General features: G+C 33.9%; 22 protein-coding genes and 1 long non-coding RNA gene across 57 annotated transcripts in view; 9 read left to right on the forward strand and 14 right to left on the reverse strand.

The window, feature by feature from the left end:
* Positions 1–16,202: 16,202 nt before the first annotated feature.
* On the reverse strand, positions 16,203–25,453 carry LOC105340623 (solute carrier organic anion transporter family member 4A1). Of its 5 annotated transcripts, none has more exons than XM_066088942.1 (13): positions 24,449–24,588; positions 22,797–22,894; positions 20,319–20,584; positions 19,943–20,164; positions 19,188–19,290; positions 18,936–19,057; positions 18,519–18,643; positions 18,228–18,366; positions 17,827–18,025; positions 17,356–17,503; positions 16,989–17,161; positions 16,819–16,883; positions 16,203–16,622 (listed from the first exon to the last, which is right to left on the reverse strand). In XM_066088942.1, exons 1-13 carry the CDS (start codon positions 24,476–24,478, stop codon positions 16,345–16,347), a joined length of 1,968 nt encoding a protein of 655 aa, XP_065945014.1. In that variant the 5' UTR covers positions 24,479–24,588; the 3' UTR covers positions 16,203–16,344. The 5 variants fall into 5 exon arrangements, with proteins under 5 accessions (XP_065945014.1, XP_065945012.1, XP_019927917.3 ...); XM_066088940.1 differs by lacking the exon at positions 24,449–24,588 and adding an exon at positions 25,203–25,453 and having other exon boundaries at positions 16,205–16,622; positions 20,259–20,584; XM_020072358.3 differs by having other exon boundaries at positions 16,205–16,622; positions 20,259–20,584; positions 24,449–24,579.
* Positions 25,454–38,760: 13,307 nt separating this feature from the next.
* Positions 38,761–40,396, reverse strand: LOC136276559 (uncharacterized). Its single transcript, XM_066088887.1, has 3 exons — positions 40,121–40,396; positions 39,080–39,290; positions 38,761–38,986 (listed from the first exon to the last, which is right to left on the reverse strand). Exons 1-3 carry the CDS (start codon positions 40,287–40,289, stop codon positions 38,812–38,814), a joined length of 555 nt encoding a protein of 184 aa, XP_065944959.1. The 5' UTR covers positions 40,290–40,396; the 3' UTR covers positions 38,761–38,811.
* Positions 40,397–44,687: 4,291 nt separating this feature from the next.
* Positions 44,688–45,080, reverse strand: LOC136276385 (uncharacterized). Its single transcript, XM_066088277.1, has one exon. It carries the CDS (start codon positions 45,078–45,080, stop codon positions 44,688–44,690), a length of 393 nt encoding a protein of 130 aa, XP_065944349.1.
* A 3,824-nt stretch (positions 45,081–48,904) lies between these two features.
* On the reverse strand, positions 48,905–65,842 carry LOC105334178 (solute carrier organic anion transporter family member 4A1). The gene is made up of 13 exons (XM_034468113.2): positions 65,762–65,842; positions 64,289–64,399; positions 63,754–64,079; positions 63,302–63,517; positions 63,019–63,121; positions 62,816–62,937; positions 60,760–60,881; positions 60,514–60,652; positions 60,104–60,302; positions 59,312–59,456; positions 54,687–54,853; positions 53,658–53,722; positions 48,905–51,353 (listed from the first exon to the last, which is right to left on the reverse strand). Exons 2-13 carry the CDS (start codon positions 64,348–64,350, stop codon positions 51,040–51,042), a joined length of 1,980 nt encoding a protein of 659 aa, XP_034324004.2. The 5' UTR covers positions 64,351–64,399; positions 65,762–65,842; the 3' UTR covers positions 48,905–51,039.
* A 2,087-nt stretch (positions 65,843–67,929) lies between these two features.
* LOC105344371 (beclin 1-associated autophagy-related key regulator) lies at positions 67,930–73,552 on the reverse strand. Its single transcript, XM_011452143.4, has 9 exons — positions 73,218–73,552; positions 72,517–72,579; positions 72,342–72,384; positions 72,081–72,162; positions 71,629–71,863; positions 71,154–71,323; positions 70,448–70,598; positions 69,950–70,123; positions 67,930–69,650 (listed from the first exon to the last, which is right to left on the reverse strand). Exons 1-9 carry the CDS (start codon positions 73,412–73,414, stop codon positions 69,344–69,346), a joined length of 1,422 nt encoding a protein of 473 aa, XP_011450445.3. The 5' UTR covers positions 73,415–73,552; the 3' UTR covers positions 67,930–69,343.
* A 1,430-nt stretch (positions 73,553–74,982) lies between these two features.
* Positions 74,983–84,698, forward strand: LOC105344372 (5'-AMP-activated protein kinase subunit beta-2). Of its 3 annotated transcripts, none has more exons than XM_011452144.4 (7): positions 74,983–75,456; positions 75,712–75,866; positions 76,641–76,740; positions 80,897–81,017; positions 81,190–81,326; positions 81,739–81,807; positions 82,076–84,698. In XM_011452144.4, the coding sequence occupies exons 1-7, from the start codon at positions 75,307–75,309 to the stop codon at positions 82,151–82,153; spliced, it is 810 nt and encodes a 269-aa protein (XP_011450446.3). In that variant the 5' UTR covers positions 74,983–75,306; the 3' UTR covers positions 82,154–84,698. The 3 variants fall into 3 exon arrangements, with proteins under 3 accessions (XP_011450446.3, XP_065942544.1, XP_011450447.3); XM_066086472.1 differs by having other exon boundaries at positions 76,644–76,740; XM_011452145.4 differs by lacking the exon at positions 76,641–76,740 and adding an exon at positions 77,111–77,204.
* A 1,699-nt stretch (positions 84,699–86,397) lies between these two features.
* On the forward strand, positions 86,398–89,823 carry LOC105344373 (uncharacterized protein CXorf65 homolog). The gene is made up of 2 exons (XM_011452146.4): positions 86,398–86,705; positions 89,350–89,823. The coding sequence occupies exons 1-2, from the start codon at positions 86,564–86,566 to the stop codon at positions 89,682–89,684; spliced, it is 477 nt and encodes a 158-aa protein (XP_011450448.2). The 5' UTR covers positions 86,398–86,563; the 3' UTR covers positions 89,685–89,823.
* A 643-nt stretch (positions 89,824–90,466) lies between these two features.
* On the reverse strand, positions 90,467–105,459 carry LOC105344374 (centrosomal protein CCDC61). 3 transcript variants are annotated; one of them, XM_034468107.2, is made up of 16 exons: positions 105,307–105,459; positions 104,757–104,916; positions 103,849–103,931; positions 102,922–103,088; positions 102,392–102,497; positions 102,090–102,136; positions 101,698–101,914; positions 97,975–98,054; positions 97,409–97,683; positions 97,221–97,299; positions 96,867–96,940; positions 95,358–95,387; positions 93,781–93,929; positions 93,241–93,287; positions 92,735–92,814; positions 90,467–91,105 (listed from the first exon to the last, which is right to left on the reverse strand). In XM_034468107.2, exons 2-16 carry the CDS (start codon positions 104,911–104,913, stop codon positions 91,008–91,010), a joined length of 1,689 nt encoding a protein of 562 aa, XP_034323998.2. In that variant the 5' UTR covers positions 104,914–104,916; positions 105,307–105,459; the 3' UTR covers positions 90,467–91,007. The 3 variants fall into 3 exon arrangements, with proteins under 3 accessions (XP_034323998.2, XP_034323999.1, XP_034323997.2); XM_034468108.2 differs by having other exon boundaries at positions 96,867–96,898; positions 102,090–102,139; XM_034468106.2 differs by having other exon boundaries at positions 102,090–102,139.
* Positions 105,460–105,637: 178 nt separating this feature from the next.
* On the forward strand, positions 105,638–116,885 carry LOC105344377 (F-box/WD repeat-containing protein 2). 2 transcript variants are annotated; one of them, XM_011452151.4, is made up of 5 exons: positions 105,638–105,746; positions 108,270–108,549; positions 109,415–109,682; positions 110,379–111,228; positions 116,548–116,885. In XM_011452151.4, exons 2-5 carry the CDS (start codon positions 108,295–108,297, stop codon positions 116,693–116,695), a joined length of 1,521 nt encoding a protein of 506 aa, XP_011450453.3. In that variant the 5' UTR covers positions 105,638–105,746; positions 108,270–108,294; the 3' UTR covers positions 116,696–116,885. The 2 variants fall into 2 exon arrangements, with proteins under 2 accessions (XP_011450453.3, XP_065943072.1); XM_066087000.1 differs by lacking the exon at positions 105,638–105,746 and adding an exon at positions 106,903–107,361.
* A 1,426-nt stretch (positions 116,886–118,311) lies between these two features.
* Positions 118,312–127,112, forward strand: LOC105344376 (monocarboxylate transporter 12). Of its 2 annotated transcripts, none has more exons than XM_011452150.4 (7): positions 118,312–118,517; positions 123,490–123,799; positions 124,011–124,154; positions 124,269–124,931; positions 125,033–125,212; positions 125,513–125,638; positions 126,079–127,112. In XM_011452150.4, the coding sequence occupies exons 2-7, from the start codon at positions 123,496–123,498 to the stop codon at positions 126,225–126,227; spliced, it is 1,566 nt and encodes a 521-aa protein (XP_011450452.3). In that variant the 5' UTR covers positions 118,312–118,517; positions 123,490–123,495; the 3' UTR covers positions 126,228–127,112. The 2 variants fall into 2 exon arrangements, with proteins under 2 accessions (XP_011450452.3, XP_019929288.3); XM_020073729.3 differs by lacking the exon at positions 118,312–118,517 and adding an exon at positions 122,496–123,231.
* A 213-nt stretch (positions 127,113–127,325) lies between these two features.
* On the reverse strand, positions 127,326–129,690 carry LOC105344378 (dynein regulatory complex subunit 5). Of its 2 annotated transcripts, none has more exons than XM_034468104.2 (4): positions 129,640–129,690; positions 129,225–129,545; positions 128,018–129,042; positions 127,326–127,781 (listed from the first exon to the last, which is right to left on the reverse strand). In XM_034468104.2, exons 2-4 carry the CDS (start codon positions 129,541–129,543, stop codon positions 127,560–127,562), a joined length of 1,566 nt encoding a protein of 521 aa, XP_034323995.1. In that variant the 5' UTR covers positions 129,544–129,545; positions 129,640–129,690; the 3' UTR covers positions 127,326–127,559. The 2 variants fall into 2 exon arrangements, with proteins under 2 accessions (XP_034323995.1, XP_011450457.1); XM_011452155.4 differs by having other exon boundaries at positions 129,225–129,553; positions 129,640–129,676.
* A 251-nt stretch (positions 129,691–129,941) lies between these two features.
* Positions 129,942–146,620, forward strand: LOC105344379 (RNA polymerase II-associated protein 1). The gene is made up of 31 exons (XM_011452156.4): positions 129,942–130,123; positions 130,349–130,474; positions 131,246–131,286; positions 131,498–131,590; positions 131,716–131,839; positions 131,954–132,136; positions 132,568–132,696; positions 132,972–133,093; positions 133,469–133,570; positions 133,701–133,802; positions 133,999–134,166; positions 134,348–134,506; positions 134,717–134,854; positions 135,095–135,164; positions 135,747–135,850; positions 136,188–136,246; positions 136,374–136,475; positions 136,661–136,828; positions 136,942–137,074; positions 137,381–137,452; positions 137,561–137,670; positions 137,900–138,098; positions 138,364–138,507; positions 138,667–138,797; positions 139,280–139,477; positions 140,031–140,156; positions 140,374–140,531; positions 141,212–141,344; positions 145,092–145,257; positions 145,607–145,831; positions 145,937–146,620. The coding sequence occupies exons 1-31, from the start codon at positions 129,955–129,957 to the stop codon at positions 146,069–146,071; spliced, it is 4,089 nt and encodes a 1,362-aa protein (XP_011450458.3). The 5' UTR covers positions 129,942–129,954; the 3' UTR covers positions 146,072–146,620.
* Positions 146,333–173,375, reverse strand: LOC105344380 (TOG array regulator of axonemal microtubules protein 1). Of its 6 annotated transcripts, XM_066088628.1 has the most exons (22): positions 171,236–173,375; positions 162,133–162,295; positions 161,662–161,769; positions 160,575–160,640; positions 158,799–158,843; positions 157,911–158,095; positions 157,063–157,101; positions 155,867–156,045; positions 155,251–155,546; positions 154,279–154,386; positions 152,457–152,653; positions 151,970–152,214; positions 151,604–151,753; positions 151,404–151,509; positions 151,184–151,270; positions 150,937–151,085; positions 150,670–150,828; positions 150,343–150,469; positions 149,915–150,196; positions 149,402–149,618; positions 148,998–149,084; positions 146,333–148,873 (listed from the first exon to the last, which is right to left on the reverse strand). In XM_066088628.1, the coding sequence occupies exons 1-22, from the start codon at positions 173,159–173,161 to the stop codon at positions 148,617–148,619; spliced, it is 5,178 nt and encodes a 1,725-aa protein (XP_065944700.1). In that variant the 5' UTR covers positions 173,162–173,375; the 3' UTR covers positions 146,333–148,616. The 6 variants fall into 6 exon arrangements, with proteins under 6 accessions (XP_065944700.1, XP_065944703.1, XP_065944702.1 ...); XM_066088631.1 differs by lacking the exon at positions 160,575–160,640; XM_066088630.1 differs by lacking the exon at positions 158,799–158,843.
* Positions 173,376–175,835: 2,460 nt separating this feature from the next.
* On the reverse strand, positions 175,836–186,663 carry LOC105344381 (cell growth regulator with RING finger domain protein 1). Of its 3 annotated transcripts, none has more exons than XM_034468097.2 (6): positions 186,521–186,663; positions 183,907–184,043; positions 183,299–183,473; positions 182,943–183,084; positions 176,968–177,075; positions 175,836–176,315 (listed from the first exon to the last, which is right to left on the reverse strand). In XM_034468097.2, exons 1-6 carry the CDS (start codon positions 186,607–186,609, stop codon positions 175,872–175,874), a joined length of 1,095 nt encoding a protein of 364 aa, XP_034323988.2. In that variant the 5' UTR covers positions 186,610–186,663; the 3' UTR covers positions 175,836–175,871. The 3 variants fall into 3 exon arrangements, with proteins under 3 accessions (XP_034323988.2, XP_011450463.3, XP_065943649.1); XM_011452161.4 differs by having other exon boundaries at positions 183,299–183,476; XM_066087577.1 differs by lacking the exon at positions 186,521–186,663 and adding an exon at positions 185,049–185,083 and having other exon boundaries at positions 183,299–183,476.
* A 5,347-nt stretch (positions 186,664–192,010) lies between these two features.
* On the reverse strand, positions 192,011–199,934 carry LOC105344391 (D-aminoacyl-tRNA deacylase). Its single transcript, XM_034468096.2, has 5 exons — positions 199,807–199,934; positions 195,852–195,942; positions 195,532–195,634; positions 192,750–192,882; positions 192,011–192,448 (listed from the first exon to the last, which is right to left on the reverse strand). The coding sequence occupies exons 1-5, from the start codon at positions 199,847–199,849 to the stop codon at positions 192,273–192,275; spliced, it is 546 nt and encodes a 181-aa protein (XP_034323987.2). The 5' UTR covers positions 199,850–199,934; the 3' UTR covers positions 192,011–192,272.
* Positions 199,935–200,074: 140 nt separating this feature from the next.
* LOC105339980 (cilia- and flagella-associated protein 70) lies at positions 200,075–224,145 on the forward strand. 9 transcript variants are annotated; one of them, XM_066087059.1, is made up of 35 exons: positions 200,075–200,162; positions 200,379–200,460; positions 202,838–202,864; positions 203,533–203,553; positions 204,851–205,037; positions 205,367–205,465; positions 205,708–205,790; positions 205,915–206,091; positions 206,492–206,619; positions 206,790–206,939; positions 207,071–207,155; positions 209,257–209,283; positions 210,070–210,139; positions 210,590–210,651; positions 211,130–211,267; positions 211,961–211,978; positions 212,607–212,681; positions 213,867–213,917; positions 214,919–215,082; positions 215,410–215,470; positions 215,810–215,871; positions 215,984–216,049; positions 216,611–216,749; positions 216,938–217,123; positions 217,429–217,562; positions 217,716–217,831; positions 217,992–218,156; positions 218,677–218,829; positions 219,239–219,277; positions 221,431–221,618; positions 221,880–222,032; positions 222,177–222,338; positions 223,354–223,443; positions 223,534–223,683; positions 223,886–224,145. In XM_066087059.1, the coding sequence occupies exons 2-35, from the start codon at positions 200,386–200,388 to the stop codon at positions 223,964–223,966; spliced, it is 3,582 nt and encodes a 1,193-aa protein (XP_065943131.1). In that variant the 5' UTR covers positions 200,075–200,162; positions 200,379–200,385; the 3' UTR covers positions 223,967–224,145. The 9 variants fall into 9 exon arrangements, with proteins under 9 accessions (XP_065943131.1, XP_065943130.1, XP_065943135.1 ...); XM_066087058.1 differs by lacking the exon at positions 211,961–211,978 and adding an exon at positions 212,164–212,199; XM_066087063.1 differs by lacking the exon at positions 213,867–213,917.
* Positions 224,146–229,198: 5,053 nt separating this feature from the next.
* LOC105339982 (uncharacterized) lies at positions 229,199–236,275 on the reverse strand. 2 transcript variants are annotated; one of them, XM_066087729.1, is made up of 2 exons: positions 232,373–232,493; positions 229,199–231,851 (listed from the first exon to the last, which is right to left on the reverse strand). In XM_066087729.1, exon 2 carries the CDS (start codon positions 231,817–231,819, stop codon positions 230,725–230,727), a length of 1,095 nt encoding a protein of 364 aa, XP_065943801.1. In that variant the 5' UTR covers positions 231,820–231,851; positions 232,373–232,493; the 3' UTR covers positions 229,199–230,724. The 2 variants fall into 2 exon arrangements, with proteins under 2 accessions (XP_065943801.1, XP_011444100.3); XM_011445798.4 differs by lacking the exon at positions 232,373–232,493 and adding an exon at positions 235,028–236,275 and having other exon boundaries at positions 229,202–231,851.
* Positions 236,276–245,933: 9,658 nt separating this feature from the next.
* On the forward strand, positions 245,934–246,944 carry LOC109620253 (protein FAM89A). The gene is made up of 2 exons (XM_034468067.2): positions 245,934–246,366; positions 246,578–246,944. Exons 1-2 carry the CDS (start codon positions 246,085–246,087, stop codon positions 246,872–246,874), a joined length of 579 nt encoding a protein of 192 aa, XP_034323958.2. The 5' UTR covers positions 245,934–246,084; the 3' UTR covers positions 246,875–246,944.
* Positions 246,945–249,728: 2,784 nt separating this feature from the next.
* Positions 249,729–252,394, reverse strand: LOC105340418 (ribonuclease H2 subunit C). Its single transcript, XM_011446449.4, has 4 exons — positions 252,181–252,394; positions 250,992–251,063; positions 250,167–250,330; positions 249,729–249,812 (listed from the first exon to the last, which is right to left on the reverse strand). The coding sequence occupies exons 1-4, from the start codon at positions 252,326–252,328 to the stop codon at positions 249,753–249,755; spliced, it is 444 nt and encodes a 147-aa protein (XP_011444751.3). The 5' UTR covers positions 252,329–252,394; the 3' UTR covers positions 249,729–249,752.
* A 176-nt stretch (positions 252,395–252,570) lies between these two features.
* Positions 252,571–255,321, forward strand: LOC105340417 (uncharacterized). Its single transcript, XR_010715090.1, has 3 exons — positions 252,571–252,847; positions 254,395–254,507; positions 255,079–255,321. It is a non-coding gene; the product is annotated as an uncharacterized lncRNA (long non-coding RNA).
* Positions 255,322–256,155: 834 nt separating this feature from the next.
* On the reverse strand, positions 256,156–270,780 carry LOC105340415 (tectonin beta-propeller repeat-containing protein 2). Of its 7 annotated transcripts, none has more exons than XM_034468063.2 (18): positions 270,633–270,780; positions 269,505–269,783; positions 269,108–269,236; positions 268,830–268,961; positions 267,517–267,674; positions 266,856–267,292; positions 265,388–265,762; positions 264,028–265,210; positions 263,599–263,814; positions 263,225–263,366; positions 262,924–263,122; positions 262,710–262,793; positions 262,230–262,460; positions 261,632–261,643; positions 260,001–260,197; positions 259,457–259,547; positions 259,181–259,330; positions 256,156–259,055 (listed from the first exon to the last, which is right to left on the reverse strand). In XM_034468063.2, exons 2-18 carry the CDS (start codon positions 269,763–269,765, stop codon positions 258,895–258,897), a joined length of 4,158 nt encoding a protein of 1,385 aa, XP_034323954.2. In that variant the 5' UTR covers positions 269,766–269,783; positions 270,633–270,780; the 3' UTR covers positions 256,156–258,894. The 7 variants fall into 7 exon arrangements, with proteins under 7 accessions (XP_034323954.2, XP_034323949.2, XP_034323951.2 ...); XM_034468058.2 differs by having other exon boundaries at positions 265,388–266,329; XM_034468060.2 differs by having other exon boundaries at positions 265,388–266,329; positions 270,660–270,775.
* A 167-nt stretch (positions 270,781–270,947) lies between these two features.
* On the forward strand, positions 270,948–275,492 carry LOC105340414 (dehydrogenase/reductase SDR family member 7). 2 transcript variants are annotated; one of them, XM_066088935.1, is made up of 9 exons: positions 270,948–270,966; positions 271,271–271,430; positions 271,639–271,788; positions 272,476–272,582; positions 272,844–273,036; positions 273,912–273,958; positions 274,641–274,760; positions 274,978–275,144; positions 275,256–275,492. In XM_066088935.1, exons 2-9 carry the CDS (start codon positions 271,304–271,306, stop codon positions 275,311–275,313), a joined length of 969 nt encoding a protein of 322 aa, XP_065945007.1. In that variant the 5' UTR covers positions 270,948–270,966; positions 271,271–271,303; the 3' UTR covers positions 275,314–275,492. The 2 variants fall into 2 exon arrangements, with proteins under 2 accessions (XP_065945007.1, XP_034323956.2); XM_034468065.2 differs by having other exon boundaries at positions 270,966–271,032.
* An 11,826-nt stretch (positions 275,493–287,318) lies between these two features.
* LOC136275981 (enolase-phosphatase E1-like) overlaps positions 287,319–288,358 on the reverse strand; it is a 4,426-nt gene continuing 3,386 nt past the window's right edge. The window contains exon 2 of the mRNA XM_066086473.1: positions 287,319–287,546. The gene's annotated coding sequence lies outside the window, so the exon portion shown is untranslated. The remainder of the gene's footprint in view (positions 287,547–288,358) is intronic.

The raw sequence follows: 288,358 nt of genomic DNA on the forward strand, positions 1-288,358 counted from the left end.
TTTAATGATTTAGAATCACAGTGCAATAATAAACCATGTCAAGGGAATGGATACTGTAAATCTACTGGTGATAACAGTTTTGTTTGCCTCTGCAAACTTGGGTTTAAAGGGATTCTCTGCGCGACCAAAAGTAAGTTCTGATATTATCATAATATATTAATTAGCCATGTTTTATGATATATTAGCTTTGTTGGAATACACATTTTGCAAAACACCTTAATTGTAGCACCACCAACGCCAATACCCCGGGAGAAGAATGACACGACAACCGTAAGTATCTATTTTTCAAACAGTGATTGTGTATTGAAATTGATTTTTTACGCAACAATTAAAACAAGATTTTACACATATTATTCTCAGGTTTCTCCCAAATTTGTGAACACGATGTTACCTAAAGAGATTACATGTCATCTGAATGAAGATTGTCCAATAATGCTACCAGTGAATGGAAATCCCTTGAACAAGTATGGAAAGCAATCACTTTATGTAGAGAATTTTATACTGAATTACATTTGTGTTGATAAGTATTCTTCACAAATTTAACTATCTGCAAATATTTTGGCACAGAAGTTCATTATTATTCGGGCACTTGGATAAAGGAATCGAACCAGGGACTATCTTCCTAGAGAACGTCACAACTCCAGTTAACCAACTAATTGCACATTTTCACATTACTCCTACGGAAAGCGGAACCAAATTAGCATGCATTCAAACCAAAGACACCAAAACGTATGCATGCATCTTTTTGTTGACTGATTTGCTATTGATTCAAATATCGTCTGGTAATCATGCGTTGTTTCAATGATTACTTACTTGTTTTTATTTTTCGATTGTAGGAATGTTGACGAAGTGTGTATGAAACTAAACATTATTCCAGGTATGTCTAAATTTATTAAACTTCACCTTTTATTTTGTAATTTATTACATATTTAAGATGTCTTTGACATTCTTAAATGCTTACTCTTTGATAATGACTTAATGTGTCTGTTTTGTTTGTCTGATTGCTTTGTTTTGTTTCTTTGAAAGACCAAGTACCACCTACCACAGTTATTGCACAGGTATATTACTTTTTTGCTAGCATGATATGTGATTTTTTAAAGATGGTTTAATATATTACTTTTATTCATTTAATACAATACAATGATGATGCACTTAAGTGAAAATAATCTGCCGCAATGTGAACTGACTCGCCCTTCCTTAAAAAAACTGTATATATCTATCAAAAAGCCATTTGTACAACAAGTATATCAATATCATTTTAATAACGTTGAGCCCCAGTACAATTAGATGATGGAAAACCCTCGATATAAAAGTTACTATATTAACTTCAAGTTGGAAAAAACACCAGCACATTTTTGCCGGGCTCATTGCGTAAGCAATGACCATACTACTGGTATGGTGCACGATAGCGGATTTTGGCTGAACAAACGCGTTGAAATCGTTCTTCGCACAAAATGAAGTTCCAAATTAAAAGACAAAAGTAGAATATATAGCATCTCATTTGGTCATTTTAAGTTTACATATGACGTAATTTAAAACTCACGATACTCTTCTCTTCTGTAATTTTCTAAATAGTTAGAGGTTTGCAATGCACATTTGCTGAGCGGCGAAATATATCGTTTACACTTGTAGCCTAGATCATCCCGTTGTCAAACTAAACGTATATAGTCAAATTGTTGTGGGAGTTGTTTTAGGAGCATAAATGTTCAAAGTTTCACTTATTTGAGTTGGTAAATATTTCACTTTCCCGCGATTCATTAAATTTACGAAATCAATATACAGTTTATGTTAGCATGTTTATAAACTCAGATAACTCATTGATAAAGTCTTAATGTGTGTATTTAGTGTCTGTTATAATGCCATATCATGAAAATGTTTTTAATCCTCGTCAAATGAGTCCGGATATCTGTACTTTGAGTACTTTGATTTAATTTATAATATTGATGTTAGTCTAGTTATTAAGGTTTCGGATATTTAAAAAAGGATTACAAAGTATTTTTACAAATGTTATCATTTTATTCTTGTATCAATAGTTGTGTCACCTATTACAAATTTATGGAATATTGATAATACATTTGATATTTATTGCTTATAGGTAGCACCAAAAATAGTGTCACCTTCATTTTTGAACGGAACAGTTTTGCAATGTGAAAATTCCCCAAAAGGATGTCATTTACATATAGTTACAAAACCAACGCCAGGATCATATGAATGGTAGGAATGTGTCATCTAATATATATTTCAATTTGTTTGGTAATATCATTGCTCTTAAGTTAAAAATACTAAAAATACCTTTTTCTTTTATCTGTCCTTTATTTTTTAAAAACTTTTTTTCAGTCCCAAAATAGACAGCACTGGAAGCTCTTTGCAAACCATTCATTTTTTCAAGCCGGATAAAGTAAACAACGCTTCTGTATGTCACGTGGACATGTCAGTAAAACCAGACATTCCCGGGAACCACTCCCTGTGTCTCACTCCACGTGAAGGAGTGTAAGTGTGTTTTCTGCTTCTTTGTCAAATCATTGTTCTATAAAATGATAAAATTTAAAGGAACAGTATTCTTAAATATCGTTAAAACATTGTTGTATTACCATCAAAATATGTAAAGTATATCTTGGGGGGGGGGGGGGGGGGGGTGTTTGCAATTTTTAGAGAATATATGATAATCGTGTCCTTAATATTAAAAATGAATTTAATAAAAAGAATAATATCTTAAAATTGTAAGAAAAAATATGTAACATCATAATATGCAATAGACTAAGTTTGCCTTTGGAAATGTAAATAATTTATGCATTAAGAATTAGATTTAAGCTGTTCAATCACTCATTCGATAATGGTATTTATGAATAGCGTATCTCTATAACATCTATTTAATGGGTCAATACAGTATGGGTTTTTTTGCTATTATATACATTTTTTTCATATTTGATATAGTCAAACCGGCGAGAAGAGATGTTATGAAATAATGGTGGTAACAAATAGCAACAAAACGTTTGGTATGTCAAAACCATTGTCAATCTGAAAAAACCCTATTTTATTTCATTATTTTATTGATAACCGTTTTTACACGTTCCCAACATGTGCTACAAAACGCATCATGTCTTATTCAGGTGGTCCTTGTCAAAATCTACATTGTCACAATGGTGGGCGATGTGAAGCCAAGACAAGTCGTTTGTCAACGTGCATCTGTCCAATCGGATACAGCGGAACTGACTGCAAGAAGAGTAAGACGCGTTCATAATTGTGTTCTTCTTGGACTGTCTAATTCAATGATTCCATGCAACTCAATTTTGAATTTTATCAATTTCAGGTAAAACTATTCCTCCAGCTATCAGTGGGAGCACAGGAACGGTATATTAATCGATAATGACTTTCTTTCTACTTTATTTTAAATAATGTCTTTATTTTCTGACTACATTATAGGTTCAAAGGATGAAAATTTATTAACTAGCAATGATAATGAATCTTTTTTTTTAATTCAGCTTCATAACAAATGCAATAGCGTGTCTAGAATGCCTAACTGATTTTTTTATGAATTAAAGTTAAAGAACACTGCGCCTTCATTTACGGATACAGCTATACCGGATATCATTGTGTGTCCAGTTCGAGCCCCATGTGGTGTTCCTTTTATTATCACCGGTCCGCCTGGTCAAGTGTAAGCTTTTGATAATCATTATTCTGATTGATTTTTTGCTAATGAATAATTTTACTTCCTTTAGTCCTAATCTTGTTATTAGTAATTATAATTTGTTTTTGTTTATTATTCCTAGAAAATGTCCATTGCTTGACGCTAAATGTTTTATATTTCCTCACTTCTTAGACCAAAAGTTGACACTGATAGTCCATATATAGTCCATCCAATAAAAACAGACACATTTCCTGGAGAGCTCAATAACACTTTTCAAACAAACATTATGTTTTCGGCGTCAAAGGAAGGTCAACGTAAAATATGCACACATGTTGTTCATAACGGGTACGTAATAAATTTCTATATAGTTTATGAAGAAAAACTATTTTTGAAGTTATTTTTTAGCATTATACATGAATAATACATGCAAATTTGAGAAGTGTTTTTTTAATATTAGGATTTTTTATCTATTTATGAAGGAGTAAAAGTGATGAAATATGTTTCAAAGTCAACTTTACGTCAGCAACACCAACGAAATCGCCAACCGAGGTACTGATATTTTTACTATATTTACACTATAAGTAAAAGTATACAAAGCTTGATAAACATAAACATAAAAAAATAGCAAAAATGACTAGTGTCAAGATACACATCTTTTATATATCCTATCATCTTTATTGTTGTTTTTTTTGCCCTTGAGTGATAGTATTGTTTTATGGTTTTTATAGAAAATACATGAGCCGACAATTACTGATGCCTCCTCCGTCATATGCTTGGAAGGTAGCGACTGTCATCTGCTTATTCACACTTCGAAAGATGTCAATGGAACTTGGTATGACTTTCTTTAATATTCATTCTGTATTAATCAGATACCAAATATGCCTGTAGAACTCACACACACACACACACACATATATATATATATATATATATATATATATATATATATATATATATATATATATATATAATTTAACTCTTGCAGTGTTCTGCCAAAGGAGTTGCCACATACTCCTAATACAGTGATCATACGAACCATAAACACTAACTTTGACCCTAATTTATGTGTGACAGACGTTTCAACTCGGGTTCTGCCTGGTGAATCGAAGAAAATTTGTTTTAGTACCACAAGGTTTGTATATAATTAAGGTATTTAGAATAAAATCTAGTGGTTTAAAATTATGTTATATTTTTTTAAATATTATTGCGTTTATTTTTTTCCCTTTCAGAATTTCTTCCGATAAGAGATGCATCACGGTAAATTCTGTCAAGAATTCTACAAGTATGTACACTTCATATTACATTAAAAAAATTCCATTTTTTTCGCATCATTCATATACACTGTATCTAGGGAAATATTCGCCCCCCCCCTTTTTTTCGCCCCTTTCACCCTGGTTGTCCAAAGGCTAATTCCAATGCCTCAAATTATCTCTCTTTAAATCAAACTCTGTTTTGGGCTAATTCAAGACGGGCAAAACCGTTCGCAGGTAAAGAAATCAAAATTAACAGGGGCGAAAATAATCCTGTTTACATTACTGTGATATTGGTTTCAAATGTTTCAGCTTCCCACTGCCAACACGTCTCTTGCAATGGAGGACATTGTCTTTCTAAAGACCAGTCTTACATTTGCATTTGTCCTGTAGGGTATGATGGAAGAAATTGTCAGCACAAAGGTGAATTGTTTGATTCATAATTTGTTTTCAACCAATGTCTTGTAAAATTTCTGGTTAACGTTTAATTTCTTTTAATGGATATTTTCAGCTGAAAACATTCCAATACCAAGGCCAGCGTCACCCAATATAACAGAGGTAATCACACTGATACAATCTCATTATTATTGAATAATTAACAAAGACACGGCAAAAATTTGATGATATTACTTAAGTTTATCTCATTCTATTAAATATTCATTTAAGAAGTTTTTTGGGAGTGTTTCCCTTCTATTATTTGTTTGTTGTTTATTTTGTTTTTGAATTGATTTATTAGTCTTGTTCACCATTATTTTGATATAGATTTATCATAACAGTCTCAATAGAAGCATCGAAACAATTGGTTCAGAATGCTATTATATCAATTTTTAGCTCACCTGAGCTGAAAGCTCAAGAGAGCTATTCTGATCACTTTTTGTCCGTCGTCCGTCCGTCCGTCCGTCTGTCCGTCCGTCTGTAAACTTTTTACATTTTGAACTTCTTCTCTAAAACCGCTTATCCAATTTCAACCAAATTTGGCACAAAGCATCCTTATGGGAGGGTGAATATAAATTGCAGAAATAAAAGTCCGATCTGTATTCAAAGCGGACAAAACCTTGAAACTGTAGAAAAAGGGGGGTGCATTTTAAAAAATCTTCTTCTCAAGAACTACTGATTCCATTTCAACGTAGTTTAGCATAAATCATCCTTATGGGAAGGAAGATATAAATTGCAAAAATTAAGGTCTAATTCTGTTTCAAATCTGAGTTATTACGAAAATAATAATAAAGGAAAGGCTTGTTTCAATCAGTTTAATAGCTTCGGATTCGGCATCCGGTAAAATGGGTAGGCAAGACTTGGCCTGGGCAAAACAAAAGATTGGCAGTTATTAATCTGCCAATCTCATTAAAATTTCAGGATATTTGATGGACCAGTATATTTGTATTTGCTGTAAATATTGCTGCAAAATAATGCGTATTTGAAATTGACGATTGCCGATCTGCCCTGGCTTTTATTTTGCCACGGCCAGGGTTTGCGTACCCATTTTACCAAGACTCGTATTCCATACATCTAAAACGAGGTTCTTTGTTGAAAGCAGCCATGACATTATACGAAAAAGGGTCGATCTGACTATGATGAATTTGCTTGTTGTGCAACAGTTCGCGAATGAAGGGAAATTTTTAATACATGCAAAATATATTGGTGCCGATTTTGTGAAGTAAATTGAGGCTAAATATTTCAATTAATGCGTTGACAGTTTTCACACATGACGTTGGTGTTAGCTTGTCCTGATTTTCGTTTCGTTTTCATTATTTATGCTTTGTAACCTGGGAACTATCGTCTGTATTTCGTGATTTTTACGTATCAAATCAAACAGAGACTTCGGTAAATCAAACAGTTAATTAACTGTTTACCTGTGCAAATTAAGCAAAATCTGATGTATCAAAAAAGTACTGAAATACAATTCATTCTATCGGTAATTCGGCATTATATTTTGCGTAATGGTAGATTAATGCAATAGGTTTTGTTGAGATGCTCGGCATTTTCTCGAGGTTATTCAGTTTAAATAGAGTTTGATATCGCTGTCGGAAATATGTAGGTATATACATGTACATGTATATATATGATTCATTTCGAAAAAAAAAATTGTGTTCTTTATTTGTTATAGTGCATGTTTCTTGTGTTTTAATTGTTTACAATTTCTATTTACTAACCATATTTGAGTGTTAAGCTTCGAATTATAAGCAAGATACCGAGATTTGCTCACAATTCTATGTTTGTACACAGATCTTAAAAACTAAAGATTAAAAAAGTAAAAAAAATTGTCAATATTTATTAAGAAAATTTTCAAAGTCTCCTCTTCCAGAAACCAGCTTTAACAACTTATTGTATTGTAAACTTAACCTTTTTTAGCTCACCTGAGCCAAAGTCTTCTCAAAAACTATTAGGCCAGGAAAGCTCAAATTTGAGTGGAAGCATCCTCAGATAGTGCAGATTCAAGTTTGTTCATATCATGGTCCCCGGGGGTAGGGTGGGGCCACAATAGGGGGATCATGTTTTACATAAGAATATGTAGAGAAAATCTTTAAAAATCTTCTCAAAAACTATTAGGCCAGAAAAGCTCAAATTGAAATGGAAGCATCCTCAGGTAGTGTAGATTCAAGTTTGTTCAAAACATGATCCCCGGGGGTAGGGTGGGGCCACAATTGGGAGATCAAGTTTTACATAGGAATATATAGAGAAAATCTTTAAAAATTTTCTTCTCAAAAACTATTAGGCCAGGAAAGCTTAAATTAAAATTGAGGCATCCTCAGGTAGTGTAAATTCAAGTTTGTTCAAATCATAGTTCCCATGGGTAGGGTGGGCCACAATTAGGGGATCAAGTTTAACATAGGAATATATTGAGAAAATCTTTAAAAATCTTTTTCTCAAAAACTATTAGGCCAGAAAAGCTCAAATTTGAGTGGAAGCATCCTCAGATAGTATAGATTCAAGTTTGTGCAAATCATGGTCCCCGGGGGTAAGGTGGGGCCACAATTGGGGGATCAAGTTTTATATAGGAATATATAGAGGAAAGCTTTTAAAAATCTTCTTCTCAAAAATATTTGGCCAAGAAATCTCAAATTGGCATGTAACCATCCTTAGGAAGTGTAGATTCAAGTTTGTTCAAATCATGGTCCCTGGGGGTAGGGCGGGGTCACAATGAGGGATGAATTTTTATAGATAGAGAAAATCTTTAAAAGTCTTCTCAAAAACTATTAGGCCAGGAAAGCTCAAATTTGAGTGGAAGCATCCTCAGATAGTGCAGATTCAAGTTTGTTCATATTATGGTCCCCGGGGGTAGGGTGGGGCCACAATAGGGGGATCATGTTTTACATAAGAATATATAGAGAAAATCTTTAAAAATCTTCTCAAAAACTATTAGGCCAGAAAAGCTCAAATTGAAATGGAAGCATCCTCAGGTAGTGTAGATTCAAGTTTGTTCAAAACATGATCCCCGGGGGTAGGGTGGGGCCACAATTGGGAGATCAAGTTTTACATAGGAATATATAGAGAAAATCTTTAAAAATTTTCTTCTCAAAAACTATTAGACCAGGAAAGCTCAAATTAAAATTGAGGCATCCTCAGGTAGTGTAAATTCAAGTTTGTTCAAATCATAGTTCCCATGGGTAGGGTGGGCCACAATTAGGGGATCAAGTTTTACATAGGAATATATTGAGAAAATCTTTAAAAATCTTTTTCTCAAAAACTATTAGGCCAGAAAAGCTCAAATTTGAGTGGAAGCATCCTCAGATAGTATAGATTCAAGTTTGTGCAAATCATGGTCCCCGGGGGTAAGGTGGGGCCACAATTGGGGGATCAAGTTTTATATAGGAATATATAGAGGAAAGCTTTTAAAAATCTTCTTCTCAAAAATATTTGGCCAAGAAATCTCAAATTGGCATGTAACCATCCTTAGGAAGTGTAGATTCAAGTTTGTTCAAATCATGGTCCCTGGGGGTAGGGCGGGGTCACAATGAGGGATGAATTTTTATAGATAGAGAAAATCTTTAAAAGTCTTGTTCTCAAAACTATTAGGCCAGGAAAGCCCAAATTTGAGTGGAAGCATCCCCTGATCATATAGATTCAAGTTTGTTTAAATAATAGTCCAGGGGTAGGGTGAGGCTACAATGGGGGATGAATTTTTACTTAGGAATATATAGAGAAAATCTTTAAAAATCTTCTTTTTAAAGAATTTTTGGCCAGAAAGGGTTTAAACTTGTGTAGAGGCATCCTCGGGTAGTGTAAATTCAAGTTTGCAAAATCACAGTCCCTAGTGGTAGGGCGGGACCGTGATGGCGGTTTGAATTTTTACATAGGAATATAAAGAGAAAATCTTTAAAACTATTCTGGGAAAGTGTTCGGTTCAAAACTCAGTACTTAGTGTGAAAGCAAAGGTTATGCAGATTTAAGTCTGATGAAACCATGATTCCCTAGAGAAAAATGGGGCCATGAAATGGGGGGGGGGGTATATAGGAATAGAGAAAAATCTTCTTACAGGTACAACAACAAAAGGGGCTTGGTATTTACCAAAAAATAAGAGGTTGATAAAAATTGGCAGATTTTCAATTTCTTTTAGCAAGATCTACTGTACTTAGTTGTCAATATATTTTGATACTGTAATGCTAATTTGATCAGAATTAAGACAATTGTTGCTCAGGTGAGCGATGTGGCCCCTGGGCCTCTTGTTAAAAAAATGCCCTGTTGATATTGTTATGTACTCACAAACAGTGCAGTGAAGTAATAATTGTTATTCAAGCTCATAAACCTATTATCTTATAATTATCATATTATCAATATTTTTCTTTATTTAACTTTACGCTATTAAATGGCTAATAAAAAAGTGAATATGGCATTTTAGATAATAACGAATTTTGATCATGGTATCTCACTTCTCATTTGACGACCGATATTCAGATTTAATTTTGAAAAGCAATATTATATATTTCAAACATTTTACTTTTTCCATTATTTTACCATGAGTCAATTTAACATTTTTATCATAGCATGTTTTAAAAATCTATTTACTCCAATGCATTTATTTATTTCTTTACTTAAGAATGCAACAGTATTCGTAAATACTGCAGTTCCTACAGAAATCAAATGTGTTGTAAATCAACCGTGTGAATTTCCAATACCAATTTCGGGACAAAACTTATCGAGGTTGGTATTTCATGCTATTTTAGTATGGTTATTTTAAGAATATTTCCCTAAACGTAGTTATTAACATTCAGTACTACTATTTCAGGTCTGCCTGTATCGATATTGTATTAAAATATGTTAAACATATGTACACTTTTTCTTTCAAGCAAATCTGTTTCCTTTGGAGATAAAAATGAAACACTTAATAAATGTCCTTCAAATATGTTGGTGGATGCAAGGATTCCGGTAGCAAGTATATGTGTAAAACCAACTGCAATCGGTTCGCATAACTTGTGTTTACAGACTAAAGATAGCCACGGGTAATACATGTACTGATTTTACTGAATATTCTATCCAGAAAAAAGAATATAAAAACTTAAAAAATATGAGTATTATTTTTATTTTGAAGGATCAATAGTGATGAAATTTGCTTGAAGATACATACATCCTCAGGTATGTAATGTATTGTGTAAATGCATGTGTTCAAATGATATTCAGAATTTGAGATTTATTTTAATAGTTGCATTTTTTTTCAGATGGGCTTACAACATTAACACCAAAAACCCCAGTAAGAAATTGCTTACTGATTCTTATCATATTGTTTAAATTGTTGATTTTTGTGTCAGGAAAACAATAACTGCATAATCTATAACCTTTCAGTAAATTTTCGATTTTTAAGGAGAATTGAAACATTTTAATACTTATATGAAAAAAGGAATATTTTACATTATTTGAATAAATTGCTTTTAAAAACTTAATATTTTCAATGATATCCGTATAATTCATCAGATTTTTCTTTAAATTGTCAAATTCTACTAGAAGATTTATTTTACCCAAAAAATAAATGTTATTTATTTAAAACTGTTGGAATAATATCCCTTATATTCCGTTTGTTTTATAACAAAATTGTAGAAATAAATTTGACATTCATTTATTATTTAAGGATCATATTACTTCACCATCCTTCACCGACGAATCAGTTGTGAAGTGTATTGCTGAAAAGCCTTGCTTTATACCTGTTGTGACTGATCAAGCAACAAATCCACCTTGGTACGCAAACAATACAACCTCTTATAATATTACTTAAATTAAGAACTCATAATTTAAACTGTATAACGGGTTATTTTTACTGTTGTGAATTTTTTCAAAGCTAAAGCCAAACTCGCTGTTTTTTATTCTTACAAGTTCTTTTTAACGAATTTGAATAAGCGTGAAAATAAAATCAATCAGTAATATTGATTTGTATTCAATTTAATTTCTGAAATATTTAGACTTCTCGAAAGTAAAATCTTTGGAGATATGTTAATGTTATAGTAAAGTTGTAAATACGATCTATTGTATCATCAGAATTTCTTTTAATAGCAGCGAATACATCTTAATCGACAGCGACCTTGTTATTTTGCGACATTAAATTTTGATCTCGACTATATTATAAATCCTCATTCTTTACACCTATTGAAAGTTCAAATTTAAACTAATACACAAAACCTTTAAAGGAACTCAGGCACGTTATGAGATTAAAACATTATTTTTATGTATAAAAAGTTTACTTGTGAATTATAAATAGTTAATCAAAATTTGAATGTTAGAAGATACAAAGGTAAATCAAACAATGCAAAGTAAGGAAATACAATTTCAAAAAAATTACTCGTGGCAAACAAGATAAACTGATTTGATATGGATATGCTTGTACACAATATAACAACAAAAGAAAGTAAAATTTAATTAAACTTTTACCAGTGCAATACATATGTAATCAACAAGAAGACTCTAGCTTTGTTTACAAAATAAATAATTTCAAACTATCTATCTTGCTTGTAACTCAATATTGGACTTTCAAACTTGACAAAGCATTAGAATTACCTACACATGTATTTATCATTCTAAACATTAAAAATGGAAAAATGAAATTTTCAAATTTTGAGCTCAAATCATGGCAAGGGCGCTTTAAAATATAAGATAATAATCAGGGTCTTTATATTGACACTAGTTAATAACAAAAGTCTAAAACAACAATTTTTGCGTCGGAGACAATGATTATAGGACACCTTGCACAACATACGCCTACAATGCTAACATCCGAATTACACACCGGTATGTGTGGAAGTAAACAGAGTTCGCGGGATCTGGAAAAAATATATAGAAAATTGACGTGTCTATCTTTTATTGTTGTGAATAATTACGCAATTTGTTTTAATGGTTTATATTAGTTGTGAATATTAGTTAAATTTATCAGCATGTAAAAATACCCGTTTTACGGTACAAATGCTTATATCGAACGAATTTAGGTCTTGTGACATATCACACATTGATTTTTTCCCCACATTTTGAATAGCCCAACTATTAAACCGACCGAGAAAACAGATTTAGAAAACGTCCATGCGTTCACTCCACCAGCTGGCAAAAACGGTAAATGCTATGGGAATATAGCCATTATTCCTCAGATTGAAGAAAAAGGAAATAATTCGTTGTGTTTCCAAACAGTTACTCAGAGGTAATAATTATTTCTATGAAATATAAAATAATAGTATACTTATCATGAAAATTTTCAGATGCAATTTTAAATTTCAATTTGATTTGTTTCATAAATATCGAATAAAATCAATGTAGATATTTATATTTCAAACTGACTTATGTAGTTATCATTTCAGCGATGTCGGACGAGAACACTGTATAGTGATCGATGTGGTAGAAACAGCAAGCAAAGCACAAGGTACCATATTATATTGTCTTGCTAATTAATTTAGATATAATTTTTGTAAAGAATTACATATAAAGTTAACTACGAGATCCGTTTAAAACAAAAGCACGCACATTTGTATCACAGGAGGAGCCTGTCAAGTCAAGCGTTGTGAGCACTTCAGTCCCTGTACTTACTCGGGAAAAAGAGCTGTCTGCAATTGTTCAGTTAGTTATAGAGGAGACTTGTGCGATACAATTGGTATGCATAAACTTTTGACATAGCTTAAAATAAGAAAATGTTTATCTTAACAATGAAATATAGTTCAAATTAATATTTGAAAGACTCTATCCAGGAAGAATGACCATCCTTTTATTTTAATTATAACGGAACTTACCTTTTTTGTCAAGGCCCCCAATTTGAATTTTTCATTTTCTAGATATATCCGCTACAATGGCATGATTATATTGTAAATTTCCATTAGGGAATCCAAAGAACTCAATACAAATAGAATTTTGTTTAAAATCATGTTTCGTATATTATTTTAAACACACTAAGAGTCTCAAGGTATAATCACGTAGAGCATGTTTGTAATGGTTTGAACATTAACATTAACAAGGTCTGTGTGAATCTACTACAGAATAATGTTCATACGAAAAGAAATAAGAATATATCACGGAATTTTTTTTTGTCGATCAATGAAGAATATTGATACCTTTTCAGATAAAATGATTAATATACTGCTTTCGTTTAGAACCAACCCAAGTAATTACCACCACTTTGATCCAAAGTACTGAATCATCAATGCAAAGTTCAAGTCAACAAACGTGTACGATGAGTAAGTGTCAACAAATATATTTTTTATGCGTGTACATTTAATTCAGTTGGCACTTTAGTATAATGCTTCGTTGAATTAAATGGTTTTCTTTTCCTTTATATTCTAGGACCTAAAGATGCAGTAAGTATTACAAATGTTATTTTTTCAATGAATTTTAAAATTTGTGGCAAATTTGACATTTATTTGTTTCTGAAAATAGCGCGATGCAGCTAAAAGGGGCCGAGTAAAATGCATATGTTCCAAAAACGGAAAAACAACTCAGATCATTACAACAAACCCTGCAGCAAGTCTGGACCAACTGGTTAAAGCAGCTGGAATCGGGGCTGGCAGTGTTGGAGGATCCATTGCAATCGCGGCACTGATTTATGTCGTTGTGCAAAAACTCCGTCAAGTGCTGAAACCAAAAGATTTCAAGCGAAGACCGAAGTACATGAAATGATGGATGTTGTTAGAACATGACGTAAATACATGGTGGGAATAAGACTCACTGGACCAATTACATTATTGTTAACATAAAGCTATTAATCAGTTTTCTTTTTTTTTTAATTTGGACAATTAAAAGATATATTTTTAAGGCCATATGGAACCAAAAATTTCTTTCATGTTTTGATCTTATGAATTTGATTCTTTTTTAATTTATTTGAAATGATTTTGTAAATGGCAAATAAAGGTTCTTCTAAGTGCATACTGCAATTATTTTTCAACATGCTTTTAATCGATTCAAAAATTGTGGGTGTTTTAATAAGGCAATTGAAAATCAATCATTACTTTTTAATAGCGAGCGCAGCTCGCCGGCGCGCAGCGCCGGCGCGAAGCGAGCTCTACCGGCAAGGCGTGTGTGAATAGAAAATTCGGACTAGTTGCACATTCATTCAACGGATTTTTTTTGGCGTCAGTAAATCGGACCAGTAATGCATCGTTTTAATCGTCCCAGTAGTTCCCTGTAATCATGGCAATTTTTATCACTTCACACTCTCACGAGAATCAGCAAGACAAATTTAGACAGTAAAAACAATAACGATGTAAGCGACATACAGTCAATGTTACCTCTAAAGTTCACCTCAGTACACTTTCAATCAAAAATAATCGTGTGACGTCACAAACGTTTACACATTGATCCGATATATTTTTTCGGAGTCAGTAAATTTTGACCCACAATTCATAGTACCAATGGTTTCCAACCTCACGTTCCAACATCACGTTCTCCCGAGAATCAAAGTAAAACCTTTGAAAAGCTTATAAGATGTGTAATTTTAAGAACATCATGCTTTTTAAGTAAATAAAACAGTATACTTTGCATACTTTTATTTCTCAGGGGAGTTTTAAAGAGTAAGACGACACTTAACCAACGTCAGCTTTGACGTCACAATAAGCACTGATAAGGGGAAATTACTCTAATTGAAGTTATTGTAAATCTGCTGAAATGGCCAAAATCCTCTTAAAATCTTGCAAAGGCTAAGATAAAGAACAGCTGACGAATAAGGACATTTCTTCAGATACAGGAAACAGTTGTAAATTGCACTAATTTGGATGAATGCTCACAAATATTTTATTCACTATAATTACGGTAATTTCCTGAAACGTAACGTTATACGTAGCAGCGCCTTTTTTTAAAGGGGGTGGGTGGGTGGATGGCAGCCTCATCCAAAAAATCTTTGCAAGCAAAAAGAAAAATAAATCATGAAAATTCTAATCCTTCAGCTCTTTAGCAGTTCAATGGTTTCTTTATTTTCACTTCCATTAATTACATGCGGGGGGGGGGGGGGGCAACACCATGTTCTTTTAACATAATAAGCAAATATTTTTAAGCGTAAATTAAAAATAAAATTAAACATTAATTATTTTTTTTAAGTGGAGGGGCAAATCCATGGTAAGTCGATTTTCTATGTATAAATTGACAAAAATGAAAAAAATTTCAGCATGGGAGGAGCGGTCTATGATGAGTCAAATTTTATATGTAAGTTTAAGAAAAAATGTCTACTGCAAAAAAAAAGGGGGAAATCAATCAATCAATCATAATCACAATCACTTTAAAAGAGGAAATGCAGTGCAATGAATATTTATATATTAATATTATCTTTATTATTTAACAACATTGTATCTGAGGTTAAACTATTGTTCTACATATAAATAAATAAATTATAACAAATCTTATAAACTATGAATAATGAAAATTTACTGAAAAATAGGTATGTTTTATTTTTTGGCATTCAAATTTCACGTTGTTAATTTTATTTTATTAATTTATTATAATTCATTGTTTGATCACATGCTGTGCTCACCCCAACGGTCGCACCGTAAAACATATTAATCTTTGTCAAGTAATAAATTTCATTATGAGACATTATGTTTGCTCATGTAAAAATATCTGTATATTAATTTTAAAAAAATTTAAAAGAAATGAAATTGCACATTTGCCAACTCAAACATCATTGCCATTAATCTACACTACAATGTATTCTTTTCAGTTTGAAATTGCAGTAAATAGACATTATTGTAGGAAATTTGAATGATTTTTTTTTAGATCTAATAAACTAAACAGTACACTTAGCGCAGTTTTGAAAAATAGAAGAAATGATACGAAGATGACTAAGATAAAAATAATAATTTCTAATAAAGGCTATACAAAAAAAAGGTATTAAAAATACTCAGTTTTTGTAAATTTTTATTAAATATCAGCCATCAGATAACCACAGACAACCAAACACCGATAAAATAAAACAAAAACGAAATTTAATAAACTAATCGGAAGTTTTAAATATATTTTAAAATTACATAAAATGAGCTACAATACTTTGGGTAAAACTACTTAAACGCAAATGTAAGACTACAACTTGGTTTCATCTTTCGTACAATTATTTTGGATTGTATTTATGTCCATATTTTGACTCTTGTCTTCCATAGGAGGTGGCTTATATAGTCTGTATGCAATGTAGAAAAATATAACCCCAACGACTTTTAAAGCCAGCCACCAAATCAATATGCGCACACCAAGGTCATGTTTGTTGTAGGTCCAACACGAGCCGGTTTCGCCACAATCTTCTTGCCAGATTGTACAGGTACTGTCAATGATGTATCCAAGAAAAATGGGTCCTGGAGTTGTTCCTTAAAATATTTCACAAATTTTATTAAAAATTCTTGTAACAAAAATTTAATCACTTTAGTTATTGGTGATTGTAAGTTATAATGATCTTTCTTTTTTTAACATCTTTGACAATGGTTTTTGGAATTTTTTTTTTGGATGATGACTTTTCATAATATTGTTTACTTATTTTAAAATTAAAATTTTTTTTACACTTACCTAAAAGACGACCAATCAAAAGCTGTAATCCTAATGCTAGAGATCTCTGATTGTCGGGAACACATCTATAACAATATAAGGAGCAAATCCGTAACGCCACGGTTAACCAAATTAGTTTTTTTAATTTGAAAAGGAACTTAAACAATGACAATTTAATTCAATCAGGTTACCTGAAAATTGCTGTCACGACTGGGGACATTGTCATGAAGGTGAAAAACATTATGCCAAATAACAAAACACAAAAAGCGTAAAACCACTGGCACTTTTCTGCGCAGCTTCCGTTAATGGCGTCAGCAACGGAACTATTGTTTGGTGTCCATATACACGAACAGTTGTAGTATGACTGGGAAATAAAATATTTCTGAGCTATATAAGAAGATTCAATAATATAACAAAAAACATTTTTAAGTAAAAGTATTCAGTGATAAACGCAATTCCAGGAGGGTATTATTTCTTTGAAATCTTTAAAGTGTTAATCATTTAAATTAATATACATAAAAGAGAGGGAACTTTACTGTTTATGCATGGTTTAAATACCTTTTCACCATTAACAAACGTGACTTTTGTGCAACCTGCGTGACAAGGGGAAAAATAAACGGTTTGGTTTGAATCACAGATTGGTTCAAATGCTGAAGTTGTACATCCGCAATTTTTGTTACAATTTGCATCCAATCCCTGTATACCACTGTAATTAGACACACTAAAATGATATTTTTGCATACAGACATGTTGCTTTTTGTGTTGTTATTATTTTGACATTTAGATAACATTAAACTACTTGTAATTGTATCATTTTTTTTTCTTATATCTAAAAATCAATTTAATAGAGATGGATGTTAAGATTATCACAAACCCCGTTTAAAAGGACAGCTTTGTATGTAAGAAAATATTCGAAAATTTAAACTTAAAATGTAATGTCTTATGTTTAATGCGTTGACCCCCAGTCTTCTTAAGTTAGAGAAATTGTTTAAAAAGCGGTAAACGAAATAACTTGTAACTTGTACTTACCTCTCTTTTATGTATGGAGTATCCAGTCCACTTATTGGTTGATCAGGACAGTTAATAAGAAATGTAGGAGAAAACAAAAGACAAATAGCCATACAAATGAAGCATAGTCGGATGATTCCACGACATCGCAGTTTCAGTTTCTTGGGTATATACCCTCCCAGAAGCATGCCCCCTCCAGACCCGGGAATAGTTATGATACCTTTATATAAAAGAAAACTATAAAGACTTTATTTTAGTAGATTTTAGTATAATCCATAAAAGTTATAATGCTTACAATATTTATGACTGGACATTGAAATTAATTTGTCTAAATATAATTTTAAATACAAAGATATGAATTGCTCCATTAATTATATAGATAAAAAAGTTTTGTTTTATATATAACGATTATATACATTTACCCATAACACTTCCCGCGGTTGTTAAATCAACGTTGAACAAAACATGAATAAGTTTGGCCCCAAACACAGCAAGTCCGCCGACCACCAGCAATTCTATTGTAGCTCCTAGCATGATGAAAACAAACGTGGGATTCTTTAGCTGAAAATTGTCAAAAAAAAACCATGATGCACCTATCTCAAATAATCTCCTGGCATAATGAAATCAAACAAAATAAAATATTGCATTAAAATGGAAACATCATGCAAATGTCTGAAAGAACATGTTTTGATTTGTATCAGAGAATGGCATACCAGCAGCCAAACTGCTTTTGGAATGTCCTTAAATTTCGTGCCAAAATCTGGTCTTGTGGTTGCCTCGTCGTCTTTTCCGGAGTCATATGCCTCTGATATTTTCGTCTTCTGAAGCTCTTTATATCCTTTAAACCATTACAAATTAATATGAATTATGTGTATTCAAACTTGACTTAATATCACTAACTGATATACCGTTCTCATTCTATCTTATTATCAGCAAATACTTTCTTCTTAATGGAAAAAAGTGTATTCTTAAGCTTTTTATTATCAATTTTGATTAAGTGATCTTTAACTCGCGATTCTCTTCTCTTTTTCTTTCTTTTTTGGGGGGGATAATTCAAATATCGTTCACAATCAATATTATCTTATTTCCGAAGTAGAGGTTTTCAAATAAATGGTTCATTATCAACATACCTGGTAAACGTTTTGGAAAGCCCAAAGTCGGTAGTACAATGAAGAAAAAGGCGAAAAAGCTAATGACTATTCCAATCCACCAGGCTCCTACCCATTGGGGGTCATTCGGGGTCAAATCCACCCTTCACGTATAGAAATAAACAAATTAGCTTAAAAGGCTTCCAATATCGTCCACTGTACGCCAGCATTTGTTTAATCTGACAATATTAAACAGATCTGTTAATAGACAGATTAAGACGAGAGTAAACTCACGCAGATTGAGGAACTTTATCAATGTCCACGAAATACCCGAGTGTTTGACCTCCAACAATGTAACCAACGGCCACGCCAACAGCAGCGGAACAGAAGGTCAAGGCTGTAAAATATATGTTCAATATTTACAATGAAGTATTGAAAGAACAAGCAATATATATATATATATATATATATATATATATATATATATATATATATATATATATATATATATATATATATATATATATATATATATATTACGTATGTAGGCCATAAAATGTTTGACCCCACTATTATAGATAGTTTTATAAGTGATTACTGTGGAATCATTAAAATTCGTGGTGTTTCAATTTTCGTGGTTTTAGTGGGTAGCCCTCAACCACAAATTTAAATCCTCAACGAAAACATTTTTAGAAAGAGTTATCTTTGTTGCTGAAACACTAACCGACGCATCCACGAAATTACATCCCCACGAATGAGCAAAAAAGTCATAATCCACGAAAATTGGCCCCCACGAATTTAAATGATTCCACAGTAAATGGTTTAATTTTTAAAATTTTCCTTTTACATTTCAAGCAACAAATAGCATTGGAATCGACGAATTTCGTAAGTTTAAAGTGATTAATAATAATTTTTAAAATTACATGTAAGAAAAAATTGCTTTTGTAAAATTAAAAAAAGAAAATTTAGATATTTGGCTGTCAATATATAAGTAACTAGTTTGTCATTTTAGTGAGATTTAATGAAATGATTAACTCGTGTATACTTACAGACGTAAAAAGACGTCATTTTCTGTTTACAATTTTCATCGATATATGTCAAGGCTATGGTAAACATAGGCACCGCTCCTATTCCATGGAACATTTGTCCTAATATGAACATAGCGTAATACCCGACATAGGACGACGTGTCTGACGCAGTTGTTTCACATTGTTCCGACGCATGGTCTAAATTACACATGGCTCCTGTACTGTTATTAATCCCATTGTTTTCTAAGAACAAAAAAATGTTATTCATTGTATTTTTTGATAATATTATGTATTAAGCACTTCACACAACCGTGATTGTATTATCGTATAAAATTACCCGAAAGAGTATAGTGATATTTTTCTCCGATAAAGTGTGGTAAGAGAAAGACAAAACTACCGAGCGACATCACCAACACCCCCGCTGCCATTAGTTTAGGTTTATGCACACGTTCCCCAATGTACCCAATGAATACAAAGAAAATAAAAGCTCCAAAGTCATTTCCAGACGCGATGATAGCAGAGCGTTGACTGGATAGACTGTATCTCTTCTCCAACGCTGGAATAATTACGTTGACGACGCCATTTACAATGAATCCTTCAAAGAAGTTGAATATGCACTGCCAGAAGACGTTCCACTGGATTTTATTGAAGACTTGCAGGCATCTGAAAATAGGAGTTCTTTTTTACATATCTAAAGAGACTACAAAAAGAAATCTCGCCTTTAGAATTAATATCATAGACTACATATAATTATTAAATCAATATAAAAAAATAAAAATAGGAAATTTAAAGGGGGAACAGGACACAAATCACGTGACTATCATTGCAATGATGCTTTGATGTGCTAACTCTATTACGACGTCATAATTGATTTGATTGTATGATGCTATGATGTCATTTAATCATTTTGACGTCATACCGGATATGATAGATTTTTTTCCCGTACTTGACGGCTCTAAAGTAGTCATTGTCACAACATGAGCTGGTGGAAATTTAACATGTTTAAGTTTTAAAATGTAAATGTACAAAATCATAAGCGGTTAATATAATCAGATATACATTCTGATAATGATCTGTTTATGTTAATTGATAAATCTAAATAATGCATTACTTTTTTTATGGTTCCAAACAGAATTTGTCACAAAAGGTCATAATTCCAGAATAAGGGGTAGGGGTGATTCCTTTTGTAGTATCTCTCTTAAATGCCAAGAAAGTTGCCATGGAAATTTGATAAGTTATAAAGCACATTATTGTAGTATCTCTATTGTAGTATCAATATATTGATAACATTATGATATTGCAATGTAAAAGAGCCAATGTTGTAAGCAATTTTGAAACTTGTTTTCGTTCTCAAAATTAAAGAATATGATTTGCAAATAAATTTCATCAAATAAGATAATTCTTGCAGAAAATTGAAATTGTTAAAAAACATTCTTAATGCCAGAAAAGGGGGATAATTCCTATCAAAATATCTTCCTTGCAAGGTAAGAAAGTAGTCATGAAAATGATATATGTTGTGGTGGACATCTTAATGTAAATGTGTTTTTAAAAAAAGCAACAAAATTCATTGGCAAATAATTTTACACAGCAACCCCCTGTTCCCCCTTAAACTAACAAAACAGAATTTTTAAATTTTTAATATCTAATTACCGTCTGCCTAACATCAGATAAAAAAAATATCCGTTTTGCAACAAAGCTAGATGAATTGAATAGTTTTTAGATAATTTCGAGTACATTCAGTACTGTAGATAAATAGATATATAGAGGTACACGCATCTATTCAAACAACTTAAAGAGTTTTAAAGGGGAAGGAAACTAAAAATATATCAATTAATTATCATCTACTATAAATGTAAATCGTATTTATTTTCATTAAAACCCCCGGAACAATGAATAAATCAAGAAAATCCATCGCTTAATTTAACTTTCCCGCCGCCATGGGGGCTGCCATTGAACTTTAATCTATGACGTCACACCATCTATTCCGGTTTGTCTTTATCACCATAACATCAGTATATTCGCTCTAAATGACAAGTTCTGGAAAATTTGAAACAATATTGATTTTAGACCATTCTTTTACCTTTGCAAACTACAAACTAACGTCAAATGGAGCATGTTCGTTGAAATCTAAAAGCGGAGGTTAGTGTCGGAGAAATCTCCGTGTAAATGTGGAAATTGTCAACAGATGCCAAGTATCATAGAAAATGTCTGCCGTCGTTATTTCGACATGGTAATTCCGACTTTAAAGAATGAATTTTAAACATCCCGATTACAATTATAACATTTATTCAGTTAGCGAAGAACTTGACTTGGATAAAAAAAATTTAATCGAGGTCTTTTTCAACTTTGAATGATAGCAGATTAACTGCTGCCATTAACTTATAAAAATGCATATATTAATGCATAAAATGATACATGTATTTATTCTTTAGATTGACGTGTGAACTCAAACATTATCAATTTTGTTTAGTCGATTATTTGAGTAACAGAAAGGCATAAACCAGCTTTAATTATATTCAGAGCACTGTGTACATTCATTTGTATATGTAAACCAAACCGGAATAGATGGTGTGACGTCAAAATAATTAATTTTTTTAGTTTTTAATACAAAAGAGTTATACATCATGTCAGCCTCCAGTAAATACGATTTTTCCAACTTCAAACGTTCATTAAAGCTTAATTACGTATTTTATTTTCAAAACAGCATGACCACATGTGATAATTTACACCACTTTATTAAAATAAATAAATTATGTTTTTGACTTTCCTTCCCCTTTAAATACATATGACAGCTAAAAGGATTTAGTTTTCATTAAGCTGTCTACTTATCAATACTTTATAATATTTATAATCCATTTTCATCAACTTTTCCTACTTTGGTTTGAAACAGCAGCATCCATACGGTTCGATTTCTTCATCTTCTTCACCAACCCGGCTTTTCGTTTTGTTCCCGTTGTCCATCGACATCAATGTCTTTTTGAATTAGAGAGAGATGCAATAAGAACATGATTAAGGAATAAAAAATCATTCTTTGAGTATTGTGAGGTGATAATTTCGGTCAGGGCGTGGTCAAATCAAATAAAGCCCGAAGGGCTTTATGATAGATTTGATAACGGCCGGACCGAAATTATCAGCTCATAATATTCAGAGAATGATTCCTAATTACTTATATTTAGATTATTTCCAATTTGTACACTTGAAAACAACATAATTTTGAAACACTATTTTTTATGTAGCACATGCTATGTATTACTACACGGCGCAGCCAGTACCGTTTTTCGGTTATGCTTTAAGACACGCCAATTTTGTGTCACACATGTTTTATGAAGTTATTAGGTTTTATGGTTTAAAATTGATTCGTTATGTTATAAAAGACAAAACAGTTGAAAATGTAAATATTCTAAAATATAATTGTCTTTACAATTAAACTAAATGGATATATCGATTATCGATGCTTTTACGTTAGTCGTCTTTATACTTAATTAGGGCCTTAATCTTACATTGTTAGGGGCCATCATTCATTTACACCTTATCTGGAACATGAACTTTATTTTTTTAAAATCTTAATAATGGCTCTTTAATATTCATCGTTTAGACAGCAATAGAATTGAAAATGAAAGCTTCTGATGGCTCTCTTTTTATAATCTCTCTTATCCTTTAACGAATTTTTGATTTTACAAGATGTTCTCCAATTCAAGTAACATGATTTATTTATATGCTTTTTAAAACTGTGTTTACCGTGCATAGTTATTGATGACTCGTTAATTATAGTATTCAAGCATTAATGTTTAACGAGGCCGGGTCTAACTTTTTCTACCCTATATAAAAATTTTTGAACCAAGATTTACTTCTGTAAAGCAACTATTTTAAGATGAAAACATAATTTATTTCCCCCCACGATTTCCTAGAGGTTTGTCTCGAAAATTAACAATTTTTACGGTAGGACCTTTTGGGAATTTGTTGATTATGAGCTGAATTTAAGTATTTTCATCAAAGCTTTTACGTTTAAAAAAAATACTATTTACATGAATCTTTAATTGGTTTCGTTTTTACAAAAAAGCATGGTAAAAAGATTTAAATGAAGACTTAAACCCCACAAAGCTCGACTACTCACCACGATTGAAGAACATTTTGTTGAAGAACATTTTGTAAAGGTAATTGATTTCAGATACGGAATAATTGCACATGCAAAAAAATGTTATCATAAACAAGCATCGTGTAATAGTTAAAGATCGTTTCCTTATAAATACTTTGGTATTGATGCACTTACAATACTGACCCCATCAATGACAATTTAGAATTAATATGTTCCTATACTCTTATCTGGCTATCGGTCAGTATAAATTCGGCCAATAATGATCGTATGACTGAGTGGTCTTTCTCTAAAGAGAACTTTAACAAACTGTAACGCACTGCCATTACCATCCGCCTTTTGATCTCACTGGCACGCACTGTTCACAATTCTCCTTATACACACCGTTCATATTCTAATAAGTTTGCAAAAATGAAAAAGTATTGATGACATACCTCGGATTGGTCGTGTACGTCCAGCGACATTTTTGGGTAATGAATTACGGGTCAACATCTGTTTATCATTGGTGATAATGGTTTTGCAAAGTTGGAAGATTATCTTGATATGTCGTGACTTTATCTCAAACAGGGTAAATTTTTATCTCTTTATAATCTGTTATTTACTTACTGTTTTTTTAGGGCAAATCCAACATATTTTTAGATGTCCATTCGTTGCTTTTTTCAAATAAAATGAATTGGGTAGTAGGTATTTGCTGGAGATTATAAAATACGTTTTACGTGTGTAGGAAGATTTTCAATATATATTTATACGATCGGAATTAACGTTAAAAAGTTAGACCAAATTAAAAGATAAATGATACATTTAGGATAAACGGCGTTAATCATGCCATTTAAAAAAGGATAAAAGAAATTATTTTCAATATCTCTCTCAAAAAAAAGTTGTAGTTCACTACTACATAAGTTGTTAATGTGAAATTTAATAGATTTTTTTTCTTTTAAAAAGGATAGCGTATGATATTGCATGCAAATGATACAAATATACGTTTATCAGACACGATAACGTCTGTGATGTAATGCTTTGTTCTTAGTTTTGTTCAGGTTACATAATCTGGTGAAGACCTGACCCTATCTTATCTCTGAAATCTTAAAGAATCTACTTCTATGATACTCGTAGTATTTTCCTATTTTTTTCATCTGTTCAAATCTAGATGTTATTTGTGTTTCGTGAAGGAAATATACTTTTTCTTACCTTTATTTTAAATAATTTTGGTTAACTTCCGTACTGTTTGGCACTCTGATGATACACTCTGTTATATCTCTATTTTTCTGACTTGTTAAACAATGGCGACTAGTGTTGGTCAAGCGAATAGACCATACATATATGTATATGAGAATTAATGCTAAAAGACGGGTCGTTGATAAATATGTGTCATGTTTACAAACCTATAAAATCTTTGGTCAAGATGTTTTGACTGCTTTGGAAAATCAAACACATGGTCATCATGCTAAACAGGTAAATATCTAAATAAATACCCGGCATCCTATGTTAATAAAATTAGTGGTTAATTTATTCAAAGGCACATTTAAAGCTCAACATAAAATTAAAGGTAATAGTATTGAACAACTAAAACTTCTAACTATTTATGTTATAAAGGGAGAAGAACAACTTAATATACATTGATTATAACGTTAACTCATTGAATGCATTTTGTGTCTTTCGGTATAGATTGGTAATCAATCTTATGTTATTTCATTTGAATTTACAAAGTAATAATAATTTATTTCTTGAAACGTTTTGTTACAAATGCAGCAAATTTTGAATCGACACATAATAAAAATGTTTCTCTACTTGGAACCAGTTAAGTTTTACTTATTTGTGGCCTAAGAGAAGGATATCCCGAAGTAAAATTTCATATTGAAGAGATGTATATTAAAAGTACACACTGTCAAGACGTAGATACTTTTTGGATGCATGTACAAAATACACTGTCGTTAAATGACATTAGTTTAGTTGGACTAACCAAGATTATCTTAATTTTGAGGAAAAGTTATTACTGCAATCGTTTCGTATTAATTGTAATACCAGACTGATGCTTATATGAAGCCCAGTAAAACTGGACTGCAATAATATAACTACTGCATGGATCTACTATAGTAAATGTTTGCCGCGTGTGCGAGGATATAACGCTACGACATAATAGAAAACGTTCTGTAATGATAACTTTGAATATATATGTTTAGGAATTTATAAGTCTGAATTGTTTGGTTTTTCATTTGATCATATAAAAAGATATTGAATGTAATATTGAATTACGTAAATGGTGAATATATATATTTACTGGGAACTTATTTAGGGTATATAGAGAAATTTCGATTTGACAAATGTTGATTATATAAAATTAGTAAATTTATTTTTTGAATGCGAGGTGGATAGACGCTTGTAAAGCACGATCTCTGGTGAGAAAGAGGTTAGAACTTCCAGAACGCGGTTGACAGGACGAGTTCTTCATTCATCGCAGGCAAATACTTAAGGATCGGCAATCTTGGTTAATTTAAAAAACTTGATAAATAAAATGGATTAATTTGATGCGATTTTTTAATGATATGATAGTTTCGATGGCAAGAACTTTCCAGAACGAGGTGTCCAGGAACGCGGTTTGACTAATTAACGTCATGGCGGAAAGCGTAGGGTGGGTTAACCATTTGGCAGATATTTTATATCTGACAACTGTTGTTTATCATATGCAAATAAATATGCATGCACAAGCGTTTTTGAATTTCATGCAACTTTTAACGCAACAGATTGGTAGTAAACCTTATATATTAATTAGTCCCCTACCAGTTTTCACCGGAGGGGACTATAGTTTTCCCCTGCGTCCGTCAGTCCGTCCGTCCGTCTGTCTGTCTGTCCTACTTCAGTTTTCCACACTTTTTTTCTTTATGCGTTTGAGGAATAATATGAAATTTGCTGAACAGCTTCAAAATGTCAAACTACAGATCAATTTTACACTTTTGTAGCGCCTGGTTGACATATTTTCGAGAAAATTAACATTGCCACCTAGCCGTCCTATAGTGGTAGAATCTTCATCACCAACTATTGCCTCAACTTTAAAACCCTTCTCCCCAACATCTTTGACCATCTGGGTGACCATGTCAGCCTCCATTGCTTTAGCACTTCCTTCCCAGTTTTGATAGCAGTCGTGCGGTTTAGGCGGCTCATTTCTTGAACCTGCTAATGAAAAGACTCTACAATCTTTGGACCGCACAGCGTAGTGGATAGTCTGTCAAGTCCGTGTGCCTACCATAGAGCAGTGCCCTAAAAAATAATATGTTTTACGGTGCAACCGTTGGGGCATGCGCAGCAGGTGATCAAAAATGAATTATGATAAATCAATAAAAATAAAAGTAGTGACGTAAAGTAAATGAATTTGAATGCAAAATAAAATGAATATACCTATTTTTCCAGTAAATTTTCATTATTCATAATTGATAAGATTTTATATTTATATATATATATTAATCTGATTAAAATCAGAACTTTGTAACGCTCCGAAATTCTGATAATCGCTGAACAAAGTGTAGCGACATCAGAATTTGTCGGAGCGGATCAAAGATCTGATTTTAATCAGATTGTTTATATACTGGTCGCACGCCAGTCAGATAAAATGTTGTTGAATAATAAAGATTTTAACATAATGTACATTGCAGTTTATTTCCTCTTTTCTTGCAGCAGACATTTTTCTTAAACTTACAAATAATCAAAGTACTGAAGAACTGACGGGAGTTGATTTTGTCGATGTTTTCAATGATATGTTATTTTGCATGACAAGTACATGTAGTTTCTAATTTGTATTTGAATAACGCATATTTTTATAATATGAATTTTTGAACTTTTTCGACTAGAATGTCGAGAAACCTCCATATTAATCATCTTAAATAATATTTAAAGATAAAATTAATTCAATCAAACTATGTATCAGTGGTAGAGATATTTCTCGAAAATTGTATGGATCCAAGCAATATTGAACTCTAGTCTCGTTCACCCAAACGCTCGACTGACACCGTAAATCTCCGACAAGGGTTTACGGAGACAGCCGAGCGTCGAGTTGAACGAGACTATAGTGAACTCTGGCGTAGGAATACATACGACTACAAAAAATATTTAAATTGTTCGTACCATTTAAAATCTGACTATTTTTAAGGTATTTGTAAATAAGTTTCCTTGAAAAACAATGCTTTAGCATACATTACATCGAATTCATCAATTATTTTCAAGAACTAAGTCTTGTCAGGAGCAATGATTTGTGCTGAGGTCCAAACACTGTTTCACTTTCGGTTTGTCCGAGTGACTGCATAGGAGAGTTGATTAAAAAAAAATCAACTCCCAAAAATTGACTTATCACAGATTCCCCTCTCCCTCGTTTAAAAAAATAAAATTTACGTCTTTTATCTCGTTCTCGTGAGAGTGTGAAATGGGAAACCATAATTACAGGGAACTACTAGGACGATTAAACAAGGCATTACTGGTCCGATTTACTGACGCCAAAAAAATGTGCATATAGTCCGAATTTTCTATTCACACACGCCTTGCTGCCGGTAGAACTCGCTTCGCACCGGCGCGCACGCTAAAATAAAAGTTATAAAAATACGGAAGACCCTGCAAGTATGGACAATGAATTGTATACTATTTACCGAGATAAGAAATATTATTTTATCGCATGTTTATTTCAATATGCGGTGGATATCACTCATGGGATATATTTTTGACATTACACAGTGTGTTCTTACGCAACGTGACGTAATAATTAAGCATTACGTATCTTTATCGTGCCAGCTCCTACAGGAACTTTGGACTAAGAAGCCTGTGTTCGTAAAACTCGATTTTTAAGTGGTTTGAGGAAAACGTTTGTATCAATTACTTTTTAAAATTTTTATTTTACTTCACATTTAAAGTATATCACAAGGAGTAGGCACATAATCTCTAAATTATTAGAAGAGAACATGCAGTGAAAACTGTCCGATGCATGGTTAATTTGTGTCCGATCCAATGTGAAATAAACATATAGAGCAAAAACGACCTTGACATTAATTGTTCAAATTTCTAGGACTTATTTTACTCAAATTTTGTTTCAAAACTTACTTTTTTCTAATTATTTTACGCAGAGAGTGCATTTTCACTAACTCACAATCAAACGCACAACATTCAAATAATGCTTTAGTGTAAAATCTTCGTAACTAAATTTTCAATGATGTCGTATTTGACGTCATTTTACGATGCCTACCCTACCGATCATACCCAACCTAACAGAAAGTAAACCCCAACTAAACCCTGGGTTTACTTTCTGGGTTTACTTCAGATTTACTAGAGTGGACCCAGAGTAGACACAGAGAGTAAACCCAGTCAGAAGTGTACCCCTGAAAGCAGATGCTAACTGTGTATTCGGAATATACAAAGGGTAGAAATAACAGGGGTAAGATAAAATACTAGTCTGCTCCACACTTCAGTGCATACAGTTTACCTCAAAAGCAATTTCAAAGTAAACCCTAAGTGGACCTAAATTTTCAAAGAATAAACCCAGAGTAAACCCCAAGTAAATCCCAAAAGTAAACCCGGGGTTTAGTTGGGTTTACTCTGGTGTTAGGTTGGGTCTGATCGGTACTGTAGCTCCATTTTGTTAAGATTATTTTCCTTGCCTGAGAGAAGATGATCTTCCACTCCCTCTTTTCTGCCAGCCTGCATCAACAGCAACTACAAATTTTCCATTTGTCCTAAAATAATTTAATGATCAAACACTACAAAAGATTTGACATTGCCTCACTTGAATGATTTGTTATATTGGCACACTAGAATTATAATTATCTGATTTTCAATAAAGATTGATATTTCTATTCATACTGTATATATTCCTATACAATTCTCTTGGAACAAAGTATTTGAAATATTATGTCAAAAGATGGATTTAATATTTATGGGTCCCATAATACAATCAAACGCACAACATTCAAATAATGCTTTAGTGTAAAATCTTCGTAACTAAATTTTCAATGACGTCATTTTACGATGCCTATATTGCTATTTCTTTGACAATGTGACTGTCGAATTCTTAATAATGATAAAGTTCATTTGTTGTAATTCAGGAATATATGAAACAACACAAAAGCGCATGCACATTTATTTGTATATTTATAAACATGTCCGATCCATGGTATGTGTCCGATGCATGGTTAATTCACATGTAGCTCCATTTTGTGAAGATTATTTTACTTGCCTGAGAAGCTGTCATGAGATTTTCCACTCCCTCTTTTCTGCCAGCTTTCCTGTGGTCTTGTTGTAATGACATTCAATGTAATAAATGTCAGTACAACAAAACCACAGGAAAGCTACATAAACGGGCATACCTAAGTCAATGAATGTAATGTTTTGACAATATGAAAATTTTATAAACATGCATGTATACATATATTTTTACATACACACACACCTGTAGCTAGTTTTGTGTTCACATCCCATATTCGGTCATGTCTCTTTCCAGTTGGAATATGGTTGATGTTCATGCAATTTGTATTTAAACACTGTACCTACAAAATATGATAAATGTAAATATATATGCAAATATATAATACCTACATGTACCAGACTCAAAGATTTTTTTAAAAATCCATAATTTGAGATGAAGACATCATACTGATCAATAGCTCTCTCTCTCTCTCTCTCTCTCTCTCTCTCTCTCTCTCTCTCTCTCTCTCTCTCTCTCTCTCTCTCTCTCTCTCTCTCACACTTAACAAGATGTATATATATTTACATGTATAGATGTATAAAACCTGACCAAAAAATTTTGGAAAGCGTTTGAGTCATGAGAAAAATAAATAAAATATGGGAGGCATCTTACAAATTTTCTTAGTTATAAATGCATGTATATTTACATTCGTGTTGATGGCAATTATAACACTGATATACACACATGGTGTCAAAGGTTAAAATGACTAGTTTTATTATGACGTCACAAACGTTGAACGCTGCTAACTGCAACGTCACAAGTGAAAATCAAATATTAAGTTCATGCTTGTGGCTGTTACAGTGGCTCTTCCATTCATATTAACTTAACCTTAGGATTAGACAGGAATTTAAAGGTATAAATCACATTTGCAGACATGGCATGCAGTTGAAAAAATGTAAATATAAGCATTAAAATCATGATTTTGTAAAAGATACAATCTCATAACTGCAGCGACGTATGCATACACATTTTCATAATGCGCTAACGCGCGTTACTCAATTTGTATGCATAATGCGCTAACGCACGTTACTCAATTTGTATGCACACACCGCTGCAGTTATGAGATGTATGTTTCAAATAATCATGAATCAATGCTATAGTACACTGTGCAAAAATACATGTAAACTTTACTCACTTTTAAAAGTGACCCAAGACCATAAGTCTGGATTTCCTTAGTGTGGTCTAAATTGAGGGGCAAGCCACACTTCCCACAGGCACTCAGTCCTTTTGCTAGAACATTTAGCTCAACTATTCGTCTCCCTAGTCTCCAGTCTTTGCATTCCTTAATGGTATGAAGATTAGTAGACTCCACAACTTCTTCCTCTCTTTCTACATGTTATAAATCTGGACCTACAATATATCAGACAAATTTAATGATATGTATTAATTAACCAGTAAGTATGATTACAATTAATTAAATCTCAGGAATTTTGATTGTAATGCCTAGGGCTTTCAAAACATCAATTCAATGAATTTCTTTAATGAATGTGTAGCAATCATTTTGATTTTTTAAGTTTAATAAATTTTTAAACAATTTAAACATGACGATTAAAGTTTTGTTACAGCTAGGTAATGAACAAAACAGCTGGTACATTACCACAACTCAATGCCAAAAGCTTTAAAAACATAAACTCAGTGCTATCATTCCTGCATACTTTGAGTATGTATCTATATCATACTATACAAAACAATGTTAATTTTGGTGATCTTAAAAAATGCATATCTTGCATTCAATATCTGCACAAGTGTTTCATTTTCATCTGCTCTACGAAAGTAATTAATGACTCATAATATTAGCCTTGCTCAATTTTTTTTTTCAATTATAAGTGAATTAAATTCAATTTGAGAATTACATAGCAATTAATTAGATCTACTAAACAAATATACCTTTTTTTAAGTTACAACTTCAAAGTAATTTTTTTAAAAATTAACATTTCAGATTTCATGCCTAAAACTTTGAACAGCTATTGTGGTTTTATGATCATGTACATACATTGTTCATTTCGGTGTGTAAAAAATGGAGAAAAATACTAGATAAGATCTCGTAACGAGTAGGTCTTCCTTGCGATTTCTGTTTTAAATCATACCATGAATAATCGATACAATCTCAGAATTACCCCCCCCCCACACACACACACCCTAATTACGTAATAAATGGGTGTGGCAATGAGTTTTCCAGATAGATATTGTTACGATCAACAACTTTGCCTCTATAATGCATTACGAAATCTTAATCGTTTTTATGTAATTTGTAATAGATTTTACGAGTCTCTTGCCCCCCCCTCTCAAAAAAAGGGGGGCCAGCCCCTTTTTCTTGATTTCTTTGAAAAGGTCTTAAGAATACTAACGTTTTTTGTTCTTACACCCATCTAAAATTGTTGATCATTTTTTAGATACAAATGATTGAATATTTTAGGGGCCAGCCCTTTAGATCCTTAATGGGGGCAAAAATTCGTGTTTTGATAAGTGGAATCGATTTACATGTAAATCATAAATTTAAACATTTTCTCTTCTATGATGTCTAACAAAATATGTTTACTTCTCTAGATATATTGCGTCAAAGTTTAAGTACTTTCGCCCCTAAAAATCCCTAATTACTTAATAAATGGGCGTGGCAATGATTTTTTCTAATAAATATTGGTACGATCAACAACTTTGCTTCTATAATGCATTACAAAATCTTTATCTTTTTTAAGTTATTTGTAATAGAGTTTGAGAGTGCCCTGGCCCCTAATTTAAGGGGCCAGCCCCTTTTTCTTGATTTTGTTGGAAAGAACTTTTAATTCTCTACCACATTTGTTATATATGTTTTAACAAAATATCAACTGATAAAAAGATATAAATCAAAACGTGTGAAAATTTTGAATGAAAATTCGTACCCAATTTTCGTGCCCAGACAAGCTCCAAGAAATGGCGCAACAGGCATTAAACAACCTCATGCTGCACAACTTAAACCTAAAGTCTACCTATCCTGAAAATTTCATATTCATATCTCTTATGGTATCCGAGATTATAGCTGCACAAAATGAGTCGTCAAAAATTACAAAATGGCCGACAATTCGGTACCGGAAGTGACTACGAAAAAATTAAGAAAAACGTATGAAGTTTAGATCACGCCCAAACATCTGTGAAAAGATGGTTGAGATCGGTCGAATAGATTTCGAGAAATCTCGTGCACAAAATTTGGAGAGAAAAAAATAATAAGAAACAGTACGAAAACAATAAGGTCCTCCGCTGGAAACGGAAGACCTTAGTAATGTTTTCTTTATCAATCTGGAGCCGGTTGTATCAATATTTAATGGTTTATTAAAGCATTATTAAACTCCATATATTATATGAGTCATTAATTTCCGTTGTATCAAAGTTTTAATGAACGAATCGGTTCATTAAAACTTCATTAAATTCTCACATTTTAATGATGCCAATAGGGCTTCATTAACGCTTAATAACGCTAAGTAACAATGGCGACCAACGTGATGTTTAATCAATTAGGGCGAAGAAGAGCCGACAGAGTTTTTCGCGAACGTTTTTCTATTGACAATATGTGTGACGAGGAAATTCGTCGGAGATATCGCTTCAGTAAAGAATCCATAAAGCAAATTGTGGATATGATTGACCCAATCATCGGCCCCAAAACGAAGAGATCACAAGCTCTCTCTACAGAGTTACAGGTACACCACTGACCAAAAAAACTTACTTTGCCTCTGCATATACTGTTTGCCAATGGCAGTGACGAAGATGTAAGTACCATTCCAGATAAAGGGCCAAGTCCACACCCTGCCATGGATAACATCACAGTGACAGAGAACGGAGTGTGTAAACTGCTACGTAACTTAAACATCCATAAAGCAAGTGGCCCAGATGAAATACCAACTCGACTTATTAAAGAACAAGCAGAAAATTTAGCTCCAATTTTTACAACATTCTTTCAGGCTTCCATTACACAAGGAAAATTACCATCAGACTGGAAAGAGGCAAATGTAGTTCCAATCTTTAAAAAAGGAGAAAAGTGTAAAGCTGCCAACTACAGACCTGTTTCTCTCACAGTAGTCATATGCAAGATCCTAGAACACATAATATGCAGTAGCATCTCCAAACATCTGGTAAAACATGGACTTCTCACTGATGCCCAGCATGGATTTCGAAAGAACAGATCATGCGAGTCCCAATTGATCCTGACAGTCCAGGACCTAGCCAAGAGTATGGATCTCGGGAAACAGACGGACCTTATCCTTTTGGACTTCTCCAAAGCCTTCGATAAGGTCCCCCACGAGCGATTACTATACAAGGCAATGTATTACGGAGTAAGAGGGTCCACACTCCAATGGATTAGGGACTTCCTCAGTGGAAGGAACCAGGGAGTAATAGTTGATGGGAAGAGCTCCAACAATGCCCCCGTCCAGTCAGGAGTCCCTCAAGGGAGCGTTCTTGGCCCGCTGATGTTCCTCCTCTTCATAAATGACCTCCCAGAATATGTCCATCAATCCAATGTTAGACTTTTCGCTGATGATTGCGTACTCTATCGTAATATCTGTACCAACACAGACACTATTAAACTACAAGAAGATCTCAATAGTTTACTACAGTGGGAAACAGACTGGCAGATGGAGTTCCACCCCAGCAAATGCCAACTGCTGAGAGTCACCAACAAACGAAAACCTGTGACCAACTCTTACAACATCCGTGGACACAGGTTAGAAGTCGTGGACTCTGCCAAATACCTCGGGGTTACCATCCACAAGAACCTCAGATGGAACGAACACATTCATAACATCACGAAGAAAGCAAATTCCACCAGAGCTTTCATTCAACGCAACTTGCAGCACTGCCTACGTATAACCAAGGCAGCATGCTATACAACACTGGTAAGACCCTTAGTGGAGTATGCATGTACTGTGTGGGACCCACACACAGCCCTTAACATCCAGAAACTGGAGGCAGTACAACGACGATCGGCTCGATTTGTGATGAACAACTACTCACAAACTAGCAGTGTAACATCAATGCTTGAAATTCTCCAGTGGACATCCTTGGAAGAACGTCGAGCCAGGAACAAAGCTATAATGATGTACAGGATAGTGCATGGACTAGTAGCTATTCCAACAACTGAGTTACACCCAATGATGACTTCAGCCAGAGGCCACACAAACAGATTCCTGATTCCCTATGCTAGGACCTTATTATATAAGCATTCCTTCTTCCCAGATAGTATCAGGATCTGGAACAACTTGCCACAGAGAGCAGTGGACAGTACCTCCCTGGATGAATTCCGACAGGAGGTCCTGGCATGCAGTCTACGTTAGAGCACCACCAACTTTTATCGGGTTTTAATCTCACCTGCACTGTATATACATGCACTTGTTGTCACACCGAGCACAAGCCGAAGTGCGATTATACTCCAAGGAGTCCTGCACTTTATTGGAAGAAGAAGAAGAAGAGAAGAAGAAGGCCTCTGTCAAGCAACAACAAGGGCTAGCTCCCATTTGTTTAACTTGATTACGTCACATATGTCGTCATTTTGGTGGCGGATGCTAAAATTTTTATAGCTGATACTGAAGAATATTGATTTTACTTGTCACACAAAAAGTGGAACTGTGCATTTTTATTCTTCAAATATTCCTACTTGCCTTTATCAATTTACACTTTGATTTTGTTTACAAAAAAAAGTGACACCGAATTATTAGAGTTATCCACCTTTGTATAAATGATCAAAATGACAGATGCTAAGAACGAAGATTTGCCGGTTTTTTATTAAGCCTACCGGTTATATAATTAATTTAGGAATAGGAAATCATTCTTTAAGTATTATGAGGTGATAATTTTGGTCGGGGCGTGATCAAATCCAACAAAGGGTTTTATTGATCATGCCCCCACCAAAATTATCACCTCATAATTATATACTCAAAGAATGATTCCTAATTAATACTTATATTTATATAATTTTATGCCATTGCTCGATTAAGTATAAAATATAAATAACCAAACCCCGCTTGCCCCTCAATTATATACGTTATCTGAAGTTTTGGCTTTTATAGTACAAAATCGAAACGTAGAGACACTGGAAAATGTAAATATTTTTTAATGTAATTTTTACAATATATAATTTGTTGTGAAATGTTAAACATTTAAATAATATATAAAACACGTATCTGCAGACTTGAAAGAATTTTAACTTATGCAATATTGTTGTTATTTATTGTCATTTCTGAATACATGTAGTTTTACGGGGGTTTTTTTTTGCCAAATACTACTTTTACTACTTATAGAAATTTATTAAAGGGGTAAGGTCATGATTTTGGTCAATTTTTCCCCCGTTTTTAATATTACAATACTACAGTAAGGCATATCTAATAGTCAACCAAAATTTGATAAATATATGTTAATTTATTGAGTGATATGGTACCTAGAATTTAGAAAGATTTTCATTTAATAAAGTTGCATCTTTTAAATTCAAAAAGATAGAATAATAAACAAAGTACTGAAGAACTGACGGGAGTTGATTTTTTCGATGTTTATTTATTTTAAAATCAATGATATGTTATTTTGCATGACAAGTACATGTAGTTTCTAATTTGTAATTGAATAAATCTCCGACAAGCAAGAGAGATTCTCTGCTTGTCGGAGATTTACGGAGACAGCCAAACGTCGAGTTGAACGAGGCTATATTTAACTCTGGCGTAGGAATACATACGACTACAAAAATATCTAAATTGTTCATTTCATTTAAAATCTGACTATTTTCAAGGTATTATAAATAAGTTTCCTTGAAAAACAATGCTTTAGCATACATTACATCGAATTTATCAATTATTTTCAAAAACTAAGTCTTGTCAGCAGCGATGATTTGTGCTGAGGTCCAAACACTGTTTCACTTTCGGTTTGTCTGAGTAACTGCATAGGAGAGTTGATTAAAATTAAGGATACCAGACTTACAAATAGCCACGTAAGTGTACCGTGAAACGAGATGCAACATATATGTACGGCTATATTTATCCCAAACCTCACTTCTCTTATCCCAGTATGAAATAACTGAATGCAAACAGCAATAAATATTTTGAACAGTTAAAAAAACCCACACAGTTCTCTAGAGTTTACATATTTCAATTTTAGCTCCTCATTTCTTTGCGATATTACGCTAGTGGGAGTTTTCTTGAAGTCGTCGGAGACACAGTGGGAGTGGACAAGACTACTGTTTCCAGGGCAGTCCGTAAGGTGTCCCAAGCCTTAAGTTCCTTGGCTCCCCGTTTTATCAAATGGCCAGCTGATGACGAACTTCCCATCATCAAAAGCGAATTCTTCAAACTAGCTGGCTTTCCTGGTGTTATAGGGTGCATAGATGGCACCCACGTACGAAATCAAGCGCCATCTCAAAATGAACCTGCATTTGTAAACAGAAAAGGCTTCCACTCAATTAATGTACAAGCCATCTGTGATTATACAGGTGGGTGGGTGTGTGTGTGTGAGAGAGAGAGAGAGAGACACAGAGAGAGAGAGAGAGAGAGGGGGGGGGGGAGATTTTGAAATCTACGTTCTTCATTTTTACTTTGCATGACATTTAACTTTCTTGAAAGTGTATTTTCTTTTGTAGGCAGATTCACCAACATTGTTGCTAGATGGCCCGGAAGTACACATGACAGTCATGTATTTCGTATGTCAGGCATTCGACAAACAATTGAGGAGAAGTTTCACTCGATTAACGACGGGGTTGTTCTTGGTGACAGCGGCTACGCGTGTAAACCTTACCTAATGACTCCGTATCTAAGACCATCGACTCCGGCCCAAGAACGGTTTAACTCGGCCCACTCCAGAACCAGGGTAACTATAGAACGTGCCTTTGGTTGGTGGAAGAGACGATTTCACGTTCTCCATGCTGAAATTCGGATGACACCGGAGAGAGTCTGTACAGTCATAGGTACCGTACAAATCTAAAGGCAATGTACATGTATTGATGGACTTGGGAACAAGTTAATTTGTATTTCCCAAATTGATCTGCATTTTCAAGTTTTAAGTATAGATAGAATGAACGTATCTGTTGTGTACTTGTAGGAGCGTGCGCAGTACTTCATAACCTGGCTATTCTATTTCGGGAACCAAATGTAGATGAAGGCCAAGACGTGGACATCGATGGGAATATCCAAGGACAGTACAATGGACCCGAAGATGGGAAGAACATCAGAAATTATATCACAATGCATTATTTTTAAGAAACCACATTTTCCCCTTTTGCTGTAAATGGGTGTGTGAAGTTTGAATGCTACCCAAAGTTATTCCGATTTGTTCGTATATTGTATGGGTATTCATATAATTTATAAATATCGAAATTGTGTCAATATGCGGGTTACATCGATCGGTAAAATTATATGGAGCACAGCAGTTAGCAGATCTAAGTTCTAATTTATGAAATTAAATGTCAGAATAATCTTTTACATTGTTATGTTTTTATAACAATCAGAGAATTATTTTTTGATCAAAATTACCAAGAGTTTTTTTTTTATCACAATAATATGAACAAAAAAAATATAGAGACACTTTATATTTTTATATTAGTTTATTAATTGTTGATCCTTTTTATTTCGTTTACTAGTCCTCGGAAGGCATTTCCAACTCCTGTCGTAGCTTCTTGTTCATAAGCATGTAGAACGTCGTTTGTTCCCGTAATTTCCGTTGTTGCTCTACCAATACGGCGTACTGCATTTGTGTCACATCTTCAGGTCTAATCCTCTTACGCCGACCACTATTTCCTACATTTCTTGACCTATAATACATATAAATGTTTATTTTTGAAAAGTGTGTAAACAAAATCATGTAGATGGAGACAAAGTATAATGTCGAAAATTATTATAATTACATGCTTGACTCCATACAAGTCGTCGCAGTTGTGACTGTACTTGAAGAAGGTTTTCCTGTTGCTTCGGTAGTGGTAAGACTCTCGTCGTTTTGCGCGTGCTCACAAAATTCTTCGGGGACCTGGTCTCCACTTTCTTGAACACTTGGAATCAGCAATTCCGTCAAAATTGACACAGTAGTGGGGGAGCCAATCACCTCTATGTTGCTTTCGTCTGTAATGTTAATGAATTTATTATTATTATTTTTTCAAATGGTTGTCGTTTTTTGCATATTTAAAAAAAAATACATCATAATGAGGTTCAAAACTGTCTTTTAAACTACTGTTACTAACTTAACCTGAATGCATCAAATGATTTTTTTTCTCATTTCAAAAATTTCGGCCATGGGTTATTTAACCCATTTGCTCTTAAATTTCATATGTTTATATTTCATTAAAATCTTGTTAAAATCCGCTCCTTGATATCCACCACAATTACTTTTAATCACAAGGTGGCACTGTCATACGTGACGTCATTTTGTGATTGCATGAATGAATGTTGTTCAACATGTTCGGATCGGATGTGGATTGATTATTGAATGAATGGATATTAATGGTTGAATAAGGATACACAGTGACTTGTGGAGGTTCCTTAAATGATTTTGACGGGGTAAGTGATTATTATTCAACATACAGGTGACATGGAATTATATTATCGGGCGTCTACTGCTGTAAACAAATTTTTAACAAAGGGAGAAAACTCGTTTTTCATTTGAATTCAGTGATATCAAACAAAAATCTGATGTGTGATATTTGAGTCATTTTCATTTATAGTAATTGAGAATGTATGTGTTTACGCAGTTACATGTACTGTATTGTTAGTGATGAAAAGACCATCCATAGCTGCTTCATTTTACTGCTTTAATGAGATACACATATATATACACAAAATACAATAACGTTATTTATATACTGGTGGTAGTTACGACTTTGTTAATGCGCTTGGAAAAAAGAAAAAAATATTCATTTAAATTTTATTTCAATAATGAGTCTGGTTTTACTTACCAGTGGATTGCGTTTCAAACCCAGACAACCCATTAAATGTAGGCGAGTCTTTGTAGAGATCAACGATCTTCTCACTCACTACCGATAGTGGTTTGGCGCAAGGGCCACCACCCGTCTTTATCTGGGACAGTTTGTTGCTACTGACCTCTTTTTTTGCAGTCTGGTGCATATTTGTCCACTTTGTTTTTATTTCTTTAATCGATCGATTTGCAATTCCTAAAGCATTAGCCTAATCTGTGACGTGATATTTTCCCATACTTTCTTCTTCTTTTCGTTAGTGATCGTATTCGTAAACTTGCTGTTAATTTTGTCGATTTTTTTTTCAACCAAGTCAGCAAGTAGCTGAATCTCGCTGGTATCAAAATTTTTCCCCCTGTTTCTACTTATAGTCTGTCCCAAGATATTTTTGCTGCATATTTGAACGATTTTTAATAAAAATACACATACCTGTGACTGAAGTGCAATTAAAATCGATGAAAGGGAAAATTCCCAAGATAACTTCATTCACACATTATCATTTTTCCCTCGTAAAAATTCACAGGAACGAAAACAGATTTCCTACGGAGATTTATAATGGGGAATGTTGACATCTTTTCTCCATTCGGAAATACTCGGGACCCCTCGCGCAATTTTTCAACGTTATCATCCGGGCGTCTTCATCTCCTTGGCAATGGAAAAACCTCGTAGACCCTTTATTTTTAGCCGTGTACTGATACCCGACAAGCTAGAGGGGGCGTTTCAAAAGGGAAATCTTGGGATTTTTTCATACTATTGAATGAACATCGTCTGAACCAAGAGGTATTTATAAATATTGAATAATCTAAGAAAATATGCGGCAAAAATATCTTGGGACAGACTATAATAACACATTGAATTTAATGAACCGTTGATACAACCGGCTCCTGATTAAAATCAGATCCTCGATCCGCTCTTTTTTTGGGAGTTAATTTCAATCAACTCTCCTATGCAGTTACTCTGGCAAACCGAAAGTGAAACAGTGTTTAGACCTCAGCACAACTCATCACCGCTGACAAGACTAAGTTCTTGAAAATAAAAAAAATTCGATGTAATGTATGCTGAAGCATTGTTTTTCAAGGAAACTTATCTACAAACACTTTGAAAATAGTCAAAGTTTTTATACTACAAACAATTTAGATATTTTTGTAGTCTCATGTATTCCTACGCCAGTGTCGCGATTGTTTAGTGGTCTTTGAGTCAGAAAGAAACGAAAACACGTCTGAACGCTTTGACTGGTTTATCTAGATTGATTTGAACATAAACATATTATTTTAACGTTACCATGACGTCATACTATGATAACGTCATAATAGCAATGTCTCACAACGTCACATGCACCTTGACGTCATATAAGATATTTCCCAACATACTCCGGGCCGCAAAATGTACAAAATCACAATTTACAAAAATTAAAAGTTCACAATAGGTTCGCGTTGTGTTTGAAAAATTAATTAGAAAGTCTTTGACTTTTCCTCAGGTCTGGCTCTGATTCGCAAACTTCCAAGGGATATAACTTTATAATGGGACGGTTGTTATGGTTCCGTTGCTGAGACGTAAAAGTGCGGATCTTGTGAGTCCATCTCTGCCAGTTGTGAGGTCCACCACTAGAGCAATTTTCCAGTTGATACGTTTTGTGAAATCATCATGGACTTGGACGAAATCTCCAATTTTGATCTTATTACATGTTCCTGTTCTGCGATGATATTGTCTCAGAGAAGTAAGATATTCCATCTTCCATCTGTTCCAGAAGTTTTGTAGGAGCTGAATTTGTTGTTTCATTAATTCATTAGCTTTCTCGTGATTTAATGGAGAATGATTTTTGGTATCCTCTTCATCAAAATAGGGTAGAGATGTCAATCTTCCATACAGCAACTGAGATGGTGTAAGTGGCTGCAAATCCTCTGGATCTGTTGAAATATGTCAGTGGTCTGTCATTCAGCATCGCTTCTATTTCTGTTACTACGGTGTGAAGAGTCTCCATATTTATCTTTGAGCGTCCAAGAACTTTCAGTAAGGAAGTCTTTGTCAATCCAATGAGTCTCTCCCACCATCCACCATACCATGGAGCTCGACTTGGAATGAATTTCCATTGTACTCCATATTCAGCAAGTTTTTGATGTACGTTTTCTGCATGTGATGATTTCCTTGGATGCAGATTGAAAGGTTGTTGCATTATCTGAGATCATGATGCTAGGCAGTGATCTTCTACTAATAAATCTTCTGAATGCAAGAAGAAATGAGCTTTGTGTTAGGTTTGGTACTAGCTCTAGGTGTAAGGCTCGAGTTGAGGCACAGGTGAAAAGGCATATATATGCTTTAGAGTCTTCTCCCAATTTATCCTTGACATAAAGGGGTCCTGCAAAATCTATGCCTGTCACGGTAAATGGAGGTTTCATCTGTAGACGGTCCTTTGGAAGAGGAGGGGGTTCTGGAGCTTGATAAGACTTTCCAATGACTTTTTTACAGCTGATACATCCTCTACGAATTCCTTTCACACGTTGTCGAATCCTCGGTATCCAATATTGTTCATGGAGTAAGGTAATTGTTGAATTCAAACTGGCATGGGCATGTTTGTTGTGTGTATCAACAACAATAAGATGCGTCAATCGATGATATGTTGGAAGAAGGTATGGAAATTTTGTTTTATCCATCAGTGGGGCATTGTGAATTCTTCCTCCACACCTTAAAAATCCTTCGTTATCGAGGAACAGTTTCAGTTGCTGGATCAATGTTGGTTTCCTTCCAGATTGATGTTTCAGATATTCTATTTCTTTTGTAAACTCTGTTCTCTGTACATCTTGTATGAGCAGTCTAATAACTTCACCTAACTCTTGTTTACTGAGAAATCCTGCTCTCTTTTCACTAGAATGTCTGCAGTTGTGAATGAATCTTCTTATGTATGCAAGAACTCTGACCAACTTCATGAGTGAACTCTTATCTTCAAGTTTTTGTATTGACTGTATACTTTCAGTCTTGATGTCTGCTGTATCTTGCACCTTCGTTTGATGACTCACTCTCTTCTTCTGTGTTTGTGGAACATAGTATTGCCTTTGTTGGTCCATCCCATACAGGCCATTTATTGGGTTCCATTAACCATTCTGGGCCATTCCACCAGAGGGTATCCTCTTTGAATTTCTTGATGGCAATTCCTCGTGTGAGATAGTCAGCAGGATTACAGTATGTTGGACAATACTGCCATGTTGAAGATTCGCTGATCTCCCTAATTTCATTTACTCGGTTTGCTACAAATCTGTTTGGCGTTTTCTGTGAAATGATCCAGTGAAGTGCAATTTGACTGTCACACCAAAAGTAGATTTTGTTAACTCCAGTTACTTCTTTTACATGTTATCCCAATCTTGCTCCAATAAGCGCTCCCATGAGTTCTAGTCTTGGAAGTGTGATCTGCTTGATGTGTCACTCGATTTTTGGCCATAAGTTATGTTATCTTGTTCTTTGATAACAAATAGACACATGCACCATATGCTTGCTGACTTGCATCGGAGAAAACGTGCAATGAATCACAACTACAATCAATTGATGAACTGTTATTTCTGTTTATTCTGATGTCCAATGCAACACAAAATTCGGATGAGATTTCTCTCCATGTAGTCTGCATAGACTTAAGCAGTTTTTCATCCCATTTCAAATTAGTTTTCCATAACTCTTGCATGAAAATCTTCGCCTTCACAGAAATAGGACTTAATAATCCAAGTGGATCAAACACCTTTGATGTTTCTCTCAATACTTCTCGCTTTGTAGTCACACGATCCTTCTTTTGTCCAGTATCATTCTTTGCATATTGAGGAGTATCTTCTTGTGGATTCCATTTCATTCCAAGAACTTTCACGACAGAGTCTTCATCCGCTGTTTTTTCTGCTTTAGATAAGTTTTGTAACATCTCACTGTTGGAGCTCCAGGAACGAAGATTAAAACCTCCTGCTGCAAGTAAGGTTCTTGATTCTTTGTAGAATTTCATAGCTGTTTCCTCACTCTGGAAGCTGGCTAGAACATTGTCAACATAGAGATTTTGTTCAAGAAGAGATGAAATTTCATTTGCATTCTCTTGAAAATGTTTCATCAGAGTAGCGCTGAGGATAAAAGGTGAACAAGTTGCCCCAAACAGGACAGATCGAAAGCGGTAAGTTGTCAATGGACTCGATGCATTACTGGGATCACTAAGCCAAAGGAATCGTGTCGCATCACGGTCTTTCTGGTGAAGATCAATTTGAAGGAAGGCCTTTTCAATATCTGCTGTTAATGCAAAATTGTTCAGTCTGAATCTGGTCAATATTGACGTGATGTCATTCATCATAGGGGAGTATGGCTCAATGCAGTCGTTTAGACTAACATGTCCAGTTTTGTCCTTGCAGCTACAATCGTACACAATTCTAATTGGAGTTGTAGTGCTGTCCTTTTTCACAGGGTGATGAGGGATATAATGGACTCTATTTTCTGAATTTTCTGGATCTTCAACTTTCAAAGTAAATCCTTTGTTTGCTTGATCCTGTATTATCTCACTGTACAGCTTTAACATTTTTGGATCCTTTGCTTATCTCTGAATAACATTTTCTGTTCTTCTTTTCACAATCTCGTAGTTTGTAGGTAAGCAGGGAGAGTTTTCTTTCCAGGGGATTTTAGCAACATAATGACCATCCTCTTTATCGATTGATGTAGCAGCATAATTTAAGAGATTCTCCTTGCCTTTTATCTCTTCACTCTGATCATCAATTCCCATGGATTCAATTTTCCAGAATTTTTCCAGGTCAACCTCTTCCACTTTATGATCTGCCAAAATATGGAACATCCCTGAATGCTGTTTTCCAGATGAGCGGATAGGTCCAGATATAAGATATCCAACCTTTGATTCGACCGCCGTGGGTCCATTTCCTATGATGATTCTGTCTCCTACTATGCTCCAATTGTAGTCTGCACCAATTAGCATTGAAATATGGAACTGCTCATCTGTGCTGACTGGGTGTGCCAATTTCAATCACTTTAGGTATGAGAGTTCCTTGATATTGACACGTAATCTGTTGAAGATTGGAGCTGCTATTGTTGGAATGATGATGACCTCCATTGGAATTTTCTCTCCGGTTTGTGTTTCTAGTTGAACTTTAGCTTTCTCGAGGTTACGCACTTCACTATTCTTGTCTCCAAATGCTGAAATCTTTAGAGTGATGGATCCCGTTGATTTTATGTCAAGTTTCTGTGCTAACTCCTCAGTTATAAATGAGTTTTGAGCTCCTTCATCTAGCAATACATTGCAGTGGACTTCGTGATTTCTATACCAAATTGGTGTCACAGCAGTTTTTAGCAGCACTTCAGTGTTGGCTCTAACATGTGATAAAGAGTGAAGCTGGAATGACTGCTCTCGTTGATGTGGCTGTTTGAATTGTGTGCTCTCGGAATTAACAGCTCTCTCTGAAGTACTTCGTGGGAATTGAAAATTGCCGCAAATACTAGTATGATGAAGCTTTTTGCAATTCCTACACTTGAAATGCGACTGACATTCGCTTACTTTGTGTTTTCCAAAGCAATTAAAGCAGACTTTCTTCTGTTTGACGATTGATATCCTTCCTTCATAATCAGTGATGACATGGCAATCCGTTGGCGAGTGTTTTCCATTACAAAACAAGCATTGCTTTACCGTAGTTCCTTGCTTGATAGTTTTCTTATGGTTTGCTCCTGTAACAAAGTTAGCTGTTGGTATGAACTCCTGTGATTCTTGGTTAGATCTTGTATTGCTAGCATTTCCAGCACCCTGAACGCAAAGTTCCTTCTTTATTGCTCTCCTCAATGAGTTTAAATCCCAGTTGTCATCTCCTTTGTCCCGAGTAATGTTCTTCCGAATGTCTGCTGGGAGCTTGTTGTAAAACATGGTAGTTAGAATCGTCCCATACGTGGTTTCGTCAGTGCCCAAGGACTCCAAACCTCTAATGCAGCACTCCATCTTGTCATAAAAAATTCTCAAACAATCAGGATTAGACTTAGGTAGTTGTATGTTGATAAGAGCCTGTATGTGCGCATTGACGATTTTATGATTTTGGCCATATCTTTCAAATAAGACATCTATAGCCTGTCTGTAGTTTGTTTTGGTCAAACTAAATCCTGAGATAACGCGAAGTGCTTCTCCACACAACAATGACCGAAGGTAGCTAAATTTTTCTACATCAGATAAAGTGTTGTTTCTCTGGATACTTGTATTGTAACAATCCCAAAATGTTTGCCATTCAAAAAGATTTCCCTCAAAAATTGGTAGATTGAGTTTCGGTAACTTATGGAAGTATGCTGAGTGAGTACCACTATTGGAGTTTGGATTCAAATTGAGGCATGTAACGGTCTGCTGAACACATGAATTTTGAGAAAAATCATGCGTCGAATGAGCATTCTCTTCGATTTGAAGATTTTCATTGTGATCCAAATACTGGTAACTGCTGGCAGTTGCATTTAAAGTTGATCCTTGTACTAAGAGATGTTTTTTGGTTTTCTTAATTTTTGACTCTATATTAAATTTGTACTCATCTGCCTCAAGGATTTCCTTTTCCACATCCTCTTCAACTGTATCTTCTAGAATTCTGTCATCTAGATTCCTAAGAATTTCTTGCTTCTCCATTAGTGTTGATACTATAGTCTCTATATCCTCTGTATTGTTTTCCTCAAAAAGGATTCTTCCAATTTTCTCAAAAGTCTTGTTACAGCACTTCTTTGTCCTGAACGAACTGCTCTAAGTTTAGAAGTCATCTCTCCGTTTGGTCACGGCACCAAAATGTCGCGATTGTATAGTGGTCTTTGAGTCAGAAAGAAACGAAAACACATCTGAACGCTTTGACTGGTTTATCTAGACTGATTTGAACATAAACATATTATTTTAACGTTACCATGACGTCATACTATGATGACGTCATAATAGCAATGTCTCACAACGTCACATGCACCTTGACGTCATATAAGATACTTCCCAACAGCCAGAGTTAATATAGTCTCGTTCCGTGAACCAGACGCTCGACCGTCTCCGTAAATCTGCGACAAGCAGAGAGGGGCTCTCTTGCTTGTCGGATATTAACGGAGACAGCCGAGCGTCTAGTAAAACGAGACTAGAGTTCGATATCAATAGTGCTTGGATCCATACAATTTTTAGAATTGTTTCGATAACTAATACATACTAGTAGTTGGAATATATCTTTAAATATTACACAACATGACTCATATGGGGTTTCTCGAAATTCTTGTCGGAAAAGTCTAAATATTCATGTTATAAAAAAGTGCGTAATTCAAATACAAACTAGAAACTAATTGCCATGCAAGATAAATTGATTTTAAAATAAATGATAATCGATTAAATCAACTCCCGTCATTACTTCAGTACTTTGATTTCTATTGTCGCTACGGAGCGGATCAAGGATCTGATTTTAATCAGATTTTTTTTCTTTATCATCTGTGTTGTTATTGACCATTCTCTCTAACTTATAAATTGACATATACAATCTGTACTTAAAATGCAGATGGATTTTGACATAGTCAATTTAGGTGCAGAACTATTTCTACGGAGAAATTTGGGTGCGATCCGTCAGTCCGATTTTTCCGTAGAATTGCAATTTTGCAGCTACATCATAGATTTGAAAGACTTACTGATGGCATGGTTCAATGAATTTGAATATCAGAATATTAACAAGTTTTAATATCTGTTGTACTTCGTGTTTTCATAGATATGCATGTACACATACAATATAAATATATACATCTCTTGTTTCCCAAGGAAGGAAGATGTCAAATTATAATTATACCTACCGTGATCACTGCAGAAATAATCGTGATCAGGGGGTCTATTCGGTCTGGTCCAACGCAGATATTGTGCAGCTGTTCCTTTAGAGTATCTGGTTGCATTTCCTGCCGACTTAAAGCCATGTTTGCGATATTTCGTCATCGTCTGCTTTCAACTCAGTGTTCTGTCAAAACATTATCGTAATTCGGAATGGCTATGTCGTTTATGAAAATATTCGATATTTATGAGATTCATTGTGTTAATATTTCCGATTTATTAAAAATTGAACTTCATTATTACACATTTTAGTCAATTGGTATGTTTATTGATAAAATCTTTTGATTTATGTAGCGGGACTTCCACGACCTATTTTCGGCAGCTCGAGTTGCGCAGTGGATTTCTTTTTGTCAGGTTCACATATCCTTAATAGTAACATCGGCAATTTCTTGTCCATAACTGTGCTTTTCTTTAGGCAAAATTGGGCTTAGAATAAATTTGAACTGGGGTGCAGATTTATAAATGCAACCAAAAAAAATGCAAAAAATAGACATGAATAGGAAATTATTATAAGCAAAAATTTTAACTTTTATTTAAATAGTTAAAATGATATGTTCATTAAAGAATTATCTCTAATGATAACTTAATTTATATTTGTATGCAGTTGAAAAATCTAGATATTATTTCAATCAGTTTTATTTATTAATAAAGTAACCTTGGACGAAAAACTAAGACATCCGTAATTGAATTTTTCTTTCGTAAGAGTAGCCATCGTTTGTTCCTTCAATGTTTCTTTCAACAATTATTTTGTTAAACCTCGTTTAGTTTGTTCAGTGTATATGTCTACTTTTCTTCCTGCTCGGTGGAGTTAGATATGGTAAAAAGACTGCATATGCTTTCTTTTATATGCAGCATCAAAAAGCGTTTTTTGCGTAGGCATAAAACTTATTTTAAATTTATCCATTAAAAAAGAGAACTTTTTGAAAGTTGAAAGGTACGATATTCCATTGTCTTTTGATTCTTTTTTTTTATTAACATTTATTCATTGTATTTTCATAAACAATTTAAAGATATATACAGGTTTTACAATGAATTTTTTTTCCTTTTCACCACCCATTCATACATGTACACACATTCACATCTAAAGTAATATGCTTTAAAAATCATTTGATTCTCGTTTTTTAGCTTCGCCTCGCCATCTATGAGATTGATCAACCCAATATATTTCCGTAGTGAGTCAGTAACTAACCTAATAAGTAATAATATATACACAATATAGTATACCATTACGATGACACACATTTTCATGAACTTCCGAAAGAATTTGACCTACATGTACATTTTTTTTCATCTGAATAGACATCCTTTTTCATGAACCTAACCAGACAGTTGAAATTAGATTTAACCTACAGGTTTCTCCTTTAAATAGAGTTTTGTCTGAATATACCACACATTTGATTCACCCCAGCGTAACAATTAAAGCGGTAGAGACAATGTTATAATAACATCCATTAGGAATACTTGCGTAACTATTTTGGTCATACAACTTCTTAATTAAATTATATTTTACGATTAATTACTAAGTTACTAAATATGAACAAGCCAAGGAAGATAACTCAATTATGAAGAAGCAAGGGAAGATAACGGTTAACTCCATTAACTGTTATAATCCTCTTCCCTGAACTCTTTAAAATGCTATCACAATATCTTATTGATTACAGCTTCATTAGTTTTCTTTTCTTAACATATGAATTAACTAATTTCTTTCATTGAAATTCCTGAGCAGAATAAAAAAATGAGACAAATACATAACCCCCCCCCCCCCCAGCTATAACCCTTGCCTTACACGCAGGTGACATTAAATATTATTAAAGATGACAGAATCTGTGTTCTGTGCCTGAGGAAGATTTTTAAACATTATATGCTTTAACACAATATAGCCATATCGCCCTACCCCACACCTACGACCTGAACCCCTGACCCAGGGGTTATGAATTTCATAATTTAGGTAGAGTTTGTGCACATCATAACCATGCATTCAGTTTTTCGTGGGAGTAAAGAAGAAGATTTTCCAAGATTTAATACATTTTCACTTTATGAACAAAAAGGCCCCGTCCTAGAGCCTGAACCCCTGACCCAGGGGTCATGAATTTCACAATTTAGGTAGAAGAGTCAGTGACATCATATCCAAGCACTCAGTTTTATTTATATATATATGGGAGAAGAGAAGAAGATTTTCTAAGATTTAATAAATTTTCACTATATGGACAAAAAGGCCCCGTCCTAGAGCCTAAACTCAGGGGCCATGAATTTCATAATTTAGGTAGAGGAGTCAGTGGGCATCATAACCATGCACTCAGTTTAATTCAAATATATATGTGAGAAGAGAAGAAGATTTTTTAAGATTTAATACATTTTCACAATATGACCAAAGGGGTACCACCTTAGAGCCTGAACCCCTGACCCAGGGGCCATGAATTTCACAGTTTAGGTAGAGGAGTCATTGGACATCATAACCATGCATTCAGTTTAATTCAAATGTATATGGGAGAAGAGAAGAAGATTTTCTAAGATTTAATACTTTTTCACTTTATGGCCCAAGTGGCCCCACGCTAGAGCCTGAACCCCTGACCCATGGGCCATGAATTTCACAATTTTAGTAGAGGGCTTCATGGGGATTTTAACCATGCATTCATTCTTTTCCTCTTATATTTGGGAGTAGAGAAGATTTTTGAAAATTTGGCTTTTATTGCATATTTGGCCCCACCCCTGGCACCACAGGGGTGGTAGAGTCATGAATTTAACAATTTAGATTCTTCATACCATAGAGATGCTTCATACCAAAAATAGTAACAATTGGCCTTGTAGATTTAAGAAGAAGTTAAAAATGTAAAATTGTTAACGCACGACGGACGAACACCAATTGCACTAGGTCACCTGAGTGACACGTGACCTAAAAATTTCGAATGTAACGAACACATGCATTCAAAATATATTTTCGTACAGTGCGGTGTTTGTGAAAGGAGATTTTTTATATACATGAGTAGTATATCCATTAACATTTCTAATATGTCGACACTAAAATTAATTTCAATTAATCAACATTTTTTTGTCGTCAGCAACATCTCAAATAACACTACCATCACAATTTTGTATTGTAACTATTCTCATCAAGAATGCTAAAAACAGGGTTATCCATCGCTGATTTCTCCGTTTTCTCATTCCTCACTTCTACTTCGTCTTCTTCTTTAACCACCTCCGGATTGTAGACGAAGGAAGCGATAAGAAGAAGAATAAACCCAACTACTTTGGTGCCCATCCACCACAACATCAGGCGAATACCCAGTGGCCATTTGTCGTAAATCCAACAGTTCCCTTTAGCACCACAGCTCTCCTGCCATACTGAGCAGGTACTGTCCAATATGGCGCCCAGAAAGATTGGTCCTGGTGTGGTACCTATTTATGAATATATTTGATATAATTAAGGTTTTTTATTGGGGTGGGGGGGGGGATTGGGGGTCTTTTTTCTTGGCTTGAATTTTATGTCTCATAAATATTTAACAATTAGGCAGAAAATATTTTAAATGGCTCAATATGTAATATTTGTTTTTGAAACATTTACAGTTTAAAACACTTTTTATTTTTCATGATATTTCTCCTACCTGTGGGCAATTTTTTTAACAAAATTTTGAATGGTGACAAGAAAGTTCAGAGAGTATGTCACAAAAATAGTTAATTTTTTGTTTTATACAAAAGAAACCATTAAATACTTATGAATGTTTGCCTTTGTTCGTTCTAAACGTAATTGTTAAATAAAGGCTAATATTATGGTTTTTAAGAAAGGGAACAGTGACTTTGTAAATGACAAGAATACTGGCACATAGCATTGTGAAAGTGCGGGGAGGGACTCATCCAAAACATTTTGACAAGCAAAAGTATAAAAAAAAAAAAAATTCCCAAAATCATGAAAATCCTTTACCGTGGGTGGAGGGTGGAGGGAGGCTTGTAATATACCTTTAATACCTATAACTTCAATTTCACTGTTCATTGCCTTATTTTCACTTCACTTTTTTACATGGTCCCGAAAAAGTGGGGTCCAACTCCATGGTAATTCACTGTTACCCAATTAAATTTTTGGCAAAGTATGTCTTTTCTTAAAGCAATATGAGCTGTATGTTTTAGAATTCTATTTTGCAGCAAAAACCTGCTAGTGTGATAAGTCTGCATATATCTTAAACTTTCTTAAAATTATTAATTTTTGTCAGAGGAAAGATTTCTCTTCTAAGAAACATACAGCAAATCAATTTTTGTACAACACGACAATAATTCAATTTTGCTCCAATTAAGGTTTCTTTACGGTCTTTTTCACAAAAAATTGGCGAATAGAAATTAAAAAACATTATATTATTTGTCATTTTTGTAGAAAATAACATTTTCGTTAAACAAAATTTCATCATGAAAATTGCAGCTCATATTGCTTTAAATTTCAAACTTTTTTCAGATGTTGAAGCTGAAATTCAAACTGAGTTTCAACAAAAAGCTCATGGGCCACATTGCTCACCGAGCAACAATTGCTGTAATAAAACCAGTTTATAGGGACATATACACACTATCTTGACGATACATCAAAATAGATCTTGTTTAAATTTTGCATAGAACCCTTTTGTAGCTTGGTGATTTCATTGTCATATCACATATTGATTATTGCAGTTTTCAAGGCATCTTCAACAGCTGTTCATATCAATATAAACCTTCATTAAACTTTGAACTCCCTGTATGACTCAAGAATGGTTCTAAGGTCAATCACAGTCTAAACAATTGAAAATTAGATGTCAAAACTTGAATGTAACTAATATAATAGATTGTAACATTTGAGCTTTTGAGAATATTTTTTTTTTCTACGTAAAAATGCACCTCCCCCTTCCCCGCCCAGTTGTGGCCAACAACACCCCTGGGGATCATGATTTGAGCAAACTTTAATCTAAACTTCCTAAGGATGCTTTCACACAAGTTCTACGTGTTCTAGCTTGTTGATTTTTTTTTCAATACATTCCTATTTTAAAATGCGACCCCTTGGCCCAACCATACCCTCAGGGATTATAATTAATTGAATCTACCATATGAAAGGATGCTTCCATACAAATTACATGTTTTCTGGCTAATTTAATTTTTGAAGAAAAAAACATTGTTAAGACTTTGACTCCTCCAGGTCCCCAATTGTGGCTTGAATCTACACTAAGTGATGATGTTTCAGTGCAAGTTTCAGCTTTTCTGGCCAATTGGTTTTTGAGAAGATTTTGAAAATACCAACAAAGTTTTATAATTTATTAATTAACTTCCTTTGAAAAAGGATGTGCTCTTTTATTTAGATAAACTTGAATCCCCTTTACCCGATAACTCTTTGTGCCAAGTTTAGTTGAAATTGACCCAGTGGTTCTGGAGAAGAATTCAAAAATGTAAAACGTTTATGAACAGACAGACACACAGATTTGATCCGAAAAATTCACTTGAGCTTTCGTCTCAGTGAGCTATAAAGCACAATTTATATATGTGTCAAAGATATTTTTTCAGATATTTAGAGACGTTTACACTGTTATTTAATTTAAATCAAGGGCACTTTCAAGAATCAAATGATGTTCCTAAGTTTCATTTGTCTTTTGTTGGCATGGACTTTTTTTTTTAGAATATTTGTGTTATCCACTCAATCAACAGATCTTCTAAATGGCATATAATTGTTAGACATATAATACGTTTATTTACCTAGCAATCTTCCAAATGTCAGCTGGATTCCAATTCCCAGTGACCTCTGTTGAGGGGGTATGCACCTATAAGATTGACACGGATAATGGATACAGAGCTGGTTGTAAAAGAGAGGTCTTGTCTTCCTCTCAACAAAAACAAATACATGCTATTGTGTGAACGGGTGGGCTTACCCATTACCTAGAATATTTCTTCCGGGTATGAATTACACCCCTGTGGGATAGAAAATTTGGCACATTCATAAAACTTTGCACTGGTCTTTACTCCTCAACATTCTTTTGATGTCATATGTACAAGACCCAAATATTAAAGCAATATAAGCTGCATTTTCATGCTGATATTTTTTTTTTTACAAAAATGTTATTTTTTTTCTAACATGACAAAAAATATAATGGTCTTAAAAATTTCTGTTAGCCATATTTTGGTGGGGAAAGCCTTTAAGAATGTTTAATTAAAGCAAAACTGAATTACTGTCGTCCTGTACAAAAATTGATCTACTATATGTTCCTAAGAGGAAAAATCTTCCTTTTCACAAAAATTAATGATTTTTAAAAATCTTAAATATCATAAAAGTTTAAGTTACATGCAGACTTATCAAACTAGCAGGTTATTGCAGCAAAATAAATTTCTAAAAAATACAGCTCATATTGCTTTAACATATGATAATTGCATAATCGGGGGTAATAGTGGCCCTCCCATTTCGAAAATATAGGTCGCTGTATGTTCGGTTAACGTAAAGTGTACTGATATACCTCTATAAATATTGCTTTGTCAACTTCTCTCTAAAAAAGAATGTTGGATAAACGGAAATATACCAGATCAGCGTTTAATTATTAAAGATTACTTTTTAAACAAACTACATTTTCTAATAAGGAAATAAACAGACTATATTAGGTTAAAAATTTGATTTTTTTTTCTTATACTTGTAACAAAGCTCTTCATCGCAAGGAGATTCATATAGTCAGAAAAACATCTCCAACCATTCAGCTGTCTTAAAGTTGATGACTTTAAAAGCAGAATGATGCATACCTAAACATGGCGGTCAGTGTAGGCGACATTGTGGAAAACGTCAGAAACATCATCAAAAACAACAGCACACAGAAGACATAAAACCAAGAACATCTGTCCGAACACGTGCCGCTTGTCAGGGTCATCGACAAGGCCGTGCGGTTAATACAGGAACAACCTTCATACATCTAAAACAAATGATACATACAAGGAATTAATACCAAGTGATACCAAATTATTCACACGATTTGACTGGATGTGGGTTAAATTGCTGCGTACACGAGGATAATTCTACATTATCCAACTAGTATAAAATAGATAACTGTCAAACTGCATTTTGCTGAATTTATAGAAAATCTTCCTGGAATCCTACAGGATAAAATGATTTCCTCCAGGAGTTAAATTCAAAGACGCAGATTTCTAAAAGAAGTTTAAGTTTCCCCACCGGATTTTTAAATCCTATGGTACATGAAGTTTTATTCAAATCCAATCAGAATTAACGTTCCTATTAAATTTCAATTCCGTTTGTATATATGATATGGGCCAAAAATGGCCCCCTAAAATGAACATCATCATTTTACTGTAATTCTTTGTTTTCTTTGTACAGATATATATGTGATGTTTTTACATAGTGTTCATTTTGATTCAGCTGCCCACAATTTTGAAATATGACATCGTAAATACAACCTTTCCCCGCCATTTTTGCATTTTCAGCATAAAACAGATTGTTTTCAAGCAGTTTTTCTTACAGAAAACACAGAGCGCATGCTTGAACAAACAACATATTTTAATCAGAGATGTATTTAGTCAAGGCTTATAAGTGACAAAAAAATTGTCCTTGTTCTAGCCTGCGCTCTACATTTCCCATTTATAAAAAGATAAGAAAATGTCAATTTTTGACTGAATTTGATTGAATTATAGAAATAGCGTCACTTTTGACGTCATATACTGCCAGTGAGTGCAAAAAAATCAAATAATAGGTGAGAAATATATTCTACATCAACTCTTCTAAAATATAACATACCTTTTTATTGTACCCGAAACACTTTTAAAAATGGCGAATTATGGGGGCCAAATTTAACTCATATCTTATATAGTTTTTTTTTCAGATTATTCAATTTAACACAAAGGGGCATCGTTATTTTTCAATAATAATTGTTTTCCATTATTAATTTATTTTTAAAGGTAAATACCTCAACTGACAGGTAAAATGCATCAATATTAAAAGTGGACATGGACTTTTTCAATAATGGTCTTAAATATGATATATTATTTTAAAAAGTTCAAATTTTCGCAATATCCACCAGGAACGGGTGTTTAAAACCAAAACAGGTTTCCTTCTTTTTTTTATAAATAAAAAATACTAAAAAAAATCTCATGAAGTGATTAGGAGCATATATCCTTCATAGAACAACAAAATCATGCTTCAGAAATGATACTTTACAATCCATTTAAAAACTTTTGGTGGCACTGCCTTGACGTTCAATAAACCCGTCTGCTAAACTACTTTTGAACCATGAGTTCAAATGGCGACGGCAAAGAGAATCGTCAGATCACAATTGGATTTCAAAGAATCTTTTCGTAAATGTTATATCCGATCACAACATGTAAGTGTTTAATCGTTTATATGTACTAATATTAAGTATGACACACCTGTACATTTACAGTTTTCAGGACAACTTGCACTCGTCGGTTTAAACATATGACTGAATCATCAAAGGAATTGCTGAAAACCATTGAATGCTTTTTTTTTGTTATCATCGACCTATAATAAAACCAGGTTTTGCAGGCAAATTTAACATGACTTAAAAACGTGCGGTATGACAGGTTTTTTTTCTGCACAGCCTGGTGTGTTATGGGACCGACTATATCCACAAATAAGCATTCAATAGTTAAATCTATATTTATTTTATTGTGTGTTTGTATGCAATACAAGGCATTTTTAAAATTTTTCGCTGTAAGGAGACTGGGTGGTCGACAAAACCATCAGATCTGATTTGTATTGTTTAAATATATTTTGTTTAGTTATAAACTATTAGGAGATTAACAAAAATTGCCACGATCATCCAGCTCTCTTAAAGCCATTAAACACGCTCTTGGTCATAAACATGCTGTAAAGTATGGTATGTAGCAACTTCTGAGTATCCAGTGATGATATATATAAAGTTGCATTAGTGGTAAGAATCCTACCCCCACCCCACCCCCCCCCCCCCACCCCCCGTCACCAGCTTTCCTGAAGTCAATGCTCAGTCTCATGTCTGAGTTTTTACCTCTTTATGCCCTTTTCCTCTAAGAATTTGAGTTGAGGACAAGGCTGAGTGATTAAAAAATGTTGGTGATGGCGAGGCCTGACCATTAATGATATACTGTCAAACTTCGTTATGTAGAACTAAACTGGACTGTATATAAACTTCGAGATATCCGAGTAACCGAGACATTTAGTGTAAAATACTTTAAAAATAAGTGGTTGGGACATATCCATTGTATTCGAGATATGAGTGTAAGAGTGTTCGACTGTAATTTTATCATTAACGAACAACCTAGCCGTCCATTAATGATACAATTTCAAAATTATAATTTCATTAATGATCAAAATTCTCATCCACTAATGATGGGAAATGAAAAAAGCAAAAACTTCACTTGTACATCGATACCGTTAACTATGAATGATCGAATTTTATGGCATAAGTGGATGGACTTCAACAGTTAATGAAAAAATTATTATGAAATGGTACTGTTTTGACCAAATTTTGGACATGTCATAATATTTGCATGCCTCTTTGTCTTTCTCATTTGACTAAGAAGCGTATATTAGATATATTATCAATTAATTAAAAATAAATACATCGTTGGCCAAGAATGATTACCTTCGGCAATTATGATACAATTATGTATAAAAAAAATTGCACTGCTTTGATAAACTACATTTTGGTATGCCATTTTGTCAATTTTTTTCTGTTACATGTAGATGAGAAGAGTTTAAATAGATTATTCAATCTGTTTCAACTTAATTTTCCAATTCTTTTTATTAATACAAGGTTTAATCTAATAGGCACTTGCTTATAATGACATGTGGTATAACGAACACGGTTCAAAATCAAAAGTCCAAAGGAAAAATATAAAACAGCATAGACGAACCTCTAAAAAAAAATTAGAGGTAGAATCAAGTGCCATGGAAGAGTGAGCATCTCATCCACCGAGTGCTCTTTATCGTAATCAGGAAAAACGGAGAAATCCGTAGATACGAAAGTTTGCCTGCGTACGCTGTTCCTATTCAGAGTAATTGGGACCTATTCTAGATAGTTTATGTATAATGTCAAGAAAGACGTAAATAAAAAGGATTATTTTTAGTTTTAGTTTTCGACATTGTCCTTACTTTATTGATCAGTCTGTTCTGGATACTCATTTATGGATATTTCAGATCAATTTTCCCATATGCTTATTTTAAAAAAAAGGTAATGGGACAAAACGAGCCAAATCTGGAAAAAGGGTTAAATGAACTTATAAATATCTAAGAACAATCTTTTAAGAGGGTTTTTTTCTTTCGCTTTCACATTTTTGTACACCCCTAGTCTGAAAAATTTGCACTATGTATCATTATTTTTTATCAAATATTTATATTCTTCATTGCCAAATCACTTTTATTTAATTTACGATATAGCCTATAAGCTGGGTATTCAGACATGTAAAAAGTTATGGTTCTTATAAGTTTCTGCTTAACAGATTAATTTTTTCACGAAAAGAACTAAAAGAGAAAATTATTACTGATTGAACAATCTATCTGATACTAATTATAGCCAGATCAGAAATAGACAGATGGGCATAAACAACAGTACCATTTCATATATAATTCCATCATTAATGGTTGAATTCCATCAACTAATGCTATGAAATTTATATCATCAATAATTAAGATGCTCTTATTTTGCATTTCTTTTTTTAGATCATTAGTGGAAGTGACTTTTGACCCTTAATAATATGACTTTAAAATTGTATCAATAATGAACAGCTAGGTATTTCAATAATAATAAAATTATATCATTGATGGTCATGATTCTGACAAGTTATGCAAATTTTAATCATTAAAGGATATTGTATCATGAGGTTGCTACAATGCCGTTTAGCGCGCATCTTCAACTAAACATAAAGTGTTTTTTAAGAGATACGATAGATTTGATTTAACGGTTATTTTTTCAAAATTAAATATCAAAATGGTTGAGTAAGCTTCATTAAATCAAACAATAATATATCATTCTAAAACGTGCGATGACGTTTACTTGTGCGCATACGCCGTGATCAGATTTGACGTGTGTTCTTAAACAAATATTTCTCGTCGTGTTTCTTCGTCAGTTCATACTTAAAATTCATTTTTTTTAAACGATATCCCGAAAATTTGTTTCAACAAACCATTGTACAATCAGTTAATCGCATATTAAAATTATCGGGAGTAAAGGTAAAATTCATTTACAGTCCCGTTGTGGTGATACCAATACCTTGAATTTAACATACCGTTATTTTATTGTATACATCATATACAAAAGGATTAGAAACAAGTTCAAATAACTTACGAGTTCTTCTCCTTAAACTGTTAAAATAAAAATAAATGTAGCAACTACACAACTGCCCATTGAAAATTGGACCAATACCTTGGTTCCATTGACGTCGCTGACACCGGAACATCCGGCGTGACACGGGGAGAAGTAGACTATCTGGTTTTGATCACAGACAGGCTCGTACCCCGCCGTGCTGCAGTCACAGTCCGAGTTACAGGAGGATATGAAAGACGACTCCCTGCAGTAAAAAAATGCACGTAAGATAATGTCCTATATGCATGCAATAAAGATCTTAGGCACTTTGATTGGTGCATTTGCATTGACTTCTTGTTGACCTTACACTCACTGTTTCTGTTCAGGTGGTGTGACAAGTTAAATTATCTATATTTAGGAAAATTCAATAAAAAAAAATGTATATTTAATTAATTTTGAAGATTATGAGCAGGCTAAACAGTGTTCTAGGGGGGTTTCTTTGTTTATTTTTTTAATTGTTGTTTTGGTTTCGGACGAGGGGGGGGGGTGTTGTTTTGTTAAGTTTTGTTTTGTTTTGTTTGTTTGGTTGGTTGGGGGGTTGTATGTAAGTAAAATCAGGTGATTTCCATAAACTTAACAAAGTGTGATTTAGTCTTAGTGCATTTATTGATTATACATGCAGATCTTTAAAACTTGTGTTCAAAACTGGCCGTTCAGTGGAGAGAAGGGTGGTTCATATGTGATGACTAATTGAAAAAATGAAAAAAAAACCTCATGGAGCTTCTTTCATAATTCCGAATAAAAAAAGGTAAATATTGTTGAAATATAAATTTATGCAAGATATTACTTTATATTATTTCACGCTGTTAGGTACAAAATAAAAACAAGTTATAGATGACCAATGTACTAAACCTAGTGGTTGGATAAGACGTTGATACTCCAGCTATTGGTTGACTGGGACAACTGGCGAGAAACGATGGACCAAGACACATGCATAGGAACAGGCATGCGCAGCTGAAGCGAATAATACCTCGACATTTCAGGTTGAACTTTTTCACTATGTAACCCCCGAACAGCATTCCTCCTGCCGACCCGGGAACCGTGATAAAACCTGTACACGAGGTAAAATCTTCCTTTTTATCTGCCATCCGCAAGTTCATTATGCATATAATTCTTGGTTTAACTTCATATTACATGCTTTTCCTTTCACTAACCCAAAAGTATGTGCTTTTTTAAATTTGATTATATAATATTTTTGTGCAGTCAAAAGCATCAATGTTTGATTTTGTATACAAAATCTAAAAAAGAAAGTTTTTACTTACCCATCAAGTTTCCCGCTTCATATATGTCAATGTTAAAAAATTCCTGAAACAGTTTGGCACCAAACGTTGCTAGTCCTCCGATGATAAAGATTTCCACTGTTCCGCCAAGAATAATGAAAACAAAAGCCGGGTTTTTTGCCTGCAATTACACAATAATAAAGTTCATTTTATCATTGGGTTGTTTTGCCTTATCTCTACACTCTTTAAATACTAGTTAGCGAGGTAAAGAAACGTTTTCTGACGTACCAAAAGCCAAAGGGATCTGGGGAGATGTTTTATGCTTTTGCCAAAATTTTCTTCTTCCTTGTATATTTTCTGTGAATTATTCTGAGCTTCTGAAATCTTCTCCTTCTGCAATTCATCATAACCTGTATTTTTTTTTAAATAGAAATCATTCTGGTGAAAGTGTCACCTAATAATTTTATGGTATCAATATAGTAAACGGAGTGAGCTTTATATGCAAGTATTTACATTTTCAACTGTCTTTGTCTGTGATAACATTACGAATCAGTTTTAAACCCCAAAACCCAATAACTTCATAAAACATGAGTGACACAAAATGGGCGTGTCTTATAGCTTAACCGAAAAAACGGTATTGGCCGCACCGCGTAGTAATACAGACAGAGCATGTGCTACATAATAAAGAATAATGGTTTTAAAATAATGTTGTTTTAAAGTGTACAAATTGGAAATAATATAAATATAAGTAATAAGGAATCATTCTTTGAATTTTATGAGGTTATAATTTCGGTCGGAGCGTGGACAAATCTACCATAAAGCCCTTAGGGCTTTTTTGGATTTGACCACGCCCCGACCGAAATTATTACCTCATAATACTCAAAGAACAATTCCTTATTTCTAAAAGCAATTCGAAGAGTTAACACTAGAAAAGGTTTATCTTTTCCCTGGAAATCGTAGGACGTAGCAAGTTTTGATTGTGACTCTGTAGGTCCGTTTCATTAAAGCTATGATTGAACTTCTGTGACCATGTGAAGTGCTACAATGTTTATTTGCCATATTTGTGACGATTGTTTCAACCATATTATTGCGGTCAATATTATTTACAGAACGGTTGGCCTTTTTAATAATTCTTTTTTATTTTATTTTTTTTTTTTTCATTTAAAATGAATTCTCTTAAACGATATTTTTTGTCTCCGTTTTGATCTATGTCATTTTAACCTTAATGAATAAAAGCATGCTCATCAAGGAAATTGGCGGAATATGTCTTATTTGCCTATAATGACTGGAACTGGGACCCCGAGGATGAGTCTGACCAAGAATATCCCGTAACAGAACATCGTCCGATCATTCCACCATCAAATGGACATTTTGAGTGCCCCGACTGTTTTTGTAGGCCGTGTGTCATGAGCGACCAGAATCGGCAGCTTTGGTGGCCAGAAAGATGCACAGAAGGCTCGCAGAAAAACCGTGACCACCTAGCCTTCCTAAGGAGGCTAGCCATCAAATCTGCCTTAAATTTAAAATTTGATATTCTATAGTATAAGCTACTATTTAGTTACGACAGAGCTCTTCTTTTTTAGGAGATCAATATAGTCTAAGAATGGCCACGACCTACAGTAAGCGTCTATCCTTTGATAAGAGAGGTTACTCTCATTTGGACCATCATGTTTTACTCGTAAAGATTTTTATTTCATTTTACAATTTTCCTTAAATCATCTGCAATTTTGGAAACGACCTTTGCAATTTAAAAAATCTTCCATTTTTATCGACGCATTTATTTCTTTTTTCAACTCTGATTTTCTGAAAAGTGTTCCAAGACATAAACATTTCATTATGCATGAAACTTTCTAATTAGGAAATTCACCCTTGCATATTTTGCATTGATTACTTCATTTAAAATATTGTTTATCTGTATTAAAGTGTAGTGGGTGAAATCAGATGTCCGTTATCATTATGTGTATTCTTTGATAGTATGTTGCTATTCAAAAAAAGATATGTATTTGTTGGGAAAACTCAAAAATGTATTGCAACGATATACAAGGAATGATTTAAAGTAATATCGCGCAATGCATCGTGAATCTCATGTGCGCTGTATAAAATGTTGAATCAAAGTCTGCACAATCATTATTTCCATACGGAAATTGATAAGTAACTGAACGGCAACTGAAAGGTAACTGAATGGTAACGGAAAGGCAACTTAAAGGTAACCGAACGGTAAGAAATGTAACAGAAGGGTGATAAAAAGGTGACGGAATGACAGTATATTATTCAGCCCCTATTTTAGCCCTTCCAGTTAACACACAGTTGAAAGACACGGGTTCATCCTGTGACAGTTTTTTACCTGGCAGTCTCTTGGGGTACCCAACTATTGGTAACAAAACTAAGAGGAATCCCCCCATTCCAGCCAGGATGCCGATCCACCATGCCCCTACCCACTGGGGGTCAAATGGGGTTAACGACACACTGAAAAAAAAAACTTGCAACTTAGTACACTTAAATTGCTTTTAGAATTTATGAAGGATGGAATCTATTGAGAAATCTAACTTGCTGGTGTCGATTTTATCAACATCGACAAATATGGAGAGAGTCTGTGCCCCTGCAATGTACCCCACTGCTACACCGACAGCCGCACTGCAAAACGTGCATCCTATCCAAAATAAGATAAATCAGCTGTTATGGGCATTATCTTGTACATAATGCAGAAATAGCAGTGATTTGATTACTTTTACAAGGTATGGAGAGAGAGAGAGAGCGAGAGAGAGAGAGAGAGAGAGAGAGAGAGAGTGTGTTTTATTTATTTAAAATGATCAGTTACAGTTGAGATTACCAAAGTAGAATGGCGAGCTCCTGACTTTACTGTTTTCCTCAATGTACGTCAGACCTAACGTAAATGACGGCACTGCCCCTATACCAATAAGAGCGTTCCCAAGCAGGAGCATAGAATAGTAACCCTCGTAGTTCTTTTTTGGACTCGTTTCTGAACAAGATCCAGTACTAGAGTTGGATGCAGAGCAAACATTCGCCGATGAATTGGCCGTTGTACCTAAAGATGAACAAGGAATAAGCTTAATGTTTTTAAGTCTTCTACTTTAAGAAAATAAATTTAGACCGGTATTATTTTTATTATCGTTGCTCATACTATAGTATAGTCTTCTTTTTCAATATTGGGTTGAATAAATGCATAACGTACGTAGATATAAACATTGTGCAAATAGTATTTTATTTCCTGCTTCTTGGTGATGCAATCAAAACATACACTAAATTGCGGATCATACTCACTTGATATGCTGTAAGTGTATTCATCTCCAATAAACTGCGGCAGTGAGAATACAAGACACCCCAAAGACATCAAAAACATGCCTGCTGCCATCAGACGAGGTTTGTTTGCATAAGTCCCAAGGTACCCCACAAGTATCAGTAAAGCAGCAGCTCCAAAGTCGTTAGCTGAGGCTATCATGCCCGACTTCTGGCTCGTAAGCTCGTACCGTTTTTCCAAAGTGACGATGATGATGTTGATGACGCCATTGACAATGAAACCCTCGCAGAAGGAGAAGGCACAATGCCAGAATACATGCCATCGTATAGAATTAAAGAACTGCAGACAACTGTAAATAGATCCATAAATCATAATGAAATTAAGGTATACAGTACAGGTATTGTTAGTTTTTAAATATCATTGTGATCCATATCTTTAGAAGCTCTATTCAATATACTTTATATTTTAATAATTTTGTCACTCTCATAATAGTTACAGTAAACATTAGATTTTTGCCACGAGTTCAGATTTAATTTTTTGTGATATTAAGCCACTAACCTCGGCCGAAAAATCAGACAGCCATATTTTGCCTTTTCCTCATTCCTGTCATCACTGGCCATTATGCTACCTTGGTATAGGTCATTAATCTTCGTTCGTGCTTTTCATATCCTAGCAAGAAGACAGTAGTTCATCAAATTCATTGACACGCTTCAATATTGGTTTTACTTCCGAATTTTATACAAACGAATCCCTACTTACTTTGGCCAGGGTCTAATAATTTGATTTAAGCTTTATAACATACACACAAGACACCTCGACTTACGACCGAGGTGAACCATTAATTTCTTTAACTAAGAAACTTTGATTGTTGAAATCAAATACATTCTGCCGCCATTTGTCAGTTGTATAGAAATGAGCGTCCAGTGAAGCCCGTTTATATAACCTTTATGTTTGACTTCTTCGTGAACCTAACATTTTATATTGAGTCTTCCACGGGTCCTTGAATCTCAGTAGGTAGTTTACCTAAAGTGTTCAACAGTGGACTTTTAATTTTTTCAAAAATAACGATATGAGAGAGAGAGAGAGAGAGTCATTGACCAATCAATTGTAAACATCGCTTCTGGTAACAGTTATTAGGTATAAGAAATAAGGAATAAGGAATCATTCTTTGAGTATTATGAGGTGATAATTTTGGTCTGGGCGTGATCAAATCCAATAAAGCCCGAAGGGCTTTATGATTGATTTGATCACGCCCCGACCGAAATTATCACCTCATAATATTCAAAGAATGATTCCTTATTACTTATATTTATATAATTTAAGGCCATCGTACGATTAAATATTCAAATATAAAAAAGCAAACCCCGCTGGCGCCTCAATTTGGCGTCATTTGAATTATGGGTTATATAGTACAAAATCAATACGTAGTGTTGTCACAGGCAAAGACACTGGATAATGTAAATATAGTTACATAATGTGCACTTATCCCTAGGATATACATCGCTGTAAACAGATCGAAGGGTAATAAAAAAAAACTTGACTTTGCAGTTACAAAATTCAATTAAAAAAAAAACGTTTCCAAAGAAGCAAAGATTTAGTCTAATAAGCATGTTTTTTTGTGATCTAATTATTATGTACACTTTATTTAGCCATACAAACATACACCGTACGATCCCATTGTGCTCTCTTCTCTTTGCAACAAATTGAAGAATGAATTAGATTAATGACAATCATCGGCTTCGTGACTCAGTATGTATAGCATAACATAGAGTGGTAGAGATTCACATTCCTCCAGCTTGTACTACAAGTGTTATACAGTGGTTGCAGTACTTATTAAATTTCACAAGTATTTGCTATAGAAATCATACTCTTTAAGCATATCTAATACATGAATTGAACTGTCAAATTTCATCTTCATTGCGTTTTATCAGTAATCGAGCGTTTTTTTAATGCAAAAAATCGTATGAAAACTGACTGGATCTTGGTATCTTAAAAGAGAAAAATATGTTATAAATTTACTGTATACAATACCTTTATGTTGACATATAAACCCAGGTACATGAACATGCTATTTGACCTGTTTATTATTCATCACCTACTGTAGGTTTACCTTTAACGCATGAACGAGAAAACACCGTGAGATGTTATAAAGGTAAGCATTACAAATAACGTCTTCAAATATGAGTCACAATACTTTCAACCTATGTTGGGTTGATTTTTCAACTACTTCTAAACATCTTATTAATTGTTTGAAATAAATATTAAGCCTGCATAGACAAACGTAAGCACAAAAACCGAATATATATCTCACAAAATTAAAATTTCCTAAAGTGCTTTAAAAAAATTTCAACAAATTTGAGACATGAACAGGTAAAAAAATATATCGCTTTTAACCTTATCGCAGCTTGCAGTATATTTTAAAATCGGAAACTTATTGACCTTTCCAAAGCAATGAATTACGTAGAGTTAACGTTAAATAGCGAAAGTTTTCATTTCAGATTCAGAAATTCAAATCAACCCTTCTTGATAACATCTTGTTGTAAATGCAGAGAGAGAGAGAGACAGAGAGACAGAGGGGTATACACGTAGAGTGCAAATGAGAGAGAAAGAGAGAGACGGAGAGGGAGCAAGGGAAAGAGAGATAATCCGGAATTTAAAAAAATAAAATAAATTTCTGAGAGAGAGAGAGACATAAGAGAGAGAGGTCTCAGTATCAGTGATTACCTACCGATGTTTCTCTCCGTAAATGTTTGGGTCAGGGCAGGATTGATGGTACAGTAAACATATTAGTGAAGTCACGACATCAATCATAGAGATGTAAACTGAAATAGGATACATCAAAAGTCATCCACCTGTGATGGTCAGATGAACTAAACTACACCATAACTGGAATACATTCTCTCCTCTCTCTCTCTCTCTCTCTCTCTCTCTCTCTGAGGAAAAATAATAAATAATTGTATAAATTGTTATTCTCTTAATAAAAAAAAGAGCATTGAAACAGTTAGAAAAATAATTCAAAGTGAATTTACTTTACGTTATCGGACAACCCAAGAGAAATGATGTCAATGGAATGTCAAGTGCCTATAAAGGGGTTCAATATACATGTACATATAGGATAGTTGCCACATTGTACCGATGTAGACGTCCAAGAAAGAATAAGTTTCAATATAGAAAACATACTGGTACAAGGATTCTCTGCAAATAAATAAAAATCGACTTAATCAATTAATCCTCATCGTACGTCATAAACTTTGCCAAACCCTACACCACTGTCTTTGCATCGTGCATGCAAAATTCAAAAGATATACTGGATGTCCAAATGCCTTTATTAATCAATGTGACATCAGTATTCTTTGCAGTCTTCAAAAGATTAGAGGATTACAGCGGACAGCTCTAATGTGACAGATTCTTGTCAAACTCAGTTTTAGTTGCCCAGATTAATTGGTGCATTCTGACATATGCCTTACGTTCTGTAAAGGTCCTATTGTTGTTATGCAAAATCAGATTAAGAAAGCTGGATCCGTTCCTTCTTTATTGGTCTGAATTGTAGACATCACAATGACGTTCATACAATGTGAAAACTCTTGAAATTTGAACCGTTAGGAAAGGTATCTTATTCAAACATAAGCCTACTGCTGCTTTAAAAAAATTCGAATAATAAATATTTTAGTTTCATGGAATGGTCCTCAAAGGGTAAAATTTCATAAAAACGTCTTCTCAATTTTTTTCATATAGCCATAAGTGCATTTTACTAACATCAAAACTAAACATTTGGTAGCTGATTTTAAAATAATTAACAATTAATTGTTATATAGAAGTAAAAAAAACCATGGAATTCTGACGTCAGTTCATGCATTCCGTGGCTAATATAGACTAGCTGAGTTTTTCAATCAGTCGCAAAATAATTCATGAATAATCAAACTCAAAAAAGTGAAGTCAGACACCATAAAACAATGTTAATACTTCACTGGATTTTATTGATTAACTTGTTCATCCTTTTCTTAAGCTAATTTTTTTTAATTGATATTTTAAAATTAACAGCTCTTTTTTAAGCTAAAGTTGTTCTTTGTAGGAGAAAAATATTTTAAATACGTCTCGAGTTCTATAACGGCAAAACTTGTATGTCATGATAATTAAAAATATATCTTCCTTTCGACTATTAATGGACACAGAAAATCAAAAAAAAAATAAAACTGATATAGTAAATAAATATATTTATCAATGGAAAAAAATAAAACAAAACAAAACTACAGGTAAAAGTAAACCATACAGGAATCTGCTAAAAATATTGCATATTGTCTTGGAAATGGCAAGGTAAAGCTCATTGAAAAAGTCAGAATAGATTTTCGAATCACTAAAACCAACTGTACCTAATAGGCAATAAAAAGCAGCAACCATTTAACTGAATGCAAAAAAAGTGAACCACATATCAAAGTTGTACCAAAAACATTTCAGAAACATAATTTTAGCACAAATTTATCGAAAAGATATAGGGGCAATATGAGATGATTAAAGAGTTTTCAGGAGACTTGAAAAACATTAACTGAATACAAAATTTTATATAAATTTCTGTCTTATAATATTATCATTTCATTCTTCATTTATTCTTTCTTGATCACTTCATAATACTCAAAGAATGATTCTTTATCTCTTTAGTAAAAAAAAATCCAATATTAAAATTTGCATCCAATAACATGTTACATTTTTTCTTGAACATTTCAAGGAGGATGCCTTGCCAAGTTTAGTGAAAAAAAAGTAATATCAACATACAATCATTGACAAATAACCAAACCCTGAGGAACAGCTGGGAGACCAAAATACACATGCATTTGGTATTTTCTTAGACATCATTAAAAAATTCATGATTTTGTGATTTGAGGTAAGCAAATGTAAAAAAAAATTTAAATTCTAATCATTTTCACCACAAAAAAATAACAATATACATGTATAAATTTAAATTTTACCAATAAATAATGGCATTATCTAATCTCTGCAGTAGAAGCTATGACACCATGCAATGCTATAAACAATGCACTAAAGCTCATATCACAGTGCTTTAGATCATAAGAATGATTGCACAAGGCATATTGAGGCACTATCTGAATACAGCTATGGTTTTCTGAGTTATCTTTAGAATTGGAGTTATCAACAATAAATGGATTGTAGCATGATAGAGAACTTTTAAAATCCCATACAATAAATCAGTTTCAAACTGTATCATAATACATTTAACTCTGATAAATTTGACCTTGAACTCCATGAATAACCTTGAAATGTAACAGTCAACTACTTATGACCATGGGATAACAGGCCACCCTTCAAGAATATTTTAGTGGTTATGTTTTTTTCTTCAAAATATTGGTAGAAGACTTAAGTTTGAATTCATTAAGGTTTATTCAAGGCAAATCAAAAACAATATGCATCCAAATTGCTGATCTTAGAAGTCAAAACATCGTTCAAAAATATTGGTTGGCATGAAAAAATTTTCACTTTTGAAAAAAAAAAAAAAATTTCACTATGGTACTATCTCTTTACATGTGTGATTGGGATGGATAAAAATACTGATTTATTTTAAATGCGTTTCCTAATATCTTTCTCGAGAATTCTCCGATGTCAGCTTTTGTGATCTCCTCCCCTGAATAATGACATGAAAGATGTGGCTGCAGATGTAACAAAACCACTGGCAGTCAGTTGTTCCGGAGGCTGACCTGGATACGACATTGTCTGGATGTTGGATAGAGTGCTGCTATATCCAGATCGGGCTGGAACGTCTGTCACATAGGTCACATCCTCTGACACCTGTTCCCAATCATTGATCATTTCATCCTCCATTCCTCCAGTATCCGAATCTTCCTCTTGAAATATGATAGAGTCTTCAATGGATGCCATCAGGTCTTTGTCAATTTCAAAGTTGGAGTTCCTGTTTCGCATAAAAAATACCAGATATAAAAGACTATAGCATATCTGTGGTCATTGTTGTAATGTAAACTCAATGACTGCTCACTGCCGTGAAATTCAGGTAGAAAAAAACTTCCTTTAAATTTTTTCAATGACCAAAAAAAAAAAAAAAAAAAAAATGGAAACTTTGGTTTATTTGATATTGTATACGAAGACCAACAGCAAAAATTTTAAAAGTGGAAGGGGTTATTTGAAGGATACTGCTTAATAAAAATTACAACAAAATTGAACTATCAGTTTTTAATGACAGTAGTTATGTACCTTCCCAATAAAGGACAGGAGAGTAGCACCACGATGTTCTGGAGGGTGTTGCGGGGGTCAAGCCGCTCGGGATTGGGCACACTCTGGGAGAAGCACAGATACAGGATGTTCTGGTTGAGAGAGGCCACACTGTGCTTGAACTGCCGCTCTGTGATCTCATTAGTACAAAACTCGCTGAAAAAAAAAGGATTCTGGGTTATGCATACATAAATGATTAGTTATGATGATTGCAAGAGGAAATTTTAATTTGGCATATAATTATTATAACTGAAAAATGCCTTCATATTATTCATTTGTAAAAATAAAATGCATTCACATTAAATTTATTTGTATATACGTGTATATATATTGGAAGGCTTTATATAAAAATTTTAAAAAGTATAAACTGTTGACTAGCAATACATTTCCAAGTTTGAAACTTGGAACTTGAAACTAAAGTTTTAGAGAAGTAAGATTTTCTGTGCATTCAACATTTACATGTACACTGGTATAATGTACCTATAAGGCTGTTTTCTTGGCAGGCGGATGTCCAGTATATGACTGAGGATGGCTGTCATCTGACTAGCGTAGCACAAACCCGCACTGATTCTGTGACCTGGGTTCCTTAAACTGTTGTCTGGGTTACCACCATTTTCCTGACTAGCAGCCACTAAAATGACAAAAGTGATTGAAAATAAGTACAAGAACACATAATGTGTCATACTGTGTTTGAAACCTGGTCTTTTGTATACCATATACATCACATCATTTAACCAGAAAGCAAAGGTTCTCTGTATAGCTATATTTTTTCAAGATTTTTTCTTCATGCAACTTAATTATCTAAAATATGATACTTTGGAATTATTCTAATTAGAAAGGTGAGGGGGCAATTTACGTGGGTTGTTACTGCAGTCTTCTAAAGGTTCATGGAACTTCATTTTAAATATTGAATTTGTAATTATAAGTACATTAGTACAATGTAGGAAAAAATGACTGTGTTTCATAATTTTCATTGATTTGATAATATTGTCATTGTAAAAATAAACACCTGAGATTGGACACAAATTAATAGAAACATAAAATCACCCTCTCCCAAAAATTAAAAATTCATTGATAAGGTGTACCCACAAAAATTGAGCCCCAGCAAATTCTTAAAATTCCAAATTAGTAACTCTGTTCAGCTATAAGGGACAGATCCTAAAGCCACTGCTCTAGTAACACTCACCCCACAGATTATAGGCTGAGTAGTCCCCACTGCAGGGTAAGGTGGGCTCCACGATCCTGTACTGGGCCTCGCCACTACCATCAGTGTACACCCACTGCCCTCTGACATAGGCCGTGTGACTCGCATCTCGCAGGGCACTCACTGTGCTCACAGCCATCGAGTCTGACTCACTGAGAAAAGGTATTGGGTGAGTTTAATGTCCCTTCATTTCAATTACTGATAATCAAATTACATGTAGGTATGTTTTGGTAGTGAAATTAGTACATGTGCTATTACTAATGAATTTTTAGAGTAAATAAGACAATAATGTGCCATCAATGAACCTTGATTTTTTTGCTGTCGTAAGGAAAAAATGATTAAACAATTTCCACTTAGTTTGTGCATTCCTATTCTGTTTCCTTCAAACAGATTAAGGCTCCAGTGGAATGGTAAACAAATACAATATGCAATGTTTTCCTCCACTCTAAAGTAATACCTAATAAGAGCCACTTCCTCCACCTGAAAGATAAACTCCACCAATCTCTGGACCTGTATCTTCCTCTCTGCAGCTAGTTCCCTCTTTTTCTGTAAACAAAGCTCTTTTTTCTCTTCATTTGACATTCTCACTGTTTCAATGTAGGAATAAATGCGCTTTTTCTTCTCTTCATGTTTTCGACCTTTCACAACCCGCATATAGTTTTCTCTCTTTTTCTTGTCGAAAATTTCTTTACCTTAAATTTCAAAAAGGTAAAATTATTCAATTAATTATAGATATGTATAAAACAGTTATTTTTAATATCTTGAACACATGTACATATAATATATATGTTGATCTAAAATACTTTATAAAATATGGCTGTGTAAAGAATTGTGGTTCAATGCTTTATGAACCCTTCAATTTTTAAGCAGTATGCCAATTCATATCATATCAGCAACATCTATACTTACTTTTCCTCTTCTTTTCTTTTGCTGCTGTGAGAGCCATTTTTAACAGGTTTATCCTCTCTCTGCATTTTTCAATTTCCCCGATCTAAAAGCACACAACAAATTTTGTTTGTTGTTTTATATTGCTTGAGGTTGCAATAATTATGTAAAAATAGTGATTAGAATTCATTTGATGGACATAGTTGAGTTTGAAAGATCAGAGATTATACTGGGTTTTTTTCAATCATTTGTATCTAGATACTGGTTCAGTTAGTGTGCACTTACTTGTTTGTCTCTTTGCATGTGCTGTCTCAGTGCATCTTGTACCCTAAATAAAAATCAATGTATTCTTAACACAGTCCCTGCATTTTAAAAATAAGGAGCTAGTGGATTAAGGTTTGATTTTCTCTGACTGAAACAATAGTTGCAGTAAATCTAATCCATAGTTAACTTGGCATACCTCTCCAACCTTCCTTGTCTTTCTTTTTGCAAATGATCAAGCTTGAATCTCTTTTCTTTGTATCTGAAATACATTTTTAGAGAAAAAAATGCATTATTTGGATTTATAACTGTACTGTTGTGCACAAGAAATGACTTTCTTGCAAAAAGATTCATGACACTTATAATCCTTCATATTGATTAGATCTCACAAATAATAATAATATAAGTAATTTGTTAATGTCATTTGTAAATGAAAATAGGTAAGTATTGTAATCCTATTACTTCCATTTCTGACATGTATTGATAAATAAATGTTGACGATGAGTAAACATTTTTAAATTAAAACAAATTCACATTTGAACAATGTATAATGTTGAATATATCATAATCATAGAACTAATTAGGATTGAGAAAATGATTGAAAAAATCTGATTTCACAAAGCTAGCTATATCTGTACACAGAGAAATGTTAATAATCTGCATATCGACTGTTAAATGTTTAAGCTTGCATCATTATTCATTATTAACATGCTTTTAAAAGCAATGTAAAAAGTTTTTCAAAATTGATGACATTATCTATATCTACCACCTAATTAATTACAATTATGATCACAGTGTAAATTAATTGTAAATGTCCGTGTCCAGTGTATCGTTTTTCGTGCTCATTTTTAATGTTCAATGGCAGACGACGCATCGTCAGCTGATTGCGTATTTGTTTACCTTTCAGGATGGCTTCCTTTCGTGTGAACAAAGAGTCCTTCGTTGACACATTTTCTGCAATGAAATGACCGCCTACTTCCATCGCATAAGGGGCATCGTTCTATGGCGACAGTGAGACCAGGGGAACTTTCTATCGAACTGGTCAAGTTAAATTCTGTTGGAGCTAAGTTGCTTTCACAAGAACTGGAGGTCGCCATTATAATAAAAATGGAAATGACGTAATTGGTTTTCTAAAAGAAAAACCATCTCAAAGATTTCCGGCGCAGTATCCAAAAAGGCTTAAAAGTAAAAAAAAAAACTTATGAAACGACTACTAGTTAAATATATGCTGAGAGGGATAAATTGTCTTTTCACTCAATATGTCGTTAACATTGAAAGGAAAAATGTAACTGTTTTGCTGTCATGAAAGCACAAAAAGTTGAATCACCATTGGTCCCCATCTTGATTCCACCGACCTTCATGTGTAACAGGTTAAAATTAGCATTATCATAACGTAATCAACACTTAAACTGTTAAACATGATTCGATTTGCTCAGGGTCTTTTTCCTGTCATTTTGCTTTTACAATCGTCTGGTTGTTGTACATCTATATGTATTGGATCAATGTTCAGCATATCACGGTCACTATCATTGATTGAATTACTACCTATTTTGGGTTTTTTTTTAGTTATATAGTGTATAGTTTAAACATTCAAATAAAATTGAATTATAATTTCAGTTATGAAATTCATTCTATGTGGTCGGTATTTTTGACGAACACGTTTTAAAAAGTTCCTGATATTTATCAATCAACTGATCAAGTTTTAAAAAAATGAAAACTAAAAAAATATCGCAGAAAAAAAGTGCAGTCACAATGTGACAACATATATATGTATCGAATAAACACGTACTTGACTATGATGTAAATGTTATCTTTGCGGATTTAAATGAAGTATAAAATGACAGTACAAATTACATTTCAAAATGTTGTGTTTTGTTTTTAATCATTAATTAACAGTTACTGCCCGTTTGACAATATTTGACATGGATTGCAGATTCTGATTAAACTGCATTTGTTTTTGTACTAAAATCAACCCAGTGTAGGAGTATGATTATAGTTATACGGTAGGTAATTACAATGCAAAAATTAAAGTTGGTTGCAGCAGTCGCCGTAATAGTAATTTCAAAAATGACAAAGAGCTCAAACAGGGGTTTTATCATGCCGGCTATTGCACGAAAAAAGGGGTAAATAAATCATACAAAAACATTCTTCTTCAATGATCACCATCAGTTGATTTAATGAAAACCAAAGAAAGACTGTTTAAACTTATTAAAAGCAAATTCAGGAACATCTTAATTTTTCATCTTTAGATAGCAGTATTGATACGTAATATTTCGAAATTTAATGCTTAAATAATTTATATGATTTCTTAGAATTTTTAAATTCTGTTGGCAATATTTTTAGAAAAGAATATGAGTCATTTTGATCGCCACAGTGCCCTGTAACATTTATTTTAACGCTTCAGATGTAGTTTTGAACCTGATTGTTTTTGTCTTTAAAAAAAAATCGCAGCCTTTTTTATCTGTATTCCTTTCATTTAAATTTTCTACTCTGAAAACTATGTGTCAAATATTTTCATAAATGTAAACACGAACATGTATGCATGCAGGACTTCTGTAATGTCATTATTTTCATCTGTTGAAATACGGAAACCTTACAGCAAATAATATCCGGAATTGTTCTGGTTTTTTATTTGGTTTTTAAAATGCTTGCGCATGCTCACTGAAAATTTTGCGTCCATATTTTGTTTACTTTTGGACAACCACAGGCGCATTATTATATGTCATTTAATTTTGACACTCTGGAACCGAAGATTGTGAAATGGATATATAAAAGAGAAGAAAAGAAAATGATTTAGCAGAAGTACATTCGTTTTTAACTCATCGTTCTGTGAATCACATCGAATCAATCAACTTAATTTTTTGAAGCACATGTCAGCATTTCAGCAAGGTGATTCCTCGTCCGAACATTGACTCGGAGGAAGTGTTGTCGTCATCACCGCATTGATTCCTCTTCATTGATATCGTGGTTCACTTTCCAAACCTGTATAATGGGAAACACGTCTGCGTCGTCTGCATCGCGGAGTAGGCACATTTCTGGAGATGAAACGGGTCCCTCCCTCACCGCTGGTAGATTCCTCTCGGACTCCAATTCCAGTACCCAAGATACTTACGAAGCCTTAATAAAATCTGGATATAGGGTAATTTTTTCTGTAGCTATGTTGCCATCTTTCTGTCAACACATTACCCTTCTGTATTGACAGTTTGGTGGTAAATACGTAAACAATAATAACTTCAAGGTCACAAATGTGAATTTGTTTACAATCTTATTACCTAGCTGTTTACAAATATGTTGGTGTTGAACAAACACTGCTATGAAGTAAGTAGTTTATTTTCTGTAGTGTAATATATGTTAATAATAAAATGTTATTTCATCAGTATTTCTTTCATTTTAGAGACAGAGAGCAGCCACAACTCAGAGTCAAGGAGATACAGCTGCCATTAAGACAAAATTGCTACCAACGGTTTTTAAATGGGACGGTGGAGGAAAAGAAGTATACATAACAGGAACATTTAACAACTGGCAACAAAAAATTCCACTGGTTAAGAGGTTAGGAAATTATATATGTTATGTATCATTTCTGACATACTGTATAATTATAAATGTATTGAAAAAAACATTGTTGCCAACTCTATCATGTTCAGAATTGACTGTTCTCATTGTTCATTGCAGGCTGAAGGAAATTTGTTCTTATACATTTATTTATTATTTGCTTTATGTTATATCATAAATAGCAATTTACCATAGGATGATAAATCATGATATACATGTATATATATACATCTCTTTTTTTGTCTGATCAAAAACCAGCCTCCTGTATCCATTTCATGAAAACAAAAGCATATAATTTATATATAACATTGTGTTGCTTATTTTAAATTGCTTTATATGGTTTTTACGTAAACCAATCTAACTTAAGATACAGGTTTTCATCTCACAAACAAATGACAAGCCCCTTTGCTTGTGAATTTCTTCTAATCTTGGTCCTTAAAGATAATTTGGAAAAAAAATTCTACCATGGTCATTTATTTGTGTAATGCCTGCATATGTCATGGCTATTTCACCTTAAAGTAACAGTGATCAATACACTCGTAAAATGCTTATAGAAATTGGCAAGAGCATTGTTGATATGCCAAACTTTAATTTATGTACAGTCATGTCTGTTGGACGCTGGCATTGAAATGGCTGGTTTTTATCAGACTGCCTTTCTGAAATACATGATATATCAAAGACATTGGTCAGAAATAATTTTAGTGTTACTGTCCTAGGATGACGATATGTCATTTTTAGGAAATTTTAAAATATGCGTTTTGATTTTCATAGCAGTCATGATGGTGAGTTTCTCACCATTATTGATCTACCTGAAGGAGAATACCAATATAGATTTTATGTTGATGGCAACATGTGTGTAGACAACAATGAGGTAAAATTTGGGCAATTGATTATCACTCACTATGTTGCTTGCAAGAGGTTCTGTCATATTGTTTGATAAATGATTCCACTGGACTGACTTGTTAATCCAAAATATTTCAATTTTAAATAAACTTTAAATATACTTTGCCTTGCAGTGTAAACTACATCTATAGAGGAAACAAAACATTATCTAAATATAAGGTTAAATTCTATTTATGAATGGATGGGGTCTTTTTGCTGAATGATTTACAAATCAATTTTGATTTCTGAAATTCTAGTATGTACAGTTGGAACATTCATCAAATACTGGCGTGACATTTCCTAGGCTTTGCATGCTTGTACTTTTTATTAGTGAACTAATGCAGTTGAAACATTTTCAGTCATGGTGACTTTACGACCATTGTTGATTTGCCGGAGGGGGAGCATCAGTATAAGTTTTTAGTTGACGGGCAGTGGGTGCACAAAGCAGAAGAGGTACGTCATCACTCAAAGTGGTGTTCAAGTAGTGTAGTGGGTAATTCTGGGGGGTAAGGAGGGACCTTGATGAGAATCCTGAAGTGGAAGGGCCAGAACAAACAGGTTTTGGGAAAAGCAAATTACCTTGAGATGAATGTTTACTTGGTCCAAAACATCAGATTTTAACTGGAATAATTATTTCATGCAAAAGCAAACTGAACTTGCAACATAATTAAACATGTTTAAAAATTAATTTTAAGGTGAACTGGTACATATATAAACTATAGTCATAAGAATGACTTTAAACCTAAAAGACATCAATTTTTTCTTTTCTTTAAGGTCAGTCAGTTTGAAAATTTTTAAAAAAAATTTAAGTAAAAATCTATCATGGCAATATTAAACATTTTGTGGTTTTCGCCATCAGTTATACTGAAAAAATGAAACATGCTGGTTACTTATATATATACAACCATTATATAAAAGTTCAAACTTAACCTGCTGTAAATGTACAGGGTAAATATTAAAATTACTTGTACATATCATTAGATGTATATATGTAAATGCAATACAATGAGCTGTGTATTCGGATACATACATGTATGCTGGCCTCCTGCTTCCTAGGCATTGATAGTTTAGATGCACCCAATGTAATTTTGCAACTCTCCTTTGCTTGTATAATCTCAGATAAAAAGTATTGTACTTCATAATGTCCACAGTGTACTAGTATATACCAAGTTCTTTCTTCAGAGATAAGATCATAATAGTTTAATTAAGACCTGTTAATTTTGTTTATTTTAAGTCCTTGTCGTGAATTAGTATCACTGCCCTTATTCATGATACTGTGAATTGACATGTATCTGAGTTGACCACAATCAGCATTCAGTTTTATAATGTAGATTGAAAATGAAGATAATAGAAAAATGTCCCTCCTGTTTTGGACATGGTTAGTTATTCTATAGCTATTCTATAGTTATTCTATAGTTATTCTGTAGTGGAAGACAGGTGGATTCTAGTTTTGTAGGTTGAAGTAGCCCAATTCATTGAGGGTTATGGTCAAGGCAATAGGTCACTTTAGCAAAAAGGTTCAAGTGAGCTCAACTAATCAAAATTTGGCTGGCATCAATGTATTATGTTTCATTATGTTGTGGGCAGTTTTCAAGTCCCAAAGCTCATTTAAGATAAGTAGTGTCTACTTGGAAGCAAAAGGGGGAACTAATTTGGTGTTGGTACACAAATTGTATTGTATTGTTGCATGTATTTATACAGTTTTCTTTTTTTTAAATCTTTTTTTAATATAATGTTTAATTATATTATTATAATTCAGATTTATAAACCCTATTATATCAACAATAATTGTCATAAAATATAGCCAATTTTCTTAGCATGAAAACTGTTTATGTTAATCTCTGTCATTCAGTTGTATTCTGTATTATTTTTGTAATGCCTTTGCAGCATGGCAACCTTCTTGGACATCTCTGAGTGTCTCTGTGTGAGTCTATTGTTCACCCTGATGTTTTCATTTGTTAAAAGTAGGGATAGAGCTTTTGGCATTGAAAATATTTTGTCACAGAAATGGCTAAATTTAGATTTGATAGCTGTCCATACTGAAGGAAAGTCTCCCTTTGAGTCCACCTGTTAAAAATATTTTGTTTGTGCTCTCTCTTGACTAATTTTTAAAATGGACCTAAAATTTATATACACTGTAAATAACATTTTGATCAGTCAACTGACACATTGTTAAAAGTGTTTGTGAACTGAATGTAGGTTTCTTCCTTGGTTCAGTATCATATTAATTGGAGTACACAGCTACAGCTGAGTTGTTGGTGTGAATTTTTTGTGTGTGAGAAGGATCATTCTGAAACTGAACTTTTTAAAATTTGATTTATTCTAACTTGTGTTACATTCTCTTTAACTTTTTTGTTTAGTGTACATACAACACACGTCTAACTCTTTAGTTATAATTCCAGTTTTCTGCTGTTTCTCATATTTTATATTTTTACGTTTTGATATTAATCTTCATTTACACTGAGTTATCAATATAATTAGTCTTTGCTTTATCATATTTTCTTTTATATTATTTGTTAGTTTCTCGTATATTAATCAAAAACAAAAAGATTTTTTTTATCAATTGATAAAAAAATTAATAAATGAAATCTACTGATAAATAAAATCTTAGCTTGTACAAATTGGTAACAATTTAATACCAGTAAATGCGGTTTAAAAAATAAATGTTAAGAAGTATGAATTAGTTAAAAACAGTAAGATAAGAACCGTGAACAAAGGAAAAATCATCAGTTTAATGTCTGTCATGGTTTGAAGTGTTGTTCATATAAATCATATCAAAATGATAAAACTCAAAATGATGTTGGCATTCAAATAAAAAAGAATGTTATCAGTCTTTCAATTTCTAAACATTACTTTCTCAGTGCAAGATTTCTTATCAATATTAAATTAAAGCCTGAAATAAATGACATTGATCCAACATATATAGAAGCTGCAGATTAAAACTCTCAACCTTACAAAATAAAACTCATTTGCCATGTTTAAAAAAAATACCTTTTAAAATGACATTTTAATGATATGTTGCATTAAAGAACCGATAATAATAGAATAAAGGAACACTGATTTCTAGTGCAACTTCTATCTCATGAATGACCTTGATGTACATGTATTATAGTGGCAATCATTCAATTCAGATCTGAGTAAAAGATAAAAAATATTATCTGTAGAAAATACTTTCTTCTATAGTCTGTCCCAAGTTATTGCTTCCTTCACTTTTTGATGATTTTTGATAAAAATACACATACCTGTGAAAGAAATGCTGTTGAAATTGATAAAAGGGAAAATATCCAAGATATCTTCATTGACAAATTATCATTTTTCACTCATAAAAGTTCACAGGAACGAAAACAAATTTCTTACAGAGATTTATAATGGGAAATGTTTACATCTTTTCTCCATTTCCGAAGTACTTGGGACACCTCGCACAATTTTTCAATGTTATCATCCGGGCTTATTAATGGCTGATGCAATGCAAAATCCCTGTAGACGTTTTATTTTGTGATTTTTGAATTGAAACCTGAAGTGGTAGAGGGGGTGTTTCAAGACAGATAATCTGGACATTTTTCATATTAGTGGATTAACTTAGTTTGAACTCAAAGGTATTTATGATTATCGAAATATCAAGTGAAAAGTGGTGGAAGCAAAAAATCGGGACAGAGTAGAGACATGTTTTAACTCTAAGGACCCTTATGCATTTTGAGGTCATATAAAATTTATTAAGATATTGCCTACTAAATATCTTGCAAAATTTTTTGACTAACAGGCTCAAGATAGGTATAATACATGTAGTACCTATTTGAAGAAGATATCCTTATTGATAACAAAGTCAAAGGTCAGAGAATCCTTATTGATAACAAGGTCAAAGGTCAGAGAATAAACTAAGTGGTAATCTGAATATAGCAAGATGTTGTCCACTTAATATCATCAGAAACCTTTTAGGGGCTTTAGCTTATATAAACTGGGTCTTTAAAACGTGATTTAAAATTATACGTACTTGTCATTTAAATGAATATTCATGCACATTTGGCATTACTGTGTTGAATGGAAAAGCCTATAAATGTTAAAGGAGGTTGCCACGCTTATAACTGTATTTATAAATTCAGCTTTTAAATCTTATCTGACCAATTTTGTTTTTTCTTTTGCAATAGCCTGTAGTAACAAATGACAAAGGAACTCAAAATAATGTGATATCTGTGAAAAAGTCAGACTTCGAGGTGTTTGAGGCACTGGCACTCGACAGCTTGAATACCAACAGCAACAAGAAAGGATGTAAGTCAACCCTTATTTTAATTTAAAGGGTTTTTTGCTATGATTGGGATAAAAAAAAATATTGTTTTGTTTTCCAGTAAAATATTTTGAATGAGTGCATAAAATGTAGGGTCTTTTGGAATTTGAGTAATTAATTAAATGTGTTTTATTGAATGTGGAGATTATGTTGTAGTGGACACACCTGGGTCTCCCACTGGGGAATACTGTCAAGATGTCCCTCCCAGGAAACCGGGAGAGAAGCACAGTGGACCGCCAATTCTACCTCCCCATCTGCTACAAGTGATACTAAACAAAGATACTCCAGCACACGTGAGTGTGGATATTAGTGCATACTATATCAATCTTCCCTCCCTGATTGTTGGATTGGGATTTTCGAAAACAAAATATCAATTATTATGATACATGTATCTATCAGAAAAAATCACAGTATTAATTTTTTTTTTCAATAAATGAGACAATAAGCTCTAAACAGGAGTAGAAGATTTTTTAATAAGATTTGGAAAGATTCCTAAATAACAATATCCCTAGGAAGATATGACATTGTGTTAAACCAAGTTATATGTTTATTGTTCCTGCCCCATTTTATATAAGGTGGAAAATTGAAACTAAATATATTTAAGGTAATCAAACTTTTGCATATATCCAACATAAAACTGTACATTGAGTATATGGTTGTTTGAACATGTACCCTGTATGAATAATTTATCATTCTCGGTTTCAGTGTGAGCCAACTTTACTACCGGAGCCCAACCATGTGATGCTAAATCATCTGTATGCCTTGTCTATAAAAGTAAGATTCTCTTATTCTATACTTTGATATTCTTTACATAGAACTATAAGGGGCGATGCTTTCAATGACTGTTTACAGTAATATGATGCCAAATTAGTATACTGATGTGGAATTTATGATGATTTTAAAGAATAATTTGTTATAAAATTTAAAAAAAAAAAAAAAAAAAGGGAATGGTATATATTAATTGAAGAAAATATCTAAATAATCTAATACAATTAATCACTATTATTGCTCGCAAATACATTTGATGTTTATTCTATTGTAGGACGGAGTTATGGTTCTTAGTGCCACTCATAGATTTAGGAAGAAATATGTAACCACATTGTTGTATAAGCCAATATGAGACTGACTTTATGATTACATAGGGACATTTTATCAAATTATTCAGTAGATAGTGTTTTAACTTTTTCCTTTCTCTCCATGCAATGGCTTTATGATTAGACACCTGTATTAGAACTGAAACATGATTGATTCTAGTCTGAAGATGTGACTGTCTGTCTGTGCTATGTAGGGCTGTAACAATGCACTAGATTAAAACCACTATACCAAAATATTACATAAAACAAATATATTATATTATAACCTGAAATATGTTTACAGATGTATCAAAATATATCATATTTTTGGCATTTTTATATTCTTTTTTGATCAATTTGAATGACACATATCTCATACAGCACATACTGAATATATTGCTTGTAAAATTGAACTCTTTCACTGGACTCTCCATGAGTCGTTAAAGTCTCGGCATATCATTATGTCGTGATATGCCTTAGCTACATTGTTACATCCCAGTGCTAGTTTAAGCCCCAGTAATGCTATGCAGGCTCATTTGATTCTTTTATTTCTAAATTAAAATGTAAAAAAAAAAAAGTATATATGTATTGAATACACTCTGCAAAAAAAGGAAGGTTTTTATAAAGTTTTATTGGAATTGTACTTATTTATTCAAAGCTTCATGCTTATATAGCAAACTGTGTTAGTGGTTTTCTAATATATAGTTTAAGGTATGCAATTGTTTTCTCTAAAAGTTATGAGAATATTTCCCCATGATCTATCATTTACTGTATATAAATGTATCAGCAAATATTTGTACATGTATAAGAACTGTAACTGAGGCCATGATAGTATGGAAGTATTCAGTTGAGATGAATAGTTCGATATAAATGAAATAAATTAAAAAAAAAATGCAATAATCATTCATTACATTATGTTACGAAGATTAAAATTGTATAGATCACCGCTGCTTAACTTTTTCACAGGTATCTAGATGTCTAGATATTGTTTAACTCTCTGAAATGGTGGGGGATAAAACTTGATTAGATGTAGGCTTTGTTCTTTGCATGGATAATTGACACTGTATGATGAAGTTTGTTTTGTTGAGAAGAAATGACTGATCTCCTCCATGTTGTGTGTTTTTATCTGTTTGTTGAGATCAAACTCTGGCCATTGATCGACGCCTACTGATGTTCAGTGTCCTTGTTTGTTAATTTGTGTGCGAATGCAGTGAGAAAGGCAGAAGTTTGTTACCATGTTACCTTGTGTTAAAATTTGGGTTAATGTACATAACAGTAGTACACGCACATATTATGATACCAGTATATCTGTGTACAGGCACTTGTGTAATCACGCTAGCGCACACCTATTTTTATTTGACATTTTGATGTGTGATTGTTGATTCTATTACGCTACCATCCGCTGTAGACTCATCCCGTAGTAAAGATTGCGTTGTCTCAGTCATGTCACTAATGGCAGCTGCAGGGGGAATCAGGCAGATTTGAAAATTACAAGTGTTTGCATATTTTTACTATGGGGGGCTTTCTGTTAAGAAGTGAAATTTTATATGAGAAGGTGATCCTTGATACGAATTTTAATCAACTGTTACGTTAATTAATAGTACCCTAACACAATCGGCTGTTGTGTTAAATAGTAGTACCCTAACACAGTATGCAGCACGTGCTTTATATTTCGGGTTTAGGTGTATGGCTGTTTCTTTGCCATTATCAATCATTCCTTTTAGTCCTTTTGCAGGTTGTGAATTATAGTAAAAGAAAGAGAAAGGTTCATTTAATTTACTCCTGTTTCGTTAGATAACATTTTTTGAGGTGTGCTCTTTTTAATTATTGAGAATTAAAGTGCTACCAAATCATAGTGCAAGTGGTTTGTCCAAAATAATTATTCTTTAAATAGACAACATTCAGTAATATTTCTTGAAGCACATGAAATGGCAGGGCCAGAGTTAACTGAGTATGATTTATGTTTGATTTATTGATTGATTGTGATTGATTTTGTTGATCTGTCGCCCTAGAGGCCTATGATACGTCATTTTGTATCGGGGAAGTGTTTGATGTTATGTATGTGAAATTAAAGGGTTGACTTTCAGAAGACCTATGTGTGTATAGTAAAATTTTTCTCGTGGCGGTACCTCTTTGAGATGGCTACCAGAGTGAGTAATTTAATGTATCAATGTGCAATGGAATTGGAGTATCGCGTCTCTCCCGCCTTCGGCCATACTAGAAGGGAATGACGTCATATTGTCAGATGACATCGTTTTTAATCGAATTTTACTGATATTTTGTGTAACATAATTTTTATATGTCATCTTGTTATTTTCACGCATTGTGTATGATTTGACCATTGAATATATTTAAAGATACAAGTTGTTGCAATATTATTGATAACTGTACCTTGGAAAGCTTTCTTTGCACAAAACATGTCTTGGATTGATTTCATCTATCAATCTGGAAAATAGATGTCTGTTAATTTAATTTCTGTATGATAACTTTCTGTTCATGTAATTCGTAAGTGAGATATATATCAGATGGATTGTACATGCATAGTATATAACTTAACCAACAGAATACTGAAACAATAAAGGACAGAATAAGTTTTTGTCTCTTCTTTTAATAAGTTATCTTTGCAACTCTCTCCAATAGCATCTGTTTAGTTACCGAATGTTTGATGCACATATATCAGTGGGTATCGTCTTTGAGATTGTCAACTACGCAAAACCAAACTTCCTAATTCCACCCAAACAAAAAATTGGTTTCGAAAATCGCCATTTATTCTGCTGATCAATGCATTTGAGATCATCGTCGGACACTCAAGGCAACTCTCGGGCGCTTACTGAATGTGGGCCAACTCGTAGAGGTTATTTCGTTTTCATGAATAATTCTTGGAGGAAATCTCAACAATCCTGTTTATGCATATGCAACAACGGCATGCTTTTATTAACATGGCCGTCATTTTCATACTTCCAAATAAATTTAGACTTACTTTCGCGAAAAAAGTTCAATAAGTGGGCCCACGGTCAATAACATGTTGGACTGGTCCGACGACAATACTTATGCGACTAAAAAAAAACTATTAAAAAAAAATGTTCATGTAAATCATTGTCTCATTTATCTCGCTATAATGAAATGTAGGCTTGCTGTAGTAAAAAATCCAAATTCTTGTTTACTATTGTAAGCTCTACCTATTTTGAATATTGGTGTTTTTATTTTGTCGTCTTTTTAATAGATCGGTGCATCATTTTCTAACAAATTCTTACAGAAAATCATATTCATATTCTTCATAGCATTGTCACTTGTAAGATCGGGGGGAGGGGGGGGGGGGTATAATGGTCGCCACCACAATACTTCGTACAATAAGGTCCATACTGAATTGATCCCTAGCTGAGATGTAAGATCACTGATAAGTAAAGCCCTTGATTGTTGTTGGGGTTTAGAACTTTTCTGCAGTTGCGGGTGAAATATCATATTTGGTCAAGATATGTAGCTTTTATTCATCGTTTAGTTTTATGTTTTTGGTTTGTTTTTTTTTTTTGGGGGGGGGGGGGGGGCTGGGGTCCATACCTTCAGAAGTTCCTTCATAAGGGTGATGCAGTGTGCGCTGCACGGTTATGTTAAAATGCAGGATCACGTTTCTCCGGATATAAATTTCGGGCCAAACCTTGCACTAGCTCGCTTAAACATCAATATATACGACATCTTAAGGAAGGATTGTCGATACCTATATTAAATTCACAGAATGTCACTCTTTGTACGGGCTTTTAGGGGCTAAGATTTGTTTGATTTAGTTCTAATCGCTATGTTCGAAGGCCTACTTGAAAAAAGGAATATTGCAGGACGGTATGAAAAATGCTCTTCCCGTAAATCACACCTTATTTCTGAATACCTGAGACATAGACGGAGTATATTTACTGGTTTAACGTCAATAGGCCCCTGAATGAACGAACCCAGTTCACTTTTGAATTTCAATTATTTGAAACTTATTCTAAAGAAAATTTTGATAGAAGGATTTTATCTTTGGTGGCACGGGGGCTTTTAAAAAGAATTCCTAACGGGTTCATGTTTTTACCTGTGACTTGCCTTAATCTTCGAATCGGTTTAAAGTCACACTTACATACATACATACATACATACATATATATAAATATACATAGACAGTCAGAGGTAGATGGACATTTTCTCTCACTCCCGTGGAGCATTTATATAAATAGAGAATAGGTGTTCTGGGGCACTTCTGATGAATTCCTGTTGATAATACAAGTCAATAGTTTTAAACCCTGGTCGTTACTACTGTACTGTGTTTATAAAGGACCGTACTCCAGGTGAATGGGTTTTTTAACCGTCCAAGACCACAGAAGGAAACAGCAGGCTTGAGGGTAATTGCGACTGGTGATATTTTTTCTAACATGGACTTTGAAATCAGTTTACTGTGAGAGGACGGACGAATTTAATTACGAGTCAATATGTTTATTTTGGTGAAATATGGAAATAATGAAACTCTTCTGTGTAACCCAAGCTGTGCTGTTGTTAACCTCCTGACCAATATAAAGCGGCGAGCTGGATACGGAAACTCCAACGTAACGGTTGATCTGTCCGACGAAACAGGTGAAAATTCAAATTTAATAATTTTTTTTAGATAAATATTTTATAATTTAAAATCTATTGGAGGGATTGGCCTTTTTATGACTTCGAAATTAAAAACTAATAGCTCTTTTGAAAAGCGTTTTCATGAAAACTTGGTTATACTCTCATATATTTTCGTAAGTCGCCTGACACGTTTTCGTCTGTTGATTCCACTCAATAGGACACCCCCCTTTTAATTCTTCACTTGGTTTGAATTAGTTCCTGACTACCGTTATTCAAGAAATTAAATGTAGAGTGTTGTGTACCATTCAAACAGTTTCCCCTTTTCACTTTCGTTATTTTAGCGACTCCATGTCAATAGGCCAAAAACTTTTACCTTTTTTTGTCCCGTTAAATGATTTTACAGGTTCAACAAACATTTTGCCGATTTGTGTTATTTATGTAATGTAGGTATCAGAGAGAGAGAGAGAGAGAGAGAGAGAGAGAGAGAGAGAGAGAGAGAGAGAGAGGGGGGGGGGGGCTACGTTCCTCTCCCATTATCGAATTGCCAATTTTTGAGTTTTCATGTTCTAAATCGTATCTACACTTCGTATTAAATCAAGGAAAGAGTAATTTAAGTGTAACTTTGTGTAATCTTTTGGGAGAGTCTTATTCCAGATCTTAATTACAGAATATTACGGCAAGTTTCTGGGATTTTCGAGTGTTACTAAATCTCGGTACCCCAAATATACAAGGGACCTATCAACAGTGGGAAATGTCAGAACCGCGTTTGTTTGATCAGCGCTTAATCGTAAGCCAATTTCAGACAGGTTTGGATTAACGATCAATTGTTCCTAACAAAGAGCTACATAGTTCAAAATATTAGATAGGAGATTTTATAGTTTAATACATATGACTCAGATACATTAAAATTGGGAAAAAAGTAGATCAATTTTTGAATCTGGTTAAAACAAACATAGGCGTTTCGAGTTGCAGGTCGGCAAGTTAAACAAGAGAGAATCCTCAGATATATAGGCAAATTAGTACAACGTAAAAAGCAGATGGCGCATGAAAGTGAACAACTCAATAACTACTTAATGTGTAGACAAGAGAATTATCTGAATTCAATAAAATCACAATATAAAGCTTCTCGCGTAACACGGGTGGACGGAAAGAAGTAAATGGGGGGAGGGGGTGGGGGGTCAATCGATGAAATTCATATGAATTCAGGCGCCGCATTTCGAACAATTCAGGTTTATCAAATGTATTGATACTCATCAAACGCTCCGATCTTTTAATTTTTGACATAAAAAAATTGTCCGATTGTTTGGTAGATAACATTGGTCTGATTGATTATTTTAAACAAGCGGGGGGTTGATGTTTTTCTGTTGTTAATGTAAGTAACTAGCTCTATATAAAGGTCGATTGTCTGGCTTAATACACAAAATGAGAGGTATTGGCACCGATGAAATCGTATTTTTCTATACCTAAAACTTATAAACATTTGTTAAAACTTGTCTCTTTTTAGAATTTGTTTAAGTCTTAACGATACCCTAACGCGATTGCAATGTCAGATAATTTTAAATGTCTTTGTATACACGGATTTCTTTCAAAGAAAAATTATCTTATTTTTGTCTTAAATTACAGGATTTGTGTACAGAATAACTGTTATAAATATCAACACACAATACAAATGTTGACAAGATGTCATTTAGAAACCATATGGCCTCAAGTCATTTTTGAATGACAATTATAATTTGAGAATCCAAGACAGAAGAAAATCAATTCACTATAAAAGGGTTTGTGGATATTTCTTTAATTGAAAAAAAAATCACCAGAGTAAAAACAAATTGATTTCGATTGTCCTCGATAATGAGTTGTTCGTATCTAGCCCTGTAGGAAATTAACGGAACGATATTTTGCAATTCTTATCTCTCGACATGTTCGCAGGTTTTACTTTTTCCGCCCGACTGTGTTGCCCCCTCGTTCATCTCGGCGTGGGTTTTAGTGTGTTCAGAACTTTTTTATTGTCTCGTTTCTAACGAGACCAAGGAGAGATTTGAGCACTTGTTCGATATTCACATTGATCATCACGCCAAGTTTCATTTAAATCTGTCAAATAAACAGCTCTCTAACATGATAACCTGTTGGGTCGAGTGGGCCGCTTGCCGATACGATTACAGAACTATATCAGTTACATTGATTCACCAAAAACAGCTGATTTATGGAAGCTTTAAAGCACGTGATTATCAGTTAAAGGCCAGAACATGATTTAATTTACAGTTGATCTTCGCTTAATGAATTTGAATGACGAGTACGTATATTTTCACGAATTTGCTCTTCAACCTGTCAGTCCAACCCCCCCCCCTTCCCCCGATTGCGACAGTTATGCATCTATTTCTATATATTTTACTGCCCGTAATCAGCAAATTTTACATTCTAAACGGGTAGTATCGTAATGATAAAACATGCACAAAATGTAAAACCGAACGTGTAATATCAAAATGTGCCCTTATGATATCCGAATAATCATTGGTGATGTGTATACATAAGAATATCGAAATACATAAGGTGATATCCAAATGTTTGTTAATAATATATTTATGTTTACATATAAAATAACTAATTTGACAATAGGATATGGTACTTGTTGTACTCATCTTTGACATTGCCTCTTTATTAACAGGTCTTGTAAAGGAACTGGACAACCACAGGCATGATTACGCCAATAAATATCTGACGTCACATGAGACTTACATCCTTGTCCAAAAAGAACTCCAGTCGGACAACGCCTCTGTGGACTCGGGGTCCACCCCTAGCCAGAATTACCAGTACAAACCACTGCTGGAGAAATTCGAGGAACTTTTCCCAAATTATAGACTACATGTGGATCATATTCCAACGAAAGTGACCAAGAAACGTCCAGGAAAGTCCCCAAGTCCGGCTGGAAGGTTTGCTCCAAAGTCCAAAACCAAAAACGTAGAAACCATTTCTAAAAAGACGGCCAGCAAAAAGCGGTAACGATCTGGGAAAGCTAGAGATATAATAAAGTACTATTGACCGTCTGTTTGAAGAAACGAGCGAAATTGGGCAAAGCGTACTCGAGTACTCAAATAATAGACGGGCGCTCTCGCCAAGGTTTTTTTCGGTACAAGAGGACGGGAAACAATTTCAGTCCTATGTGGATCGAAATTTTTGAAATGATGTGTTATTCAAAATTTTATAAACTTTCCAATTTGTCACGAATCACTTGAAATCTGATTTCTCAGTTTATATATGCATGGTTCATGTACGTGTTAAACACTCCAATGTAACTGAACACTTTGTCTATAATTGGAAATCAAAACACGAGTCAGGTCTACTCTACTGACGACCGTTAACGTAACTAAATTATTCATGCATTGTTTTAGTGCATATATAATGACAATTTATCGTATTTTTTCACACTTCTATTATACTATTGATTTTTCAATGGGTTTTTAACAAAAATAAACCTTTCAAATCCATTAAGCAAGTGTTTTGACTGTTCTTGTATGTACTACAATAATTTTGATTTATCATTCTTGGATGCATGCCATTAATAAATAGTTTATTATATTAACCATTTAATTCATTTCAATGAGAGTCTTTCACTCGCCATTTTGCAATCTGAAGTCATACCAAGGTTTAACATGTTAAATGGGTGTGAATTAGCTAGCTAGGACATTATAAATGTACAATGCACAGCAGTTGCTGTTTGAAAAATACAAGCTAATCAATTTTTGTATACTCCTGAATGTTTGCAATATCAAATAACACAATGAATGATTTATCAGTTTTAATATGTGCCCAATAAATGTATAAATAATAGATCCATCTTCTCTCACCTTACTGGAAACAAATACACAGCTAAATAAATACACACACAGACTAAAAGTACAAACTTAACAACTCGCACCTCTCCATTCAAATCTCATACAATGTCCCATCATCCTAAATAAAAAATCTACTCTTACCATAATTCTTCCCTAGAAATCTGCTCTAGAAAAATGCAATGTGTTTGAATCTTTAAGAGATATTTCAAAAGTACCATAGTCAACCCTGATAGTATTACGGTAATATATATCCAAGTTCTCATCCAATTTTCCATCCAGTGTAAAACTGCATATAAAAAAATCTCTCTCCTTATATGTGGAACATGTATCGAGAAGAAACAACACACAGTATTTTGAAGATTATGTTCAGGAATGAGACTTTGCAGTGTTGCAACAACTGGCTCCCTGTACAGTACATTACAGTAATCTGGTTCCTATTAACTTGGTACCCAGTCTATGCTAGCCTATATGGACTATCACACGACTGATCTCAGTCTATACTGTTCTTCATCATCTGTTGGAGTCTCGCCAGTCTGGCATCAATTTCAGAAATCTCTGCTGAGCGGTCAAACGAATCACTGTCATCTCCTGGACAAAAAAAAAGAAGAAAAGATGTCAATATGCTATAAATTCAATTAAAAGGTGAAGAACCAAAAATATTACCGGGTACTTAGTAATTAATATGGAAATGCTTGTAAACAAGTGGTGAACGGCAAAATGAAATAGTTACTGGTACACATGTACTTAACAATCGAAGGTGGAAGTGCTAGTACCGGTATGTAAATATTTTTTAGGGTTGTTTAAAAAACAAAACAGAATGTTGTCAAGAGATTGTGTCTCACAAGACGAGGACATCTTAACTTATATGAATCATGATATAAACAGAATTGATAACACAAACCTAAGAAAAACTAAAATACTTTAAATACATAAAAAGGTTTATGTATTTAAAGTTACCTGTATGGATTGTTCACTTTCTAGAACAGTACAAAAATGTCTAGAACCCTAAAGTTTCACACTTTAAGGAATGTCACTTCAACTGGAAGTTTATAATAACTCAGCAAGTTTCATTATACTTTATGAATGCCCATATTTGCTTTAAAGATCAAGTGGGTATTCACTGTACAAAATACCAGTCACAACAACCAGTAGAGCATCTACAGGTCCCATTGTAGTACAATGTACAGTTAAATTAAAGTATCCATATTACCAGGTACACACAGTACTTTTGCTGGTGAAGATTATTTATTAAAACTCAAGTATCTCTAGTTTAACTTGTTACATGTAATAAAAATAACTTATCACTGATCAATACATATATAGTGAAATAATGTTCATTGTGGGGTTTCGTTCTACAAATCCAAAATACCACTATTTTTTTGCCCTGCTCTAGACCTCAACCCCCCACCCCCTCTCCCTTAAAAAAATTCTATGCCTCTCGGATCAGTTATTGAAAGGGACAAAACTCTTCTAAAGTTGAATCTCATTCCTACAGGTACCATGTTCAATTCCTATTAGACATTGAAAATAAATAATGCTTCTTTTTAATGAAATAAGAAAATGCCATGTTTGGGGTTATCACTTTAGATAAATTAAATTGGTTTTTGAGGATTAACAGTCATTGTTTTGAGTATCTGCCAGTACCAAAAATAAATACATGGAATGCTTGTGCATACAAGATGTAAATTGAGGGCAGGTAGTCTTAAAAAAATGATGGACAATAATTTACCACAAACCATATTCCTAAAACTATAAATTTCTCTTAAAAGTGCAATTTATTATATAATCAGTCAAATTATTTTTGTTGAACTGGATGGGACTGAAAAAAGTCTGAGATATCTGAGGATTGGAGATATACTGTGGAATTAATATCCATGTAAAATCGCAAAAAGCTCATCTTGCGAATTTTAAAATCTCGCTTTATTTTTCTGACAAGTTTAAACTAAATAAAACTATGACAAAAATTTGGTCTTTGCTATTTTATATTCTCACGATTTGATGCAAAACGTTTGAATCATGGAATTAAGTACTTGCATATAATAAGGAATCTACAATATAAGTAAAAGATAAAATACAAAAAGAGACAGTATTTGGGACTTCAAAATCACTTCCACAAATCCATGATATTAGAGATATTAATGTTTTAAATAAAATCAAATGTACATGTAAAATCAGATAGCTTCTGTTACAAAGTTAGTACACATGTATCACTCTTACCACTTAACGGAATGCTCTCTTTATGTGAAGGTCTTTTCCGTCGTGTTCGGATCTCGTTATCTGGAGTACTGGACACCGGAGTATTTATATGTCAAGAAATATACTCTTTGGAATTCTCCATTTTAACAAAACAAGTGTACAATAACTGTCCATAACATAAAGAATGCATTACATGAAAATCCAATTTAATTCCCCTAGATTGAAAATTACCATATTGAATTAATACACATGTAATATTCATTACGAACAATTGAAAACATGGAGATTAAGAAACTGAATGTTACATTTAAGTTTAACAAGCTTATATTCCAATCAGTGGGTGTAAAACTTGAACACAGGGTACTTGTGAATTATCTTGTTTATTCATCATGACACACATGACAAAAATATTTCAACATGCAGGCGGACTCCTGATTAAGAGTTTTTTTGGGAGGTACATATTGTTTAAAATCCTAACATTCTCAAGGACTGGGTTTTGTTTCCTCATTATATGATATAAAGGATATACTTTGGATTGTCTTCCTGAACCAGTTCTACTTCGAGTCTTCTGAGGCTGCAAATACATGTACATGTAATGTCAATATCAATTTATACTAATACATAAAAAATAAACTGTCTGTTTTTCAGCTAAATATACTTATATTTCATATCTTTAATGAGTAATCATAATAAAATATCAAACATGTATTTGTGAGATTGATAATCACAAGAGTTTTTTTTATAAGAAATAATTTAAAAGTGTTATTGAAAACTGCATTCAACTGAGTTTTCATAAACTGTGTGAATAACTACATATAAACATGTACATATGTACATACCGGTATATGTCACTTGTTATTGTTATCTGTTGTGCATTAGAACTTGTTTTTCAATTTTCAAAATTAAATCTTACAAGATAATATAAATTAAAAGAAATTAAAGTCATTTTCATTGGATGGGACCATAAACATAAAGACTGAACAAAAAACTTTCGCATTAATGCACTACAATCTCTGAAGTATATGCTGAAAAGAAGCACTGCGCATTTAGCTCTATATGGTCCTTACAATGTCTGGACTAGAGAGGTATGAGCCTTTGGAGGAGTCAACGGAGCCGTTCCGTTGGTGGTTCCGCGGAGGGTTCCTGTTCAGGACACGGAGTCTGGAGTAGGAGGAGTCGGAGAATCCACCGTCACTGAGTTCACCAGCACTCCCAACTACAGTCAACACAAATGCAATTGTACTCATTACTTATACTGCTTAACTCTGACAGATTAAAATGTAGAGTAAACCATGCCTATAGCGATGTGCTAAAGACAAACAATTTAGATTCATACAAATGTAATTCTGTTCTATTTATCTGGTAGTACTGTGGAATCATTAGACTTTTTGAGGGGCTCAAGGATTTAGTGGGTATACTTCAACTCTTTTTAATTATGAAATTCATCTCTCATGAATCTAAATGATTCCACAGTATACATATATGATTAAGGGTTCAATATAAGCATGTTCGCTGTATCTATGTTAACAGGTGTCCAAGTTGCGTAGTGGACAATGCACTCTCTTTTCATCGCTGCAACCCGAGTTCGATCCCCGTGATCGACAGTGGTTGTATGTGATAGGGTGTATGGCGGTCGCCCGCTTGGATACGTGGGTTCTCTCCGGGTACTCCGGCTTCTTCCCACACATATAACCCCCTTGCGCTAACATCCATGCCAACGAGAGATATTAATATAAGTTGTAGAACTTGTTTATCAATCGTTGTAAAATAAATAAAGTTCTGGGGTTTTTTTTTACTGTGCCCGTTATATAAACAGCTTAACTTTGTACTCAAAAATTAAAGTTAGATTTATATCAAAAGTAAGGATGAATCATACTTCAAATGTCTTTTTTGAGATAAATAGGAACAATAACTTTAGAAAGAATATTACAGCGAATTACAGAATACCGGTAGAGTTTTCAATAGCTTGTTGGATTGCTCAATAGGGTATTCAATTTGGTCAGCAAGGTATCACATCAGGTTTAAATCTAGGTCCTGTGGTTACCCAAGTGTAGATTGTTATTTTGCACTCAACCAATTCATTTGGCACAAAGAAAACCTCTAGAACACTCTCTCCTATTGTTAGCTAATCTATTCATAGATCTTTAAAATAGAATGTTCACCTGGACAGCACTGGATTCTATAGAGCATCAATTCTGCTTGGGGTAATTTGAATTTTGTTTTTCAAACAATGTAATTCAAAAGACATTTCTGAAGAAACAAACAAAAGAGAAAAGCATAACTTTAAGAATTATGGAGATATTTTTTTCCTGCAAAAAATCATTAGACATATTGGTTCCCCAATTCCTGGTGCAACATACAGCACCTAATGTGAGTATTTTTGTGCTGTGACTGCTTCATTAGTTCAGACTTTTATAGCAGTAATGTAGGACAACAGGGAGAAACAAAAAAGGCCCAAATGTGCAAATGTTTCCTAGATTAACTCACTTTATCGCTGTCATACCTGAGTAATCACATGACCTAGATTTAAACCTAATGTGATACCTTGCTGACCAAATTGAATACCCTATTGAGCAATCCAACAAGCTATTGAAAACTCTACCGGTATTCTGTAATTCGCTGTAATATGTTCTGCTTTACTTACATGATGATGTTCTTGACCTGTTTCGTAAAGCTGAAAATTCATCAAAAGTTTCATTTTACATGAGAATAAAGACCAAAATTCAATTTCTGTTTGTAAAAGCATATTTGATTTATTATTATTTTATACATAAATAAAGGACTTTTTCTCTACAGCGCAACAACATGCATTATTAAAATTTTGTTATTTTGCGGTTTCATGCATTCTAATTTCATTACTTGACAAAAATACTCATTTTATGAACTTGCATCACACACAGTTAAAGATATAGATAATTTGTAATTAGTAGATTCATTGATAACTGAGTGAACTAGAGGTACTGTGAGCAAGCTCACAATTGATACCCCCCGCTAAGAAAAAATCATAACTCATGTATTTTTTCTATTATAGAAAATATTGGATGAATCTATTTCATCGTCTATTTTCTATAAATAACAACTGCTCTATTTTTTAAAACTGTTAATGCTTATATGAGTACACAAACCAATTTCTATTCTTTAAATTCCATTTTAGTTCAAGTTAACTGTTAATGCATGATAACATTTGCATCCTTATGTTAACAAACATGACTCGAATCAAACGAAATTCCACATGTCAAGCAGCCACTTAATATAAACATTTTGAATTATTGGTATACTGAGCCCGATTTTTTTTAACAATGACCTTGAACTTCCTCAATTGACCTCTGATAAAGGTCATGACACACTCTCAGGTTATAAGCATTCTAGATGTGAATTAAGAACTTCCAATATTTGTCCATTAGAAAGATATGGACTGCACACGAGTTTTACACTTTTCTGCAAGTGACCTTGGCCTTGCCCAAATGACCTTGGGTCAAGGTCATGACAAGCCCTTAGCTCATTAGCAATCTTTGTGTGAACTGAGAACTTCCAATATTTCACCATAAGAAAGATATGGACCGGACAAGAATTTTGCACTTTTTTCTGCCATTGACCTTGACCTTGTCCAAAGGACCTTGGGTCAAGGTCATGACACACCCTTAGGTCATAAGCAATCTTTGTGTGAAGTAAGAACTTCCAATGTTTCTCCATCAAAAAGATATGGACCAGACACGAATTTTGCACTTTTTCTGCCAGTGACCTTGACCTTGCCCAAATGACCTTGGGTTAAGGTCATGACACACCCTTAGGTCATAAGCAATCTTTGTGTGAAGTAAAAACTTCCAATGTTTCTCCATAAGAAAGATATGGACCTGACACGAATTTTGCACTTTTTCTGCCAGTGACCTTGACCTTGCCCAAATGACCTTGGTTCAAGGTCATGACACACCCTTGGGTCATAAGCAATCTTTGTGTGAAGTAAAAACATCTAATGTTTCTCCATAAGAAAGATATGGACCGGACACGAATCGAACGGACAGACGGACGGACAGACAAGGTGATTCCTATATACCCCCCCAAACTTCGTTTGCGGGGGGTATAATAAACCTGCGTTCCATCAAAGATCAAACAAGTTCATATTTATAAGATTAGGAAATAACTTAATACTTACACCTTGAGATGTGTTGAGGGGAAGGTTTTGATCTATTGGAAACACCTGATATGTTAGATTTCATGTTTCTCTGTCTATGAATTCAAATTGAAATCATATGAGTCAAATACATACACATGTATCTATTGATAACAATATATTGTATATACATGTATTTTTAATATAAAGGAAACACTGCTTGGTTTCTTGCAAATACAATCAACATTTGACAGTATATGTATAGGTTAAAATTAACAGATTCAAAGAGTGTCAACAATGCATCCTAAGTGCTTAATCATCTCATACTTTGACACAAGTTCTTTTTACTTTCTATCTTAAGTTTCAACTGTGGAATTATCATAAATACAGACTTACTTTTTCATTGAAGCCTCCTTTTTCTTTCTTTCTTTATCTTTGATGTATGCTGTGGGATCAAACCTGGGATTTCTTGCTCCTACAAAATTTTTTAGGTTATTTTTTCCTATTTTTAGGTACTGAATATCTTTTTACATTTAAAATCAGTAAACATGATACTGTTCCCACAATTACTCTTTATAGCTGACCTGCAGGTGATGGTGTCCGACTCCTTGGTTTGTAGTTGTGACGATTTGAATAGGAAGACGATGATCTGTTACTGAAACGGCTATTATTGGCTGAGGAGGGTCGCTCTCTTGAGGAAGGGCGATCTCGAGACAAAGACCTCTCTCTCGCTGACAAGCGGTCACTGGACCATGATCTGTCTCGAGATAAAGATCTCTCCCTTGTAAACGACCCTGATCGATCTCTAGATGTGTTGCACCTGTCTCGAGTTGAAGGTCTCGAGGTTCTAACTCTATCCCTGTGAAGGAACGCCAATATATTGCCTTAAAACATCCACATGTTGAACATCTTATAAATAAATTCTAACCTAATCAAATCATAATTAATTTAAATTCTAAATTGGCAAGGTAATATTTCCAGTAAGAAAACTTAGACACTCTGTATGGTTAATGATCATCATAATTTCAGCTCCCTTTTGATATCAACATCTATTCTGTATTAAATACATGTAATCTGCCTTCTATGCTGTGCATCATTATCATATATGGCCATAGCTCTAGACAAATACAAACTTGTTTCAAAGGCTTACCTTTTGTAAACTGCCAACTCATTGGTGAGACTTTTTACTCGAACTCTTAAATTCCTCTCTGAAGCTCGTAATTCTTCCACCTTAAATCAAACAATTAACAAAACCTTAAGGTAATGGTCCATACCCCACTAGATAAATAAAATGCGTACAGAATTTTTTCATATTTTTCAAACATGTATCTGAGGATATGTTCTCATCAAATTTTATCATGTTGGGTGGTCCATCGGTATTATAAAAGCTAGGGTCGTTGCTAAAAATAGAACCGATTGCGGAAAATGGCGCTTTTTCATACATAAAGAATGTAAGCCTAAGCGTGAAATTAGAATTTCACAAAATAATTTTTTGACTTATATCATATGTTAAACAAGAGGCCAATTGGCCTTAACGGTCACCTGAGTAGCATATATTCAATACACAAACTTGTCATGGAGTCTCATATATGCATCTAATTAATTAGGTTTCATACTGGAGTAGAAAAATTATAAATTTGTAATGACAACCACATTTAATTCAAAAAGAACTGTGAAACCTATAATTTTGGTGAAAAACTAAAAGATCTGGTCTACAAAATAATGAATTTAGTTTTCCTTTCAGGTGTGTGGGAGTAAAGAAGATAATTTTTTAATGTTATATGCATTAGCATCTATACATCCATTTTGGCCCTGCCCTAGAGTCAAAACCCATACCCCAGGGGACATGAAAATTAAAATTTCAGTAGAGGACTGGTAAACATAATTATTAGTCGGTTTTTTTATACAGATGTGTGAGAATAGAGAAGAAGATTTTTAAACATTATATGCATTAACACTTAATTGCCATATTGCCCCCCCCCCTCATGTCCTGAACCCCTGACCCAGGGGCCATGAATTTCACAATTTAGGTAAAGGAGATTGTGGATATCATAACCATGTATTCAGTTTTTTGCCCACATTTGTGGGAGTAGAGAAGAAGATTTTTTAAGATTTAAATCATTTTTACTATATGGCCATATTGGCCCCACCCTAGAGCATGAACACCTAACAAAGGGGTCATGAATTTCACAATTTTAGTAGAGAGCCTCATGGACATCATAATCATGCATTTAGTTTTTAACAAATATATATGGGAGTAGAGAAGAAGATTTTCTAAGATTTAATACATTTTTACTATTTGGCCATATCGGCCCCACCCTAGAGCCTGAACCCCTGACCGAGGGGTCATGAATTTCACAATTAAAGTAGAGGGCTTCATGGACATCATAACCATGCATTTAGTTTTTAACAAATATATATGGGAGTAGAGAAGAAGATTTTCTAAGATTTAATACATTTTTACTATTTGGCCATATTGGCCCCACCCTAGAGCCTGAACCCCTGACCCAGGGGTCATGAATTTCACAATTTAGGTAGAGGGCTTCATGGACATCATTATCATGCAGTTAGTATTTAACAAATATATATGAGAGTAGAGAAGAAGATTTTTTAAGATTTAATACATTTTTACTATTTGGCCATATTGGCCCCACCCTAGAGCCTGAACCCCTGACCCAGGGGTCATGAATTTCACAATTTAGGTAGAGGGCTTCATGGACATCATAACCATGCATTTAGTTTTTAACAAATATATATGGGAGTAGAGAAGAAGATTTTCTAAGATTTAATATATTTTTACTATATGGCCATATTGGCCCCACCCTAGAGCCAGAACCCCTGACCCAGGGGCCATAAATTTCACAATTTTGGTAGAGGGCCTCATGGACATCATAACCATGCATTCAGTTTTTTCCTCACTTGTGTGGAAGTAGAGAAGAAGATTTTTGAAAATTTGGCTTTTTTTGCATATTTGGCCCCGCCCGTGGCACCCCAGGGGTGGTAGAGCCATAAATTTCAAAATTTAGATTCTTCTTACCATAGAGATGCTTCACACCAAAAATGGTAACGATTGGCCTGGTAGTTTTAAAGAAGAAGTTAAAAATGTAAAATTGTTAACGCACGACGCACGACGCACGACGCACAACGCACGACGACGGACGAAGACCAATTGCAATAGGTCACCTGAGTGACTCAGGTGACCTAATAAAAGAATTATTATTTCAAAACAAAAAATTTTATGTTACACTTGCTTATTTATCAAAAAAAAATAAATCTGCATACAAATGAGATAAAATGAAATAAATTTTCAAAGAGAATTTAAGCTCTTATAATTTTATTTACGTACAGAATTCTCTAAAATTTTGATATTATTTACACATTAACGCCCTTAATCAATTGGAAATAAAATTACCCAAGGGATCGGCCTTTTCAGGATCACAATGGGCGTATTTTGGGTAAAAATCATTAAAATATATATTTTGAAAAAAGATCCGTAAAAATTAAATTGTGCATAGGTTTATTATTTCATCATTCTAAAAAAAATGTTTAGATTATTGTTAAATAGAAAACATGATTTAAACAAACTGTTGATCAATCTGTATTATCTAGTCCGCAAAAGATTGTATCTTTGGATATCGGTAAGTATTATGGATCGAGATCGGTATTTAGAAATTGCAGTCCCACGCTTGGATAATGCTAACTACCTGATATATGCCTGTAAGACAAAACCTCTATTCAACTTTTTTTTACTGGTTTTAAAGACTGTTCTTAAAATGAAATAACTTTTCTTAAGCGTATGATTTTAATTCTAAAAACATTTTTTGTGGGAAAATATATTTATGCTCGTTGCTAAGCGAATATAGAATATAGATGAAATAAGTCAAATTATTTCCCCTTGTGTATTTATCTCCCTTATGCACTGGAATATAGATCTCGGTCAGGATGTTTATGCATCTTCAGGGATTAACGTTCAAAGAATTGGATTAAGTTCAACCTTGTAATCAATTGATGTTTATGCAGGACAAAAGTAAGCGGTATGTATTTTCAAAACGAGTACTCAATCGACACAACCCAGTCAACTTCTCATTTCGCTGAGTAATAGGCTAATTGATTGCAGGATTTTTAATAGATTTGTTTTGAATTAATTTCTAGGTCAGCTTGATTTTTTGGTTTTGAAACACATGTACACCTTTTAGCGTTAGGTCTCGATTAGATCGGGCACGGAAAAGACGTAATAACGCGTGAATTACGTCAGACGTTGTTTTGTGACGTATGGATCATTACCTTAATTTCTTCAACTTAATCAATATCAATTGAGTTTCTGCACATTCATAATTTATTTAACCAATGTTAGTAAAAATGATCAAAATGCAAATGTAAGATATCTATCAAGTAAATTTGAGCTATCTCTAAAGTAAATCAACAGCACTGCATAAATCTGAGGCATGTAGAACAAAGGTGTTCACAAGCTCTTGATAACATTTGCATTGGAATGGTATGAAATTTAAGCAAGCACCTGCAAGCACACACTCTCCTGAACAGGCCTCTGGTCACGCAAATGTGAGCTACCCATAAAGTAAATGTAAAGTATTTATAAAGCACATCAGCAGTACTTTGTCATGCAGGTGCCTGAGGTTTCATCAATATTCATTGAAAACCAATTTTATTGAATTTTGTTGTTAAATTGTTCCACTGAATAAAATGTTCATTAAAATGCTCTTTCTACTAACATTTTGAATTGATATTGTCATAGGCCACTAATTTATGCATCCTTGAAATTGTTATCTTCATTAAATCCATGAAAATTGATTCCCTTGAATATAAATGAAACCAAAGTATCTATCTAGCCCTGTTCTTTATCTCTTTTCCCTACCTCCTCCAGTAGATCTCTGTACTCCTGACTCCTCTTGCTGGTGGATCTTTGGTGCCTCGTCTTCTCCTTCATCAGTTCCTCCTCCAGGTTCTTTGTCACTGATTTCAACATTCTGATTTCTTTTACAGCACTTCCTGTGGAGGTGTTCTTCATCTCTCTTCTAAACCTTAAAAACTCCTCTTCGATTTCTTCTTTCTCTTTCAATAAGGCTTTGTTTCTGTAAGGAGTATTTGACTAAGTGTATGCTCCTTAAATAATATCAGAATTCTAGAAAGTAAACTTCATGTACACAGACATTAAATTTATGATCAATACAAATATGTATTGGTACACATAGCATGATAGAAATTTATGATGAACATGTAACTAAAATAATGATTAAGATTTCCTACTCTTTTTGTAGTTTTTCAACTTCTTTTATCCTAAAATCTGAGCCACCCTGCTGAAAAAAAAAGTTAACAGTAATTAATAACACTTTCTTAAAACATACACACTGTCTATCTGACTTTTAATTTTGTTTCAGTTTTGATGCCGTACATGAATAATATCTTTGGCTGTCTTTGTTTTGAAAAAATTCCCATATTTATAAGAATATGCAGGCAACAATTTCCAAGAAAATCACAGAGCATAGTCATTACAACCAAAAGATAAATTAACTTTTCCCTTAGAAAACAAAAACAGTAGAGGTAAAAACCTGATGTCTGAGAGTTTTAAGTTCCTCCCTCAGTTGACGTATAGTTTCTTGTAATGCCCTGGGATCGGGTTTTCCCATGTATGGAAGAGGTAAGGGATAGTGGATCCTAAAAACAAATATATGTAACGTATATCACAATTAAAAACAATAGTCTTCATAATTAGGGTAATGAAAAAAAGTTCTGCTCTCATCTGAAATTGGAATGATAATATTTAGGATTGTTTTCTTATTTTCTCTTTGTAATTTGCCACATTACTTACTCTTTAAAGTCTAAAGACTTTGACCAAACTACTTGTAATACTACTGTGGAATCATTTAAATTCATGGGGGCCAAAATTTTCCTAGTTCGTGGGGACGTAATTTTGTTTGTAGTGTAGTAGGGATTATTTTGATAAATATTAAACAAATGGATGTGTATACATTCATGGGGATGTAAATTTGTGGGCAAGGGTTATCCACGAACGCACCAACATTGGTCCTCCATGAACGATGATGATTCCACAGTAAACTTTCTCAAACTTTATTATCACCTATCAAATTCCACAGTGTAAGTCAGAATAAGATATCTCTTGGAATTCAATGACACAGTTCTATTGGCCGGGATACTGGTTTTTGCAGCAGCAGTTCCAACTTTTCTCTGACGGAGGGATTCTAAATCAGCAAAGGTCAGAAGATCCAAGGATACACTGTCACTACTCTGTTAAAATAAATATATGTATTTCATGTAATGATGCCATCTCTTTTTATTCTTTACACTGCAAGATTTCTTAATGGCATATATTTCATTAGCTGCAGGTCTGTTGCTTCCAGTCGAACAAATATTTGATTGGACCTTTTGGGAGCTACAGATCCATACATTTTATAAAGCTTTATGGGGAAAAAAATTTGTGCTAGATTTGGACTTATTAATACTACACATGTATTTCCACACAGAATTTAAAAAAATAATTAGTGCCATATTATAAAATTCTTCAGAAAATTTACGACTGATGTTGTCACTTTACGTGCCTCACATTTTCTCTGAATCACCCAAAGTGACCAAATGTCAAAATAAAGTAGGTTTAATTTACATGCAGATCGAGAGCCACTTTCTTTTTTACATGTAACCAAACTACACTACTTCACTATACGAGGCTGGTGATGGTGTTTTCAAGAATATCAGATGCAAGAAAAGTGACAACATCTGTAGTAATATATGTCTAAGAATTTTTTGGAATCGAATATTTGTACAAAATGTGTTTGGACATAAAATTCATCAGTCAAAATCTAGAGCAATTTTTTGTGTACCATAAATTGCAACTTTATTACACTTAAGGAACTGTATAGCTCCCTGGTCATCTATCCAAATTTTTTTTAAAAGAATATTTTATTATATTTTATGTAAAAGAAAGGTGATATTTGTTGGTATATGTATATTTTATCAAATGTCTTTAGTAGAATTCACTCTGAAGTCTAACCTGTGTGATTGCAGATTCCAACATACTAGTAAATATATGGAATTGTTTGAAGTTTCCTGTCTTGTGAGTCAGGTCTTCAATATCTGTTAAAAAGAAGGAAAAATGTTTGCTCATTTCATTATCTTTTCCACAGAAATATGTTTCTATTTAATTAACCATAGGAAAGTGATTTCAATAATCACAAGTTTAGTAAAAGGAAAGAGAAAACAAAATAAAAAGAAATATAAAGGTTGAAAGTAAACCTGTTTATTTCATAATTGTAAAAATTTAGGATCTTAAACTGGACAGTTTAATTTGTTTTTTAAGTGGGCTTACATATGTCTAGAAAGAATAATCTTACCGTGACCAGGCTACGCTCAGGTCACAGTAAGAATTCGTCCCATATACCGTACTTGCAATGTAGCAGCCGCAAAGCGGATCTGCTTCGCATCAATTTTAAGTCTGTTAAAAATAATCTGCATGGGAAAAATATATTTTTACACATTACAAACCTTTTTGAACATGCATAGGTAGTTAAATCCACAAAATTATCCAATTAATAGGTCCAACCAAGGCATTTTATTAATATACACGTTTAAATTTGCCTGCCATTTTGTCAGAAATCACACTCGGAATGTCTCGGGTTTTATCATTAACATGGCGACCGTAAACAGCAAATTTTCAAACGCGATGTTAAAAGTCGCAGTGATTTCGTTGCAAAAACAGTGAATGTGGTAAAATGGGATTGTAAAAGAGCAACAATGCAGGTATTAGAGACTAATCACATGAAAATTTAGGCATGATACAGCTCGAAATATTTTTTTAATTTGCTACGAAGCGAGTACATGGGACAAATTCTATCGTTAAACTGGGTCCGTAGGACATCTGTCATTTTAACGATAGAACATTCTATCTAACATGTGTCTTACATGCTGAATCAAACTGAGCTCTCCATTGATCTGCTGTCAAGCGATCCTCTACTTCAACTGTTAATGAATTTCCTCCTTGAATAATCATGGTGATGATATATTCTATGCCTCTAAAAACATATGAGGTAGACAGTGTTGTTTCATCAGGTACCTCCATTTTCTGTGCAAAAGAAATGAAGAATGGCGTAAATTGATTGCAGAATGTAAATAATTGTTATCTTAATAAAGATTACAGGAATTAAGAACACAAATATGTGAATGGCATATGGTTTAAGACCTGCTTAATTGTGTTCCTTGTTTGCAATGCTTAGTGAAAAAAGTAAATGGTAGTGGTAAACAATTTCAACCCCGTTTTATTTCTAACAAAGTCTTTTATTTTTAATAATCTGCGCTTTTGTCAGTAAGACAATAAATAAACTTAGGACTTCCAACATAACGTAGGTTATTTTGATAAAAAAAATTTTTTAAAAGATCCGGAAAACCAGAACGTTTTAGTTTTATTATGCTAGTCTGAACATGTTTTTATTCATTCGATATCTATTTTGCTTACCTAATTTGGATGAGTTTTTGTCAGCAATTGATCAAAACGCTAGGATAATAATAACGGTAACTAAGCTGGTCTGTTTTACAATGCAACAATCCTCTCCATGACGTATAACGCTGTTTATATGTTTCATCAACTCTTTGAATAAACCCCGAGAGCCATATTGTTGTGTGACGTCATTTGTCGACGACGGATATAATATCTAAACCTAATAATCCGAAATAAATCATGAAGACAAAATTATATACATTATTTTGATTTAAAAAATACAGAAAACAACGTTTCCTGTCTCTAATCATCAATACGATTCCCCTAATACTTCTTAGATAAATGTGTTTAATATTTAATAAAAGATAATTCGTCTTTAGAGGATCACAGTTCTAATTTTACAACTCATTGGAAACATCCAGTGGTTAGCAGTGAGCAACACATTTTGGAAATTACAGGTATGTGCATTGTCAGCATTTATATAGTAATTTTTTTAATGTTTATTGCTTTAGCTTATATCTATAAGACAATGCACTCGTGATTTCAATTGCTACACCCCCCCCCCAATTTCTCAAGGTCTTTTGTTAATTATGGAGGGGGGGGGGGGTAGGTGTAGGTTTAGTTCCATGTTAGGTATAGTATTGTTCTGAAAACTATATATATATATATATATATATATATATATATATATATATATATATATATATATATATATATATATATATATATATATATATATATATATATATATATATGATATATATATTGAATGATATATATATTGAAAGTTGCTGATATATCAATTTCAAAAATAAAGGTTACAAAGATGTTTATTAAATGGGTGCAATGTGCATTAGTCCAATCCACAAGTTGTTGCCCATAGGTGCAAATTTTTAGGTAAATTGTTTCATGCATGTGAAAGGTTTCCACAAGAGTTTGCTGTACTTTGGCTTTATATGTCAGAATTGAACTTCAATCAATACTTGCTCATCCATGTTTTACTTTTCAGATTTATCTAGACTAAAGTTATCATATTATATCACTTCATCTAAAATTTCCAGCTCTACTCTCTCTCTCTCTGTGCACAGTTTATTACATAAATATATAATGTGATATGTGTTTTGCATGCATGAAGAATCATAAAATAGATATTAGTACAGCTAAACTCATTTAAAAAGAATTTCCATGGGAAAAACTTCATTTCAGCTGTAATTCAAAATGCGTTTAAAATGAATTCATAGAAAATCTTTTATTAATTTGCTATAAAATAATCAGCTGCCAATACTACGATTAAGTTATAATGGAAATCAATGTTACTGTCATTTTCAAAAATGCCATACATGTTTAACCTTTTAACTTCAATTTTTAAAAAAAAAAAATTCTATGTAGTATATGAGTTTGATTACTTTATGCATGCATCCTTTTCATGTATCTTCAGTGAAATTTGAAATGGCAACTATTTGTTATATAAATGATAAAATCATTAAAATTTTGCCAGTGGGGATTCTGAAAATTACTTTGATATAACTGTAAACTTATTATATTAACCAATTTTTTAGATGGCAATTTTCTAGCAGTTCATTTAAGAACTTTACAAGTACATTAATAAGAATTTGTCTAAACTGTAAATTCGCTATATCCATGTTTCTTATATTTGAGTTTTGCTGTACACAACACTTTGAAAGTATCAATGATATTGGTGCAGTAATTTTGGTCAGTACCTTAGAAATACTGACAGACACAAATGACAGGTTTTACATGGTCAACTTATAAATGTAATAAAATATTGTTAAAATCAAATAATATCATGCTCATTTGCTTGCAAAAAATATGATGAGTTATGGGAGAAAAATGAAGCCATTGTTAGTAAATTTAGTGTTTTGAACTTGTATAAGAGTTCTGTAGGATGTAAATATGCACTAGTACATATTTACATCTATTAAGAATCTGTAAAACCAGTTGAATAGCAATGGATGTTCTAGGAATGGACAAAATCTGTCAAATCGGCCGGCGAGACCGGCATTTTTTCTCAACTTAGTCTACAATATCTATTCTTCAACAAGTCATTTTATGGTAAGTTTTGATTATTGTGATTCATTGTTATAGCATGATAATAAGGTGGATAATGTTTTACCGTATTATCCTTTATAAGCGCCCCTGCCCTCAGAAGTGCCCCTCCAGCTTTTTTCAATAGTTGGAAAATAATGGCCCACTTTTGTAATGAAGTTCTTAAAAAAGTCATAAAGCATAACACTTTTAGTTCTTGTATATCTTTATCATCAATTTTCTGTATTTTCATTTATGTATTAAAAGTCAACCGTTACAAAAAGGAAGTGAAAATGAAACTAGAAATTGGACAATTTGTACATAAAGTAGGAAGCTCAGTGTTAGTGTCAAAAGATAAACAAATATATATGAAGGACTTGATAAAAAAAAAATGAAAATTTTCTGAAAATGAGAGTAACCTAATTGTTAGATATTGATCCATCTTTAAACATTTTTTTTGAAGAAATAAATATCGCTTAAGTGGAATATCTTTCAGTGAATAAAAGTACAGAAAGTATTAGGGAGTTTTCTGAATTAAAACATTTTTTTCAAACATTTCTTTAAGTAAAAATATATGAAAGAAAAGACTTTAATACAAATAACCCTCCCCCATTTGCAATTTTCATAGGGCACAGGGTGCTTATTATGGATAATAAGGTAATATTAGCAAGTTTTGCATTTAATTCTGTATTTTCTCAAATTAAACATGTCACTACACTGTAATTGAATTTACAATTTTAAATCTAAAAGGGTTTCATACTTCTCACAAAGCACTTATATAGTTACAAATATATCAATGTACCTTTTATACTGTGAATTGCACCATATATTCTAATTATATTCAATATACAGAACCATATTATAATCCCTTTATTTACCAGTCTTGCACAAGTTTTTATGAAAAATATTTATTGCATTGATATTTTTCTCTGTAGACAATCCACAACAGAATGAGACAGAATGCCACTGAACCAGGAGGATTTCAGCCAATGGCTAGATTCTGTTGTTGAGGTGTTCTCAACTCTGAGCGAGGAACAGAAGACAGGGACCTTGAAAGCTGTGCTGGAAGTGTGCGGCTGTGAGCAGCTGACCTACCTCACTCAGATATTTATTCCAGCCACTTGTCAGATTGATTTTATTTCACACCTGCCCAATGATGTTGTCATCCAGATTTTGAAGTACCTGGATGGAGAGAGTCTCCTGCGAAGTAGAAAAGTACGGTTATAATACATGTAATTTGATTGATTTAAAAGTACATTCTTATAAGGGGAACCACAACAGCCCTTTGAGTGCTTGTTCATTATTGAATATTAACATACCCTTGATTTCAGATCAATTGCAATTCACCGTCATTCAATACCTTAGAACCATTTTAACAAGACCTTGGACTTTTAGTAGGGTGTAGCTATCTATTCCTTGCGTCAAAACAAGTTTAAAATGACTCAGTTTCAAGCGAAATATGCATCTATTGCGTAGTCTTAGCTCAAAAGCCAGACAAATCTTGTTGATTTCAAAGAGCCATGGCTGAGTGGCTAGCAATGAAATAGACAGACCTATTTCACACTGCTGTTTGACACAACTACCCAAAGTCCAAGCTCCTGTTAAAATGGTTCTATTTCCAAATTTGATTATATTGTGACGATCAGACCGGTTTGAATACTGGCGCCAGATGGCTCAGTAGGTGGAGCACCTGATTAGAGATCCAGGGGGCCTGGGTTCAAATCCCGGTCTGGTCCATCATTATTTCTCCCATCCCACTACAATATTACTTGAAATTTATATATTTTCCATTGTTGAAAACCCATGATAAGACTCGCTTCTAGAAGCAAAACCGACTGTGGGTTTCTGACACTGTATATTTTCTATCAGTTACAATATTGTAAAACACAGTTATAGGAAAGTGCCAGGAACAAACAATTCTGATGTATTTTAAATGTAATTTGCTTTATATGATTAAGTTTAATGTGTTTTAAGATTAAGGGAAATGACTGACTTATTTATATGGTAATTTCCTTTGATATATGTAATATGTGATATATGAAAGTATATGTATTAAAGATACATTCTTTGTAACATTCAGGTATGCAAATCTTGGTACAAGCTTATAAATGCCAGCAAGGAGGTTTGGCTCCACCAGTTCTGGAGGATTGGAGGTCAGGTGCTCAGCCCGCCCAGCATCACAGCAGGGGAGGCCCAGAAACTGTTCTGGCAGCAGCATGTGTACAGGAAGAACTTCAACCGACAACTAAAGAAGGGACAGTTTATCTTTGGTCCCTATGATGAGGAGGACACCTCTGAATTTTTTAAGCTTAAAAGTCCATATTTTTTTAAACCTTATGTAGCTGTTGGTAAGTAAGCATTTTCTGGTGGTTTTTTTCTCTACTAAGATGTTTTTTTTATTTATAAACTTCTTTTATAAGGTCATGTTGTATTATATACGGTAAATAGTACCTGTTTGGGAGGGTAACAGTTGAAATTGACACCCCGAGGAAACCATTGTCAACCGACGCGAAGCGGAGGTTGACAATGGTTTCCTCGGGGTGTCAATTTCAACTGTTACCCTCCCAAACAGGTACTATTTACCGTATATAATACAACATATATATATATAATACAACAGGTTTTCGAGGGGTGTCAATTTCAACTGTTATCCTCCCAAACAGGCACTATTTATTTTATTATACTGAATGTCTTAATTTTAGAGATTTTTTTACTGCTTTTATATAGAAATGATGTGAATTTTACGGCAAACCGTACGCGCATAATTTACGCGCATGTAACAATTCGTTGTGTTACCCGTTGCTAAGTGTGTTGCTAATGCTGAGGGTAATAGAACGGATTATCAACTGCGTCTAAACCAATCAGATTTCAGTATTTAACATGAAAATATAATAATTAAAAATAATCTACCGATATGTTTACTTTTCCCACATGGGTAGGTGCGGTACATTTTCATTTTTTATTTTATATCAAAATGTAATTCATTTGTTATAAAACACGAATACCAAATTGTGAAACATTAATTGATATTTAGTTTTTGGCAGGTTGTGAAGATAGAAATGTTTACTTCTGGGACACAACCCTGGGAGCTGCCTTTTTAGTGAAAGAAATCGAAGCCCACAGTGTATGTCAGATCAAGTTTGACAAAGACTTCCTGTATACTGCATCCTATGACAATACTGCTGCCTCGTGGAACATGGAAACTGGACAACTACATAGCAAATATGTAGGTCATGTCAATGCAGTCATGTGTGTTGAACCGGTCAAGCGTCACAATCTGGTGCTGACCGGGTCAGCTGATTTGACCATCAAGATCTGGGATCATGATTCTGGGGAACTACTTCAAACTTTGGTTAATCTTCACTCAGGTTGGATTAAACAGTTACGAGCTCTAAGCTCACCACTTTCCGACCATTTAGTGGTGCTGTCATGTGACACCAAAGGACAGATTTGCGTGTGGTACAAGTTGCTTATAGATGAGAAGACTTTCTCTCACGAACATCACATGTTGTTGAACGTACCGTTTTGTTTGTCGTCTCCCACAGTCACCAGCGATGGATTAGTGTGCATTCCTGCCGACATAGTTCTGTCAGATGCTTGTAAAGGCACAGCCACCATCGTACAAACTGGGAGAGGAATGCTATCTTTTTTCTCTGTGTCAGTGAAAGAAAACACAAGAAAGGACACTCTGGTGTGTTCGTGTGTTCGGAGAGTGTGTCTGCCGTCAAGTCTGTCGGAGAGTCGAACCTTGATTGGAGCTGGAAGAAGGTTTGCCGTTTTTCATGTGACGGAAGAATGTGTTTCGGAGCTAAATGATTACTACTCATCATCCATTTCTGTTGTTGACTTAGAACTGAAGAAAATTTACCATACTTCTCCTTTGGATCACTTTAGGTAAGAGATTTATTGTTTAATTACCCAATACAATAATTTAGTCTTGTACAAAAAAAAAAATTAGATTCATTTATAATTGAAAATTTAAAAAGGATTTTTTTTTCTTGGGGGGGGGGGGTTGGGGGTTGGGTTACATTGCTCCTCATGTTAATATTATTTTGTTGCTCTTAATCTTTGTCAAAGACACCAATACATGTATCATGAAATGGCAATTGAACTAAATATACTTTATTTACTGCAAGTAAATATAACATGTATGATATAAAAAGTAACTTGAGTGGTTTTAAATGTAACCACAGTAATGTAGCTCTTTCTGATATTTTTTGTCTGAAGTTTTCTGGAAAAAAACTCAACAAAAAACAAAAACAAAATCGGGAGAGGGGTACATTATTTCAGCTATTCAAAATGTGTCTCAAAGTGACAAAGGCTATATATGCTGTATACCTGTAATAATGGTTTGGGTATTTATACTCTGTCCTAAGATATTCATGCAGCACATTTTCTTAAATTATTCATGAATACCTCATGGTTCAAACAATGTTCATTCAATAATATGAAAAAATCCCAAGATTCTCCCTTGAAACGCTCCATCTATTCTAGTTTTTGTCAGATTTTAATACACTGCTAAAGATAAAAAGTCTTAAAGGATTTTGCACTACAAGTGATATATACATGTAATAATACCTGGATGATATTGTTGAAAAATTGTGCAAGGTGTTCTGAGTGACTTCCAAATGATAAAAGAAGTAAACAATTCCTATTATAAACCTCCCCAAGATATTTGTTCATTTAAATTTCTATGGGTGAAAATAGACAAAGTTTTAATGACAAAATTTTTCCCTTTTAATATCGATTCCAGTTGTACTTTTTCTGAAAGGTATGTGTATTTTTGCTAAAAATCATGAAAAAAAAAAATGGTGGAAACGTTCACTTGGGACAGACTATAGAAGCATTAACAGACGTGCTGTAATGTAGATTAAGTGCAGATATTGTTTTTGATCAACCCATAGATAATTCCTGCAGTTCCGCTACCTCTAATGACAAAGGTTATATAAGTTTACTGTCTGTTTCACTACTCAGGTATACTGGAATGTTATTTGAATACATTTACAAGTATTTAATAAATTTTTTAAAAATATTTCAAACAGAAGTTTTTAAGGACATTTATACAAAAAAAGTATATATTAATCAATATTCCTTTAAAAAAATTTCTATTAAACAAAATTTATCAAAAGGGAATTGGTGGGATGCAAAATTGAATTATTGAATTACAGAAGTATTTAGATTGTAAACTCTTTGTAACAGAGTAATGCTAAAAATTGGGACTGTGTATAATATAACTTATATATAAATTCTGTTTCCATTAGGAGCTTTTTCCTCCTCTTTGTTTACTGTACTTTTAGTGGCCTCGAGATCACCCAAATGGCCTTCACCAGGTGTCCAACTCCCCATTATCTCATTTATCTCATGCAAACAGAAGGCATACCTGTAGATCTTAACTTACAAAACAGTATGTTAGACAACAGAGAGTTCATAAACAAGTAACCAAAAGTTTGACCCAGAAAACTGATGGTGAACTCTTACCAAAAAGTCAAAACGACATGAAAAGTCCGAAGATATTGAAACCTTGGAGAGTAAACTTACATTTTTATTAGTCCTAACATTAGAACTTCATTTATTACCGGGGTATTTTAAAAAAATACATGAATAACTAAGATCTTTAAAAAATGCACAAAGTAGAGTATCAAGTACAGTGAGCAAAGGGAGAAAAAAACCACACTTGTAACTTTTTAATATCACTGTGATAACCAATAGTGCCCAACAGCTGCAAATCACTGAGACTATTCAGTTTTAGGGTTCTCTTGTATGGAGGGTAATCGTGTTCAAAAATCCAGACCTGTAAATCCGAGTATGCAATCGTGTTGATGTGTGAGCCTAAGCATGAATATGTGTAACCTATAAAACTCGGGCATAAACACGTGTAAGATTTGACTCAGTTCCTTCGCATGATGCACATTTTGCAACGTCATTGTTTACATTAGTTAATTAAACCTTCAACTTTGCACACTTTCAATCCGTACTTTCTGCATTTGTAACTTCAGGCTCGGCAATAGCACATCTGACATGATTCAAGTTGACAAATGTAAAGTCTACAAGTTTGTCGAATTTTGACATGACCTTATATGGAAACAGTGACGTCACTGATAGAAAAAGGATAGCTGCAGGTAAAGGCATGCCGTAATCGCCGGAATAGGGACGGAATAAATAATAATAAAAAAAATATTAGGTAGACCTATAATCATATTATCTCTGGATAACAACATTTCATAGAGTATTATTTTTCGGAAAATTAAATTATGAGATTGGTGTAAATTTTATCAAGAGAATGTATAAAAGATGCGAGTAAAGAATTCGATCGGCTTCAGACATCCTCTTAGAACTGAAAAAAATTTTAATGACTTTGTTTGAATACACGTGTATAAAGATATATACGCATTTTTATTCATAGGCGTCGGAACCGGGAGGGGGGGGGGCTGGGGGGGGGGGGGGACTTAGCCCCCCTCCCACTTTTTTTGCCAAGTTAGACATAACCATTAGGAACATAGCAAGAGGGAGGAGTCAACCCCCCCCCCCCCCCCCCACTTTTCCCTCGCAACAAACAAAATTGTTCCTTAAAAGACCTTAAAGAGAATGAAATATTAATAGTAATATTGAAAATTAGACTCAAAGTAGGTATACTAGCACCCCCCCCCCACCACCATGCACCACCACGGATTAGGAATTTCACGATTGGGGGAGGGGGGGGATTGGGCAGGTAAGATTGGAGTTATTGGTATAGTAATACCCTCCCCCACGGATTAGAATTTTCATGATTATGGGAATTCTTGTCAATAATTTTTATGATTAGCCCCTTCAATTTGCTTCCGACGCCACTGTTATTAGAGTACATGCAACAAATTGTTAACGTATAGGCCTCAGCTGAATTAAGAAAATGCATCCTTATCGCTACCACAAGTTGTGACAAGACCTCCCTCCCCCCCACACCCCCCGCGAAAAATTACACGGGGTCGGCCAGCTGAGTTGCAAAGTTATCGATAAGAAAAACAAAGTATTTAAAGACATTGGTTTTGAGATTTGATTAATATGAGACATAAGAAGCGACACCCTCTTTAAAAAAAATGAATAAAAATTCCAAAGATAAGGTTCACTGTCGTGAAATTAAAATGCGTATAAATTATTTTAAGAAATGTTTCTTTGCATTGTCGGCAATATATAGGGGACAACGCCTATCATGCAGGTAAAAATTAACATTTTTTTTATTATTTCAAGCAATTATTACGGGATATGAGTATGACGTCCTGAATGTCGGTTCAATACAGACTCACTTTGTGAAGTTGGTTGATAAAAAAATTCTGGAGAGCTAGTATAATACAGCTTTACTGCCACTTTTGAACTAGCTGCAGGTCTGTAGCTCCGTCTCTAAAAATACAGATGGACGATCTGGGAGCTACAGTGCCTCCCATAATAAAACTTCAATTTACGGCGCACAAAAAATATGCGCTAGTTTTTTATTATTATTGAAGATTGTGTTATTATTTATCTTTCACTTACACAACAACAAAAAGTATAAATACATGTAAAGTAACATTTTTCCGCGAAAAATTACCAAACCCTTGCAGGTCGTTTATTCTAACTAATTCAGAAAATAACAAGAGTAAAAATGGGATATTCTATATGCAATGTTTTTGCCCAAAAATGTTTAAGTTCAACAGCTGATATTTTTTCATAAATTCCTAAAATCCTAGCAATTTGCATACCTCTGATAAATATGTTTAAATGATATGCAAAAGAACAACTTCCTATCTTGAAAACTCTTCGAGGAGTTCTCGGTACAATAAGGGTACCTTTATGACAGCCACTCGCCCGCCTGCAATTTTTACTTTTTCAATAATCGGAAACCCGGTTAAAAATTCTCTCTGAAAATTCTTAGAATTCAGAAGCAATGGAGTTACATGGGACCTCACAGCGGTCTTCGATAGCCATGCCGCTCAAAATATATTTAACTTCTTGATCCGTCTCATTTCTAGAAAAGAGTATGCAGTTACTTATATTCCAGTTTAAATTACATGTCAAATTTTTTTTAGAGAAATAAGATATTAGGCATTTCCTTTTATAATACCATGAGAATTATATCACGGAAATTAGCGCATTCGTCACATTGACAACGATTTTTTTCTACATGAACCTCTTCCTGTTTGGTCCAGTTTCAATCATACCTCAATTTTTTTTCTAAAAATAATACCGGTGTTTTCGATAGAAAAGGTGTCGTTCATTAAAAAATTATTGCAACAGTTTAGCTGAATATTATCTTTATTTTTCGTTCATTCCGGCGGTTACGGCATGCCTTTTCCCGCAGCAAGGCAGTTGCCATATAAGGTCATGTCAAAATTCGACAAACTTGTAGACTTTGTATCATGTCAGATGTGCTTTTGCCGAGCCTGAAGTTACAAATGCAGAAAGTAAGGATTGAAAGTGTTGAAGGTTTAATTAACTGATGTAAACAATGACGTTGCAAAATGTGCATCATGCGAAGGAACTGAGTCAAATCTTACACGTGTTTATGCCCGAGTTTTATAGGTTACACGATCAGAATTACACATATTCATGCTCAGGCTCACACATCAACACGATTGCATATTCGGATTTACAAGTTTACAGGTCTGGATTTTTGAACACGATTACCCTCCATACTCTTGGACCGTTATAGTTTTTTCCACATTGTATTTTTCTTTTAATATATTTGGATGGGTGGTGGAACAGTGGTTTCGACATTTGAGTTAAATGGGTAGGATTGGTCACAATTGGAACAAAAGGTCATTTAAAGTTTAAAAAAAAGGTTAATTTTGATCTAATTATGAGACTTTGCCTTTAATTAAGATCAATTGGTATGGATCAAAACCACAGAGGAGAAATTAAATTTTGGGGTTTTTTTTAATTAAGAAAGCATTAGTTTGTGACAAAATTCCTGTTAACTCTCCCGCATCCCATGGGAGACTCCCGCAAAATGGCCTAAAAATCTAAAATCTCGCACATGGTTTATAGGTATGGCTTGTCTCATTTTTTTCTGATTTTCTTGAAAACAGAACATATTCATGCACTGATAAAATCATATTTATAATTTCAATGAATATGTATATTGACTACTAGCTGTTATGTGTACATTTAAACCTTAAGTATTGATGCTACATATTATATAAATACATGTAATATAATCAAGGGGTTCAGAAGTATTTTCAATGTTTTTTATCTCCCTTGTAGTCCCTTTGGTGAGCCCCCTGTTCTTGGAGAAACCGATTGGCTAGATGGATTCAATGAAAGTAACCATCCATGGCAGCTTTGGATCTCACAGATGAGTGAAGGGCACCTTAGTCTCACGACAGGCAATCGGCATGGAAACCAGATCTAAACTAATTTTAATCAATTGTTCGATACATGCAACACTGATAATAAAATATTGTACCCTAGTTTTAATTGTGAATAAAATTCAGGGTAATTTTTAGAAAAGAAAAATATCAGTACCAGTCAATACGATATTTGCGAAAACATGTATAAATATACTGTTGAATCAGTGAATGTTGTGGCTGTAACCAATTTCTATTGATCATTGTAGATTGTCATCGTTCCACAGGTTCATTGGAACTTAATACTGTTGATTTACAGTATGATCAATGAATTTGATGCTTTTCATAATTCTTTGAGGATGTGAATTTATATGTGATGGGTAAATGAAATTTTATGTTTTTTTATACATATTTTTTTATGCCAACTAGTACTTTGAGGAATTTTATTGTAAATTTGCCCCTTTACCAAGAGAGACAAGTCTTACAATATATTTTGTAAATGTAGAAAATTGTGCTTTTAATCACTATATTAAATTTTTAGCATAGATGTGAACTATAACAAGTGTTTTACTTATTTAAACATATCCACTTAGTGGTACATAAATTTTAACAGTTTGAGCCTATTCAAAGTTTCATATTTTTGGGTTAATATATTTTTTATGGTTTGTAAGTTTACAAAATAATGTAAATCATTACTATTTCACCGATACTTTTGCCCTCTGTTTGAAAGGAAATAAGAATTAGGGGGTAGTATGTAGTAATATAAAGTCCAACCTGGACAAACAAATGAAAATTAACAATTTTATCGTAGAAGCATATTTTGTCACAATAAAACATTATTTTGTACCAAGATCAAGACACACGATGGATTGTGTGCGTGTATGCTGATTTTGTCACATCAGAAATGCAGTTCTGTTTCCATGGAAAAAAGATATAAAGATCTCACGTTTATCAACAAAAAATATTTGTTTGTGGTGTTTTAAGGTTTTGTTTCATTTGTTTTAATTGATATAAATGCAATCAATAGAATCACTTCTGCAGACCTTAGAGTCTTAGTTTGACCTTTGTTGCCTGCTCAAGGTCATTGATCAGTGAAGGGCATATTTTGTGTAAATGCTGTACCATCTGCTTTGACTTTTTATGGTGTGAGTTTTTTTTTGCCCAAAGGATCAATTTTCAATGTTCAGCTCACTATACATAAAAGTGCTATACTGTGGTTTCATCAATTTTCGTTGAATACCAGTGTTTGGGGATTTCGTTGTTGAGTTGATCCACGAAATTCAATATTCACCGAAAAGCAATACGTAATAGCATATTATATTAATAATATCATCGGCCAGGAATTTACATATCCTTGAAACTGATTTTCACTATGTGAGAAAATTGATGCCCACGAATATTAGTTAAGCCGCAGCCGTGTAAGACTATTTTCACTATAAAAATCAATCGTGACTTCAGAAAAGTTCGATCAACTTGACTAGTAATTTTGGATTTCACGTATCTTCTTTTTTGCATCCAAAACTTTAGTCTTGTATTTTTGTTTTACTTATACTTATTTACTTACGCTATGTACTCTTAATCTGTGTACTTGAGTTTTACACTATGATACCGATCTGTTTCTCGTGCTAATCTAGTGCTAATTGCCTTTGTTCTATTTCTTATTACATTGACCTATAGATACTACTCCGCGCATCTGTATCATAAGTGAGACATAAGGTTCTGACTGGATCGCACGGGTCGTGTAAATTAAGTATCCACCCTTTACACACCTATCGTTAAATAAAATGCCTACATCATCTATGTCCCAAACAACGTAGTCGTGTTGTAACCGGAGTATGAATAACACGTGCTTTCTCTTGTAATACTGCCCTAAGGAGTAAAAAACAGGTAACAACGATATTCACTGATTTTTACTCAGTATTCTATTCTATACGTATTTTTGTGATTGAATATCAAAGTCTCTTTGCAATATTGCTCTGATTAGAAGGATTTATAGTTGCGGCAGATTTAGAAAGTTATAATTACAAAACGTGTATTTATTTTGCATAACGATCTGCTGCTCTTTTAGTCTACTGTTGTATGTTTATTAAATATACGAACAGGTTGTGTACTCAGTGTAATGGCATTTTAGAGGCTTTCAGACGATTATCTACATGTATTATCTCCGCGCATATTCTATTCGGTTGATGGAGAAAACAGTCTCGATCTTGCAACAGACTGCATGCAGACATGTGAAAGTTCTAATACAAAAATTCACTTTTACGAAAACCGTTTTCGTTTGAATTTAAACGATTCCACAAACTACTGATAAAGAAGGGGGAAAGAAACGTATCAACACGATTGATCGATAATACAGAAGCTAAAATACAAAATGTATCACCGAAACTGGGCCATACTTAATGAAATATTAGATGACAGATTCCTCTTTTTGCCATGTTAATCAGTAGGGTGCGTATATGGTAGCATATTGCAACAATGCTATTCTCGTTAACTAAGGATTGAATGCTTATTTTTGGATGTCTTCGGTCCTATTACATAATTTGTCTGCACAGCCTTTGTGTATTAAAGGACCGACGACATCTAAAAACTAAGCATTCAGGGTTTATATTTAACGAGGTATAGCGCACTTAGTATACGATTTCTGTATGACGCTTTTGCAAACATCTTCAATATTATGCAATATTTAGTTAAAATATATTGGAAGAAACGCAAATTACACAATTACCATGTTAAAATGGTCTAAATTATCTTACACGACATCATTAAAATCTTCAGGGTTGGTTAGGTATACATAGGAAAATGTTTTCAATAAAAAAAATGACTATCTGAACCACTTTAAACTAAATACTAGTAAATTCGATTAAAATTATGTTCTACAGGTATTGCAGGACACGCTTAAGTTGAATTAGTTTTGGCTTAGAACGTGGTCTTCATACTGAAAATTAAACAAATGTTTTTCGGTTAGTGACTTTTCTTGTACAATCTTGTATATAGCTACATATATTTAAAAGACATCCCATGAAATAGTTAAATGCGTGGCCAAGAAGTATTGCATAGGTTTTCTGTGGGGGGTTTTTGCGGTCGCTTGATCGATTTCATTAGGTAGTATTTTTTTTCTCTTTATTACAATTGATCAGAACAGAAATATTGAATTACATTTATCTAATCTGCTGGAATTATTTTTTTCAAATCCTCTCGCTTTAATTCTGAGTATGGACACACTCTATATCAACAGATCTCTTCAATTCTTTACTTACTGACTTTATATACCGAGTTCTATATATTCATTTCTCTATGGAGGTTTATGCCAAATCAGTGGTTACAGACACCATTATATAAAATCAGTACCTTTTGCTATATGTACCTGTTTCTATTTTTAGTAACAAATACTTTCCGTTCAAACACACGTGTAAGCGAACTAGTGGGAAAAGGCGTCATATCTTTTCATATTGATGTTTATTTGCCTGTGGTATTTATGTGTCATCACTTTAAAGCCATACTATATCATTTGTTTTGTATTTACGTTTTGGCGAAATATACTATTTTTATAAACGTCCAGTTTGACCGCAAAATGAAATAAAGGATAGGATCAGCTGTTAAGGACAGACAGGGACTCTCTCCGGAAACCTTATCTTATAAAACTGTAAAATTAGTGTTCAGTCGGGTAGCCTTCATCGAAACACTATTTGGTAAAAGTATTCGTTTATCTGCAAATATAGTGATAATCTTCTTTAATATCTCGAAAATTCAAGCTCTTTACACATACATGCAAGATTGATCCATTCTGTATAAATTTACAAGTATGGATTTGGATCTTGTGCAAGCTCTTAAGAGTCTTTTTGGCCATGGTGGTATATCGGGTGTACCGTATACTGGGAAATATTCACCCCTTTCGTCCTCGTTGTCAGTAAGCGAAACCAAGACTGGGCGAATTCCAATGTCTCATATTATCTTTCTTTGAACACACCTGTGTCTGGGCGAATTCAAGACGTGGCAACATTGTTTACAAGTGTATAGGGGCGAAAATATTGCACGGGGCGAAAATAACCCTGTTTACAGTATGTATTCATTGGTTTGTTTCCCTGACGTTGTCCGTCCTCAACTCTATCCAGAGACAAGTCTTGTATGCAACGGGGAATTCGTTATTTAAGACTATCGATAAGGCAGGGTCAATGTCAGTTAAGGGTAAAGGGTAAAGGTCAAAATATATACGACTCACTGTTATCACGATTACAGTGCATTCTGTTTTGATACTTGTATGTGATACTGTGCTTGAAAAGTGAACTTCAAAGACATAAAAATTATTCAGCATCTTTAAATTCTGTAACACACTACATACAAAACACAACTTCATAGAACAAACTATCAGTATTGCAATATCATTGAGATTAAATCCATGGCAAAACGGATGTACATAACATCATTTTGATTTTCATTTGTGCCATCAAATAAGCTACATTATTAACGCCCAACATACAGTTAGTAGTCTGCAAAAGATGCTTTCTGTTAACCCGAATGTCATTTTTGCTTAAATTTATTACAGACTTTTAATTAAGGGGAACAACCGTGATTTATTCCGTCTTCTGAAATTAACGTGACGCAGCACATAATGGTTATATATGCATGCCGATCAGGTCTGTCTATACCCGTTGTCCCTCGCCGCCAGTCGCAGAGCTTTACAAAGACTGTTGTGTACAAGGGAACCAAATGTGATACCGACCAAGGGTCTTCAGCAAAGCTACATTTTTCTTCACTTGTGGGATACATCTTCCGTTCGTTTTATCCATATTCAAGTTTTATGGTGTTCGAATCGATCGTTACAATGCCAGAAAATAGCAAATTACCGAAGGGGCGATGTTATGCTTAAATAACTTTCTCATTGGTATCCGTAGATGAGACGAAACTTACCATTATACTGTATAAGTGATTTATAATGCATATTTTTAATAAAACGTCAATAACTTTCATAAGCCAAATACATTGTATATTTATTAGAATATCGGAAGAAAATGATATACCCAAAAAAAAAAAAGAACAGATTAGTGCGGCACAAATTATAACTGGTCTTTATTAACAGCGACATTTGGCAATTAACGTTATCTTCGGTTTACCCATTCCGGTACCCATCGGTCTCCAAAAATGACCCGACGCTGACTGATGAAATTTTCCATGGACCTACACGTAGCGGATCTATCAATCACCGAAAACGAAGTAAATTTCCAGCAAAAGTTTGTTTTTTTTTGTATTTTTTTTTTGTTTTTTTTTTTTGTATGTATTTATTAAACACAGTACATTTGGATGTGAGATAATGCCTCCGCAGAGGCTCTCTAGATATACATCAGCTGGGGTGCCAGGGCCCCCCTGGATCAGTAATGCTATTCAGCGGTATAAATGAATCATACATCTAAATATAACGTACAAATTATCTGTTTTCTTCAGTATTTATAATTGTATTTTTTAAGCGTAAATAGACAATGTAATACAAGTTATATTAAAGTAAAATAAGATACTATTCTGGGAGGTATCATTCAGTCAATTGATATAATATTCGTATCAATATTGTATATATATTTGTGGAACATACTTGTTCAATAAAATATTTTTAGCAATAAATATACAATCGGAACATAAAGCAAATATGCGGCAGGACTAACAACAACATCACAGTCCAAAATTGCCTACCGCATATATGTGAAGAGGGGCAGGTCTCCCTCTTGTACATTACAATAGTACATTTATTTTAATAAAGTTTATAATATTTCATTTATCATATACTATTTGATAATTTTTTAAGAATGTTGATGTTTAGATTTACACATTTTGATTTTTGTACAGTAAGATACAATTGCATTAGCGCATTTTTTAAAAAAAAAAACAGCGCATATCTTCAGATGACACATGTTCGTTTAAGATTCTACGTTTCATTTTATATTTGTAAATTTTGCATGCAATGAATGACAAAGTGTTGTCTAAGATAAGAGTATATTTGTTGCTCGTGAAAATAAAACCAATGACAATCAATTTCCATGTAACATCAATATTTAGTATCAGAGAAATTTTCCGCCAAAGTGGCGTTATCAAGTCACACTCGTAGATTAAATGTTTTATAAAAAAAAGAACAGATCAGTGCGGCACAAATTATAACTGGTCTTTATTAACAGCAACATTTGGCAATTAACGTTATCTTTGGTTTACCCATTCCGGTACCCATCGGTCTCCAAAAATGACCCAACGCTGACTGATGAAATTTTCCATGGACCTACACGTATCGGATCTATCAATCACCGAAAACGAAGTAAATTTCCAACAAAAGTTGACTTGACTCAAAATCTCATATACCGAGTAGAGGCAAAGTGTCATGTAGCCAATATTAATCTTTGGACAAAGTACATAATGGTCGGTCGGAACGACGACCTTTTTATCACGCGCAGGGTCACCTGCTCATGCTTAAAAACCTTTCAGTCGACGGTTAAAACACTATTTGTTTTTCCGGGACCTTGAAGTTGGTGAATTTAAATGCAGGCTTCAACAAAAGAATTTAATGTAATTATAGTGTATTTCAAGAGATTACAGGTATTCCTGCTACTTAACTTTCATTCAGGTAATTATGCAGATTTTTAAAATTTGCTTTATATATGATATAGTGGCATACTTAAAATTTGATGTAAATATGTGTTCATATTTGTTTAAACCAATTTGGTATGTAGCGTACATTGACATCAATCTTGTATAATTCAAGTAGCTAAATATTTTTGTCAAGTACTAAAAAGGGAAACTCGTGATGCTTATTGGTTGTTCATCGTTGTATTTTGCTTTTTGTTTTTTGTCTAAACAAATCACCTTTTTTTACATCTCGCAGGAAAAAATGACGTGCATAAATTGCAGAGAAAATAGAGACCAATTCCAAAATTCTTCAAATCTAAAATCAAATAGAGTCAACATGAAATCCAAATCCTCTATAGAGAATAGCGATGACGTCATAGCCTTCGCACCGGATGGAGGTTATGCCTGGGTGATTCTGGCGTGTAGTTTTTACAGCAGTTTCTGTATGGAAGGCTTAATCGCTTCGTTTGGGCTTCTGTTACCCTCGTTGATGAGGGAATTCAAAGCTTCCGCCGCCGTTGTTTCAATACTGAATTCCACACTCATTGGAATCTTCCTGGTTCTAGGTTTGTTGCATGACATTCCATGAAAGATTTCACTGCGAAACGTTCTAAAATATTGACTTATCAAAATACATGTATGTATTTCAATTTTGATATTAATGCATATACATATAATTTTAAAATCGAAAAGAATGATATTAAAAAGAATTGACGTTTAATTTTATTTCAATTGTTCCCATCATCCAACCTGTTTTTATGGTTATTCTATTTTTAGGATACTTCTCCAGTCTCCTGATCAAGAGGTACGGGACACGGACAGTCATGTTTCTGGGAGCTTGTTTTTACTCCCTTGGACTTTTCTGCAGTTTCTTTGCACCAAACATTTTGGTATTATTTGTAACTTATGGACTCATATGTGGTAATTACCTTTAGCAACAATGTCTTTGATCATCGCTTTGGGATTTTTTCTAGAACAAACGATTCTTGCTCCTTTAAAAATACACAACTATCCTTGTCTTTTACTAATTTTCAGGTGTTGGAGTTGGTATGATATTTGTACCTTCAATAATGATCGTAAACCAGTACTTTGATCGCAAGCGCTCTCTTGCCAATGGAATACTGACCTCTGGCTCCGGCATCGGTCTACTGGTGATGTCACCAATCATCGAGAGATCAGTGGAGGCCTATGGATGGCGAGGATCTCTGCTGATTTATTCTTGTTTTACCTTACAATTGTGTGTCTGTGCTTGTCTAATGAGACCTGTCAAAACGTTCAACAATCGGGCGCAGAAAAATAGTGAAAAGCATATCGATGAACAAATATCGCCTCTTGCGAGAAAAGTCTGTGATAGAGAGAATTATGATGCCAGATATGCATCAATGCCATTTTTAAGAAATCGAAATTCTTTCATTGAGAGTTGCAGCACCCTAAGTCTTCCCATGCTTTTTGGAAGCCAATTGTCCGTCGATAAAGCAAAAGAATCAATTGACTTCATAGAATGTGAGAGCACTGAAATGCAACGTTCAGAGACATGCGCTCTTCCCTCTTTCTGTCGTAGCAAACCATTCATATTTATTACCATTGGATGTCTTTTGACTCAGATGGGACAATTCATTCCCCTGATTTTCATTGGCGATTACGGAAATCACGTGGGTGTGTCGTCAGAAGACATCAGCATCATTTTGTCTATATTTGGTTTGTAAAGTTATATCCCGTTATTCTTTTACATATTACAAATTGATGTGCTTATGTCTGTTGTTATGTTAATTATAAGGGTTGTATCGTTTGATTGACAGGAGTAGCAAACACACTCGGTCGGTTTTTTGCCGGACTGATCGCCAACATTGGACGCTTCAGCCATCTCACTATCTGTAGCGTCGGTCTACTCCTCAGTGCTGTAGCTTGCTTTCTGTTCTTCCTTTGTACAACATTCAGTACTCTGCTGGGATTTGCCATTGCATACGGATTTTTCATTGGTATTCTTTGTTTAAATTAGATATATGCACACGATATTTAAATTGATTAAAGTGGCGGCGCTTGTTATAATTGGTAGTTGAGTTAATAATAATCGAAATACATGTGCATTGACTTTTATATACAAAGAAAAATTAAGAGATATATCAAAAAGGATATAATTTGTAAAAGATTCAAAAATGAAAACGTGATGGGGTTCATGTATTCTGTCTTATTCAAAGAAATGCAAACATTTCATTTGTTTGCCCGCGATAGCATCATTAAAAAAGTATTTCCTCTTTGCATTTGCGTCTTTATTTCAGGGTTTTTCCCACCTATGCAGCCACTGATGATCATGGATTATCTGGGGTTGGATCAGCTGACTGCAGGCTTTGGCTTTGTCACAATGTTAAAGGCGCCGGCTGCCTTCATCGGACCACCATTCGCAGGTTTGCCATTTGCGGCATTCACGATAGTTAGCAAAATAAAGGCCAATAAAAAGTCAATGTTATATGCACTTATTATCAATTAACACAGAACTTATAAAGGTGCATGTATTTTGATAAAACTGGAATTTGGAATTTGGGGATTATCATTTTATAGAAACCATCAATGGAGACGTGTTCTTGTAATTGAACTTTCATATATGAGATGATGGCAATTTTAGCCACAAGAACAAGGGTCTATTGGTGACCTGGCTGTTGAAGAGGGTCTTATGATTGTGAATGTCCGATTTATACAGTACATGAATATTAAGTAGAAGATGTTTGTGACTATGAGAATTGAGCGGATCCTCGGCAATTAAAAGGAAAATTAATGAATACCCCGATATGATTTAAAACGTTTCGATGGTTTGGATTCTTATTAGATAAATATGTTATTTGTTTAGGAGCACTACTGGAAACGACCGGGAACTATGAGACAGTGAATGGACTGGCTGGGATCATTTTCACTCTCGCTGTTTGTGCACAAATGTTTGCGCTCTGCTGGAAACCCCACGTAAAGAGGAGTCAACAAGATGCTGAATTGGACGTTTAACAATGACATAGACAAATAAAAAGCAACATTTTCGCTTCCAAACAAGACTTTTGATCAGGTCCATATATATACCATATATGACTTTGATTTGACTGCGACAGGTTCCTAATGTGTATTACAATATTCTTTGCATTTGCTCTTATGTCTAGCAGGGTCACATTATTTGCGTATACTCTCCGATTGATTGAATAATGGATTGATTTGTACATTGATGCAAGAGCAATAAGCAAATTTTTCTCCCCAACGAAATTGATTATTCAACTTAAATTCATGCTGGATCTACTTTTATTGGACTCATTAATGTTTACTTTATTTTCTTAACATTTTATGATATCATCGGTAACCGTATAATTGGTCCCGAGCATTTTTACAAACGATGTCAATATCCTAACCTTTGTCTGTTGTAGTGCTTGTTTAATATGGTGACCTTTAATATGGTATTATTTGTGTATGCATTGTATTTTCTCTTATTTTTGCAAGGTGCTTGTAATTCGTTTTGTTCATATTGACAAGTGTGCCAATTAAAATCATAAGTCTTCACATGCACAATTTAAATTCATACGTAATGTTGTCCATGAAGATTCTTAATTAAAGCTTGACCCAGCTATGTGCATCTATAGTAGTGGTATGTCCAACGAGTTTTCATGCAATTCTCATAACTTACAGTCATCTTAATATCACAAATGGAGGATAGATCAGAGTTATCATAACTGTACTTAATGTGTCATGTCTGTTACTTTTATTGCTATATTTTTAAATTTTTGGCATTGTGGTGCAAATCAAGATTATTTTTGAAAGCCTTATACATTTTGATGTACATGTTCATATAGTAGTTTTGTTATATTTTTTTCTGTTTTTGAAATATGTTGATATACAGCTGAAATAAAATTATTTCAATTTTAATTTGTTCATGCAAGTATTTTGTCCATATAACAAAAATTTGCAAAAAACTGAATACTTGTTCATGTGGATTAATAATAATAAATTTGTTCAAGTGGATTGTAATCAACTTTTACACATACAATGGCATATGCAATTTGCCACTTAACCCCCTCCCCCCCCCCCCCCCCCCCCCAAAAAAAATATATTAAGGCTTGGTCTACATTAGTATTTTATTTTTTTTCATATTAATTAAATAATACTTCTTCAAACATTTTAACATAGCACATGTCACATAAGATTGACAATATCAGGAGATATTTCATTACATAGTACAAATCAATGTATAACAATAAATGTGTTCATCTTTCACATTTTTAACAAAAAAAATAATTCAAACAGGGCCTGAAGAAAGTGCCTAGTCCACATACAGTAACAATGGTCTTTGTTTGTTCAGGCCTTTGTGGGCTTAAACCTATGAGCAGCCTGTGGCAGAATTTTCTTGGAGGGTGCAGGGGGCTCACAGATCTTGCTCTCCCGCTCTCGTTCCTGGTTCCGGTGCAGGATCTGGTTGATGCAGTACTCGGCTTCCTGTCCAGAATCAGTCAGACGGAGATCCATGTGGGTGATGGTCGTGTTGTCCTCCATACCTTCCTGGATTTGTTTACCACCCTCCTAAAATGAAGAAGTTATAATTGTTTGAAATTTATTCTTAAGTGATAAGATGAATGTGTTATTAAAACTAAATGGCATCTGTGTAAAATATGAAAATTATCTAAACTTAAAAATATTGATTTAAACTAGTTATATTTAATAGGTTATTTTCATATACATGTATATCAATTTATATCTTATCCATGTCAAATTCTTCTAAATATTAAATCAAAAATCATTATCCATGATATACTTACTGCACCAAGTCTGTTTGATGACAAGTCAACTGATTTCAATGTTGTATTTTGCATGACAACCTGGGAGAAAATGGCGGCAGTGGGCTCGCCTAGATCACTACTAGCCATGTTGATATTGCAGAGTGTGGTGTTCTTCAGCAGAGCTTTACAGATGGCCTGTCCTCCCTCATCTCCCAGACGATTCAACCGAATGTTCAGATCCGTCAGTGTTGTGTTTTTGGTCAAGGCGTGGGCAATAGCTTGGGCTCCACTGTGTCGTACATCATTATCACAGAGATTCAGTTTGACTAACTGGCTGTGGTTGTTGAGGAATTTCCCAATGGCCCTGGCACCACGGTCACTGATTACATTGTGGGATAGGTCCAACTCCGTTAAGCCTGGATGGTCCAGAATGTGGCTGATCAAAACTCGGACTTTGTCGTCGTCCACTTTACTTCTGTGAAGCCTGAAAACTTTCAGTCCTTTTGTTGCAGCCACACACTGAGCCAACAGCAAACAGTCTCTAGCAGTGAAATTAAACAAGTTCCATTCAAAATTCATCCCACAGTCTTTGACTCCATATGTTAAATGAAGTTCTTCAATATTTGGCAGTTGTTTTAAAATGGGGCCAAAGTTAAAATGATCACATTCTGGTTCATCTCCTGCTTCACTTCCAGCATCTGAGGCATCGTCAAAATCTGGACCTTTTGGGGCTTCTCTCACTGGTGGAAGGAGTTGTCTTATATCTAGTTTCTTGACATAATTGGCTGATAGTGGTAGAGTCTCATTTATTTCAGTCATATCTGTTGATTCTGGGACAAAGTGTTCAACTATTTGTTGGAGGTTTCTTTCAAAGTACATTCTCTTCCAGTTGTTTCCATATGCAGCTACATCACAGATTTGCCAGCGAGCTTTGCAGCATCGTTTCCAGTAACCTTCATCTTCAACCAAATTAGCTGTGATCTTCAATGGGAGGTCAGTTGATATCTTCTCAAGGACTATTGACTTGTGTTTTGGTAGGAGATTGTTCAGGATTGTTGAATTATCTGTAAAGCAGACAAGATATTTTTAATAAAAATTACATTTCATTCAGATTATTCAGAATGGTTATCTGTGATGAATACCCTGCTTCATATTCAGATATCATTCAAGCAAAATAATTTGATTCTTTTGTATCAATACATTAACTAATGAAATCCCCAGGGGTTCAATGAATAACTGTACTTACTTTCAAAGTTTGACACTATGTGTGAAATGCATAGCTCAATCAGTCTGGGTACTGTGGCTAAGGAATATTCAGAATCCTCTGCAATGATTCTCCTCATGGTTCTCCCGTCAGCTGCTGGGTTATCTTTAGCTGAAGCTATTGGGGAAGGAGGAACAGGGGCATCCCCAACCTTTTTGCTCCCTCCGCTTTTACCACTTTTACCAGAATGGCCAGACCCAGCTCTGGAAACAGGCTTAGATCCTGCCTGGCTTTTGGGTCCACTTTTTGTACTCTTATTGTCATCTTCAACGGTTGAACCTTGTTCAGGTTGGTCAGCCATTTCTATAAAACTGTTAGATGTAAAAGATTAGCTATTATACAGCACGACTGAAGTGCTTTTTGTAAATAAACTTTTTAGCCAGGACCAATACCTTACCTTTCTCTCAGTGTAAACGTCTCTATAGAAACACCGGAAGTGTGGATTTATATTAAGCCAGACATTGGTTTAGTACATACTCTCTGTCTAATTCGACGTGTCTTTAAATTTGAAACTACGTAACAAACACTCTAATTTATCAAAACATACTAAACATTGGCCAAAAAGACAAGTACAAATAGAATTAAACATTTTTAAAACACGAAGAAAATATGTATGAGTTATTTTTCATTTTATTTATACATCCGGGAAATTTTAAAATGGTAGCTTCCATTGTATGGAGTAAGGCAACGATTACGATTCTTTAGAATAAAAATGATTCCGCGTCCAAAACCTGGGGAATCTGAAGATGATTTGCTAAAGTTCCAACAGGAATTTCTTGCGAAACAAGAAAAAAGTGCTGTCAGTGTTGTAAAAAAACCAGATAAAAGGAAAACAACGCAGTCATCTGTACCTGTCGATAAAGATGTCGTTAACTTAGAGGGTAAACAGAGCTGTGGTTCAGTTCTGAGATGGGGGGATATGTACATGAATTGAGCTAAAATAAAATATGTATTTCTTTTTAAGATGTTCGGAATAATTGTACTACACCACATTGTCACTTGTTCTCTTACAACTGTACAAATCTAAAATGTAAATTAAGTGTTATCAATCAAATTGATAAAAACAGTTATCCTGTTGCACTATCTGTATTTAATTTTCTTTATAGACCTCCCACCATCCAAGCCAGAACCTAAGCAGGTGGATCCAAATATTCCTCACAAAAAAAGCAGGTTCTCTGAATCATGGGAGGCTGCAGTCAAAGGAGAAGATGACCCAGAAGCTAGATTTGCAAGTAATTATATCAGACAGCTACATATTAATACTTTTGTCTGTCTCAAATTCCTGATTCACTCCCCTTTTGGTGATTTTCTTTTAAAAATGTACATAAATCTACACAAAAGTAAAACTTCCATCTGCTTATGGTTTTTGACATGTCACAATTATTTTAACCAAGACTTTAATTCATCCAGAAGCAATGGATGTAGCATTTCAACAAAGAATTACCGGTAATGGACTTTTTCATTCTTAAAATTCATGTACCCTGTAGTTTGGAATCAATGGCACATATGAATATTGATTAATAAGCAAAATATAGTGGAAGCAGAATCTTGGGATAGACTATAATTAAGTCATCAAATTACAGTTGAACTTAGAGGTTTCAAAACACTGATATCTCAGATACAATGGAAATGTCAAAGTAATTTGTAAGCAACCACTGATTTTTTAAGTAATTTACCCTCAATATCTCAAATACTTGGATATCTCAGAGTTTTAAAACAGTCCCATCAAGTTCAAAATAACGAAGTTTGACTGTTATACTGAACTGGAATCAATTTCTTTTCTTTTTTTAACATTTTGTACTGAACGTGGAAAATCTTCTTTTTTATCTTACACGTTCTTTTTCATTATAATGAAAAGTGAGAAATGGGGAACCAGACAGGAATTAAAACATGTGCATTATAACATATGGACATTTTGTTTGGATAAAAATTTTAAAGTCCTTTTTATCACATATACATATAAATATATTAGTTGTATATATGCATCTTTTATGTCTTTACAGAACATGACAGACATATGGAAGCAGTTCTATCAAAAATTGTGGTAAGTTTCCAAAACAGCTGGATGTTATGCACTTAAATTTAAAAGATGGTATCACATTTTACTTTACATACTTGGAACCTCTGAACTTACAATTCTTGAAAGTGCTTTTAGAATTCAATTAAAGTAACTTTAAAAAGATGTAGTATTTAAAAAAAATTATGTACCCTTATGTATATTCACAGGATAGTCATAGTTAAGGACTTATTTTCAGGAGAGAGACACTAAAAATCTTCAGTCATTTCCTTCCATATTGGAATGCGCCTCTGGGTTTCCCAAAGTTATGCATAGAGGAAATCTTGAACAGGTATTAAAATTAATATTTAAATGATGTCAGTTGTATTATGACAAACACTCTATTTCTTGAGACTTTTTAGCTCTACAAAGTAAGTGATTCAGTAATAAATGGACATGTGTATCCTTTTAATTCAGAGCAAAACAGGAATCAACAAGAAACCAAGAAGTCTGTTTGCCCAGCAAATGTCAAAAATGTCTGCCAATGATTTGGGATTGAAGGTGAAGGGAAATGAAAAGCAGGCTCATATTAAGATGGAAGGTAAGCTTATGGAATTAAAAAATTATCTATCAACCAAATAGAAAATGTCATATACTAAAATAGTTATTTTGTTTCTTTGATTGGAAACAGTTTCATGTTTTAAAATGGTTGCAGAAAGTGGACCAGAGGTAAATCTTTCATCAGAAAGTGGTTCACATATTATACAAGGAACTGGACTCAGTGCAACATTTGGTGGAGAGGAGGCTCAGAAAATTCACCAAGAAAACCTCAGCAAATTATCATCTATGACTCCAGAAGAAATCATAGAAGAGAGGAACAAGCTTCTACAAATGCTAGGTATTAGTCAGTACCGGTAAATAGATGACGTACATGTACATAACTACGGTACATGTATACCTCTAGATATAGGAAACACTTATCTTATGTTACTTTTATTTTCCATATAGGACCTTTGATGAGAAAATGCTGAGCATGTAGTCTATGCCTTCTAAAATGTTTTTCTTTTAAGCTTTCACTGCTGAAAACTAGTGTTCAAAAAATGACTATGTTTGCATGGTGGAAACTTCAGATGTTTTATTCTTGATTACCATGCATACAAATTAAAAAATTTGCTAATGTTAACAACATTTTTCTTTTTCAAATTCTTCAGTTTTTCCAAAAAAAAATCAATACTTCTTTTAAACATTTACAAACACCATAAAAAGATCCAATTTTATTATCTTAAAATAGCTTTATGAATATATTCATATAAATTTATCAATTTGTAGACCCAAAGCTTGTGAACTTTTTGTCATCGAGAAAAAACAAGAAATCTGCAGCAGAACCAAATCTGCCATCCTCTAATTCAGAGTCCATGGAAATGACACAGTCTGAAAACACCAAAGAAAGGCTTGCAGGTACTCAGTTTGGCAAACTACCCAAAATCTCCAGAAAACAAGAGTTAATTCCCTTCACTTTGATAAATGGTTATGCCTGGACACTCACTGTTTACCATTTCATGAAATATTTTGATACACCAAGAGAAAAATTTAGTTACTATATTAATAATTGGTAACATTGAAATTTTGATTGATGAATATTAATTTCATTTACAATGTACATGTATATCACTCTATTTTGAGATTGTTCTAAATCATCAAGATTTACTCAGGGTATTTGCTTTCTTATACAGAGGCATCAGAATTAGACTTGCCAATTAAACCGGACAGGAAGTGGATGCACATGGATAAAGTGGAGTACGACAAACTGTCGTGGCTGAAGGATCTCCCCCAGCCTACCACAGATCACAGTGAGGTGGGTTATCTTGTATACAGTCAAACTTAGTCATCTCAAACTAGAGGAGACTGTTTAAAATCTATGAGATGTCCGAATATTTGAGATATCAAAGGTAAAATGCCTAAGAAATAAGTGGTTGTAACTTGCAGATCACTTCGACAAATCCATTGTATTGGAGATATCAGTGTTCGAGATATCCAAGTTCAACTGTACATATGTAGAGATTGTCAAAATTACTTCTATTGTCATATATCTATACATGTACATGCAAGAGAGAAATGACAATGATATGGGTGCTTTTAGATATGTGGCTATACATACTAATTGATGGGTATCAGTTATAAAGTGCAGGAACAATGACAATTATTTAAATGATTTTTTGTATATTTACAGACAGGGACAGCTGCACGCTTTGATTTTGAGGGTAACCTGGTAACAAGTGACGAAGGCATTGATGTCAAGTTAGGTCTCCATCACCATGGAAACGAACCTGAGGTTAGGAACCTATTGATGCTTCATGTCTACTTGTTGGTTTACAAAACCCTCACAGCAGTCTTACATGTATTATGCCTTTTTGTTGTCATTAATCTTGAAGTGATTACATACGGAACTCTTTTGTCTGTAGAGAGCTGGTTACTCGCTGGAGGAGTTGTTTCACCTGTGTAGGAGTACAAACACACAGCAGAGGCTGCTTTCCCTCAAAACTCTGGCTAACATCCTCACAAAGGTCAGAAGTGTTCTATTCAGGTCATTCAGTTTATTGTCTCCATTTAGGTCACTATCTGCTTTACTTTTAACTAGTATTCTCTTTTTGAATATTTAAGCTAAAGATTCGGTATCTTATATCATATCTGCCAAACTAGGATTTATAATTGCTTGGATAAGTCTGAAAAAGAATGTGATATTTTTTCTGTGATTAATAGGCAAGAAATGGTGATCTCGAGGGTCATGTGAACTCTGCCATTCTACCGACAGTGTTGAATGCTGGGATCTTGTTTCTGATTCGCTGGGCAATGGATGACAGTGTGGAGAGTGTAGTGTTCATGGCCATAAAAACCCTGCACTCCATTTTAGCGTCAGAAGCAGATGAGGTACTGTATGAAAAATATCCTTCTTTAAACGGCTCCATTTGTTGTAATGTTTTTTGGGGAATTGTTTAGTTATTCAGGGATTATTAAAAGAAGTATTTTAACACAATGAATTCTAAACTCATTTTGCTCTCATCTATAAAATGTTATTTTTCAATTATTTCCCTCTGTCAAATCTTGATAGGAGGCTTTAGATAGAGTAATGCCATGGTTTCAAGGACATGTGTCGCCTTGCCTGAAGACTTGCAGAATGTCAGCAGGAATGACCTCCCAGAACCCTACACCAGAAGATGAGAAACCACAGGAAACAGATGCTGATGTTCTCAAACGAGATGTCATTTATGTAAAGATCTTCAAACTCTATTTTCTGTAACTGTTATTCATGTTTCACCTTGACAGTATATTATCTAGATTATTAAATATTCACATTTCACTGTACACTGATATTTTTGGAAATTTGAAAGCTTCAAAGCTGTAAAATTTGATATGAATACATTGTATATCAGACATGTCAAAGACTGCAAAAGACATTGAGTTGTTCTGATGATTTCAGGCCTTGGTGATGAGGATGAACCTTCTCCCCCGGTTGCGACACATCCTGTCCCAGTCTCACCCTCAGGCTCCGGTTGTCCTTCAGTGTACTGACATCCTGATCAGAATTGTCAAACACTCACCTCAGATGGCATATGAGGTATGAACATTCCTGGAATATGTGTAGATACACCAGTTATTATGAAAGAATGAAAATATCATTGGTACTCAAAAATATACAAAAAGATGTTAATTCAGTCACTCATTATATAAATATGTGTATTGTATTTAGATATTTATTTTTCATCAAATAAAAAAATATAATTTTGGTAATTGTATGAGGCAGAATTTTTTTATTGCGTCTGATGTGTATTTGTTTATCTATGTATATCTTTGACAGGTGGAGAGGTGTCCCGAGCTGTTGGATGTAATTGTGGAGGAATTCTTACCCACCAGCTGGAGAATGTTAGGTGTGCTGCTTTTCGTTTATGATACACCCCATAAACAAACATTTGTGGGATGTATATATAGTAGTACATGTATAAATTACTACTACATGTAGTATGCATGTACATGTATATTTGTCTGTGCCTTTTTCATGTCCAATCTATAAGTTTGAAAAGGATAAACACCACAGGCTCATACTTTTTGCTCTTACAAGTTGCTCACAACTCAATGATGTATTGTTACCCTGACCCAAGGTGATTTGAATGACATCAAGGTCACTGTCAAAATGGCATTTGTGCCAAATTAGGTCCATCTTGGGTATTAGTCTTATTAGGTTTTTTTAAGGCACAAAATTTAGTGGTTGACTCCTGTGAAGTAGTTTTTAAACTATCACTAATACTCTTTATATCATACACTATAACTCAGTTCTTGGTTTTATTCATTCACAGAATGTTTTGAAAGTCACCTTAATTAATCTACAATATGTTATTTTGTACATTAACCATTTACTTTTTGTTAAAGTTTTCTTATGTTTGACTTGACATGTCTTTGACGGAGAGAACTAAATTTTTGTAGAGATTTATATGAATTGCTAATGTTTACAGATGTTAAAGCTCCCCTGTCCGATCTATACGGTGTACCTGTTCCCCGCGCCATGAAGCTTGTCAGGTGCTTGGCCCAGGCTGGGAGAAATCTAGCAGCTACACTGGTAAGACATTAACTTATGATATACAGTAACGCAGGTGATAAAGTCTGAATTTGAAACTTTTTGGTAAAATATTGATTGTATGCACCAATTCAGGCAGGAATACTTAGTTGGCATAGATACTGTACAAGTATATTACATAAAAGTAATCAGTCGGATATACAATATACTGGAACATGATGTAAGGGTTATTTTATAAGTACTTTTCAGTAAATGACAATGCTACACTTGTTAATCATATTATGCATGTATTTCTTAAAAACTTTTCAGAAATACCTTTGTAAATGCTACATCACAGTCATGTCTGTATTGTACTCTGAGAATATTTTTGATATTTCAGCTGGGGAAATACCATATAAAAGCCAGGTTTTTAAGATATTTAGTGGAGAAAAATGCAGAGTATGTATTCCCTCCAAATTTCTACATGATACATTTTTTTATCATCAATAACATTGATGTCAGTTCAAGTGTATTATTTCATTTTGAAAGTGTCAGATTATCATTACTTTCTCTTTTTATATTGCAGTAATTTGTTGCTCCCTCAGAGTGAGGCTCTGCGTCTACAGACTGAGAGTTACAGAACTTGGAGGGCGTGTCTAAGTTATGGCCTGGCAGACGACCTATTCACGTACGCTTCCTGATAGACACAAAGCTAAATACTTGACTTGTAAAGAAAGAGATTAATTATTGTTTGCCATATTCATATTTTCTAGCATTTTAAAGAATTATTCAAGTGCAATTCTATCTGTCTATGTATTCTTTATCATTCCACAATGTGTTGAAGAAACTTTTTCCTTTCCCTTAATTCTCCAGAGACATTTTCCCATGTATATTGTCACAATTAGAGACACTGCAGATGGAGTGCTTAGAGACTTGCCCTTGGCTTCAGTACAACAGGATGACCACATTCATCACAGTGATAGAGTCAGTCGTACTGCTGGCTGCTCAGAGTGATCAGAGGAAATTCGGTTCCAGTGAGAGGTACCAGTATTTTAAATAATAAACACAAACGGACAAAAACAGAACACCAAAACACAGAATATAGTACATGTAGTAGTATTCTTCCACACATATCTTCATTTTTTCTTCTCAAGGAAGCTTCCAAGTGACCAAGATCAGAATTTGTTGCCCAGTGTCACATGGAGCCAAGTAACAGACATAGGGTCTGTAGTCATGGATATGTGCCAAAAATGTATGAAGAAGCTGGGAGAGACATATCAACATAAGGTACATGTATTTCATGAAAATGCCTATCTATGGTCTGTACAATTTTTGCAGAATTGTTTGATTTCCTTGTGGTCTGTTTGAAATAAATTAAAAATCATAATAAGGATGTGAACCTATACATCCTGAATTATAGTTTGTAGAGGAATTAGCCCATCTATTTACCAATTTGATATGGTTAATAACTAGACTATGATTTGTAATTCTGTTCAGAACCATCTACTAACAGAGCTTTCTAGCCTGTTTATTGTTTTAGTTTTAGTAAAAAAAAAATATTTATAAAACTCAATATTTTTGTTCTCATTGTAGAAATTCAATTTGGATTTTGAAGCATCCTGCGTTAATTTTATGGCTTCCTATCTATCATCCTGGTCCTCACTAGTAAGTAATTACGGTATCAAATTGCTTAATAATGATATGTATGAACACGTACTACCTATTTGAGTTAAGATACACCTGAACATAATCCATGATTTTCACACATTGTAGAAAAGTTTTGACCCTGTAGCGGGCCTACAGTACATAGAGAAGCTCTATGGGGATACGTTTGAACCCCTCCTCCATTCCCTGGGGCTTCAGGCTGTCCTTTCAAGTTTATGGTAACACCAGTCATTTATTTATAGATTAACCTTGCCAGTATTTTAAGCACATACATGTAAATTGACTTTGCCAGAATTCTCTGATTTATAATATTGCCAAGAAACTGCTTCTGTAAAAGATAACAAATCGACACCTGAACCTTTATGATAATCATGACAACTTCATATAACTATTCTGACAAGAAAAACAATCTAGTAAATGTATTTCTGTACTTTGCTGAAATTCCAGTCCCAATTCAAGCATCCTGAACCCTGGCCTTCAGATAAAGATGGAGTATGCTGACAATCTGCCTGGGCTAGGAATGAGATTAAAGGAGGGTGATCTTGTAGAACCATGTTTACTTGATTATTCCCCTTTTGGAATTGTTACAGCAGTGTTAAGGGTGCTGCATGTTATCGGCCAACTTCACAGAGGTCTCCAAGAAAAGGTATATAATAATTAACTGGGTATTACAGTATTAATGATACTGAAAAATCCATATTGAAATCACATTTGTTGATCCTATAAAGTCACATTTGTTTGCATTTGTAAAGTCACATTTGGTTGCAATTGTAAAGTATTTCAAAAAAGTACATGTGTAGTTGAATGTATTTACCAATGTGCATGCAGAGTTTTAAATGTTAAAATACCACATTTGATAATTTTAATATGTGTTAGAAAACAGCATGCTATCAAAAATATCTTCTTTGTAGATTTGTCAACTCGTTTCATCAGATGGAAACCTGCTTACCTATCTGAGGAAGATAGCCAGTTCTCCTACAGCTTCTTCAAACTCTCACTTCAACAAATATGAACATTTTGTGATATATTATTTTTTGAAACTTGTAGTCAATCATGTAAGTAGACTATAAGTAGTACACATTTGTAATGATACAGTTATACAACCTACCAGGTTAAAATTATTCTTCGATGAAAACTAACAATAGTACAGTTTACATGTATATTGCATGTAGTATGCCTCTGATGTTAATGTGGCCTTTTGTTTTGTACACTAGACTGATGGTGAACAGACGGCCTCTCTGCTACAGAAACTCTCACTGAGGCTGATCACACATCTACAGCATGGAGACGAATTCCTGGTTCATGACCTCATGTCAACCATTGTTTTCTCACCTAACATTTGGAAGTAAGTTTTATAAAGCCTTCAAAACCACGAAAACAATGTTCGAGTCTGTTCCTATGTGTCAGTATTTAATTGGGTCCTTTCTGCACAGTGTTTGCTGAAAATGAATTTATTCATAATCAAGGGTATGACAAATTTTTAATGAATTTAGAGTTCAAGGTGCAATGAATGTGAAGTTCATAGCTTATTGGTCAAAGATTTAGGCCAATAATCTACAGATGGGTTGTGTCCTTTTAAAGTACTCAATTAGCATTTTTGCAGTCCACTCAGCTACTAGTACCAGCTTATGCAATGGACTGATGTCTTTTTTTTTTAATTTGGGGGGGGGGGGGGGGGGGCGATGACTCTATCTATCAACTGAAATCTTCAGAATCTTGAGAAAAAGCTTCGATTCTATAAACCCTTTGACTTGCGCATCCCATTTAGCAGAAGGTTACATAGTAAGGCTTTTTATTTGCATTGCAATAAAAGAGCTTTATTTCTAGACAAGGAGAGGAAGCAATGATGAGTTCCATGGAGAGCCTCCAGCTATCTGATGCTGTACATCTCTATAGTGTGACCCAGGAACAGGTCTCTGTCAATCAAACTCAACTGGTGGCTGCCACTCTCTCTGAACTGGTTCCTATCAGGGCTGCTTATCTTCAGGCCTTCTCTGACCAACAAAAAGTGGCAATGCATTCAAGGTACACAATGTTTATGCTCTTTATTTTATTCCAACCCTACCAGTAAACATTTCTCTTATCTACATATATGTTCAGAAAAAATAATGGATTAAAACTTAAGCTTCAAACAAACTACGGTAGAAGCACTTGCAAAATCCTTTTGTCAATCATGTTGCATGGAATATAAATTTTAAAAAAACCAAAACAATTATCTTAAAGCAGTAAAAACAGTTATAGCAAACAAGTTTATAATGAATTGACACTTACAGCGAAGTGATTTTCATTCACTGTGACTTTATTACATTTCGTAAACTTGACGGATATTACAAATTACGCCTATAACAAGCCAAAATAGCCTGGCAATTTATTTCAAGCATGTTTCACTGTGTATATATATGTTTCTGATGTTGCACTCAACATTTAAGCAAAAATACCCTCCTTTACATTATATTGCAAACATTTCAGTTTTTATTTATTATTTATCAATTCTGGTACATGTATTTGTAGCTTTGAGATGTAGATGTTATTAGGATTAAGAGTGCTGTTTATTATAAGCTGTGCTTGTGTTTTACAGACACCGATTCCTGATGCAGGCTTTAGATGTACAGAACCTGGTCACCTCCTCCCCCACAGAGACCCTCCTACCCCAGGACTGGATGTATCTACCCCTCATCGACCTCTACATCAGATTCAGCTCCGTGTAAGTATATAAGTCATGAAGACACCATTTAGTGCTCTTTTAGTTAGATTTATCTCCGTGTAAATTATAAAAGTCATTATAACACCAATACTCTTTTAGATATAATTATTGCATGATATTATTGACTGCCTGATTTCTTTTATTTATATATAAAAGTAGGCATAAATCAGGTCTGATAGACTTCTGTAATTGTCAAATGTTGATAATTTTTCAACAGGGGAGCTGATGTACAGAATGCTTTGTCAAAGAATCAGGTTTCCATGGTTACCAGTGTATTGAGGTGGGTGTACCTCTTGGAGAGGTTCCAACCCAAGGTCACAGGGTCAGTGTCTGTCACCCTGAGGGTCTCCAGGGTCATGTGTACCTTTCTGACAGGTATATCATATTTTGATCAATGAACATGCACTTTCATTCTTAAATATACATTTTGTACATTTTCTAGTTACTTGGGGCAATAATGTGCAATGCACAGGGTGTTATGGGGTTTTTCATATTATTTCATATGGGTTTTTCCAAACTCTAATTATATATTCTTACAAGCTTTTGAATATAAGTGACTTTAAAATATTGATATAGTTAACCGAATTTTAGAAAAACTTTTTGAAATTTTTGATCTATTACTAGTTCAATATACTGTCCATGTATCTATTAGTTGTACCATTCTCTTGAATTTCATTTTTGAAGCAATTTAAAAAGCAAGTGTTCGGCAAAATGAAAAATATGACAACATTGTGATTCAGTAGGACAATTGTAACATCAAAACTACAAAAATCTATACATGCATGATTCAAAATAAAACTACAGTTTTCAGTTGCATGCATCTACAGTAAGCAAATAATTATTGTTCACTCCCCTAAGTTGTTTTCATCAGTAACTACTAAAATCAGAATTGAATGTTGATAGTTTTCATGTGATTCAGAAATTCATTTACAACAAGGCAGTACACATATCAATTATAAATGGATATGAAATTCAATCTGAGCAATCTACAATCCTGTCAAACTCTAATCCTCAAGTGATGTGACTGAAGCTTTAATGAAGAAGAGTTGTTTCAGGTAATGACTTATTCATGGAGAGGACTGTGTACCTGTACCTAGCAGCCCTGCTCAGGGAATTCTCCACGCCTCAGCTGTTGGATCAAATGAATTTCACAGAGGAAATTCCTGGAATTGTGTCATTCTATGATTTGTAAGTGGAAAGTTGTCATAGGTTTAACTCCTTCATTAAGATCTTTATGTTTCAAATTATGTTTTAATTAACATTTCATTATACTAAGGAGTGTTCCATATTATACTCTATGTGGATACATTTTGACAGTACTTACTCAGTTTCCATAGCAGCAACATGAAAATATTTTGATTTTTGCCGAAATGAATTACAGATCTTGAGTACCACCATGTGAAAATATGGCATGCTACCTAAATGTTGAACGTTTTGATCGTAATACGGATTTATTTTTTTTGTCAGGTTATGAACATATTTGTACACAGAAATAATTTTCAGTTAATACACTTATGGCAACACCGCAGGAACGTTTCATAGATTTTTCACTTTTAAGAGACAATTAAAAGTTGGAATAAACTTTTTTTTTTAACAAGATGAAATTTTGATCCAAGATATCACATGGATTTCACATTCTACATGTCTTACATTTTGTGATATCTGAATATTCGAGAGAGTAGGTAAAATACACAAAGACATAGTGGTTGGGGTATCCATCTGATATCTCTTTAGTTCATTGATGATAGAATTTGAAGTTCAAATGTGCATATTGGGTAGTTTGTTTGGAACAATGCTGAGGCAGGATCCTTTGCTTTCTATTTCTCATACATATTCACAATTAGTTTCTACAATTATGAAAAAGGCTTTGACAATTGTCTGTATAACAGAAATACATAAAATCAAAATCAGAATTAACACAATAGGAAGATGATATCAATTCTTTTTACGTATGACAGAAATCTTAATACACATTTTGTGAGTTGAAACTATGAAGGTGAAAATGAAATTAAATCTTAATACTGGTACATGCCATCAGTAAAAAAATTAATTGACTTAACTATATTCTAAGTTGTTGTTGCCCATGATTAAAGTATAAACACAGCAAATATCATGCAGAGTTATCATTGTTATACACTCGGTACAGATTTTATGAAGTGCTCTGAACACTAGGTAGAATTTCTTGTGAATCGTCAGAAAGATGAGGTGTTAAAGTAGGAGCTCTTGGTGATTCACAAAACATTTCATCACAATCGTCTTCATCCAAAGAGTTTGTGCTGATGATGTATATAGAATTAGACGAGAAAGACATTCTCATATTTTCCTCAATGGTAGGCAGTTTTCCACTGACTGTTAACTCCATTTTGGCATGAGTTTTTTGAGTGATGTCTGCCACAGCTGTCTGTTTTTCCACAATGTCTGCTTCTTCTTCAATGTCTGGGAGACTGATATTTTCTGGTGGATTCGAGGCACTGCTCGTGCTGTTGGAATAAACTTTTCCATGACAAAATGGCCACAGTTTTAGGAGTGTGGATCTGACGATGGAATTTAGGAGACAGTAACTTATTGCATTTGAAAAAGTGTTGGAGAGTCTCAGATACAAGAATATTAGGTGAGTGGTCATATCAGGGTGTTGGTTATTGTCCCCCGGGTCAATGAAAACCATCATTGTGTTGGGGAGATAGGTTACAAAAATCTTAAAAAACAGCACTATTATCGTTATTACCAGCCATTTCTCTCTTGGTTCCGAAACTTTTTTGTCAATGTCCATGGATTTTCTTCGATGACTTTTCAAATTATGGTTGACCTTGAAGAGTTTGACACATATAGCAATGTAAGTGAACATCATTATTGGAATGGTGAACAGAAAAATGGCGGTGCTGAAGAAAAATCCATCCTGACCTTTTCCTTTGTAATAACAAGTAGAGGTGTATAAACTATAAGTCATATCATCCCATGGCAGGAAGAGTGTGTAAAGAAACACAACAGGGCAAACAGCCCAGCAGCCAATCAGCACCATGCGATAGTTCCATGGAGGAATAAAGATCTTTTGGTACAGGGAGAATTGGTTGATCATGAGGTACCTGCTTATACCAATGACAATCAGAATCAAGTACTCGGCTCCAAAAATGGAATACTCCAGATACAACTGAACTTTGCAGAATATGATGTAGGGATAATTCTCATGGTTGTAAGGCTGTAGGAACTTTGCATTTACTGCCATGCTGAAGGTCACAAAAATGGAGGCTAGAAGGTTGTTGATGAACAGATTCATGGTGAGAATGGTATCCTTGTGGTATTCGGCTTCATTGTGGTACCGTTTTATCATGACCAGGGTGAATATATTGAATGCAACTCCAAGGCAGAAATATATCATTGACACAGTGAAATGAGTCTCCCTGATGGCCAATCTCTGACACTGATGAGACTGTTCTTCTGTCAGAGAAATGTTCATATCCAAAGTTGTGTTTTGAGATAAGTATATCATAGTCCTTGATAAATTTTCAAGGTTTTTTTAATCAGATACTAAGTTCATCCTATATCTGAGGAGCAAACACTTAACACAGAAAATTGTGTTTTAAAATGACACAGGAAAGTACAAAACATCATCTTGCACAGGTTTCAAAACATTCCTCATTCAGTGTGTACAGCATAGCTTCTGCAACTGGACAGGTTATTAAATGGAATATGAAATGGAGACCCTTGTGGACTTAATTCAAAATTATCCAACGTTGTGTCCATTACTTTTATTGACCACTGATCCCCTGAGACTCCATTAAAAGTATTGCAATTTCATATCCAATATTTCATTGTCATTAACACTAATGATGAACATTTTAAATTCCTCATTTAACGGTGAAAATTAGAGAGGTTATTTAGTCAATAGCAAACTGTATATAGATAATTAATTATTATTTTAATTTATAAACTACATGTACCTCGATCATAATTATCATTCAGTTGTGTATTGAATTATTGTGAAATTGAGTTTTGACTGATCAAAGTTCAGCTTTTAAAGTTTGTGGTAACATACCTACTCTAAATTAAATAATTCTTTGCTTCTATCCAGATTCTCTAAATACACGTTGTAATAGTTTCATTAAAAGATTTTTAGATTTTTGGGATCAGTATCTGTGTTCTTTTGAATACTTTTTATTTTCAAATGCAATGGCCCTTAATACTGAGTGATTTATTATTTTTAACCGGGTTTTCCAAAGGAAAAATCCAGTGACTGAAATTGTGAAAATGGCAGGCAATGGTGAAAATGGCAGGCGGGGGTAGGGTACCCCTATGGTACTGATAACTCCTCCTACAGTTTTCAAGATAGGAAATTGTTGTTTTGCAGATCAATCAGTGAATGGGTGCAAATTTTGTAGATTGTGGTTTTTTGCTTATTCAAGGGGATGCATTGGTTTTCAGTTGCAGTTAAAAAGATAACTCTTTCTAAATTTGTTTTCGTCAAGGATGTTAATGAGTGGGGGAGGACAACCCAAAAACATTACAAAATTTGAGTTATTATGAATTCTAATGATTCCACAGTATGTACAATACTAGAAACTGGTTTTTTGTTTTCATACAATGAAAATTTTCTCTATACAGATCCATCTTCTTTACGATATGTTTAAAACCCTTAAGGAATGAAAATCGCTTCACTATAAGCATCAAATCATAGACATTATAAGTATAAGCGTTACTCTACTCTTGACTGCATTAGCAGTGTTGAGAAAATATTAAGCAACATTGTCCAATAACTATGACATGCAAAGAAGAGCAAAAAAGGGTTTAATTGACAATTATCCTAAAGAGTTCACACTCTCAGTAACAGTTTTTAATGAATTTACAAGAAATAATAAAATGCCTTCTACCAATATTTAATTGAAGATCATTTTGATCACTGAAGCAAAATATTGATGAACCCTAATTGTATGATTACAGGTACTCTGCCCTCCTCCAGCAGTACGAGGCTGTGTCCTTTGGAGACTCGCTCTTCTCCTGCTACGTTCTACTTCCTGTTCAGCAGAAGCACGACATACAGCTGAGAAAGGCCCTGTGGACAGAGCACCAGGGCATACTCCGCTGCATGCGCCTGCCTTTGAAGGAAGTAAGTCATACTTTATTATCAATGCTTCTGAATTGGTTTCTTTGCATAAATCACTATCAGTTTGCTCACACATGTACATTTTATATAGACTGAAAATAGGATATTAATAAAATGAGAGTACCAGGTATGTTGAAGTTTTTCTGTGATATATTTTTGCCGTTTCTAAATTGAGGACCAAAAAAAAGACATCACAGATTTCTCCTTAGTTTTAATGACATAAGGAGATGGTTGTTTTGGTAGATGGGAGGAGTTGGGGGTCAAAAGGAGAAAAGCTGACAATGTTGTTTTTTAAGATTACATGTATTAATTTTTGTAAATATATGAGGAAACTACTTTTATTTTGTTTTAGATTCCACTCCCATTAGACAGATTTCTGAATCCAGAAGAGTCAGACGTAGAGTTGATCCGGCTGTACTTTCAGAATCTGTTGTCAAAGAGACTGCAGCCCCATTGGTCGCCTCTGTTGTATGCTATTGCCGTCCACCATGTCAACAGGTTCATCTACAACCAGGAGAAAAAGCACACCCGCCTCAAGCAAGGCATGATCCTGCAGCTCCAGAAATCTACTCACAAGGTCAGACCAATGAACATAACAATGTCCATTTAATTATTGAAATTTTCGTTCTCAGTGTGAGATGTCATTATTTATGGTAATTCAATTCACTCTTTATTTGTGTAGGAACTGTGTCAGCATTTATTGCACTACAAAATGGTGAACCAAGAAAAGGATCATGGGATTGAACTCTATGAAGAACTTCCCCCTATCAGGAAAACCTTACTGGGACAAGTTCAGGCTCTTGAACACCCCTCCTGAAATCCTATCTGTTCAAGTTTTTTTTTAACTACAAAAAAGTGAATATTCTTCCTGGAAACATGTCTGGATAAAGTTTTTTGACATTCTGATGGCTGTATTTTGTTTTGATCTTGATTTTATTATTACTTCACAGGATGTGATATAGTGAAAGAACTGAGGGATTTTTTATAAGCATGTTTGCTGCAACTGTTACTGAAGTTTCAAGTTGTTCAAAATCAACTGATTTGAAATTGATTAAAAAAACAAAACAAAACAAAGAACTTTCACTGAATATTTTATTAGGTATTCAATAGCCAACACAGCCCAAATGAAGTTGGATGGAATGATTTGAGCAAGCATGTACTGTCATATGCACAATAATATCTAGTCTACAGACAATCATAACAGCATCATTAAGTACTCCATGTCAATCCAAACCTGTATCAGTTCCAGTTAAATGCCATATGAATCGAGTCGAGATGATGATCCTACATCAAAACCGTGTAATACTAGGAATAGTTTTCCATCCTGTCTACCTGTTTGTTCCCAACTTCCCAAATTTGACCAATATTAACGTAATACTGATAATGATGATAACAATTAATTGCTTTTGATGATTAAAAAAAAATTAGTAAGTCACTGAATGAACACACATGAAGGATATACTTTCTGCAGATGTTTGTGAGCTTATTTTGCTTCATTACTTTTTTTTTCAAAACAAACCAAAATACAGATATAGTATGAATGCAAGTGATGGGACAAAACAAATCGGGTTTTGGATTTTGTGTGAATTCAACAAGTGACAGCATTTTATCAAACGGTGCCTACCTGTCAGATAAGAATACCCTTCATGTACATTTATTCAAGAATAAATAATCATTTCTTTATACAGTGGTACATGGAAACAATGATATGATATTTTCTGTACAAACAAAAATATATTTTCCTTACATATCTTGGACGGATTTGACATAAACACTTCCTGTAGGAATTACAAATTTACAGTCCCAAATCCAGCTAAATTTCCATACTATCACCAACATGACTAGCAAATCTAAACTTTAAAAAATAAAAACAATTCCAATTTGGTAGAACCTGTAAACATGGTCCACAGAATCACTTTTTGTTATTAATGTAAAACAAAATCACATCTTCTTCCAAACTGACTGAGAAAACAACACATAGTGTATGTAGAGAGAGACTGGATATGAATGCATATATACACTAATACTGTGACTAAAACACCTCGTCTCTATCAAAAAGAAGATTTAGACATTAAATGTTTCAACAATGCGACTATTCCTAGTCATAAAAGAATTGTTTTAAAAAAAAGATTAGAATGGAAGTAAAATGATAATGACATGGTACTTTCTAAAATATATAATTGTCTAATAAAACAGCGGCCTGTACATTTGCCAATAGGGCAGGTACGGTATATAATATATACTCAAATACAGAGGACGGTTTAGATGCGAGATACACATTATTATATATTCCTATATATTTAGTAGGTGGGGATAACAGTTTGACATCTAACACCGTGAGATACCCACTTGGTCACTTTAACTAAGCTGAGGGGGGGAGGAAGTGATGGGAGGGCGAAATGCAGCCATGGAATGCTAGCAAAGAGTCTTTTTACAAAAAGGCGAAAATGAAAGACATTCCATCTTGGTTCAACTAAAGGTTTCTTTTCTGATGATATATGCATATTATGCTATACTAACTCTCTTCACTGATAATAATAATAATAATAAACTTTTTTTTTTACATCTATCACAACTTTTCTGACTGTAGTCATTTTCTACTAAAACATTCATATACATATATGTTTAAGGAAGAAATCATGCATTGGCTGTATTTTAACAAACGAAAGGAACCAGGCAAGCAAAAACTTGCACATAAAATAAATAGTTTATAATAACAACAACACATGATTCTCTAAAATATAATTTGTAAACAAGGTACGATCCAATTCTCTTATGAATCACTCATATTCCAACAGAAAACAAAAACTCATTTTTACATCACAATCATGATAGCACTTGATTTCATCACATCCACACCAAAGGTATAAATAAAATCTATCTACTGTACACCAATAATATTCACCTATTACAATAGGCTATTAAATTAACAACAGGTTCTCTGCTCAGAGAAAATCACAGAACATGTATACACAAGCTAACATTGGATAACTTGGCCAAAAGTTCATTTTTAGGGTCACAGGATTTTTTTAACCAATTAAATTCTTAACAAATCACTCATTTGAAGAGGGCAAAAATCACAAGTTTGATGACATAAAAAATGTTGATTAAAATCAGAGATCATAAAAAGTAAAATAATATGAACAAACTATAGTAGTGATTGATGTCAATTTCGGTGAAAATATACATGAATTAATAAATAATACCCCAAAACAACCACAAGGGACAAAATTATTCACTGGAAATACAAACACTCCAGAATCTGTAATCCCAAAAACAAACCTCTCTGGCCACTCTAATACCATAAATAACAACAGATATATACATGTATAGATAACATATATCACAGTGGGGGACCTCTCCTATCTCTCTATCATTTCCTGAAGCAACTGGAGGTGGCGTGGAGTCACATTGGGGTCAGTGGTGGCCTTCTCTAATAAAGCTGGCCCCATCTGGGAATATAAAGAGTTGACCAGGATGCCAGTCGCGGTGCGAATGCTTGAGCTACCCCCCTGAACCGCCCCACTACTGTTTGTGGCCCCCAGAAGGTGCCATAAGAGCGGCAACACATGTAGCACCACTTGTTTTTGCTTGCGCTGATAAACTTTGGTCACAAGTTCTGTCAAAAGAAGAACAAATAATAAACATTAGCATTTTTATTGTTCATCAACTGTGGAAACTATCATAGACCTTTCACATTTAATCACATAATCTAGAAATGGCTGAGTGAAGCTTAATTTTACCTGCTACTTTAATCACTAGGTCAGGTTTACTTCTAGCATTGGCCGACTGAGCCTGGTTTGCTAAAGGTTGCAGTAACTGGCCACCGTCTGTTGAAAATAAAACAGTGTGGCTAGTTAGTAAATGTATGTATTGTAAAGCAATCGTTAATGGTAATCTAATGTAAAAACAGCCTTGGTAAAGAAAGTGTATCAACTCAAATTCTGGAAAGCTAGTTAACATTTACCTCCCTAATAGAAGGTTGATATAATTGAATACTTAGTCTAGTAGTTTTCCTTAAACTAAACTCTTGTTCTCTTAATTTATTGATGTGCAATAAATATATTTTGGTGATATTTATTTAGATTTTGCACAAATTCATACACTGTATTGGACTATTAAAACATCAATTAATTAGTTTACAAACCTATGTGTTCAGTTAATGAGTTGATGATGTCCATTGCAGTATTATAAATTTCTTTGTTTTTAGATGACAGGTTGGGAGCAATGTTTCCTATCGCCATACTCAGGACCTGGGTGAGGGAGTCACTCAGAACAGGGATGATCTGTTGCATCACATTCAGAGCGTACAGATTCACCTTACTGTTTGGGTCCTGTAGGCGGGGCAGGAACTTGTCAAATATCTGTGAAACAAAAATATCAGTCAACATTACATACATGTATGCTGTGTGTTGCTTTGTCAGACACTACAATTTGTACAGGTCCCATAAATATTGCTCATTAGAAACAATTTTTCTCAAATGTTTGGGAGACACTGCTTAAAGCACTTTTATCCCTCCCAGTTTTAAAATTTAACAAATATAACATGATACAAACAATTCAATGCTTTAAACTTAAATATGTTTTCAAATTAAACTCTGTATGAAACTGCTCAATGTAAATGAACAGAGATGAAGCATTCTAAATCTGATGACTGTACCTTGACTACATTCATGTTCACCACGTCTGTGTTGCTCTCCGCCATCTCAAGCAGCATGGTGATGCCCTTGTGTCTGTCTCGCCAGTCGTTGGCAGAGATTAGATTGGTCATGTTTTTGATGGACTCCTGGGTCGCGTCGTCTGTGCGAGCCAGGCGCCGTGAAGGGGTGCTGTGCTGGGGCTCACTGTTCGCCGACCCCCCTCTCACTGTTGAGCTGGCCCGACTAGCTGGGCCTCTTCCTCCTCTAGCCGACGACGCTTCATGGGGCATTTCCCCAAGACCCTAAACACAGTAGATTTAAAAAATAAAACAACATTCTCCAAGACCAAAACACAGGAATTTGTGATAAAATAAAGTACCGGTACATGTATGTAATGTTACAATAATGATCTCTTTTTAAACACAATAGAACAATAATGATCTCTCACCTTGGTCTTCAAGCCTTCCACAATTTCTTGAACATTCCTGAGAGTGTTGGCTGGCAAGTGCTTTGACAACATTCTATCAAAATCCTGATGAGCCATCAGTGTATACAAAATTCTCCTTCCATTGTACCTTCACAAAAAGAATGAAATACATGTACTTGGTATCGAAAACATTTCAAAAGCCAAATAAATTAAACATGAATACCAGTACTTCACATCCCAATTTTTTCCCGCATTTTTATATAACTCCATTCAATGATTCTTCAACCAAATTAAACCCACTTTAGATTTGAATATCTGTACATAGCTATACAAATTTGTTGTAAGTACCTGGTTTCCTGGGAGGGGTCCATGACAAACTGAGCCACCATGGGGATCACCCTATCGGTGACATCCTTGACTCCACTCAGGATTCTTCCTGGCCCCATCTTTTCAACCAACTCCACAACAAAGCGAGATGTTGTCTTTCTGACTTGCACATTTTTATGACTGTTTAAACAGAAACAAAAATTATAGTTGAATTGAAAGCAAATAAAAATTTCTATAAAAGAACTCAAATTTTTTGGCTAAGATTCCACAATATTTATTTGGACTTACGTAGCACCACCAGCAATCAGTGCCAACAAACTCCGCTGTGGGGTGGTGAATTCCACCATGGCATGTAATGCTTTCTCCACATCTTCCCGAATAAATCCATTGCTCTCTCCATTTTTGGCTAACAGAGCTTTGGCAGTTATTTCCACATCCTGCAGGTAAAAGGAAACAGGTGAATTGAAAATCAAGGAAGGACAAAATTCTTTGAGAGAGAGGGAGAGAGAGTGTATTGTAATCAGGAAATACTTACAGCATCCATGCTCTTTTTGAGTTGAGCAAACATTTCTCCAAGAGCAACAATAGCCAACCTTGACACTTGAGATCGAAGATTTTTCACCTGGAATCAATATGGATTATTTACAAAGTGAGTACTAAACATAGAAGAAATGTCTACATGTAAAGGCTTATAATACTCATTATGTTCAAACTGGAAGTCAATATTGATCATGACATGCCATTGTGATACTGACCTCGTTTAACATGGCCAGCACTACCGTGTGGAGCTGAGCATTCACTGTGTCTGGGTGGTACATCACCAGTCTTCTAATAGTGTTTACACCGCCACACTTGGCTTCCCTAAAAGACACCAAATAATTAAACTCATTATCAGAAATCTTTTCAGTTTTACACTTCAAACATTCAGAGTTTTATTCACCAAAAAGCCACATACCATTCGTCACTGCCGAGGTTCTTGTGGGCGTCCCGTAGAGCGACCTCTCCGTCTCTGTAGGGCTGCCAGTCACTTGGGTTATCTGACTCGTACAGACCATTGGAGGAGGCAGAAACCACAGGAGGGTGACTAGCATTACCATTCATGGTACTAAAAAATGTAAAACAAAAAATCAAATTAATTGATTATTATTAATAAAATTATCCAAGAATGATTATTAATCAAGAAATTTGCTGTTTTATTATAGACTTTCATCCCTTAGTTTTTACATATTTTGTGGAATCTTTTTTATTCATTTTGAAACGAAGTTTTATACCATAGGTTACAAGTATCGGTAAAACGAGTAAGACAATGAGGTCAACTTACGGCCCACTGCCCGGCTTCTTGCGAGGGGATGGTGACTTTTTGGGGGTGGTGACAGGGATGCTCTCACTGGTGTTGAGCCTCTTGAGCTTCTCTTGCTGCCGCTCCCTCTCTTTCCTCAACTTCTCATCATGCTCCTGCTTTTTCCTCTCTCTTTCAATTCTCTGCTGTTCCAATTCCTCTTCCTTTTGTTTTTGTGCCTTGGCTAATCTATCTTTCATGGCTTTGCTCATAGCTTTACTATTCTCCTGAAATTTTCAAACAAATCTGAACATCAGAAACAGACCTTTGACATATGCTGACAAATTCATTGTCTGAGCTGTTGAACTGCTACATCATTAATCAAAGTACCTACTAGTGTATCATTACCATTTGTATCAAAGAGAACAATTATTGATTAGCAGTCAAAGAACGTTTCCTAGGTGGCAGACAATTAGAAAGAATGCCTAAGGTAAGTACCCTAGGTACATTAGTATATGTGCAAACTTACGTCTTCTACGTAAAGATTGTCCGTTTCGTCCATCCCCGGCTCATCGCTGGAGCCCTGGCGATTGATACTGACCCCCACCACCCCGCTGGTGAAGTCTTTGCGATCCGTACGTGGGGGCTTACGATCATGTCTGTCACCTGACTGGGAGTTCCCAGCATTCACTGCATGTTCTACACCATTACTCGAGTCAAACATTCCTGTGATGAAGAAGTGCATTAATGAGATCGACTGTAAAATTGATTTTTTTTAATGAAAGTAATGTGTATTTTCAACAATGCTTAATAGCGTTATCAAAGAACCAATTAAAAACAAAAACAAGTTATTACCTTTAGTTAATTGAGATATGAGTTTAAATTGAGACAATAACTCGTGTTGGCTTTTGTTAAACAATAAATCACATTAATTATTGATCAGCAAGTCAAGCAGTTCACACCATGTTATGCTCTTTGTTATTCAGTACGTTGTGATGATGAAGATGTTAACAATACCAAGTTATTACATGTACTAAGCAAACACTATTATATTTGTATGCAGATATCAATTCCTGACTTCTCTTCTGCTTATTAGTGGTAACTAAAACAAACATACACCTTTCTCTTCATTTTTTTTTTAATTTAGAAAATGTATTTGATATCTAGGGTAATTAATGTCCATACATAATAACTGTTTTTGTTCACCCATCTCTTTTAAAAACTCCCTTAAAATACTCTTCTAGTAAGAAATTTTTATTTCAACAACACAACTGTCAATTTAATTCCTTTCCCATCATCTTTCTTAAGAAATAAATTTCTGATCTGCTTAAATATATAAGTACACATACAGGTAACTCTCGATGGCTCGAAGTGCTAGGGACCGACAAAAAACTTCGAGAGATCGAGAGTTCGAGTTTTCAAGAGTTCGTATTTTTCCGGGTTGGTGTTGTTGGTTTTGAAATTAGTTTTACCGGATGTTATATTTTACCCTCCAAAATCCAAATAAAATGTCTTTCATGCTATTTAACAAATAAATCGATGATTTTGATGCTATCAAAATAAAACACAACAACTTTATTTTCATATCTCGAAAAAAATGTTTGTTTTTATCCCAATGCAGTCCGCACTTAATAACAACATGGAGGATTTTACCGCGCCTTCGATAGATCGACTTTCGAAAGGCTCATGACATGTGTGTATTTTGACAACTTTTGACAACTTTACTTTTCCTGATTGAGCCAATTTGAGTGTTTTAGAAGTAAATAAATTATTTTTTATTTTATTTATTCTTTGTTGAACATCATAATCGCATTTGACGTTTAGCACAACTAAATTTATTAACCGCGTAATCACAAATTAAAAGACCATCGATGATTTTAAACCAGTACAAGTATAATCGGTAATTATCTAATTACACCTCTTGCTTCAAATGTCACTTGAATAAACACCCCATATCGAGAAGCCCGTGTTAAACGCTTGGGGTCATTGTGGTCGTCCAAGGTGTGAATGTTATGTAACGGTTCTGTCAACTTGGCGACTTCGAGGTATCAAAGGTAAATTGCTATATGTTTTGTATAACGGGACTGCAAATTGACTTCGAGAGATCAAGGGTTTCGAGTGATTGAGAGTTCGAGGTTTCAAGAGTAATATTGCTTAGTTAAATAAGGAAAAAAATCGGGACCAGAGTCTCACTTCGAGCGATCGAGAGCTTCGAGAGATCGAAGTTCGAGCCATCGAGAGTTACCTGTATTCTTTTTCTCCTAAAGATTTCTATATCAAAAGTCTACACTATATGACTACCTGTGCCTATCTATGTGTGACTAGCCTAGCTACAATGGAGGAACACATACCCTTGCCTACTACACCAATACTGTCTTGGGTAGGCATTTTTTCGTCATCCCACTCGACAGCCCCATAGCTGTGCATGGAGGCCACTCCAAGGGGAGATAACAAGGGGCCTGTAAACAACACGCAATAAATGGAAGGGTTTTAGTGCTGCAGTGTTACTGTGGATGATGCATGCATTCATTACGTCACTCAACAAATTGTGGTCACCATTCTGTCAGGATTCCCCACCCCACCCCACTTTCTCATCCAAAAATCAAAATTTATTCATTTAAACAAATTTAAAATTCTGTTTTAAAAATAAAAATCAAGACATATTAATTCATTGTAAATCAATCCAAAAAGTTGCTATGGAATATCCTAGTAAAATAACCAATTGTTATCTACCATCAAGTATCAACTTAATTACCTAGTACACAATATACTTCTTCTGATAGCTAAGTAAATTTTCTGGGTAAGCCATTTAGATATTCGTCTACTGTATATCTAAATTTAAAGCACTGAATGATGACCACACAAAACTCAAGCTCTAGGCACTTCACACTACACATACAGGATACAGATACAAGCAGATTAAAAAATAAATCGCAAAAAGTATTCTGTGTGATCAAAATGACTGGGAGGTGCAAAAAAAATTTTAAAAATAAAATTGTAAGAGAGTTCAAGGGAGGGGCTGAACACGAACAATACCACTACCACTAGGCAGTGATACACACAGTGAAATAGCATGGATACAAAGGCCACTTTTTTCATTGTTTCTGCTGTATGTGCATTGCTGACAGTGCCAAACTTTTTTTTAAACTGAATTCTATTACTGTCTAAAGGAAATAATCACTTCAAAATCCAAATATTTTGTTAACCAAACATGATATTTCCCTTAGACGCATTCAAAAAAGGAAGACAAAATTCATGGCAACGCCTCTCTTGTAAGAATGTGATGTATTAGAGGGATGGGGTGGTGTCTAGGTGGTTCCTACCTTTCTGCATCCTCCTTCTGTCGCGTACTTTAGTGTTGGGTCCCCCCACACTGACCCGCCGGTCCAAGTTCTCCTGGTCCTCACTGTAGCCTTTACCCACCACCTGTACATTGGACGTCTTATTTTCCCTGAATGTGACCCCGCTGGAGGGGTTGTAGTCTATCCTGATGACCCCCGAGTTGCCAGCACTGCTGACCCCCGAGTCCTCCGGGCTGCTGAGCTCTGGCTTTTTCTTGGAGAAAGAGTTGGTTCTGGCCAACTTTGGACGAGACTCAAATGGAGACTCTGTCTTTTTGCTTGAAGATGACAAAATATACAAAAATAAGCAAACAATCAGCAGCAAGAAAATATCATATCAAAAACTAAATTCTCACAGCAGAAATTATTTTCTATTGTTTCTAGCACTGAAAATATCAGATAAGAAACAACATTTTCAAAGAATTGCATGTAAATATTTATCTATTTTCTTTTTTTCCTTTATCTTTAGAATATTTTGACCAATATACTTAAAAATATTCTATTGGAAAAATGTATCAAAATATTTTCAAAACAATTATGATCTTTATTTATTTCAAACTGTAATGAACATGAATATGACTAATGATGATGAACCTACCCTTTTTTGGACCTGTTGGAAATAGAACCCGTGTCAGACTCTCCATTGGAAGAGATGGTGCTCCAGATCCCACTCTCGTGTAGGTCTGGGGAGGGGGAACGGGACCGTGAGTGACCGCCAAACTTCTCCTCCTTCTTCTTTGAAGCACTGCTTCTTATACTCTTGAGAGAGTTCATCATCTACGAGTACAAAGTCATTTTCTGATATTCCAAAAGATGAAGTTGATGCTTTTTTATCTACCTATACATTTAGAACATTTTTAATGATGATAAGCATACTAAAAATAGACATCAATAAAAAATATCGGTTAATATTGCATGACAAGAGCAGAGTTGTTTAAATTGGACGACATTACAAATGGTATCAAAGGTGTAAACATGAAAGGATTTGACTTCAAATAAATGCTGAACTATCACGTTAATCATTTGTAGATGAAAGTACTGCAACAGTAACCCTTTACCATATCCATCTCTTAAGATTAAGTACTTACCAATAAACATTTGAAATAAAAACATTCTGGGTTTTTCCCCCAAAGTTTACATATTCCACTATTTTAATACAATATATTTACCACTGATTATTTATTATGTGGAAATGGTTATTTTTCTTTTGTTAGGGTGTATTTTATACACATGTATATATTGACTGTGTGGACTACTTTCAATCCATTCTATAATGAACCAAATTAAAATTGTTACTAGTTAAATGTGCATGCCAAGACAGTAAGTGAAACTAGAAACGATAACAGAACTATTAACAAATAAAAAATCGCCGCAACAGTGTTAAACAAGGCGTCTCACGACTCATTTTAGGTCAGCACAAAACCCTCGTCTTCCGCAACCAAGCCGCATCCCATTTTAGTGTAATATAAAACTACTATCAAAATAGTTCCCCAGCGGTAATGAAAATGGCAACTCGCTTTACTTATATGACCATTTATTATTCATGAGGCAGGTTTAACAGTTGTGGAAACAATTGGATTGATACAATGCACAACTGAAAGCAGCCAATATAGGATAAGTGATTGGGGTAGCTTGTTGTTGTGAATCAATAAGAGCAAATTTCCCTTGGGCAATGCTGGGGAATCAATGAGCGGAATTCAGGGTATGGTTAATGTTCCCTCATTTCAAGTCACAGACATAAAGGTTAGCACAGCAAACAGTGAAGGTAGAAGAGGCATAAGTTGGGGCACAAACCTTTGGGGCACCTCGAAGGCTTTTCAAGTATTTCATCATCTGTTGAGAAGAGGTGCAAAACATCAAAAGAGGTGCATGAGACGGATTTTATCCAAAAACGAAAAGTTTATGATCAGTTTCAATTCAAATGAAAGTTTTGAAAGAGGGTGTTCTAAGTGTATGAAGAAACCCAGTGCTATGGAAGGACTTATTGTAGAATAGTTCATGACCTTGGTCATATTGTTAAATGACGGTCATAACAATAACGCAGCATGTAATAAATATCTAACAATTAAAACTCATCATCTAATTACATGCAATTATCATTTTTACACCTACTGAATTTTCTGCAAGCAAAGCAAAAGTTTTCAATTAAACATCACTATCTATAGATCTATCTAAGATGATATCTTCACTTTCCATGATAAGCTTTTGCTCCTAAACAAATTACATATTTAACATGCAGATTATGTCTATGGCAGCTATAGGTAGCACTTTTGTGTAATTTCTTACAGGTTTTCCATTTACATCAAATTTTGCTGTCTAGAATAGGATTTTCAAAAGAGAATAATACATATTAACCCTGCTTTAATATTGATGTATCAATGGGTTTCTGATGTGAATGTTCATGCAGGCCAGATTTCACAAAGAAAAGATAAACATTGAAAAAAAGATTGAGAAAATATCAATGATGTAATGGCCAGCTTTCCTATCTGAATCATTTTCTCAATAATCAAAATAAGAGAATAAGAAAAATAATTGGGAGTACCGGTATTTTAATAAGTTATGTACTCCTTATCTGTTTATTAATAAATGACAAGAAAGAGGGCCACGTATGAAATTGAAGAACTTGGACTTGTGAGTTTTACCTCAGACTTGGACTCATCAAATAGGCCCCTCTCCAGCGAGTCCTCATAAGCACTGTCCTGGTCATCTTCTTTGGAGGAGAACCTCTCGGACTGGGCGGCGGCGATAGGTGGCACTCTTTTGGTAGGGCGGCGTGTGGCAGAACGAGCCAGGGCAGGCTTGGATGGAAACGGAGACTCGTCATTTGCTGCATAATAAGAAAATTTATATATTTATCTCATCAATGAATGAATCAATTAAAGGGTCTTTAACTAAATTTGCATGCTACCCCCACCAGACAGATAAATAGAGCAAGCCCACTCAAATATGTCACGGTTCACATGCTATGTCATCACCTGACGTAAGTAGGATTAAGAGAAATCTTTTCAACACGAGATTTTTTGTGAAATTAAATGAATAAATTGAGATAATGATTATCATCTTCAGATAGCTGTCTTTTGGATAGGTTTAAATATACTTGTATGTCTTTGACACATGAATGCTGTAAAAAATGAATATCTGTAAAAATAAATTCAAACAACATTTAAAAAATTTGGGTGGTGATTACCCTTTATTCAAGAACCAAGATATTTTTTAATATACCTGTACTTTAAAAGAACAGATTGTCACATTAATTCTATCACCTTTGTACTGTAATATACAATATGCTAATCTATAATTAAAGACAATCTCTCATGTGCAAAAGCTTTCCTTTAAATTCAACTAAATGTGCACCTTAATACTCCCAACATATATGTCTGTACCGCAAAGTGTTGAGCAATAAATGAACAATGAAAACTTTTATCACTCAATAATATTTTTAAAACACACTTGATCAACAACGTAAACACATAAATTTATCAAGATTACAGAGGCCATGCACTTCAATAGGCTGACAACATGAAATATACCTCTCCACGAGTCCTCACTACCGAAGCTAGGAGATCCCACATCAGCTACAAACAAGTGGAATTAGTGGTGTTAGAGACGGTCGATCAACTTTCTGATTGGTGTTTTAACATCCTTTTTCATTTTCATTGAATTAGTAAACAATAGGAAATGCATTGAGTTAATATGATGTGTATCATGATTATAAATTGGATGAAAATGGTTAAAATATGTGATTTTTTAAACAGAAGGAATTAGTAATACATGTACAAGAATTATACAATTAGTAACTTAAATGCATGGAAATATTAAAAACAGTGAATACTTCTTAATTTATTTCACAGAAAAACTGGGCAATATTGAAATTTTAAAAAAAATTTCTGCATGGTATTTCCTGGAATTTAACTTTAAAACACACTTATTTTATCTCTAATTCACTGGATCACTAGAAGCAGTAACTACATGTACCAAGCAAGATCCAGGAAATCTCTCCAACTTTCCTGAAATCCCCATAAATGTACCCTGCTCTATTATAAGGTGCATGTTGCTTAAACAATACCCATGGCAACCATAGATGGTAACTTGTGGCTGTTGCCATGCTATGAAGCTGATATACATAAACAAAATAGAAACTACTGAATGTATTATATCACTTGCCCCTACAATGTTCAATAGTTACTGGTTTCCAAGCATTATTTAAGTATCACAATTCTTCTGTTAAAATATAACATATCAATCATGGTTATTAGCTAAACATAAGACATGGCTTTTTTGTGTTTTTTGTTTTTAGTTTTTTGTTGTTTTTTTTTTTTTGGGGGGGGGGGGGGTAAGGGGGTGTTTAAAAGAAAGCAGAAATTATATGAATTCTAACATTCATTCTTTTGAAAAATTAACTTGTCATTATTTTTAACGGCTCTAATACATACACCTCTAAAACCTATCCCAATACTGTTTTAATTTAACTACCTTCTTGTTTTCTATGTTCTTTGGTTTTTCTCTATTTAAATTTGCAAGGCGTTTTTTTTTTTCTTCACGAATCAAAAGCTTGAGGTTGAGATCATGAAATTCCATACTAAATTAAAAATTCAATTTCAACCTTAACCCTCTTTTTTTTTATATCAACACACATTGAAAAACTTCCAACAGAGGAATTGAAGTTTCTCTAGGATACATTACGTAACATGATTTTTCTATTTTCTGTTACCTGACCACAATGTCGGTAAAGAATTTGTGGAGTGCTTCCACTTCATCTTATGAATTTGATAATGAATGTAAGAGGCCCACTTCAGCATGTTTTCTGAACACAACACTATAATTCAAATAATAAAAATCACACATCTACCATCATTGCCAGGCATTTAATATTTGCTTGGAGGTACTACACAATACATGGGTGGGTTTTCCAGGCTAGATCCTGATACTTAACAGATATATTTGAAAAGCCTTTTACACAATATAAATTAATAATATTGTCAAAAAAAGTTGACAAAAGTATAAAAATAATTTCATCTTTTACCCTAGCTAAGGTACTTAAAAAATTTAACCCATCTGGCTTTTTTTAAAAGGTACAAAAATCATAACTGTTATATATATTCTCTACACATGTACTACTATTATCATCCACCAGTTCATGTAATATGAAGAAAAAAATCATGTTAAAAATAAATACGAAGCTACAAATATAATGTGCTTTGAATACTTCTAGAACTTATATTCTAATTAAGCTAGATACTGAACTCAGCTGTGGCATCTAAAAATTCAATAAATTCCAAGTCCCCCTACTGTTCTTCAGTACTTACTCTTAGAGGACCGAATCTCCAAAAATGGCTTAACAGGAGGTCTATCAACTGGTTTTTTAGATTTTGCTGTAGAAAAAATGTTTACCTTCAAAAAACCTTTTTTCTTCCAAAATTAAAGTCCAATGCTATAATCTAAGTTCTACCTTACCTGCAGAAACTGAGCATAAAATCCCCATAACATCACCAAAAGTCATTCTGGTTACAATTATCTCATTCAAAAAAGGTTGGCTATATCATTTTTATTTTTAGATATCATTTCAAAAAGTATCTGTCTCGAGCCATCCGACATCAGTAATTGACTTGGTCTCCACACTAGTCCAGGACAATACCAAATATAAAGTCAGAAGATTTTTATTGATTTATCTATACAGGTATAGGTAAACAGTATGGTGAGAGGAGAAATGGATTTCATTTATACACATCACATGACCGGCTCTAATATTCATCAACTTGGACATTAAGAAAATTACGAGTTATTTACCAGGAGCCCTTGATTAATCCTAGCATTTATCATTCCCTGTAGGTTTCCTGCAGAATGAAATTGAAGCAAAGGGCGTGAAATATTCATATGGCATAGACAGTAACCTTTCAGGGCTATTGGGATCTACCTCAATCCCACAGGGTGTGGATAAGAGAGGCAAACAGGGTATACATTGTACCTCTATTTACAACTGCACTCTAGAGGCGTGTACACTGATGAGTGGTTTGTCCACTGAGGAGCCATGAAGCTCTCCGAACTTTGCATGCACTTATAACCCTGACAAAGGCGGTACACCAGTGGAGACTTCCTTTGCAGAGAACACTAGGGGAACTTGTTGACATTCGTGACAGTCAAACTACCCACACTATTACCCTGGTTTCAATCAGAGACTTGAACTTCATCATATGCACCATTAACAATTCATTTTGTTTACTGTTGATTCATATGTGTGATAATTAGTGGGAATTTAGGATAAGTGTTTCCAGATAATGAATTTGGAATAAAATCATAAAATCAAGCCTTCATTAATGAGATATGCAAGTACCAAGCAAGAACAGGATGTTAAGTTGCAGAGTAATTTAAGCAATAAAAGGAACGTTGCTGTACCTCGTTCTACTTCAGCCAAATCAAGACCACCAATAGTGTTAGTGTTGATTTTGCCTGTGCTGCCGTAATTCTTTTTCAGTTTGTTTAGATGCATCTGTTTGTAAGATCCTAAAAGAAATAGGAGAATAAAGTGTTACTGACATACAAAAATTTCCAATTTAACAAAAAATAGTGAAAATGGCAAGCATACAACAAATATTAAAGCTTAAGCAACCACTCTTCCCAAATGAATGTACTGTAATAACACTTTGCTACATAATTTCTTTTAGCAAATAGCACTTTCCGTTTTGACGAGCACATAGAAAAATGTTGTGCATGTTTGTCTGTAAATTGGTAAATTCAGAAAAACGCTAAATCAAATCCTTTTGCAACCAGTTGAAAAAACAATTTTCATCGAATACTGTACATGCTAAATATAATACCTTTACCGTACTTTGTAATCTACTGAACCCACTCTAATAAGCCCCTTACCTGTGTCTGGTGGTGGCTGCTGGTCCTCCACTGCATTGATGCCCACCACCGTGATGCGGCGCTGTGGTGGCTTCCTCTTTGGGGTCTGGTTGGTCTCGATTGAATCGACATCTCCTGCCCATGTGGCACGCATAGGTTTCGGAGGCCCTTCATTTATACTTCCCTAAAATACAGAACCAGTGGGTTAAATTTGCATGAATTAATAGTTTTGGAAATTTCAAGACCATATATCTATAATGGTAATTGGGAGGAAATTCACACACATCTTTTTCCCATCAGAAGACTACGTAATATTTAAAGGAACTTCTTGTGTCATTCAAAATTTTGAAATATTCTCTCTTTTGTACTTTGGTACTGATTATATCTTGATACCATTTATATCTTGACACAGATTTAAACAACTTGCTTAAAGGTAAAACAATATTTTTGTTGTCACAGTGACTTATGTAATATTAAGTGCATAAAGGTATTTGACAAAGTCCAATGTCCGTCATTATATTTCAGTTAGAAAAAAAACATCACTAATGGTTTTTCCTGGTATTTTGAATACTCTTACTACTAAAAAGCTGTGTCTGTTTTGTTTCTATACCCATTCACAATTATCTACTAGACATCAAACATGTGTGCATTGACAAATTTGAAAAAAAAAGTTCTTGTAATGTAGACCAGCGCATGTAGAAGGAGGTCAATATTTGTGGTGTGCCTTAAGTATTGTGTCTATGGCAATGACAACACTTATCAAACACATTACTACTTGAGAAGAACAGTTCGGAACTACGTGGGCTTCACCTGCCGATTTTACATGAAGCCCGCTGAATTACCCATTTTCATTTATGTCTTTAGCTGTCATTTTTGTTCAGACAACACAATTAAGGGAAGCCTCTCTAAAATCAAACATTATCATTTGAGTAGATGGCCAATGTTTGATCGTTGAGTACTTTTGTTCCTGCTGCGCTTCTTTCTCTCCTAGTGAGATAAACCCTCTGACTAGGGGGTCAGTGTAAGCAAATGGTCGCTTCCTTAAACCTATCATATTCAACTCTCTCCATCAATTTCTGAACTTCGGTTTCTAATATCTACACCTCTTTACTGTAATTACTTCCTATTCTGAGTAGATTTATGGTCATCCCTGCACTAGGAGACCTTTATATCAATACAAAATGAAACATATAACCGTTTTTCAAAGCCATGTAAATTTAACCATATTAGATTTATAGTGAAATTTTTCAAAAGATAACCATCTCTCCTTTGCTGTAAAAAATGCTTGTTTTGACATGTTTTCTTACATTTTAACTACTAAATATTTCCTTATTTTCTACACATCAGTTTTAAAGGGATAAATATGATTGATCTATGGGAAATTAAAATCGGTATTTTGTATACACATAACATCAGCAGGCGCATGAATTCCACCTGCATTGATTACAGATGTAGTTATTGAAACAGGCACTTGAGAATCAATATTCTGCCAATAACTGCTATTTCTTTGAGTCTGATTTACAAATAATTGCTACAAAACATTTAGCATAATTTGTGAAGATGGAAATCAATAAAATCTGCTGCAATATATTTTCGATACACAACAAATATTCAGTTGCTAATAATTAGAGTTGATCGCGAATATCTAAATATTTATAAAAACCTAACAAACAGGAGTGTCTGCCATTGAAAAAAAAAATCCTAACCCAACAGACGGCAGAGATCTTTTTAAGTGCAGATGAATTTGAATAAACAACATTGTTGATGGAGCTTGTTAGAATCCAATTACGGTAAAGAGCCTTTTAAGTTTTATAGCACCACACATTGCGTAACTTGTCACAAATTCCACCCGCAGACTGTTGTCAACAAACAAGACATTTAAGAAGATTTTTATCTTTTCCTCACCTCAAACAACTGACCCACCGGAGGGCCGAGATTGATAAATTTAGTCAAAACAGGCACGTAGTCAATCACACCCATCGAGCACAAATCCTTTCAACTTAAATAATCGGAGTATTGTTAAAAGTCTGTCTCCAGCCTTTTTTCTTAATCCGTCCCACTACATTAGCGAATATACAATTCCATCTAAGACCATAAGTCAACTTCATTCCTGACTAGAGCCCACACATCCCTTGGTTCCGAATATGTTGCGTTGCTTTCATACACTAATTACCAGGTCTCTTGTAGAAACCGCATTCTTGGGGACAGCACTATGGATCAATAGTCTTTCACTTGTTTGAAATTAAATGGTGCATTTTCAAAGCACTGATTTATTTGGTCGCAATAAGGAGAAAGGTTCCTAGTGAAGCCAAGCAATTTTCCTTCACAACTCAATGATCATTATTGACAAAATTTCATGCCATACAGGTTTTGAGAGGGAATGAAATACGAGACACAAATCCAATGATATTATTAAGATTATATTATTTTTTCCTCAATACTTGTCAATAGAGGCAAAGGGAGGAAATTCTATACACTTTGTGAACAAATTTAAAGAGTGAATTTCTTCTTCAGGTATACTATTATTATGTTATCCATATGGTCTTGTGAATTCAAAATTCTCACCTCAGCTTCAATAATAAAATGTTTTTGTAAATTGCTGAGTTCAATATATATCAATTGTGTATTGCAATCATAACAGCTATTAATTCTTACCCAAAACATATGTTCATGCAAGTCTGCATTTTTTTCTTTTGAATGTATAAAAAAAAAAAAAAAGCCAAAGTAAATAGCTAACTTTCAACATTAATATCATTAAACTTTCTTCTAAATTACATTATTACATTTAAATGACACATTATTTTCTGTTAGTGATGATGATGATGACGATGGTGGTGATGAAGATAACAATGACGATGATAAAGAGGAGGATGATCAATTCCTCTAATTTTTGTGACACGAAAGTAAAGAAAGGTAACTCTTGAAATGCAATTTTAATTAAAGTATTAATTTCCCTATCTTAAAATGATCTCATAGAAGCAACTAGTCCCTAAAACCTGGAAAGGAGATTAAAAACACCTACACCAGGATGCACCATGTGGAAAAAAGTTTGATGGATTTATAAATATTCTTATCTCTCACACTTTTCAACAAAATAAACCCTGATGATATTAAACATGTATGTACTCAATGGGTTCACTGGAGGAATACTCAGCTCTTCAAGGACTGAAGATTTAACACATTATCAAAAGATAACATCCTACACGCAATTCTTTTGTTTACTAGTATCTTGTACCGTTGAATCAGGGAAAAAAAAACTGGCTTTGACTGGATGTCTTTTTAAAGTCTGACCCAATGAACAGACCAATCTTTTCATATTTTTCTAATGAGATCCTTATAAATTCAGAGGAAGAACTGTAAGTGATGTAAGAGACCATGCAAAAATGTAATGCCACGTTAATAATCAAAACCATGAAGTCCTTTGTATATAAGATATAAACATAAAAAAGAAGACTTGAAGAAGATTTTATCTATTTTGTCGATTTTGAAAGAATATTCCTAAAATCCATTGATTTTTTAGTTGAAAGTAATGGACACATTTCAAGTGATCCTGAGAACAATGTGAATTTTTTTTTTAAAGTTAAACCCAAAATATACATTTTAAAAAATAAAATCAATTAACTATGTAGGGTCACTCTGCTCAATATGAAATTTAGCACCTGATTTTCAAAACTTTCCCATTTCAAAATGTACACCTTTAATATATTTATAAATTCTTTTTGATTCTCTTGTCTACTGTAAGTTTTCCAAATGACTGGATATTGTAAAATTTTCATCTATGATCTAAAATGTAAAGGCAACCGTTTCCTGATATCTATGCACCATTCATGCATAACATTCTTTACACAGAGGATGGGTACTTTGAGAGGTTTTACTTCATCGAATTCATTTCGAACTAAGTACAAAAGAATGAAGAACATCTGTACTTGTAAGTACCTTGAGGTATCTTCATACTTTAATGCACATAGTGATAAATATTTAAGAAATGAACTCAATGTCTACCAAAGTTATACAAGTATAACCTGGGTTGGGGCAGTTTACACTTTATAATCCGCAAAGCGCATCATAAAAAAGCGTAAATTGCTCTAACCCAAGTTGTACGAGCATAACTTAAGAACTTCATTTCTTATAATTTAATTTTCTGTAAGTTACTGTACAAATTGAGAATGTTTGACTTTTAAAAATGATATTAATCTGTTCAAAATACAAACAAGCGGATTAGTACGTTTTTTATGTTGGTGCATTGTGAAGTGTCTTGTGATGTGCAAACCAGTTTATACAAATTTAACTAATTTACAACCAGATTTAAATTATTTACAAGCACACAAAATAATTTTGCAGCTAGATTCTGCGACCAGACTCATACAGTAAGAAGCAACAATATATTCTATTAAAATCACCAAGTATTTGAAATACAGTCAAATTCGTATGACATAATCTGTCTACAATGGCCATTTAACTCTTAAGTAACCTACAACTTTAGTTCTGACTGAAAGCTCAGGCTCAACACGCTTCTATATATAGTCAATCTTATTTTCAATCAAACACTTTATATGAGTAATCAGTGCAAGCTTTCTACTAACACCCGCCTTGTGCTCACACAATTGACACAGGGGGACTGTAAACCGTGTCTGGCCCACAGTTCACACTCACACATGTACATACATTGTATATACACACAGTCTGTCAACCTTTGACATTCTAGGCTGACTCTCGCTACTTTTTTATCACACTAACGCTCTAAAAGTATTCAAACCAATATAACTTAAAACAAACATTTCATTCATTTAAATTTCACGAATTGAACATGACGGTAGAATGTGTAAAGAACACTGGGCAGGCGTCCAAGTCCAGATTAGTACAATAAATTTAAGTCCTTTGTATTTAGGGCTGACCTCAAGTAAACAGAAGAATTTGGAAAGAGACTACTTGGCATGTATTACACTACCAGACATTCAATAAAACCTGGACATTTTAATAGCTCTCGAGGCAGCCACTTTTACCATGCCTTCAATACTGTTATTTGCCAACAAAATTGATAATTGTTATTATAAAGAATTCTATTTTGACTAAAACAAACACAATGTGCATAAGGCAATCATTTTATCCTTTAACTGTGCTACCAGTCATTTTTGTTTATTCAAAGGATCTATGCATATGTGCTGTATATAAAACCTACTTGTTAAATGAATATTTAATCTCTCCCCAGGTCTGTATAGACATCATGGAATTTTGTGGTGAATTTATTAGTACATGTACACAGATTCTGGATCAAACCATGTTTTCCCTCCCACAACACAAATTCAAAGAACTGATCTCTGTATGCTCACTACAGTGACACTACCATACATCGAGCATCACAGATCCCATGGCCAAACCAAAGACAATGTCGACAGAAACTTTCCCTCAAATTTATATGCGTAATATTCTTTCAAAATGATTATATCTACTAAAATGTGTTATTTCCATCTGATGCTGACCATTTCATTTTTGTCAAAAAGCTGGGTATATATATGGCTGATTTACGCACCGTCACTTTAATTCATCTTTGAAAGTACACACTTAAATCTGCACACAATGTCACACATAGACAACTTTAAACTTAAAAAGACATATTTGTAAGACAATTTGTCTCCCAAGTCCCCAGTCAGAAACTGTTTTTTATCTCATGTTACTTTTTCAAGTACAACATTACTTGACTTATGTCAAACTATGATTTACAAGCATAATTTGTATATTATGAAAAACACTTGAAAAACGACCTAATCCAAATATGAAACTCAAAGTGGGAATAAAATCTTTTACAGTAAAAACAATTCCTTTCCTATTTAAGAGGAAAAATAAAAGTCAAGTATCCAGTATTCCAAACAAAATTAAACTGACTTTTAAAAATTAAAGTTGTACACATGTACATGACAGATTGACAGGCTAAAAGGAATGAAATTCTTTTATCAAGATGTTAATAGTGTGTACAGAGAATGTTAACAAAGAGTATTATAAGATATAGGAAACAGGGCCTGGGAAGGGGCCAAAGAGTGCCATTTGCTTACTTTATGAAAAAGTGGAACAACATGTCTGTCAAAGATACAGAACACACAAGGGTACATACCAGTACATGAAAATAGATAATACATATATATACAGAAACCCTTGGTAAAAATCTTATTGCAGCCAATAGATCCCACCATAGCCCCACCTAATTTGGACCTTTGTTTTTTTCTGGTGTTATTCCTTCCCATTCAACAAAGATAAACCTTTAGTTTCTGCATGTACATATTAGTTTTAAATTGATGAAATATTCATTCTGTATCCACAAAAGCATACAACTTAAAATGAAAAACAAATGGGAGCATCTGAAATTTTTATACTTCTACATATCAAAAGATGAAATATCTCTCTAAATTTACAAAGGAAAATGATTTTCCACGAAAGACCCACACTAACGATGGTATATATATCAGATCAATTTATCAAGACTTCTACACCTACCTGGTATGTAGAAAATTGGTGTTACAATAGAAAATATCATCTACCGTACAATTTATTTGCTCCTAGAAATGTTATAGCTTAAATTAAATAAATTTTGTCATCACCTCACATAAAAAATCTCATAAACCACCAAGGCATTAATTTTAACCTATGATCCAGTGTATGCGACCTCCTCATCGAATCTTTAATAATAACTCCAACTGGGAGATGATAAATTTAGATTTTTTAATTCAGTCAAAAGTTTGACATCTTACAACACTTTTGATAAAAATTGATAAACGACTCTCAAAATTTTCAATAATGAGGGGCATTTAATTAACTCTTCCCACAAGTCAAACAGTTTACATGGGTGAGGAGGCATCAACAGACAGGAAAAATGGACCAGGCGTTCAATTACATTTGCAAGCTTTTGGCACCTATGGTCTTTTAATAGGGGTCTTCCAGATTTTGCCTCTGACGCAGATCTTGACAATGAAGACAGATTGGCTGTTTAATCATAATACTGGAGAATGTTGAACCTTATTATCAAATAAAAAAAACAATTGTTCAGTTTGCCAATGTGCTTGTCTGAGCTTTTTCTCAACTTGCAGTTTACATACTTGATTAGGTTCCTTACATTAGCAAAACAACAGCAATCTGAAATGACCTTTTCTAATGGGTACATACATGTTATTTAATGTGTTTGTACATAAAGGCTTGGCATATCACCATTTAATGGAAACGTAAGCCTGTACAATTAATGCAGTTTTTATGTAGGAATTATCCATAAAACCCGTTCAAAATCCCTGCTTTATAGGGCAGTTCTGGGAATTTCAAAATACAGGGAAAAAACTTTCAGTCTGTGAGAAACTTAGCCCTATCACCTTTTTTTAAGACTTAGCTAGATCACCTTTTTAAAACTTTTAACACTGAAACTTCCAAATAGCTTTAACAGGTGTAAGATACCTGGTTAAAGTAATGGAAAGATAAAACCATTCATTTAGAGCCCAACTCCCAACATATTAAAAGCCTGGACATGGAAAGGATTACAGTATATACCACCTTTGAACATTAAAACAGGAACATAAAGCTATTTAATCGCTAACTTAAATGTAAAATAAACGTTAATAAAACTATTCTAAATGTTGCAAAATTTAACCTCGATATATATAAATATTAAAGAAGTTTCTCACCATAATGGACTTTCAATTTCAATCTTATAAATAGCCCCCCCCCCCTAAAAAAAAAATCATTTAAATTATCAAATAAATTCACAAAATATTCAATCCTTTACAAAAAGGCTTATCACATGATTTGAAACTTTACTTAATATTCCTGCATTCATCTGTTTATCATTTTCATATCATCTTATATATTTACACAAAATATTTTATTACCCCAAGAACAAACAAGAACCTTGAAGTTTGAATATGACAGGTAAAATCATATAATGCAAAGTCAGGTGCATGATTTTTATGTCTAGTTGGGCTGGACTGTTGACTCTTGACATCACGATAAAAACCACCGCCCCTTGTTAAGAATGATACTGATATTAGTACACATAGTAATACATTGTAAATTGTCTAAATTGCAGCATCAGCAAATTTTCTTTACATTCAAAACTCTCTAGGTCTTTGGGTGTATTGGGTGTAACCAAGTTGCCTATGATTACAATTTGTTTGATATTATGTACCAATACTATTCTTTTAGGCAATAAATATTACTTTATGCAATCCCTATGTAATGCTATATCAAAACATGTTAATGAGTACAATTTTTTTTCATACAAAGGTTTACATATCATGATAACATATTACGGTATTTATATTACAAAGTCTTAACTCATTTTATTTTCACAAATTACATAATAATTTCTTATTTGTACATAAAACAAAACCATTCTCATAATTTCAGTATTTCACATCTAAGAATGTATTTATAAATATTTATCAGACAGTTCTCCATCAGTAATAAATTACAAAAGCTTACCATAAACATTAATTTAAATTTAAAAAATACATTGTTGAACCTTTTCTGATTCCCAGCTTGCAAAACGGAATAAAAAACAACTCTATATTGCTTAATGAATAAAGAGAATCATTCATTATTAAATGGCTGTCACAGACTTTACACTTGATTTCATGCCAAATTGAAATTCATCAAGAGTGAAGACAAACAAATTCATTGGGTTTTAAACTCTTTCTTCAGATGTGAGAATGTCTGTCTCCCTCTCTGCATGATGTTGTGAAATGTGAATGTAAGGAAATCAGATTTTGTTCATCATTAAACAAGAGCACAACCAAGAGAAGCACATTTTTTGCACAAGGAAATGGTTTGTTTTAATGTGTTGCAATAAGGACTATGACAAAGTCAGTTTAACATTCATCAGATACTTTTCTTGAACAACGTATGCCAATATATGAAGTCGAGTTAACTTTGCATTAATGTATTGTTAACTTCTACATACAATTCAAGTTAATTAATTACAATACAAAAGTACACATGGATAGATGATTTCAGAGGTACTAATTAAGGTTCTCTTTCAACCTTGTTCACTTACACACCTCAACACTCACACACCAACATGATTACAGTCGGGAATGCTATATATCCCCTCCACTACAAGTCCCATGAGGGGGAAACAGTAAATACTTACTTGCTGATTTTTCTTGTCTCTTGCATCTCGTTCATCTTCCCAAGGAAAATTACTTCTCATACTGGCACTTTTGAATCGCCTGCTTGGCCCGGGCGTTCCATTCTCCATGGTACTGACTGCCGGCGTTGATCTTGCTGACGAAGTCACCGATTCAATCTCTAACGTATCAGACCGAGAAATATGTCTTGCTGACCCACTATTTCCGACAGCCAAGACCCAGTCGATATCGGCTGCATGAGCATGGTTCCCTGAGCGACTTTGTGCAGAGGATGGAATAGGCATTGCATATTCAACTAACCCTTCATGGTTCAATTTGGGGAGCTGGCGTCTTGCTAGGCGGGCTTGGACGGCCGCCATTACCCCTTCCCCTTCGGCACTGAGTTCGACCCCATCCACTGCATGGACAAGGGGCTGAAGACGACCTTGTCCCATGGCTTGGGCTATCACAGAAAAGCACTCCAAAGTTGCCTGTCTCACTTGCCTTTTACTGTCACATAGGGCTGGTGCCACTATTTGGCAAATTCTGGGAAGATCAAAATCGTAACTGGGGAAAGTGAGAAGGGCTGCAATGATTATATTTACAGTGTCTAGTCTTACTCTGGAGTTTTTATGACCAATATTGTCAAATATCACAGTTAGTACTGGTTTGGGTTGATAGCTTTGCATCATTTTAATAGCTACCCTCATCACAGCTTGACGCACAACAATTTTGTTATCACCCATGCGCTTTGCTAATGTTGAGGACAATGGTTTTAAATAGTGCTTTACATTTTGTCCCAACTTTTCAACAAGAATGTTAAGAATTTCTAACGTCACTGTTGTAATTTTGAAATTAGAGTCATCAAGCAAATTGCTCAGGAAACTGACAAAAGGCATCATGTGTGGCATCAAATTGCTTGTCACATCATTTGATTGCAAGTCCTTGATCAAGTTTTTCAGCTCTTCTACTCCTTGAGCACGCAGTTTGAAGTTTTCCTGATCATTTATCTGCTTCATCACATGACTAGGGATGATGCCAAACTCAAATGACTCCACATACTGAGCTCGACTTGTATTGGGAGGCCCATTTGCAACAGGTTCAGCAACCTTTGGTGACTTTGAGAAGGGTGGTTTTGAATTGCGAGGAGTACTTGCTAATGAGCTATAACCATCAGAAACTGATTCCACCTCCATTCCAGTGAGTTGACAATAATACCTCCTCAGAGGTGTTGACAACTTTTGAATGTAATTGCCAAACTCCCTCTCTCCAACCAAATTCTTGATCTTTTCCATTGTTGTTAATGCACAGTCTCGAATATTGTCTTCTACCGAATTATCCAGGAGCTTCTTCGCCAATGACTGTGTGATTTCGAAGAAATTTTCTCGCTGAAACTCTGGAGTGAACAACATGGGTAATGCAACGACAGTCTCTTTTCGAACACGAGGATCATCATTTTCCAAGCCATGCTGAACTATAGCTTTTAGTAATACTTGCACATTTTTTGTGTATTTCATGTAGACATGCAAAGTCTGTATCACAGCTCTTCTGACAGTTATCTTACTTTCACCTATGTTTGGAATCAGTTTCCCTAGGATGACATTCATGCATGTATCCAAATCATCTCCAAACTGAGGAATCACTTCATTAATGAGCTGTGTACATTTCAGCCGTACGTCCCAATTCGAGTCGGATAGTGCAAACGAAAGTCCATTGAAGATCGCCTTTGGGTCGTTGTATGGCAATCTGCCGCCATTCCGTCGGACAGTAATAATCAACTGCTCCAAGATATCAACTCTTCTTTTGAAGCTCTCTTCTCTAAGTTGGCTGAGAACTTCATTCTGTTCCATAGTCCAAACCCCAGGTTGGTTTGACTCTAAGTATGAGGCATTATTAAATTCATGGACAGGAAATTTGGTAACGTGGGCCTTGGCGACTTTGCCAGCCATCTAACCTGTAACGCTTAAAAATTGGGTCGTTATGAAGTCAATGTGATTTTCGGTTACTTTCAAGACACTCTAGTGTCTACTATATCCCATGCAAAAGACATTGTCGCGATAATACTCTCCGTAATTCGCTGAAATTAGTCATTCTATCCTTCACATTCTTCGATAGACGTCCAAGATGGCGGAGTTCTTCACAACAACACAAACTAATGAAATCACGTGATTGAGAAAACTTGCCCGTATGATAATGTAATAAGATCAGAGGAAATATGCGCGGATCAAACACTTTCATATTACATGTAGGTTTCCTCATTAATATATTTGATAGTTCATTAATTTCACTAAACAAATACCAGTTGTTAAGGACGATGGCATGAAAATGTCACAGATAATCCAACTTACAGTAATTAATGTGAAAGCAATTATCAAGACATGCGCTCCAGGGGTGCCAAAATCATTAATAATTTCAACTGAATACAAATGCATGCAGAAACACGATACTTGATTCGCTGCGGGTAGCAAACCCTGTATATAATTATGATTTTTAAGAATATAATTTCCTTTGAATTTGAATGTGAAATCTGGTTTTCTCGTTCTATTCATAATTGAAATTTTATTTTGACAATATGTCATGATATTGAAAGTGGGTCGGGGGCGGGGAGGGTTGTTACAGTTAAGTCTCTCTTTGCCAAAAAAAAAAAAATGAAAAATAAAAATAAAAAATAAACCAAAAAATAAAAATAAATAAATAAATTGGGGGGTCCCGATGCTTATGTGGCATACCATTATTTCAACTCATTACCTGTATTTGTGGCATTTGGTTTGTATCGAAATCATATTTCATCAAATATAAGGCTTATATGGTGTAAAAGCGAATTAAAATGAATTAGATGACAGCTTTCATAAAACGCGATTTAATGTGGACAAATTATTTATTAATTGATCAAGTGAAATGTAAATCAATATATATACATATTGAAAGATATAGCATACGCAAATTTCATTACCTTTTTATTATTCTTCTAAAATCTCGATCTTTTGTTGTTACGTATAGTTATGCAAAAAAATGTTTGATTGATTTAAAAGAAAACATCCTTAAAAAAATGTGTCCAACAAACGGACTGTACTATGAAAGAATCATAAGTTACAACTATGCAACATTTATGTCTATAAAGTGTGGCACAAACAAATTCTAATGCTTGCCCCCAATGTCTCCTTTTTTTTTAAAGAATTGACAAGTTGATATCAATCATTATATTTTTTAAATATATTTATCATTCGTTAATACCATTAAACGTAAAATATATAATGTAATATTATCAAACGTTTATCCATGTTAAATCATCACTTTCTCGTGCACTCAACAACACAATATATTTTGTTCTCTCAATGTGTTGTATGTTGTGCTTGACCACAGGCACTTGATACTTAGCATATTATCAAGGCTGCTATAAACATATTCTTATCCAAAGAAAAGAGATAGGACTATATTAGAATAAACCAGGGTCTGGTTACCCCCCCCCCCCCCCCCCCCCATCTCGATACACCTGACGAGTGTAAGGAGAAAGGGGAAGGTTTTAATCAGACTACATATACCAGGTGACTAGTGATTATTTTCATGTGTGTGTGTGTTTTGTTTTTGTTTTGCAATTTTGCTGAATGCAATACTCAATATCAGCTAATTTTCGTGATGATCTTCTATTTTGTATTTATTTTTTTTTTTGCAAGACCGTTTTCACATCGCAAAAATACTCTGTATATATTATATCCTGTATTGTTTGTTAATAGAAACATTTAATATAGGTCTCAAACAATTAATGAAACCAATTAAAAATTTACATATCTACCTCATGTTCTGCATAAAGTTTTTGACACAAAAAATCAGAGAAATGGTATTATTATCAATAGGGACAACTATAGTTGATAAAATAAAAATTGACGACAGTATTTGTATATTTTTGTCCTGTTTTAATATCAATCAACCATTTGTTGTTGTTTTTTTTACATTCATTCCCATAAATAGCAAGCAAAAAAGATATAATTTTGTACAGTTATTGTATCAGACTTATTACGTTTGTCTCTAATCGATATCTAAATCTGTTGGACCTTTATACTAAATATGTGCATGTCCTGATAACTAGGTGATTTTACATAAACCTGCAAAATTGTTTCCATGCTGCATTGCAGCCCTTTTTTAATCAAGGTGTATTGACACATTATCAATAATCATTGCATGGAATATAAAAGAAATATTATTTTATTGAATTGATATTCAGAAGAGGAAGCAGGAACTAGCTTCAGAAGAAATTTCATTCATCTAGTTCATATAATTGGTTTTCAATTAATATACATTATTTCACAAATAACAACCCACGTACTGAGCTAGCCATGCATAATGCATATATTTACGCAGAAGTTGAAGAGAGGATAGACTGACACACAGTAGGTTGCTTCAAAATTATGCTCTGTCAGTCAGTTCCTACTATGGCACAGCTTTGTCGACAGTAATTTGGGTAGCCAAACTACATTTATGTAAATTAATAACCATATTAATTAGGAATTACAACTACCATATTCCTGGAACATTACACAAAGTTTAGTTTTCTGGGCTGAAAATTAATATAAGGGAACCAGTACTTTATATCAACATACCTGGTATAAATAATAACAATATCAATAAAAGACAATATTTTTTAATCAATCTATTTACAAATTAGGTAAATCCAAAATAACTGTTAAGTCTCTCGTTAAATCTCTCCCACCAATTGTTTGCTATTACATGTGGACCAGAGGGTTGTCCTAAATTCTGCTCTCCTAATGGTTGAGACATCTGTTGACTAAAGTCCTTAAGTCTGAAATAAGAAGTAAACACATCTCTACAGACAGGGCACTTGTCCAATTTAGCAACACACCCGCTACACACACATCCGTGTCTGCAGGGTAGAAGAACAATTGTCATTTCTGCATCCTGACACACGCAGCAACTGTCTACGTCTTCATGGTCATTGAGGGTTTCCTGGGTGTTACCATGGTTATCAGTGGTATTGATGATGTCACTAGAAAGAATCCCACTGTTTAACTGCTGTAATGGAGAATCACTGTAGTACTGTCTCCTTTCATTGTTTCTGCTCGAGGTTTCTGTTGACACATAAAATGGCTGAAAACAGAAGATAACTTTTGTTTTAAAGCAATATGTGGATTTTGTAGTGTATGAATAAAAGATTAGGGATATTGACCAACCCAGGGAAGCCTCTCATAGAAGTACATGTATATTGCAAACACTAATGTTTTTAATGACATATTTTCCCAGCTAGAATAAATTATTTAGAGTTTTACTTAAAAATCACCTTCTAGGTTTCCTAAAAAAATTTAGATGACTTTAAGAAGTTTTATGAGGAGACAAATAGCAGGCCAAGTTTGACGTTTGAAAGCATCAATGAAATTCTAAAACTAAATATTTTCTCTTGATCGACTTACCAGTATCTAAACCCCACCCCACTGAATGGGAGTAGAGTGAATAAAAAAAGTCATTAGCTTGAAAAGATAGTCTGGAATAATTTTGTGTTTTATATAAACCTATTGAAAATATACGTAAAGGATGGACAAAGTACCTTATACAATGTACATGTATGTACCAAAATCTATTGGTATTTTCCCTCCAAACTTTACATCCATATACCATACAGAAAAATTTCATGTGGGGCCTTATTAACTAAAATATTTTGCCAATAAAATTTCACAATACATTTACAATAAAAGCTAAAGTTTCATGAACCAATAGAAGTCTTAATTAATGACAGCTTGCTCACCTGAAGAGTGGTTATCTTATTGTCATTGGTGATAAGGAACTGGAACAAAACTTGGGAATCCAGATGTAAGTCTGGGTCTTTGATGTGTAGGACAGACAACATTATGACCTGAAAGGAAACAAACTCAAACTGTTCATGTACATTTAAAAGGAAAATTTTACCATGTTTGAAAGCGTTTCCATTTTTTACATACCGGTATATCAACCATAAAAATTTTGGATGATTGAGCAAGAGGGAAATGTAAGGATAGTATTTGTTAATTAAAGAATACTGTATACCGAGTTATTTTTTGCCTCGTGTATATTTTGCCCTTATTCACTTGCAGATGGTATTGCGTAAAAAAGGGGCAAATTTGAGACATTTGAAATCGCTCAGTCTTATATTTGCCAATCAGATCTTCCTTAAAATTTTAGAGATGATTTATTAAGCCATAAACTCTTGTTTAGTAAAGAACAAATCTAAATATCTTAGGTTTAAAATCTGAGCATTTCCCTATATCTTTATATAGAGCTCTTCTTTTAAAGAAGATCACTATTGTCTAAGAATGGTCACAACCATCAAGCCCTCTTAATAAGAAATCAAATCTCGTAACTTAAAAAATGTGACAGCTACATCAAAATTTTGATGGTGGATTACTGCACAGACTGGGTACAATTATGGCTAGTCCCTCTTTTACAATCAAAGAATGTCTTTTTCTAGGATGATGTTTTTGTGGAGGGATTACTACTGTTAATTCCTTATTAAACACGAGGAATTAATTTCCCAATAAAATCGTGAAAAGTCGTCCTCACAGATTTTAAATTCTCACTTTTATTTTTCAGACAGTTTTGAGCTATATGAAATCATAACAAAAAATTAGTGATCGCAATTTTATATTATTGGGATTTAATGCAAAACAGCGAAATTGCAGAATAAAATACTCGCGTATAATAATGAATTTATAGTACATGTAGTACAGATGGTTCCTCTTAATCTGATAGCGGTTAATCGAATAAATCGGTTAATCTGATATAATATCAAACACCGAATCATTTCTTATATATCCCTTTATATATTTTCCCCTGATAATCTGATAGATAAACATAGGTAATCACAGATTACAAAGCTCACCGAGAAGAGACATCACCCTTATTAGACTTCACCTTTATGAGACCACCTTTATCATATTAAATGAAAATTATACTTTATGATCTTGGATATTCATGGATTCTGTTTTGACACAATATTGTATATCATCTGTTAAAAAATTCTATGATACCTGGGTACTCATATGTTCATATGTTAATCAATACAATAATATAAAATTAAATATTGCATCCTATCATATTTACAACATATATCATATAATACAATAAAATACCATAATAAACAATCATGAGATATGATATTGTAACATATGATATGTGTATTGTGTTATACGTTATTGTATTTCATCACATAATACAATATCATGATATATAAAACAATATAGTATTAATTATATTACAATATCATATTACATAATACATCATAACATTGAAACATATGATATTATATTGTATAATATAGTATGATATTGTATGATACTGTATCATTTTTGAAACATAATATGATATTGTATCATATGATATGATATAATTTGATACAACATTGTATCATATCAAATGATACAATATTATGTGATAAAGTAAAATATATAATACAACATTATATTATACATTTTGTATCATATGATACAATAATATATTTTACAATATCATACAATACAATTTCATGTGATGTGATAAAATATCATATTTTAAACCAATATCATATTATACAATATTGTATGATATGATATTATATTATAATCATGTTATATCATTTATCAACAAACACATCTATCTATCGAACAGGTTTGAGTGAGGTTGAAGATTTTTTTAACATCCTTGATAATGGAGATCAGGCTCTGCATCTGAAGCAACCTCTGCGTTTCATTTATAATATAGTTAAATCAACTATGCAAGCTATCATCTATTAAACATGTGACCTGTTCCCAAAAAACTAAACCTCATCCAGCATCCGAAACCTATGGCTCAGATTCAGCATTCAAGCCTGTCAGGTGCATCAGTATACATAAGACGCATCTCCATGCAAGTTTGGTGAAGTTCAGACCAGTAATAACTAAGATATCAGCATCAGAGGGCACTAGCAATTAAAACCTTAACCTGCTCCAGCATCCGCAACCTATGGCTCAGATTCAACACCCATGCCTGTCAGGTGCATCTGTATCATAGGACACACCATCCATTCAAGTTTGGTGAAGTTAGGACCTGTAATAACTAAGATATATTTTTTAGCATCCTTGATAATTGGAGATCAAGCTCTGCATCTGAAGCTTCCTCTGTGATTCATTCATATTACAGTTTAATTAACTATGCAAGTTTGAAATAGTACTATTCAGCCATTCTCCAGAAATGGTTCCAAATATGGGATTGCTTTCAGTGAAAAATGAACTTTTGATATTCGTGTTTTAATTGTAATAATATTGAAGTACAACTATTCGCCGATATAATTATGAAATTTGACTCACCAAAATTTCTTCGTTCACGAAATATTTGATTTTGAAGACCATATTAAAAACCCTGTTACGGAAGTCAGAAGTGAATTAATGCAACTAATCCTTGGCCTGTACAATAACAGTAAACATTACTAGCCACTTTGTTTGATATCATATTGAATACGAGTGACATATTTGACAGAATCATGAAGAATTTAAATTAAAGGGGAACATATTTTCAAAAATATCTTTATTTTAAGAAAATCTTTATTTTCAGCAATTAAAAAAGAAAATAATGCATCGTCTTTCATTCAAATTTAAATGTAAACTAGGAACAATTTCATATTTTCAATGATTTTAATTAAAATATTGAAACAACAGAACATTGATATAGAGATGTTGAGAAATTGTACATCACAAATTGATGTCAGAGGGATTTTTAAAGATAATGATCCAAAGTTACGGAAGTTAGCAAATGACCTTTTTCATGGAGAATATTTTTTCCAATACATTTTACAACCAAATATTAGAGAATAAAAATCAAATACAGGTTATTCATTGTAGAAAATACATTTTTAACTTAATAAGCACGCTTTTTAAAAAAATGTCTTTCCTTTAATTAGTATGTAATCAACATTACATAGATTTAAAAATGTTGACATGAAATATCTGTCTAAAATAGTGAAATACCTAATTGTATTAAACTTGCATGCTCTGGTGGATGTACCAAACACAATTATGAAATATACCGGTAAAAAGTCAAACATATAAATCAGTTGTCTTTTTATATTTGATAAAAAGCCTGGATAGTTCGTTATGGATGTCAGAGATTATCATTTCACAAATATCTACTCCTATGATGTTTTAAATAGTCATGAAATTTATTGGTTATATCTTCCTAAACTTCTTTTTTTATGTGGAGGAACTGGGGTCTTATCCCCATTAAAATATGGGTTGACTGAATCCACATCTCACCTTTTTCGGATTTTCACTTATGTTTCTCCATGTTTGCCTGCTTTGCATTAATGTATATACGCATATAATGTATTAATGCATATATATACATATGTATATGTATTGTTACTAATAAGTCAACTAAATAAGGTCTGTTTTTTGCAAGTATATATAAACTCTTACTAGTTTAAGTTTCGGGTATTAGTTCTTAAAAAACTGACATCCGTAACTAATCATGTTTAGAAAAAAAAATCATGAACAGAGTATGTATCAAATATTCTGATCCGGGAATAATACCATTTCGATATAAACATGCATGCATATTAATACAACCTTGAAAAGCCAAATATATTTTGGTCACCTGATATTTTTTTTTATCAAATCACATGTTGTAGAAAACAATAAGCTTGATGCACTATACTTCAATAGAGTAAACTTTAAATAGCATATTATGCTAATATTCCATGAAAAATGACCACTTAGTTGATTTTAAAACATAAGAATAGATTATCCGTCGTGGAAAATATACATCAGAAGCACTGGAATGAACAGATGCCAAATCTGTTTTTTCCCCTGATATCCGTAACGCTGCAGCAAATATTTAAAAAATATTGTCAAATGATAAATTGTCTTAGGTGAATTGGTTTTAATCTGCAACTGATATATCTCTTGCAAATAAAAATAAACTAAAACAGATAAATCCACACATAATGATTCATATATTTTCGATAGTTTAGCACACTCTCATCATATTTTTCTCAAAAATGCACTTTGTATCAAAATATTAATTGCTTCAGTTAAGAATATAAAAGTTCCTTTACTTTCTAAACTCGTGTCCTGTTTCGCTGAACAATCCAAATTATTATCGATAGAAAACCGAGCCATATATCACTGATTAAAAATACTGTTACGGATGTCATACGTTACGCCGGTCAGGGGTTTTAGTAAATTTTCCTCTCACTGTACCATGCTATTACATCATCTTTCTACAGATGATGATAGATAGCTTTGGAACACTGTGTTCTCCAAAGGCATCATGAATATGTTTTTCAAATGCCACGAATTTAGTTGAAAATGGCGTTACGGAAGTCAGGCCTTGAAATGCGTCAAACTCAATTTTCAATTTCATAATCGATGATTAAAAAAACACATAGATTTTCGACTGTAAATTGTATATATTTTTCTTTTAATATGCCTATGACATTCAATTACTATAATATCAATAGATATTGTTTTGAATATCATCGCTTACTTTTAAGTCAAACACGTATTACGGAAATCAGGACTGTTTCAGCGACAATATATAAATCGGGGGGGGGAAAAAGAAAGAAAAGATTGTTATCATCAGGTGTTTACTGACAAAACACTCTATGTGATGCTGAAATAAAAAATGAGTTTTAATTGTCTCTTTCATCACCGTAATGCTATTTAGTATTGTAGTAAAATTGAAATATTCACGTGCGACATGCTGAAAAATACACAAATCGATTTTGTATTGAAATAATTTGACATTATTTGACACTTCAAATGCATATTGTTTGGTATCAAAATTTGTAATTTTTACTGTAGATATTTCCTGAGAAAAGTATCAGCCAAATACATTAAACGGCAAATAATAATTTTGTGATGAATGCTGGCGACAACATTATATCATAATTGGAACCATTTCTGGAGAATGGCTGTATTATCTATTAAACATGTGACCTGTTCCAAAAAACTTAACCATATCCAGCATCCGAAACCTATGGCTCAGATTCAGCATTCAAGCCCGTCAGGTGCATCAGTATCATAAGACGCACCATCCATGGAAGTCTGGTGTAGTTAGGACAAGTAATAACTAAGATATCATCATCAGAGGGCATCTGTTTCAAAAACTTTAACCAGCTCTAAAAACTTTAACCTCCTCCAGCATCCGAAATCTATGGCTCAGATTCAGCATTCAAGCTTGTCTGGTGCATCAGTATCATAAGACACACCATCAATGCAAGTTTGGTGAAGTATGGACCAGCAGTAACTTAGATATTGCTATCAAAGGGCACCTGCAACAAAAACTTTAACCTGCCCCAAAAACCTTAACCTCCTCCAGCATCCGAAACCTATAGCTCAGATTCAGCACTCAAGCCTGTCTGGTGCATCAGTATCATAAGACACACCATCCATGCAAGTTTGGTGAAGTACGGACTTGCAGTAACTTAGATATTGCTATCAAAGGGCACCTGCAACAAAAACTTTAATCTGGTCCAACAACCTTAACCTCCTCCAGCATCTGAAATTTAGGACTCAGATTCAGCATCCAAGTCTTTCAAGTCCATAAGTAGGTCCAGATGTATCATCCATGCAAGTTTGGTGAAGATAGGACAAGTAATAGCTTAGATACAGGACCTGCAACAAAAACTTTAACCAGGTCCATACGCCGACGCCGAGGGTATAGCATAAGCTCCCCCTGACTTCGTCTCGGTGAGCTAAAAATGTCATTTTTGGTTAATCTGATAGGACTACTTACTATTTGTACATCATCTAGTACATGTTCCTCTCGAGTGCAGGCCACCACTACAGGATACACTGTCCTGGGGACGGCTCCAGAGTACTGGTTTATCTTGTCTGGCACTGTTGTGTGCCATAAAGACTTTTCACACACTTGGGATCTGAAAATCAGACAATATAATTGTTGACAAAATCAGCTCCAAATGTGTTAAAAGCAGCAACATAGGCAAATACTGGAAACGTACAGGGTATAAAAATCTTGGTCAACAAAATGGTTTGCCTTTCATAAATTGAGGTTTTACTGTGCAGCAAGCTTCCAGTCATTGGAAATCCACCAATCATACTACATTAAAGAATGATAACAAATGTTTGTACCTTTCTGAATAATTTGAGACTTTTAATTTATTGTCTTCTAGAAAAAATTCATTTTGAATTCTGCTGTTAAGAACTTCCCAAGGATGTTTAAGTTCTTTGTAAAATTCCTCGATGTTTGCTCCCCAAAAGAGCTTCACAAATCCTGGCTTTAAGAGTGACAATTCTAGGTTCAGTCCTTCTACAACAAAACAATGTATTAATAATCTTCTGCAAAATCATTTTTTAAAAAGTGCAGTTATCGAAAACTTGACAAAAATACATTAAGAAAAATCTTTTGAGATATTAATGGATTTTAAGAAATCACTTTATCAGGATTGAAAATAGAAGACATCCGAAAATTTTAACACTCTTTGACATATTAAATTATGGTTTTCAAAAGAAAGATGTTTAATACTGTAGATGTATTAATTTGACTGAGTATTCTTTTTAGCGTTTTTGGCAGAAAGCAGTATCTAGTCAATCATGTACATCGTTTAACGTAGGTGCACAAGGAAATAAGATAATTCAAATCCACTTTAACTTCTTGAATAATCATTTTACACGTTGTATATGCCAAACATAATATGTTTCCAGTATGATCTCAGACTCCATTTAGTAAAGCTAGGTACCCTCTGTGCTGGTTCTGTGTTGCTTTGACAAAGTCACATGGAACGGATTGCAAACTTCCTGTACATATACTTCAGACGTTGAATTCACGTGATGAACAGCATCAAAATTTTGCAGAAATATTTCTTCCAAGTTAAACCTGCAAAAAAAAAACAATAAATTGACACACTGGATGATACATCATGTAATATAACAACTCTTTGCATTATATATGTAGATATAAAAAATTATTAATCTATGAAAAAAAAACCCCATGTGTTTAGGAACTAATATGAATTGTGCATTTGATAATTATATGAGCATTCAAAATTTCTAAATACAATCATGCAAATTAAGAAATGAATAGATTATCTATATACCATTAGTACATAATTATACTGAATAGCTATCAGTGACATAATGAGCAAAGGGAGGCAAACCCCAGTAATCAAAGAAATAATTTTGATCGACTGTGCTGTCAGTTGATAACATCTTAAAACAAGTGAAAAACTGTCAATGTGACAGCAAACCCAGGGTTTCTCTTTTATGTGAATTGTATCCATAACCATTTGTCAACCCTGATCGAATTTATAAACAACAAATTCCTATCTTGAAAACTATAGACAGAGTTATCTGTACAATAGGGGGACCCTATATGCAATATTCTGCAAGAAAATGACAAAGTTCAACATCAGGTATTTTATTCATAAATTATCAAAAATCAAAATCCAAGTATGTACACCTCTAATATATGTCCAATTGATCTGAAAAACATAAACTTCTTATCTTGAAAAGTGTAGAAGCAATTATCCAAACAATAAGGGTACCCCTTTGGCAGCTACCCGCCCACCGTTTTCATCATTTGAGTAACCGGATTTTTCCTTTGGAAAACCCTGTTATAAATTGCATCAGGTTAACCAAATATATCTAGGCTCTGGTAAATTCACCCTCGGACTGATATGTCACACTTTCATTAGTTTAAACATGGCACATGATTGCCGGATATATTTCTATGTCCGACTGGTGGGATTCATATACGGCAATATGGCCGACACTTTGCCTACTTATCTCATCATTTCATATTATTTGATAAATAAACTGCATTCCATATGAGTCATTTTATTTGGAGTAGTTGCCCAATAAAATGACTTTTAAATTTGAGTACCCGTAGTTGTCCTTTGACATGACATCACTTTGTTGTGTTTGGAGCTGAATAAAATTGCAGGATTTGCTTAGACTGCAGAGGATGGAGAGATGTATAAAATTAAACAGCAACAAAGTATTGAGAGTGAAAAAAGGTGGAGGGAAGATTCATTGAGTACTTGATAGGTGAGAATGAGAATTTCGAAGAGTTTCACTGCATAGAATTTTATATACCCGCGGTAAATGTCTCACTTGATAGTCCTTAAGAAAACAAAACACTTTTTGCCAAGTCCTCTATGACATTGATCAACCTGAGGTATTTTCGTAGTCAGTCAGTAACATGCAAACATAACTTTTGGATCGTTTGATAGTCAACGTCAGTTACCTCATATTCAGCTAAATAAAACATAAATCAATAGTCAAATATTGTCTGCATACCTTGTCAATATTGCGAGCTTATGATGAACATTACCAACTAAGGTAAGATTAAAATAATAATTAATAATTTCTGAAGGTATATACTTTTTCTTATCCCGAGAGTTCCGAATGTCAACATGGTGTGTAAATAAGAAGCGAGTAAAAAACATTGGTGAAAAAGTGTTAATTCCTCATTAGTATGAATTAAACTTTTAAATGAAAGGTATTTAGTCTCAAAATGGGTTGTTTGAATAATTTTACTGTTATTTTGAATTTCAATGCAGCTTTATTAATTGTTTCAAAAATCGTTTCGGAGCAATTCTGCAATTTTTGGCAACATTACGGGTACATGGGAGGCATTTTAACTGGGTGAAGGTCTGTCCCGTGACACAGTTAGATTATTCTACCTAAGCAGAGTGTAGTGAAATCAATAGCATTATTGTAGGCTTAAAGCTTCGTTATGTAACTGTCAACTATACAGTGTGTCAATGTATCTATTTCGTAAATGTCCGATATCATATGCAATGTCAACCCGTGCACGCACACGTCAAAGTCTAGTATCTATAACAAGTTGTTTGAGGAAACACAAATTATTATTTATAAAAAATGTTGTAAACAAAAAAATATTCTATCAAAACAATTAAAATAATGTCTCAATCTCCATGTCTCAATTTCCCCACGTGGACTTTCAAACACAACCACAAAACATAGAATATCATCATGATCATACTGTTGTTTTGATTTCGGCTCTGGTATATCAGCTCGAGCGGTTGGTATTGGCCCACGCCTGAAGGACGCAGACCGATACCATCAGAAGGCTGATACCTGGGACTAGATCAAAACAATTACTAAACAGATGTATCAGTCGCGTCGTTACCGAGCCATGGTGTCTAAGGGTCGAAACGTCTTTATAGCCGCCCCCCCCCCCCACTCCATTGCACACTTTCAGTTTCACCCCCCCCCCCCCCCCCCCACTCAATTGCACACTTTCAGTTTCAACGATGTTCAGATGTTGCCAAGGAAATTATCATATTATGCAATTATGATATACTCTGTACACTTTGGGTGTTCAAATACCTTTTTAAAATTATGACAAAAGTAAACACAAGCAATAGGCAAGCAAAGATCTGCGTTGTTTTCGACTCTCCGTCTTCGGCACTTTCCATGTTTATGTTTTGCCGGAAGTTTCGTCATAATCGAGAAGAAGCAAAGCTGAATTTCATTGGCTTTAGGAAACGACCATCCGTGCGTTGATTGGAAAATTTTCATGAGAGAAGGCATTTGATTGGCTTATATTTAAAGTCAAGGAAGTCGGTTTAGCGATGACTTGAGAAACACAGCCACAGACGTGATCAGAAAAAAATGAAACTTGACATGAATTGCCGTATTATGGAAAGACTGCGATTGATGCGACAACATAGTGTTTTATGTGATCTTGAAGTTTTTTCCAATGACGGTGTAAAAAGACGTATTCATAGTTGTGTATGGGTTGCAGCGTTTGAGGAATGCCGAAATTTGCTATCAAACAAATATAAAGGATGTGGAAATAAATTATCCAAGATAAAACTATCCAAAGTTAATTCAGACATGTTGTCAACAATTATAGATTTTATATATGGGGAAGAAATAAGTTCCATTCCTGTTGGACTTGATGGTGCTTTAAAAGAACTTGGATTTCAAGATTTTAAGTATTATCTTAACAGTGGTTTATCTGATTACATGTGTAACCAACGAAGTCCAGAAAACTGTTCAGCTAATGACAATGACAAGCTAAAAATTCAGCAAATTTCAGAGAACATATCTACAAACTTGTACCCAGATTCACATCATGATGAAAATTTGCAGTTAAAAGATGAAATAGTTGAGGCCAACACAGTCAATTCAGCATTGCCGTCTTGTACTCAAAATGATATACAACAAACAATAGAATCAACTGAAAATTACATGTCTTCAGTACACGTTAAACTTGAACCTGTTGAGTCCATGGAAGACACTTGGAATACAAGTGAACAAACCAATGACCAGATGGGAAACATTCAGATATTTTCAAAGCAAGAGGCAGATGATCAGACAGTAACAGTATGTGTTAAGTATGATTGTGCAATGAATAGTGATGATGGAGAGGAACTTACTTGTGAAAAGCAGTCGCAATGTCAACCTTCCATCTCAGCAGGAAAATCAGTTGAGAAAGATAAAGAAATACTAAATAATCTAATGAAAGAAGTACCAATACCACAACAAAGCAATGCTGTTTACATAGCATCAAACTCATTACCAATTATGAAACCATCAACAACTTCAGAATCTGGTCAGATTGCAAAGAATCCCCCTATATTGCCAAAATTTTCAAGTAATCAAGGAGATATAGTCACTGTAGCTACTTTCCTTAGTTTTGCAGAGCTACAGAAACAAGGAAAGAGTTGGAAATTGCAGGAAAACCTTGTTCCTATTCCCATGTCAGGCAATTCTGTAGATACTTTTAACAAACTACCAATATTTCCACAAAATTCACAATCAAAATGCGTGGGAGAGAAAAAAAGTCGTGGAAGGCCAAAAGTTCCAGAGACTGAGAAAGTTAAAGTCTCAAACAAGAGTCAGAAGAAGAGTACTGTAAACAAAGGACCAAGAAATTCCACACCAAAAGCAGCCACAGTGAACCACAATAAAGTGAACCCGGATGCAAAAACTTCAACATCCTTTACAGCTGCTGGTCAAAATAATGTTTTATTAACAAGCAGTTGTAGTACTTCTACAACACATTCAGTACAAGTGCCAATGGTTATGCAATCACAAAACATCACTAAGTGCACCAGTGTTATAAACAATAGAACAGTTGTGACCTCAAATGTGCAACCAAAGTTACCAATACCAATGAATCGTTCATCCGCTCCAACCCCTGTAAGGATTGGTCAACCAGGAAATGGAATTTTCCATACCATGATTCCGTGTGTTGATTTCAATGACTCCATACCTATTGGTTGTATACATTCTGTAGCTCCAAGAATTCATTCCAATTTGCTTTTAGCTCCAAAATCTAGCATTAGTGAATGCATTCCACAACAAAGCCTGGCTAGCAAAGATTCAAAGCAAGGAATTGGAGGAAACACCCTGATTAGTATTCCAACAAGCAATCAATATATCATTACTGGTAATTCTGGTCAAGTGACTCAAGTCTTTCCAGCATCTTCAATGCCAATTACCTCAACATTGCAACCAAACCTGTTGAATACAGTTAGTGCTCCAAAACCAAGTATAAAGCAAAAGGCAATGGGTAAAAGTTTATCCGCTCCAATTCTTCCAAAGAAGTATTCACCAGTGAATGTCCATAAAAGTGTTCAAACCTACAGGGAAATAAAACCGAAATTAAGAAATCCCTCATTTATTGCAAGTAATGCTGATAATACGAAATCCAAAGACAGAGAGCTCAGGAATCCAGAGCATGGGAACAAGAGTCTTGAGTTACCAAAGTCCCCAAACCAACGATCGAAGCAACCTGAAACTATAAACCATGAAGATGCAAAACCAATGAGAAAACCTAGAAAACGTACTAGATCACTACAAAACAACAAAACGCTTTTGAACGAGCCACTTGACAAGTACATTTTAGATAATGTCAAGAAAACTAAAAGGAATGTTTCCAGTACTTTGAAAATAAAAATGAATGCTATTAATCCACAATCAAGATTTATGAAGCGTAAAAACCCCAAAGACATGGTTGCTGAGTTATTTAAGAATTCCACAGTAGCAGAATTTCAAAGCACCCCAAAGAAAACTTGACTCCAACAAAACAATTGATGATCTCTCATTATTCTTGTCTAGTCAGATTTGAACTTGATTGAGTGATATAGAGCTGTGACCAAAATTTTTTAAAGTCAATCAAAATGTACTCAAAATGTATTCCATGTACTCAGTATTGCTAAAATCAATACTTTCTAAGTTCTTGACATTTACATTTACTTATATTTATGTTGACTTCATGTCAATTTATAGTTTACAATAATGTATGTTTATGTATTACAATTTTTTTTAATTGTTAGTGTTTACAAATAAAAAAATCACATTCATGATATTTATTTCCTTTGGATTTACTGATTTTAGGTTAGCTGTGATTACCGGTATGTAGGTTAAATTCTGAAAAGTTGAAAATATGACACTGTGTCTAGTAACATACTGAACAAGTTTCTTTTTGTCTGTCACCTCTATATCCAGTAAAATTATATGTTGTGCACTTTCCTAAATGTACCTGTTTATCTATATAGATATAAAAATGCTAAATAGAATGCATTGCCAAATTACATACATTTAGGGTAGTTTACAACTGTCAGATCAAAGGCCGGAACGGCCACAAAGGCGTCGAGCTGACATTTTTTTCTTTTATATAGAATGATACCAATAATTTGAATTTCTGTACTAATAGTCATATCAAATGATATTAGACTTAGAATAGAAAGTACCGGTATATGAATTATGTTTTCTGTAGCTGCAGGACTGTAGCTCCCGGTCTGAAAAAATTCGGATGGACGACCTGGGTCCCAGGTCGTCCATCCGAATTTTTTCAGACCGGGAGCTACAGTCCTGCAGCTATGTTTTCTGCTGCTTTAAAAACAAAAATCAGAATATTTTCTTATAAAATAGGTAGTGGTGCTTTTTTAATACAATAACTCATCATAATTGCAAAAATCGAAGAAATTTCAAAGTTCAAAAATAATTTGTTTCTTTCTGCTTCAAACAGTCTTTGAACAACTTTCACAGGTTCATAATTTGAATACATTAACAGTGTGTCCCTAATTATAATAAAACATACATTTATTTATTTCAATTCCCGTTTGAAACAAGATTTCCTATGGTATGGTTGTTTACAAACAAATCCACAACACGTGCTATCTATAATGCTCGACCAAACCAACTGCATTATCGAGTTTATTTTCTGCAACGATATTACTAGATGCGTTTATCGCTTACATTTATTTTGGAGACCGTGCCCGATAACAAATAAATTTACATCTAAAATGTTATTTCTATCGGGCACGGTCTCCAATTAAAATGTAAGCGATAAACTAAAATAATATCTAGTGAATCTTTACACTTAGGCCTGATTGTATTCATCCGCCATTTCTTGATTAAGATAATTTATTCTTATGCAATGAATTGTCAATCACCAGGGAGGCAAAGTTGGGTTTTTTGTACACAATTTAGTTGAATAAATGGAAAAAAAATCTTGTAATACGTTTAATACTTTTAGGAACTCTTTTCTTATGCGCATTGAAAAGGCGGTGCAGCGCGTGAATTTTTGGACGATTGCCAATCCAGACGATCGCTAGAAGGCTGCCGAGCATTAGCTCGACGCCTTAAAAAATAATCACAAGATTTTAAAATTGATGAAAAATGCTTTCCAAGACTTTCGATACATTGAAATCGATAAAAGTAATTTACAGAATACATGTTTATCTGCGTGCATCTGGCATCAGAAGCCCAGAGGAGAGGACTTACAAGACTACTGTATGATTCAGTAAATAAATTAATTGCCTTGCAATGAAGGCTTGCCACATTAACTTGATAGTTTTTAAAGGCAGACCACTTGATACCGTAGTCAGAATTTGCAGAGGTCAACCTCCTGGAGGTTTACCTCTGTTATTCCTGATAATTTGCTTTGGAAGATGTACATCATATTAGTTGGAGGACTTAATAAGAAAGTAAAATTTTTCTGGGGGGGGGGGGGGTCTGGTGTGTTAGATTTAAAGAAATTTGAATTTTGCAAGGGTAGGGTCTGAACCCACTCTAGATCCGCTCATGTACATGTACTATCTATGCAGGCTTGTGCATACCACAAGGTGAACACTATCTGCCTGAATAAGGCATATGTTAGTGTTCATCACGGGGATTGTGTGTGTTGCAGTCCATACTATCAATTGTGATTTTCCCTTGAGTAAAAGAAGGGTCATTTTCATATACCTGGTATATTTGCAAACTAAAAATTGTTTAATCCTTATGAAGAGGACAGTTTTTCACTACTGTACTTTTTTCATTTGTTCAGCCCCCAGACCCTTGAACTGAAGAGGTGCAGACAAGTTACACAAGCATTAATCATTAAAAAAAAAATCACCGTCTATATTACCACACTTCCTTTAAAAAATAAAAAATAATATTGTTAAGGAACTTATGAATTTATCAAAACAACCAATTCAAAAAGGTATTTCCCAATTGCAACAGACATGTGCATGTTCTTTAAAATAAATAATTTAAATTAAACTACTGTGGAATCATTTTTATTCATGGGGGTCAATGTTCATGGGTATAGCCAAATTTTTTCTGGTTCATGAGGATGTAATTTCGTTGGTAGCAAGTTCAGAATAATTTCAATAAATATTTAACAAATGCTTGTATATACGTTCATGGGGATATAAATTCATGAGTAAGAGTTACCAACGAAAGCCACACAAATATTGGTCTCCGACGAACAATGATTATTCCCTAATAAATTTGAATACAGAGGTAAAAAAATAATTATCATTTTAGATTCTGAATATACCGTAATAATATAAAAGTATAACAAAACTGAATTGTGAATAAAAACATTCATATTTTATTGTAAAGTCACAAATATCAAGCATGTTAGCACATTATACCGGTACTTAGTATAAAAAAAATGCTGACATAGACTTTACACAAAAAATAAACAAATACCTGTACCAGTAAATCAAAGCAAACGAATTACTGATAATTCATTAAAAGTTTCTTGGCCTCACAATGGTGTTGATTTTGATACAAAATGTTAAGGATCAATGGCTATAAATAGACGGATAAAGGTGAATAGCTAAGTCTGCATTTGTCAGGAGCCAGAGTTGTCACCCTCTCCGGAGTTGATGGAGAGAGACTGAACAGATGGCGCTACCATGGCTGTTTTCTTTTTTTTAGAATCGGGGAGATTGTCAGGAGAGTCTAGAGGTATCGTCACTGGACCATCATTCTGTATGTGGACTTGCATATAAGCTCCAAATTTACCATCTGGAATGTAGAAATGGAAAATATTGTGTTACGTGTTTTAATTCCTGAAATCAAAATGATATTTTTGTCAGGCTAATAATAAACCCCTCAACATAACCTCTGGTGACCGTATTAATTTTTGAAAACATATCAATGATTTATACATAAATTACTTTCTTCAAATGACAACAGTTGAATTCTTTTTTAAAATGACAAACCGTTTCACCATGTATGATGGCTCCGATGACTTCCATACACCCCATCCCTAAATTGTACCAGTGCAGTGGATAAAATCAAATTAACAGAATACAAATACCAATACCTTTAATTTTGTCTGAATTATAAGAATTTCTCATCAACTGTAAAAAATCTTGATAAGTTTCCTCGGATGTGTCTGGACCCATAGCCTCATGAAAGTCAGGTTTGTTTCCTTTAAGAACTGCAGAGAGTGTGAACTAAAATGAAACAAGGTAGAATAACACATGGGCATTTTTTAACTGTCCTTTTATTTCAAGAGAGAAAGCATTTGATTTCAAGATATAGGGATCCAGTTTGACTTTTGAAAATTACAGCACAATTTTTTCTCGCCTAGCTTAATATTGTATACAAGGATATATTTGCCTCCCTTTTTATTTTTGCCCCTTTTGTCCTCATTTTCAGCAAGCGAATTTAAGACTGAGCGAATTCAAATGTCTAGAATTATCTTTCTTTAACATTTCTGTGTCTGGGTGAATTTAACATGGGACAAAACCATATGCAAATACATGTATTAAAAGACCCCCCCACCCCCCCCCCAAAAAAAAAAACAAAAACAAGAGGCACAGGGGCCACATCGCTCACCTGAGCAACAATTGCCTTAATTCTGATCAAATTAGCATTACAGTATCAAAATATCTTGACAACTAAGTACAGTAGATCTAGCTAAAAAAAAATTGAAAATCTGCCAATTTTTATCCACCTCTTTCTTTTGGTAAATACCAAGCCCCTTTTGTTGTTGTACCTGTAAGAAGATTTTTCTCTATTCCTATATACCCCCCCCCCCCCCATTTTGTGGCCCCACTTTTCTCTAGGGTATCATGGTTTCATCAAACTTATATCTGCATAACCTGTGCTTTCACACTAAGTAATGAGATTTGGACCGAAAAACTTTCCCAGAATATTTTTAAAGATTTTCTCGATATATTCCTATGTAAAAATTCAAACCGCCATCACGGCCCCGCCCTACCACTAGGGACTGTGATTTTGAATTTACACTACCCGAGGATGCCTCTACACAAGTTAAAGCTTTTCTGGCCAAATGGTCTTTAAAAAGAAGATTTTTAAAGATTTTCTCTATATATTCCTATGTAAAAATTCATTCCCCACTGTGGCCTCACCATACCACTGGACTATTATTTTAACAAACTTGAATCTATATACCATTTGGAAATGCTTTCACTCAAATTTGGGCTTTCCAGGCCAAATAGTTTTGAGAAGAAGATTTTTAAGAGATTTTCTCTATGTATAAAAATGTATCCCCGATTGTGGCCTCGCCCTACCCCCAGGGACCATGATTTGAACAAACTTGAATCTACATTATCTGAGGATGGTTACCCGCCAATTTGAGCTTTCTTGGTCAAATAGTTTTTGAGAAGAAGATTTTTAAAGATTTTCTCTATATATTCCTATGTAAAACTTGATCTCCCAATTGTGGCCCCATCCTACCCCTGGAGACCATGATTTGAACAAACTTGAATCTACACTATCTGAGGATGCTTCCACTGAAATTTGAGAATTCCTGGCCTAATAGTTTTTGAGAAGAAGATTATCTCTATATATTCTTATGTAAAACTTGATCCCCCAAATGTGGCCTTACCCTACCCCCTGGGACCATGATTTGAACAAACTTAAATCTACATTACCCGAGGATGCTTCCATCCAAATTTGAGCTTTCCTGGACTAATAGTTTTTGAGAAGAAGATATTTATTATATATTCCTATGTAAAACTTGATCCCTCCATTGTGGCCCCACCCTACCCCCAGGGACTATGATTTGAACAAACTTGAATCTACACTACCTGAGGATGCTTCCATTTTAATTTGATCTTTTCTGGCCAAATTGTTTTTGAGAAGAAGATTTTTATAGATTTCTCTATATATTCCTATGTAAAACTTGATCCCCCCATTTTGGCCCCACCCTACCCCCGGGGACCATGATTTGAACAAACTTGAATCTACACTACCTGAAGATCCTTCCATTTTAATTTGATCTTTTCTGGCCAAATTGTTTTTGAGAAGAAGATTTTTATAGATTTCTCTATATATTCCTATGTAAAACTTGATCCCCCCATTTTGGCCCCACCCTACCCCCGGAGACCATGATTTGAACGAGCTTGAATCTACACTACCTGAAGATGATTCCATTATAATTGGAGCTTTTCTGGCCTAATAGTTTTTTAGAAGATTTTTAAAGATTTTCTCTATATATTCTTATGTAAAACTTGATCCCCCAATTGTGGCCCCACCCTACCCCCGGGGAACATGATTGAACAAATTTGAATCTACACTACCTGTGGATGCTCCCATTTTCATTTGAGCTTTTCTGGCCCAATAGTTTTTGAGAAGAAGATTTTTAAAGATTTTCTCTATATATTCCTATGTAAAACTTGATCCCCCAATTGTGGCCCCTCCCTACCCCCGGGGACCATGATTTGAATAAACTCGAATCTACACTACCTGAGGATGCCGCCACACAAGTTTTAGCTTTTCAGGCGAATAAGTTTTTGAGAAGAAGATTTTTGAAAAATACCAACAAATTTTCAATAATTCTCAATTATCTCCCCTTTAAAGAGGGCGTGGCCCTTCATTTGAACAAACTTGATTCCCCTTCACCTAGTAATGCTTTGTGCCAAATTTGGTTGAAATCTGCCCAGTGGTTCTTGAGAAGAAGATGAAAATGTGAAAAGTTAACAACGACAACGACAACGGACAAATTGTGATTAGAAAAGCTCACTTGAGCCTTTGGCTCAGGTGAGCTAAAAATCATGGGGCAAATATAACCCATTATACAATAATTTGTTCATTTGCCATTCAAATGAAGAAAGAAAGAAAAGATGTCAAAATACCTGGCTGACACACAAAACTTCTAGCTGTTTATCCATTACACTTTTATTCCATCTTTTCCCATCTTCACCATCAAACAGCCTTATATTCAAAATCTTCCGAGCCCTGCCATAAAAAATGTTAACTGGTAACTAAGTATCAGTAATCTTTTATAAGGTACATATATTCAAAATTTTAGAATATTTTTTTTATTTAACAATATGATTATTTTGGAAAATGTCCTAAAAGAAGAGAGCAATTCAACATAAGTTTTTTCTACACATTACAGAGGAATGAAAGCTTGCATGTACACAGTGGACAAGAGTTCACCAAACAGCTTTACATGTATTCCAGTTCCTTTGCAGTGTCATATCTGCCAATCCCAATCAAGACACACAGCCCTTGCCCGATTGAACTGACTGTTTCCTCTCCAACTATAATAGATAAGAATATTTGACAATCAGTATTTCTTATAGCAAAAGCAAACATAATGCAGTTTGATACCAGTGCATTCCATGAGTGCCCAAACAACAGGCCCATGGGCCACATTGCTCAACTGAGCAACAATAAACATAATTAAACCAGCTTTATGGAGTCATACAAAATATCTGGACAATGTAGTATAATATATTCTGTATAAAATAAAAATTCAATTTTTTACTGGATATTTTTATCTTTATCTCTGAGTCACTTTTCTAAGCATATGATTTTATAGTCATATTATATATTGAGCATTGCAGCTCTCAAGAAGATCATAAACAACAGTATTGTTTATATATTGGATATAAACCTACATCAAACTTTGAACCCCTTGTGAGGCCCAAGAATTGTCCAGGGATTAAAGTCTGAACAATTTTAAAGAATCAATAATAATCAAAATGCTTGCATATAAGTAAATCCTCACAATAACATTTTTGTTCTTGTGAATAATCTAAAATGATTTCCTTTGTAAAATTGGACCCCCCATTGTAGCCCCATCCTACCCCTTGGGATCATGACTATAACAAACACTGGTACAATCTACCCTAGAAAGAATAATCTTACTATGACCAGGCTACGCTCAGGGTCCGTAGGACATCTGTCATTTTAACGATAGAACATTCTATCTAAATCTACCCTACCTTAGGATGCTTCAACACAAGTTTCAGATTTTTCTGGTCAATCAGTTTCTGAGAAAAAAAAATTTCTCTAATTCTTTATATTTACCGGTATTCCTATGTAAAATTTGTATCCTCTATTGAGGCTTTTCAGCTTTTCTGGTCAAATGGTTTGCTAGAAAAAAGATTTTTAAAGATATACTCTATATATTCCTACATTTATGTACAAATTGGGCCCCTATTGTGGCTTCATCCTACAGTTGAGGATCATGAATTGAACAAATTTGAATCTATCCTACCGGAGGATGCTTCCACACAAGTTTTTCTGGACAATTGTTTCTGAGAAGAAGATTTTGAAAGATTTACTATGCATGTATATAATCCTATGTGAACGATTGACCCTCCGACCCCCCCCCCCCCATTGTGGCCCTACCCTACCCCTGGGGATCATGATTTAAACAAGCTTAAATCTACCCTACCTGAGAATGCTTCCAATAACTTTTATTATTTCCCCTTTAAAGAGGGCATGGCCCTTCATTTTAAGGTTCCTCGACACACCAAAATTTTATTTTATGGATCGATAGAGAATCCTTTTTGAAACATGATTCTACGAAACAGAGATCAATATCGGCTTTCAGTTATTTTATACGAATTTTTTGTATTTTTTCAGTGAAATAGGAAAAACTGTTTTGCAGACAAACAGAATATATTAGACCTTAAAACCTGTTGTCAATTCATGTGTAATATAATTATAAATAAATTCATGCCAAAGATCGTTTGGTCAAGTGTTTAATTTTTTAATTAAAAAAATATTTCTGAAAATCAAAATTGTAATTCTTTTATATCTTTTTAATCTATGAATAAAATTTTAAAAATAACATATAGTCACATAAACTATTTACTAAACAATGATATTTTACAAAGAAATTGAAATGAAAATGCGAAATTTTGGAAAAATTGCTATTTATCAAATTTGAACCGATCCCGATTGAAAAAAAAACTGATCCCGATCAGAATTATTTTAAAATTGAAATTTTACAAATAAACTGCAGTTTTTTTTTAAGTAATTGATATAAATTATAAAGTTAGTAAATGCCGAAACCATTTTACAGCTAAACAACCTGAAATTTTTGCAAAATTCTGATTCATTCTCACTTTATGTGATTTCGTTCGGGATCAGTTTAATTACAATCGGGATCGGTTCGATTTTAAAATTTCCAAATATACTTTAATTTCACTATTTGGTTTCAATTTCTTGTTGAAATATGATTGTACATCAATTGTTTAATGCGAGTAACAGTTTATCTGCAGTTTTTATCCATTGATTTAAAAAATATCTGCAATCCTTTTTTTTTTAATTCATAAATATTTTTTTTACAAAAATATTTCAAAGGTTATCTGGCCGTTTTTGATATGTATTTATAGATAATTGTATTGTGCATTAATTGATAACAAATTTTTAGCTCTAATATATCTTGTTCGCAGCTAAAACGATGTTTCCGGTTTCTATAAAAAAAATACAAAAAAAATCATATAAAATAATCAGAGGCCGATATAGGTGTCATTTTTGAATAATCATTTCTCAAAGAGAATTCTTCATCGATCCATTAAATAATGCATTGGTGTGTCGAGCCACCTTAACAAATGATGAAGCTTGCACTCTCTATGAAAAAACCTGTGATTTTACAATGGAGCATTACTGCATGCACTTCACCAGAGCACTTCACACATTAGATATGCCTGTTTTTTATTTATTTGTGATTTATTCCCACTTAGCCAACATTCTGAAATTCTCAATTCCCACCTGGCTAACATTTTGATTTTCACACCTGAGTGATTAGGAGGCTATAGTCTGTTTTCTATGGTGTTCCGATGGGGCCACTTCGACCTTCGCACTTTCACCTTTAGGTCAAAGATGCGAGAGTGCGAAGTTGCGAAGGCGAAAGTGCGAGGGCGAAGGAGCGAAATGTGCGAAGATGTGACGGCGAAGCGCGAAGATGCGAAGGCGAAAGTGCGAAGGCGCGATACTACTATCGCTCCCTCCCCTTCGCAACTTCGCACTCTCCCCTTCGCACTTCCGCCTTCGCCTTTTTTGATAGCATTCAGAAAGTCTCGGTCGATTACATAGAATTTGATGCAGGCACCGTACTCGCCAAGGTTTTCCGATTAATCATTGGTACGCATGCGCTAAGCCATTGTGCTTACTATGAATGTTTATAAATATTTTAATGTGTATATGTGACATTTATGTTTACCAGTGCTGGCTATGCCTAATCGTTATATACTCCAAGTAAAATGTAATGTCCGCCATAATGTATACATATGCACTTCCAGACTCCTGTCACTTACCAGCTGTCTGTTTACCGTAGATCAATCACAGTAACATTCTAATTTCAATATGCGACACTCCTTGCTGATGTATGGATCTAGCCCCCCCCCCCCCCCCACCGGAAAATTCAATACTAATAACTTCACACATGCAGTAAAGGGGGAGAGAGGGTCCGGATCTCATCCCCCCAAGAAATTTAATTTTATTAATTATATATAATAAAATCTCCAAAATATGTCTTGGAACCCTCCCCCACCCCCGACAAATATAATTATTTATCCACCCCACCCCCTAGAAAAAGTTATGGATCTGCGCAGGCTGTTGAAAATTAATTCTAAAAAGTTCATCGTCTGCCTCAGATGTCCTTTTATACAGCTAAAATTGTCTTTAAACGATAGAGAGCTCCACAATTATAAAAAGGCGAAGGCGAAAGTGAGAAGATGCGAAGGCGAGAGTGCGAAGATGCGAAGGCGAGAGTGCGATAGTAGTATCGCTTCTTCGCCTTCGCAACTTCGCACTTTCGCCTTCGCATCTTCGTGCTTCGCACTTTCGCTCCTTCGCCGTCGCACTTTCGCGGCATTGCAACTTCACACTCTCGCACCTCGACCTAAAGGCGAAAGTGCGAAGGTCGAAGTGGCCCCATCGGAACACCATAGTTTTCACATGTTATGTATTTGTAATCAATTTTCATCCAAATTCCAGTATTTGTAGGCTCCTGTACAGTTTAAGGGTTTTTATCTTATCACATATAATACACTAAACAGCAATTTAAAACTGTACAGATCGGTGTGACTCTCTGACACCAGTTTAGCATAAATCTAAGACACAACGCATTGCAGATTACAGAACAATATCCATAATTCCAAACAAACCTGTCACACTTGCTTGAGTTACCCTCTGAATTATTGCCTTCATTTCACAACTCTTCTGTTCTACATATACTTCCGGAATGGAAGAGCGATGGAGGCGTTACGTTTCTATATTCGTATATACAATTTTAGACATACTGAAGAATACTATACGAAATGTTAAATTTATTTTATTTTTGACATTTAAAATATCTAAAAGTATGTCTATGAATTTTCAAGGTATCAGTATTTGTGATCGCTAACTAATTTTAGTCGTCGCGAATACTTTTCGTACAATTTGTTTAGTTCAAGTTACGCGCGTGAAACTCTACTTCACCAAGGCAACGGGCAAGCCTAGGCTACTAAAAGCGAACACCGGTGTAAGTAAACTTTTTATGATGCTATAGACTTGTATATAATGTATACCAATAAAATTGAAGTAAACCACAATTCTAGGAGTATGAAATCATAATTAAATGAAAATCTAGTCCTTCCTTAATTGACACCTTTACTTACGGTTTGTATATAGTGCACACATTTTATAGTTGTGTTTCTTGACCCTGTATTTGATTACCAACAACGTACACTGTCTATAGGGACAAGATGACAGAAGTAGACGTTCCACAGACCCGGCCTCCGGAGCCCCTCAGTATCCATATTGTGAAGGCATCCAACTTGGTAATTCTAATATTAAACTTTCTTTCCATTTTGATAGACAGTCTGTTGCAACCTGAATCATATTTTTAATGTATACTGGTGTCTCATAATATCGCGGTACTTATTTTTTTCCCTAAAAAAAGATATACCAAGTTATCATTTTCACAGGTCATTAGTGCTGTTTAAAAAAGCTTGTATTAGACTAGCTTTTCTGAGGAACATCAATTTCCCAACTTACTTAGTTTATTTTGTGTGCTATTTTTAAATCACAAGTCTTATTCACCTTCAAAATTAGAGAGTTCCATTGTATCGCGGCATTGGAAATTTGGTAACCTGGTTTGGTTATAATGGACAGTTTTTATTTTTAACCGGGTTTTCCAACGGAAAAATCCGGTTATTAAAATGGTGAAAATGGCGGGCGGGCGGGCGGGCGGGCGGGCGGCTGCCAAAAGGGTACCCTCATTGTACGGATAACTCCTCCTACAGTTTTCAAGATAGGAAGTTGTTCTTTTGCAGATCAATTGTACATATATCAGAGGTGTGCATATTGCAAGGATTTTGATTTCCGATAATTTATCGAAAAAATACCAGCTTTTGAACTTAGTCATTTTTTGGCAAAATTTTGCATATAGGGTACCCTCATTGTACGAATAACTCCTCCTACAGTTTTTAAGATAGGAAGTTGTTCTTTTGCAGATCAATTGTACATATATCAGAGGTGTGCATATTGCTAGGATTTTGATTTCTGATAATTTATGAAAAAAATACCAGGTTTTGAACTTAGTCATTTTTTGGGAAAATATTGCATATAGGGTACCCTCATTGTACGGATAACTCCTCCTACAGTTTTTAAGATAAGAAGTTGTTCTTTTGCAGATCAATTGTTCATATATCAGAGGTGTGCATATTGCTAGGATTTTGATTTCTGATAATTTATGAAAAAAATACCAGGTTTTGAACTTAGTCATTTTTTGGGAAAATATTGCATATAGGGTACCCTCATTGTACGGATAACTCCTCCTACAGTTCTCAAGATAGGAAGTTGTTCTTTTGCAGATCAATTGTACATATATCAGAGGTGTGCATATTGCTAGGATTTTGATTTCCGATAATTTATGAAAAAAATACCAGCTTTTGAACTTAGTCATTTTTTGGCAAAATATTGCATATAGGGTACCCTCATTGTACGGATAACTCCTCCTACAGTTTTTAAGATAGGAAGTTGTTCTTTTGCAGATCAATTGTTCATATATCAGAGGTGTGCATATTGCTAGGATTTTGATTTCTGATAATTTATAGAAAAAATACCAGCTTTTGAACTTAGTCATTTTTTGGCTAAATATTGCATATAGGGTACCCTCATTGTACGGATAACTCCTCCTACAGTTCTCAAGATAGGAAGTTGTTCTTTTGCAGATCAATTGTACATATATCAGAGGTGTGCATATTGCTAGGATTTTGATTTCCGATAATTTATGAAAAAAATACTAGCTTTTGAACTTAGTCATTTTTTGGCAAAATGTTGCATATAGGGTACTCCATTTCACTGGATACGTGTTGATAGGATTATGGATACAGTTCACATAAAAGAAAACCCGGTTTGCTGTCACATTGACAGCTTTTCTCTTGTTTTAAAATAAAATACGATTCTTCATGAAAGCAAAGTCACTTAAACTGGCTATGGAATGAAATATAAATTCTATTAAGATTTTTATTTAGTTTTTTTCATCAGATACATTGTGGACTTTTGAACTTGCTTTCTCTCCGGAAAAAAAATTATTGTGAGAAAAATTTTATTTGCCGATATATTTGACAACCTTCTTTGCACTCATCCTGAAGTTGGTGCATGAATTCCTTGTGGAAAATCACGGAAAAAAACTTTAATCCTACTTTTTGGAACATACCGCGATACAACGGAACCCGCGATATAATGAGAAGAGAGTATACAACTGTATCTTTAAACATATATGCACCTTCATTTAAACATGCAGAAACGAAAAAGAAACTTTTTTTACAGCTGTAAAATAAGTTTTTCAAATTATTTTGAAATTAAATCATATATGGTACGTACATGATCAAGATAATATGGGGCCATAAGGATATCTAATCGATTTAGGTTAAAATTTATTTATTTAACTACTGCATTTAAAAACATTTCTGAAAGACAATTTATGCTACTTTACATAGAATATTAGAAAAAAAAAGAACTATGCTCTTTTTCTTTCAGATACGCTTAATTATTATATATTTTAATGCCTTTTAACTCTAAAAGTTTTAAGCTTAATATATAATTTGTAAGAATATTAATTGATATTGAATCAAAGTTTCCTGGGTTCAAGGTTTATTCTGTACTCATCATTGTCAACTGCCATTGAAGTACTAAAGATGTACATTTCAGAAATTGACAAAGATAGACAATGGGCAGGTAACTCTTGATTGTGAAGACTGATGAAGCATCATACGCACGCTACTGTTTCACATCATTGCTCTTGTCTTAATTGTCTTAAAAAAAGAAACTTCTTGATGTTTCAAATTTTTAGAACATTCTACTCACTGCATCAAAAGTTTTTCATCATATTTTGTTCCTAGACTGAAATGTTAGATTAATTGTCAGAGTCTAATAAAAAGTCTTAACAGATGTAAAAGAATATTTTTCATTAACATGTGAAATGCATGAGACTTCAACATTATAAAATTAATCTCAACTCCATGTGGAAATAATGCAATTACTATTTACTTGTTAATTATTGTAGAAGAAAGCTGCATGTACAAACCCTCACTTGTAAAGTCACTAAATGATTCATTAATTAAGTTATTAATCAACATTGATGTCAGTTTTCTTCACAACTGATTATTTGAAATTCACAAAATAATTATAACACAAATCTAAATCCATGGTAAATGAACAAAATAGATTTGTTTATTCAATCATGATAAATATCATGACAATGGGTTTTTTTTCTGAATCAGTAAAAGAACTTTTTAAAATGATTTTCAACAAAATCTTTCTTGGTATCAATATAAATTAATGAAAGCTTTATTTTTACAATTTTAATAGAAATATTCTTTTTATTGTTTAATGCATTCATGCAGAGACCATCATCAGGAACATCGGTAATAATTATTTCCAGTATACATGCATGTATACATGTTTGATGCAATCATACATTTTATGGATAAATCATGGTGCCAGTCAATATTGATTAGAACAATATGAAATAAATTGGTACACAAATGCTTTCAAATTATTGGCCTTTCAATTCTGGGGCATTTGGAAATCAAAATCTCATTTAAATTAAAACTGAAATAATTTTGAGTGACCAATGACCTTAAAATCTATTAATTTCTTTATGATTTTTTTTTGGTAGACTGTCATCATTCATAGTTATCATACTTTTATAACTGATATGTTTTTGCATATTATTAAATAGTTAGTACAATGTAGCTGACTTAATTTCATTTATACATGTACCGGTAAATATTTAATGTGTAACTGTGTTTTGGCCAACTGTAGGATGTCTGTCATAAATGTGCAAGTGGAGTAAGTTAGTGTTGAATGTGGTTGAATCTATGTCGTAAATTCAATGTGATCAAATTTTTCTTGCTGTTTTAAATTATATATCAAAAAGTGTTTAACATTAATTAACTTATAGTCCAGAAATTGTGTTGAAAGTCACAAAAAATGGAGAGATTCTAAATTAACTTTGTAACTTTGTTATGTTCTGTATATATCTATTTGTTTGAATTTTGGTTATGGAAAGACAGTTTGAAGTAACACTGAGAAGAAAATGTTGATAGAATTTCTTCTTTTTCTAAAGTTAATAATAACTGTATAAGGGAGAATGTGATTTGAACACTATGGGTGGAGGCAAAATGTTTTAACCTTCCTAATAATATCTGAAACATCTTTGAAAAACAAAATTATATGACTATGTAACCATACAAATTGCAATAATTTAAATTTTAATAGATATCTTGAAAGCTATCATGGATATCTTGAACTAAGTAAAGTTTTAATCCCAGTTTCTTTATGTAACCGCTATATATCTTGTATCCTCAACTGAGCTTGGATATCTTGAATTTTTTCTTTATATCTTATTTAGTTTGAAATAATGATTGTAAGATTTTACTGTATATACTGGGTAATGTTCTTTTTTTCTTTTAATTTCAAAATAAATTACTTCTTCATATGTTATTATATAGCCAGTATAGATTATATTTATGAGATATAGCCTTGCAGTATTAAAACATATATATAGTTATGGAGGCTTGTATATAGTTTATATATGATTACTACTAGTATCATATCTATATGATTAATCAATAATATAATCAATCATATCTTAATTATTATAGGAATATTGAGCCATGCTTTTATTATGTCCTTTCTAATTTTCTTCTCTATTTACAGAAAGGAACAAAGGGAGACAATGTGCAGATTACTGTCAAAGTGGAATTTGGTGAAAAGGTGTTGGGGGAATCCCCAAAAGTTGACTGTGTACCCGACACACCAGCAGAGATAGACTATACCGCCACCCTCAACTGTAGTTTTGAGGACCCACTGGTTCTGGATGAAATCTCTTATAAACCAGTTGTCTGTAAGTGTTAGAATACCAAGTGGAAAATATAGTTTTCAATAAATCCGAGGTACCTTATACCAGCAACACAAATTTTGGCAAGCACTCTCTCTGCTGAACATGCCTTAGGTGTTTGGTAGATCTTTAAAACTCCCATATATATGTCCACCAGAGCAACTGGTTTTTTTTTTCTCAAATAAGGTAACTTTCTATTACATGTCCTTTAAATGCAATAAGGTATTTTAATCTTTCAAATGTGATATGTCACTAATTTGTTATGAATGATTTAATGATTGAACTGTGGAATTATTCACCTCTGATGTATAAGTTATTGAATCATATTTTTGCAGTGACTGTGACAGAGGTTCTGCCTAAGGAAAAGAAACAGAAAGAAGAGAAGACAGCCCAGTTGGGACAATGTACAGTGGATTTACTGCCCCTTGTAAAAGGTACTACTGAATATATTATATACAGACTACTTTGTGTGTTATATATATTTTGATTCAAATGAGTGAGTGTATTGATCAATTATGTTATAAGGAAGAAAGTATGAATTATTTCACTTGAAATAGAGTACGATAATTTATTTCCCCTTATTACTATAAAATGTGTTGGACCAAGAAACCTACAATAAGATAAAAACCCTACCTGCTGCAATGAATTATACACAGCCTGCTCTGATACTTTGTAGGAGCGACAAAACACCACTACAATCTGGTGATCAATCCGCTGCCTGGCTCACCTCTGGAAACCATTCCCCCGGAGGGTCCAAAGGTATTACCCCCCTTTCATTATGAATCTTTCCAAACTTTAAACGTTTAATTCTTCAACAAAACACTATTTTTGTGGAGAGGTTAAATCTTCATCAAAATGTAGAAAAGTCAAACTTTTTTTTCAGCCTGAGATGGAGGTGGTGATCTCGGTACAAGAGTCCTTGTTGGAGGGGACACAGATAGATCAGGGGAACCTCATGACCTTGACCATAGAGTCCCTGTACTCCCCACCCGAGTCTTGGACAATGACCGGTTCACAGTACGCGTATGCTGCGGCCCTCCCCATCCCTATGTCAGCAGATGTAAGTGAAAGGGTTGATGATTGAAAAATTATTTGTAGCATGATAAATAGACAAATGTATTGAATGATGTTGTACTCTTGATTGATAGGAGTTTTATACCACTGAAAGTATTTCGGTCATAAAATAGTGATAAATGTTAAAAATGTATGCCAGTAATTTGTTTAAGGTATTGTAAGATTACTAGGGTAATTTTTTCTTTCAAAACCAAGCATGTAATAAGCAAATAATAAGACTTTGCTAATGAGTTTAAATGGTTTTTTTTTTTAAACAGTGGAAAATTTCTAATGCAGTTGAAATTGATAAATATAATTTTTTATATAAACATCATAAAGCTGATATGAATGGTAGAATTTTTTTGCTATTAAATATGATTCAATAATTTGAATTTTGGGTTTAACAGAAAGAGACACCTGTGGTCTTTGCTAATGGAGCCCTAAAACCAAGCATTGATAAGGAACCACCTAATCGCCAAAAGAAGTGGGCTGTGCCAGGCTCAGCTCAAGGAAACTCTATTTACATTCCAGAGAGGTACAACTTTGTGTATTATTTTACATTTTAGAAACTTAACATTTTGTATTTGTAAAATGTTTATAAAAAATATATTTTCAAAGTTTACAGAGGAGGAATATTGCATATAAATGAGCATGTACTCTTATTTGATGTTAAATGTCTTCACTTTTCCCATCTCACTGCTTTAGTTTTCTACCTCCTGACAACATTGATGATGAAGACGGCGAATTCAAGAGCAAAGACGACCGAGAGCATCGTCATACTGCTGAGACTGAAAAACTAAGAGTGACCTGGAATACGGAGAGAAGATGCTACCTGGATTCCTTAGCAACCAAGAGGTGTGTTTAATAATAGATTTATCATTTCAAATTAAGACAAGTTACATTCACAGTCAAAATGCTGAGAATGTTTTGTGAACTGAAAAATTAGATAACAATGCGCAATACCCAAAGTTTTGTTTTTATCACAGCTTTCAAGACAAGATAGCCAAATGTAGGTACTGGCCAGTTGAGGTGATGCGACTTCCCCAACCTGCAGCTGCTAAAGGCAAAAAGGTAAGCTTAATTCCCTCAAGTCCACTTCATTCACTTTTTTGTGCAAAGATTCATGTTGATAAGACTGTTTTGGGAGAAATCAGTATAAAAACACAATTTTCAAAAATACATGTTCTTATGTGGATTTTGTTGTGTTCATTAAAAAATCACAATGTCAATGTATTCACACTGAATTTGACCTTGACCCTTCACAGTCCCAGAATGCCAACACAGTTGTAAGTTCAAAGTTCAAGTCTCTAACAGGTCACCTTTATTGCAAAACTATAGAACAAATTGTGCACAGCTTTACACATGCATATATTAATTGTTTTTATACTTTATAACCATAAAAGACAGGATTTATTACACATGTGTTTTGTGAATGTGTTTCCCCTTATCCAAATTTAATGATGACAAAAATTATTTCAAATGAATTTGTCTTATATATTCTTTAGCACTCAGCGGTAGGTATTAATTGATGTGTTGATGGCCTTACCTACCCAATCAACTTCTTCTTATCCAGGATTTATATCAGTAACAAATATTGCTGCGTGTTATATATGTTCATGCCCTGTATTGTATGATGCACAATTATTGTCAAATCAAACCCATCATGAATATTGATGAAAAAAGTACTTAGTGAAAACCTGAAAAACTCCAAGATTGTTTTGTTAGGGTTGTTTTAAAAGCTGTGGTTTTCAGCCTTGTCGCAATTTTTCCTCTCCATATTTTTAACAATTCCAAACCCTCTTTCTGCCCTTTTAAATTTATTTTTGGGGAAACACATATAATAGAATATTTGATCCTGTGGTATTAGTTTTTTTTATATACAAAATACAGCAAGTTCTTAAATTGTTTTGATTTATAGATTTTCAAATATTTGAACAATGCATTCATATAGACCTGTGATATTTGTCTTTTTTTCAGATATCAATCTGAGACTAACATTCTCTTTAATCAGCACATTTTTTTTTCAATTTTCCTGTGCACATTCAATACCTAATTATATCTAATACCCTGTCTTTTCATTTTTGAGCAATCAACAAATTGCAGCAAAAATTACTAGTATCATAACATAGTTTTTTATGAAGGATATGAGAGAGAGAGATAGAGAGAGAGAGAGAGAGAGAGAGAGAGAGAGAGAGAGATTTCATTGTAATAAAAACTTTAAACATTATTGATATCCCAAAACCATTTCATCAATGTCTAGATTTTGTTATAAAGATTGACCTTGTTTTGATATCAGGATACAAAAACCCACAAAGAGGTAATTTGGTGACAGCTAGTACATGTGTATCAGAAGGAGTTGCATGGTATCTGATAATAACCTGGTAAAAGAAAACTATACAAAACCATTCTTGTGCTGTTTTCAACTTTATTTCGGAATGCGTCAATTGTAATACTGGTCAAGTTTTAAGAGTCTCCCACATTTTATATTGGCCTCAATAAATTTTGATTGAATTCATTAAGATAAAAAAAACCCATGAAATTCAAAAAATCAGGACACATGAGGCAAAAAAACAAAAACAACAAACAATGTATTGGAAGTCAGAGAAAGTTTCCTGTATACAGTGTTGCAAAGACTTTTGAGTAAAAGTTTTTTAAATGTATAGTAGCTATCAGGATGTTATGTTTACTTGTATTAATAAGGAATAAATAAGAAAATATTCAAATATTAATAATTAAGTTCATTAATCCATGTTCACTATAAATTATCAAAAGAATGGAAACCTAATCAATATTTTTTCATTAATATTACCAGGGGTATACCTTTAAAAAACTTCATTAATGCTAACTCTGACTTTAAAGGTAGTTATATGGTAATATAAAAAAAACCCCACATACACACAGACACACACACGCAATAATGATATTCGTTTGATTTTACTTTGTTTAATTTCAAGCATAATGATCATTTTAATTTAAAAAAAAAAGGTTATTAAGTTCTATTTCCATGCTTCTCCTTCTTTTGTAAAGGAGGCTTGAACTGTCCTAAAGTTCATGCATGCAAGGCAGTGGGAGCATTTTCATTATGTATACTAGTCTCCTTAAACTAGCCAGAACAAAAACTATAGCATCCATTATACTGATAGCTTTTGATCATTATATGTTTTGTATATAGCCTGGCCTTGGGGGAGGGAAGTTCAAGGTTGGTCTATTGAATGTGTGTGATTCATTGTGTTACCATGGATACCCACCTGTAGACTTTTCAAAGGGTGTCCATTCTCTGTTCTTTTACTTTTCTGTGCAGAAATCCCCAAGCAATTTCTTTAGACAAAGTGTGCATATATTTTACCATTTAGATAATTATAATGAATATTGTGCTTTTTTTCCATATATCTAATCTCAGAATTTTAAAAATGCTGGCATCTATTTAAACAATTATTTACCACACTTGGTAAAATCTAAAAAAAAAAAAAAAAAAAAAAAAAAAGAAAAAGATGTAAATTAAATTTCAGATAAAAAAATTTTTGTTAAGGGGGCTTAGAATAATAGAATCAACATGAGAGAGTTATAATAAGGCTCTACATCTAGAAACTTTCAATAGTTGTCTAAGAGTGGTAGAAAAATTTACATATAGGCAATAAATTAACAGGTAGTGATAACAGTTTACCCATTTCTATGTAGATTATGTGTACTTTCTATAACTTTCATTATGCTTAAGACACTATAATTTCTCTTCTTTTTTATTTCTTTCTAAAACCTCTCATGAATAATTCATAAATCATAATGTCTTTATAACTGTAAAACCTGATCTTGATATATAACTCACTGTGTATGTTCAATTTTTTTCATTTTCTCTACATAATTAACTCATAAATCTTCTCATAGTTCTCATTACATCTCAGTTTTTCCGAACTTGAGTGTAAAAACATCGCATTTTTTTTCTCAATTACGTATTGAGGTTTGATGGCTTTGTCCTTGACATTGACAGGATGATGAGGGATCTATCAGTTACCATGGCGTGGCTTTCGTCAATTTAGCACCACTGCTATACCCTGGAGGTGAGTACCAGTTGACAGAACCAGAACACTTATTAGTCTCGAAAAATAAATTGAAACACCACTGAATAAATGGGAATTTACGACTATCCACACTTCTGGATACATGCAATGAATTGCAAATAAAGAGTATTTCCTCAAAGAATTCTAATTGGTTCATTATTTGTTATATACCAAATTCAGTCTGAAAGATATGCTCAATGAGTTATATAAAAACTGTTCCCAATAAAAAACTAATTCCATTTACTTTTAGTTCAGTAAGTCAGTAAATTGATAAAAAAAAATGTTTTCGTAGTACTTAGACTGTCATCTTTATTTGTGTGGGATGCAATGAAAAATAATTAAATATTCTTTTTTAAATCAGAGCTCTTCTGCTTGATCGCGACCTATATTGATTTCAGTAAACTTTACTATAAGTAAGAGTACAGAAAATTATTTTTTTTTTTTTTGCAGTCAAAAGAATCCGAGGTGCATACAAGGTGCATGCATATACAGATCATGCAATGCATGAAAAGGTTAGTGAAGTTCAAATATAAAACCAAATTGATATGTTGTTGATTAATTACAACAAGAACAAATCAATGGAGAAAATCCTTTTTTCGCTTCTGGTTTCGAAAGCTTTAGATTTTTAAGTTAATTATTTCTAGTCATGCAAGGAACTTAAAAGTTATGAACCGTATGAGAGAAAAATGCTTCAATAAAAACGAGTTAAACCCAAAAATAGTAAATGCAGGACATGAACTTTACAGAACCATGAAAGTTGTTTATAATTTCACTGTGATATCATCTTCAAAGGAGCTTTCTGTTGCATTTTATATTATGTGTACCAGTGCTGTAATTAAAACAAACATCAGAAGTTTGTTTTTAACGACCTTTTTTTATGCTCTCTGGATTTCATAATGATGCATGGTTTTATAAAGTTCATGCGTGCAGAAGACATAAAAATTTTTATCTAAGCACATAAATATGTATTATGTTCTGTCCATCATTTAGACCAAAAGGAAGACAGGATTTGGGGAGGAGGCCGGGAAAATCGCCTTCAATATCCTCAACAGAAACAGTGCCTCTCCTTTTCCCAAGAAAGCTGGCAAAGAGGGAGGTGAGAAGAAGGAAAAAGAGGTCAAGAAAGGGGTGAGTTCATAAGAGTGCCCCCCTCCCCCCCAAAAAAAATTTAATGATTGACCAACTGATCAATTAAGCCCCTGCAGTGAAGACTCAGAATCTAAAAGATTGATATTGAATATGCATAACACCCCAAAAGTTTTACTACCATGCAATGAAATACTAAATTTAAAAAAAAAAAAAAAATCTGACAGTCTTTTATACCTGTACTAAATATGTTTCTAAACTCTATTTTTTTTTTCAATTTGAATGAAGATTTTATAACCTTTTTATAAACATTTGAATTTCATTTTTCAAAACTATAGATTATTTAATAATAGGGAGGAATTAATATCTGGATAAAATGTAAACTATATGAAATTATAACAGAAGTTTGGTCCTCGTGATCTTCTATTCTTGCAATTTGATACAAAATGGCAGAATTGCGGAATTAGGTACTCACTTTACTTGAGGAAACTACAGTATTATGTATGGTTAATAATTGTTTCTTTCCATCAAACTGACCATACAATTTTAAAAACCTCCACCTTCATAAGTCTACCCAATCTCATTCTGAGTCGAATTAAAAAAAGACGACCATTCAGTGTAAAATTTTATTCTGGTATCATTTCAGAAAAAAATGTCATATACCGTATATATATCATTTTAATAAGAACACATCTAACATCTATTAGGAATAAGATAATAAAGATTTTTTTGTAGCATAGTGAAAAAGCACAGGTAAAATTTGGAAACTAAACAAAATAAGATAAAATCAAAATCCAGTATCAGCTCACACACAAGCATACTGAATAAATGATATTTAAAATAAATGTTGTGCCCACCATACTCAATAAGTCACAGCTCTATGATGTCACAGATATATATAAGCAAACTTTGAATTCAAAAAGTTTTGCTTGTTGCAGAGAGCCAGTAGCATTGCTCAGCACCATGAACATGAGGTTGGCCAACTCTGCCGTGCATAATCACACGCTTGAATAATTATGTCACTGACGTTTGAATTGTCTTCTTGCTTAGTTCAATCTAATGTGAAAATCCCATGTATTCTCTTCTCCTTTGTGAATTGCTATTTACCTGGTACATGTTTTTGGTTTTTCTTGTAGAAATTTTAAAAAGATTTGGGGATTGGGGGATGCATCACTAGTATTCACATTTTTAAAAAAAAATGGGATCATATAGGTTGAATATTCACACAAAAAAAGCTGTTTCAGACACTGGACAGTCCCAAGTAAACTATAACCAAAATCTCAAAACACTGCTATGGGCATTTAGAAACCACTTTTATCAGATGATTTGAATTGAGAGTGTAGAAAGCTTTTTGTTGTTAAATATGTGTTGGATCTTACAGCGGTCAATGAGCATAGCTCAGCACCAACAAGCGAACCCCACCCCAGGCGGGCCTGGGGGTCAGGCTCCAACAGAGGTAGACTGATGTTTTATCATTCACTCGGTACAGGTGGTGTGCTGACATGAGACTTGATTCATGCACATGCACATTTTTAGAATTGACTTCCATTTTTGTAAAATTGACACTCATTTAGAGGTGGGCAAATTTTAATTATCACTAATTAAGAGAAATCAGAAATACATGTTTAATCTTAGAAGTATAGGACTTACCGGTAACCTTAGCTTTCATAGAATTTTTATTTATATTTTACTGAGTGTTTGATGACTAAATATATATGAGTTAGGCCATTAGTGAGAATTTTTTTTTAATAAGTTTGTGATTTTGTACAAAAAGGAGATGTGGAAATAAATACAATTTTCCATTTTTTTAAACAATTGCAAGACAGCTGATAGATATTTGATTGATCAATAAATACCCGTCGGACTTAAGAAAAAAAGAAAATTTAACAGTTTAAGTTTTAGTTTAAAAGTATTAAAGAATACCTAATCACAGTCTTAGCACTGCCCTTTACAATTTAGATATTGTAAAAGCATATACCTGTAGACCCCTTCACGGTAAATGCAATTTATTTTATACTGCTCTCTTGCAGGGCAAAATGATAAACTTTGCCGAAGTTTAAGTAGGTAGATAATTAAATGAAATAAATAGAACAATTACGTAATATTTCACCAAATTACGGTATGTCATTAATTAAGTTGCCCTGCAAAGGAGCAGTACTGCAGTTACCTTGAAGGGGTATATTGCGTTGCAGCAGTCCAACATACTAAATAAGAATGAAATTAGAGATTTTGAATATGTTAATTTAGGTTCTGTTTGCTTTTGTACCCTGTATTTAATTTTTCCATTCTATAAAACTAACACAAAAACCATAGAAAACCATTCTCAACCTGTGTGCAAGTTTGTGTTTTTTGCCTATGTTTTTTGAAGCGCATGTTGATTCGATACTAAAATTCAGGTTTTGGAAAGCTTGTGTAAAGTCAGGTTGTTTGGGATTTTCTGTTTGCGGGCATCAGAGTGCAATTCTGATGTCATTTGATTTTGAATTGAAATCTTTCAATTGAATGAATTGGAATTGTTTTTTGTGTCAAAACATGTATATGTGTTTAATAATTTACTTTGACAAAAATTTGTATATGATCTGTAAAGTAAAGTTAACGAGGGACAAATCTTAAAAACCTGCGATATGATTTGTACATATAGAGAGATGGAAGCGTCAAGTCAGACATTTTAAGTATCCACTCAATTATACAGGTGAGAGGTTGTTGTTAAGGTGATGAACTCCAGGTGTTTATGGTTAACGATAGACACGGAATATGTTTGCTATGCGAAGAGGGAATAATTTTTAGTTTTGGGGCCGTGCTTTAGAAAATTTAGACATAAAGAGGGCCATGAGATCACAAAAAATTGTCTGCTTCACCTTTAGTTTTAGAAGATTAATTGATGTGTTTTAAATTTAGGTAATTTTCACATTTGAAGTATTTTTTTAGCACTCTTTTTTGAGTAAAGTAGCATCACAACAAGAGAGTAGGATGTTTAAAGGTCACTCGAGTCTCTCATTGACCTATTGCAATTGGTTTTCATCTGTTGTCGTATAGCAACTGTCATGCAATATGAGCTAAATCAGTTGAACATTTTATGCTTAATTCCTTTTGGAACTGTAGAAATCTAAATAAACCTTTATAAATTCTACTGTTAAGACCACAAGGGTCTTGGAATTTAATAAAAAAAAATTAAATTTTGCCTCTGCATCTTCTGATTGCAGAGTTATTAGAAGCAAGAGTGTTAATCTCGTAATATCATTCATGTTGTTTTTTTTTAATGCAGTACAACTTATGATATATTTTTTGTATAACTTAAAGCTTCTTTTCACTCTTAATTGTTAAATCTTGTTATGTTTTCTTCTTTTAAACATGCATGTTGATTCATAAGCATTTTGTTCATCATATATATATTGTAAAATTACATTATACTCAGGTGACTGTCAAGGCCTATGGGCAAAACCTTAAATGATATTTTAATGAGTTTTGATTTGATATGATTTTAATCTGATTTTTTTTTTAAAGAAACAATTTAAGTTTTCTTTTTGCTCTTATATTCTCTCTTAAGTTTTTTTTGGTCAATTTTCAGTTATATTTTTTAAATTTTATTTCAAGTTTGTCAATATTTTTTTCTTCAAAGATATGATTTATACATAAATTACATGTAGATAAATGTGTACCGGTATTATGATTTGCATGATTTCATATTTATAGGCCTCTCAGACCATAAAATCAGACACAGGGTCAGAAATGGAGGGACAACCCCCAGTAAATGTGGAGGGACAGCAGTATGTGGATGCTAAGGCTTATGTCATGCTGGAAATCTCCCTCACCAGGCCCCTGATCCCAAAGAGGCCCCCTGAGGAACTGGCAAGAAGGTAAATTGTTTTTCAACAAGAATGAAGTCCATTAGGGTTTTGAATATAACCTCTTTTTCTGATTTATTATTTTTATTAATATATGTATATTGCATGCTGGGAAATCTTGTTTGATCTTTATTTTATTAAATCCAATCTAATTTGAGTCAGGCAGCTATATTAAATATTAAGGGCTAATATAAAATGTGTTGTCATCTCTTTAAGCACAACTAAAGTATAAAATGAAATAAATTAATTTTTTTTCAAACTATAACCTTCTATGCATGCACTTCTAACATTGAAGAGATTTTACCTTTTTTCCAATGCTATTTTAAATTTTTTTTCAAGAGTTGCTGAATATATTCCTCCAAGACCATTGTTTCCCAAAAGAACCGATGGAGCTCAAAGGGTAAAATACTATATTTTAAGGTCTATCACCTAACAATACCAATGGACCTTTCATTTACTCTGACGAGTTATAATAAGGTTTCTCATATAACAGTACACCGAAAATTCATATTTTTAAAAAATATATATTTTAAAGTATTAAATATGTAAATTAGTAATATATTTCTTGTTTTGTTGATTCCGAGTTGGGAAGGTGATTGTTATCAGCTGCTAAATTCCAATGTTTTGTGAATAAAATTCAATGTTTATATTACCCAAAGTAGTCAGTACAGCAACAATTGGTAGCAGAGTAATTATATTGGATGGTTTCTTTAACATTACATTTGATTGCCTTTTCCAGGCTGTTGAAGATTTCCACAATCAAGTTGGGAGTGTGGCCAATCTGATTTTAGATGAGTTTAGGTAGGGAATCAAACTAGAGCTTTTTCATTTATCACAATTATGATAACAATTTAATTACCGGTATAATAAACTTAAAATAATGGTTTTTAAATTTTGCATTATATCTTAACAGGGATCAGTTTGGTGATTTATTGAAAGTTGATGACGAGCCTCAGACAGTGGAGGCAATGGAGTCCAGGTAATTTTCACTGCCCGTGTTATTTTCGCCCTTCTATGCTTGCAAACGTTTCGCCCCATCTTAAATTTGCTCCGATGTGCTTGTTTACTAAAGAGATAACTGGGAACATTGGAATTCGCCCAGTCTAAAATACACTAACTGACAGCAAGGGCAAAAGGGGCAAAAATAAAACGGGGATGAATATTTCCTTGTACACAGTAATTTTTTTTAATGAACTACAGTACATGTAGAAATTTTTGCTGTTAATTTTTTTTTTTTTTGGGGGGGGGGGGGGGGGGCTATGTTTGCATCATGTCATCAACGCAAAATATAACACAGGCAAAATTTAGATTGCTTAATATTATACAACCCTTCAATGCATAAAATTTTTGAAATTGTAAAACTTACCTGTTCAATTTAATAAAAAGTTTATACAGATTTACATCATTTTTGCCAAATTTTAAGCAAATAAGAAAAAAAAAAAAGACATAGTTTTTAATTTTTGAAACAGTATTTCATTAATATAGGAAAATAATAAATGTAATCCTTTGTTTATCTTTTATATTTTATATGCTTTTGCAGGAGACAGAAGCTGATCTATGAGCTTAATTCCTCGGGGAAGTACTTTGCATTCAAGGAGCAACTGAAGTATGCAGTGGTCAAAATCGTCAGGGAGAAATACCTGAAAACATCCGCTTTTGAAGACAGACAGGAACTGCAGGTTTGAATAAGCATTCATTATTTTTTAAAATAATTCCCCAAAATAGAAATAAATCTAATTTTTAAAAATGTGACATTGGTTTCCATATAGGTTTTTTTTTTGTTTCCTTTTGGCTACAACATTTTGAAAGTAAATAATATTTCGTAGATGATATAAATCTAACAAGGCAAATTTTTCTTTGATTCCAGACTTTCCTAAGTGAGCTGTATGTGTACCTGATTGACCAGATGCACGTTGCCCTGGGCAAGTTTTTGGCCCTCGAAGATCAAGCTCCTATTCCCAAGCCTCTGACCGACTCGGCTCAGCTGAAGCACTTCGCAAGAGAAGCAGAAGTCAATGGAAACTATGAACTGGCAACAAAATATTATCAAGAGGTTGGTATTCTCTTTCTCTTCATATAAAGTCCTAATTTGTCTTGATATTTTTTGAATTAGTTATCTAGCATTGAGTGGAAATCAAACCTAAGTTCTACATTTAATTTGATTTAGCACCCTGATAAAGAACATAAACATTTTATCTTCATACAACTCTTAATTATTTCTCTTCTGCTGATAAATTCTGCTTTCGGTTACACCCAAAAGAACTCTCAATGCACAGATTATCATGTTCTATTATTTAGTAGTATTTTGTTAGTTTTAAATGTCACTAATGGAGAGAGATCCACTAATCTGATTCACAGAGAATTGCCAGGAACAGGAACGATCCCTCTCATTGGTTTGATTACGGGACCTTCTGTCTCTACATCAATGACATCACTAAGGCTGAAGAGTGCTTCAAAGAGTGCATTGCTATTGATCAGAAACACCTGCAGGGGTAAAAACAAAATCATCAAAGTCTAGAAAATAATTTCCAGCAATTTTTCCTCATATGACTTTCTAGCAAGATTTTAAAGTTTAGAATATCTTGCTATTTGGTTTGTTTGTTTGTTATTTGTTTTAAAGCAGATATTTTTCATTTGTTTATTAGTTTGTTGCTGTATGGAGTTGTCTGTACTCTGTCTGAGAGAAATGAAGCAGCCGAGACTTTCTTTGAAGCTGCAACCTGTGTGGATCCAAAGAGCATTTTAGCTTGGACTATGCTTGGTATATGTGATATTTGTGCTAAAACTTTCAAAAACTCTTTCAGAATACTCTTGAATTCTGAAAAGATCAAACAAAAGTTTTTAAACCCCCTTCCCCAACAGACCTTGAGCCATTTTGTTTTGGGCACTAGTATTTCAGAAGGTGAGGTTCTCTGTTGTAGGTTTGTTTTATGATGCTGTCAACAACGAGATTGGAGCAGAAATGGCTTACCTGGAGGCCAACAAACTGAATCAAGCAGCAGCCGTTGCTGAGGCTAAAGCTCTGAGAGACGATGACGTGACCAAAGAGAGGCTGGCCCGTGGAGAACACGAGAGTGAGGACAAAGGTATTAAAGGAACAGAGTTACATTGTGTTAGAAGTGTAGTGTTCCAGAGTATTTGTTGTATTAGAGGAAGAGGGTTCCAGGTTATGTCTTTTACTGGCAGGGGAACAGAGTTCTAAATTACAAAATGCATGTGTTTTATTAGAGAAATAGAGATCCTGATTGTTTTTATAATGGAAGCAATTTAAGATTTTGTGTCATAAGGGAAAAGAGATTCAGATTTTGTGTTGTTTAAGGTTAACAGGGTTTAAAATTTTGTCATATAAGAGGAACAGAGTACTAGATAATGTGTTGTGTCATAAAGTCCCAAATTAAGGTGACATTCAGTGTCTCATTGCAAAGGTCTATAAACAGTATTTACAAATATTTTAGCAAAGACATTAGAAAATGCTATTCGACAGTAATGTGAACATTTAGGAAAACATCTCATCAGATCTAAATACGCAAACAACTGTTTGTGCTTAAGAAAAATGCTATCTTTGTCATTAATAATTGCTAATTATTAACATTCTTTAATTAACAGAGGTGGATCATGATCAGGGAGGTTTGGCCCCACCCTCAGTTCCTGACATCAAACAACCGTCCCCACCCTCCAGCGATAAACCCCCAACCTCTGCACGCTCCGGCAAAGGATCTGTCAGTGATACTAGGCGCATGTCTGCCTCCAAGAGATCTGGTAAGTTTCCATTGTACCATGTTGTAACTCACTGGGATCTCTTCCTCTCTTGTTGGATTGTTGTGTTTACCATTTGGGGAAAAGTTTATTTACGGATACCTCTGAATAATAATAATGTTGTATGATTCCTTTGATTTTATGATAACCCTTTAATGTTAATGTCTGTAATATTTGAGGGAAAAAAACCCATTTATCTTGATAATAACAAACGTTTTTTCAACTTTGCAATTGTTAAATTCTTGAATGGTTTATGGTTAAAAGGATTTTTTTTTTTTAATTTACATGTAAATGAATATCTAAGTGGAATATTTATCAAACATTGGTAGAACAGCTATAAACTGCAGTGAACTCAAACTTCAAGGTTACATTAACTGTTACATATAGATGTAATGTCCTTCCTTGGTTGTAGACATACACCTCCGCCCAGAACAATCTCCCCAATTACAAGGTACAGAACCAATGTACATCTCCACTTAACAATGAACCTCACTCTGACATTTCAGTATCTAACCTCCCACCTATGACCTGACCTATGACCTTCAACCTCAGTCTACCAAAATGCAATATCCCTCAACCTCTGTCTATATTGAATTGTATTTTACATGTATGTGTACAGTCTTGCCTATTAACTAATACAAATGGTCATTTACAATGTGATTTACATTCACAGAATGTATGCAAAGTTTGAATATGTTTGCTGTGTTACATGTATCAGTAAAATTGTATTTCATTTGGACAATTTAGGGTGGATTTTGTGTTTAAATGATTTGATTTTTATTATTGAACTCATGCAGTCAGGATAGCAAAAGGTAGAGGAGAAAGAAAAAATGAATCTCTCTTCTTGTAGAAAAGCCACCATTATCACAAGCTCACAGAAATATATGCACCTGCTGGCACTATAGAGAGTCAGTACTGAACTACATAGTCCAACAGCTCAGCACTATACATTTTTGTTTCTCTTTGAGTCACTTCATTCAGTATTGATTATACACATTGTGTGTTGACGCTGCACTAATTAGATGAGTTTTACATCAAACTTAGAACACAGTGGAATAGTAAGATGAAAGATGAGAATCTTAATTTTTCCCCTTTCTTCTGAAAAAGTAATTTAGAGCTTTTGCGTGCAAGCTGTCAAAAAGATTTGTGTGTGTTTTTGTTTCTTTTTTGTTTTTTACAAAATAGATTTCTATTTTCATGAGGTATTGTTTCCTTATTCTATGGTTCAGTACTTGCAAATGATAAATTGACAGAAAATAGGCTTTGATGTTTCTTCTATCAAATTTTGATGATAATTAAAACTTCAATTAGGAAACCGTTATTAAAATAACTACCAAGGTTGAAAGACAATAGAATTAGCACAGTAGTTTTTTGGTCAGAGTTATGATCATGCTCTGATCATGTTCTTTGTTGATGCATTACTGGTATATTGATTATAGGAAATGAATCCTATCATCCTACTTTTTGCACCTGCCCCTATCACTGTCACCAAGGACCTTTACAATCTTAAAAGATTTGTTATTATACATGGACTGGTTTTAATAAGGAGCATATCCTTGAAATCCATTTTATCTTACCCTTATAAAAGTAGGCCAGATCTTATATAAAAAAATTTGAATTTTTCTTGCATAGCAATTTAAAACTCATCAAAAATCGTTGGCAACCACCAGATCAGTACCATCGAACCATAGGGTGAAAAACAGTGTTTTCTGATGTTAAGTGGATTTTGCAAGTCTATGAGCTGGTTTTTACATTTAGAAATTGGTTTTATAAAGCTTAGTTTCTCAATTAAAACACTTGATTTCTAACATTAGTGTAGATGATAGCTTTAGATTTAAAAATAATATTGTGCTAAAATGCTTTCTGCTCTGCCCACTGATGAATTAAAAAACAACAGTCACATTATATTGGTTCCATTGAGCTGTTTTGTTTTTGACAAGTTAATGAAGAAAGAGATCTGTTATGCAATTTTTATTGACATTATTTAATATGTTTTCACCATTAATTTTTTGATAGATAATGTTGGTAAGTTCCTGCATTAGTTGCTTGTATCGCTCAGCTGCTATAAATTAGTGTAGGTTTACTTAATAGACAATAAAGTATTGATGTTTTAGTATGTCTCCTCTATTAGTAAAGCATTTTATCAGCCAGTATTCTTTTCATAAAACTCTGTCAACAGTTAGGAGTGAAATCATCTGCTATAGTTAGTAGACTCATATATGATAGAGATGAATTTGTTCTAGGTAACTTTAGATATACATTTATTGCATATATATATGTTCCATGCATATTGCCTCTTCAGTTTCAGGATATATTCAGGATATTCTTTATCCTTTGTATTGTAATTTCAAGTTATTACATGACATTTCAATTGAGAACATGTTTTTTTTAATGTTTTAGTAATAAGCTAACATTAAAATAGACTGTATGTCATTTTACTTCAATCTATATCACAACTGTGTTGAGATAAATTTAAAATAGTGCAAAAATCTTTTACAACCAAGACTGGGTCATAAAAATAATCTCATGTTTAATGTGATCATAGTACTGCAAGGTAGAAATGTTTTTGTTTTGCAATAATGACTGACATTTTCAATAAAACAGGAAGTAAGATTAAGACAGAGAGTAGCACTTCTCGTCCTGGAAGCCACTACAAAATGGGGAGCCAGCGTGGCACTCCCCAGCCTGCAGAGGAAACAGAGGAGCCACCCATCAGGGAGCCCACCCCAGTGCCTCGCTGCAGTATCTACATGCAGACCATTGAGTGGTTGATTGAGGTCAAGGCTGTTCCAGTAAGTTTACCAAATATGGAACTTTTTTTTTATTATTTGTCATTGAATCTTCCACATTACTTCTTTTGTTTTGGCAAGTTTGAATATTTTTTGACAATTAGATATTTTTCAGATAAGATGAAACTGCAAAATATCACAGACAAATTTAAACTTTTATCATTCATATCTTAAGCACTCTTTGACTTATCAAATAAAACAATTACAGTTAAATCAGTTGTCATGTGTACATGTAATCTATATTCTAGTAATCTATATTTCTAGTTCACTGAGAGAGCTTTGGCCCATGAACTGCTTTCACCAATGGGAGGTCCCACGTCTGGATACCACATCAACTATGCTAGATTGAAGCTTCAAAAGAAAGAATACAAGGAGGCTGAAAATAGTCTGGATGAGGCCTTACAGTTTGATTACCAGGTGACATCATAATTTTCAAGTCTATGTTTAAAATGTGTTTTTATGATTATTCTTTGATAAATAAAATGAAATAGTGAAATGTTAAATAACTGCAAGCATAAAGGATTATCCATTTTGTTCCTCAATTCTTTACTTTTATTCCAGAACCCTGATGCATGGGCTTTGATGGGACATGTGAAGTACATGACCAATGATGTAGAGGCATCTAGGGACTGCTATGAACGCACCATTTCTTTCACAAGTGATGCGGCAGAGATGCATTCTATATACCTTAGACTGGCCTCCATATATCTACAGGAAGAAAAGGTATCAAACAATGTACAGTTAATTACTGATGGTGATAATCAAATCTGTGAAATATTCTGTACAGTCTTTTTGCTGACCTCTCTCTCTCTCTCTCTCTCTCTCTCTCTCTCTCTCTCTCTCTCTCTGTCTGTTGTACATGTATATTAAGTATACAAGATTCATGTATTTTTTTCTATTTTTTCACTTAATATCCTAAGATAAAGATTGTCAAACAATCTTTCAGGCCCAGCTTCCACTGCACCTGTAAATCATTTATTTAGTATAGCTGGGAAGATTTTCAAACAATAGGATGCAGTTAAAAGATGAAACCTTTGAAACTTTGCTCATAACGTGCAACAGCAATCTTTTGTCTTAAAGTGTCCTCAGCATAAAGAAATCTGATTAAAATAAATTAAGAAATATAACTGGGAAAAACCCTCTGTCTATAAATTAATACAATTAAGTGTCAAAAATTATAAAGATATGTGTTATCTGGGGAATATTTCTATTTAGCTTTTTAATAACCTCAACATTATTCCATAAATTGATTTCTGTTATGCACGAATTCTGTGTCTCTATATCATATCTGACATTGTATCATGCCAAATGTCTATAAATATCTTTTTACTTATGAAATATGTTGTTCATAATGTCACAAGATTATTATATATTGAGCAAATAAAGAATGACTCTTGTATATATAGTCATTGAATTTGATCCTGATACTGAACATGAACCTGTAGATATGTTAAAGAGTGTTTTATATTTGAAACATTTACAAAAACTCTTTATTAGCTTTACTTTTTTAAAACAAAGTAATGGTAATGGTAATGCATTACTTTACTCATGTAATGGTAATGTAATGCATTACTTCAAGAAAATCAAGTAATGGTAATGGTAATTTAATGCCCAAATTCATGAAGTAATGGTAATGTAATGCATTACTTTACAATGTAATTCGCCCCAAGCCTGCCTTGTACATATTTTGACTTTTATTGAGGATTCAGGTTATACAATATGTATCTTCTTTTGTCAGTTTTCCAATGCAAAGAACACCTTCCTTATGGCCTGCAAGAGATCGCCATCTTGTGTATCTTGGCTTGGAGTTGGTATTGCTTGTTATAGGGTAAGTAAAGAAGAGTTATCTCTCTTATTCAAATTCTTTAAAAATTCCACGTTGATTTTGTCTTATCTTGTATTTTGCTTGTGTTAACAGTTAGGAGAGCTTGCAGAATCTGAGGATGCTCTGTCTGAGGCCAACATTCTTAACAACACAGACCCTGAAGTATGGGGTTATCTTTCCTTAGTTTGTTTGAAAACTGGACGTCAGTTGGAGGCAGAGCAAGCATACAAATATGCTTTGAAGGTAAATAATTATGTACTCTTTATTAGCTAAAGCTGTACAGTTTGGTATCAGTTTTCTTCAAAGCTCACTGAGCCTTTTGATTTAGAAGAAAAACAAATATTTTATTTTACCAAAACTCAAGCACCAAACTATTTTTTACTGTTAAAAAACAACACAAGTGTAATTTAGGATGATCATTTAATGGTTTCTCTTTCAATTTCAGCTGAACTTGTCAGACTATGACCTGTTAACAGAGATTCAGCATGTTCAACAAGACGTAGGATTTGGAAACCCAGAGTTTTAAAGTCCAGGATTGTGACAATTGTTCTGTTATATCCCCATCTTTGTTATAGGAACATTTCTTTTGATTTGGTTTTTGATTCTATGTTGAATGTTTAGATATTATTATTTATATAAGTCAAATTAAAGTTAAAACAATCTGTGATGAATATTTAAAATAAATTTTTACTCCTATACATACAATTCTATGTGCAGCTTCTTTTTTCTTTCGTGTTTCAAACTTGAGCAGTTTTTAAAAAAAAAACCCTTAGAGTAGTTTTGACATCAGGGAATGGACTGGAAATTAGTGCACTCCTCTGAAAAAACTAGTCAATTGTGTGACATTTGATATAAGAATGCATTTTTATAAACACTAAAGTAATAATGAATAGAATGGTTAAAACTGTTTATGACCGCATAGCTTGGTATTAATGCAACGAAAACAAAATTACGTATTTGTGTTTGAATTCCACAGCGGGTAATAAACATGAAAATTGATGCTCTGCATGAAAAACTGGGGAGACATTTCTGCGATAAAAATATATGGATGTTAAGTGATTATGTCAGATAGATGGCCTAGCAAGGGCATTGATTCTTGAATAGGCTTAAACTACAATATGGTGTTTAGATCAGTTCATTAATTCTCTCAACACCATTTTAAACTACAAAAATATATAATGTGTGTAACTTTATCGACAAACAATAGTTATTTTATTACATGTATTCGTTTGTCTGTTCAGAATATGCATATAATCTGACGAAAACAAATTATACTGTGCTTTTACAGATTTCTCACTGTTTTGAGAAATACTCTTTGTACAAACTATTTTCAAGTGGCATCGCAAGTTTTATATGATGCTGGTATTAAGTCAAAAATAAAGGTGAACAGCATGCCATCTGAATTTTGCAATTGTAGTGCCGAGGTCCGTCAAAGGGAAAATCTATCCCCTTTTTTATTTTCACTTTGACCCAGAGAGGCATTTTTAAACACGAGGCCCATGGGCCACATCGCTCACCTGAGGAACAATAGGTATGATAAAGTCAGCTTAATGGAGTCATAATACAAACAATCTGGACAATGTACAATAATACATGTAGATCCTGTATAAATAAAATCCATTTTCCCCCTTGGAACTCGAATAGCCCTGATTGCTGCCAATATTTACAAGAGCAGACTTTAATCACCGCTCCTGGACATATATAGGGACTCAACGTTACGCAAGCAGGGATGACCGCACACCTACGCAACTCAACAGGTACCAACGTTAACGCATGCAGGGATGACCGCACACTTGCGCCAACAGCTCAACCTAACGCAAGCAGGGAGTGCCGCACACTTGCGCTAGAAAGGCCTGAACACCAGCAGGGATGACCATACACTAGTGCTCCGCCGCAACCACCACAAGCAGGTATGACCGCACACTTGTATCAATGCGATACAGGGCAGGAATGACCGCACACTCTGTAACATAGGTTATAAAACGGGAAGATTAGATAAATCACCGGTGTCCACACACTCAATCTATCCGTACCTGTTCAAGTTTAACCCAAAACAGTCTCTCGTCATAATGCAATAGACACTGTCCCTATATATGTGCCGGCCTAAAATAATTCATAGTATCTAAAAATTGGAAATCAAAAATAAACAAACTATAATCCGGCCTAACCCAAAACTACATATGCAAAACAACTTATATACATTGAATATTTATTATTGTATAAAAATAATCATCACAATAATTGGCTAATAGTGGATGCATTTAATAAAAAAAAAATTAAGAATCAATAAATCAAGGGCAATAACTCAATACAGTAATACAAAAGGATTCTAATGAAAAAAAAGCTGCCTGCTTCAATTTTATAGTCATATCACATGTTGAGTATTGCAGTTCTCAAAAAGATCCTTTACAATTGTTTATATATGGGATATTTAGCTGCATCAAACTCTGAATATTCTTGTGAGGCCGAAGAATTGTCCTGGAGCCAAAGTCTTAACAATTATAAAGAATCATCTTGCTGATTAGTTTCTGAGAAGAAGATTTTTAAATATTTACTCTATATATTCCTATGTAAAAACTTCGACCCCCCATTGTGCCCCACCCTACCCCCAGGGATCATGATTTTCACATCTTTGAATCTACACTGCCTGAGGATGCTTCCACAAAACGTTCAGCTTTCCTGGCTGATTAGTTTCTGAGAAGAAGATTTTTAAAGATTTACTCTATATATTTCTATGTAAAACTTTGACCCCCCATTGTGGCCCCACCCTACCCCCGGGGGTCATGAATTTCACAAATTTGAATCTACACTACCTGAGGATGCTTCCACACAAGTTTCAGCTTTCCTGGCTGTTTAGTTTCTGAGAAGAAGATTTTTAAAGATTTACTCTATATAATCCTATGTAAAAACTTCGACCCCCCCCCCCCTTGTGGCCCCACCTTACCTCCGGGAGTCATGAATTTCACAACTTTGAATCTACACTACCTGAGGAATCTTCCACACAAGTTTCAGCTTTCCTGGCTGTTTAGTTTCTGAGAAGAAGATTTTTAAAGATTTACTCTATATATTCCTATGTTAAACTTCGACCCCCCATTGTGGCCCCACCCTACCCCCGGAGGTCATGAATTTCACAGCTTTGAATTTACAATACCTGAGGATGCTTCCACACAAGTTTCAGCTTTCCTGGCTTTCTGGTTCTTGAGAAGAAGATTTTTGAAGATTTATTTCTAATTATCTCCCCTTGAAAAAGGGTGTGGCTCTTAATTTTCACAACTTTGAATTCCCTTTGCCTAACGATGATTTGTGCCAAGTTTGGTTGAAATTGGCCAAGTAGTTCTTGAGAAGATGTTGAAAATGTGAAAAGTTTACGGACAGACGGACGGACAGACGGACGACAGACAAAATGTGATCAGAATAGCTCACTTGAGCTGTCAGCTCAGGTGAGCTAAAAATTGAATCAGTGGTTTAGATAGTATTTCTAAAGATATTGAAGATAATCTTTGTACTTTTATGAAACTGTTTACATTTTTCTATGCAGACGATACTACATACGTATATAAATAGTGCGGCGAACCGTACGCGCATAATTTACGCGCATGTAACAATACATAAATAGTGCCTGTTTGGGAGGGTAACTTGTCAACCGACGCGAAGCGGAAGTTGACAATGGTTTTCGAGGGGTGTCAATTTCAACTGTTATCCTCCCAAACAGGCACTATTTATTTTGTTATACCGAATGTCTTAATTTGAAAGAAAACATCACTGCTTTTAGATAGGAATAACGTAAATTATAAGGCGAACCGTACGCGCATGATTTTCGCGCATGTAACAATTCGTAATGTTACCCGTTGCTTAGTGCGTTGCTAACGCTGAGGGTAATAGAACAGATTATGAACTGCGTCTAAACCAATCAGATTTCAGTATTTAACATGAAAGTATAACAATTCGTTTTATTATACTTTCTTGTTAAATACTGAAATCTGATTGGTTTAAATATAGTTGGTAATCCGTTCTATTACCCTCAGCGTTAGCAACACACTTGGCAACGGGTAGCACAACGAATTGTTACATGCGCGTAAATTATGCGCGTACGGTTCGCCATAGAATTCACTTCATTTCTATATAAAAGCAATAAAATTTTCTTTCAAATAAAGACATTCAGTATAATAAAATAAATAGTGCCTATTTGGGAGGGTAACTGTTGAAATTGACACCCCTCGGTTTTCTCGGGGTGTCAATTTCTACAGTTACCCTCCCAAACAGGCACTATTTATATAGTGTCACCCGTTGCCAAGTGTGTTGCTAATGCAGAGGTTAATAGAAAGGATTACCAACTGCGTCTAAACCAATCAGATTTCAGTATTTAACATGAAAGTATAATAATGTAATGTAATAATAATAATCGTAAAACTTGGTCTGTAGGACATTATTCATTTTTACGATAAAACATATTCTATCTCCACTCTCCTAAGAAATATAATGTTAATTTTTTTGCATGTAATCAAATATTTTTTGTCATCACGAAGACAAAAGTAAGTACTTAGTTGAAATGTATACTTTCTCTCATGAGAAATCATTAATATATATGAACAGAATATAAAGCAAATTTCCAATGAAAATTTACCCGTATTTGTATTTTCTTTTCTGAGTTTATTCATGCTAATATGATATTTGTAGAAACATAAACTAAAGATCCCATTAGCGTGAATGTATTGCGCAAGTGTAAGATTGAAAAATCCAGATGATTTCCGGGATTTTTTGAGAATTTCGTTCATTATTAATTAGCGAAGCTTAACTGAGAAAAAATAAAAACAAATTGGTAATTTTAAGGAACCAATGACGTTTAGAATCTGTAAAACAAAAGACAGTATTCTTCCGATTTATCGGTATTAAAGACCAAAAATTCGAGTCAATATAGTAGTATAGATAGTATAGATGACACCCTGAGTGATCTTCAACATACTAGTACTCTAAGCGAATTGTTTGTGTACTGCGAAACATGAAACTCCAAGTTAATTTTAAAACCAAAATTGTTATATTTTCGAAAGAACCCGCTCCTAAACATACATTTGAATTTAATGCCGAAGTTATAGAAATTGTCAAAGAATTGAATTATCTTGGTATTTTATTTTAAGATCGGGATCATTCTGTAAGGCGAAAAAAAGACATTTTTGTGACCAAGCACAAAAAGCAATGTACGGTATTATAATAATACCGTACATTGCTTTTTGTGCTTGGTCTAATAATACTATTATTAGAAGAATTCGATTATATAATTAAAAATTTAACTACCTTTTGACTGTCAACTTGATTTTTATGAGAAGGACAAGTGGATGAGTGCTTCAATTCATCAAAGGTTTAAAAAAATCAGTTTTTGAAAAAATGGTGCAGTGATATCAACTCAAGTAAAGGAATTAGGTATAGATATTTAAAAGCAATACCTAGATAAAGAAATATTCTTGTGAAATTTGGAACAAGTAATCACCGTCTTCATATAGAGGTTGGTCTCTGGAATAATTTACAACGTCACGAAAGAATCTACAATCTGTGTAATAATAACCATATTGGAGGCGAATTGTATTACCTGTTAGAATGCAATGTATTATCTTCAATAAGAAATGATTTTTTTGCAAGAAAACACTATGTCCAACCAAATATCATAAAGTTTTGTAATTTCTTGACGAATACCAACTCTTTATTTAAAAAAAAGACTATGAATTTTCATAAACAAAATTTATTGAGATCTTTCTCCAAAAGCAAAATGAGTCAGCTGTGGACATTCAGATTGTTTGTATATAACTATGTAAACAGGTTTATTTATGTGGTACCTTTTGTAACATTTATATTGTTTGTAAAGAAAAAATGAATTGAAATTGAACTGAATTGGTCATCTGCAGCCTGGTTTCGATTTCTACGAGACTAGTAAGTATTGATCTCCAGAAAAAAGGGGAGGGGAATTTAATTAATTAACCTGATGTACTGGTAGCATAATCACGGCCGTTTCCTCGTGTGGTAGATCCGTGTCGCCGGTCGATTGTGAGAGAGAATCCCTGGAGTCTGATACCTGTCATCGATTTCTTGTTTTGGAAAAAAAATTTTGTGCTGGGATGGCACTATAGCTTTATCTTTCTGGCTAACCGACTCGGCAGGTGGACTGAGAACAGATACCGGACAGAAAAAAGAAAAAGAGATAAGAACAAATTTAGAAGTCATGACGTTATTTCAGAAATAGCACACACTGCATCCTGATGTTTTACGAGCTTTTTCCCGGATTAGAGAATAATTTGTATCAGGAGTCATCTGCTAGTTTTAGTCGACAAGAGGTAGAAAATAGCGTGTTAAGTTCTGTTGACAATTGGAAATAGGAGAGTAACCCATAAATTCTACACTTAATGATTTGTGAATTGCACCTGTTTGGATTTTTATTAGTCTTCATCTATTTCTAACTTTTTTAGATGAAGATTGCCTTTTTGATGATAATTCAAAAACACGATGGTGTGATTTTTGCACCTCGTCTGAAAACGTACACAATTTTTTAAATCTCGGTATACTAGTATACCAAAAGATTTTGGATCCTCGAATTTTTAAATTGATTTTTTACGTGTAATTGCAGAAGAGATATAGTGTTTCTGCATGGCATTGATTTTTGGGTTTTTATTTACAAACTTATTCAAAAATGTAAATTGACATCAAACTTGTCGTTTTTCCGAGAATTCAAGCCGCGGAATGGAATATCATTAATCTTTAAAAGGGTTGAAATATCTGCTCACTTTCAACAAATGTCATTAAATCGGTTTTTTCAAAAATTGCATCATTGCTTCCAGACTCTATAAATATTTAAAAATAGTCCATTATATAAGTTATATAACTAGATCAAGCAATAGCAAACACGAAATATTGTCAAAGTCAAGCAAATCTGATGCGTTGTTGGATCTTTCAATTACAACCTGCTTAGTTATCATACATAATGATAATATTCAAATTCAATATTCACCCATAAGAGACGATTTTATAATACACAATCATAACTGTGACTTTAATACTAATCATTTTGAAAACATAACAGAATTCTCTAAATATAAAAAATATATCATACCTTGAAGGAAAAGAAATGAAGTAAATATTCGGCGGGAATTGAATGAAATATAATTCACATGTAAAAATCAAATAACAGCTGGAGACAGATAAATTAAGAAGTAATTATTCAGCGCGTTGATATAATTCTTCGTTTACCGTTGTCTATTGCAAAAATCACATATCTTTACCGGTATGTGTCATCAAAAATCATGCCTTTGGCCAAATTGCATCGACAGCAAACAAAATATCGGCAATATTTCCATCCAGCAATTTATCATCAAGAATTTTTTCGGTATAAAAATTCCGTTTCAGGTCGTCTCTCATAATTTGGGAATCTATACTGGGTTGGACTGTAAATAAGCTATTACTTTTTCGCGTCAAAGGCCGCGGCTTGGAGCGCGCGCCTTTTCCAATCATGCTTCCGACACTTTTGCTCCAGAATTCCGACACTCTTTCTCGGAATCCATTCTTCCGGTTTTTCACACTTGCAATGTCCGCTTCAATCGTATCGTTTAGTTCCGACAAATCTTGGAGAGGAATTGTCTCCGCGTTTTTCTGATCGTCTGCTTCACAGAAAGACTCTGTGATGTCATCTTCGCTGTTCTGTGTTTGAATGCTTGGCACTTTTAGAACTCTTCTGTTTATATTGTCACATGAAGCCGCTGCTTTTCGTCGTCTTTTCAAAAACGTCTGGTCATGTCGGTAAATTCGATCGACGCAAGATTCAGATTTCTGCTTGACAAAATCGTTTCTTTGTCTTGATTTTTTATTTTGTATATCTTGAAGTCTTGCTCGAAGCAAATTCAGTTCTCTAGTTTTCAGGTCGACCGGATAACTGTCACTTTCTTCGATCTGTATTTGCGGCACGTCGAATCGCGTTTCGGCGTAGTCACTTTCGCTGTATTGAGAGTCGCACACAGATTTTTGCTTCACTAACGTCCCACGACGAACTGGCACCCTTAATTTCGATTCTTGAAATTCCCTACTAGGTCGCTCTTGGAAAGATTCCACCTCAAAACTGCTTTGCTTTGACGGCATGTTGCTGTCATCCTCCTCGGGAATGTCCTCGGAAGCAGACGATATAAACATCCCGCCCCAGTATGGAGGCTCCGAACTGCAGTGCGATTCGAACGAGCTGGAATTTTGATTCAAAAGCTGGCGCCACTGATTGTTTTTCTTGTTGTCTCCGTTTTTGGTTCTTGGGGAGTTATCGTTTTCATCGTCTGTTTCTGACATCTGTATTAACCACGAGAAGAGCTTACTGTACGATTCTACCGTAGGCGCCTCTTTTTCTCCCGACATGACTATTTCATTGATGACTGGTTCCTCTAGATCTAAAACAAGATATATAGGCATGAATAAATAAGATGACTATTGTAGAAGTTAACCACAGTAAGCAAAATCCCTTCATCCTTTATAGTCTAGATATCTACAATTTACGTCCTTTCGAGGAATCTTTTTAAAGTTTTTAAAAAAAAAATATTCACAAGATAACCAATTACAAATGTACACTATATAAATATGATTATGCCTGCGGACTACGTGGCTACTTAAAAAATCTGGTATTTTTTATCAAATAAAGATTTGTTATAGTATTTGTTAAAACTTACATCGACAAAGATATTTTTTTAAACGATAAGTTTTTTCAACAAATACATTATTTGTACTTGTTGAAAAAAAACCTAGTAAAGCTACACTGTGCATATGAATGAATGAATGAACGCGGTTTTATCATCCCGTCACAGATAAGCCATGGATTAGCATTAGTATTGCCCGATGCCAAAGGCAGAGGGCGACATAACACCCCATACATATGGCTTTGCTTCATTCACCAAGGGAAATTCAGAATAATTACCAGGGTGTGTTACTGTATTTCACTCGTTGAACTGTAGTTGCGTCAACATCGTAAAACTGGTCAGATTATGTTTAATCACAAAGCTGATGTGTAAATTCCTGATATTGTCATCCATTTAGAATGATGGCATGTATACCTTGAACCACTCTATGCCTGCAAGGTTTGATGATCGCTGTGTAAACACACACAAAAATTTATGCAACGGAAACATTTCCATCATTGATAGTCTTTTTGCTGGGCAAGCTAATAAAGGAAATGATGTTGTACTTGCTTGCCCTCGACAGAAAAAAAAAAACTAAAAATGATCAATATGAAGGTATGATCAAAATAAAATTATTCATAATTATCATCCACTGATCACCCTTAGATGCAACAAACTGTTAAAAAATGAATGAGCTCTGATCAAAGTATTGTGAGTGCTCTTCCTCTAGGTTCAAGGATGCTTCTATAGGCGCTTAGTGATGCCTCCGTGAATTTGTCCCTTGGCTGCACTTTAAAACCTTCCAATATTCTCATTAATGCATGGATTCTTACACGAGTAAAAATATCAAACACATATATTTGCTTTCTTCTCGGCACATAAAAACCCGATATGTCTAGGATAACTTTATCTTTGATTACAGCATCTGTCTATTTTTTTTTATTTCCATGTTTTTGTAATTTTTGCTGCTGAATGGTACGACAAAAATCAAGTGAATTTATGTGACAAATGGCTAATCACTCTGTCGACTTTATTAATATGGAGTATGGTAAACGTCCATTCGTTCAATGGTTATTTATAAGTTGACACATGCAATACATGAGATCGTGCGGTGTATCGAGGAGAAAATTGGGGCAAAACTCCTTTTACATAATGAGACAAATTAGTATGCAGAACCAATTTGTAAAAAGCAAACTACAGAGTGAATCACGGTAGCAAGTATCGTATTTAATATCCAACATTTAAATTGATAATAAATATTAAGTAAAATGAAATATTGAGAAAAAATTAATAAATCTTGCTAGATTAAAAAAGTAATGTTCATTATTACGATGGAATATTTGATAAACGTGACATTAAAACGCAATTTACGCAAAAATTCTAATCTATTATGTGCGAGGTAGATTTATTTGGCAATTAGCGTTTCCTACGCTCAGAAATTAATTCGGTAAATTGCTGTCTAAATCAATTTATCAGTCGGGAATGAGAGAATGTGGAAATTTACGCGTAGCCGTGTGATAACGAAAATGACAGAATAATAAATATATATTGAATAAAGTCAATCAGAACATGCGATATTGGAATTTTTTAAAATGAAATAATCATTGAATTATCATGACATTAATTAATCTACCGAAAATGAACGTAAGAGGATGAACAACGATAGATACGATTGAAGGGTGTCAGAGAGAGAGAGAGAGAGAGAGAGAGAGAGAGAGAGAGAGATTGTTACATGGTATAGACTGAGAGTAATATTTTGTTTGTACCTTTAACGCCCCATTTCAAATATTTTTATTAATGTGGGTATGATATTGGCTGGCCGTATTATATAGTGTACTTTATCGACATTTTCTGAATATGATTTCAGTCAATGGTGTGTAGAGTAAAGCAGAACAGTGTTGACATATTTGCCTAGGAACAAGATATGTCATCCATTTCTATTTACTACAAGCAATCAAGTTTTCATTAATAGCTGGGTCGATATCTCAAGAGAACGAGAATGCCTGCATACTATTGTACGGGTATTAACAATATGCATGGAACATGTCTCCAAAAAAACAATTTCATTGTAGAAGCACTTTAAGCAGCCAAATTAGGTTTTGATATCCAGATATTGCTCATGGCAAAAAGGGGATTTTTTTGTTTTATTTTTTCACTTAAAAAGAAAAGATAATTTTTCTAATTTACTACCATGAGCTTGCATGTACATACTACATACGTCCCTATTACTACATACATACATATATATATATATATATATATATATATATATATATATATATATATATATATATATATATATATATATATATATATATATATATATATATATATATATATATATATATATAAAATGTTCAGGGAGGCCATGTTCATATATTTCTCTGTACATCGCACTGACTGTTTAACCTTTTATCCCGAACTTTGGAATCTCTTTGAAAGCTAAGTCGATGTTAAACTAAAACTAAGAACAGTTAATTTTACTTTCTGCTTACAACTATGTTCTTTGTATAATGCTGTGATCTATGTTAATACAAAGACGCTCCATGGACGCCTAAAAGAAGTTATTGACCTAAATAATATAAGACATTATCCACGTGTGGATATTCTGTAATCTGTAACACGAGAATTTATAAATCTCTGCTTTGCAGCAACTGTCAGAATCCACTCTAGATAGTAATGAATTTATTGTCAACAGTTTTCCATATTTCACCATTTCCCGTTACCGCCAAGCATTTTCCTCACCAAGAACTGTGAAAAATCACTTCTTTGTTCCGTAGAAACCGCACTGTACTAGAAATAATTCACGTACATGTAGGAATATATCTTACATGCAGTATTAACTCTTACTAGTAAATTACGTAAATTTACTACGTAACGTATTAAAGTAATTTGGGTGTGCCACACGCGTGACTAAGCCTAATTCTACAAGAACGTGACTCAGTAGTTCTTACCTGGAGTTTCTGGAGGTTGAATCCCCTCATCTCCCTTGTCACAACCAGTATTGCAATGAATGGTCCCCATATTCTCTAACAAATCACTTCTATATCAGCAGATCACGACTGAGTTCCAAAAGATTTCTTCTATCCAGTTATCATTTTGTTGCAAAGATTTCTCATTTCATTTTGAGCGCCAAGTTCTCATGAACAGCCAGTATTGCTTCTCTCTGATTGTCTTTTAATTCTATAATGTCGCCCAGTCAAACGTTCATCTGTCGTCACGATGTCAATGAAATTAACTGTTAGCCGTTCTCGATGCTGTGGTGACAAAATGCCAATTCTGGAAGAAAATTTTGACGAAGTTTCGGCCAGCTATGCCTAACTTAACTAAAACTCCCAAAAGAAATGTACCGAACCTTCTGATTGGCTCCATGCATGAACCTCCTCCCGATACGATGTCATCAAATTAATACTCCTGTGAATATATTGTCTCAAAGGAACAATCTGCAGACATCGAAAACTAATCTATACATGTATATGATTTCGCTTTTCTTGACAACAAAAATTCATCCGGGCTATCTTCTTTGTTTCTATTCGCGGAGGTTTGAAATCATGATACGGGTCTGTGGTTTTTCAAACACGGAACGAGTCATCTGTGAGCAACATAAGTACAGCCGGCGACATCTATAGAACCGGTGTCCCCAACAATGGAGCGCGCGCCTTTGACTCCAGAACTCGGTTGGCGCCGTAGCCAGATCTTCAGATGACGGCTGTTTTCCTGCTTTGCTTATAATAGCGCTAGCCAAAGTGCCACAACTTACCGTCCCGCAAACTAAATGACTTCCTTTGTCGAATGATCAAATATTACCTCAATACAAGATACTACCGTTAATAATAAAACGGTGAAAGTCGGGCATTTGTCGTGAAATTAACTTAAATATTCCATCAATCGTGTTCATTTTCACGTAAAAAATCAATAGGTTTTTAAATATTAAAACCTATTCAGTCTCTGTCACAACTTTGCATTTGCTTTGTGGCCAAAAACGCAGAAGGATGATCCAAGATAACCAAGGCACATTTTATTGATTCCTCACCGTGAAATGCCACAGTACCCGTATTACGTAACACTCTCATTTGTGGACATACCGGTACAAGTAATTCCTCAAGATACACATTACAGAAAATGATGAAGTTTTCGATTAAATGTCACATCCATGATATTTCACTGAATTGTGCAAAAGAAATGATGTTCAATCATTGTGGGCCGCAACAGCATCACATTCACACCATCGATTTATTGGCAATAGTTGTCTTTGTGTAATAGATCGTAAGCTTTTTCAATAATTTATATTCCATAACTAAAAAAGGCAATAACATAAAAATAAGAAAGAAATTTTTCAAAACAATATTGATTATTTTTATTGTTGGTTGGTTGGTAGGTTGGAGAGAGAGAGAGAGAGAGAGAGAGAGAGAGAAGAGAGAGAGTTTTATAATGAGAAGATGAAGAAGTATAATCAAATAGATATGATCAGTAAAACACCAAATGGCAGCAGTAATTTCCTACCACCCAAGTTTTTTTCATCACCGTTTTATTTCGTTGGTTAATTCCCGCCAATTCTCGACGTTTGACATTTGGACGGTCAAACAACCGATAATAATGAAAGGGAAGAAAACGACATTAATTCGATAGCGATATCTCTATGATCAGCTCTAAAATAAATTAGATGAAACGTAAAAAAAACCCCGAAAACTGTTGCTGGCGTAATAAACCCTGACATGTTAGGAATTTTGATGAGTGAATAATGCCGGTTTTTATCCTCTCGGAGTAGGTAGGCAAGAAATCAGAAACCAGGATTTCATTTCGAATCTGTTAAATTGCTTTGAAATTGTGTCTTTTAATTTTTATCATCATATTAATACTGGGTACATTTGTTTTTGTACATAAACAAGCCGTGTGGAAATAAATGGGCTTAAAGATACATATACATGCATGTACCATTTTTCTGTTTTTGTGCTTTTCTTGATTTTGGTGCGTATTGCTCGTTGCCATTAGCCAAGTGCATTTTCTACAAATTGATATTCCTGTTGAATTATAGGAGGATAAGCATTTTTTAAATTGTCATGAATTTTTTAAAGTCTAATATAAGGATTTTATCTTTAATATATTGCTAAAAATTATAATTTTGAGATTATTCAAAGCTTGACTGAAAAAAATAAATTACAAAAAGAAAAAAAGAAAAGCCAAATTAATTTTTAAAAAATAGAGTATTGCAGTTTAGTTCCCAGCATCACAAGCAGAAAGCAACGAGACAACTTAACCCTTTCACCACAATATTGTCGCAACCCAATGTGTCAATTTTCAATTCTTTCATTTAAATTCAAGAACCAATGCAAGTTCGTCTATGTAATAAAATAAACATTGATTTCTAAGATAAATACCAAGATCCATTTAGATGCCGTATTTAGTGGGAAGAGTTTGCCAGTATAGTTTGGGTATTGTAAACGGACGAGAATTATGTGCACATTGCAGTTGCCATTAACTTCCACCGCATTAAACAAAACATCGATGAACACAGAAATCTTATTCCATCCATTTGTAGGGCAAATGAATCATAAATGAACTTTCCCAAATGTCGATACGTAAAAGCTTAAAAAGAACCAAAAATGTAAAAAGATTATAAAAGTTCTTTGGGTGCATCGATCTATTCCGCGGAACTAATAACTAACCGAAAGACTGAGAAAAATGTCGTAATGGAATTTAATAAAGCCTCTTGGGAATGGGGTGACCAAGATGTTACAATTAGACAGTAAGGCAGCAGATGGCTTTAAGCATTCCTGACGAATAAGCGGGTTACAGGATAAAGACACTTTACGTGGATGCCCCGTGAGAACAATACGTAAATTATTCATGTCCTGCTGCCTTGAAAATCCAACTAATCATTGGAAACATCTTCCAAGGTGTAAAAATGTCCTCTGTGAAATGGCAAAAAGTTTCCGATGGACGATTTGTAGGGCAACGTTCTATATGAAGGCCATCGGTATTACTGTATCTCTTTCTTCGTGCTATGACTTCAGTTACGTTGTCATCCATCATCTTTTAATAACGTCTACATATTTACGTATGATCACTGTTGTTGCACAATGTTATTAGGGAAATTTCTTAGAATTTCTCGAATAATAGGGTTAACTTGGCATACTAGAACCTATAGTTGTAAGCTCAAAGCCAAATAAAACTTTTGTCATTCCTGTATTTGACTTTACGTTCAAAGTTTCATAGACTAGCTAATTTATGGTTGGATAGCGTTCAGCTCGGTAAATACCAAGTATTGTATCCCCCAGTCTACTTTGAGCAGTGAATCGATTTTTCTTTTACTTCCTGTCATATCCAGTTTCAAAAAGGACTAACACTGAACGAATTTTATCTACAAGTATAAAGATCCTTCCGCTGGATTTTGTGACAAAGCACCAGTTCCAATTAATACATGTATAGGTTTTCACGACTATTGACGAAGTTTTTGAGTACCTTGTTATCTCCATAGTCTACAAATATCAAAGGTCTCTTCTAAAGAGTGCCAACGGGGTTTTGTACTGGTTTTCTTCACGAATCAAGCTCATTTGACCAATTTCAAAACATACGGCCATCTCCGCTTTTCATTTTGTGAGAGTGGAATAAAATTACCCTGGATAGAAGCATCATAAAAGCCGAATGTCTTCTGTCTGTGGTAACACAATTTGATTGGTCAATATGATTGTTATAATCGCAGTTCATTTCAATATTTCCACTTACCTGCCTCCTTAACTATTTGCAATTTCCCTCTAGTTCCCTAAATGTGCTGCAAGAACTGCCAATATTTTTGTGAAAACCCTTGGAGCTGAACGAAGTCCAAAAGGCATCGCTCGAAACTGGTAACTCTGGCCTAGAAATCGGAATCGTAGATATTTCTGGAAATCTATGTGAATTGGAATGTGAAAATAGGCATCTGTCAGATCCAGGGAGATAGCAAAGTCCCCCTTTTTTAATGCTTTCATAATTGAACACAGCGTCTCCATTTTGAAATGTCGAGGCACAACTAATTGATTTAGAGGTTTCAAATTTAAGATTGTCCGAAGCCCTCCTTGCTTCTTTGGCACCACAAAAATGGTGCTGTAAAATCCTGCGTTTTCTTGACTGGCAGGTACATGTTCTATAACATCTTTTCCTAATAATGTGTTTATTTCTGTTAAAATAACTGACTCGTGAATACCATACCTTGGTACACTTGTTTCCCTGATCTTTAGTCCGGGTTGAATTAAGAACTCCAATTTTAACCCTTCCCTTAGGGTTTCTAACACCCATTGATCCTGAGTGATACAAGTCCACTTCCTGTGGAATGCTAACAAGCGTGCCCCTACCTGGGGAAACATATTTACAGACTGACTGTAGCTGAGTGGATACTTTACTTCCTTGGAGGTGGAAACCCTTTTGGACCCCCAAAAGTTTTCCTGGAAAAAGGATACCTTCTGCTTTCTTGTCCAGTACGAAAAGTATCTTTTCCCTGATCAGTCAAAGTAAAACTTGCGTCATTTAATTTGCTGATCTTTGCAGATTTTTGAGTCTCAGATACATCTGCTTTTCTCTTCCTTCCAAATTCAGTAGAGTTCCTATTATCTCTACCCTTGTAATTCTTATTAAACCCCTTTGACGTATTGTAAACGTTTTGAGTTTCTCTTGCATCTCGTAAATTCTCTGCCGATGTATGGAGAGATTCAAAGTATTGTCCTTTAAACAACTGGCTGCCAAAAATAGGAAGTTTCAGCAATTTTTTCTCTGTCGCTTTGCTGATAAAATCTACGTTTTTAAGAAAAACTTTCCTTCTACTCAGGACTGAATTCGCCATAACTCTTGCTGTCAAATCAGCCATACTTCTGAAACAGTTGATAAGAGCTTTGCGTCCTTCAATTTTATCATCCTCGCATTCTGCCTCATCTAAAAATGCCGCTATCATAGTACCATATGAAATGGCTCTGAATAAGGCTCTTGCTGAATTGTCAATTCGACGAAAATCATTGTCTAACTCCTTATGAAAAGGCGAGAGAGAAACTTTTGATTTCCCAAAATTACCTTTCTGACCTGCAACTAACCCCTCCTCAATATTGTCATCCAATTTGGGAGGATTACAAAATGCATCAAAGTCATCTTTTTTAACCATAAATGCTTTGTCATCTCTACCACGTACAGACCTATTTTTCAAATGCCCAGAGGTTGCCTCTTTTTCAACTGTCTTGATCATGTCAATAAGTGTACCTTCAATAGGCATTTTAACAAGAGACTTTTTCTTGTCACTCTTGTCTCCCTTCAATCGTGAAGAAATAAACGATTTCCTTTCATTCTCCAACGGATCCTCAGCTTCAATGTCAATATTGAGAACTTTTGCCATCTTGGATACAAAACAGTTCCACTGCAGAGGATCAGAAGAATCAGGTGCACCAAAAGGCACCTCTACCGGTGCATCTGAAATAGTACACATACCTGCCATAGATGCATTAGAATCAATATCCTCAAAGTCATTGTCTTGTGCATTAACTGTCAAAACGTCTGCCGCACTGGACTCAAAGGACGACATTTGTTCATCGTAAGCCTTAAACTTGTCAAAATGAGGTCTGTCTATGGTCGCCATTTTGGAAATGGCGCTCTCATTTTTACCGGTCGTCCTTATCTCGTTTGCAGTGACTGTATGTTGATCATTAAAATTTATATCAACGTCTTTACGCTTTAGCAATAATTCAAGATGTTGCCTTACTTGGTCTTGAATAATGTCTGATAAATTTACGACCTCCGAGACTGATCCATCATTGTTGAAATTCCCGACATGGGACTCTTCAATGTTACTCGTCCCGCGGACAGCCGCCTCCACAGACGGACTTGTGTCCTGAACTGCCGTACCGTCTCCACAGACGGATTGAAGCACTTTGTTGTTCATTTTAATCATCTTCTGTAGACTTTTACCGATCATTTTCGTAATCTTGTCCCGCCGTTCTTTGGACCACGTTCTACACGTGTCGCAAGGAAAGGCCTCGTTACAAAGACGATGTTTGTAACAAAAAACGTGATCGTCTAGTACGTTCATCTTACCAGAACATTTAGAACAATCTTTAAACTCATTATCCATCTTCCAGACGCGATAATTACATCCAAAAACGCCAAAATCAAAATTTATTTGCACTGTATGAGGAAAACCGCATGTCTAAAATGGCGTCGAGAGAAAACTGAAGAGTTATAGTTAAGGGGGATAACTGGAGGTAATACCGTAGTCACTCTAAAAATTATATCGACGCATTGTATGGGGAACTAGAGGGAAATTGCAAATAGTTAAGGAGGCAGGTAAGTGTAAATATCTCATGAACACGGATTTTACCCCAAAAAATCCAAGTTTTGAAGATAATTTGATTGGTTGGGGCAGGTTGCCCAAGTTTGTAGATAGTTTGATTGGCGGAGCAGAGTTGCTCAAGTTTGTGGATAGTTTAATTGGCCGGAGCAAGGTTGCTTAAGTTTTTGGATGATTTGATTGGCCGGGCAAGGTTGCCTAGGCCTCAGTATGTGAAAGTTCGATTGGCCGAGGCAAGTTGTTCAAGTTTTTATAGAATTTGATTGGCTGAGACAGTGTTATTCTTAAATTTAATTTTGATAAGCTAACTTATTGATATAGACGACACAAACACACAAAAAGTATTATGGTGAGATATAAAAGTCATGTAAAATAACCAAATTATTATCCATGTTTAATAATGTTTCCATTGTAAATTAAGAATTCAATTGAAACCTACACGGTGCAAAGGTTTAAAACGGTTTAAACGGGATTTCCACAACCTTATTCCCAACCTTATTACAACCTTATTCCTGTGTATTTTAGTGATCTATCTTCGATCATCAGTCTAAGCGTATTTTCATTAAGGATACTACACCTTCATTTACGCTTCATCGTTTTTTCCACTGCATGTAGTGTTACAACGCACTTTGAAAAATTACGTACTTTGAAAAATTTTTTCGTAAGGTGCGTTAATTTTGGGACCAAGTCAACTTTGAAAAAAAAAATATAAAAAAAAAGGATACATTACTTCTATTTATCTAAAAAAAATCTGATCTTTTAGAAGATCAGTGCGAGAAAATTAACCCTCATCCCAATGCTTGTTTTTAAGTTTATAATAATTTAATGTTCATTAATGTTAATATTCTTTTATTGAAATGATTTATTTGATTAGAATACGAAAAGAGGGTTACTGTTGAAACACATAGATTATTTATCATACCAATGGAGAAATAATTGTTCGGCTAGCTCGTTTTTTTCAATAACACTGCATGTACAGAGCATATTTCTAAATGTTTACCCAAAGTTGCTGAATATCATGTTTTGGAAGGAAAAATGAGGGGATGGGGACCTTCTTCTTTTAATCAATTAAATGATACACTGGTATTTGACCTGTATCTCTGGTTAACCCCCACCCCCATCACCGTTCTAAATACGGTAAATTAGATTCACGAGTGTTAACAAATCATCTTATTATACTTTCATGTTAAATACTGGAATCTGATTGGTTTAGACGCAGTTGATAATCCGTTCTATTACCCTCAGCGTTTGCAACACACATGGCAACGGGTAACACAACGAATTGTTACATGCGCATAAATTATGCGCGTACGGTTCGCCGTAGAATAATATATAAAAAGTGCCTGTTTGGGAGGGTAACAGTTGAAATTGACACACCGAGGAAACTTGTCAACCGACGCGAAGCGGAGGTTGACAATGGTTTTCGAGGGGTGTCAATTTCAACTGTTATCCTCCCAAACAGGCACTATTTATTTTATTATACTGAATGTCTTAATTTTAGAGAATTTTTTACTACTTTTATATAGAAATGACATGAATTCTACGGCTAAGTGTGTTGCTAACGCTGAGGGTAATAGAACGGATTATCAACTGCGTCTAAACCAATCAGATTTCAGTATTTAACATGAAAGTATAATAATTCAAATTACATGTACATGTACATGTGAGGAAGGGCATTGCAGACCATTTGAAATAAATCGACAAAATTTTGAAATAGTGTTATATGGTTCTTCCCGAGCTTTGCTGCATGATCACATTTCAAGTATCTGTATTATTTTCAGTGATCATTTAAAGTATTCTATTATTTATTCAGAAATACAACCTTGGGCAATACAGCCCATCAGTTTACAATAATGCACATATTACATTAGACTCTTTGGAGTCTAAAAGGGGGGGGGGGTGAAACCCCTGATCAAGTGTTCCACAGTTCCAGGGTACATACCTTTGTTAAAAATTTACATGCATTTCAATTACAATCGTAGCACTTTCTTTGATGGCGGGTTACTCCACTTCCTGTGTCTTTGAGTCATATTGATAAACTTTCTGGGTAAAAATCAATATATATCTAGAAAACATTTAAGGTATTATGGCTTTCTTTTGTAAGGTTCCATGGGGACAAAGGGAAAAACATTGCCGTAAAACTGCAGTTTTCCCGCGTAATTAATCCCAGCACATGGGAAAAATCAATCAACTGAACGTATAGGACAGTGTTTGAGCATTCAAATGCCATAGTGCCACCATTGTTTGATAAAACGTTTAATTCCCTGAGTGCGTTCGAACACTTGACGGTATAAATACATACATAATATAGGCATTTATATGTTTATCTAAACAAAGATGAGTATTATAATGAATTAATGTACGTGGATACAGGTGTATGTATACTAAAATACCATCAATGGCGTTGTTTGCTAATATACATGCATCCCCTTTAACGCACATACATGCACATGTACTAGTATATATCAGTTCCTAAATGATCGTTGGGATGGAATATAAGACACCCTCCCCTTTATTGGGTAAACAGACAAAATAAAGGTGGTGTCATGTTGTAAATTTTGAATCTACTGGGTGGGTGTAAATACAAAATTTACAACATGGCAGTGGATTTATAATGGGACACCCCTATATATTGTGACGTACTTCCTATCGAGTTAGTTTAGTTTTATATATTTTTTTTCGTTTACTTGATTGTAATATAACAGTGTAAAGCAATGGATTATCTAGAGCGTTAAAGACGAATCTGTAATTCATGAGTTCAAATTTTGCCGCGGTTTTCTACTTTCGTAATTTTTACATTTCACAAACAATTAAAAATAACATAATTTTTGGTCAAACATAGTAAACTTTGAAAATTCTAAACAGGTGAAAGTATATTGATTATAGTGTCTTTTTATCTACATTAATATCGACAGGTGTCCATACATACCAACTTAATTGAATTCATTTTTTTCCGTCTTCATGTCAACACAATGAACTCAGCGATACGAGAATATTTTTTCAGCCTAAATCATAAAGCTGCTTATTATTACCTTTGCCTTGATTATGAGACAATGAATAAGACCAGAGACGCCGCCGGTGATTGGATTTTTTTTTGGTCACCGATAGGGAATTGTTCATTATTGATCACAATGTTGCCAGGAAATGGACTAAGTATGCGAGGATGCATGGCAGTATTAAAAAATATCTATACATTGTATACTTCTCTTTCTAATATTACTATCTTAATTTAAAACTATTTTTGGTGTCTTATTAAAACCGGCTTCTCATTTCAAAGATTAAAGGCTATTTTTTCAATAGACAAAAAAAAATAAAAATCAAATATGGCAGATATGGTGTAGGTTATGCATGTATCTAGGGATTTGACAAAAATAGGTTTTTGTTTTATATGATAACTAACCCAAAACCTCTTGATGATTAAAATTTCTGGAGGACAACAAGAGAGAGAGAGAGAGAGAGAGAGAGAGAGAGAGAGAGAGAGAGAGAGAGAGAGAGTGTGTGTGTGTGTGTGTGTTGATGCATTGGCCACCAGTATAATTCCTTTATATTATGCGACGCCATCATTTTTTAAGGAATTCCATTTAATATTCAGTGTGAATCGCAAAGAAAGCAGTGCTAATCATTGTACATACAATGTATGTAAACAATTTAAACTTGCCAAAATGAAATCAGGTTTAAAATTTGGCATAAATTATTATTCTTAACAGGCATCTAAGTTTGAAACACAATTTCTTACAAATTACAAAAGTTGCATCACGGGGAGCATTCATTAAGTTGATAATAATTTTATGTAGGTCTTATTTTCTTATATCGAAAAAATCGATTTTCTGATTTCAGAAAATACAAATGATTTTTTGATATAAAAAAATTATTTTCTGATATCAAGAACTCAATTTTTGGATATCAAAAAATTATATTTTGATATAAAGAATTCAATTTTTTGATATCAAAAAATCAACTTTAATTCTTGATATCAAAAATTAAATTTATTTTGTGATATCAGAAAATCATTTTTTTATATCAAGAATTTGAAATAAAAAAAAAATAATTGTCTGATAGCACAAAATAGATTCTTTGATAGCAAGAATTATTTTCTTACATTAATTATTCAAGTTATTGATATCAAATATTTTTTTTTTTGATACCTTTAAAATATTAAAACGGCGCCTCATAGAATTTTCCTACGCCGGAAGAACTGGGGGACCCCCCTCCCCTCCCAGTTCTTTCGGCGTTTAAGTGAATTATATAATGGTGAAATGGTGAAGGCTTAAATTTTGATAGCATGTAATTTTTCACAATAAAATACTTCAATCCATAGACATATAAATTCCATTAGATACAATCAATTTATTCTGGATCAAATCACAGGGCCTCGTCACGAAGTTTTTTCAACCTTTTACATGTATATCCACCACCTCTATACAATAAAAAATATGTATTTTATTGGTGGTAGAGATAAAAAGTTGAAAAAACTTCGTGACGAGCCCCTGTGATAAAATTTGATAACACGTTACGCGTTTTTGGATTAGTCAAGGGCACGTAACTCTCGCCAAAGGTGAAACTTCCGGTGAATGCCTTCACAATGGACACAGCCAAACACAACCTGTCAAACTTCATTGACACCTGAGGGTCGGGCGCCTGTTTATACATTTATATGTTGTGCATAATAGTTATGTCCCTCACCTATGGTTCACATTAGTAATAAATATGGTGGACGTTAACGGATTACCGCCTTTACCGAAATGCTTTTCGGAGACAGAAATAACACATTTGGATAGTCAACCTGAACAAGAAGAATCTACTCAACGAAATCTAAACGTTCAAAATGTGGTAAATGGACAAAATGTAGTAAATGGAGACGTTCATGAATCTGAAAAACAGGATTATACGAAAGTGAATGGGACTGCTAATGACTCAGAAGTTGAGGAGAAACCACGGTCCCCTTATTCGAGATTGAACCATGCCCTGTCAAAACTAAGGGAGGAAATGGTAGGCTACTAGTATTTTCTTGTTTATTTAAGTAATCATTTACATGCAGTAATCTAACTAATGTTTGTCTATAAATCATCTGTAAAATAAAGGTTCATCTATTTTGAAAATAAAAATTATTTTGCTCTTTCACTCTTTTACAATACTGATTCCATAAGATAATGTGGGCTCATGATGTCATCAAATGAACATGTTTAGTTTCTCTTTGCAGGCGGGGTTACGGAGATTAGATGTATCGCTGTTGACACAGTTATGGTCCCTGAATGATGCCATTCATGAGTACAAGTCGGCAATTCAAGGGGGCTTCTCAGAAACCAACTCCGAATACTCTTGGGGAATGAACAGTCGTACAAGTTCAATGTGTAGTATCGACGAATGTGATGACTGGACTGAAGAGATGCAAATGAAATTAGAGCATGGCCACATAGGGAACTCCCTACATAGTAGCACCTCTAGCCTTCTCCAACAGATCAATGAACTGAAGGAAAGAGCTGAATCAGAGTTTTAGGAACAATATGCTGCTATATACACCATGTTGATGTCAAATGGAGCTTTTATGAAGTCCCAGTTCTTTAAAAGATTTTCTTTTGAAAGAAATACAGTTGAAAGAAATTAGAACAGTATTAGAACCAAAAGCTTTATAGCTTATTGTGTAGCTTTGAGGGATCTTGGCATTTTTGGTATTGAATTGATGTTTTGTTTTTATGAAATGGCCGTTATTAATGTTTGATGATTTATGTTGTCTTGACACTAACTGGCTTCCATGGAGCCTTAATTTCTTTAGGCATTGAAAGAACATGACACCTTAATTTTCAGTAAATTGTATATTTTTAATAATTTTAGATAATGTTTACTTTCTTCTTAGTACAATGCATACCTCTTCTCCTGTGGTATCGAGGCAACTTGTATTTATAAAAAGAAAAAAGTTGCCCATAAAACATTTATTGTCTGCGTGATATTGAAGAATTTATAAGGGTTTAAGGGTTGGATGGAACAATAGTGTCTCAGGAGTGTTTTATTGTTGTGGGCATTGTCAAATTTCACTGGATTAGTGACGAGGCATTGGGCTGTAGTGTATATATGGGTAGTTAACATAATTATCTTGTACGTTGTAATATGCACTTGTTGAAACATTAATACTGTACACACACTACTTATACATTTATAAATGCTAGTCACAATTATATAATTGATGAATAATTAGCAGAATTTAATATATTTTTTTTTTTATATACATTTGATTTGAATTTGTGTTGTTTTTCTTAGATGTTTTTATGTAATGTTGAGTGTAGTGTAATCTTAACAGCAATTGTGCTTTCAAAATTTTGACGGCATTGTCAAAGTTTGGTAATATTGAATAGCATTAGGATCATACATATATTTATGCTCTGTTTTCCTTCATAGCAATTTTGTTTTTTGTCATTCTTTGGGATTTTAAATCTACTGTGAAGTATATAACATTTTCTGTCTATACATAATACAAAAAGGACCAAGGATCAGACTTAGTGCTTAGAAAGTACAGCTAGTATTTAGAGGAGTATAAGGAACCATGACAGATCATTCACAGAATCACAGAACTCATAGATGAGCATGTCTAGTTTATACATGTATTTACAAGTAGGTCCTTACAATACTGTAAGGTGCTTTATTAGACAGAACAACCAGGGTTCCTTCTTTGATCTCAAAATATTAATTTTGTTTTCATTTAGTTAGGGTCTAAGATTAAAAAAATATATTGTGTTTAAATAAGCAAAAAATCATGAATGTATTTAAAGTATATCTTGTACTACTTATGGCAAACATCTACCTGATCTTATGCAATGTTACATAAGTATTGTGATTGCATTTAGTGTCAGAAAGTTTATATTCTGAGATCTGTCAATCTATTTGTGTAGAGGAACACAACTTTGAAATGTTTCTCCTATAGAATGCTTTTACTTTATGCACCTGTTTTTATTTATAGCACTAATGCATTTCAATTGAAATTTATACAACGATATAAAAATATAAATGTATACACAACTTGGGTAACAGAATATTTATAGATTGTATATTGCGTGTATTTACTATATAGTTGATATTGACAGGCAGTACCATTTTGGCATTAGTTATTTAGTCTGACTTGGTTGTATCATAGAACCATCTCACCATTTTATTTGTACGGTTGTTAGTCACTCAGTATCAAAGATACAGGTTTAAATTCCACTTAAAGGTTGTGTCATTAGACACTTTATCTGACATAACAACCATAGGTCTACATTTATAAGATTGAGTTTCGTTTAACTTAAATTCAATACATGTATTGATTGTACCTGGCTAGTTTAAAAAAAAAAATTATCATTAACCTTTAAAGGTTATTTTCTGAAATATTTTGTTTCATCTTGCAAAAGTGAAATCTGAACTGATTGGAAATATTGGACATGTTGCTCTACATTTTTCATCATGTTGGTTTTATTTGTTGTAAATTTTACTAAAATTCTAATATTTTCCCACGGAAAACAAAATGAAAGTGTTAAATCATAAACTGTGACAGTGTGGTTGTATTAACAACAGAACTTGGGGATTTTCAATTACTGAAGTTGAAAAAAAAAATCATTTTGAATTTACTTGTTTCATAAAAGAACGAAGTGCCTTAATGAATACATTACTGATGTGATATTGTTAATAAATAACACTGGAAAAGTGATGAAAGTGTTCATTATTTTCTAGAATTAAAGAATGCCTGCTGAATAAAAGTACCAGCATGTAACTTTCTAATAACAAAGGACAAAATATCGCTTATTACTCATGCTCAGTTTGCACTACCTTACATGAGGAACGGTTATTTTGTTCAAAAAGTTTTCTCTTTGGAGGTAGTAAACAGCATATTTGTCTCTCCAATATTCATGTCTGTTCCATTACATCAGAGGCTCATACTTGATACAAAGTTTGCCTGTGACCTGAGGGCATGTCTTGACCCTGACCTGACGTCATTTACTAAGGTCAAGGTCACACCTTTAATATGCCACTTTAATATTCAAAGGAGAGCCTAATAGAGGGTATTATTCCTCTTGGACACTTCTAGTGATGGTTGTGAATAGATTTTTAGTAATTCATTCAAATTAACTACAGAACTTACATGTATTATATAGTGACTTACTCTCCAGATTAGACTTTAAAACCCAAATCTTGAGTTGACACTACATATAAAGATATAACTTGAATTGTGAAATGGCTTTGATCAATGAACCAAGATATAAAATCAATTAATCAATCAATCATTTTAAGGTCACAAAATCAAGAATGTGAAATGAACTAGAAACACAACTCACTTGACCTCATCATAGGTAAAAGTAATCTGTGTAAAATATCAACACAACAAATTTTATATTCATGAATTTTTAATGTCAAATACTAACATTGCTTATTTGACTACTGGTTACTGTAGCTTCAATGGGGCTGTGCAACTGCAAAATGAAGAGTATACATAAGCTAATATAAGTGCTATTACAAGTATCTGAATAGCTAACAAATGTGTTGCCCCATCATTCGGAGCTCCATTCATACGTTATCAAATGATTTAAACGTGTATAGCATATAATGCAAACAAGTATATAACTTGTAATAGTTATGGAGAAAACAAGACAGAACAGACTGGAATTTGAATCCAACAGGACTCTTAATTCTAGTCAAGCGCTGCACATACATATACATGTAGATACAGATAAAATTCAGTAAATGCAAATAATTTTACTTTGTCTCATCTTTTGCAGATATCCTGACATCATTTTAACTAGCCTACCATAAATCATCACACTTACAGTTTTTGAGAGTTCGACCCAGTCCAACATCTGAGAGAACCTGTCATCAGCAGAGGGTTTCTTATCCAGATTCCAGTAATGGAATTTATCAAATGTGTGTGTTACCGTCACTGTCCTCTCTTCTTCCTCAGTAAATGGCCGCCTCTGCTCTTTCATGATAATACCTGCAATCATACCTTATATTCAGTGTGAGGGGCAGGTAAAAGTTGAATAATGAACATCTGAAAAATTCTGTTTATCCTTTTGATAATCAGATTGTATATCATTAAATCCTTATGCGTAGATGCAATTTTAAAAGATGGTTTTTTGGTTTAATCTTGAATTAAATCAGCTTTGAAGGTAGAAGTTCAAAGCTACTACAGTGCCACTGATGATAAACTTGAAATTTTATTCGCTAGGAATCCACAGGGGCCAAGCCCGTTTTGACATTAATTTCAATGTAACCATATATAAAGAAAAGTCTTTATTTATGGTTACATTGAAGTTATGTTTAAACGGGCTTGGCCCCTTTGTAGGAATCAATGCAAAATATGCTTCTTATTTAAAAACAGTAATCAATAATCCTCTTCACATGGCCAAGTGTGACTAAATAAGGTATCCATATTCCCCATTACATAACCGACTGATTACTGCTAGATAAGGAATCCATTTCCTCCCCTTGACCTATTTTCTAGAAAAATAATTTAGTTATAAAATTTCCTAATGAGCATCTACCGAAAAATGTCAGATTGTAAGGTTTCTAAAAGGCTTCATGAAAACCACATTCTATAAACATTTGCAATTTTACAGTAATTCAGTTTGTTCTTTATTTCTACACAGACAAACCTGTATATCCACTGGGAACTCTCTCTATCTTTCCATTTAAAGGTCTACCACGAAAAGTTGCTGTTAACATCTCTGAAAATAAAGAAGATAATTTAATTCTTTTGCCAATGCAATTCAATAACTAGTCCATAATGTACATTACAACTGTATTACAACCCTTTCAGAACATTTAAGTGATAATTATTATAATTAGGACATGCCCTTTTCCATATCATGTAGCTTGACAGCCCTTGACCAACATTTGATTAAAATCAGCTGTTCTGATATGCTTCCGTTTATTTATGCAGCATATTACATGTATTAGAACAGCTGATTTTAATTAGATCGAGTCCTCAGCAATATTGATCCTTACCAATGGGCTGATTTTGGTGTCTCATGGAGTTATAAACTATAATACCTATTTTATAAGTCTTGATCTGGCCATGGGTGTCTTGGGAGGATGCAACTTAGATGATATATATTGCGGAAAAGTATGCATGTTTTGAACCCATATTATAACTGATCAAGTAACAGTACTGGCCTAATTAAGATCAATTCTCGCCAAGTGCCATTTCTCACCAGGTAGGGCATTGTTATGTCATTTTGGGAGGAATGTTAATTAGGTTACTTGGCAAGAATTGCTGCTAGAGGCCAGTACAGAACAATAATAGTATAAGATTCCTTCAATTTATTGTCTATTTTAGAGTTATCATTTTCATTAAAATTGCTCAATCAAAACCCAAAATCGAACTTCACCTAGATATTATTATAATAAATCTGCATACCAATTTCATTTCAGTACATGCAACCTCTGCGAAGAAATGAACAGAATTAAACTGTTAGTGGATCGGACCAACCGACTGACCAACAGACGGACAGCAGCAAAGCAGTATGCCCTCCCTTCTTCGAAGGAGGCATAATGATATGATAATGTACAATAATATTATATACCAAAGTCTCATAAAAACCACTAAAAAACATATAATATGTGCAAATATTTTCACATAGCAAGCTCCCAGGTCGTCCATCCGAATTTTTTTTCAGAGCTACAGACCTGCTGCAGCTACTATTCACCCATTTATCTTGTTGATTCAAATGAAATTTGATGCTGACATTGTTAATCATGATGATCATGTGGATTGTTGATTGAAAGCATGCACCATGATGTAGTATATTATACTGTGGTTGTACAGAAGCTATATTAATATACCTTCGCCATCTTCTCTTTTACACTCCTTTATTGAGGTGTTGAAATACCGATCTACTTCAGCTTCCCCATTGTACTTGATCTCACATGGAAAGAAATGCACCGATGAGTCTTTCTTTGCAGATTCTACAGTAATTTTCTCCAAATTCATCTTCCCGCGGTATTTAGTTTGTTTTTCTGATGACGGTTCGTTCGATGCGTCATTTCTAGACGTCGTCTAACGATTTTTCTATAATGAATCAGTGTACATTTTTCTCATGCAATAGCTCTTTACTTTCTTCTGTTAGTTTCTTTTTATCTGTTACGAATTATTACAGTACATAAAGAATTAAAAAATCTTTCATTCTGGTTACATTAATGTACGTCCCTGATGAACAATAATACCGGTGTTTTAGCAAGTATGAAACTAAATGCACCTTACACATTTAACACCTTTTCGATGAATGTTATGATGTCGTACGGTAGTATCTTGATTCTTTGAGGTGTAGAATGAAACAACGATTTGAAAGAAAGGGAATTAAAATACCCGTATTTGCCAAGAACGGAGCGCTTTTATTTCTTGGTTTTTGTGCGTGGCACTATCTTGGAGTGACATATTACAACGCAGTGAGTGCTAAGGGTCAGGCTGAACTACGGAGAGAGGGTGTCCCTGAGAGCGAAATTGATAAACGTAAGTACTGAAAGAATTTTCATCTTGAATCTTTAAATTCTATTACAAAATCAAAGTATAAATAATGGGTAAGATATCAGAGGAAATTCGAGATGTTCCGTAAATCAAAGCACTGAAAGTACTTGAAGATCACCAAACACATTTCAGCTTCAAACTTAATAAGTTACCTGATGAATCGATTACCACTGTAGGTGTAATCTTTTGAATATGAATATAAATATGAAAATTTTATTGTCATCCACATCAATGTCCATTGAGTGGGGAAATAATGATGGGCCAGATTCCAACCTGGGTCCCCTGGATCTCTAGTCTGGATCTATCTGCCATTTGAGTTAATTTGTTTGGCAAAGGTACTTGTGTGAAATCATAGTTGGAAACCTATGGTCTGTTTCGCTTCTTTTACCTCTGAAGAAAATACGACCAACCACAAGTTTTGACAAATCCTCATCTAAGTTGCGAACAACTTGTTAAAGTCTGTGTATAAATAACAATTGAAAATCATATGCAAAATACCAGCAGTGCAACTTTTAAAGGTGTTGTGCTATAAATGTTTCTATCATCAGTGGCAAATTTAAGGGGCAGTGGGTGTACCTTGAAAGCTAGGGCTGCGCAATAATACCGGTATTCCGGTGTATTGCAGTACGATGACAAAAAATATCGTATTGCAATACATTTTTTCAATACTGGAAAACCAGGTTAATTGATCGGGCTCTGAATTTCGTTATTCCAAAATTCTGATTTAAATTAAAATGGCTGATGCAATCGTTCCAAACATGAAAAGAAAGTCGGAGGTTTTGATATTGTGACTGCTCAAAGAGCCTCTCTAAAGCAAAAGAATGTTGACCTGTTGATTTTCTTCGTAAAGAATTTGAAGTAGGTCCTTTTGCAATTGGAATTGTAAATTCATTAATTATTGCATGTTTTATTTTCTTTTTCCACCAGACCAATGGACTGCCTAAAATGCATTGTTCAAAATGTACCTAGTAATTAACTGACTACCGTACTTGGGTCTAGTTTTGCTAGAGGATAAACCATGTTATGTTTCAAATTTTTTTTTATTCAAACAGTTTATGAATTAACACCAACAGTGTTTGATTCTTTATTTTAAATAGGCTTAGAGTGCAAAAAAATTATGTATATAAATCTTTATATATATATTAATCTATCAGTCTATCAACATTTAAAAAAATCAAATTTTGGTTAAAAAAAAATATTGCAATACATAACGCAGTACATTTGAAAATATAGCAATATATTGCAATACAAAATCCCCCCCCCCCCACCCCAAATACCCAGCCCTATTGAAAGCTTCCCCTCAAATTTATATCCAAAAAAAATAATTTTAGTTCCTTAAATTGTATCAGGGGGGAATGATTGATTGATTGTTCCGCCCCATGGGTCTATATACATATGTATTACTGCCTTTGAGGATGAGTGGTCTACTCCAAGTAGAGTGGACTAAAATCCCTCTAAAACCTGCAAGATGTCACAGCTATTAGTGCATATCCTTGGATTATTTAATTTTGTACATTAATTTTATCTTTCAGTGAGTGGATACAGAAAAGTTATGTACTCTAATTCAAGTGGTGGAGAGGTGAAGAAAATTCACTTTAGGACAGTGTTTGGAGGTGAAGTAATGGACAAAACACAACAAAATAAGGTACATTTCTTGTTCTTAAAATAGATTTAAATTCTAGAACCACAAGGCAAAATTTTAACAAACTTCTCATAGAGCAATCTTATGTGAAGGGCTTTCAAATTTCAAATAAAATGTAGGGTATTTTAAAAATACTTTTGGACAAGAACGAAATTGCATTTAATAATAAAAAATTATTTAATATACAGGTACCATCAAATTTATATACTGGTAGTTTAAACGATAATTGCAAATATATCTCCAAAACAAATTCAAAAATCTTGCACATGAAGGATGATTATTGTGGAATCAAATTCATTTTTTTTTCGGGGGGGGGGGGGGGGGGGGGGGACAATATTCTTATTCATTAAAAAAAAAATATGGTTCAAAGGGATGCAATTATAGGAGGAATATCTATTTGTATTTACAAATGCTTATATCAGTCATTGGAATTGATATGAATTTTTGAATACATGTATTTGGTACAGAAGAAATCCACGAACAGTAAGCTACCAAGACTCTATACAGTCTTACTATTTTATCAAGTTATCATATTTAAAACTATTTGAATTTCCATATTTTTGTCTCTTTTCAGAGTGAGGAATTGTAGTTCATCATATTCTTCTTTGAAATATACACAATGGATGTCTGCTTATTCTGAGATACAGACTCTAAACAGATGATAAAATTATGTGCATGATAATTCATAAACTGGCGTGTGTTTTATGTACATGTATAATTTAATGTTTGAGTGTTTTAATTGTATATATGCATATACTGGAAGATGTTTCCAGATAAAATCCCATGTGAAATGAAATAAATGGTAACTTCATTTAAAGTGGTTTTCATATATCCCCGGTACAAGTTTATATTTTGTCCCATCCAATTTTTTTGCCATTTTATACATCAACCCAGTTTTGGAGAATTAATCTTGACTAGTTTAGATTGTAAGATGAATTTAAAAAAAAAACTGAGTTCAAAGAAAGTGAAGAACTTTCATTCAAATCATACTCAATGCCAGTGTGTTATAAGAAAAGTTGTGTTTACTACAGTGTCAATCTAATTAAAATTAGATCCTTCATGCTCTTGTATTTGATCTATTGCTGTGATTTTAAAAGGATTTCAGTCCACTCTATTTCTGAGTAACCATTAATCCTTATTCTCAAAGGCAGTAATATATATATATATATATATATGTGTGTGTGTATATAGAGAGAGAGAGAGAGAGAGAGAGAGACCCATGAGGCTTAACAATCATTTGTTTCCCTTGACAGCAACATATCAAATATGGAGCGTGAAGGATCAAATTTTAACTATATTGCTACAGTGTGAATTGAAAACCCTGTATACCCTATAATATGAAGCATTAACTGCGTCAGAACAGTAGACAAGTTGACTCACTCTTTCCATTGTAATTACTGGTATAACATTACATACTGCTTTTATGATACTCTTTTAAAATAAAAGGTTGTGTGTGTTGAAATTGGGCAGTTGTTGAGCAGAAACAATTCATGCAACCATAACTTTACTTCGTCTGCATTTGGCATGCCATTAGCTGTAAAAAAATCTTGTTATTTTAATAGAGAGAATTGAAGTTGGAAGCTTCATACACTTTTGGGGAGAGTGACTTCACCAGAAAATATTCAATTAATCATATTGAAAAAAAACATACTTCAAGTTTATGGAAATTTATTTTCATAGCAATGCATGTTTTAACACTTCAATAAAAATATAGAATGTAATGCATATATGATCACAGAAATAATTTAGATTAACATGATCTGACACAGTGTCCAAAGGAAATATATAGTTAGAGAGACAAGAGCTATGTATTGCAGTAGTAAAAATAAAGAACTATTAATCATGTGGTATATATTTAAGAAATAAACAACGTTATTTAGTGAACATGGCGTTATGAATAGCAATTGCTCTGTTGGCATATTCCATGATGCGCGCTAGCGCATCATGGAAAATATGCCAGCAGAGCAGTTGCTATTCATAACGCCATGTTCACTAAATAATCGTTTATTACTTATATTTGCATTTTACCACTCGCAAATACCCTGTAATAGCCTAGACCTTGACATTTAGCTATTACATCAAAAGTAAACATTCAGACTGTAATGTATCTTTTTAATTCACATAGATTTGTTAACAGAATCAATGAATGTTATAACAGTAATTCCTTTAAAATGTTATCAAAAACATGTTTTATTGTTATACTTTCATGTTAAATACTGAAATCTGATTGGTTAAGACGCAGTTAATAATATTTACTATTACCCTCAGCGTTAGCAACGCACTTGGCAACGGGTAACATTAAAAAATATTACATGCGCGAAAATTATGCGCGTACGGTTCGCTGTAGAATTCACGTTATTCCTATATAAAAGCAGTAAAATTTTCTTAAAAATTTTAAAAAAGACATTCAGTATAACAAAATAAATAGTGCCTGTTTTGGAGGATAACAGTTGAAATTGACACCCCTCGAAAACCATTGTCAACCTCCGCTTCGCGTCGGTTGACAATGGTTTTCTCGGGGTGTCAATTTCAACTGTTACCCTCCCAAACAGGCACTATTTATATAATATTACATGTAAATACGTCAATTTTAATGGAGTTGCAGAAAAACACATGATGTATCGTAAAGTGGTTTAAATCTATAACGTCATGGAAAAGTATATATAACGTTACATCTTTATGACGTCATAGTATACTGACAGAGCAATTGCGATTATAGAGAAATAATTGCAGCTCCTCCGTATGGGCTTACAGTGGGAAAGAACAATGGAAATGCAAATATATATGTATATTTTTCTTCAGAGTGTTCTTGCTCCTACATGTACCCCGATTTATGAATAAAAATTGTGAATACTACACTAACAAAAACAAAAACATTGTATTGAATAGTTTGCATGTTGTATATATGTGATTGAATAAAAAACAAACATATCAAACTGCTCCACAAAATTCCCTTCATTTAAGAAATAAACAACGTTATTTAGTGAACATGGCGTTATGAATAGCAATTGCTCTGCTGGCATATTCCATGATGCGCGCTAGCGCATCATGGAAAATATGCCAGCAGAGCAGTTGCTATTCATAACGCCATGTACACTAAATAATCGTTGTTTATTACTTATATCTGCATTTTACCACTCGCAAATACCCTGTTTTAGCCTAGACCTTAACTTTTAGCTATTGCATCAAAATTAATCATTCAGACTGTAATGTATCTTTTTAATTCACATGATTTGTTAACAGAATCGATGATATGTTATAACAGTAATTCTTTTAAAATATTATTATAAGACAGGTTTTAATATTAAATACATCAATTTTATGGAGTTGGAGAAAAACACATCATGTATCGTATAGTGGTTTAAATCTATAACGTCATGGAAAAGTATATATAACGTTACACCTTGATGACGTCATAGTATACTGACAGAGCAATTGCGATTATAGAGAAATAATTGCAGCTCCTCCGTATGGGCTTACAGTGGGAAAGAACAATGGAAATGCAAATATATTGATGTGAACAAGATATAATTGACAGTAATGAATAATCAGACATTTAAATAAAATTCTCTGACAAACAAGAACAAGAAAAACAATTCAAAATGGCAAGACCTGGTTAGAATGTACATGTTTGTTCATTTTTTTTTTCATCGATGGAATGAACTGAATTGGGATGTTTTAGAAGGCAATAATTCCTTAAACAATATATTTCTTAAGTTATTATTTTAAAAATTTCATGTTACAAAACATGATTTTCTGTTTTAAAAAAATGTACATCTGTTTTCAGTATGACATCTTAATTAGCGTATTGACATATTATTAGTATATCGCATACAGCTAGCAAACTGTTTGACTAGAAATAACGATAAATAAAAACAAAAACACATCAAGTAACAACAACCTAATTATCTATTGCAACCAGAACTAGACCTGATCAATACATATGTAGGTCTATTAGAGAGACATTAAAACTACTTGCTTGAAGATCACAGTCCATCTTTATGCCATTGAAAATACATGTATAAGTAAACTCAAAGAAGGAGTGAATGTACACCATGCATGTGTTCAAATTCTACCAATCAATATTTAACAGTTACTATTTACTGAGGACATACATGTCTAAACATCAATCTGGCCTTCTAAATATGGCGTAGTTTATTCAAATGAAAATCAAACACTGTACTGATTTTAAAATAAACTTATAAAAAAAAGGAAGTATGCGTAAAGAAGGGATTGAATAAAAAGAAGTATGATACAGCATTGAAGTTATCTGAACAAACAATAAGAACACATGTACTTTATAGTAGAGCTTCTGCAAACCAATTCAACATTCTATAATATATATTTGGTAAATTACAATATACTCCAAGACCCCCGGTGTATTGATGTCCTATAGCAGCTCCCAACCATCGTCACTGGACATACTGACGGAGCTTCTCTTGGGTAGAAGTTGGTCCAAGGCAGAGTTACTGCCCTTCTTTAAACACTTGGTGTATCTTTTGTAGAGTTGTCCCTCTTTGCTCACCCCCCACATCTGATCCGAGTCACTCACTATAGATTTTAATTTGTATATTTGAGTACATGGTGAATAAAATTAAATATGTTAGTAATTGCAACTTATTACTAAAAGTTGATTACTGGTAGAATTGTCCAAAGACTTAAAAATTGTAAAGTACCTGATATTTGATAAAAGACACCTGGGACTTTTCTCCAGTAATCTCCTGTGGGATTTTTCAGGGAAATGCCATAGCGACAGAGGATTTCTCCATTGGGATTCAACGCCCACACACATGTGTCGGATACAGTCAATTGAGTGGCTAAAGTTCCTGTGCAGCAAAAATACATTTTGAGACAAAATTGATATAAATGAGATACATAGAAATAATGGCAAACACTTTCAAAGTTTGATTTGGAATCTATGATACCAATTAAGAAAGCACTCAATGATTTACCTGGAACATGAACCCATTCTTCTCCAATTGGCATGTTTTCTGTAACACCTCTTCTGGCATAAACTTGACGACGATTATCTATTGCCCAAACCTACAAAAAGCATTGTACAATATCATGGCCTGGTTTCATAAGTTCGCAATTTTTCAGGTACATTGCAATCAGAGGGAGTTATTAGTATACAATATCAATTTTTTTTTTTTTGGCAAATTTGGAAGAAAATCTATAGCTGTCAACATTTTTATTGGCTTAAATCATGTTTGGCAATTTATGAATTTTTCTGTAGGAATAAAACAGCTGATAAAGAATTTCTGCATGTTAAATATTTTGTGATATAATGATCATAAAAATAGCCAAAAATAGATAGTTGCAGAAAAAATTGAAAGACAGTACTGTACATTGCATTTCTTCATAAAATCAACTAAAAAAAACTATTATATAAAATAAGCGAGAAACTATTTAAATATGTAAAATATATCTAAAAATTTTATTTATACATTTTATTTTATACATTTTGCAATGTAGCCTATTAACAAACTTTCATACCATGAAGTCTTTGGGTCCCGTGGCAATGTGTGTGAATACAGTAGTGGACTGCTTGCCCATATCTACGGGAAGCCAAGCAGCATTGAGGGAGTGAGAGGTGGGGGCCTTGACCCCGATTCTCTGGTACACTATGCCCTGATTGTCTACCGCCCACACATTGAGGGTCCCACAGCTGATTGATGTCAACACTGTATCACCTGAAAATCAATACACACGTTTTCCTGCTATCAAGTAACATTTCAAACATAATTTAACACATTGCTCCATATGATATTCTCATTCTTACAGGCTTAAAAATATTTACCATGCATTTATTAAAAGAATAAGCAATTATTCTTTGAGTATTTTTAGGTGATTAAAAACGGTCAGGGGTAATCAAATTCATTAAAGCCCAGTGAGGTTTTATGATAGATTTGATCACGCCCGATCATATTTGATCACCTCGTAATATACAAAGAATGATTCCTTAATATATTTAAATAATTTTCAGCAATTGTACAATATAATCAAAGTGCTGAAGTACTGAAAGCCGGGCTCTTTTGGTGTGTCTTTATGCATATTGTGTAGTAAAGACTGAAAAATATCTCTCTCTCTCTCTCTCTCTCTCTCTCTCTCTCTCTCTCTCTCTCCATATCAAGTGTATTTAGAAACCAACAAATACTATACTGTACATACAGAGTAGCTGCGAAAGACGCTGTATAATGCGTTGTATCATCTCTCTCTCTCTCTCTCTCTCTCTCTCTCTCTTTTTCATGCTTTAAATGTCGGCAAAGCGTCAGAGAGCGAACAAATTTTGTAAGCGGCTATAAACAATAATATGTCTGTCTAGTAGAAAAATTTTAACAGTTGCTGCCTTGAATTTTGCAACAAGCGTTATACATTCAACCCCCATTTCTTCAACGCGCAGCAAAGAAGTTCATGAAAATTCATGCGCATTGTATGTGTCCAAAATGCATAGTCTTGTATTTAAAACATGTTATTAATAAGAAAACTAAAAAGATAGACAGTTCTCTTGAAATTAAAATAAAAACACATGCAGTGCCAACACTTTTGACAAAACATGGCTCTCTGTGTAACTATTTGGTATAGCGGAAGCTTTTACTTTGACGCTGTTTGGTGTTTTGTTTACTTTTGAAGTGTTGTGCTATTTATAGTAATATTGGCGATTTGCCTGCCTACAGCCAGGACTCTGCTTTCAGCAGAGCCCAGCTAAAAATAGTCATCAATGATATGAATTTGACTACACATTACAAAATCAATTTTTAGTGTTATCACAAATATGCTGGAAAATGTGAATATTATGGTACCAAAGTGTAATTAGTACTACTGAATAGTCATGCAGAGTCATTACAGTGATATATAAATCTGACCATATATAGTGCCTGTTTCTTCTCTCTTTTAAAGGTTAATTCTTAAAAGTCTTCTTAACATCATACCATATATGCTATTTCATTACATCCATAGATTATTTTCCGTATACACTGTATATTTTTTTTTTCATTCTTTAAAAACAATAATGAGAGTTTTGGAAGATATACAGAATAGACTGGAAGAATGAAGTATCTAGACATGTATGTGCATATATATGATAGAAATATGATAATATAAGTAATATTCATTAAGTTTCTTACATCCAGTCAAATCTAAAATGAACATGTTATTTAAAGTAAAACAGCTCTAATACAGTTCCTAAAACAACGGTTGTTACAATTTCATGTAGAAACATCTTTCAGCAGTTACACATTCTGTATAAAGTCATCAAACATGCATAGATTTTTCAGGAACACTGATATCACTTTGAAAATCTTTTTTTTATCTAGAATAAAATAATTCAAAATTTCCAAATTTTCTTTAGATACATTGACATGGGTATCTGATGGACAAAATACATATACTGCCATTATATTGTTTGCTAATGCTTTGAAATCTATGGTTAGTTTAAAGTTAACCAAGATTTTGCAAAATTAATCTCAACATGAACAGTTTCAAAAGACTTGGCACCATACTGCACTTTCATCATACCTGTGACTAAACTTTATGTACAACATATTTCATTTATTTCTTCCCTTATGCAAAATCAACCCACAGGTAAGTGTTTTTATATTCATGTTTAACTCAATATTTACCATACTGAAATATTGAATTACAATAAACTTGTTAGACCATTAAAAAAAAATTAAGATGACAGAAACTGACTGCACACCAAATAGCTTTAAAACAGTTACTGACCTAGTTGTGATAGGTCTAATCTGCACCAGTCCACACCCTGGGGGTTACTGGGCCTGACCCCACTGCGTATGAAGATTGCCCCATCCTCCATCAGCACCCACACGGCATCACGAGAGGTACACAGACAGATAATTGGCTTCTTGTAGGAGGGAGACAGCAGCTGGCTGCATTTCTCCAGGCCAGCTGAGAATGTGTAGATGTCCCCATTGGGCTGAAGGGCCCAAATAAAGCCTGTGGAAATTTTTAACAGGATGGCTTAGAGTTTGAAGATGTAATTGTTTTCAGCATCAAGCTCATATACTAAGTTTAAATTATCTACGCAAAACCTATTGTTGCATTTAAATAGCTGCAGTTCATTCTTAACGAGACATGTTCAACTTTTGTTGTGTAAACAGATAAAATCTGCTACAGTTTCATTACTTTGATTAAATACCTCATGACTAGTTTTTACAACTTTATCTTTATTTGTACATGTATTACCATCATTGCTGGCTTGTGCAGACACTGACTTCCAAATGACAGAGGATGCAATCCCACGAATCTCTGCTACCTCCCATAAATGTCCTAAAATGACAGTTTAATGAAAAACATAGTGCATGTTCTTCCAGACGCAGCTGTTCTGCTTTGTTGTTTACCCAACATCCAAGAAAAACCCTTTTCACAACAGAGTATGTGTATTATAAAGGTGTATTACCTTGAATGACTCCTCTACAAATTTGTATCATGTTTTTGAATTCTGGACACACCCACACACCACACCTCCCTGCTGTGATAAGACCCGCATTCTGTGAGCTGAGGAGGGAGGCAAGCTTCTGGGGATCAAATTTCTGGGCGAGGGATCTCAATGCATCAATTCCTGATACATCTTTTACCACTATTTCACTGACTGGAACCTGCATTTAATAAAATGAAAATCATTAATGTATTCAATAGGGATTTCATATTTCTAAAATACAGTTTTTTTTATCATATTTATGCGTCTTAAAAGAATATACCTCCCACCACTTTCCATCCCCTGTAGGGGTTTCCATGGTAACACCTGTGGTGAACCATATTCTCCCTAAGACATCTAATGCCCATAAAACGCCATCCACACCAAAGGAAATGGCACTGAAGAGCATTTCTTGGGATGATTTGCTGTAATGGAGAGACCGTTTACATGTACACAGATCAAAATGTTATGTTGCATTTCACAGATTCAGTATTTCTTTGATTTACACAAAACTAACGTATCATACAAAGTCTGTAGATTCGGAAAAAAGTTACAAAGTCTTAATCAAAATGACACCAAGTCCTAGAGTTTAAGAGTTTAGAGTTTAAATTCCATTTAGTATATCATTTATCTAAAACATCTTTCAATGTATTTTACCATTTTAATTGTTTCCACCATTTTCCTTCCCAGCAGTCTTTGCTGATTCCATCCCGGTAGACTAGTTGGCACTGGTCAGTGACCCCAATGACCACCCCCCTGTAACAGGCAATCTCCATCAGCTTGTGGTCACAGGCAATCTTTAGCGCCTTAAAACATGGCCTGTCTCTGGACAAACCTTTCTGCATCACCACCTCACCATTTGTCTTTATGTACCTAGAATAAAGTCATTCATTTATGTATCATGATGCACTTATTACAGTCACTGTAATTGTCTGGTAACTGCCTGTAAAGCTGAGTACATGTTCTTAAAGTACAACCAACCAATTCATTCCAATGTAAGGTCAAAAGAATCAATTTAGTCTCTCTCTCTCTCTCTCTCTCTCTCTCTCGCTCTCTCTCTCTCTCTACTGCTAAAACAATTCTTACCAAGCCATGGTCTCGTCCACAGAAATATATTGCACTTCCCGCACAGCCTCAATCCACTTCATCCCCTCCGGATGCTTGGCCACTATCTTTGTTCCCGCATACACTGTATCCTTGTAGAGTCTCCACACAATGCTCCCAGAGCGAGACACTGCAACCATCTTGGCATATCCATTGGCTTTCTGCCACTTGAATCCTGGACTGTTCAGACTGCAGTACCAGAGATTTGAACTTCTGTCCACATGCCAGATGTGTGTATCCGTCAGACACAGACAAGCCACATTGCCTGTAGTGTACACCTCTGTCCAGCTGTTGATTATTTTGTATGAAGGTTCGTGGTCAAACTTGTCATCTTTGTTTACAAGATCAGTACCCTCGTCCTCCAAGGTTTCATTATCTGCTGTGGATGGAAGGAGAGGATGATGTTTTACGTCCTTCTGTGAGGTTACACTTGTGTTAGATAGGTACATAGTGTAAAAGTCATCAGTAGGGGACTCTGGAGTGGAAAACACACTTCTGACTCCCTGGTCGGATGTCATTATGAGAGAATTATCAGAGGATGAGCTATCTGAAACTTGCATTGTTGCATTTAATTTCTCTAATGATGAACTTCTCTTTGCAACTTGGGTTTCGTTAGTTTTTAGCACAGAAGATTCTAAAGAAACATCTTTGGATTTCTCTTTCAATACCTTGGGTTCTAACACTATGCTTTTTTCAGAGCTTAATTTCTCTTTTTCTGAAGTCAGTATACGTGTTTCGGCTGATTCAAAAACAGGATCTTTATTTTCCAATTTCACTTCCTCTTTTTTCTTTAGACTATTTACTGTGTCAAGACTTGTCAATTCTTCTTCAAATTTTTCCAAACTTTTAGTTAAAGAATCATACGCAGAATTCTGTGAATTTTCCAGGAAAGGCACGGCCAGATGTGACTGTTCTCCTTTTGGTAATTTCTTACAACATGTACTTGGTGATGGAGATGACTCCCTACTCCGGATCTTTTTCACATTGCCCACGGAATCAACAACAGTCATCAACTTTGGCTCCTCAATCACATAGGAACTCTCACTTGCATCACTTTGAATAGAAATCGAGTCATAACTTTGAATAGAAATCCTGTCCTCCGTGTTTCCATGTAAATGGTCCTTTCCATGAGAGGGATGTCCCGATTCTCTGTCACCTTTCGATCCTGGGAAGACAAGGGAGAGAAAATGCACATTTGCCAGTATAAGCAATGTATTGGTATTTTTAATGTACAATCTACCCAAAACATTTGATTTACATCACAAAAAATTTAACCACCATAATCAGATATGAGTGACCATTTAAAATATGATCTTTACAAAACATTATCTTCAAACAATACCTTTCTTTTTTTTCTTATGTCTTTTAATCTTAGAATTAAACACTATATCATCATCTCCAACTGCAGATGACAATCTTTCTTCCGTCAAAGTTGCTGTCGGTATGACTGAATCAGGTGATGAGCTGCCGTCTTTTGTTGACTGGCTGACAGCACTAGCTGTCGGCATGCTTGGATTGTGTGATGGACTACTGTCTTTTGTTGACTTGCTGACAGCACTAGCTGTCGGCAAGCTTAGATTGTGTGATGGACTACTGTCTTTTGTTGACTGGCTGACAGCACTAGCTGTCGGCAAGCTTAGATTGTGTGATGGACTACTGTCTTTTGTTGACTGGCTGACAGCATTAGACGGCCCCCTGGGTATCAGTTTGTCAGAGGCTTCAAGAGAATGTTTGTTAAAAGAATTATCACAATGAGAATCTGCGGAACAGGAAACAGAATCTGTCTCCAAATCATCTTTTAGAAAAGGATTAAAGCGAGTGGTTGGGATATCTGACATTTTATTGCTACTGTCCTGAGAAGTGTCTTTCTTAAAAGAAGGTATATCATCACCAAACACTTCTATTGTCAGTAAATCTGGAGTTTCCAGCTTGACAACTGGAGGCAGTTTTTCATGAAGTTTTGTTACATGCTTTATCTCGGGAGGAAGATCCTGAGGAGGCTGAGCCTGAGGGTGATCTCGATGATCAATCTCGTGCTCAGTTATCTCAACAGAGTCCTCAAGATGATCCATGGATGAGAGGAAATGCTCAATTCCGGATTTCACTGAGCCTCCAGTTAGCTCCATTGATTTGAGTTTGGTCTGGATGAAATCAAGTGGGGAATGTGATTGCTGACTAGACTGTGGAATGTTTGAAACATGGAGTGTAGATTCAATGGGCGGTGCAGACTGTCGCATTAAAGCATATTTCTCCTTTTCATGCAATAGTTTATGATACAGAGATTCTGAAACAGGAAAGAATTGAAAAAGCTAAAATTTATGATAGATACATGAAGAAAATAAACAAAATGAAAAAAAATTCTAGCAGTAAAAAGAGTTTCTTAAAATGAAGACAAATAAAAGCTGCAATGACTTAAATAACAATGCTTGAGAAAAATGTAAAGATAGTAAATTTATGCAGTATGAACAAGCAAACTTCGATGAAGAAAAGAAGCTGATGATTATTTATTTATGCATTTATCAATATCTAAATCCTATACATGTACTGTATAAGTGGTTATTTACACTGGTGGTTAAGTATGTGTTTTCTATGGTCAAACAATATGTGTAGGCATTAAATAAATAGATGTGTGATTGACCACACCAAAGATTTGGGTTTCTCCCCATACGCCAGGTGTATTCTAAATGGTTTTAGGCTTACAGCATAACTAGTGTAAATTTCCCCAATGCGTAAATAATATCACTTTTCAAAAAACCATAAAAAGTCAATTCAATATTTTCCTTCAAGGACGTTGCAGAACTCAGACTTACCTCCCTTCTTTTCTGGATATAAAGCTACTCTGATAAGATTCTTTTCATTATTTTTCCTCAAAATGAAGATTTCGTCCTCAGTCACGGCTACATCTACCACAGCTCCCAGAGCCCTCTGACTCCCCACCACCGAATTATCCTCAGGGCACAGAATATACATGGAGGAATCATTCCAGGTCACGAGATACTTCTCCATGTAGAGACTCAACGGCCCGAACTGATGGTCAGCTGAGACTCTACTGGCTGGAATTCCATTTTTGAACAACAACTGGATTTCTGGGTGAGTTGAGTTCAGCAGTTCTTTGTAAAGATAAGTTTGGCTGACTATCCCATTCATGTCAGCTTTCCAGATCCTTGCCCCTGGTCGACATGCATAGAGCTGGGCATCCTCTGGCTTACACATAGCAGGGATAAAACAAGCTCCAAATTGTCCAGCGCTGGAATTAAAAGACACATATACCTCTGTTGTTGTAATTTTTATGACTTACATGTATAACAATTGAACTTTAACAATACGTTGAAACTGATGTTAATATCAACAAATTGTTTTCTAGTGAACTTTCTTTAAGCCCTGCTCATTTTCATATACAGCATGATAAAAAAGGCTTTTACATAATTTTCAGAGAGAAATAAGAGCTTGGGAGAGAAATGTTTTTCGTACATTTTTCTGTCCTTTTGTCCCACTTGGACTGTGCTCTCATCCATTTTGTAGATCACGCTCCTCTGTTTTGTGGAGACAAGGAGTGACTTATGTCCATGGTCTAATTGGACTACACTGGAGCCGGCCTCCGACAGCACAACAGCTGATTTACATTGACCCTGAAAAAGTTTAATATCATTTAAACAGAATAGACACATACCATGCTTTATTATTTAAATACTAAAACTGTGTACATTGTACTAACTTTACCGGAAATCTTATTTTATCCTGCCTCTTGTCCATTTATTCAAGTACATGCTTACTGTAAATCTGGAAATTTTTATGTCAATTAATTTTTGCGAATCCAAATCATAAAGCTATAGATTGATTTTTAAGTTTTAAATTTTAGCGATTTGTCTTCAGCGCCAAAAATAAATATTAAATGCGACACATTTTGACATGCACAATGATAACTTACCTTCAGATATCGTATATTACCGCCGCCTCTAATTATATCTTTACCAACTTCAATGTATGCAATTTATATCTTGTTCAAATTACCGATATATACAATGATAGCGGTAAATGCAACAAAACTACCTAAAAAGGTATCTTGATATGGATTTATAGTGAGATAATTATCCCACTTAGCAATTCACACATTCACATGCTATGGTTTGTGCACAGTACACAAGTATCGGAGGGTTACGTGTCAAACACAGGTGATGTTTTTCCTGTGTCGAACGAGCGAGAATGAGAGGAAAATGCCATCAAATTGGCGGCATTAAGCGAGAAATTCAAATTAGTGCACAAATTTTTATATTCTGTGAATTTTGGTGTCCTGTTGGTACACTGTGAATGTGGTAAAAAAAAACCACTAAATTCTGCGTAACGCTCGTACATATCATATGTATGAATAAATCATGCATGCATGCAGTGTCATCAGTATACATGTACACTAAAGATAGACATAAGGTTGCCAGTCAAACAAAGATACTGAGTGAAGCCGTTCTCCACACGATTGTTATAGCTGGGTGGTAATTACCTGGGTATATAAACAGGTTTTTTAAATGACTACTACTTACGGACACCTGTTCATATAGTAAAGAGAAGAGACAAGCCTTCGGCAATATTTTTATTTACTTTTTTTTTTAAATGTTCATTAATTTTTACGAAATTTTTTTTTTGCAAATGCAGAGCATGCGCAAATTTGCTAAAAATTTATCTACGGCAAAAATTTCCATATTTACGGTAGGTAAGGAGTACATACGCAATCTACAATTCTAAATAATGATTCCAAAATATAGAGAAAATATTCTTTTGATGTTCATTACCTGGAATGCATCAAACTCTGTACAAACAACCAGTCCCTGGTCATCTCCAGTAAATAGCTTCATTCCATTCAGACTCCATTTTGAACAGGTAACTCGTGCCTTGTGTAACCCTTGCACAACAAATTCCTGAAGCTGACAAAAATATAAAAAGAAACATTAAGAAATCATTATACATATGTTTTAATCACTTGCAAGTTATTTCTATTAGATAACTTTTGACAGATTTTAAAACTTAATGCAACATTTATTTCATATTTAATTGTTTATTTCTTACATACCTTCTTGTTTTGACCTGGGATGTGAGATGGCAGCTGGAATATGTATACAACTCCTTTCTCTGTTCCAATGGCAACTTGACTCTCAAGCCCAGTGTGCAAAGCAATAGTTGTAATGACATCATTATTAGACTGTAAACAAGTTATAATAAAGTGTAACTTGATGGTTCTGAAATTTAGCAAAAATTCAAACTCATAAGGATCGAATTATTTATCAATAATCTTGAGTAAAATGCACATGTTTAAAAATCAAGACCAACCACATGTACACAATTAAAATCAACAACAATTCAATTAGATATTTTAATTCCTAGTACATGTACCGTATTTCTCTAAATAAAATCAACATAATTACTTATTTGTGTAAGGCTATTAAGTAAATTTATCTATGGAGACTTACATGTGTTTTCAATTTCTCAATCAATTCCTTCTTCCTGTCAAAGAGGTATATCACACCAACATTGGTCCCCAGAGCTATGTAGTCCGCATTGGCATCCACACATTTCAGAATCAGATCGCAGGTTGTTAGAAGTCCTTTCTGGGCTCTGCGCGGGATCTGTGACAAGAGATAATCCAGAGAGCGGTGCTCCTTGGGAATTGGGTGAGGGGGTGGATCTTTGGACACTACTGAAGGATCCCCACCTTGTGTATTTTCTGTCATTTTCTCACAGCTTACCTACTAGTATTTTTTTTATATACAAGATTGAAATCAAGACGCTTACATCAACTATACTATGTCCTGAGATTTTGCTTCCACCACTTTTTGCTTGATATTTCGATAATCATAAATACCTTTGTGCTCAAACAGTGAAACTATGTTCATTCACTAATATGAAAAATGTCCAGATTATCTGTTTTGAAAGAAGGCCCCCTCTACCGCTTCAGGTTTCAATACACATCCAAAAATAGAAAGTGTACAGGGATTTTGCATTGCATCAGCCATTACTAAGCCCGGATGATAATATTGAAAAATTGCGCAAGGTAACCCAAGTACTTCTGAATGGAGAAAGGAGTTAAATAATTCCCATTATAAATCTCCGAAAAAAAATTGTGTTTTCATTCCTGTGAACTTTTCTGAGTGATCGAAAAATGATAATTGTTCAATGAAGATATCTTGGAAATATTCCCTTATATCGATTTCAACTGTATTTCTTTCACAGGTATGTGTATTTTTATTAAAAATCATCAAAAAGTGATGGAAGCAATAACTTGGGGCAGACTATATGCATTTTGACATAAAACTGGACAAATTTGCAGAGTAAAAGAAAAGTATAAGATTTTGAGGCTATCAATTTCGAACGACGATCAATATGTATCATCATTTAGTCTTAAAATCCTTGTAAACCGTCTAAGAATCCTAATTTTTGCATAAATTTGGTCATTTTACAACTGTAAAGAGAGCTAACATCCTGATGCATTGTATGAAGCAGTAAACGAAAAAGTTCTTTTCTCTACAATATGCTTCATCTGTATAAAAAAAATTAAAATTTCAGTATGAAAACGATCTTGACGAAAAAATAAATCTAACCTAATCATTGTCAACAGTGTCCCATACCTCTAACCTTCATATTTTCGATTTTTGTGTGTGACAGTCACAGATTTGTTTGCTGACGTCTTATGACAAGGAAAGGGAATGTGTAATTTGAGTTATATCACAGTAGAAAAAGACAAACTATGATTGTTTAAGTTGATCCTTTTAGTTTTTCATTCAGATTATAAACTATGCTCTTACAATTCAAAACACTCATTTTTTTAAAAATTGAATTACTTAGCCTATTTGATAGGATTTAGAAAGCTGCAACTTATTCCTACTTTTACCACGTTCCACCTTTTTGACTTTCGGTTTGTGAATAACAAGAAGGGTTGTCTTTAAATATGTCTTATTATATTCAGAGTTCTATGCCATGTTACCTACGTTTCCTTGAGTGGCATGCAATGCATACTAACTTAATTTTGTTATTATGTATAATCCATCAAATACACGTATTGCAATTTCAGTCAATAGGCCCTATTTAAAGCGATTTTCGGAAATTATAAGTACAAAGTCCGATTTTGGACTGTGGATGCATTTACAAATGTGCAGTCTACAATAAACATCCAATAAATATGTTTCAACTACATTTCATATATACATCAAGCTAATTCTTACCACTGTCTATTAACTAGAGGGAAGCTTTGACAAGGCAGTGCTGAAGAAGGATGCTTGACTTTCTATTCTACTGTTTTCTTGGTATCTTGTTTACCTACATCATACTACTTGTCCTCATTTTGATGGGAGATTGTGACCTCTATCTACAGTTTGCTTCTAAATTTGGAAAGAAACCAAGTAAGCATTTTAATTTTTTAAAACAAATTTGTCATAGGACTATTATTTTTTTTGTGTATATAGGAGTCTTGACTTACCTAATCCCCAGCACGCAGCCTCATCGCATTAATATAAAGGGGAGATGTATTAAGAGTGAGAGGAATGCAAAATTACTTGCTTGTGTCGATTGTTGTTACAAACATTTAATGAAATGTACAAATCTTTTCAGGTGCATTGAAAGGAAAAGTTGTTTGGATCACAGGGGCTTCGAGTGGAATTGGTGAATGTCTGGCATATGAGCTTGCGAAAGCAGGATGTAAACTTTGTCTGTCGGCTCGCAGAGAACAGGAACTGAACAGAGTTAAAAAACAATGCCTTTGTAAGTTCTATATATGTGTGACAGTCAGAGTGGTTTGATCTTCTGTGCCAGGTACAGTACAGATCAGATCCAACCTAACAGAAAGTAAACCCTGGGTTTACTTTTGGGGTTTACTCTGGGTTTTAAATACTATTGCAGACCCAGAGTAAACCCCAAGTAAACCCAGCGTAAACGCAAAGTAAACCCAGAGAGTGAACCCCGATCAGAAGTAGACCCCTGAGGCAGACGTGTGTATTTGGAATACACAAGGGGTGAGAATTACAGGCAGTAAGATAATAACTGGTAGAAGAAAGAAGGGTCTGCTTCACATTTCAATGTTTAAACCGCGTGTAAACCCAATGTAAACCCTGAGTGGACCCAAAGTAAACCCCAGCTGACTGAGCACAAATTTTCAAAAAGTAAACCCTGAAAGTCAACCCGGGGTTTAGTTTGGGTTTACTGTGGTGTTGAGTTGGGTCTGATCAGTTTTGTAGCTCAGTTGGTAGAGAGCACCTAACTGGAGATTCAGGAGCCCAGGGTTTGAATCCTGGTCTGGGCCATCATCATTTCTCCCTTCCAGTATATTCTGGTACTTCCAGTATTATACTGGTACTTCTGTATTTTAGTTTAAAACAATCGGACTTCCATACTGGCTTCATGATGTGTAGGATAGTTTTTTTTTAAATTTATTTAACATTTATGTACTAGTGCATGGAAACATTAAAGAAGAGGATATTTTGGTGCTGCCTTTGGATGCTCTGAAATTTGAGACACATTCTTCTGCAACTCAAGATGTTTTGAAATACTTCAGCAAGGTTAGGATTTTTTGATTCTGTATTTTAGGTTAATTTTTCACTACCATTGATTTATCAAAGCTGTTGAAATTGATTTTATTAGTCATAAATAGTCTCCCTGTTTTATGACAATGTTTTTTTATCAAATATTACTGAGTGCATTTTTAATATGCAAGTTCTAACACTGTATGTTTTTTGTTAATTTATCATTTGTAAAAATTTGTACACATATTGTATATATAGCTTTATTACATACATATATTCATGCAATTTTCCCTCTAGATTGACATTCTTGTAAACAACGCGGGCCGGTCTCAGCGTGCCTTGTTTGAAGAAACCTCTTTGGATATTGACAGAGAGGTGATTGAACTAAATGTTCTTGGAGTTCTCTCCCTTACTAAGCAAGTGCTCCCTCATATGTTGGAGAGGAAGGAAGGCCACATTGCAGTCATGAGCAGTATTGCAGGAAAACTCAGTATGTTCTGGTCTCACAGAAAAATAGCGGATTCATTTTTTTTCTTAAATGATGAGAAAAAAGGTTATGTGGTATATTTGCGTGGGGAGTGGGGGGTATCTTTTTTTCACTGATTGTGTTTTCAATATTCATAGTTTGATCAATTTATAGATTTTCAGAAGAATTGAAGTTCTTTTTGAAATGGAATTGTTTTCACAGAAATGAGATCTGTTTTATGACTAAAAAATTTATAGAATTTGTTTTTGCTGAAATTAAATTACACAAAAAAAATTCATAACATTGTAAGTAGGCATCTTATGTACAAGCGAATCTGTGATGATAATGGAATACTTTTTTTTTTTTTAAATTCACAGAAACTTTGGATATACATATATATATATATATGTATTGTCCTTGAGTATGTAATAAAGTAATAGAATCCAACATATTATAAAAAATCAATTTGTTTTTACTATTTTTTTGAAACAATATGAAGTTACAGGTAAATGAAAAAACTTGAAAGCTTGAAGTATTAGTCAGTAATCATTGTACATTGTACTTGTATTACTTTACGTCTTCCGTTCAAATATTGTAAAAATTTATAAGAATTTAATTGCACTTAATTCTAAAAAGGTATTTTCATAATTTTTTTTATTTATAATTAAAAAAAAAACTTCAAAATATATCCATTTTATGGTGTCAGTTTTTTTACACATAATAAAAGTATTTTATGCTTTTTACCATTGATTAGATGTTGAGTTGGGGTTTTGGAAAAATTAATTTAAGATTGTGTAAAGTATCATTTTTAAATACAACAAAATTGGGTCAATATTTATGTTCCCTTTGAATAATTAGCTTTTCCATATCAAAATGATTTAAATTTATATTTGGTTTAGGTGCTCCTAGTTCAGCATCATACACAGGAAGCAAGCATGCTATACAGGTAATGTTTGAAAGATGAAATTCTCTTTACACTTGCACTACCTGTATTTTACTTTCATGAAATATAACTATCATATCATTTTCAACTACCATTTTGAATATTCTTTTGTAATAATCATTGTTCTCTTTTTCTTTAAAAAATCAAATCTATATTCTATAGTTGATCAAATTGATACATGTACATCAATGTATTAACCAGTGACAAACTACTGGTGTATGTACATGTTACGTTAACTACCGGTATTTCTAATGTAGGGTTGATTTTCTATACTGGCTTTAAATTTGTTTTACAAGTGTTTAGCCTTGTTCAATATTCATGTGATGGTTTTCTACCCTCTTGTGGAGCATATGGCTCAGTGGTTATAGGCGTGGTTAGGCCAGTAACCGAAAGGTCGCTGATTTAAACCCGGCTGTGGTCATGAGATGTTGTGCACTTAGACAAGGCACTGTATAAACATCGTCTCAGTCCATCCAGCTGATATTGGATACCGGATTACGATGGGAGTTAACCTTCAATGGACTGGTGTCTAATCCAGGGGAGTCGATGACTCTAATCCGCTTAGCACCTCTGAAACCAGGGATAAGCACCGACCTTATGCACCCTTATGGCTCAGAGAAGAATTTTTTCTACCTTAGTGGCTATGTGAATATTGTGTGTTGAATGTAAGGTTTTCCTGTTGTAGGGCTGGTTTTCTACCCTGGGTGTAGAGATGTCTGACAGGAATATAAAGGTCACTCTTCTCTGTCCCGGACCAGTCTTCTCCAATCTCCTGGAGACAGCCTTCACTGGCAAGGCTGGAGAGGTATGGAACAAGCATAACTCTATAAAATCACTCATATTCCCACTGTTACACATGTACTTAGTACTATTGAATTTAAGAGTAATACAATAGATGAAAGTAAAAAAAAAATTGTAGCAGCAACACGTTGAGGTGAAAATAAATAAACCAAAAAGAAATGACAGCAGATGAGGATATCTGTTTAAACCAAAAATATGTTTTCTTTCTTTTTTGTTTGTAGGAATTGAAGGGGAAAATGGAATCATCTGAAAAGAGAATGTCAACTGCTAGATGTGCAGAGCTATGTGCCCTTGCCATTGCCAACGGTTTAGATGAAGCATGGATTGCTCTTAATCCTGTGTTACTATTCACATATATGTTCCAGTATTTCCCAAACCTATCTAGGGTGTAAGTACAACTCTCTCTCTCTCTCTCTCTCTCTCTCTCTCTCTCTCAATTAAAACAGCAATATATGATATCTGACATAGCAGTATCAGTCTAGCATACCAATAATTTCAGAGGTTCCAAAAGAATGGGACTGAAAATGTTGAAGAAGATACGTGAAGGAAAAGTTTAAAAATTATAGTGCTTCCATACCAAATATGAAATACTTTCTATTCTGTGTTTGAATTGAATAAATGCACAGTGCCATATATTGTTGATATTACTTTGTTAAATGATATGATTGCATTTGAATTTTTTGTATATAACAAAAAGCTTCATAAATAAAGTTTCTTTTACGTGATATATACAAGATACTGCATATTAGTTTATTATTTCTTGAAGCTTGTAAAAGGAGTACATGCATCTAATGTTAATGATCATAGAGTAAAATGGCAACCATGCCATGCTACATGCTGTGTTTCATCAATATTCATTCAATACTAATTGTCAATGATTTCATTGCACAGGCAGCTGACGTTATATATTTTTCTCATAATAAGAAGATATATACCTTCTATCTAATAATATTAGGTAGAGCCCCTAGAGGGTATACATTTTTTATTATGAGAAAAATGTATAATGTCAGGTTCTTGTGATTCATTTTAATTTACATATTCTTGAAATTATGTTTTTATCCTAATCCACAAAAAATAATGCCAACGAATAATGAAACTACAGTAACAGTTTTGATTTTAATCGATGAACTATCACTTAACAATTATTTTAAAGTGGTATTGGGCACTTAGCAATATTGATGTTGGTAAAAGTATATTAAAATCAAAATATATTCACTGGTTTAGAATTTTCAAATTTAATAATATATTATTTTAAAAAATGCTTCAAAAAATTTTTGGAAATCTAAAAATGATAAAAGCTTCACCGGGATTCAAGCTCGTGACATACAGATTCGTAGGTAATGTTCTAACCCGTTGCACGACGCTGTTGAATAACAATTTTTGGAAAGACTTTTTTTTTTAAAAATTGACTTTATTGTTTATTTAAATAGGAAGTACGTAGCTACAAATCTACACAAGTACCAAAAAAGCCATTGCAATTCATATAGCATAAGTATGCCATATTATTGATCTTAAGTGACCTTGGCTCTATACCAGCCCTCGATTTTATTCATTTATCCAAAAAGGAGGGCCCTTTCTTTTACTAAAATCACTGTAACATAGGAGAATACATTAATGAAGGCATTACAGTCATTGTAATACAACAAAACAGTCAGTCACTTATAACATAATAGATAATAAAACAACAAGGAAAAAGTCGGTGAGGTATTGCTTTACAGTTTCATATTACTGCCATTGAAGTATTGCGTAACTGTTATTAAAGTTCATATTACTGTCATGAGAGTATCATATAACAGTTGTGGACGTCCTCATAAACAAATAAATTGTAAGTAATTCGAACAAAACTACAGCAGCAGCAAATTAAAGAACCGTGCTATGTACAGTAAGTGTAGTAACACATTATGGAAATCTACAAAATTATCTCTCACTGAAGTACTACACAACTGTCATTTAAGTACCATTTGCTACTTGAAACTCGTTAAAGTACCACATATCTGCACAAGAAAGTTTTAACAGTATATGTTTTACATCATCACTATAAATACCACTAAAGAACCCGTACAAAAACCAATGAGCAAATGGCAGCATAAGCACTGTCAATTCCATAGCGGAAACCGAATATGAGGTAGCACATAAATGTAAACAAGGTGCAAGTAAAGGCACCAAAATACTGTAGTTGAGACGACAGTAAAAGCCCCAACTATTCTGTAAATGAGGTGCCAATAAAGGCACCACACAACTGTAAATGTCTTATGAGGTGTCAGAAGTGTCTGTAAAAGCACAATTTATCATAACTGTAAACGATATGCCGGTAAAGGCTCGACATAACTGTAAATGAGGTGCCAGTAAGGACTCCAGATGACTGTAAATGAGTTGCTACATAACTGTAAACGAGATGCCAGTAAAAGCTCCACATTTCTATAAACGAGATACCAGTAAAAGCTCACATTTCTGTAAATGAGGTGCCAGTAAAGGCTCCACATATCTGTAAATGAGGTGCCAGTAAAGGCTCCACATAACTGTAAATGAGGTGCTATATAACTTAAACGAGATGCCAGTAAAGGCTCCACATATCTGTAAATGAGGTGCCAATAAAGGTTCCACATATGTGTAAATTACGTGCCAGTAATGGCACCATATAACTGTAGGTGCGTCCCATCAAGGATAGTCATGGTTAACTTGTGAAGCCCTTTCTAATAGAGAGAAGGAAAAATAACGAAAGTATCACAGCGATGGAAACGGTGAAAGTACCACATGACTGTGAACGAGGTACCGGGGAAAGTACCACCTTACAGTAAAGTATAACTGTAAACGATGTACTGGTGAAAGTATTATGTAACTGTAAATGAGTTACCGGATAAACTTCCACATATATGTAACTGTAAACGAGGTATTTGTTAAATAACTGCATCACTTTGAACAACTGGTGAAGGTCGAATAAATTTATGCCGGTATTTTTAGGTACCACATTACTGTCATTGAAGTACCAGTTGAAGTACCGTGTTAATGTCATTAAAGTACAACAGGTATTAAAGAAAAAATTATTTAGCTATTGCAGGCACGTAGCATCAGGGGGGGGGGGGGGCCTGGCCCCCCCCCCCCCTTTTTTTCTCGCAGCAACCAATTTTTTTAAAATTTACATGTAAAAAATGGAATGATCATGAAGTTGGCCCCCCACTTTTTTGGGAGTACGTAAAAAATTGTTATGAAAATAAGGAAATGAGGAGTGAAATAAAAGTTATATAGTTCGCCAGCCCCCCCCCCCCCCCCCCCACGATTAGGATTTTTGAAGATTTTGGGAAACTTAAAATTTCCCTTTTTTTTTTTTTTTTTTTTTTTTGCTTGTTAAAATATTTTGGATCAGTCTGCCCCCCCCCCCCCCCCCCCCTTTCAAAAACGATGCTACGTGCCTGTATTGCATCGTGTTCATTTGGTACTAGTACTTATTTTAAGTACTTGAGGACAAAGGACATTTTGTTCAGAACGTATTAGTTGTTAAGCACCAAAATGACAATTACTGGTGTACTGTATTGAACTGTAATTATTGATATTGTAAATAGATAAAAGAAAATAATGATGGAGTATTGCATTATTTATTTTCGCAATTCACATGTAAATTCAAGCAACTGTCTATAGAAAACATACTTTACTTTTTTATAGTTAATAAATCATTTCAGATCAATAAGCAAGAGTTTTGTGCACTTTTCTGGATAATGAGATAGTCTCTGGGGACTTCTTTGTGTAAAATCTTCCTCATGGCTCTATTCAAATGGAAATCAAGCATTTATATTGGATGATAATGTCATACGGAAATATGTCTTTTTATACTATGCAACATGCAAGCTACTGCTAATTTAAGTATAGGGTTTCAATAAATTATGTAGAATGTCAGTATACCGGGCTTTATTTGTAGATAAAGAATTTAAGTACAGAAAAAAGACGTTTTGATCAACGCAGATTTCTATAGACTTTGTTCTATTTTTACGTTGTAAATATCTTTACATAATTAGGGCAAATTTGTTTATTTAAGGATTACTATTGTTCAGGAAAGGCTTTTGAGAGAGAGAGAGAGAGAGAGAGAGAGAGAGAGAGAGAGAGAGAGAGAGAGAGAGAGAGAAACGGTCGGTGGATGGGACAGTCCTTTCGCGCATTTCGTTGAAATTAATTACATTGTGATTGTAGTGTGATCTTGTGATTTCCAACATTATTTTTTAGTCTTCATAGAGTGCATTTGTGTATCTTTTAATAATCAAGGAATAACAAAAAAGCAGTGTTTAAAAATAAATGGTGAACTTTAAATTTCTCCCATTGTGATGCATTTGGCTCATTATTTTCCCAACCTTGATATGGTTTAATAAAAGGGCGGTGACAGATGTTCCGTTTCAGCGCCCCCTGGATGGGAACAAATACCGGGTGGCATGTTTATGCATCATTAATCCGTGTCATTTTATTTGATTTTTTAAAATCTATTTTCAGCATAGGAAATTTGATCACAATTATTTTGACGTGACAAAAAGTCATTGTCGGTATTCAATGAAATAAAATTTGGAACAAATAAAAAGCCGATTTCGATATGATATGCGAATCCTGTTTTGCTATATGTTATTGAATACTCTATCAATATTTTGCCCATTAATATTTTGCCTCCCAGTGAATCTATAGAATACGGAAAGTTCTTCCTTTTAGAGATGACTTGCTGTTTTGTACCAGAGAAACATTTTATTTCCATCGGAAAGTCATAATCAATTAGAATACAAATGGCCTTGGACTCTTCAGGGTGATAGAATACACGTGCTTCTTTCATAGCAATTATAAAAGATCATTTTAGTGAATAGTGAAAACATATAGCAACAAACAAACAAAAACAAAGTGTAAACAGATGCAGCAAACAACAAGCCTTCGTTTAACTATCCTGAAAGAATGATTTTCTGTCTTGGCAGCTCACATTGAAAATGACAAAAATGGAATCTTCACCACGGTTCTAGGACTTGAAATTTCCTCAATAGATCAAATTAATAGAAAAAAATATGATTTCTATATCCATTTAAAAAATATCTAAACGTATATTTATGATAAATGACGGAATTAATCTGTACGATCTTGACACACACAAAAAAGAGAGAGAGAGAGAGAGAGAGAGAGAGAGAGAGAGAGAGAGAGAGGGCATCAAAATGTAGAACCTCTAAATAAGGATTTTCAATCAAATTCGTTGAAAAGTTCACAAGGTGTTAATTGGGGAGGACTGAATACAAAATGTCACAGTACTTCGTTTTAAATACCTCACACCATATCTGCCAGAATAGTCCAAAGAACACGATTATTTGGACATGTCTGACAGACGATGGTAGATCTCTTTTTTAAAGTTATCTAAATTTCACACATATGTAATAATGATATCCTCTTTGAGAAGTAAAGGAGATTGTATTTAACGAGATTAAATTTATCATCATATTTAGTAAACTTTTTTGTTCACTTGACAAGTTATCAAATTTTAATTTATCATATAACTATTTCAGACCTCCATCCCCCCCCCCGCCGACTCTCTCTCTCTCTCTCTCTCTCTCTCTCTCTCTCTCTCTCTCTCTCTCTGGGGAAAGTCTGCTGTCTTAGAGCACATAATATTGTGCAAACATCAAAGCAGATTTCAATAGCAACAAAATGAGCTTTAAACTACCCAAGTTTATAGCATCTACAAATCCAGTCTTTGTGAAGTTTAGCCATAAATTATGCAAAAAGAGATGTTTTACGTAAGTGTTTTTTAAACTTACTGTAAAATATATTGAAAGCTTAACAGAAAAATCTTATTTAAATTTCTTTTCTTTATTACATTTTAGATTTACTTTTACACGTAATACGTATGCTCTTTTCAGTACGATGAAATGAATATCGAAATAAAATATGATTTATTTGATAAACGCTATATTCTAGTTGATCAAAAATGCCACAAACGTTTATATCACATGTGTTCAATTTACATAAACTTGTATTGCGCTTTTTACGGTATGCATGATAAAATGGATATCAATTGAAGATATTTATTTATCTAAACGATCTATTCTAGCTGTTTTAAAATTCAAATCCAGCCATAGAAGAGTTAAATAAAAAGTGAAACTGTGTTTTAAAACCTGTATATATCTTATGATCGATATCAAATACTAGTATTGAAATGAATTAAGGATAAAAGTTAAATTCTTCTTTTGTAGCGATCAATAAGTGAAGTGAACAAATGTATCCGAGATTTGAATAATGAATCTGCATATCTGCAGCATGTATATCGTATGGGTTTTCTCTTCCAAACCTGAAAACACTAGGCTATATATTCTAAATTATGAATTAATGATCATACACTTATTTTATAAATCCAAAACGGTAAACATATAAGTATAACTATAAAATATAAATTTGTTGATGTGATTATTTTTAATTTTCGTTCGGACTATTAGCGAGTACTGTGAACATGGAAATAATGAAATGCTAATGTTTGGGTTGTTTTGCCGATCAGTTCGAAAAATAAATGCATAATAAATACTCCTAATAAAGTCGTAAATCCTAACCTATTGTTCATCATTTATTTCTTACAGAAATAAGGTAGTAGTTAATTGGCTTTAATATATATATATATATATATATATATATATATATATATATATATATATATCTGTGATGATAACTACGACTTGTTTTCGTATACTAGTGTTTTCAGAGGGTCAGCATTTTGTGTTAATTTTATGTATCACAATAAACCATGTCAACAGCATTAATTCTACATCATGCAATAATGCAAAATGTTGACACAGAAAACAACACAAGCGCCAGTGGTCAACGAACTCCGAGTAAAATAAAGCTCTGATTACGTCAAGGGTCTACTATCTCTATCTACCAAGCCCTCCTTGAGAAGATATACTTAGTCGATAAACTTCTCCATTGTAGGACTACGATCTGTAAAATAAACATGGGTGTGTGATGTTGTTTGTGGAAACACTCGAACTGTAGACTGTCTTTGTTTTTGGTAATCGCTTTATGGAGTTATATCATAATATAATTTTCAAGTACTTCGGTCATATATATATTTATATTCGGGAATTCTGATACCAGTCGGATAGTGAATGTGTACATGAAAAACAGAGAATTTTAAAGTTTGTATAAACTCTGAAGATGATCATAAACTTTTGAGTGCCAACTTTATATACCTTAGAAGTCAGTAAGGGCATGTTTACAAAGAAATCTAGACTTGGAGTCTAGCTGTGTTGTATAGTAATGATATTTTACCAGGAATTCCACTCGAACTATCCCTTTTCATACAATTATATATATTGTAAATTACTGCATGGGCATAGTAAGAAATCGAATACGAAATATACACTAAACAAGTATGGTACACTGGAATTTTCTGTTTTGAGTTGCTCATGTATCTTTAACCTCAGTGCTCCCTTGCTTTCGACGCGAAGAGAAATGCGATGTTTGTTCCCTTTGCTGAATTTAGTTATGATAAGTAATCGCTGATCTTGTGATGTATTGTAGAGTTTATCTAGTAATGTGAATGGGTACATCAGCCTTTATTTTACATCAAAAGTATAGATCTTATGCAGTATTGTCATAGCATTTTCATAGAGCCAGTGACTTATTATAGCATTGAATGATTTATTTTTGACGTCGTCGTGTCAATAACTGCCGTCAGGTGAGCAGACAAATTGAATAACGCGCGTTAGCGCGTTATGATAATTTGTCTGCTCACTGACGGCAGTTATTGACACGACGACGTCAAAAATAAATCATTTAATGCTTATATTTACATTCCCTTACTGAAGAAATCAATTGTTTACTGAAATAAATCGATATAAAGTGAAGACCACGGAGGGAGTAAATTAGTAACAGCAAGAACAGCTGATTTGTAATACCGGTTTAAACTGGTTTTCACAGAGACCGTTGAGATGAGATCGACGAGCATGAAAATATAATCCATGAAAAATAACTATCGAAATGTTGCTTTTAACAATAAAGTCAACTGTTTTGTTGAATAATTATAAAACATGGTGTTTTGACAACATTTATGAAATACATTTTTTAACCGATTACATAGAAATCACTGTTTGAGAACTACTTATGTAAATTACATGTAAATTCATACGCAGTGAATAGGTGTTGCATTTAGAGGCATTTAAACATCACGGAATTTAATGGAAAAACACAGTAGAATGTAAATATTAACTGTTAAAAGGATGAGAAGAATAGCCACACGCGACAATACCATTCAATTAGGAATCAGATTATCGTCTCGATTTCAAAAATCGAAGGTGTTTACAAAATTATTTATATTGGTAAGGAATTTTGCACTGATAAATGAGTAACCCGCCCGATAGGTATTTTAAAATGTCATTTTGCAACCTATTGTCATTAGGGTGAAAAATCTGTGATAAGAAAAAACCCCACAAAAAAAACAGCACTCTAAGACTTTGATTTGGAAGAATTTCAATCGCTGACACCCAATTAATTGGTTCGTATAGGATTCGGGGTCGGCACTTCTTCGAAGTAAAAGTTGACAAAATATATAGACAAGTGGGGTAAAGGGAGAGTTTTACTGGATCAAATTCCCTGATATTGGTTTAGAAAAAACATTAACATTCAATGTAAAGGGAGGGTCTCGGAAGAAATTAAACCTATCGAATGGGGTCCTATCACGCCAGCGTTTAATATTGAAATTTACGTAATTCGAACCCGGATTAATTTTAAAGACCCATCCCTAGGCGTACAGTTGAAAAAGATGATGTGGAATAGATTTTCATCGCGTCGATCCTATCACCAGATGACAAAGTCTATATTCTAAGTACGTATGCTCTCGGATTCTATCATGCAAACTATAGTGCACTGTCAATGTTGATACGTGATTAGAGGAAAAACCCAAACCATCTACTAGTATAATATGGCGGTCGAATTACTCGTCAGATCTACCTGGAATTTTTAGATATGATTTGTTAAGGTTCAGATTATTATACGTATTTAGAGAGAAACTCTTCAAATTTTAGCACTTGAATTCGAGTATTTTCCTGTATCTGTATAAGGAGCTTTTCTGTTAAAGGAGATCAATACAGTTTAGAAATGACCTCGACCATCCAGTCCTCCTCTTTAATCCCCAACCCCCTTAGAAAACCAAAATCAAAATTTGAAGATGGGGGAATAAGATGTCGCAAACGCACATTCAGTTTAGTTGTAAAATACAATATTGAATTTATTTCTTTTCAACTAAATCTATTCAAATATATTATTATACAAGTTTACAAAAGCACAATTTCTAACTTTATTCAGTTTTTATTATATTTAACAAAAGATAAGAAAAAAAAATATTGCATGAAATTTTTGTGGTATCGAACCCATAACATAAAAACCCTAGATATATAAGGTAACTTATGTTAGGTATTCTAACCACTGAGCTATTTCAGACACAACAAAGTAGGTTGTTAAAATATTATGGGTGACTTTGACCACGAATTTACGGACTTGTATTATTTTTTCAAAACGTTCAATTGTTGGGATACAAAATAATAATTTTAATGTATAGTGGGTCATCTGTCCATTTTTTTGTTGATTGAAATCGGTTTGTTTTCCAATGGACCTTATTTAGACTATGAGAAAAATATGGAGCTTAGACCCACTCTATAAAAGAAAATGCCTTGAAGTTCTAAAAAATGACTGTATTTGCAGGTTTTGATACGTATACGCCTGTTTGAGTCAACATATTCCAAGTATTGAACACATTTATAGGTTAAAAATCAATGATATGTTAAATATATATTGTTTAAATGATTTTTAAAGTATCAGATTTATTGATATTTTAATTTTTCAGTAGCTTGTTCGATCGTGTATGGGCATTTTACACGCCTTATCTACCCATCTTCTTAAAAACAAACATACAAAATGCAACCAAAATACAAAATCCTCAATTTCGGTACCTTTAAGTCAAATAGAATACTAGAAAGTCAACAGAAAAGTACAGAAATATGAACGCTCTCTGAAAAAGGTGCAGGATGCTTATTTTCGTTGTGATTGTTTCCGTACGAAAGAATACGCAATATTGGAGGGTTGTGATTAGGCCATACTCAGCAATTATTTAACACATTTTAATGTTGAGTAAAAGCTTTTCTAGTAAAGATCAATTTATGACAATGCTATGAGTACTTCTGAATAAAGATACACAAAGCTGTTATGTTAGCTTGTGTATCTGTTTAAATTAGTCATTTTTATCGCCGATTATTGTGTTTGTCATCAACAATGAAAATAATTAAAAAAGATATTGAATTAGCTATGTATTTACAAATGTCATACATGTAATATTTACAGAATTGTCGATGTGAATTTCGTAACAGCTCTAAATTATTTTTTTCTATCAATTTGCTGTCTTAGTATCGAAAAAAGATTCCATATATTGAAGAAAAAAAATCGATTGCTCGCGGAAATCAACAAAATATTTATAAAAAGCGCACAATACTGTCATAAATGTGGAACTTCTTTGGATAAATCAAGTGAAAATAATAGATTTATTCGTTATGTCATATAAACATGTAAGTAAATATCCTACTGGTAACAGCAATGTTTTGAATTCTGTTTGGAATGCTTAGCCATTCTTTTTCATAAGTCAGCTAGTAAGTTCTATTCGTCTGGAGTTAATTTGCTTTTCAAGATAAATTTTATTCTTTCATTTGAAAGATGTGTTTAATTTTGCTTTCATGTGTCGGTTATTTATGTCCATAAATAAACGATGTACAAAGACATACATGGAGGGACGGATAGTTTATATTCAATACTTAACACCAGAAAAAAATACAAGGAAATTAAAAGGCATGTTTTTTATATCTTCTTTAGCTTTGATGAATTTCAATGAACATATACATTCTGAATTTGATAGATCAATGACATACGAAATTCCTAGTCATGCGTGTTTTCAGTATATTTTTACGTCTGCGATTTCTCTCACATGAACAACCCTAGCATGTAAAATGGATTCCATGTGTGGATCTTGAAGGTAACTGGCCATAAGACTCAAAAACTTTATCTCCAAAATATTTCATTCTCCGAAATCCTTAATCATTTCGTACTATCAACGTGGTAATCATTTGTTCCGATTTTCTCAGAACATAATATTCTTGTTTGCCTTAAGAAGCTCTCTATAAGTAATGATCAATCTTGTCTGAAGGAACCAATATTGTCTTTACGTAACAGATAGTATTATCAGGCCATTGTTCAGCAGTTTAGCACCCCAGTGCTTCCTGATTTATACCCAACTAGCTATAACCACCCATGTCATTTAATTTAACTTCGCAACGAAATTAGATACAGGTTTGCTATCAAACAATCAGCTCGCATAGATTAAGTGTCGTCTGATTGTTAGCAAAGCGGACTCGATCATTCGATTCGTTTCTTTCCCAGAAGGTATTGCAAATCAGCTTCACGCCAAGCCTTCCTTTGACTCTGTTACTTATGTGAACTGATGAAAAAGCATGGTGGCTTTCTTTGTACAAGACCCTGATTTTAATTTTTTTTTAAAAAGCGGCTTAAATTTTACGTTATTTTGACACTTTGTGGCGACTGAATAGTTCCCTCACGTTATCTCGTATTGTTATCATTGTCGCACATTGCGCTGCATCCTTATGCACCTCATGTCGTTTGGTGGGTGTTGATTTAACAGCAAAGTAACCACTTGAACATTAATGTATTGAATAGACCACACTGGAGATGGCAACACCCCCTATAGTATTTCCATCATGGGAATATCAAACGGGCACCTGTTCTGTGCCCTGACGTCGGCGCCTCCTGAACTTGCGTTAGGGTTTTCCTGTTATTTTATCATTAATACTGCAATAAATGTTGATTTTTCGTGTGAAAAGGAGATAATATTGAAATTGCTATCTAAAGGCATTTAACTATTTAAACACTCTAATTCAACCCTTTTCCGAATATCTTGTTTTCTTGATAGGTAATCGTGCGTCAACACAGGGTACTGCCTGGCGAACAAAAACGGTTCAAGATATTAATAAAACGAAAATGGTTGTCTGTGATGTCCAATTGATACGCTGTTTATTTACCAAACCTTTGAATGAAATGTAGATAACATTACAGGTGCTTTGACTGACAGGTATATATAAATATACACCATATCTAGCCAACAACCCACAGCCGCATGTGCAAATTATGACTTCGTAATGACATTAATATTCCTGACCAATCTGATATATAGATTTAAATCAAACATTAAGCTGATCAATAATTCGGAAACACACAACAGTTTATTCAGGATTTCTGATTTGTGTAAGTATTAGCGAGCGCGTCGAAGCGGACTCCTCTTGGCGTATAAAACCCCGCTCGGTTAAATATCCTTTAGTTATTGGCACTTTCGGAGTATCCTCGCAGCTTACCGCACGTTGTGGGATTGCAGGACAGTACTACTGTTATCGATTTCTCATTCCTTTGCTTTATACCTCCGAGATGTCGATGCACTGAACAATAGCAACGGAATGAAAAGGTGCTGGATTAGAAGAGGATGAAGCGAGTTTGATTTTTTTATACCGTATTATCGACGTGATGGGTGTTTGAAGTTTTTCTCCTGATCTTGAATAGCGCTAAGGAGATGAAATATCTGGAGAAGATTGGCGGAGGGTTCATGATAATGGACAAACCGACACATTGTGTGACCAATTCTAGATGGAGGAACGGGATGGGAGATGGTGGAAGGCGCTTTACGCGGCGAGGAAGCGTCGACTCTGGGTTGAACGGGACCAACCATGTGAACATGCATCCCCTGAAAGAAAAGACTTCTTGTGAGAAGAAAGTTACAAACGATACCAAAAAATGTTCGTCCTATATGATTTGCAAAAAAGATAGCAGATCAGAAAGTGTTCCGAATAACAAGACTCCCATTTCTTCGGAGAAAACACCGTCTCCAAAGACACGATCTTGCCATTCAGAACTAAGACCTATCTTGAAGTCCGGACGCAACTCAGGCTCTCTTGAAGGAGAATCACCATCTTGTGCCAAAGACAAGCAGACGACAGAGACAAGATTTTCCTATCGTCTGCCAGTTGCGCCAAGACCTACGATTCGTAAATCTGTGTCTTTCAGGGAGAATTTATTGGATGAAGTGTGTTCTAAAAGAAGATTCAGCTCACCTTCTTTAACCTTTTCCTTGGAAACAACGGGGATAACTAAAACTTGAAAAGTTAATCATTTCTTAATCGCGTGAACATTATTTCATAAGTCTGGAAGGTGCAATTAAAGGTGCTTCAAAGCCATTTATTCAAGAGTTGAAAACTCATTCAATAGGGTATTAGAGTCCAAATGGTTCGACAGTTCTTTGCTTGCGAGTTACTCGGAGATTTTAACACGCTCGCTTTCATGTAAGAATATTATTAAATTACTTTAGCAATAGAGTGAGAGGACAGTGCCCATTGCCACTAATTGACTGTAGTTCAGAGTTCTTATTGGCACTAATGTTGTTTATCAATGTTCACTATTGCTCTTGTAGGAACCTCATAATAAAACATTTTAATTTTTGAAAACATATTCGCCCTTAGTAGCAAACTATGATACGCAAACATATAGGAATATACATCG

Source organism: Magallana gigas, chromosome 6 (genome assembly GCF_963853765.1).
Source record: "Magallana gigas chromosome 6, xbMagGiga1.1, whole genome shotgun sequence".
Lineage (NCBI taxonomy): Eukaryota > Metazoa > Mollusca > Bivalvia > Ostreida > Ostreidae > Magallana > Magallana gigas.

Bases quoted from the DNA above. Each gene is read 5' to 3' on its own strand.
- LOC105340623 (XM_020072358.3), bottom strand. From the start codon at position 24,478: ATGTCGCTGGACGTACACGACCAATCCGAG. The intron at 19,058-19,187 runs GTGAGTTTACTC...CTATACGTGAAG, and splicing joins GATAAAGTTCCTCAATCTGC to GGTGGATTTGACCCCGAATG. The intron at 17,504-17,826 runs GTAAGTACAAGT...GTCTAATTACAG, and splicing joins ACTCCATACATAAAAGAGAG to TGGTATACAGGGATTGGATG.
- LOC136276559 (XM_066088887.1), bottom strand. From the start codon at position 40,289: ATGCACCAGACTGCAAAAAAAGAGGTCAGTAGCAACAAACTGTCCCAG. The intron at 39,291-40,120 runs GTAAGTAAAACC...TTAACATTACAG, and splicing joins GTTTGAAACGCAATCCACTG to ACGAAAGCAACATAGAGGTG. The intron at 38,987-39,079 runs GTAATTATAATA...TATGTATTATAG, and splicing joins ACTTGTATGGAGTCAAGCAT to GTCAAGAAATGTAGGAAATA.
- LOC136276385 (XM_066088277.1), bottom strand. From the start codon at position 45,080: ATGCTAATTGGTGCAGACTACAATTGGAGCATAGTAGGAGACAGAATC.
- LOC105334178 (XM_034468113.2), bottom strand. From the start codon at position 64,350: ATGGCCAGTGATGACAGGAATGAGGAAAAGGCAAAATATGGCTGTCTG. The intron at 63,518-63,753 runs GTGAGTATGATC...GTTCATCTTTAG, and splicing joins ATACACTTACAGCATATCAA to GTACAACGGCCAATTCATCG. The intron at 59,457-60,103 runs GTTTAGTACATT...TTTTTACTGCAG, and splicing joins ACGTCTTATCCAACCACTAG to GGAGTCGTCTTTCATATCCT.
- LOC105344371 (XM_011452143.4), bottom strand. From the start codon at position 73,414: ATGGCGACCTCCAGTTCTTGTGAAAGCAACTTAGCTCCAACAGAATTT. The intron at 71,324-71,628 runs GTATTACTTTAG...ACCTTTTCTCAG, and splicing joins GAGGAAGTGGCTCTTATTAG to TGAGTCAGACTCGATGGCTG. The intron at 69,651-69,949 runs GTACATAACTAC...TATGCGAAACAG, and splicing joins TCCTGTCCTTTATTGGGAAG to GAACTCCAACTTTGAAATTG.
- LOC105344372 (XM_011452144.4), top strand. From the start codon at position 75,307: ATGGGAAACACGTCTGCGTCGTCTGCATCGCGGAGTAGGCACATTTCT. The intron at 81,018-81,189 runs GTAAGTCAACCC...ATTATGTTGTAG, and splicing joins CAACAGCAACAAGAAAGGAT to TGGACACACCTGGGTCTCCC. The intron at 81,327-81,738 runs GTGAGTGTGGAT...TCTCGGTTTCAG, and splicing joins ACAAAGATACTCCAGCACAC to TGTGAGCCAACTTTACTACC.
- LOC105344373 (XM_011452146.4), top strand. From the start codon at position 86,564: ATGTTTATTTTGGTGAAATATGGAAATAATGAAACTCTTCTGTGTAAC. The intron at 86,706-89,349 runs GTGAAAATTCAA...CTTTATTAACAG, and splicing joins TGATCTGTCCGACGAAACAG to GTCTTGTAAAGGAACTGGAC.
- LOC105344374 (XM_034468106.2), bottom strand. From the start codon at position 104,913: ATGGAGGTACCTGATGAAACAACACTGTCTACCTCATATGTTTTTAGA. The intron at 95,388-96,866 runs GTAAGTATTAAG...ATGAATTTTCAG, and splicing joins CCCTCAACACATCTCAAGGT to CTTTACGAAACAGGTCAAGA. The intron at 93,930-95,357 runs GTAAGTAAAGCA...TGTTGACTGTAG, and splicing joins CAGGTCAAGAACATCATCAT to TTGGGAGTGCTGGTGAACTC.
- LOC105344377 (XM_011452151.4), top strand. From the start codon at position 108,295: ATGCCACTGAACCAGGAGGATTTCAGCCAATGGCTAGATTCTGTTGTT. The intron at 108,550-109,414 runs GTACGGTTATAA...TGTAACATTCAG, and splicing joins GTCTCCTGCGAAGTAGAAAA to GTATGCAAATCTTGGTACAA. The intron at 111,229-116,547 runs GTAAGAGATTTA...TCTCCCTTGTAG, and splicing joins TCTCCTTTGGATCACTTTAG to TCCCTTTGGTGAGCCCCCTG.
- LOC105344376 (XM_011452150.4), top strand. From the start codon at position 123,496: ATGACGTGCATAAATTGCAGAGAAAATAGAGACCAATTCCAAAATTCT. The intron at 124,932-125,032 runs GTTTGTAAAGTT...TTTGATTGACAG, and splicing joins CATCATTTTGTCTATATTTG to GAGTAGCAAACACACTCGGT. The intron at 125,213-125,512 runs GTATTCTTTGTT...TCTTTATTTCAG, and splicing joins TGCATACGGATTTTTCATTG to GGTTTTTCCCACCTATGCAG.
- LOC105344378 (XM_034468104.2), bottom strand. From the start codon at position 129,543: ATGGCTGACCAACCTGAACAAGGTTCAACCGTTGAAGATGACAATAAG. The intron at 129,043-129,224 runs GTAAGTACAGTT...TCTGCTTTACAG, and splicing joins CATAGTGTCAAACTTTGAAA to ATAATTCAACAATCCTGAAC. The intron at 127,782-128,017 runs GTAAGTATATCA...TCTTCATTTTAG, and splicing joins CATCAAACAGACTTGGTGCA to GAGGGTGGTAAACAAATCCA.
- LOC105344379 (XM_011452156.4), top strand. From the start codon at position 129,955: ATGATTCCGCGTCCAAAACCTGGGGAATCTGAAGATGATTTGCTAAAG. The intron at 131,591-131,715 runs GTATTAAAATTA...CTTTTAATTCAG, and splicing joins ATAGAGGAAATCTTGAACAG to AGCAAAACAGGAATCAACAA. The intron at 145,832-145,936 runs GTCAGACCAATG...TTATTTGTGTAG, and splicing joins TCCAGAAATCTACTCACAAG to GAACTGTGTCAGCATTTATT.
- LOC105344380 (XM_066088628.1), bottom strand. From the start codon at position 173,161: ATGGCTGGCAAAGTCGCCAAGGCCCACGTTACCAAATTTCCTGTCCAT. The intron at 160,641-161,661 runs GTACAGCAACGT...TTTTTTCTACAG, and splicing joins TTTGGCTGAAGTAGAACGAG to CAAAATCTAAAAAACCAGTT. The intron at 154,387-155,250 runs GTAGGAACCACC...TGTTGTTTACAG, and splicing joins CAGAAGGAGGATGCAGAAAG to GCCCCTTGTTATCTCCCCTT.
- LOC105344381 (XM_011452161.4), bottom strand. From the start codon at position 186,609: ATGGAAAGTGCCGAAGACGGAGAGTCGAAAACAACGCAGATCTTTGCT. The intron at 183,477-183,906 runs GTACCTAGCTTT...GTTTTGTTGTAG, and splicing joins ACACAGAACCAGCACAGAGG to AAGGACTGAACCTAGAATTG. The intron at 176,316-176,967 runs GTGAGCAAGCTG...TTCTGTTTTCAG, and splicing joins ATAAGATAACCACTCTTCAG to CCATTTTATGTGTCAACAGA.
- LOC105344391 (XM_034468096.2), bottom strand. From the start codon at position 199,849: ATGAAGGCAATAATTCAGAGGGTAACTCAAGCAAGTGTGACAG. The intron at 195,943-199,806 runs GTTTGTTTGGAA...TATCTATTATAG, and splicing joins AACTCAAGCAAGTGTGACAG to TTGGAGAGGAAACAGTCAGT. The intron at 192,449-192,749 runs GTATTGGTATTT...TCTACATTCCAG, and splicing joins TAATTCAGACAAAATTAAAG to ATGGTAAATTTGGAGCTTAT.
- LOC105339980 (XM_066087058.1), top strand. From the start codon at position 200,386: ATGACAGAAGTAGACGTTCCACAGACCCGGCCTCCGGAGCCCCTCAGT. The intron at 203,554-204,850 runs GTAATAATTATT...CTCTATTTACAG, and splicing joins GACCATCATCAGGAACATCG to AAAGGAACAAAGGGAGACAA. The intron at 205,466-205,707 runs GTACTACTGAAT...GATACTTTGTAG, and splicing joins TTTACTGCCCCTTGTAAAAG to GAGCGACAAAACACCACTAC.
- LOC105339982 (XM_011445798.4), bottom strand. From the start codon at position 235,097: ATGGGGACCATTCATTGCAATACTGGTTGTGACAAGGGAGATGAGGGG. The intron at 231,852-235,027 runs GTAAGAACTACT...ATCTTGTTTTAG, and splicing joins TCAACCTCCAGAAACTCCAG to ATCTAGAGGAACCAGTCATC.
- LOC109620253 (XM_034468067.2), top strand. From the start codon at position 246,085: ATGGTGGACGTTAACGGATTACCGCCTTTACCGAAATGCTTTTCGGAG. The intron at 246,367-246,577 runs GTAGGCTACTAG...TTCTCTTTGCAG, and splicing joins CAAAACTAAGGGAGGAAATG to GCGGGGTTACGGAGATTAGA.
- LOC105340418 (XM_011446449.4), bottom strand. From the start codon at position 252,328: ATGAATTTGGAGAAAATTACTGTAGAATCTGCAAAGAAAGACTCATCG. The intron at 251,064-252,180 runs GTATATTAATAT...CTTTATTTTCAG, and splicing joins TAAAAGAGAAGATGGCGAAG to AGATGTTAACAGCAACTTTT. The intron at 250,331-250,991 runs GTTTGTCTGTGT...GTATGATTGCAG, and splicing joins AGTTCCCAGTGGATATACAG to GTATTATCATGAAAGAGCAG.
- LOC105340415 (XM_034468058.2), bottom strand. From the start codon at position 269,765: ATGACAGAAAATACACAAGGTGGGGATCCTTCAGTAGTGTCCAAAGAT. The intron at 267,293-267,516 runs GTACGAAAAACA...TTTTAATTCCAG, and splicing joins GGACAAAAGGACAGAAAAAT to CGCTGGACAATTTGGAGCTT. The intron at 263,815-264,027 runs GTAAGAATTGTT...ACTTTATTCTAG, and splicing joins GTGGACGAGACCATGGCTTG to GTACATAAAGACAAATGGTG.
- LOC105340414 (XM_066088935.1), top strand. From the start codon at position 271,304: ATGCTTGACTTTCTATTCTACTGTTTTCTTGGTATCTTGTTTACCTAC. The intron at 271,431-271,638 runs GTAAGCATTTTA...AAATCTTTTCAG, and splicing joins TAAATTTGGAAAGAAACCAA to GTGCATTGAAAGGAAAAGTT. The intron at 275,145-275,255 runs GTAAGTACAACT...CAATAATTTCAG, and splicing joins TTCCCAAACCTATCTAGGGT to AGGTTCCAAAAGAATGGGAC.